The 288,358-nt window shown below is 45.7% G+C and overlaps 3 protein-coding genes across 7 annotated transcripts; 1 reads left to right on the top strand and 2 right to left on the bottom strand.

Annotated features, from left to right (window-relative positions):
• Positions 1-50,174: 50,174 nt before the first annotated feature.
• ube3d (ubiquitin protein ligase E3D) lies at positions 50,175-169,119 on the bottom strand. Its single transcript, XM_078399821.1, has 10 exons — positions 169,100-169,119; positions 161,982-162,178; positions 157,522-157,612; positions 152,500-152,737; positions 149,822-149,891; positions 148,345-148,423; positions 147,545-147,653; positions 134,904-135,076; positions 96,835-96,973; positions 50,175-54,150 (listed from the first exon to the last, which is right to left on the bottom strand). Coding segments are annotated over exons 1-10 (1,122 nt in total). The 5' UTR covers positions 169,102-169,119; the 3' UTR covers positions 50,175-54,126.
• A 12,015-nt stretch (positions 169,120-181,134) lies between these two features.
• LOC144594055 (gap junction beta-7 protein-like) lies at positions 181,135-181,893 on the bottom strand. Its single transcript, XM_078400232.1, has one exon. The coding sequence runs from the start codon at positions 181,891-181,893 to the stop codon at positions 181,135-181,137; it is 759 nt and encodes a 252-aa protein (XP_078256358.1).
• Positions 181,894-201,610: 19,717 nt separating this feature from the next.
• On the top strand, positions 201,611-243,976 carry smim8 (small integral membrane protein 8). Of its 5 annotated transcripts, XM_078399816.1 has the most exons (5): positions 207,913-208,041; positions 232,575-232,669; positions 234,928-235,035; positions 238,676-238,878; positions 243,156-243,962. In XM_078399816.1, the coding sequence occupies exons 2-5, from the start codon at positions 232,604-232,606 to the stop codon at positions 243,601-243,603; spliced, it is 825 nt and encodes a 274-aa protein (XP_078255942.1). In that variant the 5' UTR covers positions 207,913-208,041; positions 232,575-232,603; the 3' UTR covers positions 243,604-243,962. The 5 variants fall into 5 exon arrangements, with proteins under 5 accessions (XP_078255944.1, XP_078255946.1, XP_078255945.1 ...); XM_078399818.1 differs by lacking the exons at positions 232,575-232,669; positions 234,928-235,035; positions 238,676-238,878; positions 243,156-243,962 and adding exons at positions 201,611-201,730; positions 211,503-216,709 and having other exon boundaries at positions 207,883-208,041; XM_078399820.1 differs by lacking the exons at positions 232,575-232,669; positions 234,928-235,035; positions 238,676-238,878; positions 243,156-243,962 and adding exons at positions 204,035-204,054; positions 211,503-216,709 and having other exon boundaries at positions 207,883-208,041.
• Positions 243,977-288,358: the final 44,382 nt, after the last annotated feature.

Here is a 288,358-nt window from a genome sequence, read left to right as displayed (position 1 = left end):
GGCAGAGAATTCCACAGATTCCACAGTAATGTTACACACTTCGATCAGGTCACCCCTCAATCTCCAACGCGTCAGCGAAAACAGTCCAAGTTAATCCAACCTCTCCTTCCAGCTAATACCATCTAATCCAGGCAGCCTCCTGGTGGATCTCCCTGGCACCATCTCCAAAGCCTCCAGTTCCTTCCTCTGGTGCTTACAGTACTCTCACACAGTGTCAAGGTCACTGATTCTTTGGTGCACGTTCTACATGCTGACATTTACTGCAGTTCTACCAGGTTTTTGAAACACATTTTGACAGGAATGCTGAAGTCATTGATCTCTCTGCCAACTGCCCTGTCAGTGGATGCACTGTCAGTGTGGCACTGCTGAAGCACATTGAAGCACAATAGCATCTACTGACGACACCACGACGGAGTGGTGCGATGGTATCAACGAAAGAGCTGTCTCCAACCAAGGATAAAGCATTTTGAAGGTAGTGGAGTGACTGCTTGGGATAAACTAGAAAATAATCTCTTTTTTCGTTTTGTAAATTCATAAGTTCTAGGAGCAGAATTAGTCCATTCCTCCCATCAGGTCTACTCCGGCATTCAATCATGGCTGAGCTGTCTTTCCCTTTCAACCCCATTCTCCTGCTTTTGCCCCGTAACCCCTGACAACCAACCTTACCAAATTGTTTTACCAGAATGCTGCCTGGATTGAAAGGGATTGGCTATGAATGAATAAGTTTTATTGGCCAAGTATGTGCATATACAAGGAATGTGCCTTGGTGCTCCGCTCACAAATGACATCACAAACATACAGTTAGTTAACAATTAAGAATAAAGCGTAACCACATCAAAACAATAAGGATGCAACATTACGGTCTAAACATGTGGGTGAAAATAAACCAGAGCATAAAAGGGACCGCAGACTTTGGTTGTTGAGTAGAACTATCACTCATGGAAAAAAGCTGTTTTTATGTCTGGCTGTGGCTGCTTTGACAGTCCGGAGTCGCCTTCCTATAAGGAGAGGTTGGGCCGAAGGGCCTGTTTCCACGCTGTATGTTTTTTCTGGAGCACCACAGAGTTTCATCTACTATTCTTACATTCTTGTATGATTGTGCTCATGTATAGATTTTTTTTAAGATTTAGATTTAGAGATACAGCGCGGAAACAGGCCCTTCGGCCCACTGAGTCCGTGCCGCCCAGCGATCCCCGCACATTAACACTATCCTACACACACTAGGGACAATTTTTACATTTACCCAGTCAATTAACCTACATACCTGTACGTCTTTGGAGTGTGGGAGGAAACCGAAGATCTCGGAGAAAACCCACGCAGGTCACGGGGAGAACGTACAAACTCCATACAGACGGCGCCCGTACTCAGGATCGAACCTGAGTCTCCGGCGCTGCATTCGCTGTAAGGCAGCAACTCTACCGCTGCGCCACCGTGCCGCCCGTATACAACTCAAGATTGTGCTGAATTGTATGCAAAAAAAACACATTTTACTGTACGATACGATACATACGACAGAACTTTATTTATCCCAGGAGGGAAATTGGTCTGCCAACATTCATAAAACACAAGATACATGAAACATGGAATTAAAGAGACGAGTGGAAAGTCCAAGATTGGGGATGTGCAAAGATTTGGGGGGTGGGGAGGAGGGGGGAGGGGAGGGGGAAGGGGAGTCAGTATACCCCACGACAGAAGGGAGAGGAGTTGTACAGTTTGATAGCCACAGGGGAAGAAGGATCTCCTGTGGCGTTCTGTACTGCATCTTGGTGGAACCAGTCTGTTGCTGAAGGTACTCCTCAAGTTGACCAGTGTGTCATGGAGGGGGTGAGCTGTATTGTCCAAGATACTCCATAGTTTGAGGAGCATCCTCCACCTCCAAGACCAACTCCAGTGGATCCAACACCACCCCCAGGACAGAGCCAGCCTTCCTGATGACCTAGGTATATGCGGCAATAAAGTACCGTTGAACCATTGATTGAGGTCCTCTTGAATTTCCGGCATGTTTCTGGTGTCTTCCACTGTGAAGTCTGATGCAAAAAACATATTCAATCCCTCTGCCATTTCTTTATTCCCCATTATCATTTCTCCAGCATCATTCTCCAGCGGTCCAACGTCCACCCTTGCCTCTTTCTTACTCTCTATATACCTGGAAAAACCTTTGTTGGTCACTTTCATATTATTGGTGAGCTTACTTTTGTATTTCCCAAAAAGTTAATTTGCAAGTTGAATCGGTAGTAAGGAAGGCGAATTCAATGCTAGCATTGATATCAAGAGGACTGGAATAGAAAAACAGAGATGTAATGCTGAGGCTCTTTAAGGCACTGGTCAGGACACATTTGCAGTATTGTGAGCAAATTTGGTCCCCACATCTGCGGAAGGATGTGCTGGCTCTGGAGAGGGTCCAGAGGAGGTTTACGAGAATGATTCCAGGAATGAGTGGGTTAACAGATGATGAGTGCTTGACAGCACTGGGCCTGTACTCACTGGAGTTTAGAATTAATTAGTCATAGAGTCAATGAGTGATACAGTGTGGAAACAGGCCCTTCGGCTCAACTTGCCCACACCAGCCAACATGTCCCAGCTACACTAGTCCCACCTGCCTGCGCTTGGCCCATATCCCTCTGGACGTGTCCTTTCCATGTAATTCTGTTAAAATGACAAAGGTGCATTGAAAGACAGAATATTGGCAAAAATGAACAAATACAATTGGATTTAAGGCACAGCAATCTGTTGTCAATAGACAATAGTCAGGATAGCTTTTAAACCACAGAGAGCATGCCCACACCTGTCATCTTGGGCTCGGCATCTGTTCCACATAAAATCATAAGATCATAAGTTCTAGGAGCAGAATTAGGCCATTCGGCCCATCTAGTCTACTCCGCCATTCAATCATGGCTGATCTATCTCTCCCACCAGCGGTATTGTCTTTCTGCTGGGTGGTTAGCACGCAATGAAAGCTTTTCACTGTACCTCGGTGCACATGACAAAAAACTAAACTGGGGTGAAGGTCAGTGCTAGCTATCTCAGCAAGTATTTCCTATTCCCAATTGCCTTTGAGAAGGCAGTGGCAAGCCACGTTTGGTGTTTCTCGGGTAGTTCTGGTCGCCCTCATTATAGAAAGGATGTGGAGGCTTTGGAGAGGATGTGGAGGCTTTGGAGAGGATGTGGAGGCTTTGGAGAGGATGTGGAGGCTTTGGAGAGGATGTGGAGGCTTTGGAGAGGATGTGGAGGCTTTGGAGAGGATGTGGAGGCTTTGGAGAGGATGTGGAGGCTTTGGAGAGGATGTGGAGGCTTTGGAGAGGCTGCAGAGGAGATTTACCAGAACGCTGAAAAAAAGACACAAAGTGCTGGAGCAACTCAGCGGGTCAGGCAGCAAGTCTGGAGAGCATTGAAAGGTGATGATTCCGGTCGGGACCCCTATCCATGTTCTCCAGAGATGCTGCCTGACCCACACCGATGGACAATCTTTATAAATCTCCTGTCAAAACACTAGGAAAATTTGTGACCACTCTCACTCAGCCTTAGTCCTTCCCAGCGTCCTAGTTTCCCAACCTTGCCATTGTAAGCTACAACAGTTAAAATATAGTCAGAGGATAGCACAGTAAAGCACAAGAACAGGAGCTTCAGCCCACGATGTCTTTGCCAAACATGATGCCAAGACCATCACATGACCCATATCCCTACATTCCCAGCAAAACCAGATGCCTATCCAAAAGCCTTTTAAATGCCATGAATGTACCTGCTTCAACAACCACCCCCGGCAGTATGTTCCAGGCACTCACCACCCTCTGTGTAAAGCTTGCCCCACACATCTCCTTTAAACATTGTCCCTCTCACCTTAAAGCTGTGCCCTCTAGTATTTGATTTTTCAATCCTGGGAAAAAGATTCTGACTGTCTACCCTATCTATGCCTCTCAAAATTGTATATACTTCTATCAGGTTTCCCCTCAACCTCGGGCGTTTCAGAGAAAACAACCCAATGTCAAACCTATCCCTGTAGCTAATACCCCCTAATCCAGGCATCGTTCTCGTAAAACTCTTGTGCATCTGTTCCAAAACCTACACATCCCTCCTGTAATGGGGTGACTGGAACTGCACACAATACTCCAAATGCTGCCTAACCAAACTCCATTAAAACTGCATCATGACTTTAGTTTGGTTTAGAGATACAGTGCAGAAACAGGCCCTTCGGCCCACCGAGTCCGTGTCGACCAGCGATCCCCACACATTAACACTATCCTACATACTTAGGAACAATTTACAATTATACCAACATACCTGTACATCTTTGGAGTGTGGGAGGAAACCAGAGAACATAGAGAAAACCCAGGCGGTCTCGGAGAGTACGTACAAACTCCGTACAGACAGCACCCGTAGTCAGGATGGAACCCGGGTCTCTGGCGCTGCAAGGCAGCAACTCTACCACTGTGCCTCTGTGCCGCCCAAACTTCTCTATGAAATTAAACTAAAACACTGACAATTAAGGATGCTTGAAAATTTCCCAATCTGTAACGTTGAACTGCAATTATAAAGATTGTTAACGTTTAGCTTTCGTGTTAATGTGATCGCTGTAAAACATGCATAAGCATTAGGCAATGTGATCACTTGTATATTCAGCTGGTGCACTCAGGCATTGATTTGTTGTAAACCAGATATGTCAACACATGATCACGTTCGTTTGTGTGTACTAAGAGAGCTGCTTACTTAACAATGATCTCAGACACCCTGTTGTTGACGTGTGACAAGTTGATGAGTTTCCAGATTAACTTCAGATCTGTTTGCTTGTCTGACTTGTACTTTAATACTGCGTGTGAATTTGCGCAACCACTTTGTTTAGTTTAGTTTAGTTTAGTTTGGAGATACAGCGCAGAAACAGGCCCTTCGGCCCACCGAGTCCACGCCAATCAGCGATCCCCGCACACTAACGCTATCTTACACACCTAGGGACAATTTACAATTATACCCAGCCAATTAACCTACAAATCTGCACATCTTTGGAGGAAACAGGAGCACCCGGAGAAAACCCACGCAGGTCATGGTGAGAACGTACGGGAGAACGTACAAACTCCGTACAGACAGCACCCGTAGCCAGTATTGAACCGGGTCTCTGGCGCTGTAAGGCAGCAACTATACCGCTGCGCCACTGGGTGGCGTGAGGGAGGAAGAGAGCATTTTAAGCAAACTTAAAATTTGCTTAATTTAAAGAGTTTACACTGCTTGGTGAATTGAATAATTTGGTATGTTTTTTTAGGGAGAGGTTTGTAGTTCAACCCCACTAAGGGATGCTATCAACTAAGACATTTTGTTGATGTTATTTTACTGTATAGAATTTTGGTCTTCACATTTAAGGAATGATATCCTTATACCTTGGTGACAGCGTAAAGAACACTTATTCCTTAGAAGGAGGGATTGAAATTATTGACATATATTTTGTATGAAATCGTGCGAGGAATAGACAGGGTAGACAGACAGGGTTTCTTGCCCAGAGTAGAGGAATCGAGAATCAGAAAACACAGGTTTAAGGTGAGGGGGAAAGATTTTATAGGAATCTGAGGGGTAACTTTTTCACACAAAGGGTGGTGAGTGTATGGAACGGGCTGCCGGAGGAGGTAGTTGAGGATGGGACTATCCCAACGCTTAAGAAGCAATTAGACGGGTACATGGATAGAACAGGTTGAGAGGGATATGGGCCAAATCCAGGCAGATGGGACTAGTGTAGATGGGACATGATGGCCGCTGTGGGACAATTGGGCCGAAGGGCCTGTTTCCATACTGTATCGCTCTATGACATGTGCAGAAAAGTTAAGCAGGTTAGGCCTGTGCTAATTCTATAATGGAATGAGAGGATTTTATTGAAACATAAGATTCTGTGGATCATCAGGTTGAATGCTGAGGATGCATCCCCTCATGGGGCTGTCTGGATTTGGGGGCCAGGCCTCAGAAAAAGGGGTCGCACGTTTAAGATGGAGAATAGGAGGGATTTCTTCTCAGGGAGGGGGGTGAATTTTTGGAATCCCGTGGAGTACTGTGGAAGCAAATTCCTTGAATATATTCAAGGTAGGGACTGGATGACTAAAGAGAAAAGGGCTTGGGAACAGTGTAAAGAAAGTAGCGTTGAGGCCTAGATTGGTCAGTCATTGACCTTATTGATTGCAAATCAGACTCATGGGTTGGTTCACCCAATTCTCCTGTGTCTTATGGTCTTACCTTCTTGAAAAAAACCACACACGTATATATGCAGGCCCTCTGAATATCTTTAATCAGACTTACTAGACTTTATCTTGTATTAAACATTCTTCCCTTTATCCTGTATCTGTACATTGTGGACGGCTCAGTTGTAATCATGAATAGCCTTTCCGCTGACTGGATAGAATGCAACAAAAAGCTTTTCACTGCACAATGGTAAAAGTGACAATAAACTAGCTAAACTAAACTAAATTGGTTTTTAAAGTAATTTTGTATTTTGATTGATTATTTTTACATTTTACAAATTTTTTATTTGTTCCACTAATTCTACAAAGCTTGCATGTTTCTGAGTGTTGGAAGCATTAGTGTTGTTGCACACTTGTTGCACTCTCTAAATTTATAAGATTGTGCTTTAGGACAATAGACAATAGACAATAGGTGCAGGAGGAGGCCATTCGGTCCTTCGAGCCAGCACCGCCATTCAATGTGATCATGGCTGATCATTCACAATCGGTACCCCGTTCCTGCCCTCTCCCCACACCCCCTGACTCCGCTATCATTAAGATGTGTATAGTATGATTGCATTGGATTGCATGAGAAGGGCAACCTTTGTCCCCAAGGCTGTTCAGCTCCTCAACTCCCAACCACCCCTGTCCCACTGCTCACCCTGCTGACCCCCCCCCCCCCCCCACCAATAGTTTTTGTACTACTCTACGTGCCTTTGTAAATTGTCCCACGGGGACAAATAAAGTGTTTTTGAACTTGAACTTGGAACTTGAACTTGAAATGCAAAGCATAGAAAAGACTGATTGAGTACTGATTGAGAATGATCAGCCATGATCACATTGAATGGTGGTGCTGGCTCGAGGGGCCTAATGGCCTCCTCCTGCACCTATTGTCTATTGTCTATTGACTGTCACAGTATCTAGATATGCATGAGAATGAGTTACCATTGAACTGTTGGACCATTCAGAAACATTAATGTTCCTTAACAATTTCGACAGCCAGCTGTGCCAGGTTGTCTCCCTAACCACATGTTGAGGTTTGTTCAACCTTTACAGATATGGGGCTCGTTTTGACCTGACCATGTGGCGGATTGCTCTCCAAGGCCCTGTTCTACACAGGGCCTAACCAACAGAATTGGTACAACATTGAACATGTTGCCTTAAGAAGATCTATTAAAGTGCAGACAATGGAGAGGTGAACAGTGAGCGTGGGTAGATCACAGTTGTCGGGAAATTCTGGAGCCATTATTTATCAGGCAAGGTTTTGTCTTGGAAGCACTTTCACTTGTTTTCACATTTGGCTTCCTGCTGCCTCGTCTAACATTACCAAATTAATGCCTGTGAAGAGAAAATAGGAGTTCAGTTCAGCGCTAACTGTTTGCACTTAGCTGGTTTATTTTTGGCACATTTTCCAATGGCTGTGGAAACTATTCAACATTCAGAACAAAAGAGATAGATGCAGAAATAGACCAAATGGAACTCGTGTCTCTTCTGACAATCAGGGCGATCCTGTGGTCCAAGGCCACTTTCGTCTTTGATGCTCAAATAGAGTTAGAGTCATACAGTGTGGAAACAGGCAGATATCAAGGGTCCCATCATCCAGGCCATGCCGCTTCTCACTGCTATTGTCAGGCAGGAGGTACAGAAGCATGAAATCGCACACCATCAGGTTAAGGAACAGCTACTTTCCTGCAGCTATCAGATTCTTGAACTGACCTGCAAAACCCTAATCCTATCTTGGCCATGGAACACAATGGATCACCTCTTAGAGTCAAAGAGTCATACAGCGTGGAAACAGGCCACTCGGCCCAACTTGCCACGCCGACCAACATGCCCCATCTACACTCGTCCCACCTGCCTGCATTTGGCCCATATCCCTCCAAACCTATCCTATCCATGTACCTGTCTAAATGTTTCTCATTACCTGCCTCAACCATCTCTTCCGGCAGCTCGTTCCATACACCCACCATACTATGGGTATAAATAAGTTACACCTCAGATTCCTATTTAACCTTTCACCCCTCACCTATGAGTCCTGGTTCTCAATTCCCCTACTCTGGGCAAAAGACTGTACATTTACCCAATCTATTCATCTCGTGATTTTGTACACCTGTATAAGATCACCCCTCATCCTCCTACACTCCAAGGAATAAAGTCCCAGCCTGCTCAACCTCTCCCTATAGCTTAGGCTCTCGGGTTCAGACAACATCCTCGTAAATCTTCTTTGTACCGTTTCCAGCTTGACAACGTCTTTCCTATATCATGGTGACCGAGACCGAACATAATTCTCTAAATGTGGCCTCACAAACGTTTTATATAACTGCAACATGACCACAGTGTAGTTTAGTTTATTGTCATGTGTACCGAGGTACAGTGCAAAACTTTTGTCGTGTTCTAACAATCCATTTACTGTGTATAGATACATGATAAGGGAATGACGTTTAGGGAATGACGAACAACAACCTCCAAACAATATCCCTGTATTCCTTTGGGAAAATGAACGTAGATCCATAAACCTATTGATCTCAGTCCTGAATGTACTTAGTGGGCACTGAGAATCACTAAAATGACTACACATCATGTATTTATACAGAATACAGAATACAGAATACCTTTATTGTCATTCGATACCGAACAAAATTCATTTGCCAGCAGTCACAGAGCAAAAAAAAAGAACACAAGACACACAACCCCAACACAAACATCCATCACAGTGACTCCAAACAACCCCTCACTGTGATGGAAGGCAAAAAAACTTCCTCTCTCTTCCCCCATGCCCCTCCCACGGACAGTCAAACACTTTTGAATGTTGGGGGAGTCCAGAACCAGGGGCCACAGTTTAAGAATAAGGGGTAGGCCATTTAGAACAGAGATGAGGAAAAACTTTTTCAGTCAGAGAGTTGTAAATCTGTGGAATTCTCTGCCTCAGAAGGCAGTGGAGGCCAAGTCTCTGAATGCATTCAAGAGAGAGCTAGATAGAGCTCTTAAGGATAGCGGAGTCAGGGGGTATGGGGAGAAGGCAGGAACGGGGTACTGATTGAGAATGATCAGCCATGATCACATTGAATGGCGGTGCTGGCTCGAGGGGCCGAATGGCCTCCTCCTGCACCTATTGTCTATTGTCCTGATGTGGTAAAAAGTGCAAAGGAAAAGGCAATTCCTGCCTTTTTATTTTTTGTTCATGAATGGGTAAATAAATCCAAAAAAGCAATTAATAACATCACTCAAACCCAGCTTAATCGACTGCAGAGGATACTCAAGGAACTGCAGATGTTGGAATCTGGAGCAAAATACAAAGTGCTGGAGTAATTCAGCGGGTCAGGCAGCATCTGTGGAGAGAACAGTCAGGTGAGGTTTCGTGTTTGGTTCCTTCTTCGGGCTGTTTTGGTTAATATGGGCAGCATTTAGAGGCGTCACGGTGGTTCGGCGGTAGAGTTGCTGCCTTACAGCGCCAGACACGGGTGTTATCAATATGGAGTTTGTACCTTCTCCCTGTGAGAGCATAAGTTTTCTCCGGGTGCTCCGGACTCCTCCCACACTCCAAAGACGTACAGGTTTGTATGTTAATTGGCTTATCTAAATCGCTCCTAGTGTGTGGGATGAGTAACTGGATAACATAGAACGAGGGCAGGGGCGATTGTTGGTCGGCGTGGACTCGATGGGCCGAAGGGCCTGTTTCCACGCTGTATCTCTAAACTGGAAACGATGAGGAATTAATCTAGAATCCTACATCTAGAATAGTAAGATTTCAAGAAAGGAGGGAGGGAGAGAGAAAACGGGAAATTATAGACCAGTTAGTCTGACATCAGTGGTGGGGAATATGCTGGAGTCAATTATAAAAGACGAAATTGCGGAGCATTTGGATAGCAGTAACAGGATCGTTCCGAGTCAGCATGGATTTACGAAGGGGAAATCGTGCTTGACTAATCTACTGGAATTTTTTGAGGATGTAACTAGGAAAATTGACAGGGGAGAGTCAGTGGATGTGGTGTACCTCGACTTTCAGAAAGCCTTCGACAAGGTCCCACATAGGAGATTGGTGGGCAAAATTAGAGCACGGTATTGGAGGTAGGGTACTGACATGGATAGAAAGTTGGTTGACAGACAGAAAGCAAAGAGTGGGGATAAATGGGTCCCTTTCAGAATGGCAGGCAGTGACTAGTGGGGTACCGCAAGGCTTGGTGTTGGGACCGCAGCTATTTACAATATACATCAATGACTTGGATGAAGGGATTAAAAGTACCATTAGCAAATTTGCCGATGATACAAAGCTAGGTGGCAGTGTGAACTGTGAGGAAGATGCTATGAGGTTGCAGGGTGACTTGGACAAGTTGTGTGAGTGGGCGGATGCATGGCAGATGCAGTTTAATGTGGATAAGTGTGAGGTTATCCACTTTGGTGGGAAGAATAGGAAGGCAGATTATTATTTGAATGGTGTCAAGTTAGGAAAAGGGGACGTACAATGTGACCTGGGTGTCTTAGTGCATCAGTCACTGAAAGGAAGCATGCAGGTACAGCAGGCAGTGAAGAAAGCGAATGGAATGTTGGCCTTCATAACAAGAGGAGTTGAGTATAGGAGCAAAGAGGTCCTTCTGCAGTTGTACAGGGCCCTAGTGAGGCCGCACCTGGAGTACTGTGTGCAGTTTTGGTCTCCAAATTTGAGGAAGGATATTCTTGCTATTGAGGGCGTGCAGCGTAGGTTTACTAGGTTAATTCCCGGAATGGCGGGACTGTCATATGTTGAAAGACTGGAGCGACTAGGTTTGTATACACTGGAATTTAGAAGGATGAGAGGGGATCTTATCGAAACGTATAAGATTATTAAGGGGTTGGACATGTTAGAGGCAGGAAACATGTTCCCAATGTTGGGGGAGTCCAGAACCAGGGGCCACAGTTTAAGAACAAGGGGTAGGCCATTTAGAACAGAGATGAGGAAAAACTTTTTTAGTCAGAGAGTTGTGAATCTGTGGAATTCTCTGCCTCAGAGGGCAGTGGAGGCCAATTCTCTGAATACATTCAAGAGAGAGCTAGATAGAGCTCTTAAGGATAGCGGAGTCAGGGGGTATGGGGAGAAAGCAGGAACGGGGTACTGATTGAGAATGATCAGCCATGATCACATTGAATGGCGGTGCTGGCTCGAAGGGCCGAATGGCCTACTCCTGCGCCTATTGTCTATTGTCTATTGTTGTCTGTACGGAGTGTGTTCCCCGTGACCTGCGTGGGTTTTCTCCGGGTGCTCTGGTTTCCATCCACACTCCAAAGACATACAGGTTTGTAGTCTACTTGACTTGGTAACATTGTAACTTGTCCCGAGTGTGCAGGACAGTGCTAGTGTGTGGGGATCGCTGGTCAGCGCGGACCTGGTGGGCCAAAGAACCTGTTTCGGCGCTGTATCTCTAAACAAAACTAAACGAAAACCTGCTGGTCTATTGTCTATTGTCTATTTCCAGCAACCAAAGATATACGTTTCTGTTTGTGCCCCGGGGCAAATCTGTGTCCATTGTCGGTCCTTTCCACTGATCTTGGCACACACTTTGTTTGACAACATTTTAAATGCCACTTCAAGCCCAAAGATGGAATAAAACTCTTTATGTTGACTTAAGTTTTGGGCTCATTTTGCTTTTGTTTTTTGACCACTGCAGCTCTTCCTGCAGCAACCTCTCGGCTACTGTTTGCAGTGTTAACTCTTTCCTTACACCAGCTATCTCAGGTCAGTTTGGGTTAGAGACACAGCGTGGAAACAGGCCCTTCAGCACATTGAGTGCACGCTGATCATCGATCACCCGCTCACGCTAGTTCCAAGTTATCCCAATTTCCCATCCACTCCCTACACACTCGGGGCAACTTATTGACCTCCGATTAACCTACAAATCTGCACGTTTTTGGGATGTGGGGGGGAAACCGGAGCACCCGGAGGAAACCCACATGTTTACAGGGTGAACGTGCAAACTCCGCACAGACATCTCCCAAGGTCAGGATTGAACCCGGCGCTGTGAGGCAGCAGCTCTACCAGCTGCGCTACGGTGCCGCCCAAATAAATAAATACCATTGATATTTGTGTGCGAAGAAAAGATGGGGCAGGAGAAAAATCCAAGCCTGGTGAGATAGCAATCTCCCCACACATCCCCTCCGATAATCCCTCAACAACTCTTCAGACCTGAAGAAGGGTCTTCGACCCGAACCGTTAACCTATTCCTTTTCCCCAGAGATGCTGCCTGACCCGCTGAGTTACTCCATATTTTGCGTCCATCTTCAGTATAAACCAGCATCTGCAGTTCCTTCCTAAGCCTCCCTCAACAATTACTCTATCAATAGATTCAGCACCGTTGTCTGTGACATCTATTCTGAAATAATGGAGCTACCATGGACTCATGCAATTTGCCTCAAATCTCAATCTGCAGAGAGATCTTTCAGCACGTTTCCTATCTCCATCCCTACCTCAGTTCATTCCTTGCTGAAACCTTCATAAAATGCGGTCACTACCCCTCTCCCTACAGAGGCAACGTTTGCTGCTGCAATGTAATCCTCAACACCTTCTGATCATCCAAACTCTGCGGTCTTCAACCCCTCCACATCCCCATTGCTCTCATCCTAACTTACACATGGAGCGGCAGGCATCTCTTATGGTGGATAGCAGTGATCAAGGCTGTTTGACTCCCTGGTGGCATGGGAGACATACAGTGTGGAACCAGGCCCAACCTGCCCACACCGGCCCAACATGTCCCATCTACACAAGTCCCACTTGCCCACGTTTGGCCCATATCCCCCCCCCCAAACCTGTCGTATCCCTGTGCCTCTGTCTAACTGTTTCTTATAAACGTTGGGATGGTCCCTGGTTCAACTACCTCCTCTGGCAGCTTGCCCCACATGCTGGTGGAAGTTAAGGGGTGACTTAGTTGAGGTCCCCGGTTATGATGGAGAGGGTGTTGGGGTACGATGATCACAGCATACGGCTCCTGCAGTGCAGCCTGAATGTCTGCCTGGGATGGGACCTAGACTGTGGACACGATGGTGGTGGTGAATTCCCGAGGGAGGCAGTAGGGTCGAAGCTTCACTGCTCGATATTCCGGGTGGGGAAGCAGGAGTTGGACCTGGACCCCCTCCTCCGAGCATCCACTCCCTTCTCCCAATGATTCCGTCTGGTCCGTGTGATTTAGTGCGGGGCTCAGGGGTTATGGGAAGAAGGCAGGAGAATGGGGTTGAGGGAGAGAGTTAGATCAGCCACGATTGAATGGCGGAGTAGACGATGGGCCGAATAGCCTAATTCTGCTCCTAGCACTTATGAACTCACTCATGTGACGGATCAGTGGATCAGGAAAGCTTCGGGCTGGAGGTGTGAGTCTGGAGAGATGGTGGAGCCGTCTCTGTGAAACAGAATGCACAGCATTCCCTCGTGTCTCTTTGGTCTTGGTCATAGAGACATACAGCGTGGAAACGGGCCCTTCGGCCCAACATGCCCACGACGACCAACACGATCTAAAGTAGTCCCAACAGCTTGCATTTTTTCCCATATCCCTCTAAACCCGTCCTATGCATGTACCTGTCCAAACCCACCTGTCACCTGTCCTTTTTTTCTCTCCAGAGATGTCTGCCTGACCCGCTGAATTACTCCTGCACTTTGTCTATCTAAATGACTAGATAGAATTTGGTCCCAGATCAAATCAGCTGCTGACCGTGTCACATCACCGCTGGGAAAACATAGAATCATAGAAACATACAAAATAGGTGCAGGAGTAGGCCATTCGGCCCTTCGAGCCTGTACGCACCGCCATTCAATATGATCATCCAACTCAGTATCCCGTACCTGCCTTCTCTCCATACCCCCTGATCCCTTTAGCCGCAAGGGCCACATCTAACTCCCTCTTAAATATAGCCAATGAACTGGCCTCAACTACCTTCTGTGGCAGAGAATTCCACAGACTCACCACTCTCTGTGTGAAGAAATGTTTTCTCATCTCGGTCCTAAAAGACTTCCCCCTTATCCTTAAGCTGTGACCCCTGGTTCTGGACTTCCCCAACATCGGGAACAATCTTCCCGCATCTAGCCTCTCCAACCCCTTAAGAATTTTATATGTTTCTATAAGATCCCCCCTCAGTCTTCTAAATTCCAGCGAGTATAAGCCTAGTCTATCCAGTCTTTCTACATGCGAAAGTCCTGCCATCCCAGGGATCAATCTGGTGAACCTTCTCTGTACTCCCTCTAAGGCTAGAATGTCTTTCCTCAGATTAGGAGATTTCCTCAGTTTAGAGATACAGCACAAAAACAGACCCTTCAGGCCACTGAGTCCGCGCCAACAAGCGATCGCCCCGTACACCAGCACTATCCTACACACAAGGGACAATTGACAATTTTTTTTAACCAAAGCTAATTAACCTACAAACTTGCATGTCTTCCGTGGGAGGAAACCGGAGCACCCGGTCACAAGGAGAATGTACAATCTCTGCAGACAGCACCCACAGTCAGGATCGAACACAAATCTCTGGCGCTGTAAGGCAGCAACTCTGCCGCTGCGCCACCATATTGCCATTTACAACACGTTCCAGCCACTCAACACCCTCTGTGTACAAAAATAATGCCCCGCACAATAATGCCCCACTTACTTTAAAGCCATGCCCTCTAATCTTTGATCATGGTCCTCACCATGTGAAAATGTTTCTGACTATTTACCTTAACTATGTCTCCCATAATATTATATATCTCTATCAGCATCTGATGTTCCAGATAAATCAATCCAAATTTGTGCCTCTTCTCTTTATAACTAATACCCTCTAGATTTTTAGACTTTAGAGATACTGCGTGGAAACAGGCCCTTTGACCCATGAGCCTGCACTGACCAGCAATCCCCATACACTAACACTGTCCGACACACACTTGGGACAATTTACTATTTTACCGAAGCTAATTAACCTCCAAACCTGTACGTCTTTGGAGTGTGGGATGAAACCGGAGTACCCGGAGAAAACCCACGTGGTCACGGGGAGAACGTGCAAACCGCGTGCAGACAGCACCCGTAGTCGGGATCGAACCCGGGTCTCTGGCGCTGTAAGGCTGCAACTCTACCGCTGTGGCACTGTGACATCCCAATTACGCAGCCTTCTGGTAAACTTCTGAGCCCTCTCCAATCAGGTCCATTTATTGCATTTAAGAGACACTTAGGCAAGCATTTAAATAGGCAAGTCTCTCATAAGTTGTATGTGACCCTAACGAAGACAAATGATATTAGTGTGCAGAAACTCTTATGTCTCTCGGTGATGAAGTCACCTCAGTATTTAAATACACTGCCATCTGCACACTTCAAACTTAGCAGGCAATTTTATTTTGATGGTGCTGATAAAAATAAATCTTAGAATAGAAATACCTTGTAGAAATGCCAAGGAACAGATCTGCTTATTCAATTGATGACGAATCTATTTGGCCAATGCTGTTTGCTTCCCCTTGTCGGTGATAAAAGACGCAAAGTATGGCCAACAAATGTAAATAACTAACAATTGTTTGTCAACAATTAACAAACAGCAGCAGTGTGCTTTAAATGAGACTTCACAAAACCAATTTTCTTTTAAAAGAGGCAAAGAACTAATACTGAAAACAGGCCGTTCTTTTCTCTTCAAACTACTGACTGGCATGGTGGGTATTTTAAGCATTTTCCTTCTCTCACAGCCCAACATTGCTTCAGCCTGAGATTGACACAAAATGCTGGAGTAACTCAGCGGGTCAGGCAGCATCTCTGGAGAAAAAGGATGGGTGATGTTTCGGTTCGGGACTCTTCTTCAGAATGATAGTAGCGGGGAGGGAACTGGTGGTAAGAAAAGGCTAGAACAGAGCGGGGCCGGCAACAGGTGACCAAGCAAGGGTGGAGCCCACAATGGACCATTGTTGGCTGGGGAAGAGGTGATAACCAAGGGATACAAGGATGCGAACAGTGGAAATGGTTGGAGGATTAGGGTGGGGGCGAGGAGGGGGAGGGAATGCAGGGGGTTACTTGAAATGAGAGAAATCAACTAGATTCAACCGAGTTGGTGTCACTCAGATTGCAGCAGCCTGGCGCCAGAAATGTGGCCACTCTTTTGTGTACTTTGTGTACTGTATGCAAAAGCGAAGAGTTTCACTGTAACTAGATACATGTGGCAATGAGGTATAATTGAATCATTGGATTGCTTTTGAAGGAGGGGAGAGCTGGGCCCTTGATGGACTGGACTGGGTCCACCACTCTCTGCAGCCTATAGCAATCCTGTGGGCGGGATTTGCCATACCAGCCCATGATACAAGTCAGGACACTTTCTACTATGCATTGTAAGCCAATGAACAAATGCCTCATGGAAACTTGTGTCAAAGAGAGAGTATGCAGTGGAAAACAGCGGAAACAGGGCCATTGATCAGCGATGCCCGTACACTAACACTATCCTGCACACACTAGGGACAATTTACAATTTTTACCAAAGCCAATTAAGCTACAAACCTGTCCGTCTTTGGAGTGTGGGAGGAAACCGGAGCTCCCGAAGAAAACCCACGCAGTCACGGGGAGAACATACAAACTCCGTACTGACAGTGCCGTACTCCGTACGGTCAGGATCGAACCCGGGTTTCTGGTGCTGTAACTCTACCGCTGCGCCACCGTGCCACCAAGTGTTAGATCCCAGTGTGCCCAAAAAAGCTGCCATGTGTGTCGTTGCAACAACTACCCTGGAATAGTTCACCGGAGAAGCTTCTGGGAGAGCAGTCAAGTGCGTCATTCAAATTCTACGCGGCATTATCAAAAAATAAGTCACACATTTTACAGGCCGTGAAATATTGCGCTACAGCTTCTAGATAAGGACAGTAAATGTGGCCACCTGGGTCAGGGATCCTGGATACCTTTGTGAAAGTGGAATATTGGGCTAGCTTTGTGCTTTTTGTTCCTTCATGAAAGGTGCCAGGCATGCCAGTTATCTGCACAGTGCATCCTCTCTGAGCGAAAGAAAACAGAGGCTGGGATTAGACAAATGTTTCCCCATGTCCTACTTCTCCGTTTTCACTATAAAGCACTCCAGTCATTACAAATCATTTTATTTCAGCCTGCGTTTCCTTTGATTAAATATTTACATGCACTGTGCACCCAGTGACAGCTATTTTCTCAACATAAAACACAGCCTGTAAATCAGTCTTGGTGCTCCTTTCTTTTAAAGTTCCCTCACAAAGGCTCTCTGCTTGCTCTGCCCCTATTGTTCGGTTCCTTTCCAACGCAAATCAGAACAAAGAGCTGCTCTGGGAATCGTCCTGACCACCTTTCATTAGACTCGCAGTAAAAGGAAAGACTTGGTGTTTTATGCCTTGCACTGCTCCGTTGTAAACAATGATAAAGTGAGGCTTGTCACCACCTCCTGTGCCGGCCAAGCCATGGTTCTGATAAAGCTGAGTTATGGGTGTTTACAAAATGGTCGGGTGCATTCGAATCAATTCCATGCAGATGGACCTTTTACTTTAGTTTAGACATACAGCGGGAAAACAGGCCCTTCGAGCTCATCGAGTCCGCACCGACCAGCGATCCCCGCACATTAACACTATCCTACACGCACCAGGGACATTTTACGTTTATACATAGACATAGAAAATAGGTGCAGGAGTAGGCCATTCGGCCCTTCGAGCCTGCACCGTCATTCAATATGATCATGGCTGATCATCCAGCTCAGTAACCTGTACCTGCCTTCTCTCCATACCCCCTGATCCCTTTAGCCACAAGGGCCACATCTAACTCCCTCTTAAATATAGCCAATGAACTGGCCTCAACTACCTTCTGTGGCAGAGAATTCCACAGACTCACCACTCTCTGTGGGAAGAAATGTTTTCTCATCTCGGTCCTAAAAGACTTCCCCCTTATCCTTAAGCTGTGACCCCTGGTTCTGGACTTCCCCAACATCGGGAACAATCTTCCCGCATCTAGCCTCTCCAACCCCTTAAGAATTTTATATGTTATACTAACTAAGCCAATTAATAGACAATAGACAATAGGTGCAGGAGGAGGCCATTCGGCCCTTCGAGCCTGCACCGCCATTCAATGTGATCATGGCTGATCATTCTCAATCAGTACCCCGTTCCTGCCTTCTCCCCATACCCCCTGACTCCGCTATCCTTAAGAGCTCTATCTAGCTCTCTCTTGAATGCATTCAGAGAATTGGCCTCCACTGCCTTCTGAGGCAGAGAATTCCACAGATTCACAACTCTCTGACTGAAAATTAACCTAGGAACCTGAGCGTCTTTGAAGTGTGAAAGAAAACTGAAGATCTGGGAGAAAACCCACGCGGGCACGGGGTGAACGTACAAACTCCGTACAAACAGCACCCACGGTCAGGATCAAACCCGGGACTTTGGCGCTGCACGTGCCGTAAGGCAGTAACTCCACCGCTGTCACCCCTAAAGTGCACAAACAAGAACAACAAAATTCGGCCATCTTCAACAGGATGCCATGGAAGGATTTACGATAAATATGAATTCCCTGTAGAATATCCCAAAACCTGGATGCTGAAGTTAAATATCAGCAGACACAAGGAATTGCAGATACTAGTTTACAAAACAATGACATGAGATGCTGGGGGTTAACTCAGCAGGTTTTCGTTTAGTTTTGTTTAGAGATACAGCGCCGAAACAGGTTCTTTGGCCCACCAGGTCCGCGCTGACCAGCGATCCCCACACACTAGCACTGTCCTGCACACTCGGGACAAGTTACAATGTTACCAAGTCAAGTAGACTACAAACCTGTATGTCTTTGGAGTGTGGATGGAAACCAGAGCACCCGGAGAAAACCCACGCAGGTCACGGGGAACACACTCCGTACAGACAACAATAGACAATAGACAATAGGCGCAGGAGTAGGCCATTCGGCCCTTCGAGCCAGCACCGCCATTCAATGTGATCATGGCTGATCATTCTCAATCAGTACCCCGTTCCTGCTTTCTCCCCATACCCCCTGACTCCGCTATCCTTAAGAGCTCTATCTAGCTCTCTCTTGAATGTATTCAGAGAATTGGCCTCCACTGCCCTCTGAGGCAGAGAATTCCACAGATTCACAACTCTCTGACTGAAAAAGTTTTTCCTCATCTCTGTTCTAAATGGCCTACCCCTTATTCTTAAACTGTGGCCCCTTGTTCTGGACTCCCCCAACATTGGGAACATGTTTCCTGCCTCTAATGTGTCCAACCCCTTAATAATCTTATACGTTTCGATAAGATCCCCTCTCATCCTTCTAACACCCGCAATCAGGATCGCATCCCGGGTCTCTGGCGCTGTAAGGCAGCAACTCTACCGCTGCGCCACTCTGCCTCCCAGTACAGCAAAGCTGGAGAACACGGATAGGCGAGTAAATATTAGTATTTAATTTTCTGATCAAATATCATATTTAATTGGATAGCTGCTTCATGTGAAAGCTTCAACTGTACATGGTAGCTTTATTGTATTCATGTAAAGTCTTTTCTTTTACTGGATAGCACGCAAACAAAAGCTGTTCACTGCACCTCAGCGCACGTGACAATAATAAACCTGAACCTGTCCCCGGGGTACAGTGGTGTCCAGTCCATGAGTGCACAGCCTTGGGACAATGGCCACTCTAATCCAGCTATACTTGCCACCACTCTGACACTGACCTCTCACGTCTTACGCTTTAAGTGGTCACAGATGTTTCTTTATTTTTACTACATTTATGGAATAACGGGATTTTTGTTCCAATGAATGCCCAATCACTGGCCTGGATATAAATCAGATTTCCCAGGTCCATATTCATAAGTTCATTTGCCACATTGGCAGAATTAGGCCATTCGGCCCATCGAGTCTACTCCGACTGATCTACTTTTCCCTCTCAACCCCCTCCTCCTGCCTTCTACCCATAACCTTTGACACCTTTACGAATCAAGAACATGCCAATTGACAGGAAAAGCTGGAGTAACTCAGTGGGACAGGTAGCATCTCTGGAGAGAAGGATTGGGCGACTTTTCGGGTCGAGACCCTTCTTCTGAGGTACTCCAGGTTTTTGTGTCGTCTTTCCTACACAAGAACCCGTCAATCTCCGCTTTAATAATACCCAAAGACCTGTGCTTCACAGCCGTCTGTGGCAATGAATTCCACAGATTCACCACCCTCTGACTAAAGAAATTCCTCCTCATCTCCTTTCTAAAGGTGCGTCCTTTTATTCTGAGGCTGTGCCCTCTGGTCCTAGACTCCCCCACTAGTGGAAACATCCTCTCCACATCCACTCCATCCAGGTTATTCATTATACCGTAAGTTTCAATGTGGTCCCCCGTCATCCTTCTAAACTGCAGCTAGAAGAGGCACAGTGTCATCAAATGTTCATCACATTTTAACCCACTCATTCCTGGGATCATCCTCATAAACCTCCTCTTGGGCCCTCTCCAGAGCCAGCACATCCTTCCTCAGATATGGGGCTCAAATCTGATCACAATACTCCAAATGCAGTCTGACCAGTGCCTTATAAAACCTCAGCATTACATCCCTGCTTTTGTATTGTTGCCCTCTCAAAATAAATCCTAGCATTGCATTCGCCTTCCTTACTACTGATTCGACTTTAGATTTATTTATTTTTAGATTTAGAGATACAGCGCGGAAACAGGCCCTTTGGCCCACCGGGTCCGCGCCGCCCAGCGATCCCCGCACATTAACACTATCCTACACACACTAGGGACAAGTTTTTTTACATTTGCCCAGCCAATTAACCTACATACCTGTACGTCTTTGGAGTGTGGGAGGAAACCGAAGATCTCGGAGAAAACCCACGCAGGTCACGGGGAGAACGTACAAACTCCGTACAGACAGCACCCGTAGTCAGGATCGAACCTGAATCTCCGGCGCTGCATTCGCTGTAAGGCAGCAACTCTACTGCCGCGCCACCGTGCCACCTTACAAATTAACTTCTTGGGAATCGTGCACCAAGTTCCTTTGCCCCTCCGACATCCTTCACAAAACTGCTCGCAATACTCCAAATGCAGCCTCACCATCCATCGCCTCAGCATTCCAGCCCCGATTTTATATTCACTACAGAGTTCCAGAGCATTAACGTAAATAGAAGTTAACCTTCAGGACTAATGCAGGACCTGAAGCATTGGGAACGAGGATGGCACGAAGAGAAACATGAAGAACTGGGGTTTAATTTCCACAGATGAGATCATCAGCTCAGAGTGATCATGAAGGTTAGATAGGGTCGAGAGTCAGAACTTATTTTCCCCCTGCATAGAAATATCAAATACTAGAGGGGCAGAGCTTTAAGGTGCAAGGAGAAAAGCTTAAACGAAATGTGCGGGATAAGTATTTTTTACAGAAAGAGTGTTGAGTGTCTGGAATGTGCTGCTGGATATGGTGGTGAAGGCAGATACAATAGTGGCATTTAAGAGAATTTTGTATAGGCACATGGATATGCAGGGAACGGAGGGATATGGATCATATGCAAGCAGGTAAGATTTGGTCTTGGCATCATTTGTGGCACATAGTGGGCCGAAGGGCCTGTTCTTGTGCTGTACTGTCCTATGTTCTATTACACAGGATTATATCACCAACAAATTTCTTGATTAGTATGGGTGTCAGAGGTTATGGAGAGAAGGCGGGAGAATGGGATTAGGTGGGAGCAATAGATCGGCCATGATTGAATGGTGGGGTAGACTTGATGGGCCAAAAGGCCTGATTCTACTCCTATTCCCTTTCACCTTATAACAAATGGATAGGATGAAAGGAGGGCACAAATTTAAAATGATCGCAAGGAATAAAGGGGAGACCAGAAATATTTCTTCATACACAAAGGTGGTTACCATTTTAGACCCTTGTTAGATAGACTTGGTGAACCAAATGGCCTCCTCTTATATTGTATGTGTTCCATGATTCTGTGTTATTATGACTTTGAATGAATTTACAGCACAAAGATAATAATAATAATAATAATAATAATAATAATAATAATAATAATAATAATAATAATAATAATAATAATAATAATAATAATAATAATAATAATAATAATAATAATAATAATAATAATAATAATAATAATAATAATAATAATAATAATAATAATTATTATTATTATTATTATTATTATTATAATTATAATAATAATAATAATAATAAAAATAAATTTGATTTGTCATATGTAGGTTGGCACAGGGTGAACGGTACAATGAAATGTATTTGACAAGACAACGGGGCACCTCAGCAGTAATATTCCAAGGATAAATAAGATAAAAAATGACATTAGTAAGGTAAAAAGGCAATATTAAAAATAGTTAAAAAGACAATATTAAAAATAATCAACATATATGATGTGAAATGTGTTTATGGGTTCAGAAGCCTGATGGCCTGATGGTAGAAACTGTTCTTAAGTCTGGTGGTATGCGCAGCCATACTCCTGTATCGTCTGCCTGACGGTAACAAGGAGAACAGCCTGCGTGCTGGGTGGCTGTGGTCCTTGATGATGCTGCTTGCCTTCCGCAGGCACCGCCGGTAGAAAATGTCCTGAATGGCCGGGAGACAGTTGCCAGTGATGTGCTGTGCCGTCTTCACCACTAACTCTCTGTAGTGATTTGTGGCTGTGGGCAGAACAGTCCCCGTACCAGACTGTAATGCAGCCCGTCAGCAGGCTCTCGATGGTGCATCTGTAGAAGTTTGTGAGGATGCTGGCGTTCATGCCAAACTTCCTCAGTCTTCTCAGGAAAAAGAGCGGCTGGTGGGCCTTCTTTGTTATTGTGTCCGTGTGCAGTGTCCAGGAAAGGTCCTCAGTGATGTGCACACCGAGGAACTTAAAGCTGCTGACCCTTTCAACCTCAGCATCACCGATGTGGATGGGGAGGTGTCCACTCCCCCATTGTCTCCTGTAGTCCACGATCATCTCTTTAGTTTTGCTGACATTGAGAGAGAGGTTATTTTCCTGGCACCAGCAGTTTAGTGCCTTTACCTCCTCTCTGTAGGCCGTCTCATTGTTGTCTGTGATGAGGCCCAAGATGGTCGTGTCGTCAGCAAACTTTAGGATGCTGTTTGAGCTGTGCTTAGCAGTACAGTCGTGCGTGAACAGGGAGTACAGGAGAGCACTGAGCACACAGCCCTGTGTTGAGGATCAGTGAGGAAGAGGTGTGGCTGCCAATTCTCACCACCTGGGGCCTGCCCGTCAGGAAATCGAATATCCATCCTCAGATGGAGGTCTCCAGTCCAAGATCAAGGAGTTTGTAAAGATACAGTAAAGTCCATTACCATTTTTAAATTCTAATATAAAAACTGAAAACATTCTTCAGTTAAGCTTTAGCTGACCCCATGAGCTTTAAAATTTTGGCACGGAGAGGTAAATGTCATTTGTAATGTTTTATAATAAGGTCTGTGACATTCAGTTGGCTGCGAAATGTCAGTTTCGAAACACAGAGTTTACTCAATACCTGTGGTGGCCGACCTAGCTTTGAAGAGACCACTTCAGTGGGAAATAAAAACCATTGTTCTAATAGGCAGCCAGTTGGATCCCCAGCTGCATTGTTGGAGAGAAACAGATGTGCCAGTTTACTGAAAGGAAAAGGAACAAAATGGACACAAAAACTCTAACACAACGCACATGTGTGGAACAACTATTGTTTGCAATGGACAAAAGATGGTGCTTATATATCAGGGAAGGCGGTGCCTGGTTTATTGGTATACCAGGTCCCCGGAAAACAGATTGTTCCTTAAACACCGTAACTTAAAGGATGGTTTAATAGAGGTTGTTCGGCGCGGTGGCACAGCGGTAGAGTTGCTGCCTCACAGCGCCAGAGACCCGGGTTCCATCTTGATTGCGTCTGTACGGAGTTTGTACGTTCTCCCCACGATCGCATGGGTTTTCTCTGGGTGCTCCGGTTTCCACCCACACTCCAATCGCGTACAGGTTTGGAGGTTAATTGGCTTGGCAAAATGGTAAACAAATTGTCCCTATTGTGCAGGATAGTGTTCGTGTACAGGGATCGCTGGTTGGCACAGACTCGTTGGGTCAAAGGGCCTGTTTCCGTGCTGTATCTCTAAACTAAACTAAAAGAAGAAAAATAGCCACAAAATCTCTAACACAATGTACATGTGTGGAAGAGCTATTATTTGCAATGGACAAAAGATGGTGGTTATATATCACGGAAGGCGGTGCCCGATTTGTTGGTCACCTCCCAGCCCCGTGAACACTGTGATTGTTCCTTAAACAAGGTAACTTAAAGGATGATTTAATAGAAGTTGTTTAAAACATTGAAAGACACAAAGTGCTGGAGTAACTCAGCGGGTCAGGCAGCATCTCTGCAGAACATAGAAAGCTGACACTTCTGGTCAGGACCTGAAACATCACCTATACATGTTCTCCAACATCTGCGTTTCCTTGCACCTTCCTTGTAGCGAATTGCGGATGCAGCCCAGACCATCACACAAACCAACTTCCCTTCCATTGACTCCATTTACACTTTGTGCTGCCTCGGCAAGGCCAGCAGCATAATCAAGTCGCACCCCGACTATTCCCTCCTCTCCCCTCTCCCAGTGGACAAAAGGTATACAAGTGTTCAGGGACAGTTTCTTCCCCGCTGTTATCAGGCAACTGAACCATCCTACAACAACCAGAGAGCAGTGTTGAACTACTATCTACCTGTGAAAGTCGACTCGACTTATCTCTGAAATAAGTACGCAAAACACAAGACTCAGTTAAATCTTTTTACTGAAACACCAAGGTGGGAGAAGACACAGAGACCTGAGTATACTGTTGTTCATTCAAGCACCTGCTTCTCTCCTCTCAAAGAATACCCCGAATACAGGCAATATTTATACAGCTCAAAGCAGCACAAAAAGCACATCCAGTAATTTTCCACAGTTCAGTAATTTTCCAGTGTTGCATGACAGGTACCGTTAGGCGATAAGGAGGTGCCATAACATCTAGTTCAGAACATTGGAATGTCCAGAACTCAACAACAAACCCAGAAAAACGATTTCTAAACCTTGGGAAGCAACTTCTTATCTGCAGGTGTCCAAGACTGTGAAGGACTACCTTGCAAAAGCCTGTTTTCATTACAATAACCAAAACAAGCTTTTGTTCAGAACTTTCTCACAGGCTGCTAAGGTTTCGAACTTGCCAGCACAAAATGTCCTCCAAAGTGGCCACAAAATGGTTTCCCCAAAGTTAGCTTCCACATTGGTGACCCTCAGACTATCTTTGATTGAGCTTTCCTGCCTTAACTTTACATTAAATGTTATTCCGTTATCATGTATCTGTACACTGTAAATGGATCGATTGTAACCATGTATTGTCTTTCCGCTGACTGGCTAGTACGCAACAAAAGCTTTTCACTGTACCTCGGTACACGTGACAATATACTAAACTAAACTAAACCTATATTCCTTCCCCCGGCATCACATTTTACACCTCTTCTCCCCTCACCTTATCTCTCTATCTTTTGTCTTTTCATCTCTGGCCTTTGTCCAACCATCTGCCTATCAACAAATGCCCTCGCCTGTATCCACCTATCACTTGCCAAATGTTGTCCTGCCCCCACCTCTCCTCCAGCCACCCCATCCCCCATAATCAGTCTGATGCAAGGTCCCGACCCGAAACTTCACCTATCCATGTTCTCCATAAGATGCTGCCTGACCTGCTGAGTTACTTTCTTTGTAAACCATTACCTGCAGTTATTTGATTCGATAAGGGTGTCAGGGGTTATGGGGAGAAGGCAGGAGAATGGGGTTGAGAGGGAAAGATGGATCACCCATGATTGAATGGCAGAGTAGACTTGATGGACTGAATGGCCTAATTGCGCTCCGAGAACTGATGAACAATGTTCAAAACAATGAAATGCCTTTTTTTTTTAAGAGATGCAGCGCGGAAACTGGCCCTTCAATCCCCGTGTATTAACACCATCCTACACACACGTGGGACAATTTTTACATTTGCCAAGCCAATTTACTTACATACTTGTACGTATTCGTAGTGTGGGAGGAAACCGAAGATCTCGGAGAAAACCCCCTCGCAGGTCACGGGGAGAATGTACAACCTCTGTGCAGACAGCACCTGTAGTCGGGATGGAACCCGGGTCTCCGGCGCTGTAAGGCAGCAACGCTACCGCTGCACCACTGTGCCGCCACCACTGCCTTGTGGAGTAAATTGGGAGAAAAACAAGTTTCAATTGGCAGGAGAAACAATAATCACACAAAATGGATTAAGGTAATTGACCAAAGGCCAAGACGGGGGGGGGGGGGGGAACAAGAACAGTCTTTATACTTTAGTTTAGTTTAGAGATACAGCGCGGAAACAGGCCCTTCGGCCCACCGAGTCCACGCCGCCCAGCGATCCACGCACATTAACACTATCCTACACACACTAGGGACAATTTTTACATTTACCCAGTCAATTAACCTACATACCTGTACGTCTTTGGAGTGTGGGAGGAACCGAAGATCTCGGAGAAAACCCACGCAGAACGGACAAACTCCATACAGACGGGATCGAACCTGAGTCTCCGGCGCTGCATTCGCTGTAAGGCAGCAACTCTACCGCTGCGCCACCGTGCCGCCAGACATGTACATCTTTGGAGTGTGGGAGGAAACTGAAGGTCACGAAGAGAACGTACAAACTCCGTACAGACAGCACCCGCAGTCAGGATCGAACCTGGGTCTCCGGCGCTGCATTCGCTGTAAGGCAGCAACACTACCGCTGCGCCACTGTGACCGCCCAAGCAGTCTGGAATGCAATGTCTAAAGGAGTGAAAGGGGCATAGTCAATTATAACTGGGTGCGTGCTGGAAGGGCAGTGGCCAGAAGCAGTGGACCGGGAACTCATTTAAAAAGGACAGCACGGGAACGATAGCCCGAATGGCCTTCTCCCGTTGCTGTGGAAAGAAACGCGGCCACTGGAGCTGTTAAGGTTTGGTCGCCATTAATCTCCCCTTAGTTAACAGACAGCGGGATCGAATGGCTCAAGGCACTCCTTAACAGAATGTTAAAATTTGATCTCCATCAATTGTGGGCACTGAGCTAAATTGGTTAAAAAGTAATGTTTCAGTTTGGCTGGAGGTAAAATTGCACTTTAAAACATATCATTTTTTTATTTGAAACTTGCTTTAATCTCACCGCAAATTTTTTCTGATGGTTTTAATGATTTTTTTAAAGTGTAAGATTGGTATTGTACTCCAGAGTGACACTGTAATTACCCAGTATGCTTCTACACTCTGGCATAAATGGTCCATAACTAGTAGATACATTCACCCCAGGGGCCATGGATACAGAACCAGCTTCATCCCAAACAACCAGCAGTTTAAAAAAAAGGTTATCTCAAGGCTTTCATAATAAGTCCTGGCAGCCGAACAATTTTTTTAACTTTCGTTTAGTTTAGAGATATAGCGCAGAAACAGGCCCTTCGGCCCACGGTGCTACAGATGGAGTTTGTACGTTCTCCCCGTGACCTGCGTGGGGGTTTCTCCGGGTTCTCCGGTTTCCTCCCACACTCCAAAGACGTACAGGTTTGTAGGTTAATTGGATTGGCATAATTGTAAATTATCTCTAGTGCGTAGGATAGTGTTAGTGTGCGGAGATTGCAGGTCGGTGGGCCGAAGGGCCTGTGTCCGCACTGTATCACTGAACTAAACTAAACTAAACAACCCTGAATGAGGATATCTGGAAAGAGTGCAGAGAAGATTTACGAGGATCTTGCCAGGACATGAAGGCCTGAGCTACAGGGGATAGGTTGGGCAGGCTAGGACAATATTCCTTGGAGCGCAGTTAATGAGGGGTGATCTTATCGAGGTGTATAGGATCATGAGGGGAATGGATAGGGTAAGTGCAAAGTCTTTTATACAGGGAAGGGGCATCAAGAAAAAGAAGACGTAGACTTAGTGTGAGAGTGGCGAGATTTAATAGGAATCTGAGAGGCAAACTTATCAAAGAGAAAGTAGTGGGTATATAGAACGAACTGCCACAGGAGGTAGTTGAGACAGGAACTATATACAAACTTTATTGTCATTGTGCAGTGTACAAGTACAGAGACAATGAAATGCAGTTAGCATCTTAACCAGAGTGCATGCGATGGAATAGTAAAACATATAATATATACAGTAATTCAGTAGCGGTAGTGGAAATTCCGGTGAGCGAGATCAGTCACTGATGGGAGGAGTGCCCGATGGGGGGGGGGGGGGGGCATGGCAGCAATCACCGAAGCGCAGAGTTAAAAACAACATTTAAAAGACATTTGGACAGGTTCATGGATAGGAAAAGATTAGAGGGATATGGGCCAAAAGCAGGCCGGTGGACTAGTGTAGATGGGACAGATTGGTCGTCCGTTGGCCAATTTCCCTCCTGGGATAGATAAAGTTCTATCGTTTCGTATCGTGTGGGCGTTGGGCTGAAGTGCCTGTTTCCACACTGGCTCTATCTCACTGCTGTCAGCATAACACAAGCATAAAATCTCACAGCACAGTCATTCAGCCTTCAATACCCTTGTCAGTTCTTTCATCAATTATAACATAATATTATGCAGAAGGCGATTCTATATCGCCTTATTGTGAGATTGTCAGCAAGAATCCAGCTACAAACTGTTACCAGACTCATCCACGTGTGTACGCAACATATGTCCAATTAACTATTTTTTACAAGCGGCTTCCAAAGCTCCACCGAATGTCTGTAATAAGTCCCTGGTAATGTAAAAGCAATGCTGGTCAACAAACGAACATAGGAAATATTGCAAAGATACCCTAAAATACTGACTTCGAAGAACCTAAGGCGATCAGTATACTAAAACTCTCGTTTGTTTGTTTGTTTGTTTGTTCCTGAACTAGAGCCAAAACGGTACACGATAACACAACAATTTTAGGCCCACCTTACACACTCACTCACTTTGATGCTAATGGAAGAAGTTTCATTGAAATCGGTGTTATATTTTTAAAGTTATTCACATTTTAACGTTTAAATCTATCTCCTAGGGAGGGAGGGGGGGGGGGTTGAGGGCGGTGGAGTGGGGAGAGGGGAAATGGGGAGGGGGGGAGGGAGGGAGGGGGAGGGGGGTGGAGGGAGGGGGAGGGGGAGGGGAGGGAGGGAGGGGGAGGGGGGAGAGGGGAGGGGGAGGGGAGGCGGAGAGAGGGGAGGGGGAAGGGGGAGAGGGGAGGAGGTGAGGGGGGAGGAGAGGGTGGTGCACCAATGCAGGAGAGGTATGGGCCCAACGGGTCCACTTGGTTTTGTTTTTAAATAAATAGCTTTGCCAGAGTGATGGCTTACGTTTTGGTTTATTATTGTCACATGTAGCAAGGTACAGTGAAGCTTTGTTTTGCATGCTATCCAAACAGTCGATAAATTGGAGTCTAACTTGGGAGTCCTTGCTGTCTAGGTGTTCCAGAGGTGAGCTTAGTACCAGGTAGAAGGTGTCTGCTGTGGAGCTGTTGTGACAGTAAGCACACTGCAATTGGAAGTAACCCTTCCTTTCCCTCTCTCTCTCTGTCCCTCCCCCACCCTAGTCGTCCTGCTAGTTTCACTGTTCCTATCCTCTCATTTTCACCTACTCCACAGCCAACAATGGGCCAATGTGGGCTCTTCGGCCGTCGGTGCCGGCTCTGATTTGCTCTGAACCTTTTCATGCCTCTAGTTTCCCTCTCCCCCCGACTCTCAGTCTGAAGAAGGGGTCTCGACCCGAAACGTCACCCACTCCATTTTCTCCAGAGACGCTGCCTGTCCCGCTGAGTTACTCCAGCATTTTGTGTCTATGTGCATTGGATCAAGGCTGATCTAGGTTTTCCTCGGATCACTGTACTTCCATAATTCTGAAAGGGTTCTTTTTACCGGCAAAAGAGTGAATGCTGGAATGATATTACAGCTCAGACAGCATCGTAGAACATAGGAAGGTACAGCGGAAGAAATGGCCGTCCAGCAGTGCCCACAATGTCTGTGCTGAACATGATGCCGAGACCATCATCTACCTACCGACACAAAACCCATATCCATCCACTGCCTGCCCGTCCAAAAGTGGGGAGAGAAACATGGCTGACATTTCAGGTCCGTGACTGCCCGTTGCACAAGTCACCCCTCGTACCCCTGGAGTGTGGGCAGTGGAAGAGCCGCCAGGATTTCTCAATGTATTCAACAGTGCTTCGTTTTTCACATATGCAGCTGCACAGTGAAATACCCTTTGCATTTCTTACATAGGAGAGCGCCGCCGTTTTTGGCGCCATCGTTCAGTTTCAGTTTAGTCTATTGTCACGTGTTCCGAGGTAGAGTGAAAAGCTTTTTGTTTACGTGCTAACCAGTCGGCAGAAAGTCAGTTATTTACAGTGTATATTAATGATTTGGACGAGGGAATTGAATGCAACATCTCTAAGTTTGCGGATGACACGAAGCTGGGTGGCAGTGTTAGCTGCGAGGAGGATGCTAGGAGGCTGCAGAGTGACTTGGATAGATTAGGCGAGTGGGCAAATGCATGGCAGATGCAATATAATGTGGATAAATGTGAGGTTATCCACTTTGGCGGCAAGAACAGGAAAGCAGAGTATTACCTGAATGGTGACCGATTGGGAGAAGGGGAGATGCAACGTGAGCTGGGTGTCATGGTGCACCAGTCATTGAAAGCAAGCTTGCAGGTGCAGCAGGCAGTGAAGAAAGCGAATGGTATGCTGGCATTCATAGCAAGAGGATTTGAGTTTAGGAGCAGGGAGGTTCTGCTGCAGTTGTACAGGGCCTTGGTGAGACCGCACCTGGAGTATTGTGTGCAGTTTTGGTCTCCTAACCTGAGGAAAGATGTTCTTGCCTTGGAGGGAGTACAGAGAAGGTTCACCAGATTGATCCCTGGGATGGCGGGACTTACATATGAGGAAAGACTGGATAGACTAGGCTTGTACTCGCTGGAATTTAGAAGACTGAGGGGGGATCTTATAGAAACATATAAAATTCTTAAGGGGTTGGAGAGGCTAGATGCGGGAAGATTGTTCCCGATGTTGGGGAAGTCCAGAACCAGGGGTCACAGCTTAAGGATAAGGGGGAAGTCTTTTAGGACCGAGATGAGAAAACATTTCTTCCCACAGAGAGTGGTGAGTCTGTGGAATTCTCTGCCACAGAAGGTAGTTGAGGCCAGTTCATTGGCTATATTTAAGAGGGAGTTAGATGTGGCCCTTGTGGCTAAAGGGATCAGGGGGTATGGAGAGAAGGCAGGTACAGGTTACTGAGCTGGATGATCAGCCATGATCATATTGAATGGCGGTGCAGGCTCGAAGGGCCGAATGGCCTACTCCTGCACCTATTTTCTATGTTTCTATGTTTCTATGTTTCTATGTTTCTAATACACGATTACACAATGCACGATTACGGCCAATCCATTTACAATGCACAGACACATGAGTAAGGGACTAATGATTAGTGCAAAGTCCGGTCAAGGACAGTCCGAGGGACATCAAAGAGGTAGATATTAGTTCAGCATTGCTCTCTGGTTGTGGTAAGTCCAAATTCAAAGTGCAAAGTCCGGGTGTCGGCTCCCCGTCGGTTTACCGCAGCCGTTCCAGCAAAGATAAGTCCCTCTCCTCTCCTCTCCTCTCCTCTCCTCTCCTCTCCTCTCCTCTCCTCTCTCCTCTCCTCTCCTCTCCTCTCCTCGCGCAGCCATCTTTGAGTCCCTGGGGCACCTCCTGTAGCCGACCTTGAAGGCACTGGAGGCGATACCTCCTGCGGTCAGACTTGGCAGCAGGCAAGGTCCTCACTGTAAGACTGCAACGCAGCACTATCTCACCCACTGCTGGCAACGTGAGAGACTTTCTATCTCACCTCACATCAGAACGAACTAAAAATTAGAAGTGGCTTGTGAAGTTCGATATAATTTTTTGTTTAGTAAAACCGAAATTCATATTCTTGTGTAAAATTTTACAATTGGATTACACTTGTAGATCCCTGGTGTTGAGTTTAGTTTATTGTCGCGTGTTCCGAGGTACAGTAGAAAGCTTATGTTGCATGCCAACCAGTCAGCGGAAAGACAATACATGATTGCAATTGAGCCATCCACAGTGAACATGATAAAAGGAATAATGTGAATAACGTTTAGTGCAAGTCCAGTAAAGACCAAAGATAGTCCCAGGGTCTCCAACGTGGTAGGACTGCTCTCTAGTTGCGGTAAGATGATTCAGTTGCCTGATAACAGCTGAGAAGAAACTGTTCCTGAATCTGGAGGTTTAGAGATTCGGCGCAGAAACAGGCCCTTCGGCCCACCGAGTTCGCACCGGCCAGCGATCCCTGCGCATTAACACTATCCTACACACACTAGTGAAAATTTACACATACACCAAGCCAATTAACCTACATACCTGTACGTCTTTGGAATGTGGGAGGAAACCGAAGATCGCGGAGAAAACCCACGCGGTCACGGGGAGAACGTACAAACTCAGTACAGACAGCACCCATAGTCGGGAACGAACCCGGGTCTTTGGCGCTGCAAGCGCTGTAAGGCAGCAACTCTACCGCTGGGCCACCGTGGCCGCCCATGGCGGTGTGCGTTTTCACACTTCTATACCTTTTGCCCGATGGGAGAGGGGAGATGGGGGAGTGGCCGGGGTGCGACTCGACCTTGATTATGCTGCTGGCCTTGCCGAGGCAGCGTGAGGTGTAAATGGTGTCAAAGGAGGGGAGGTTGGCTTGTGTGATGGTCAAAGGTTTCCTGAGTGTCACATTTCAGGTTGTTTTTACAAAACAACCAGCAATTTTGAGAAAGGGTTTTGCTATGTTTGATTCAAGGCATTTTCTTCAGTGTTTTATTTCTGTGTATCAGAAACTCGTGGCAGGTCCTACTGCGAAGCTTGGAAAAGGCTGCACAATTCCCGAAGGAATGCAGGAAACCAGTGGATAATTATGTTGTTTAAACAGAGAAGCGTGCATCCCCTCAACACACAGTACATGGCGATTGCTGCAAGCCTTCATTCCACAGTTCCTGACAGTGATTTTAAAAAAACGAATAAACCAGTGACGAAGAAGGAAAATTAGCAAGTCTGTCAATGTTGACTATTGTAGAAACAAAGAACTGAACATGCTGGTTTATACCAAAGATAGACACAAAGTGCTGGAGTAACTCAGCAAGTCAGGCAGCCTCTGGAGAAAAAGGACGAGTGACGTTTCGGGTCGGGACCCTTCTTCTTACTCCACCCATCTGCCAATTAAAACTTGCCTCACCTGTATCCACCTATCACTTGCCAGGCTTTGTCCCATCTACACCCTTCTTTTCCAACGTTCCCCTCCCTACTTCAGTCAGTCTGAAGATGGGTCCCGACCCGAAACGCCACTTGTCGCCACTAGATAGAGGTCTTAAGGGTAGCGGAGTCAGGGGGTACGGGGAGAAAACAGGAATGGGGTACTGATTGAGAATGATCAGCCATGATCACATTGAATGGTGGTGCTGGCTCGAAGGGCCGAATGGCCTCCTCCTGCACCTATTGCCTATTGTCTATTGTCTATTGTCCTCTCGCACGTAACAAAGGCTTTCACTGTGACCTTGGTGCACGTGGCAATAAGCTAAACTGAACTTGACCATTCCCTCCCTTAATGTTGGGGTCCATCTTCAGATTCTGTAGCCGATGTTTCAGGTCGGGGCCCTTCAGCACCCGTAGTCACGATCGAACCCAGGTCTCTGGCCCTGAAAGGCAGCCAACTCTACTGCTGCACCACCGTACCGCCCTAAAACCTATAGGCAACGTTTTGGGTCAGTCCCTTCTTCAGACGGAGTCATGACCTTATTGATTTGTAGAACAAGGTGTCACTAGCCTAGTCCTTTGCCAAGCCCACCTGCAATAAAGCCTGGGGGTCCAATCCATCACGCATTAATATGTGCTTCACCAACGTGAACTCCTCTGAGCAATTCCTCAAGGCTTCATGGTAGTGCCTCTTAAACCCAAGAACTGCAGCAACTGGAAGGATAGAGATAACAGGGGCGAGGGAGCATTTACAAGTTCACCCGTTCACCCATTATCCTGACTTGAACGTATATTGCCCTCCCTCATTGTTACTTGGTTCACATATCAAAAAAATCATTATCTAAAAGCTCAACTTAAATCCTTCTCTAAAATATCTCCATGCAAGATCTCCACTCAGTGACAAACCAGGGGTGTAGTGATAGAGTTGCTGCCTTACAGCGCCAGAGACCCAGCTTGGATCCAGGCTCTGTACGGAGTCTGTACGTTCTCCCCGTGACCGCTCGTGTTTTCCCCGGAATCTCCGGTTCCCTCCCACACTCCAAAGACGTACGGGTTTCTAGGTTAATTGGCTTTGGTAAAATTGTAAATTGTCCCTGGTGTGTGGGATAGTGCTAGTGTACTGGGCGATCGCTGGTCAGCATGGACTCGGTGGGCCGAAGGACTGGCCTGTTTACGTACTGTATCTCTAAAGTCTAAAGTAAACGTGTAAAGATATGCAGTGCTTGTAGACGGTTGCTCACCACATGATTTTCAAGGGCAATAATGGCAGTCTTTTAAAATCTGATGTGGTCTGTAACATCCACATCGCAGAACAACCAAACATAAACAGCAATGCACAATATTTCTCCAAAGGTTTCTGTGGAGAATTCAACAATATCACAATGGGATGAAGAACACAAGCCAGAAAGCCCAAGCAATGAAACACAAATACATAAATGGACACCAAGTGCTGGAGTAACTCAACAGGTCAGGCAGCATCTCTGGAGGAGATGGATAGGTGACATTTTGGGTGGAGACCCTTCTTCAGACATTCAACTTCCTTTCTAGTACATTCTCTCAAAAAGATTCATATTTCCTTTCATTGTACATGAATTATCTAATTTTGCACCTCTTGAGATGACGCCTGATTTTACTCTGTGTAGGAAAATAACTGCAGATGCTGGTACAAATCGAAAGTATCACAAAATGCTGGAGTAACTCAGGGGGTCAGGCAGCATCTCAGGAGAGAAGGAATGGGTGACATTTCGGGTCGAGACCCTTCTTCAGAGTGATGAAGGGTCTCGACCTGATTTTACTCTAGTCTCATCAACCCACAGGCTAAACGGTTATTTATGTCTTCAACAAAATATTCCATTGAATATTTTCTAGTTAAACTGACCAATTTGGAAGCATGGACACTGATGTAAAAGGAGAATTAAAGAATTTAATACAATACCTATTAGAAAAAAATCCATCTTCTCATATCATTAAGCAGAAGTTCTAATTGCAGTGTAATTCTCCAGCAGTGCTCCTAATTGAAAATGGATAGAATTTCAAAATCCTACCTCTCCAAAAGGCTGATTAAAAACTCAATTCATTCTCTTTAATAAAAAGAGTTTGATTCATTTAGTCAGTATTAATCAGCAGCCCTGAACTTTACACAAAGTACAACTTTATAACTTCATCTTCTCTACGCTCTACATGGGTTTAAGGTAAGGAGGGGAAAGATTTAATAGGAGACTGAGTGGTAACCTTTTTTACACAAAGGGTTAGGTTAGGTAAGGGGGAGGTGCAGTGAGACCTGGGTGTCCTTGTACACCAGTCACTGAAAGTTTGCGTGCAGGTACAGCAGGCAGTGAGGAAAGCTAATGGAATGTTGGCCTTCTTAACAAGAGGATTTCAGTATAGGAGTAAAGAGGTTCTTCTGCAGTTGTGTAGGGCCACATCGGGAGTATTGTGTACAGTTTTGGTCTCCTAATTTGAGGAAGGACATCCTTGTAATTGAGGCAGTGCAGCGTAGGTTCACGAGATTGATCCCTGGGATGGCGGGACTGTCATGTGAGGAAAGATTGAAAAGACTAGGCTTGTATTCACTGGAGTTTAGAAGGATGAGAGGGGATCTTATAGAAACATATAAAATTATAAAAGGACTGGACAAGTTAGATGCAGGAAAAATGTTCCCAATGTTGGGTGAGTCCAGAACCATGGGCTACAGTCTTAGAATAAAGGTGAGGCCATTTAAAACTGAGGTGAGAAAAACCTTTTTCACCCAGAGAGTTGTGAATTTGTGGAATTCTTTGCCACAGAGGGTCAGTGGAAGCCAAATCACTGCATGGATTTAAGAGAGAGTTAGATAGAGCTCTAGGGGCTAGTGGAATCAAGGGATATGGGGAGAAGGCAGGCATGGGTTATTGATTGGGGACGATCAGCCATGATCACAATGAATGGCGGTGCTGGCTCAAAGGGCCGAATGGCCTCCTCCTGCACCTATTTTCTATGTTTCTATGTTTCTATGTTTCTATGTGATGGATGTATGGAACGAGCTGTTGAGGTAGTTGAGGCAGGTACTATCGCAATGTTTAAGAAGCATTTAGACAGGTACATGCATAGGACAGGTTTGCAGAGAACACAGGCAGGTGGCAGGTGGATGTGAAGAGGATGTTTCCACTAGTGGGAGAGTCTAGGACTACAGCCTCAGAATTAAAGGATGGTCTTTTAGGAAGGAGATGTGGAGAAATTTCTTTAGTCAGAGGGCGGTGAATCTGTGGAATCCATTGCCACAGAAGGCTGTGGAGGCCAAGTCAGTGGATATTTTTAAGGCAGAGATAGTTAGATTCTTGATTAGTTCAGGTGTCAGAAGTTATGGGGAGAGGGCAGGAGAATGGGGTTAGGAGGGAGAGATGGATCAGCCATGATTGAATGGCAGAAAAGACTTGATGGGCCAAATAGCCTAATTCTACTCCTATCACTTATGACCTTATGATCTTATGAAAGGGTGATGGGTGTATGGAACGAGCTGTTGAGGAGGTAGTTGATGCAGGTACTATCACTTTTCAGAAGCATTTAAATAGGTACTTAGTGTGTGTAGGATAGTGTTGATGTGCGGGGATCGCTGGGCGGCGCGGACTCGGTGGGCTGAAAGGGCGTTTCCGCGCTGTATCTCTAAAAAAAAATCTTTAAAAATATCTACTTGGATAGGACAGGTTTGGAGAGATAAGGGATGAACGTGGGCAGGTGGGACTAGTGTGGATGGGACATGTTGACCGGTGTGGGCAAGGGCCTGTTTCCACGCTGTATGACTCTATTGTTCCAGAAATGTCAAGGAACTGAAACTAATAAAAGCAACTGAACTACAGAAGCAATGGCTTGATGGCAGGGCGTTGGTCTGACAAACCATCTGGTATCACAGTGCTCCATGAGAGAGTGGACGCGGGCGGCACAGATGTGCTTTGTGCAAACGGCAGCATAAAACGACCACCGCTGCAGCTAACTTCCATCAGGAGCAGAAACGGGCCGACACTGGGTTTTAGCGAGGATGATTACCTTGCTCAGTGTGCAGTGGCATCATTAAAACGAAAAGTCGAGGAAGGCACCTGCTGTTCAGTATTACTACTCGGATTGTAAATACTTCCATTTGCGGTGGAGAAATAATAAACAAATTGAAAATTGATTCACAATATAGCATGAACAAATAACGATCTCGAAATGAAAGTTTAATTAGCCACATTACCAATTAAAAGTGATCGATTGTTCTATTATAAAATACAATGAGAAATTACATCACCGACAAATGTGAAAGTGAGTGAATTTTCTTAATTGCCACGGCGTCACTGAGCTGTTCTGCCTCTGTCAAGATAAACATGTTTTCAGCCTGATATTGTTCTAACCTTCCCAACCGCAAAGCTGCATCTTGTTATTTTGCTGCCTGATTGTTGGTTCTTATTCATTTCTGCACTGGATAATGCGGTGGCTGGACACACGGTGGCGCAGCGGTAGAGTTGCCGCCTTTCAGCACCAGAGACCCGGGTTCAATCGGGTGCTTGCCTGTATGGAGTTTGTACGTTCTCCCCGTGACCGCGTGGGTTTTCTCCGGGTGCTCTGATTTCCTCCGACACTCCAAAGACGTACAGGTTTGCAGGTTAATTGGCTTCAGTAAAATTTGTAAATTGTCCCTAGTGTGTAGGATAGTGTTAGTGTACGGGGTTTACTGGTTGGCGCGGACTCGGTGGGCCGAAGGGCCTGTTTCCGCGCTGTATCTCAAAACTAAAAGTAGACACAAAATGTCTTTGAACCATCTCTTCCATTATGTTGGGCTGTTAAGTGTAGTGGCGAGACAATGGGCTCGACTGGTCCTGACTTCAGTCCGTTTGATCGAGGTCATGTTGTTGAAAAGATATTCTGGTTACTGAAGGTATTTATTCACAAAATGCTGGAGTAACTCAGCAGGTCAGGCAGCATCTCAGGAGAGAAGGAATGGGTGACGTTTCGGGTCGAGACCCTTCTTCAGACTGATGTCAGGGGTTACTGAAGGTGAGAACTGATGACGGGGCCGAGAGAGTATCTGGGATCTGAATGAATTGGATACGTTTGTCCTCCCCACCGTCAGAGTGGACTGGGCAGTCAAACAGCACATTTACTGTGGGAGACAAATATAATTTCAACCGGGTGAACTCCATGTAAAGAAAGGGAAACAGAGGGAGGGAACAACTAGAGAACAAATAAAAATACTTCTTGGAGAAAGGGAATAGGTGAGATTTCGATTTGAGATGAAGGGTCTCGATCCGAAACGTCACCTATTCCTTTTCTCTGAGGATGCTGCCTGACCCGCTGAATTACTCCAGTATTTTGTGTCTATCTTCAGTGTAAACCAGCATCTGCAGTTTAGTTTAGACAATAGACAATAGGTGCAGGAGGAGGCCATTCGGCCCTTCGAGCCAGCACCGCCATTCAATGTGATCATGGCTGATCATTCTCAATCAGTACCCCGTTCCTGCCTTCTCCCCATACCCCCTGACTCCGCTATCCTTAAGAGCTCTACCTAGCTCTCTCTTGAATGCATTCAGAGAATTGGCCTCCACTGCCTTCTGAGGCAGAGAATTCCACAGATTCACAACTCTCTGACTGAAAAAGTTTTTCCTCATCTCAGTTCTAAATGGCCTACCCCTTATTCTTAAACTGTGGCCCCTGGTTCTGGACTCCCCCAACATTGGGAACATGTTTCCTGCCTCTAACGTGTCCAACCCCTTAATAATCTTATATGTTTCGATAAGATCACCTCTCATCCTTCTAAATTCCAGTGTATACAAGCCTAGTCGCTCCAGTCTTTCAACATATGACAGTCCCGCCATTCCTGGAATTAACCTAGTAAACCTACGTTGCACGCCCTCAGTTTAATTTAGTTTAGTTTGGTTTAGAGGTACAGCGTGGAAACAGGCCCGTCGGCCCACTGTGTCTGCACCGACCAGTGATCCCTGCACATTAACACTATCCTACACAAGGGACAATTTTTTTCACATATATATCAAGCCAATTAACCTACAAACCTGTACGTCTTTGGAGTGTGGGAGAAAACTGACGCAGTCATGGGGAGAACGTACAAACTCTGTACAGACAGCACCAGTGGGCAGGATGAAGCGCTGTAAGGCACCATTGTGTTGGCCTGGAAAGGAGAACAAAAAATGATTCCTTCCTACAAATAAAAATACTTGTTAATTGAATATATTTAAATCTCCAACAATTATAGCCAACAGGATTGAGATTCCATTTTAATACCAGTTAACCTCGTTAGTATAGTGGTTGCTTCATCATAGTACTTAGAATGAAAGGACAAAAACCTGCTGGTAACTTTACTTTGCCTCTACTGCACAGAACCATAACTTTAAGGCATTGCGATGGTAATTTAATGGCAGAGCAACCACTGGTCGGCAAGGTGGCTCAGCGGTAGCGTTGCTGCCTTACAGCACCAGGGACCTGGGTTTGATCCTGACTACGGGTGCTGTCTGTACGGAGTCTGTACATTCTCCCCGTGACCTGCGTAGGTTTTTTTCCGGGAGCTCTGGTTTCCTCCCACACTCCAAAGACGTACGAGTTTGTAGGGTAATTGGCTTGATAAAATTGTCCCTAATGTGTGTAGGATAGTGTTGATGTGCGGGGATCGCTGGTCGGCGTGGACTCAGTGGGCCGAAGGGCCTGTTTCAACACTGTAACTCCAAACTGAACTGAACCACTCTGGATATCTGAGCTGAACATTGCATCCTTCCTTTGTTTAATGTTGATGTACCAACTGTGAAATCCATTTGTCCCATTATTAATTTGACAAGTTATGTCCATTTACCTACTCTATTGAATGGAACAGCGACCTATGATATCATCCAATGGAATTTCCCATTTATCTTTACTCTGCATAGTGCAGCCATTATTTAGAGGACTCTTTTAACACCATCACAAGTTTGTATAAAATCATAAAGATTTTCTGTAGCATGAAATCATCCAGTGAATGCCTACACTGTTACATAACTGTGTTAACTACAGTGTACAGATATTTAAATGTAACTGTTAGAAATCTTAGATAAGTTAAGGATGGCAGTGGTGCAGTGGTAGAGTTGCTGCCTCACAGTGCCAGAGACCCAGGTCCGTTCCTGACTGTACGGAGTGCTGTCTGTATGGAGTTTGTACGTTCTCCCTGTTGACTGCGTGGGTTTTCTCCGGATGCTCCGGTTTCCACTCACACTCCAAAAACGTACAGATTTGTAGGTTAATTGGCTTCAGTAAAATTGTAAATTTATCAATGAACATTTTATTAAAATGTACCTGAAGCATCGCTATCAGGATGATAATAATCACTGGCATAAGTGAATATGATGGTGATTTTACAAATAAATGTTATATTGAAGAGTTTAGTTTAGTTTAGAGATACAGCGCGGAAACAGGCCCTTCGGCCCACTGAGTCCGCGCCGACCAGCAATCCCCGCACACTAACACCATCCTACACACACCAGGGACTATTTTACATATATACGAAGCCAATCAACCTATAAACCTGTGCATCTTTGGAGTGTGGGAGGAAACCGGAGCTTTCCAGAGAAAATCCACGCAGGTCACGGGGAGAACGTACAAACTCCGTACAGACAGCACCCGCAGAGACCAGGATCGAACCCGGGTCTCTGGTGCTATAAGGCAGCAACTCTACCACTGCACCAAGAGAGTGAATACATTTCAGGCCATGCAATGAAATATGTTGATGTAAGATTTTAAATTAGTTTATCATCAACACTCAAGCAAGATATTTATCATTCTTTAAAAAATGACTCCATCACATTATTAAAAAACAGTTTTGCAATTCTCAGTGTTTCTCATTAAGTCTTTTCCTAGCAGGTCAGCTATATTTAAAACGTGTCTTGACAATGCGAGAGCTTTGAAGCATGCAAGAAGATGAATGTGTTAAAAATGTAGATGGCATGTTTTGCCATTAATCCTGTTTTCCACATCGTACTGCCCTTACACCTTCTTCAGTGAAGGCAGGTTTCTGAAGGAGCTGTGGTACAAATGTCAAATCCAACTCCTCTGGAAGGGTGTAAGAAGGAACTGCAGATGCTGGTTTACACCGAAGATAGACACAAAATTGCTATTGAGGGCGTGCAGCGTAGGTTCACTAGGTTAATTCCCGGAATGGCGGGACTGTCGTATGTTGAAAGGCTGGAGCAATCAGGCTTGTATACACTGGAATTTAGAAGGATGAGGGGGGGATCTTATTGAAACATATAAGATAATTAGGGGATTGGACACATTAGAGGCAGGAAACATGTTCCCAATGTTGGGGGAGTCCAGAACAAGGGGCCACTGTTTAAGAATAAGGGGTAGGCCATTTAGAACGGAGATGAGGAAGAACTTTTTCAGTCAGAGAGTGGTGAAGGTGTGGAATTCTCTGCCTCGGAAGGCAGTGGAGGCCAGTTCATTGGATGCTTTCAAGAGAGAGCTGGATAGAGCTCTTAAGGATAGCAGAGTGAGGGGGTATGGGGAGAAGGCAGGAACGGGGTACTGATTGAGAATGATCAGCCATGATCGCATTGAATGGCGGTGCTGGCTCGAAGGGCTGAATGGCCTACTCCTGCACCTATTGTCTATTGTCTATAAAATGCTGGTGTAACTCAGCGGGACAGGCAGCATCACTGGAGAGGGAGGAATGGGGAACATTTGGGGTTTAGACCCTTCTAAAGGCTGAGTCTTACGTGAAACTTACCGGTTAATGAAAGGCCTGGATAGAGTAGATGTGCACAGGATGTTTCCACTTGTGGGAGATTCTAGAACCAGGGGGCACAGATTCAGAATAAAAGGACGCACCTTTAGTATGGAGAAGACGAGGAATTTCTTTAGCCAGACGGTGGTGAATCTGCGGAATTCATTGCAAGAGGCAGCTGTGGAGGCCAAGTCATTGGGTATTTTTAAAGCGGAGATTGATAGGCTCTTGATTAAGTGGGTCAAAGGTAACGGGGAGAAGGCAGAAGGATGGGGTTGAGAGGAAAAATAGATCAGCCATGATTGAATGGCGGAGTAGACTTGATGGGTTGAATGGTGTAATTTTGCTCCTATGTATTATATAGGGGCAAGATCGTGGCGGATTTCTATCACTGTATTATTTTTCCGTAGTTTATCCATATCCCCTGATCCCACCTATCCAGAAAGCTCCCAATCTTTGTTTTAAATAAGCTCAATTACCGAATTTCCACAGCCCTCTGGGCTAGAGGATTCAAAATAACTAAATCTCAGTCCGCATCACTACATTACCCGTTCACCACAGGTGATCCTTCTTCCCTGTGGCTATCAAACTGTACTTCTCCTCCCCCCCTCCCTTCTGTCGTGGGGTAGACTGACCCCCCCCCCCCCCCCCCCCCATTGTCACTTTAATTTCATGTTTCATGTATTTTGTGTTTTTATGGCTGTTGGCAGATCAATTTCCCTCCTGGGATAAATAAAGTTCGATCGTGTCGTATCGTATCAATCGGGTCTTTGGACTTTACCACCTTTCAGGCTAACCTTCTTCCTGATACTATTTGTTCATTCTCACTGGGCCTATGATTCTCTGGTATTTCTAGCAGTTTTTATTTGTCTTAGACAATAGACAATAGGTGCAGGAGGAGGCCATTCGGCCCTTCGAGCCAGCACCGCCATTCAATGTGATCATGGCTGATCATTCTCAATCAGTACCCCGTTCCTGCCTTCTCCACATACCCCCTGACTCCGCTATCCTTAAGAGCTCTATCCAGCTCTCTCTTGAATGCATTCAGAGAATTGGCCTCCACTGCCTTCTGAGGCAGAGAATTCCACACATTCACAACTCTCTGACTGAAAAAGTTTTTCCTCATCTCAGTTCTAAATGGCCTACCCCTTATTCTTAAACTGTGGCCCCTTGTTCTGGACTTCCCCCAACATTGGGAACATGTTTCCTGCCTCTAACGTGTCCTACCCCTTAATAATCTTATACGTTTCGATAAGATCTCCTCTCATCCTTCTAAATTCCAGTGTATACAAGCCTAGTCTTCTTCCATGAAGACAGATGCAAAGTAGTCGATTAATTCCTTTGCCATTTCCCTATGCATTATAAATTCTCCCACGTTGGTGAAGGACCCATGTTTGCCCTTGCTAGTTTTTTTTGGGGGGAGAATGACAATCTCTCAAGATAAAGTACTACCTGAAATAGTCACAGGATAGTTATTAATCTAAACAGAACTAGATTCTGAAGAGAGGACCACGAGGGTCTTCCTGCTTTGAAGCTACTTGTTTCCCGTCGTTTGATCCCTATTAAGGAATAGATCGGGTGGATACACAGAGTCTCTTGCCCAGAGTTGGGGAAATCGAGGACCAGAGGAAATAGGTTTAAGGTGAAGGGGAAACGATTTAATAGGAATCCGAGGGGGTAACTTTTTCACACAAAGGGTGGTGGGTGTATGGAACAAGCTGCCAGAGGAGGTAGTTGAGGCAGGGACTATTGCAACTTTAAGAAACATTTGGACAGGTACATGGATAGGACAAGTTTGGAGGGACATGGACAAAAGGCAGGCAGGTGCGACTAGTGTAGCTGGGACGTGTTGGCCAGTATGGGCAAGTTGGGCTGAAGGGCCTGTTTCCACACTGTATCACACTCTATGACTCTCTCTTCCAAAGCTTTGGGCATTGATTCACTTAGTCTTGTTTTAGCTGATGGTGGGCAGGAGGCAGTTTTGACAACATTTTGATAATGCTGTCATTAACGCTGGCAGTTAGATAGAGCTTTAGGGCCTCATTGTCCTCATTCATTGTGTGTCTATCTCATCGTCTAACTTGATAAGCAGAGTCCACAATCCCGCCTTGCTGTTTTCGAGGGGGAAGATTTAATAGGAACCTGAGGGGCAACCTTTCCACGCAGAAGATGTTTACGAGGACGTTGCCAGGATTTTACTAGGATGTTGCCAGAACTCGCGGGTCCGAGCTATAGGGAGAGGTTGAGCAGGCTGAGACTCTACTCCTTGGAGCGCAGGAAAACAAGTGATGATCTTATAGAAGTGTACAAAATAGTGAGAGAAATAGATCGGGTGTCTCTTGGCCTGCGTAGGGGAATCGAGAACCAGAGGACATAGCTTTAAGGTGTGGCGAGGGGGGGGGGGGGGGGCAGGATTTAATAGGAACCTGAGGGTCAACTTTTTCACACAGAAGGTTATGGGTATATGGAACAAGCTGTCAGAGTGGGTAATTGTGGCGCAATGACAGCCTTTCAAATACATTTGGACAGGTAAGATTAGGATAGGTTCAGAGGAATGTGGGCCAAACACATGGGGCATCTTGTCGGCATGAGCAAGTTGGGCAAAAGGGCCTGTTTCCGTGCTCTATGACTCTAGGATCTTATAAGGCTCGGATATGAAAATCATTCATACTTGCAAATTGATTTTTTTTTTCTTATTGATCCATCAATTTGGAAAATATCTGTTAATCTGTTAGAAAGACCATCTTAAAAGATCTCTACTGATTGGGCAATGCAATTACTATTGATTTACCGTAAGTTTTAGCTAGATAGCGGAGCGGCATTAACAATACCAGGCCCGGCTGACCCCTACAACTCCAACCCAGTGCCACTGCCAAGACAATAGTCTTTAATCGGACTTTATCTTCAGCAATGGCTGCCTCGCCAACATTCTGTCTCGTCCATTCCTTCTTTGTTGCTTTTTAGTATCTGTTAAATGTATGTTTTAATGTTCTTTAGCTTATTTTATGTGGGGGCTGGGGGGGAGGCTTTTTTTAATCTCTTACCTCGACGGAGAATTTTTTTTTTCCCGTATCGTATCTCCGTCCACACTGCAGCCTAACATCGTGGAGCTGGCGGCCTCTGCTGGAGACCGACTTCGGGAGCTCCAACCGCGGGAGCCTGCAGACTTTAACATCGTGGAGCTTGTGGTCCCTGGTTAGAGACCGACTTCGGGAGCTCCAACCGCGGGAGCCTGCCGACTTTAACATTGTGGAGCTCGTGGTTCCTGGAAAGAGACCGACTTCGGGAGCTCCAACCACGGGAGCCTGCAGACTTTAACATTGTGGAGCTCGCGGTTCCTGGAAAGAGATCGACTTCGGGAGGTCCAAGCTGCAGGAGCTTCGACTGCCCCGACACGAGGGGCTTCGATCGCCCCGACGCGGGGGCTTCGATCGCCCCGACGCGGGGGCTTCAACCGCCGGCTGCGGGAACTTCGATCGCCCCGACTGCGGATGGTTCGACTGCCCCGACCGCGGGAGAATAAAGAGGAAGATGCTTAGACTTTCTTGCCTTCCATCACAGTGAGTAATGTGGGGAATCCGCTGTGGTGGATGTTTATGTTAACTTTTATGTAGTTGTGTGCTTTGTTGCTTTTTTTAAGTCTGCCTGTATGGTAAATCGAATATCACTGTACCTTAATTGGTACGTGTGACAATAAAAGACCTTTGAAACCTTGAACCTTGAACATAACATTATTCCCTTTATCATGTATCTGTGGATGGCTCGATTGTAATCATGCAGTTTTTCCGCTGACTGGTTAGCACGCAACAAAAGCTTTTTGATGTACCTCAGTACTGGTGACGATAAACTAAACTAAACTTAAGACTCTACATTTTTTAACAACTTTGAACATTAAGATGGTGCCAGAAACGTGGTAACTTTTGTCTACTGCCTCAGTGTAATCTTCCATTCTTAAACTCTTTGTATTTATGTAGGAAAGAACTGCAGATGACCGAAGGTAGAAACAAATGCTGGAGTAACTCAGCGGGACAGGCAGCATCTCTGGAGAGGATTGGTTGACGATTCGGGTCGAGACCCTTGTTCAGACTCTTTATGGGGTTTTTTTGTGCTTATGTATAGTAAGATTTTTATAGAACTGCATGCAAGAAAGTCATTTCACTGTACCTAGTAGGTACATGTGATGATAGAATATCATTAAGGTATGCTGGTTTGCCCGAAAGCTGTGAGTTTTGTGTTTAGTTTATTGTCATGTGTACCAAAGTACAGTGAAAAGCTTTTGTTGCATGCTAACCAGTCAGCGGAAAGACAATACATGATTACAAGCTAACCATCCAGTGTACAGATGCACGATAAAGGGAATGACGTGAATAACGTTTAGTGCGAGATAAAGTAAAGTAAAGTCCAATCAAAGATAGTCCGATGATCTCCAATGAGGTAAATGGTAGTTCAGGACTGCTCTCTGGTTGTGGTAGGATGGTTCAGTTGCCTGATCTGTACCTGAAACTGTACCTGAATGTGGAGGTGTGTGTTTTCACACTTCTATACCTTTTGCCCGGTGGGTGAGGTGAGAAGAGGGAGTGGCCAGGATGCGACCTGCCCTTGATTATGCTGCTGGCCTTGCCGAGGCAGCGTGAGGAATAAATGGGAGTCAATGGAAGGGAGGTTGCAATAACTGTGCAATGAACTGCTGACTGTAACTTGAAGTACACGAGGAATGTGTCGCAACAGCACCATTTTCACGATGATAATGAATAAGCCGCTTCATCTCACAATAGCACACTGCTGTGAGCCATCTCTTTGATTCATCTTCTCTAGAGCTGACAGTTCAGTTTGGAAATGATCAGTGATCACAGTGAAGATCACAATCTAGTCACTTACTCTGCATTTATTTTGCATAAATCCATGAAGACATCACTGTCCATGAAAGATAGCAACTCATTTCTATTTTTCACTTGCAGTGTTTAGTTTAGAGATACAGCGTGGAAACAGGCCCTTTCGGCCCCACCAACCAACAAACACCGGTGCACTAATTCTATCCTACACACTCGGGATAAATTACAGAAGCTAATTAACCTACAAACCTGCCCGTCTTTGAAATGTGGGAGGAAATCGGAGCATCCTGGGGAAAACCCACACAGTCACGGGGAGAACGTACAAACTCCTTACAGACAGCAGCCGTAGTCAGGATCGAATCCAGGTCTCTGGCGCTGTAAGGCAGCAACTCTACTGCCGCGCCACCGTGCCACCCTAACCGCGTGATCACAATAGACAATAGGTGCAGGAGTAGGCCATTCAGCCCTTCGAGCCAGCACCGCCATTCAATGCAACCATGGCTGATCACTCTCAATCAGTACCCCGTTCCTGCCTTCTCCCCATACCCCCTCACTCCGCTATCCTTAAGAGCTCTATCCAGCTCTCTCTTGAAAGCATCCAACGAACTGGCCTCCACTGCCTTCTGAGGCAGAGAATTCCACACCTTCACCACTCTCTGAAAAAGTTCTTCCTCATCTCCGTTCTAAATGGCCTACCCCTTATTCTTAAACTGTGGCCTCTTGTTCTGGACTCCCCCAACATTGGGAACATGTTTCCTGCTGATCACATTGAGAGATTTTGCTATAGTAATCCAAACATAAGGTGCCTCTGATCTGGAAGAAATCATTGCTGAGGAGCTGGAGTGCAGAGTGCTTTTGAGACGCCACAATTTGATTCAAAATTGGTAACGTGCATTACCAATCATTTTAGGGTCAAATTGCACCAATCGTACTTCCGGTTAAAATCCACGCTACCCCTTCTGATATTAACAGTGGTCACAGTGAGAACGTGCAAACTCCACACAGACCGTAGGACCTCTGATGCTATGAGACTGCAGCTCTACCGGCTATGTCACTGTGAATTGGAAATGCTGAGAATTTGTTTATTTTTACATCGGAGTCTTAAAAATCGCAATGTTACATGATTTATAATGACTATTTCACAGTTTAATACAGGGTCACAGTTTAAGAATAAGGGGTCGGCCATTTAGAACTGAGACGAGGAAAATCTTTTTCACCCAGAGTTGTGAATCTGTGGAATTCTCCGTCCCAGAAGGCAGTGGAGGCCGATTCACTAGATGTATTCAAGAGAGAGTTAGATACAGCTCTTAGGGCTAACGGAATCAAGGGATATGGGGAGAAAGCAGGAACTGGGTACTAATTTTAGATGATCAGCCATGATCATATTGAATGGTGGTGCTGGCTCGAAGGGCCGAATGGCCTACTCCTGCACCTTGTTTCTGTTTTTATGCTTCTTTTTCTTAAACCAGAAGCTAGAAGCAATTGATCAATATTCTGGATAGGTCATGGCTAACTTACGTGACTGAGAAGGTTTGTGAAGGGAAGAATTTGGTACTGACTCCATATTCAATAGCTCTTAATAAAGGGTCATGCAGTAGATTATCTGAATGAGTGATCACACATTTTTTTGTGAGGATGTTGCCAGGACACAAGGGCATGAGCTATAGGGAGTGGTTGAGCAGGTTCGGACTCTATTCTTTGGAGCGCAGGAGGATGAGGGGTGATCTTATAGAAGTGTACAAAATCATGAGAGGAATAGATTGGGTAAGAGTAGGGGAATCGAGAAACAGAGGACATAGGTTTAAGGTGAGAGGGGGAAAGATTTAATAGAAACCTGAGGAAATAACGTTTTTACACAAATGATGGTAGGTGTATGGAACGAGCTGCCGGAGGAGGTAGTTGAGTCAGGTACCAATGCAACTTTTAAGAAACATTTAGACAGGTAGATGGATAGGACAGGTTTAAAGGGATATGGGCCAAACGCAGGCAGGTGGGACTAGTGTAGATGGGACATAGAAACATAGAAAATAGGTGCAGGAGGAGGCCATTCGGCCCTTCGAGCCAGCACCGCCATTCATTGTGATCATGGCTGATCGTCCCCAATCAATACCCCGTGCCTGCCTTCTCCCCATATCCCTTGATTCCACTAGCCCCTAGAGCTCTATCTAGCTCTCTAGTGACATGTTGGTCGCCGTGGGCAAGTTGGACCTGTTTCCACGCTGTATGACATTGTTTTGAAAAGGTAACTGGTTGCAGAAGGGTTATTTTCAAACAGTGTAGATCTGTCACAAATAGAGTTCTAAGTATTATTTCCAATGTCTGCTACAAAGTATTTGGATGTAACTTTAATGCAACCATTCACAGTCCTGCAGTTGATTTAAAAAATGCATTGGGAATTCAGACCAAATATAAATTGGGCAGAAGCCAATTTTGAGAAGTCAGTGATTTAGGCTCAGTACTTGGTGTGTAATGTGAATAAACCCAATTAATTTGGATCAGGAGGGTTTACTGAACACAACAGTGGCCATTAAAGATCAGAGAAACGTAGCGGACCACGGTGGATAAATCACTGAAGGCTCGCATGGGGTGTGAGAAGCCAAACCAGGCTTTTCAATTGTACTGCTGGGACAATATGACACAAATCAAGCAGAATGCTTGGCCTTGATAAGCCTTTGCACTTGGGAGCACCATCACATTCTAATCTCCAAGCAGGGATAGCGAAAGCCCTGTTGATAAAAAAAACGGAATAATGTCTGATTTTAGAGCAACTAGTTAGCAGTTCACAGGGGCGGCAGTGTCAAAGCAGTAAGAGCTGCTGCTCCACAGAACCAGAGGCCCGGGTTTGATCCTGATGAGTGCCGTATGTGCGGAGATCGTACGCTCTCCCCGTGACCTGCGTGGGTTTTCTCCGGGTGCTCCGGTTTCCTCCCACACTCCAAAGACGTGCAGGTTTGTTGGTTCATTGGGTTCCGTAAAATTGCTCCTCGCGTGTAGGATGGGATAGCGTAGAAGCAGTGTACGAGTGCAGGCCTAGCGTACGAATGATCGATGGTCGGCATGAACGTGTTGGGTTGAAGGGCTTGTTTCCACGCTGTATCTCCAAACTTTAACCTCAGTGAACGCAAAGCCGCTGAAACCGTTTTCCTTCAAGGAACACCAGATTAGTCACGTGTACATTCTGTTCAGCTGAATCAGATAGAGTGAAATTGGAGTCTGAGAAGGTGAAGCATCTAACAGACAAAGTCAAAGAGCCCATTAGTAAAATGTTTATTTTCAGTTAGCCATCGACCAGCAGGGAGATTGTCAAGAGTATGCTGTCACCAGTTACCAAGAGTGATAAAGTCGCACAGCACGGAAACAGGTCCTTTGGCCCAACTCATGCCTGCCATCCCAAGATGATAAAGGAAGTACCTTTGCAAAGGAGATGAGGAGGAATTTTTATATTCAGAGGGTAATGAATCTGTGGAATACATCGCCACAGAAGGCTGTGGAGGCCAAGGGGCCTCAATGGATATTTTTAAGTTGGAGATCGATAGATTTTTCATTAGTACGGGTGAAAGGGATTATGTGGAGAATGCAGGAGAATGGGGTTGAGAGGGAAATCTATCAGCTATGATTGAATTGCGGAGTAGACCTGATGGGCTGAATGGCCTAATTCTACTCCTATAACTTATGAACTTAAGTCCCAAATTAAGCTACCCCCATTTGCCCGCGTTTGGCCCATGTCCCTCCAAACCTTTCCTATCCATGTACCCGTACAAGTGTCCCTTAAGAGCTATTATACTACCTGCCTCAACTACTCCCTCTGGCAGATCATTCCATGTACCCACCGCCCCTCTGAGTGAAGATGATGACAGTTTAAGTAATAAGAGGTTAACAGGATGGTATCTGGAAAAGGGAGTTGCTGTATCTTCGTGTAGTGAGTTTGATGGTGACAGGGAGTTGGCAAGCAACCTCACCAGTGTCTTCCTAAATTGGACAGAGATTTGCCTCTGCTCTATGTAGCTGCATTGTGTGAAGATAGGCAAGCTCAATACATCAGATGGACTGTCCCCATACGAAACATCGTATTAGTTATCATTTGATTTATTATAAACGGAAGAATTAAGCTATTCTGCGCTAAACATTTTTTGTTTTCTTTTTCTTGTGGATTGACGTAGAATGTTTACTTACATGCCTCCAGCTCTGGCAAAGTGATGAGTTTAGTGAAACACACAGAACCTTAGTTGCTTGCTGTGCCCATACATGTCCTTAATAAAATCTCCAAGACCATGGAGACCAAGCAATAGATCACAATTGATTATTAAATAAATTTACTGATGTAAGTTCACAAACCCCTCTCTCCAGCCACACTGAAGTCACTAGCACGTTGCATAAACTGAAATATTCATGTAAACTAACGCGAGAGAGAAACGCACTCCTCAAAAAACAGCAAATCTTAGGTTTTTTCACAACAGCTCACGTATGAATTGGTAGGAAGAGCTTTTAACTCTTTCTCACGCCGGGACATAGAGTCATAGAGTGGAAACAGGCCCTTCGGCCCAATTTGCCCACACCGGCCACCATGTCACAGCTACATTAGTCCAACCTGTCTGCGTTTGGTCCATATCCCTCCAAACTTGTCCTATCCATGTACCTGTCGAACTGTTTCTTAAATGTTGGGATAGTCCCAGCCTCAACTACCTCCTCTGGCAGCTTGTTCCATACGCCCACCAACGTTTGTGTGAAAAAGATATCCCTCAGATTCCTATTAAATCTTTTCCCCTTCATCTTGAACCTATGTCCTCTGGTCCTCGATTCCCCTACTCTGGGCAAGAGATTATGTGCATCTACCCAATCTATTCCTCTCATGATTTTATACACCTCTATAAGGTCACCCCTCATCCTCCTGCGCTCCAAGGAATAGTAACCCAGCCTTCTCAACCTCTCTCAAAAACTCAGACCCTCTAGTCCTGGCAACATCCTCGTAAATCTTCTCTGAACCGTTTCAAGCTTGACAATATCTTTCCTATAACATGGTGCCCAGAACTGAACACAATACTCTAAATGCAGTTTCTCACCAACGTTTTATACAACTGCAACATGACCACCCAATTTCTATACTCTTTTCTCTGACTGATGAAGGTCAATGTGCCAAATGCCTTTTTGACCACCTTGAAAGACTGGAGCGCCTAGGCTTGTATACACTGGAATTTAGAAGGATGAGAGGGGATCTTATCAAAACATATAAGATTATTAAGGGGTTGGATACGTTAGAGGCAGGAAACATGTTCCCAATGTTGGGGGAGTCCAGAACTAGGGGCCACAGTTTAAGAATAAGGGGTAGGCCATTTAGAACGGAGATGAGGAAAAACCTTTTCAGTCACAGAGAGTTGTAAATCTGTGGAATTCACTGCCTCAGAAGGCAGTGGAGGCCAATTCTCTGAATGCATTCAAGAGAGAGCTAGATAGCGCTCTTAAGGATAGTGGAGTCAGGGGGTATGGGGAGAAGGCAGGAACGGGGTACTGATTGAGTGATCAGCCATGATCACGTTGAATGGTGGTGCTGGCTCGAAGGTCCGAATGGCCTCCTCCTGCACTTATTGTCTATTGTCTTATCTACCTGCGACTCGAGCTTCAAGGAACCATGCACCTGCATATTCAGGGACTCACCTTAAAGCAGATCGGAGAAGTGCCCCCACAAAGAGGACAGTCGAAGGTTTAGAGTTTTGTCTTAACTCAATTCTGCCACACTTACACTCAACAGCACAGACTGACTCCCTTCAGCCTGGGTCACTGATAATCCTTGGTGTAATGTCCCTGAAGTTAAAACGACCTTCTTGTGTTATTGTCTTTCATTCTTCAAAATGCCTGCTCGGATTGCAAGGTCACTCTTGTGCAGCTAGAGTGGCACGGTGGCGCAGCGATAGAGTTGCTGCCTTACAGCACCAGAGACCAGGGTTCGATCCCGACTACGGGTGCTGTCTGTACGGAGTTTGTACGTTCTCCCCGTGACCTGCATGGGCTTTTCCGGTCTCCTCCCACACTCCAAGGACTTACAGGTTTGTAGGTTAATTGGCTTGGTATAAGTGTAAATTGTCCTTAGTGTGTGTAGGATAGTGTTAATGTGCGGGGACCGCTGGGCCGAAGGGCATGTTTCCGTGCTGTATCTCTAAACTAAACTAAACTTAAAAGAAACATAACGTCTACAAACTGGACATTATATGAATATGACACAAAGTGCTGCAGCAACTCACCGGGTGAGACAGCATCCTTGGAGAACATGGATAGGCGACCTTTCTGGTCAAGACTCTTCTTTAGCCACTCCAGAGCCACAACATCACCATTGAGTTACTCTAGCACTTTTCTTTTGGTAAATCAGCATCTGCAGTTCCTTGTTTCTACATTATATGAATTTGGAAGATTTCTAGATTTGTTAATTGAAACATTCACATCCAAGCATTCAGCTAACTTTGAGTCAAAGAGTCGTACAGTATGGAAGCAGGCCCTTCGGCCCAACTTGTCCAAGCCCCATCTACACTATTCCCACCTGCTTGCATTTGGCCCATATCTCTCTAAACCTATCCTATCCATGCACCTGTCTAAACGCTGTAAAAGATACATTAAATTCTTAACCGCTGCGATAATACCTACCTCAACTACTTCCTCTGGCAGCTCGTTCCATAAACCAACCACACTTTGTGTAAAAAATGTACCCCTCAGGTTCCTATTAAATCTCTCCCCCCTCACCTTAAACCTATGCCCTCTGATTCCCGATTCCTCTACTCTGGGCAAAAGCATTTACCCGATCTATTCCCCTCATGATTTTGCACACCTCTATAATCACCCCTCATCATTGTGTGATTGCAAATGCAAAAGGGTGTTGACCCGAAACGTCACCCATTCCTTCTCTCCAGAGATGCTGCCTGTCCCACTGAGTTACTCCAGCATTTTGTGTCTATCTTCAGTAAACTCTGGAACATTGGTTTCCCACTTTTCATGCCTGCAAATCATGGGGTTAGGACTGATTGGTGGAATAACTTCAAAATGCCAAATGGCAAACTTATTATTTATTTTCTTTCAACTGCTGAGGTCGCAGTTCTATCAATAAGTTGGTCCATTGGCTTATTATATCAGGTTCCACTTCTTTTTTTTAACAGTTCCTTTCGGAGCCACTTTTCGTTGATATCCTGTAAATTGATTCACAGAGGAAGAGTCTGAGGTATTTTCCAATCCCAGCACTTTTCTGATCCAGTAATGACTACCATCAATCCAGCTTCAAAAACGCTACCTATGAGAAAATAGAGAGAAAATATAATTAGGCTCCTGAGGCATTTTAAGATCAACTGACCTTAGCAGCATCAGGTAGATACATTGTGACAGATGAGACAACCATATAATGCAAGGTCCTCTTCAAACCCACACATAACTGCAACTTCAGCTATTTCCCCCAGCTTTCTGAAGCAATCATAGTCATAAAGTCAAACACTGTGAAAACAGGTGCTTCAGCCCAACTTGCCCACGCCGACCAACATGTCCCATCCGCCTGCGTTTGGCCCATATCCCTCTAAACCTGTCCTATCCATGTGTACGAAGAAGGGTCTCGACCCGAAAGGTCACCCGTTCCTTCTCTCCAGAGATGCTGCCTGTCCCTCTGAATTACTCCAGCATTTTGTGTCTATCTACCCGTCCAAATGTTTCTTAAACGTTGCGATAGTACCCGTAAATCATCAGAACTCCCTGGTTTCTATGACAAAAGAGGGCAGAAGCCCAGGTAGGTGGTGGGGTGGGGTTTGGGGAGGATGGGGGGGGGGGGTGATGGAGACTGTAGGAACGACACATCTGGGAGGCTGGCAAATAAGCGGGAGATAGAAAGAATGCAGGGTTGTACTGGAAGGCCTTCAAAGAAGAATGAGCAGATGAAACAGCAGAATCAGGCAGAGTGGCCAAGAGAAGGGTCGGTAACTCTCTGCAGTGGTCAGTGGGGAGAGTAAGTCCGTGAGGGGCAGATTGGTGAATAATGGAATGGAGACCAAAAGACGAGAGCGCTTAGAACTAAAACAATGTTTAAGAAACATTTGCATAGGTAGATGGATATGACAGGGTTTAGAGGGATATGGGCCAAACACAGGCAGGTGGGACTAGTGTAGATGGGACACGTTGGATAGGAGTAGGCAGGTTGGGCAATGGGCCTGTTTCCACATTGTACGACTCTATAACTCACAGTCAGCAGCTCAAAACAATGTACGTCCAGAGCACGGGAGTCCATGAGCAAATCAGACAGAAAGCACAGATCATTCACATTAACCCAGTGTCGTGAACAGGAAGGAAAGGCACTGCCCTGAGCAGAACTGGCAACAAAGGACAGAAATGGACACTGCAGGAAGTAGACCCTATTTTTATATAGAGGCAATTTTCGGAAAGATGCCCAAGTGAATGTTGACAAAAACTTTCTTGAACTGCTACAAATGTAGAGGGCATACTGGCAGGTTGCATTATGACCTGCTTTGGCAACTCGAACGCCCAAGAACGAAGGAGATTACAGAGTGGTAGACACCACCCAGTCCATCGCAGGTACTGACCTCCCCACCATCGAAGGGACCACTCAAAAAGGCAGCCAATATCAAAGACCCACATGACAATACCAAAGACCCAGCCATGCTCTCAGTCACCCGACTGCCTTTGATCAGACTTTACTGCCTTTACCCTGCACTAAACATTATTCCCTTATCATGCATCCGTACACTGTAAATGGCTCGATTGCTGACTGGATAGCATGCAGCAAAAGGTTTACACTGCACCTCGGTGACCACCAAATTCAAGCATTGCTTCTTCCCAAAAGCCATGGTGCTTTTGAACACTACACAACCTCAACACTGCATCTTTTCCGATGCTCCACCAATTGTACTTGAGTTTGACCTGACTGTATTTATGTATAGTGTTATTTGATCTGTTTGGCTAGCATGCAAACCAAAGCTTTCACTGTACCTGTACACGTAGCAACAATATACAAACTATTATAGACTGTCCTTGGTTGCAGTAAGGACCACTGATTTTTTTACACTCGGATAGTGGTTATCAATTTATTGAATTATGTTGTTTATTATATATAGTATCTGCTTGTATTGTATTTCATGGGCCTATTATGCTGCTTCAAGTAAGAATTTTGTTATTCCGTAGTTGAATCATATGTCGGTTAAAGATCCTTGACTTGATAAGGGAGATGAGTGAATGGATGAGAAAGAAGAGTTAGGTATGTTTTGACAACTCGAAACAGCATCTTTTGCACAGAATCATACAGCATGGAAACAGTCCGAGCCATCGAATTAAGTGCCCACTTGCACTCACCCTGTTTTGTTCTTCCCACATTACAATCCCCCCGGATTCTAATACTCATTAACACACTAGAGATAATTTACAGTGGTCAGTTAACCTACTGCGTGACCTGCGTGTGTCTGGGATATTGGGGTTGGAGGGAAGGGGGGGGCAGAGAGACAACTGGAGAGCTGACGGACACCCATGTGGCCACAGGGAGAACATGCAAACATCACACATACAGCAATGGACTTTAAGCTGTTTTCTCACTAATATTGGGGCTTTTTAACCTATTTAACCTTTTCTTTGTTATGTATTGAACTTTTTCTTTGTTATGTGTGCTATCTATGAGCACTGTATTTACAAATATGTTGCGTGCTGCGAGTCAGAATTCCATTTGTTCTGCTTTCAGTACATATGATAATTAAACACTCTTGACTCTAACAAGACTCTAACTCTAAGAAACAAAGAACTGCAGATGCACGTTTACAAAAAAAGGTACAAAGTGCTGGAGTAACTCAGCGGGTCAAGCAGCATCTTTGGAGAACACGGATGGGTGTTGTGACCCTTCTTCAGACTCCTGATTGAACCTGGGTGGTTAGAGCTCTAAGTTAGCAAATTTACTAACTTTAATTAAATATTCATAAGTTCATGAGTTATAGGACCAGAATTAGGCCATTTGGCCCATTGCCTACTCCACCGTTCAATCATGGCTGATCTGTCTTTATCTCTCAACCCCATTCACCTGCCTTCTCTCCACAACCTCTGACACCCATACTAATCAAGAATCCTACAATCTCCGCCGTACAAAATACTAAATGACTTGGCCCCCACAGCCGTCTGTGGGTAATGAATTCCACGGCCTTCTGTGGCAATAAATTCCATATTTCCAGTGGCAAGGCATTCATCTACAATAAATTCGCCAACCTATTTCCAAACTATCTCTCCCGCTTCCATCCCATAACTTTAAAGAAAGAAAATGCCTGCCACAAACTTTCATGCAGATCAGCCAGTCCACATAAAATGTCCGAAGATAGACACAAAATGCTGGAGTAACTCAGCAGGACAGGCAGCATCTCTGGAGAGAAGGAAATGGGTGACATTTCGGGTCGAGACCCTTCTTCAGACATAAAATGGCAGTGGAGCAAGAATATGACAATTTCACCGCACAGCACCACCTAGCAGTTAGACCATGCAACTGCAGCCAGACTTTAATCAGACTTTAAAAATCTCACTGCAAAGTAGCAGCCATCTCATGATAAAAATATCATGACAGAGAAAACGTGAAACTTTTGAGAATTCAGATTTGTTGTTTTCAAAGCACCCCTACTGGCATCTCACCAAGTGAATTGAATCTCCTAGAGTCATAGAGTGATACAGCGCGGAAACAGGCCCTTCGACCCTACTTGCCCATGCCGACCAACATGTCCCATCTACACTAGTCCCACCTGCCTGCATTTGGCCCATATCCCTCTAAAACTGTCCTATCCATGTACCTGTCCAAATGTTTCCTTAAATGTTGTGATAGTCCCTGCGGTATCTAAGGACTGCCTCAAAGTGTCCCTCAAAGACTTGGACATCAACCTCAGCACTTGGGAGTCTCTTGCTCTGGACCATCCAACCTGGCGTAGCAAGCTCACCACAGGAGCCCGTGCAGCAGAGAACAGATGCACTGCAGAGGCCCAGAGGAAACGCACCGCGTGCAAGGCCCAGGCTACCTTCACTTCAACTGCAGCACCCATCCACTTGTGTCCTACGTGTGGGCGTGCCTTCCGGGCCCGGATTGGCCTCCCCAGTCACTTCCGGACCCACAGTCACCAATCCTCCAACTGAAAAGTGAAGTCACGGTCATCTTCGAACCCGAAGGACGAACAACACCAACAATCTGTTGGAAAAGCTTTCTTTAAATCATAGCAGAGGCCAAACTGAGAGGATCCATATGTAGGGAAAAAAACTGCAGAGGCTGGTTTAAATCGAAGGTGGACACAAAACGCTGGAGTAACTCAGCGGGTCAGGCAGCATCTCGGGAGAGAAGGAATGGATAACCTTTCGGGTCGAGACCCTTCTTCAGACTGAGAGGATCCATATGATGTATTGCATTTTGCTGCATGAACACATGAAGGATAAGTGCAAAAACCATCAAAACAAAATTGGGGCAGCACAATGGTGCAGCTGGTAGAGCTGCTGCCTCAAAGCACCATAGACCCTTGTGTTAGAGTTAGAGTCATGCAGCACAGAAACAAGCCTTCAGCCAAACGTGCCCATAACGAGGTGGAAGGGCGGAGGTGGCGAAGGCCTGACCAAGGCTAGACCTATCTCAACCCACCAAAACGTCACCCATTCCTTCTCTCCAGTGATGCTGCCTGTCCCGCTGAGTTACTCCAGCATTTTGTGTCTATCTTTGCCCATGCCGACCAAGATGTCCCATCTACTCTAGTCCCATCTGCCCATGTTTGGCCCATTTCCCTCTAAATCTTTCCTATCCATGTATCTGTCCCAATAGCATCTCGGGAGAGAAGGAATGGGTGACGTTTCGGGTCGAGACCCTTCTTCAGACTGACATCAGTCTGAAGAAGGGTCTCGACCCGAAACGTCACCCATTCCTTCTCTCCCGAGATACTGCTGACCTGCTGAGTTACTCCAGCATTTTGTGAATAAATACCTTCGATTTGTACCAGCATCTGCAGTTATCTTCTTATACTATCTGTCCAAATATCTTTTAAATGTTGTTATAGTACCAGCCTCAACTACCTCCTCCGACAGCTTGTTCCATACACCCACCACCATCTATGTGAGAAGGATTCCTTTTAAATCTTTCCCCTCTCACCTATAAACCAGCATGTGCAGTTCCTCACTTCTATGTGTAGTTGTAGCGACCATAGAGAATGGTCCAGGTCGTCGAACCCTCGGATTGGCCAGCGAGGTCACGTGTGAACGCGACCATGGGGATTGGTCCAGGGAGCGACATCGCTGATTGGCCAGCGATGTCATGTGCGCTTTTGGCGCCCGAAATAGACAGTTCGGCGAAGTCTTCGAAGAAGACAGTAAGTTTTTGATGGTTGTCCTTTACCTTGTTGTTTAACTCTGTATTCGAATATTGCGGCTGCAATAAACTTCTTCTACAACCAACAAATTTTCGGACTCGCCATATAGTAGTATTAAAATTGATTTGATTCGATTTGATTTGGTGCAAAACAAGGCTTTTCCCTGTTCCTCGGTACATGTGACAAAAATAAACTAAAACCTAAAAAGCAAAAAAATAAATAAATTCCAGGGAGATGATATTTGGAAGGCATGTCAAACTTTGCAAAAGAGCCAGCAACCACTGCAAAGAGACTGCCTGCAAAACAGTTTCAAATGAATGCCGTTTCTCATTTACAAATCTGTTTTGCTGCTGCTGCTGCAAGTAAGAATTTCATTGTTCCGTTTCGGTGCATGTGACAATTAAACACCCTTGACTTCGGGATGACATGAAAAATCTCCACAAACACCCATGAGGGCAAATTGAGCTGCGCCAGAGACACACAACATTGACTGACTATCATTGTGGAGCAGCGACTGGCAAAGAAATCGAAACGTCCGACTGGTCAGTTGTAACAACAGGCATGTGAGTGAGGTTAAAAAAAAAAGAGGAAAAGAGCTGAGCACTTGCGTGAGGGGTACAGCAGGGGTAAAAAAATTGGGAAATTTCTGAAAATTTACACACAAAATTACTAGTTTCAAGCCTCTTTTAGTGCATTTCAAAGTAAAAACGGACATTACAAAATATCGTGAATATGTCACTGTATACTAATAACATTTTTATTATTTTAATTAATTTAGTCATATAATCTTGCACTTAAATTTAATATTTACTCATTACAGTTCCACCGCTGATTTTCTGGCACTCTTGGTTCCAGAGCTTTGCTGGTTTATCCAGCCGGCCAAGGAAGTCGGCTATGGGGATAGATGTGCTGGCTCCAGCTGGGCTGGAGTTCCAGAGCCCCGGCCGCAGGTTGCAAATTCAACCCAAAGATCGGCCGTGGAGGTCCCGATGAGGTCGAGATTGGCTGCCTTGCCCGGCCTAGGTGCCACATTTTCGGGGAGACTTCCAGGGCGGGGGCATTTCAAGTGGGCTCTCGTAATTTTGTCTGGATTTCAATGATTAGCGGCTACTTCTCGCCGAACCCCTAGTGACCTCTAGCGGAACCCTATTGTGCGTTTATTTTTTATTTTATTTTTTTTTATTCGATCCGATTTCTCCGTTGGTAAACGCGATTTTGGCAAAGTGGAAAACGCGGAAATCGTGCAAAAAGGATTTTAAAAACTCGGAAATCGTTTTTCACATGTAACAAGAGACTGAAGGCTGTGAAGCAGCCGGGTGCACCTCACAAAGAGCGTTAACTAATGTTGGCCCTCTTATGGTTACAGCTAATGAATGCTGAAAATGTACAAGCATGCTGCAGGTGTGATACACAAATTCCACTCAGAGGACCATTGTGCACCACAAGTTTCTGGGGAATAGACAATAGACAATAGGTGCAGGAGGAGGCCATTCGGCGCTTCGAGCCAGCACCGCCATTGAATGTGATCATGGCTGATCATTCTCAATCAGTATCCCGTTCCTACCTTCTCTCCATACACCCCTGACTCCGCTATCCTTAAGAGCTCTATCTAGCTCTCTCTTGAATGCATTCAGAGAATTGGCCTCCACTGCCTTCTGAGGCAGAGAACTCCACAGATTTACAACTCTCTGACTGAAAACGTTTTTCCTCATCTCCGTTCTAAATGGCCTACCCCTTATTCTTAAACTGTGGTCCCTTGTTCTGGACTCCCCCAACATTGGGAACATGTTTCCTGCCTCTAACATGTCCAACCCCTTAATAATCTTATACGGGAATGCTGAATGTAACCCTGTGAGCTGTACCAGCCTGGTAACAGTAACTGGGGAGAATGGAGGTATAAAGTTCTAAATTAGTGTAATGGTGTCACTCATGTTACGTGTTGTGCTTTTGTAGTTACGCCCCTTTAGCTTTTGAGTGACCACTGCTTGCGAGATTCGGGTTAGTGTAAGTGGAACGTGCAGACGTGAGGTCGTGCTTGCTATGTAGTTAATAAAGTCTTTGGATCGTTATCCAGGTGTAAGGCTTCTGTTATTATAGGGTCAGCACAACATACGCGGTAATGACATGCGCCTGGCCGATACTCTTTCGCGTACACCCCGGAAGACCTGCGAGGGTCCACCCTCGCCGGATGACGACTTTGTTGTGATGTGTGTGTCTTTTATCCCTTCGTCCTGCATGGAGGACCTGGTTGCCCACACTGCTGTTGACAGTACCCTACAGTCGCTAACCTCCGCCATTAAGCACGGCTGGCCAGACAAGCACGACCTCATGCCTGCACGTTCCACTTACAAAAGTAAAGAATGCAGCGCAGACAAGAAGGCATAGACCATAAGTTCATAAGTTCGTAAATGATATGACTTCAATTATAAGAAAATAACTGCAGATGCTGGTACAAATCGAAGGTATTTATTCACAAAATGCTGGAGTAACTCAGCAGGTCAGGCAGCATCTCAGGAGAGAAGGAAATGGGTGACGTTTCGGGTCGAGACCCTTCTTCAGACTGAAGGGTCTTCAGAAGGGTCTCGACCCGAAACTTCACCCATTGCTTCTCTCCTGAGATGCTGCCTGACTGGAATTAGGCCGTTCGGCCCATCAAGTCTACTCCGCCATTCAATCAACCCCATTCTCCTGCCTTCTCCCCAGAACCCCTGACACCTGTACTAATCAAGTACCTCAAACAGAAATGGGATTAAGTACAGTCATTTGGGTTAATGGCAGGATATTCCTTAACGGTGCAGGGCCATGATCATCTTTGGCTATACTAAGGACTTTTTGCACTGGTATTACGGTTATCAGACCAGAAGACGTAGGAACAGAATTAGGCCATTTGGCCCATCGAGTCTACTCTGCCATTCATTCATGGCTGATCTATTTTTTTCCCTCTCAACCCCATTCTTCTACCTTCTCCCTGTGACCTTTGACACCCATACTATTCCATCGTGTGTCCATCCTACTATCAATGGACTGTCGGGGTCACCAATGTGGCGCGTCGGAAGAGGCCCGAAATAAAGGCGAGAAGCCTGGTATTTCGGGATGTTCGGTTTTATTTTTACTCAGTTATCAGACCGGTCAGGTCTGCTGGAATGACCGCGCCCAAAACCTCGTCCTTATATACGTAGCAAAAGACCGTCCCCCTGGACTGGTCCATTCCCGTGCCGAGGGGTCGGTCGGTAGTGGTTTGGCCCGACCCTTGGGAGCCGCCACAAGCCTATCAATCTTCTCTTTAAAAATACCCAGTATCTTGGCCTCCACTGTCGTCTGTGGCAATGAATTCCACAGATTCACCACCCTCTGGCAAAATAAATTCCTCCTCATCTTTGAGACATAAAAACATAGAAAATAGGTGCAGGAGGAAGCCATTTGGCCCTTTGAGCCAGCACCGCCATTCATTACGATAATGGCTAATCATCTACAATCAGTAACCCGTGCCTGCCTTATCATATCATATCATATCATATATATACAGCCGGAAACAGGCCTTTTCGGCCCACCAAGTCCGTGCCGCCCAGCGATCCCCGTACATTAACACTATCCTACACCCACTAGGGACAATTTTTACATTTACCCAGCCAATTAACCTACATACCTGTACGTCTTTGGAGTGTGGGAGGAAACCGAAGATCTCGGAGAAAACCCACGCAGGTCACGGGGAGAACGTACAAACTCCTTACAGTGCAGCACCCGTAGTCAGGATCGAACCTGAGTCTCCGGCGCTGCATTCGCTGTAAAGCAGCAACTCTACCGCTGCGCTACCGTGCCGCCCTAACCTTCGAAGGTATTTATTCACAAAATGCTGGAGTAACTCAGCAGGTCAGGCAGCATCTCAGGAGAGAAGGAATGGGTGACGTTTTGGGTCGAGACCCTTCTGAAGACCCTTCAGTCTGAAGAAGGGTCTCGACCCGAAACTTCACCCATTGCTTCTCTCCTGAGATGCTGCCTGACTGGAATTAGGCCTTCTCCCCATATCCCTTGATTCTACTAGCCCCTAGTATCTATCTTCATTCTAAAGGTACGCCATTATTTTCTGAGGCTGTGCCCTTGTTTCTAGACTTTCTCATTACGGCAAACATTCTTTCCACATCCAATTATTAATTTACTGGATTTTTCTTGCTTATTATATATTATCTACCTGTATTGCATTTACAGGTCTGTCATGTTGCAGCAATTAAGAATTTAATTGTTCTGTTATGGGTACGTATGATAATCAAACATTCGACTTTCCTGTAGATTCGTGAAGCAAAGATGTATGTGTGTGTGTGTTTGTCTGTATATCTGTGTGTGTGTGTATATATACGTATATTTATGTGTGTATGTGTATATCTAGATAAATTCTAAATACTTTTCGCTTATTATATTTTTTACATGTACTATTGTGCTGCTGCAAGCAAGAATTTCATTGTTCCATTTCGGGACATATGACAATAAAACACACTTGACTTGACTCTTAACAAATGGTGGCAAAGCTTCGAGGGGTGTCTTCTGATGGAGCACCTAGTCTCGGTTCTGAAGTGGGTGTGTTGACATTTGAAAAGCCAAAAGGCGCAAAATAACTATTGAAAGCACCGAATAACCTATGGAATATGTCCGCATGTTAACTAGCCAAAACTGCCTTTCTTTATTGTCAGCAACTCTGTTTCAATTTTAGTTTAGTTTATCGTCAGGTGTACCGAGGTACAGCGAAAAGCCTTTGTTGCGTGCTAACCAGTCAGCAGAAAGAGAATACATGATTACAATCGAGCCATCCACGGTGTACAGATACATGAGAAGGGAATCATGTTTAGTGCAAGGTTATGCCAGTAAAAGTCAAGAATTGTCCGAGGGTCATCAAAGAGGTAGATAGAAGTTCAGGACTGTTCTTTAGTTGTCGTAGGATGGTTCAGTTGCCTGATCACAAGATCATAAGTGATAGGAGCAGAATTAGGCCATTTGGCCCATCAAGTCCACTCCGCCATTCAATCATGGCTGATCTATCTCTCCCTCCTAACCCCATTCGCCTGCCTTCTCCCCATAACCTCTGACACCCGTACCTGATAACAGCTGGGAAGAAACTGTCCCTGAATCTGACGGTGAGCGTTTTCGCGTTTTCACACTTCCATACCTTCTAACCTTCTGTACCTTCACACATCAAACTTGGGCATTGGATAGTGATCCATTTAAAGGTAACCGAGAGAAAGGAACTTATTAACTTTGCTCGACAGTTTTGTTGGATTCGATGGAGATTTAGGGTTTGATTAAGCTGTGATCAGATGAGTCTGATTACAAAGTTATTAACTCGTAACTCAAAGCGACGAGTTATGTACTCATGATTAGATGAGAGTTCAAATTCCTCCTTGGCAACTGGCGATTTTAAATTCAGTTTAATCAAATAAATCTGAATCAAAAATAGGCTTTAGCTTTTTGTTATGACAAAAAATCTCCGATGCTACTTAGGAAGAGAACGGTCATCCTTCAGTTAGAGGTGGGTTAGAGGTGGCCTACATGTTGACGTTAAAATGCATTCAGTAATAGCCCCAGCAATCCATTCCGTTGTATCAGATGCTATCAGAAACAATAATAGGAATAAAACTGAATAGACTATGAAGGGTTATGATGTATGCCCTGACAATGACAGAAACCTGGCGTTCAATATTCCCGAATGCAAGGTGTTCGGGGAAGATAGAGAAGAGAAGAACAGAGGGGAATAGCACTACTGGTTAAAGAGGCCATTGTAGTGTTGCAGTGGGAGCATGTGATAGAAGGTAGAACAGTAAGTAAGTGCAACACAGCTAGCTACAGGCTCTTCAGCCCACAGTGCATGCGCCCAACATGATGCCAAGACCAATTCTTATCTAGAAACAGAGAACAGCAGGTGCTGGTTAATGCACAAAAGGACACAAAGTGCAGGAGCAACTCAGCAGATTAGGCAGCATTACTGGAGAATGTGGATAGGTGGACATGCTGGCTTGTTGGTTAATTGGCATTTGTAAATTGCTCTTCGTGTCTAGGATCGAACTAGTGTGCACAGGTAATCATTGTTCAGCACGGATTTGGATGGCTGAAGGTCCTGTTTCCACGCTGTGTCTCTGAACTAGGCTAGGAGTATATAAAATTATGAGAGGCATAGATTGAATAGACAGTCGGAACCTTTCTCCCAGGATGGAAAAATCAAACACTCGAGGGCACAGCTAAGAGTGAGAGGAGAAAAGTTTAAAGGAGATGTATGGGGCAACTTTTTTTAATTAAACAGAGTGCCTGGAACACACTGCCAAGGGACGCAGTTGACGCTGATACGATAGTGGCATTTAAGAGGCTTTTGGATAAACATATGGATCTGCAGGGAATGGTGGGATATGGATTATGCATGGGTAGATGAGAAGGTCTTGGCATCAATGTTCGGCAGACATTGTGGGCCAAAGGCCCTGTTCTTGTGATGCACTGTTCCATGTGTAGGAAGGAACTACAGACGCTGGTTTACACCAAAGATAGACACAAAACGCTGGAGTAACTCAGCAGGTCAGGCAGCATCTCTGGAGAAGCTGTGTAGGGTCGAGAAGGGCTGTACAAACATCACCTATTCCTTTTACCAGATGCTGCCTGACCCGCTCATGTATTTTTTGATTTAGAGATTCAGCGCGGAAACAGGCTCTTCGGCCAACCGAGTCCGCGCCGCCCAGCGATCCCCGCACATTAACACTATCCTACACACACTAGGGACAATTTTTACATTTTACCCAGTCAATTAACCTACATACCTGTACGTCTTTGGAGTGTGGGAGGCAACCGAAGATCTCGGAGAAAACCCATGCAGGTCACGGGGAGAACGTACAAACTCCGTACAGATGGCGCCCGTAGTCAGGATCGAACCTGAGTCTCCAGCGCTGCATTCGCTGTAAGGCAGCAACACTACCGCTGCGCCATCGTGCCTGTCTGGTCTATGTTGAAATGGATCGGCTCTGTTGCTCTCACTCCCACTGTAGTCATTGCCAGGCCTGCTGCATTGTCAGCAGTCCAGTATACAACTGGCAATTTCTGTTTTTGTTTCTTCCCAAGACCATCCCTGGACATGCTCTGTCCCAACAGGGATGTGGGGATGACAGTGTGTAGTGTGTACAGGGTATGGCCCTGGGAGTCTTCAACGCTGATCCCAAATGCCACAAGGTCTCCAATGTAGGAAAATAAATCGAGGGAATTCAACACTGGAATTTCTCTGTATTGAATAGCACTTCGAAGCACACACAGTGTAGCAAGAATAGATCACCAAGAGTAGATACATCCCCTCTTTACCCCCCCCCCCCCCCCCCCCGACCCCCCCCACCGACCGAGTCCTGAAGAACAGACACCATATGGTGAGAAAATCAGAGTAAGATAAAACCCCACCTGTGACTCACAAGGAACTGCAGATGCTGTAGTCCTGCGTAGAATCACAGCGCTGGAATAACTCAATGGGTCAGGCAGCTTGGCTGGAGGACATGGATAGACGATGTTTCAAGTCGGGACCTTTCTTCAGACCTATTTCTTTGGAATCAAGGGATTTCTTTGGAATCAAGGGATATGGGGAGAAGGCAGGCACAGGTTACTGATTGTGGACGATCAGCCATGATCACAATGAATGGAGGTGCTGGCTCGAAGGGCCAAATGGCCTCCTCCTGCACCTATTTTCTATGTTTCTATCTGATCTCATTCTCCCCAATCTAGCTTTTCCACAGTCCCTTTAATATAATATATTGCCACCACCACTGTATCAAAAAAGGGGTAAATTCAGAAATGATCTGGCAGCTGCAAACTGGGCATCCATGATGGATTTGGCTCATTAAAAAACACAGTAGAATATATTCAGGCACAATCTCCAAATCACGTGTTGTTCTATAATTAAGCCAAGCCAGGGACTAATCTTGACTCGGGGGGGGGGGGGGGTGGGTTCTTTGGGGTCAGGGGTTATGGGGAGAAGGCAGGAGAATGGGGTTAGGAGGGAGAGATAGATCAGCCATGGTGACCTATCTCGCCGTGGCAGAGCAGAGTTGATGGGCCGAATGGCCTAATTCTGCTCAATTCTAATTCTGCTCTTATCACTAATGAACTTATAAAATGAGAAACATCGAAGGAAGCGTTGAAGCTAGCTGGCTGACCTACACACGTAATGTATATCGTATACATAATATATCCTGTAATATATCAGAAGCTGCATTCTACAGGCAAGAGCTGGGAGCTCCCACAACCAATGGACCAAATTAAAATGGTCAGTCCTGCCTTATCCATTCATGCTAGGCGGTGAGCAAACCAACAGTAACAGAAGGACAATAACAGTTCAAGAAGGCGGCCCACTGCCATAATTTCAAGGACCATTAGTAGAGGGCAAAAAAAAACTGGCCTTGTCACTAAAGTCCTTGTGAGTTAAAACAAAAAGAAAATGCAAATACTGTGCATACAAGTGTGGATCGGAGGCTGGATATTCTTCAGCAAAAGACTCACCCACTGACTCCTCAAAGTTTTGTCTGAAGAAGGGTCCCTACCCGAAACGTCACCTAACCATGTTCCCCAGAGATGCTGCCTGACCTGCCGAGTTACTTCAGTGCTGTGTGTCCTTTTTTTTCTAAACGAGCATCTGCAGTTCCTTATTTCTACTCCTCAGAGCCATTCTCCCATGTGTAAGACACAGGTCAGGAGCATAATGAAACACTCTGCACTTACCTGTATGACTCCAGTCCTAACAACAGTCAAGAAGCTTGACTGGTAGCCCAGCCACTGCAATAGATATATTCACTCCCACTGCCGTGTGGCGGCAGGCTTTGGACTTTGGGAATGGCGCCTGCATGCGTAAATATGCAAAAAGAATTTCACTGTGCAGATGCACAGGTGACAAATAACGCACCATTGAACCTGCACTATTCAAAAGAGCTCAACACCAACTCGCTAAGGCTTCTTTGACACAACCTCTCTCTACCACCTAGAAGGACAAGGGCAGCACAGGAGATTGGGACTCCACTAGTTACATGTTAATCTCCAAGTCACAGAACAACCTAACTTGGAAACATATTGCCATTTTTTAATCTATCTTGCAATTATGCCTATCTGGGTCAAAATCCAGAAACTCCTCCCACTTTCCATTATTGTGGAACTCCAACAACTTCAGGAAGGTGGGTCACTGCTTCTTGGAAGTAATTAAGGACGAGCAATAAATATTGATCTTCACCCACGAATGACGGCAATAAAAACTGTCCCATAATTTTTGTTGGCACTTAATTATAATATGAATCTAAAATAAATATCAACAGTTGACTTAGTAATATTATTTGCTCATGTCATCATAACTTGGCCTCAGATAGTTCAAATAATCAGGCTCTGCTAGTCAATAGACAATAGACAATAGGTGCAGGAGGAGGCCCTTCGGCCCTTCGATCCAGCACCGCCATTCAATGTGATCATGGCTGATCATTCTCAATCAGTACCCCGTTCCTGCCTTCTCCCCATACCCCCTAACTCCGCTATCCTTAAGAGCTCTATCTAGCTCTCTCTTGAATGCATTCAGAGAATTGGCCTCCACTGCCTTCTGAGGCAGAGAATTCCACAGATTCACAACTCTCTGACTGAAAAAGTTTTTCCTCATCTCAGTTCTAAATGGCATACCCATTATTCTTAAGAGTCAGAGTCATCCAGCATGGAAACAAGCCCTTCTGCCCATCTTGCCCACACCGACCAACATGTCCCATCTACACTAGTCCCACTTGCCTGAAATTTGGCCTATCTCCCTCTAAAACCTGGCCTATCCATGTACTTGCCTAATTGTTTCTTAAACGCCGCGATAGTCCCTGCCTCAACTACCTCCTCCGGCAGCTCGTTCCATACACCCACCACCCTTTGTGTCAAAAAGTTACCCCTCGGATTCCTATAAAATCTTTCCCCCTTCACCTGAAACCTATGCCCTCTGGTTCTCGATTCTCCAACTCTGGGCAAGAGACTCTGTGCGTCTACCCGATCTGTTCCTCCCATGAGATGTAGATGTAGTATAGGATTCTAGATGGTCACTAGAAGTGTGAGCCCTGACTAACTAACTCTTCCTCTTTTTTCACTTGTTACACAGCGTGTAGCAGCTTTGTCAAACAAGACATTAGACAGTGATTGTTACTCTAATAATCTTCACAGAACCATTATTTATAACCTTCGCTCTGAGATTACATTAGAATCTATGTATTTTCTAAACCCTTTACTGGCAAAGCGATTTATTTAAACATGAACAGTGGTTTTGCAGTGTGCGTAGAGCAGAGCAAGGCAACTAATTAAACAAGATTATTAACCTGATTACAGTGATGAATCCAACATATTTTTATTCGCTGTGACCTATTAAAAAATACAAAAGTAAAGGGAAAGGGTTGCATTTTCCCTCATCTGCAAGTAAATCAGTTAATACCCAAAGGAAATAAAGAATGGAATGCGACTTAGCAACAACTCTTCTTCATCTGATTAGTAATTTAAATGCCAATGCACATAATAATGTTATTTGGCTCTGCTGCTGGCACGGAATCCAGCAGTGATTATGTTGTTATTGACTTCCAGAGTTTGACCCCAACGTCCTCCAGTAAGACACAATCTACATTTTTGTTCAACAGGATGAAGACAACTTGCCACAGGTCGCCAGGACATTTCTCACTGCCACTCGCTGCCTTAGGTTATTTGTAAGCTGCTTGAAAACGAAGGGCAGATTCCGCACTGACTTTTCTTGATTTATGACAAAGCCCGACATCCTTGGGAAACGAGACGCTTTAATAAATTGTCGAGGCAGCAGCGGAGCTGAGTGAGAGACACTGACGTGGGCTGTCATTGTTTAGTTTAGCTTACAGATACAGCGCGGAAACAGGCCCTTCGGCCCATCGAGTCCGCCCCGACCAGCGATCACCCCTAACCTGACCTATCCTGCACACACTGGGGCAGAGGGAACCTGCACTGACCCAAGAGACCAATGACTGTTCTGCATTGTAGTCTGTATGTATGTAAAAGCATAGCTTGATACCAATGATATGAACCTCTGCAGTGGTGTTATTGTTGTATGGACAATCTGCATTAATGGCACTGGATCAAACATCTGTGTTTCCCCCACAGTAGAAATCTTAAATTCGCGATCCTTAATCTTAAATACTATCGCAACATTTAAGAAGAAATAAGGCTGGTACATGGATAGGACAGGTTTAGAGTGATATGGGCCAAATGCAGGCAAGTGGGTATAGTGTAGGTGGGATATGTTGGTCGATGTGGGCAAGTTGGACCGAAGGTCCTATTCAACACCATTTGACTCTATGACTCTTGGTGCTGGAAAGATTGAAGACTTTATGATTAAAATTAGATCTAATTTGGTTTGGTAAGGACATTAAGGAAGAATTGATGGAGCAAAGAAGGAATGGAGAAATAGATGAGCCATAATTTAAATAAATGACAAAACGGGCTTACGAATTAAATGGTGCTCTCAGCTCGCAATGTTTCTATTTTAAGTCGTACAAGTGTTAGGCTCTTATTCCCTTAAATACTTTGCATATTTAGAATATTAATAAAATCCAACCATAATTCATCTTTTAATTCCGATGATCAGTGGATGTATGTAGAAAATTAAATGTGCTATTTCTCCCTCATTAGTTCATTTTTAGTTTAGAGATACAGCGCGGAAACAGGCCCTTCAGCCCACCGAGTCTTCGCCGACCAGCGATCCCCGCACACCAGCACTGTCCTACACATACTGGAGACAATTTACACTTATATCACGCCAATTAACCTACAAACCTGTACATCTTTGGAGCGTGAGAGGAAACCGAAGATCTCGGAGAAAACCCACGCGGTCACGAGGAGAACGTACAAACTCCGTACAGACAAGCAACCATAGTCAGAATGGAACCCGAGTCTCCGGCGCTGCAAGCACTGTAAGGCAACAACTCTACCGCTGTGTCACCGTGCCGCCCCTCATGATTAAATAAACCATGGAGGATCTTTGCAAAGAGAAATTATGCACAGCCCATTCGGCTCAGTGAACCTGGTGGCCTCATCATATTCCTTTATTATGATAAGGTCTTGAAGTGAATGAGGCAAAAACTCTTTCCTTAACCACATCAAAACACAATGGATACAATGAAATAACTCCAGTTAAAAGTGTCGAGAAGTGTTTGAAGAAGGGTCTCGACCCGAAACGTCACCCATTCCTTCTCTCCCGAGATGCTGCCTGACCTGCTGAGTTACTCCAGCATTTTGTGAATAAATACCTTCGATTTGTACCAGCATCTGCAGTTATACTGCCAGTTAAAAGTGTACTTTTTTTTAAAGCAAATTGATAACGTCAATCTCTAGGTTTAATATGTTACTTAATTTCTTCACTTAATGGGCCGAAGAATGTCAATTAAGTTGCTGTTTTATTAATGATTCATAATGTTTGGGTTAATGTGCGTTGAATTAAAATCTGAAGCTTCGGCTTCACTAATGAGAAGACAAACAGATCTAATAAATTGCCCTTCAAATCCAAGAAGTTTCGCTCAAATCTTAATAGAAAGTTCTTTGGTCGCTGTTGACTTCAGCAGATCCCAAAGAGGTTCCACACATCTGTTTGCAAAGATCCAAATTCCATGACTTCCCTCTGCGATGTGCACCAGATCCCATCCCCTTCCAAGTGTGAAATCGGTGAGTTGGAAATAAAGAATAATGAATGAAAGATACACCCAATTCGCACTAGCTTCCCATTTTCACCCTACAAACAGCTTACAATGGCCTGTTTCCTTTATCGTCGTTACATTTTTTCACATCTTTCATTCATTGTTATTTATCTCTCCACATCACCGTCTATATCTCTCGTTTCCCTTATCCCTAACCAGTCTGCAGAAGGGTCTCAACCCGAAACATCACCCATTCCTTCTCTCCAGAGGTGCTGCCTGTCCCGCTGAGTTACTCCAGCTTTTTGTGTCTATCTTCGATTTAAACCAGCATCTGCAGTTCCTTCTTACGCTAATCTCTTGTTGTTGGAGCACATATCTAGTCTGTATTGTCATCGAGTCTTCAATAGTTTGTACATTTAAGAGTAGGGACCCAGTTCCCTTCTGCAACAAATACCAATGCGCGATTTCCCCAGGGTCAACTGAGCAAAGTTATGTGCATTATGGACACTTAACAATAAACAGATCCTACAAAACTATGGCACAATGTAGTGCACTCCAGTCCAGTCACTAATGCAGTGTTTGTTTGCTATTACCTGGGGTAATGGGGTCAAGGAAAGAGCATTCACGTCGCGGCCCTGTTTCCACCAATCTTTCCACCACCACGCACGAGAAGCACGTGACGCCATTGTGTGCAGATGCCGAGAAGTGTGTTCAGCTCTGGCTGAACAATTTCTAATCTTGTGATGTGGACTCGATAAGAAGACCTGGGGCGATGGGTACCGAGCAACCTTTGTACCGAGCAAAGATGTAGTCTCATATTACCCAGCTTCAGTCTCACTGAGGGTTTCTCTGGAGGAGAAACCGCACAGAAAGTAACTGAAGAGTGAGGCCGCATTTAAATGGAATTATTTTGACTCTATAATCCCCCATTCTATACACAGCTGCATAGTCTGCAGAGAATTTTCAGGTTTTGTTTTTATTTCACAGTTCTGGGATTTCTGGTATTCTACTGGGTTTAGGTTTAGGTTTATTATTGTCACGGGTACCAAAGAACAGTGAAATAAATTGTTTTGCATGCTATCTATTTAAAATTAGATGATACTCAAAATGGTCCCTCCAGGTCATGACCTGAAACGTCATCTGTCTCAACCTTCTCAACCAGAAGAAGAGGCCCTTCTTCAACCAAGGCCCTTCTCAACCAGAAGGAGAGGCCCTTCTTCAACCAAGGCCCTTCTCAACCAGAAGAGGGCCTTCTTCAACCAAGGCCCTTCTCAACCAGAAGAAGAGGGCCTCCAGTAGTGGTGACAGGGAGGAGGTGATACTGGACTTTCCACTTTAATTTCATGTTTCATGTATCTTGAGCAATTTCCCTCCTGGGGTAAATAAAGTTCTATCGTATCATATCACAGCTGAAAATTCTCCAACAAGAATGTAGATCCTCCATTTCCACCCTGTCAATGGTGACATATCCCATTACCATCACCGTAGGAAACCTCATACAGAATTACATGTATTAAAAGGCAGAGTAGGGGCATTTAGATATTCCAGCCTATTCCATCAACCCTGGCTGGAGAAAGATGTCTTACCTAATTGTCTAGGGCAGACTCATCATTAGTTACTGACTTACAGCGCCAGAGAACCAGGTTCAATCCTGCTGTCAGTACAGAGTTTGAACGCTCTCCCTGTGACTAAGTGGGTTTTCACCAGGAGCTCCGGTTTTATCCCGCACTCCAAAGATTAAACAGGTTTGTAGGTTAATTGGCTTCGGTAAAATTGTAAATGATCCCTAGTGTGCATAGAATAGTGTTAGTGTGCGGGGATCGCTGGTCCCCACGCACTCAGTGGGCCGAAGGGCCCGTTTCCACGCTGTATGTCTAAACTAAACTAAAGTCTACACTGCTATGAATTTGGGTGCACGTGCTAATGTGCAAGAATCACCTTCAGGAAAGGATACAAGACAAGATGAGAAAATTATGGAGAACTTTGCTTTGAAATTGAGTTATGGCAAAATCAATTATCTTGCAAACGAGGCACATTATTACTGAGCCTGCCTTAGACAATTAGGTAAGACACCCTTCTCCAGCCAGGGTTGATGGAATGGGCTGGAATATCTAAATGCAGTGTCACACGATGCATAATTGTAATTAATATTCACACTTTAGCTCGTCTATTAAAAGAACAATGTTTTGCAGTGATAACCAATTGTTCATGAAATGTTGCATTGGTAAATATATTAATAACGTTGCAAGTTATTAGCATTACCAGTTTTCAGAATCTATCATCAGTCCTGAATAATCATTGATGGGTGTAGCCTCAATGTCCAAGATGGAAATGTCGTCTAGTAGGCGACACTGTTTCAGGGTGAGTGGGCAACGTTTAAAGGAAGGTAGACACAAAATGCTGGAGTAACTCAGCGGGTCAGGCAGCATCTCTAGAGAAAAGGAATAGGTGACATTTCAGGTCGAGACCCTTCTTCAGAAGCTGCCTGACCCGCTGAGTTACTCCAGCATTTTGTGTCCGCTTTCGATTTAAACCAGCATCTGCAGTTCTTTCCTAAATATTTTCCATGATACATTTTTCAACTCCACTCTGGGCAGGATTGTTACCAACAAAGCCAGCAGATGAGCAAGATTTAAGTTATTATTTGTTTGGATCATTTCATCTCAATTCACCTATTTTTACACACGGAATAATTTCAAAAGTTCACTTTTATTAAGGCAATCTTTGCTGCGTGAGGAAAAAAACTATTTAGATGTTACAATATTTCTACTGCATGCTCAGAGCAAAAAGTGATAAAACAATAACTTCTTGCTTTGACTGCAATAAATCTCCACTAAAGCATTTAAAATCCCTTGGACTACCAACTCTTCTTTATTATATACTCCCAGCAACTTTGGAAAGAGTGGTTGGAGTAAGGAGGATTGAGAATACGAACTTCAGAGATTATCACTTTCGTATTTGAAAACATGATGGGAATTTTACTTAACATGCAAACTTATGCACTATTTCAAATCGGGTTTGCAAAAAGAATAAAATTTGTGTCAATTAAGCTGTGAAGTACTGCATTACCCAAGCGTAATTATATCACCATTAAAAATGACACTCTTTATCTGAATCAAATCAACCAAATTGTAAGAAAATAACTGCAGATGCTGGTACAAGTCGAAGGTATTTATTCACAAAATGCTGGAGTAACTCAGCAGGTCAGGCAGCATCTCAGGAGAGAAGGAATGGGTGATGTTTCGGGTCGAGACCCTTCTGAAGACCCTTCAGTCTGAAGAAGGGTCTCGACCCGAAACTTCACCCATTGCTTCTCTCCCGAGATGCTGCCTGACTGGAATTAGGCCGTTCGGCCCATCAAGTCTACTCCGCCATTCAATCAACCTCATTCTCCTGCCTTCTCCCCAGAACCCCTGACACCTGTACTAATCAAGTACCTCAAACAGAAATGGGATTAAGTACAGTCATTTGGGTTAATGGCAGGATATTCCTTAACGGTGCAGGGCCATGATCATCTTTGGCTATACTAAGGACTTTTTGCACTGGTATTACGGTTATCAGACCAGAAGACGTAGGAACAGAATTAGGCCATTTGGCCCATCGAGTCTACTCTGCCATTCATTCATGGCTGATCTATTTTTTTCCCTCTCAACCCCATTCTTCTACCTTCTCCCTTCTCCCTGTGACCTTTGACACCCATACTATTCCATCGTGTGTTCATCCTACTATCAATGGACTGTCGGGGTCACCAATGTGGCGCGTCGGAAGAGGCCCGAAATAAAGGCGAGAAGCCGGGTATTTCGGGACGTTCGGTTTTATTTTTACTCAGTTATCAGACCGGTCAAGTCTGCTGGAATGACCGCGCCCAAAACCTCGTCCTTATATACGTAGCAAAGGACCGCCCCCCTGGACTGGTCCATTCCCGTGCCGAGGGGTCGGTAGTGGTTTGGCCCGACCCTTGGGAGCCGCCACAAGCCTATCAATCTTCTCTTTAAAAATACCCAGTATCTTGGCCTCCACTGTCGTCTGTGGCAATGAATTCCACAGATTCACCACCCTCTGGCAAAATAAATTCCTCCTCATCTTTGAGACATAAAAACATAGAAAATAGGTGCAGGAGGAGGCCAAGTGATCACTGGCGCAGATTCAGTGGGCTGAAGGGCCTGTTTTCACACTGTATCTCTAAAGTGATCTAAACTAAACTCAGTAGGTCAAGCAGCGTCTATGGATGCAAAGGAATAAACTACATTTCAGGTGGAGATTTCAGGATACCACAGTATGTGAGGACAAAGGACCTGGTCTCGGACAGGGTGGTCTGAAGCACTGGGGTCCCGCAGGGAACAGTGCTAGCTCCATTCTTGTTCACCCTGTACACTGTGACTTCAGGCACAGCTCTGCAGACTCCTATCTACAGAAGTTCTCTGACGACTCTGCCATTGGCCGGCGGTTCATTCTACAGCAAGACAATGATCCCAAACATACTGCTAAAGCAACAAAAGGAGTTTTTCAAAGCTAAAAAATGGTAAATTCTCGAGTGGCCAAGTCAATCACCCGATCTGAACCCAATTGAGCATGCCTTTTATATGCTGAAGAGAAAACTGAAGGGGACTAGCCCCCAAAACAAACATAAGCTAAAGATGGCTGCAATACAGGCCTGGCAGAGCAACACCAGAGAAGACACCCAGCAACTGGTGATGTCCGTGAATCGCAGACTTCAAGCAGTCATTGCGTGCAAAGGATATGCAACAAAATACTAAACATGACTACTTTCATTTACATGACATTGCTGTGTCCCAAACATTATGGTGCCCTGAAATGGGGGGACTATGTATAAACACTGCTGTAATTTCTACATGGTGAAACCAAACTGTATAAAAATGGCCTTTATTAAAATCTGACAATGTGCACTTTAACCACATGTGATTTTGTTTCTATTACAAATCTCAAATTGTGGAGTACGGAGGCGAATAAATAAATGACGGGTCTTTGTCCCAAACATTATGGAGGGCACTGTACATGTGACAATAAACTAAAGTAACTAAACTGCTACATTTGACACCTATTAAAGTGAATGTAAATTACAATACCATATTATGGCTCAGTTGAAAAGCAGTTTAAAATACAGCATGGAAATTACTGTTAAGAACTGTTCGTCTACCGCGTGTGGCTTTTCTTTACAACAAGAAACACAAAAACGTTGAAGGACTAAAATAAATATTTGTCTGAAGATGGGTCTCGACCCGAGACATCACCCATTCCTTATCTCCAGAGATGCTGTCTGTCCCGCTGAGTTACCCCAGCATTTTGTATCTATCTACGGTATAAACCAGCATCTGCAGTTCCTTCACAAAAGAAATATTAAGTTGAGCCTCGGGAGCCATAAAATTCTGAAGTAATAATAGATGGAGAATAAAAGTGTTGCATAGTGAAGTTGGATTAGCAATGCTTTTCCCCCGTACAGGTAATTGCCATTAATCCATTCTTAAAACAATTAAGAAAGATTACACCACAGCAAATCCTCAGTTTCTTCTATAATCTACCTGATACATTTATTTAAATTCCCACCACTGAGAACACAGATTTTTTTTAATTAGAAGAAAGAACAAAGAAAGCAAACAAAAAATTAAAAGCAAAGGAAAGATATCCAGAACAAAACCTAAACAATAGACAATAGACAATAGGTGCAGGAGGAGGCCATTCGGCCCTTCGAGCCAGCACCGCCATTCAATGTGATCATGGCTGATCATTCTCAATCAGTACCCCGCTCCTGCCTTCTCCCCATACCCCCTGACTCCGCTATCCTTAAGAGCTCTATCCAGCTCTCTCTTGAATGCATTCAGAGAATTGGCCTCCACTGCCTTCTGAGGCAGAGAATTCCACAGATTCACAACTCTCTGACTGAAAAAGTTTTTCCTCATCTCAGTTCTAAACGTTGGATTTATGTCCATTGAAATCATGTGTTGGTGCATGAAAGCGAGAAAACAATTACCATGGTTTTAAAACAAGTGCAATCTCAAATGAAAATGACTTTCAAAGCTTTTGCAACAAAGCCCAGCAAAAACTGTGCAGAACAAGGACAAATATTCAATTTTTGATCTGAGGTCCTGCATTGATCTTCAAATTTGCTGCAAGTCATCAATTGATGGAGAGCCTCATGAGTTCTGCTGCTCTAACTGAACTGGAGAGCAAACTATTTATTATAGAAGGCAGGTCACAGCAATCACTTTCTTGACTGGAGAGGCACACCATGTTAACTGGAAAACAAGACCTTTTCTTTCAATACTGATTTTAAGTGCGTGAGGGCAATATCAGCCACATCCTTTTATCTCTCCGTGCACTTTTTCAACTGATACCTCCAAGAATTATAGCAATATTCAAAAATGGAAGGTTATTACAAATATCACATTAATTCATATGTAGGAAGGAACTGCAGATGCTGGTTTAAACCGAAGACAGACACACACAAGCTGGAGTAACTCAGCGGGACAGGCAGCGTCTCCGGAGAGAAGGAATGAGTGACGTTTGGGTCGAGACCCTTAGAGTCATAAGGTCATAGTCATAGAGCGATGCAGTGTGGAAACAGGCCCTTCGGCCCAACTTGCCCACACCGGCCAACATGTCCCAGCTACACTCGTCCCAACTACCTGCGTTTGGTCCATATCCCTCCCAACTTGTCCTATCCATGTACCTTCTTCTTCTTCAGATAAGTGGATTAAACTGAATTAAATCAGTTTAGTAAGAGCTTATTAAAATTCCAAGTTATCATCACATAATATGGTACCACACACTATGTGCATTGATAAAAGTATGCCTGGAAGAAATGAATTATAAAAGGGTTTTTTTCCCCATCATTAGAGCTGCATATAATAGGTTTAAATGCACCTACCACTTCATGCATATGTTATTAATTCTTGAATCAGTATTTGCCTTAATATTTAAATGTACTGGGTAATGTGCGCAATTCAAAATCCTTTTCCAGGACAACTAATAATAAAATCCGAAGATAGACACAAAAAGCTGGAGTAACTCTGCGGGACAGGCAGCATCTCTGGAGAGAAGGAATGGGTTGTAGGGGCATACGGATTGGCCAGGTAGTCTAGAATCCTCGGATTGGTTTACGGGTCACGTGGTGCGGGAGCGCGAGGTATTTAAGTGTCTGGCGCCAAACTCAGGTTAGAGATTAGATTAGCGAGCGAAGTTAGTGTTAGTCCAAGAGTAAGTAAGTTGCGTTTGTCACGGGTTTTATCGACAATAAAGTCTTTGGATAATATCGCTCGTTTGGACTCACTACATTGGTGACCTCGAACGTTAGAATCGAAGCAGCAGCATGTCGCAGGCGGGAGCGAGCGCGGGCGAAATTCATCTACCGCCGTTCTGGGCCCATCAGCCGCACCTGTGGTTTGTGCAGGCGGAATCGCAGTTCCATCTTAAAAGGTGGAGGAAGACCAGAAGAAGTACCACCACCTGGTGAGCTGTCTGCAGGCGGAGGTGGCCGCGCGGGTCAGTCAATACCTGACCAGTCCACCCCAAACGTCGACTCAACGCGGCAACGCGGCCGGACCACTACCCGATTCCGCACATTCAGGATTTCTCAGCTAGCCTGGAGGGGGCTACAATTTTTTCAAAAATTGATTTAGTGCGGGGATATCATCAGATCCCGGTCCATCCGCCGGACATTCCAAAAACGGCTACCATTACTCCGTTCGGGTTGTTTGAGTGGTTGCGTATGCCTTTCGGCCTTAAAAATGCAGCTCAGGCATTCCAGCGTCTGATGGACCGGGTGGGTCGAGGGTTTCCGTTTGTGTTTATTTACCTTGATGATATTTTGATTGCCAGCCGTTCGGTCCAGGAGCACTTGGTCCACCTCCGCACGGTGTTCCAGAGGCTGCAAGATCACGGCCTGATTCTCCATCCGGACAAATGCCAATTCGGCCTGTCAGCTGTGGATTTTTTGGGTCACCGGGTTACTCCGGCCGGTCCCACTCCTTTGCCAGCTAAGGTGGACGCGGTCCGCTCTTTACCTCGCCCTACTACCATCAAGGGCTTGCAGGAAATCGTGGGCATGGTGAACTTTTATCATCGGTTCCTGCCTGCAGCAGCTCGGGTCATGCGTCCCCTTTTTCAATGTCTCGCGGGTAACCCCGCTGAGTTGGTATGGTCCGCAGCTGCAGAGACGGCTTTTGTTGCGGTCAAACAGGCCCTCGCCAATGCCACCATGCTCGTACACCCGCGCTCCTCCGCCCCCACGGCTCTGATGGTGGACGCCTCAGACGTGGCGGTGGGTGGGGTTTTGGAGCAGCAGGTCGACGGTTACTGGCAGCCCCTGGCGTTTTTCAGCAGGCAGCTCTCTCGAGCGGAGCTCAAGTACAGTGCGTTTGATAGGGAGCTCCTGGCCCTTTATTTAGCAGTCCGCCACTTCCGTTATTTTTTGGAAGGCCGTTCTTTTGTGGCCTACACGGATCACAAACCTCTACCATTCGCTTTTGCTAAGTTTCTGATCAGTGGTCGGCTCGCCAGCAGCGGCACCTCACCCTGATTTCGGAGTTTACCACCGATGTCCGTCATATTGCGGGTAGGCTTAATGCCGTTGCTGATGCACTGTCCTGGCCGGCCATTCCCTCCGTAGCCGTGGTGGGTAAACAGGTGGATTTCCAGGAGCTAGCGGAGGCTCAGCGCCTGGAAGGGACTGCCGCGGTGTACGCCTCCAAGGCCTCGGGACTGCGTTTGGAGCAGGTGGCGTGTGGCCCCACAGGTACCAAGTTGTGGTGTGATGTTTCCCTTACACGCCCTCGCCCGGTGGTGCCGGCCGCCCTGCGGCGTAAGGTTTTTGAGGCCATTCATGGCTTGGCACACCCGTCCATCAGGGCGACTTCAGCCATGGTGGCTGCCCGGTTTGTCTGGCACCGCCTGCGGAAGCAGGTGGCAGCCTGGGCACGCGCCTGCATTCCGTGCCAGACCTCCAAAGTTCATCGCCACGTCCAGCCCCCATACCAGAGATTCGAGGTTCCCCCCGACCGTTTTTTCCACATCCATGTGGATTTGGTGGGTCCATTGCCCTATTCTGGGGGTTATACGCATCTGCTGACGGTGGTTGATCGGTTCACGCGTTGGCCGGAGGCGCTCCCGTTGTCGGACACCTCGGCGGCCTCCTGTGCACGGGCCCTGGCGTTGCACTGGGTGGCCCGTTTCGGCGTCCCGGCTATCATCACCACGGATCGGGGGGCCCAGTTCACCTCGTCCCTCTGGGCAGCGCTGGCACAGCTGTATGGGTCTCGCCTACAGCAGACCACCGCCTATCATCCCCAAGCCAACGGGATGGTTGAGCGCTTCCATCGGCAGCTGAAGGCGTCCCTCTGTGCTCGCCTGACCGGCCACGATTGGGCTGACCAGCTGCCTTGGGTCCTCCTCGGCATTCGTACGGCCCCGAAGGCTGAGCTGGGCACATCCTCGGCCGAGCTCGTCTACGGTTCGCCCCTGCGGGTGCCGGGTGACATTCTCCCTTCCACTCCCGCCTTGCCACCGCCCATCACGTCAGTTTTGGGTTCCCTCCGGGCACGGGTGGGTTCTCTGGCTCCAGTCCCGACCGCCAGTCACGGAAGCACAGCAGTTCACGTTCCGTCTGCCTTGCGGGGCTATGATTTCTTGTTCCTTCGGAAGGATTCCCACCGCCCCCCTCTTCGGCCGGTTTACCAGGGCCCGTTCCAGGTGCTGAAAAGAGGGACTGTCACCTTCACCTTGCAGGTGGGAAATCGCCAGGAGCTCGTTTCGGTATCCCGGCTCAAGCCGGCCCACTTGGACCAGGACCTCCCCGTGTCGGTGGCTCAGCCTCCACGCCGGGGCCGGCCGGTGGCCGCTCCACTGGTCCAACCAGCGGCGCCCTGTTTGCCACCTCTCGGGCCCCCGCAGCCTATGGTTGGGCCCGGGCCGCCGTTGCCGATCAAGTGCCCCCTGTCACCTGCACCCTCCGCGCCAGGTGACCCCTCATTGCCTCCAGGGGCGTGGCTGTGTTCTGCAGCTGCGGCTCACCGGCAGTCTCTCTGTCTTTTTTTTGTTTTTTTGTCTATTGTCATCATTTAATGTACGTTTTGTTCTATTTTTAACTCTGTGTATGTGGGGGGGTGGTGGGGGGGGGGGGGGTGGGGGAAACCTTCTTTCAAATCTCCTCCTCAACGGAGATGCGACCTTTACCGTGTCGTATCTCCATTCGCGCTACGGCCTAACATCGTGGAGTCGGCGGCCTCCAGCTGGGATCGACCTTGAAGACTCCGGTCGCAGGGCCTGGACTTACCATCTCGGAGGCTTCGGCCGTGGGCCCTGCAGACCGCAACATCGGGAGCTCGCTGGTCCCTGGCTGGCGACCGGTTTTTGGGAGCTCCAGCCGTAGCAGCTTCGACCGCCCCGAAGCGCAAGGTACGATCGACCCGCTCGCAGGCCCTTCATCGCCCTGCGTGGCTCGGCCGCAGCACTTTCCATCACCCGGTGGGGGCTCAGGACCTTCATCGGCCTGCTCGGCTCGGCCTGGGACTTTCCATCGCCCGGTGGGGGCTCAGGACCTTCATCGGCCTGCTCGGCTCGGCCCTGGGACTTTCCATCACCCGTTGGGGGCTCAGGACCTTCATCGGCCTGCTCGGCTCGGCCCTGGGACTTTCCATCGCCCGGTGGGGGCTCAGGACCTTCATCGGCCTGCTTGGCTCGGCCCTGGGACTTACCATTGCCCGGTGGGGGCTTCAAAAAGTTGGGAGCCTCGATCACCTCGTGGCACCACGGGAGAAGAAATGAGGAGGAGATAAGACTTTGCCTTCCATCACAGTGAGGGTGTGCCTAGAGCAATCACTGTGATGGCTGTTTGTGTAAAAATTGTATCTGTGTGTCCTGTGCTTTTTGTTGTCTACTGCCGGACCCTGACGTGAGAGGACGCTGGCGTTGTTTATTCGCCGCTTCTCCGTTAGGATAGTTTGTCTGTTTGTTTTTATGTTATGATTGTTTATGTAAAGCGCTTTGAGCTTCTGGAAAGGCGCTATATAAAATAAATGCTTATTATTATTATTATTATTATTATCCTCCCCGCCTCCTGTCACGCTGGCGGTATCGGTTTCCCCCCTCCGTACACGTTCCGGGCGGGAGGTTCGGGCCCCCGTGAGGTATGGTTTCGAGGGTTCTGGGGGGGGGGTCATGTAGGGGCATACGGATTGGCCAGGTAGTCTAGAACCCTCGGATTGGTTTACGGGTCACGTGGTGCGGGAGCGCGAGGTATTTAAGTGTCTGGCGCCAAACTCAGGTTAGAGATTAGATTAGCGAGCGAAGTTAGTGTTAGTCCAAGAGTAAGTACGTTGCGTTTGTCACGGGTTTTATCGACAATAAAGTCTTTGGATAATATCGCTCGTTTGGACTCGCTACAGGGTTTCCTTTATCATCGTTACTTTTTTGCGTATCTTTCATTCATTGTTCTTTATCTCTCCACATCACCGTCTATATCTCTCGTTTCCCTTATCCCTAACCAGTCTGCAGGAGGGTCTCGACCTGAAACGTCACCCATTCCTTCTCTCCAGAGATGCTGCCTGACCCGCTGAGTTACTCCAGCTTTTTGTGTGTATCTTCAGTTTAAACCAGCATCTGCAGTTCCTTCTTACACTTAATAATAAAATCCGTCTGAAATAGAAAGCGTCATTTCGTGGGCTGCTGATGAATGGAGTTCAACGTTCAAGGAGCTGAAACAAGTCATGTCCAGGGTATAATTTCTATCCCTATCCCTCACTGGAGTGTAATGGTCAGTCAGATTCAGACAAATAAGTGCACTTGAGCGGCAGCAAAAGGCCCCGCTAATGAGCACAAAAAACAGTAGAAGATATCCAGTGAATAATTTAAAGAATACCGGCTAAGGAATGAAATGATTTAATAACAAGGTGCTGTAAGAAAATAACTGCAGATGCTGGTACAAATCGAAGGTATTTATTCACAAAATGCTGGAGTAACTCAGCAGGTCAGGCAGCAACTCAGGAGAGAAGGAATGGGTGACGTTTCGGGTCGAGACCCTTCTTCAGACTGATGTCAGGTGGGCGGGACAAAGGAAAGATATAGGTGGAGACAGGAAGATAGGGGGGGAACTGGGAAGGGGGAGGAGAGGAGAGGGACAGAGGAACTATCTAAAGTTGGAGAAGTCAATGTTCAAAGTAACAAGGTGCAGTTAGTTATGTGTATTGACAGATATGGCTTCAATGCAGAAGGAAGAATATAAGAAGTTTACTGCACATTCTGGGCGTGCCAACCTCATTATAAGGCTACGTCTCAGCACTCAAAAGTGCAAATCTTCCCGTCACTTAACTTTCAGCCCAAGTGAGACAAACATCAGACTGAAGATCGACTGTGATTCGAAGTCTCACTGATTTGAAAGAAAAAATGTCCATTGAATTTGTCAAGTCAAGTTGGGTCAGGTTTACCATCATATGCACAAGTACAGTGAAGTACTGGTACAGGTTTGGGCGGCACAATGGTGCAGCGGTAGAGTTGCTGCCTTACAGCGCCAGAGACCCAGGTTCGATCCCGACTGCGGGTGCTGCCTGTACGGAGTTTGTACATTCTACCCGTGACCTGCGTGGGTTTCCTCCAGGTGCTCCGATTTCCTCCCACACTCCGAAGACGTGCAGGTTTGTAAGTTAATTGGCATCGGTAAAATTGAAAAATTGTCCCTACTGAATATAATAGTGTTAGTGCAAGGCGTGATGCTGGTCGACACGGACTCAGTGGGCGAAAAGGCCTGTTTCCGCATTGTATCTCTAAAGTCTAAAGTTTAATTTAAAATCTTGCTTGCAGCAGTACAAACACACATTAATTATACACAGATTATACATAAATTAACACATGCAATCCTGCAAGACAGGAAGAAACTAAAAGACTGCAGAAATAAAGACAGTGCCCTCCATAATGTTTGGGACAAAGACCCAGCATTTATTAATTTGCTTCTGTACTGCACAATTTGAGATTTGTAATAGAAAAAATCACATGTGGTTAAAGTGCACATCGTCAGATTTTATTAAAGGGTATTTTTATACATTTTGCTTTCACCGTGTACAAATTACAGCTGTGTTTATACATAGTCCCCCCAATTCAGGGCACCATAATGTTTGGGACACATGGCTTCACAGGCGTTTGTAATTGCTAAGGTGTGTTTAAATGCCTCTTTAATGCAGGTATAAGAGAGCTCTCAGCACCTAGTCTTTCCTCCAGTCTTTCCATCACCTTTGGAAACTTTTATTGTGGCTTGAACCCAAATGAGCATGCCTTTTATATGCTGAAGAGAAAACTGAAGGGGACTAGCCCCCAAAACAAGCATAAGCTAAAGATGGCTGCAATACAGGTCTGGCAGAGCATCACCAGAGAAGACACCCAGCAACTGGTGATGTCCATGAATCGCAGACTTCAAACAGTCATTGCATGCAAAGGATATGCAACAAAATACTAAACATGACTACTTTCATTTACATGACATTGCTGTGTCCCAAACATTATGGTGCCCTGAAATGGGGAGGACTATGTATAAACACAGCTGTAATTTCTACATGGTGAAACCAAAATGTATAAAAATGGCCTTTATTAAAATCTGACAATGTGCACTTTAACCACATGTGACTTTTTCTATTACAAATTATGGAGTACAGAGGCAAATAAATAAATGATGGGTCTTTGTCCCAAACATTATGGAGGGCACTGTATACAGACTGGTTCCTGTGTTCAATAATGGATCTACAGTCATCTGATTACCCTGAGCACAGGCATCAGTGGATGTGTTTGATTTAATCTCAGTGTCTTTACTTTAGATTTTAGACTTTAGAGATACAGTGCAGATACAGGCCCTTCGGCCCACTGAGTCCGTGCCGACCAGTGATCCAGCACTATCGTACACGCGAGGGACAATTTATATATTTTTTACCGAAGCCAATCAACCTACAAACCTGGTAGACACAAAATGCTGGAGTAACTTAGCGGGACAGGCAGCATTTCTGGAGAGAAGGAATGGGTGACGTTTCAGGTCGAGACGTCGAGATGAAGGGTCTCAACCCGAAACGTCATCCATTCCTTCTCTCCAGAGATGCTGTCTATCCCGCTGAATTACTCCAGCATTTTGTGACTACCTTCGATTTAAGCCAGCATCTGCAGTTCTTTCCTACAACTTACAAACCTGTGCGTCTTTGGAGTATGGGGGGAAACCTGAGCACCCGGTGAAAACCCACGTGGTCATGGGGAGAATGTACAAGCCCTTACAGACAGCACCCGCAGTCAGGATCGAACCCGAGTCTCATGCGCTGTAAGGCAGCAACTCTACCGCTGCGCCACCGTACCACCCTTTGTGTCGATGGAAGGACCTAAAGAGTTCATAGGGGATGTGAGATGGTTGCCCACCTCTTCGCAGAGTGTGGATTTGCGAAGAGGGTCTAAAGTATGATGCGAGGATTCTTGTCGTGGTTCATCCCGAACTGCTCCGTGAGAGACTTTCTGATTGACGGGGCTGTTCCCAGAGACACACTCGCAGACGGACATCAAGTGCTGCTGGAAGGTCATTCATCAACTCGGTGGAAGACGCTCTTTGGACTTGGTTGGCCTCCCAACGCAAGATGTCCATCAGAGAATGTTGTCGACTGGCCCACTCCAGACTGCAGGAGTACGTGCTGAGGGACTCGCTGAAGCTCGGTGCAGCCAACACCAAGGCACTCTAGGGGAGGACCACAGTCTAGGTACATGGAGGGGTAGAGTCCGGTGGGGTGACCCTTCAAATCCCTTCAAAGGAATATCACCCTAGAGGGCCATAAAAGTGGCAAGGGTGCTTGGTTTAAGGATAATTGCAAAGACTACTGAATATGACATTAATGAATGTACAGGCGGTGAAAATGTTCCAAGAGATTTTGCACTGCTCTTGTTTTGTATATATTTTAAAATCTGAATACAATTTATTTTCGGAAATAACAAAATCGGGGTGTGAGGAAATCAGAGTTCAGCGCGGAAACAGGCCCTTCAACCCACCGTGCCCGCGACGACCAGTGAACCCCGAATACGAACACTATTCTAAATAAACTAGGGACAATTTACAATTTTACCAAGCCAATTAACCAACGAACCTGTACGTCTTTGGAGTGTGGGAGGAAACCAGAGCTCCCGGAGAAAACCCCACGCTGGTCACGGTGAGAACGTACAAACTCCGTACAGGCAGCACCCATGGTCAGGATCAAACCCGGGTCTCTGATGCTGTAAGGCAGCAACTCTACCGCTGCGTCATTTGGCTCGCCCAAATGTTGAGCAAGAACATGACTGGTTCAGTGACAATGCTCTTGCAGCTAATATTACTTAAAACTAATGACTGGAGGCACCTCACTATCAGGTTCATTGTGTAGTGAACATCTAGAAATATCCATGCAAAGAGACTGACTGAGGCAATTTCAATTAAAGGTTGACAAAAGTTTTTTTTTCATGTTCATAGTCATAGGAGAAGTAGGCTACTCAGCCCCACGAGTCTACTCCGCCATTCAACCATGGCTGATCCATCTCTCCCTCTCAACCCCCATTCTCCTACCTTCATCCCATAACCCTTGACACCCGTACTAATCAAGTATTTGCCAATCGCCACCTTAAAAATACCAATGACCTCGTCTGCACAGCCGCCTGTAGCAATGAATTCCACAGATTCACAATCTTCTGACTAAAGAAATTCCTCCTCATCTCCTTTCTAAAGGTACGTCCTTTTATTCTGAGGCTGTGCCCTCTGGTTCTAGACTCTCCCATTAGTGGAAACATCCTCTCCACATCCACTCTATCCAGGCCTTTCACTGTTCGGTAAGTTTCAATAAGGTCCCCCCTAACCCTTCTAAACTCAACTTTTTGCCATCAGGATACTGAATAAAATTCAAAATTATAAATAACTTTCAAAGTGCGGCAGGAGAATGGGGTTGTGAGGGAAAGATAGATCATCCATGATGAATGACGGAGTAGACATGATGGGCCAAATAACCTAATTCTACTCCTATGACTAATGAACTTACTTCTTAACCCTAAAAAATTTACAAACAATAGACAATAGGTGCAGGAGTAGGCCATTCGGCCCTTCTAGCCAGCACCGCCATTCACCGTGATCATGGCTGATCATCCACAATCAGTACCCCGTTCCTGCCTTCTCCCCATATCCCTTGACTCCACTATCATTAAGAGCTCTATCTAACTCTCTTTTGAAAGCATCCTGGGAATTGGCCTCCACTGCCTTCTGAGGTAGAGAGTTCCACAGCTTCACAACTCTGACTGAAAAAGTTTTTCTTCATCTCCGTTCTAAATGCCCTACCCCTTATTCTTAAACTGTGGCCCCTGGTTCGGGACTCCCCCAACATTGGGAACATGTTTCCTGCCGCTAGCGTGTCCAATCCCTTAATAATCTTATATGTTTCAATACGATCCCCTCTCATCCTTCTAAATTCCAGAGTATACAAGCCCAGTCGCTCCAGTCTTTCAACATACGACAGCCCCGCCATTCCGGGAATTAACCTTGTGAACCTACGCTGCACTCCCTCAATAGCAAGAATGTCCTTCCTCAAATTTGGACACCAAAACTGCACTCAGTACTCCAGGTGCGGTCTCAGTAGGGCCCTGTACAACTGCAGAAGGACCTCTTTGCTCCTATACTCAACTCCTCTTGTTATGAAGGCCAATATTCCATTAGCTTTCTTCACTGCCTGCTGTACCTGCATGCTTACTTTCAGTGACTGATGAACTAGGACATCCAGATCTCGTTGTAGTTCCCCTTTTCCTAACTTGACACCATTCAGATAATAATCTGCCTTTCTGTTCTTACCACCAAACTGGATAACCTCACATTTATCCACATTAAACTGCATCTGCCATGCATCTGCCTGTCTCACACAACCTGTCTGAGTCACCCTGCAACCTCATAGCATCCTCCTCACACTTCACACTGCCACCCAGCTTTGTGTCATCTGCAAATTTGCTAATGTTACTTTTAATCCCTTCATCTAAGTCATTAATGTATATTGTAAACCGATGAACTCCACACAGATAATCACTCAAGGTAAGAAATTGAGCCTGGCTTTCTGGCAGCGTGAGGTAGCAGCCCAACCCATTGTGCCACTGTGCAGCTATTTTGAAGGTAGGGTTGGGAAAGGAACATTTGCCAATGAGCTTTTCGTGCACAAGTTGCATCAGGATAAATTTTTAAAGTTTTAATAATTGGAGGAATTTAATAATAATCCACAGGTTTCCAGGTAAGAACTCACACTGTTACGTCCCGCACTGTTTAGTCTATTTTCTTCCGTTTAGAAAACAGTCCCTTCAGCCCACCGAGTCCGCACCGACCAGCGATCCCTGCACACCAGCAATCTGCCGACCCTCACTTGAGGAACTCCGTCTGTGCAGAGGTTTACCAAAATGATGCCCAGATTAGGGAGTATTGGCTACAGGGAGAGGTTGGACAGACTTGGATTGTTTTCTCTGGAACGCTGGAGTTTGCAGGGAGACTTTAGACTTTTTTAGACTTTAGCCTTTAGAGATGCAGCACAGAAACAGGCCCTTCGGCCCACCGAGTCCGCGCTGACTAGCGATCACCGCACACACCAGCACTATCCTACACACTAGGTACAATTTACAATCTTTACCGATGCCAATTAACCTACAAACCTGTACGTCTTCGGAGTGTGGGAGGAAACCGGAGCACCCGGAGAAAACCCACGCAGGTCACAGGGAGAACCTACAGACAGCACCCGTAGTCAGGATGGAACCCGGGTCTCTGGAGCTGTGAGGCAGCAACTCTACCACTGCGCCACCCTGCTGCCCTGTAGGTGACTCAAATTGAATCAGTGTGAAGGCAACAGCAATAGTTGACGCGGGCAGGGAATGCAGTTAAAAATCCAGTCCTTGCAATCCGAGGAGCCAGCAAGCTCTGGATTTACTAACGAGCAGACATGAGGTGTGAATAGGATTGACACGAGGAATAATGGAATAGATAGGTGGCCACAACTGAATGTGAGATAACGGATCATTAACATGCGTCAACAGGGAGAAAGATAGAAACCAGAAAAAAAGAATTTTGCAAAAGTATCCTTATTCTACATTAGTGGCTTAAACTTTGAATTGATTTTTCTTACAACATTTCTCAATGTAAGTCAAATTTAAAGGGAGAAGGTATAGAGTCCAAGAATGCTAACTACGACAGATATTTGAGAGAGTTGAAGAAACTTTAACGATGTCCTAAATCTATTAAAAGGCAATTCTGGCATGAGGTGCATAAAACCATGAGGGGAGTTGAAAGGGTAAAAGAATAGTCTTTTACTCAGCGTAGGGGAATCAAGAATCAGACAACATAGGTTTAAGGTGAGAAAGGAAAGTTTTAATAGGAACCTAAGAGGGATCTATTTCACTCAGAGTATGATGGGTATATGGAACGAGCTGCCAGAGAAGGTAGTTGAGGCAGATACTATAAAACATTTAAAAGACTCATGGACAGGTACATGGAAAGGAAAGGTTTAGAGGGGTTTGGGCCAAATGCAGGCAGATGGCACTAGTGTAGATGAGGCATCTTGGTTGGCATGGACAAGTTGGGCTGTTCCCGTGCTGTATGACTACGACTTAGTGCATCAGTCCTAGTGCATCAGGCACTGAAAGGAAGCATGCAGGTAAGCAGGCAGTGAAGAAAGCCAATGGAATGTTGGCATTCATAACAAGAGGAGTTGAGTATAGGAGCAAAGAGGTCCTTCAGCGGGACTGTCATATGTTGAAAGACTGGAGCGACAAAGCTTGTATACACTGGAATTTAGAAGGGTGAGAGGGGATCTTATCGAAACATATAAGATTATTAAGGGGTTGGACACGTTAGAGGCAGGAAACATGTTCCCAATGTTGGGGGAGTCCAGAACCAGGGGCCACAGTTTAAGAATAAGGGGTAGGCCATTTAGAACGGAGATGAGGAAAAACCTTTTCAGTCAGAGTTGTAAATCTGTGGAATTCTCTGCCTCAGAAGGCAGTGGAGGCCAATTCTCTGAATGCATTCACGAGAGAGCTAGATAGAGCTCTTAAGGATAGCGGAGTCAGGGGGTATGGGGAGAAGGCAGGAACGGGGTATTGATTGAGAATGATCAGCCATGATCACATTGAATGGTGGTGCTGGCTCGAAGGGCCGAATGGCCTACTCCTGCACCTATTGTCTATTGTCTATTACCTACAACTTCCCAATACTATTGCTAAGCAAATTATCTCTTCATTTATACAATGTGGAAATTGTTCGCACATCAGATAATTGCACATCTTTAATTGCCCTAGAGATCCCCATCACGAACAGACTTTGACGTAATCCTTTAATGAAGATACTTTCATACTGCTATAAGAGCAGAAAATGCTGGAAATACTCAACAAGCAGGGTGTGTGGAAAAAGATACAATTAATGCTTCAGGTTAATGCATTCGTATTTTAAATGTTAACTGCATGCATAGAAACATAGAAAATAGGTGCAGGAGTTGGCCATTCGGCCCTTTCAGCCAGCACCGCCATTCAATATGATCATCCAGAATCAGTACCCCGTTCCTGCTTTCTCCCCATATCCTTTGATTCCGCGGGTTCTAAACAGGTAATCTAAACAGGTACTAAATGTTGAAGGTAGACACAAAATGCCGGAGTAACTCAGCAGGTACTGAATGTTTCCTGTGTTTTCACATACCAGGACAAAGGGTCTTCAGCCTGAAACATTAATTCCACAGATTATGTCTGGCTTGCTGAGTGTTTGCAGCATTTTCCTGTTTTTGTTTCAGGGTACCAGCATTTGGTCGTGACCCAAAACGTCGCAAATCCATGTTCGCCAGGGATGCTCAGCTGGCCCGCTGAGTTACTCCAGCACTTTATGTCCATTTTTTTATAAACCCGCATCTGCAGAAAACTGGATGAACAGCACCTCATATATCACTTGGGCAGCTTACAACCCAGCGGTATGAACGTTGATTCCTCTAATTTTAAGTCACCTGTGCATTCGCTCCCTCCCCCACCCCACACCCGAGTCATCCTACCAGTTCCACTGTTCGCATCCTTGTATCCCTTCGTTATCACCTCTTCCCCAGCCAACAATGGGCCATTGTGGGCTCCACCCTTCCTTGGTCACCTGTTGCCGGCCCTGCTTTGTTCCGGCCTTTCCATACCTCCAGTTCCCTCCCCTCTACTTTCAGTCTGAAGAAGGGTCCCGACCCGAAAACGTCACCCATCCTTTTTCTCCAGAGATGGTGCCTGTCCCGCTGAGTTACTCCAGCATTTTGTGTCTATCTACAGTTCCTTATTTCTAATGTATTACATTTATTGGCTCAGAAACAGGCTTGTTGATAGGCAACAAGTTTTAAATTGTCTGTAATATTGCAAGACATTTCAGGCTACCTCATAATAGGAGTTCACATTGACCTGCCTTTCCCTCTCAAGGCCGGCACGGTGGCGCAGCGGTAGAGTTGCTGCCTTACAGCGCCAGAGACCCGGGTTCCATCCTGACTACGGGTGCAGTCTGTACGGAGTTTGTACACAGACAATAGGTGCAGCAGTAGGCGATTCGGCCCTTCGAGCCAGCACCGCCATTCAATGTGATCATGGCTGATCATCCACAATCAGTACCCCGTTCCTGCCTTCACCCCATATCCCTTGATTCCGCTAGCCCTCAGAGCTCTATCTAAGTTAGGAAGAGGGGATGTTCAACGAGATCTGGGTGTCCTAGTGCATCAGTCAATGAAAGGAAGCATGCAGGTACAGCAGGCAGTGAAGAAAGCCAATGGAATGTTGGCCTTCGTAACAAGAGGAGTTGAGTATAGGAGCAAAGAGGTCCTTCTACAGTTGTACCGGGCCCTGGTGAGACCGCACCTGGAGTACTGTGTGCAGTTTTGGTCTCCAAATTTGAGGACGGATATTCTTGCTATTGAGGGCGTGCAGCGTAGGTTCACTAGGTTGATTCCCGGAATGGCGGGACTGTCGTATGTTGAAAGGCTGGAGCAATTAGGCTTGTATACACTGGAATTTAGAAGGATGAGGGGGGATCTTATTGAAACATATAAGATAATTAGGGGATTGGACACATTAGAGGCAGGAAACATGTTCCCAATGTTGGGGGGGTCCAGAACAAGGGGCCACAGTTTAAGAATAAGGGGTAGGCCATTTAGAACGGAGATGAGGAAGAACTTTTTCAGTCAGAGAGTGGTGAAGGTGTGGAATTCTCTGCCTCAGAAGGCAGTGGAGGCCAGTTCGTTGGATGCTTTCAAGAGAGAGCTGGATAGAGCTCTTAAGGATAGCGGAGTGAGGGGGTATGGGGAGAAGGCAGGAACGGGGTACTGATTGAGAGTGATCAGCCATGATCGCATTGAATGGCGGTGCTGGCTCGAAGGGCTGAATGGCATACTCCTGCACCTATTGTCTATTGTCTATTGTCTAACTCCAGCGAATTGGCCTCCACTGCCTTCTGAGGCAGAGAATTCCACAAATTCACAACCATGTACATCCACCCACGTACGTTCTCCCCGTGACCTGCATGGGATTTCTCCGAGATCCTCGGTTTCCTCCCACATTCCAAAGACGTACGGGCTAAATGGCTTGGTATAAATGTTAAATTGTCCGTAGTGTGTGTAGGATGGTGTTAAAGTGCTGGTCAGTTGGTCGAAGGGCCTGTTTCTGTGCTGTATCTCAAACTAAACTAAACAAAACTCTGTGGCACTGAGTCCAATCCGCTCACCAGCCCAACCAGCACAGAACATGGGATGTAAATCCATCCAACCCACACATCAATTACAAACCATCATTAGGTATTACTATCCTCAAAGACCCAAAGTCCCGAATCATAAAATCATCTGTCCATTTCCATCCAATTTTTTTTAGTTTAGTTTAGTTTATTGTCATGCAGTTTAGTTTAGTTTATTTATTGTCACGTGTACCGAGGTACAATGAAAAGCTTTTGTTGCTTGCTAACCAGTCAGCGGAAAGACAATACATGATTACAATCGAGCCATTCACAGTGAACAGATACTATGGGAATAACGTTTTGAGCAAGGTAAAGTCCAATCAAAGATAGTCTGAGGGTCTCCAATGAGGTAGATAGTAGTTCAGGACTGCTCTCTAGTTGTGGTAGGATGGTTCAGTTGCCAAGGTACAGTGAAAGGTTTTTGTTGCGTGCTAACCAGTCAGTAGAAAGACAATACATGATTACAATTGAGCCGTCCACAGTGTTACAGATTACAATTACATGGCAATGTGTAGGAAGGAACCACAGATGCTGGTTTACACCGAAGATAAGACAGAAAATGCTGGAGTAACTCAGCGGGACAGAGAGCATCTCTGGAGAGAAGGAATGGGTGACGAAGGTCTCGACGCGAAACGTCACCCATTCCTTCTCTCCCGAGATGCTCCTGACCTGCTGAGTTACTCCAGCATTTTGTGAATAAATCGATTTGTACCAGCATCTGCAGTTATTTTCTTATAGGAATGGGTGACGTTTGGGCTCGAAACCCTTCTTCAGACATGACAACGCTCCCTGACCCAACCTGCTGAGTTTCTCCGGCACTTTGTGTTTTTGCTCAGTTCTCCTAATTGTTATTTACCCAGTCAAATTACTGCGAAGGAGTTAAACTGGGTTTCAGCGGCCCCAGTCACTGTAGCACCAACGCTGATTTATGTGCCTCCTACTGCCGTGAGGTAAAAAGTAAGGTCGTTATTCATACATGGGCAATTAAGTCAAATTATAGATTTGCAAAACAAAAATTACTGCCACTGAAGTAAGTGCCACAATATTTTACTCTCCATTACATTGGTGGGGAAGATGGCAGCTTTGCCCTTTATGGTGCTTTGATTATCTTTCGACTGGCTCAATGACAGGGTTTGGGGTAAACAAATGTTTTGGTTATAACAGCAGAGGAATGGAGAAAAACAATACTTTGCTTTAAGTAATGCTCTAAGTTTTTTTTTGTAGCTTGTTATTTAAGAACATGAGACGGGCAGTGTACAATCACACCTGCATTGAGAAACACAGTAGATGGCAGAAGATGATTCATGCCATCTTCGGTTGCACAATAAACTAATTTAAAGTTGTAATATTAAGTTTTGATGATCGCAGGGGAAACATAATTTATAACAATTTTGATGTAAAATGTTATGATACTCAGGGAGGCATGTGGATTACAGCTATTAAATCCTGGTTTAATGAACGCACTGCCCACATAATGCAGGGAAATTGATTTTACTTTTGAAGGATTAATATGTCAAACTTTAATTTTTAAACAAAGCGTGGGAGTGAAATATCAGCTAAATTAACACGCGCCTTATCAGCTCGGGTCATCGATGTTGTAAGACAGTTCACTTCGCTGGTTTCATAAGTTCATAGGTTCTCGGAGCAGAATTAGGCCATTCGGCCTATCAACTCAACTCTGCCATTCAATCATGGCTGATCTACCTTTCCCTCTCAACCCCATTCTCCTGCCTTCGTCCCATAACCCCTGACACCCGTACTAATCAAGAATCTATCAATCTCCACCTTAAAAATACCCAATGACTTGACCTCCACAGCCTTCTGTGGCAATGAATTCCAGATTCACCATCTCCTGACTAAAGAAATTCCTATGCATCTCCTTTCTGAATGTATGTTCTTTTATTCTGAGGCTATGGCCTCCACTAGCCACCAGACCTCTATCTATCTCTTAAATTCATCCAGTGATTTGGCCCCCACTGCCCTCTGTGGCAGAGAATTCCACAAATTCACAACTCTCTGGGTGAAAAAGTTCCATGCTCACCTCAGTTTTAAATTGCCTTCCTTTTATTCTAAGACTGTGACCCCTGGTTCTGGACTCCCCTAACATTGGGAACATTTTTCCTGCATCTAGCTTGTCCAGTCCTTTTATAATGTTATATGTCTCTATAAGATCCTCTCTCATCCTTCTAAACTCCAGTGAATACAAGCCTAGTCTTTTCAATCTTTCCTATAGCAGGGTGGCCAAAGCTGAACGCAATACTACAAGTGCAGCATCTGCAGTTATTTTCCTACACAATACTATAAGTGCAGCCTCACCAACGTCTTGTGCAATTGTAACATAATGTCCCAGATAGACACAAAATGCTGGATTAAATCAGCTGGTCAGGCAGCATCTTTGGGGCAAAAAAATAGGTGATGTTTCGAGTCAGAATCTTTCTTCGGACTCGTCGGATACAGACTCGATACAAGCTCGAGTCTGAAGAGGGGTCCGACACGAAACGTCACCCATTCCTTCCCTCCAGAGATGTTGCCTGGCCCACTGAGTTACTCCAGCATTTTGTGTCTACCTTCTAGCATCTGCAGTTTCTCAGACAAAGTGTGTAAGAAAGTTCAAGAGAGAGCTAGATAGAGCTCTTAAGGATAGCGGAGTCAGGGGGTATGGGGAGAAAGCAGGAACGGTGTACTGATTGAGAATGATCAGCCGTGATCACATTGAATGGCGGTGCTGGCTCGAAGGGCCGAATGGCCTACTCCTGCACCTATTGTCTATTGTCTATTGTCTATTGAACTGCAAAAGCTGGTTTACACCGAAGATAGATATGAAATGCTGGAGTGACTCAGGGGGTCAGGCAGCATCTCTGGAGAAAAGGAATAGGAATAGTTACAGTGGCATTTTGTGTCTATCTGCTGTTCCTCCCTACACATATTGTCCCGGCCTCTCTACCCTGACTGATGGGGGCCAACGTGTCAGAAGCCTTCTTCACCGCCCCATGTACCTGTGACATTGTTTTTTACTACTAACGTAAATGCAAGAGATAGTTTAATTAGCAACTCCTGGCTCTGTTAAATTTAACACAGAACTGAGACTAAGCCTGGAGATACTCTATGACAGCTCAGCTAGCAATGCACCCAACCACTGAACTATTCGGACAGGCCACCTCTGTTAGCTTTATTAAAAACAACGTGAATTACTTGCCACAGACAGTAAGCAGTACCTTGAATGTATTCATGCTCTGTAATGACGGAGGGAGAGAGGCAGTGGAGGAAGCCAGTATGAGTAACAGCTCCAGGCAGGTAGTTGCTGGAAAGGTCATTTGGTGCACACCAATATTCTTCTCCCACTTCTCCTGCGCTCTAGAGGGGGGGGGAGAAAAGAAGGCGTAATTTAGAAACTTTTCAAAGGAATATTTCAAAAGACTGAACTTCCAATAAAAACTATAATAAAGGACTGGGCAACTGCCAGTCTTCAACAACTTTCCCCTTCATAGAGGAACGATGAGTGTGTGTCCAGGTGCATCTCTATCATTGGAAGGACAGTGAGAACAAAACCTTCCCATTTGAAGACACCACGTTAACTTGTAGTTGCCTGCTGAAAACATGAAGTTTTCCAGCCCGGCCCACACCGAACGTCGATCGCCATTGACTCTAGTTCTATGTTATCCCACTTTCTCATCCACGCCCTACAGACTAAAGCGCCATTTTGCAGAGGCCAATCAACCTATAAACCCGCATATCTTTGGGGTGTGGGAGGAAACCGGAGCATGCAGTGGAAACCCAAGCTGTCGTAGAGAAAACGTGCAGACGGCAGCATTCCAAGGACAAGATTGAACCTGGATCTCTGGCGCTGTGAGGCAGCAGCTTTAGACTTTAGAGTTTAGCGATACAGTTGACCACCGAACACCCCGTACAATCAATGGACAATCAATACGGACAATCAACAATTTTACCGAAAGCCAATTAACCTACAAACCAATATGTCTTTTGGAGGAAACCTGAGCACCCAGAGAAAACCCACGCGGTCACAGGGAGAATGTGCAAACTCCATACAGACAGCACCCGTAGTCAGGATCGAACCCGGGTCTCTGGGGTTGTAAGGCAGTGACGCTACCGCTGCGCCACCATGCCATCCAATTATTTCCCCTTCTCTACAACTTAAGGCCTTTGATTTCCAACTCTTCCTAGTTCTGAAGAAAAGTCACCAACCTACGGCATTAACTCCATTTCATTCAATGGCAGTTGGTTGAGCTTCCAGAATTTTCCTTACGCAATAGGGGATATTTACCAAGAAGCCAATTAGCCGACAAACCCACACGTCATCGCGATATGGGAGGAAACCGGAACACCCGGAGGAAACCGAGATGCAGAGGAAGGAAGGGGGAACCGGCATGAGGGGGGAGGCCTGCTCCCGAGTGGACGGGACTTGTCGGTGAACTTTTGTAACTTTGTTGGCGCCAAAACATGGCAACACCAAAGACATTAGGTTTAATTGGCTTGGTATAAATGTAAATTGCCCCTAGTGTGTGTAGGATAGTGTTAACATGCGGAGGAGCCAGCGCTGCCGTCGCAGCTGCGGCTTGCCTGCAGTCCGTCTGTCTTTTGTGTTTTTTGTTGTTTTTGTATGAGTTGTAGTTTTAATATGGTGTAGTGTTTGCATGTTATGTTTGGGGGAGGGGGGGGTGGTGGGAGGGAACGGGAACTGTAAAAAATTCTCTCTCCCGAACGGAGACACGAACTTGTTTCTGTGTCGTGTCTCCGTTCCCGTTGCGGCCTACCAGCGGCCATGCACCTGGGACCACCTGGGGCTCTGGTTCGCAGAGCCCGCGGCCCGGACTCACCACCTGCGGCGCTGGTCGCCTTCGGATGCTGCGGGAGCGGCTGCGACTCGTCTCCGGAGGTTCCGGCGCGGGCCGCGTGGACGTCGGAAGCCCGCAGGCCCCTGGGTGGGGGCCGACATCGGGAGCTCCGGCAGAGGCAGCGTGTTCGCCCGCCCCGAATCGCGGGGCTTGGGTCGGCCCGCCGCGGACCTTTCACTGTCCGGCGCGGCCTGGAATAGGCCGTGGACCTTTCACCGTCCGGTGCGGCGCTCCAATGTCGGGAGCCCCGACCGCCCCGACGTGGCAACTACAACAGCCTGACCTCGGGAGAAGACGGCAGGGAAGAGAAAAGACATTCTGGCCTTCCATCACAGTGAGAAGGGACTGGAGGAGACTCACTGTGATGGATGTTTCTTTTGTTTGGTGTTAGTGTATGATTGTATGTGTTATTGCATTTTTATTGATTATTCTTATTGGTCTTAATGTTTCAACTGCGGGTAATGTTTCATTTCACTACACATTTATGTGTATGTGACAAATAAACGACTATTGACTATTGACTATTGAGATCGCTGGTCGGCACATGCTCGGTGGGCCGAAGAGCCTGTTTCCGCACTGTATCTCTAAACTAAACGAAAACTAAACTTGTGTACTGCCTAGGTTGTATGCAAAACAAAACATTTCACTGTACCTCGGTACAAGTGACAAAAAGTATCATTCATTCATTCATTCATGCATAGTTTCTAGAAAGTAGTTCACTAATACTTAACCAGCATGTCTTACCTTTCCTAAGAGGACTAAAAAAGGGATCATTAAACAACTTAATTTACATTAATGTTCGGCAGAACCAAGTCGATTAAATTCCATCTTTTATGAGAACTTATGATAAACACATCATGAATGGGTGTTAGAAATTTATGGGACTCTAGATAAAACCCAATGATTCCTTGGATTAATATAACTCCCTATACATTTTGAGCGGAGACTTTTTAAATTATTTTCCAATTAACATCTTTTGACATTATTTGAAGCTGCAATGCCCAAGGAATTGGTTGGCTTTTAAGGCAGGTCTGCCTCAAGTCTGATAGAAAGGAAATGTCATCCTACTGCAAAAGATTAAATAGGTTATTAATTCCTGGAGTTTCTAATTAACTTTTTAAACAATTCTGGAATCTAATAGAATCTAATAGAGGGCATTAGCTTATGTAATTTAGTGTAAATTGTCATTTGCATTCTAAATGAGTGGAATGCAATATCAATCAGAAAGGATAAGGAAATATAAGCAAGTATTTTTTGAATATTTGCTGCATTTAACAGTTCACATCTTGATTAACAGATAGAAATGTTTAACTCCACAAAGGTTTAGGCACTTCCGGCTCATTCATAACATTTTAAACAGAAACAAAACGTAATAAGTATGGGGAGAGGGCAGGAACGGGGTACTGATTGAGAATGATCAGCCATGATCACATTGAATGGTGGTGCTGGCTCGAAGGGCCGAATGGCCTACTCCTGCACCTATTGTCTATTGACAAAGAAATTGCAGATGCTGAAGTCTGCAAAATTCATTGCCAGGTCAATGGATTTTTTTAAGGCGGAGATTGGCGGATTCTTGATTAGGACGGGTGTCAGGGGTTGTGGAGAGAAGGCAGGCGAATAGAGTTGAGAGGGAAAGATAGATCAGCCATGATTGTATGGCGGAGTGGATTTGATGGCCCGGCTCCTAGAACTTATAAACTATCTTGAGCGAGAACCAAAGCCTGAAGGGACTCAGCATGTCACATAGCAACTGTGGAGGGAACGGACAGATGATGTTTCAGGTCAGGATGCTACCTGACTGCTGGACTCCTCCAGAACATAGAAACGTAGAAAATAGATGCAGGAGTAGGCCATTCGGCCCTTCGAGCCAGCACCGCCATTCAATATGATCATGACTGATCATCCAAAATCAGTACACCGTTCCGGTTTTTTCCCCATATCCCTTGATTCCCTTTTAATGTTGTGTTCAAATGAATACCTCAATGTTTTTTTATTTATGAGAGGAGATTCACTGGCAAGACACATCTCCACTTGTCCTTGAGAGACCAATGGAGATGATATGATCCTTGATCCATTACTGTCTTCTGGGGAAGATATTACCTCATCGTCGGGAAGCTTCTTCACCACAACCATCAGGCTATTAAATACTACATAGAAACATAGACATAGAAACATAGAAAATAGGTGCAGGAGGAGGCCAATCTGCCCTTCGAGCCAGCATCCCCATTCATTGTGATCATGGCTGATCATCCACAATCAATAACCCGTGCCTGCCTTCTCCCCATGTCCCTTGGTTCCACTAGCCCCTGGAGCTCTATCCAACTCTCTCTTAAATCCATCCAGTGATTTGGCCTCCACTGCCCTCTGACCCCCTCCACTCTAAAGAAGTCTACCACCTTACATTCCTGCTGCATTTATTTTTCAACGTGTTGGGCCAACCATGGATTTATGCAAAAGAGCAGAACATCAAGAGTCAAGGGTGTTTTATTGTCATATGTTCCAGATAGAACAATGAAATTCTTACTTGTGGCAGCACACCAGAATATGTAAACATCATAGTGTTCTCGAAACAATATCATAAATGAGAGAAAAATAGTTCAGTGTGTGTATACATACACATACGCACACTCTGTGAACTTCTGAAAGCATGAAAATATGATTACAAGCCAGCTACAATGCTGTAATGTAGAAGAGCACTTGTTCAGTTCATTTGTTTCCCATTGCCCGTAATTGTTGAGATGACTTCAAAAGAGAAGGGCATTACACATAATGAAAGGTCCATGAAATTTGGGATGGTATTAGCATTTAATCCGGATCTATCTATCTATTATCTATATATTATTGAAACACTCTGTTTGTTTGTGCGTTTTATTAATTGTATAAGGCTTGGGGCTTGACACAGCCAAAATGGTACACGATAGCGCGACAATTTTAGACCCACCTTACTCACCATTGTCCTGGGCTTTCAATAAATGTTATATTAAAAAAAAAAAAAAAAAATTCAAAATCTCTTTTTAAAGTTTAAAAGACCACTTTTTTCTCCCTTTAGCCGCCACCCGCGTATGACATCACAATGGGAAGTCTGAGTCTGCGCCTGCACAGTTGGGACCCGTTGATATGATCAAGGCGGGGGGGAGGGGGAGGGGAGGGGCGTGGGGGAGGGGCGTGGGGGAGGGGCGTGGGGGAGGGGAGGGTGCCATACCGATGCAGGAGAGGCATTGGGTCCACGGCTCACTCTGGCGGCACGGGGCCGAGGTGAGTGGCACCCTCTCCCCTTCTCTGTCCTCCCTCGCCCGCCTACGGCCTCGGGACACACTCCCTGCCCGGGAGGGGAGTGGGATGAGGGTGGGGGGGAGAGGGAGGGGGGTAGTAAGGGTGGGGGGAGGGGAGTGGGGTGGGAAGGGAGAGGGGATGGAGTGGGTGAGTGGGGGAAGGAGGGGGATGGAGTGAGGGGGGATGGATGGGGGGGTGGGCAGTGGAAGTGGGGGAGGGGTGGGTGCTACACCAATGCAGGAGAGCTTTGGGCCCAACGGATGGCTGTCGCATCCGCGCGTGCGCGGTTAGGGGAGGGTTGCCATTTTGTGTTCAGCTCCGACGCGTACGCAGTTGGGGGTGGGTTGCCATGTTGTTTTCAGCTCCGACGCGTACGCAGTTGGGGGAGGGTTGCCATTTTGTGTTCAGCTCCGACCTCACGCTCGACGCCCGATTGGCCCGGGTCCCCACGTCGGGTCGAATGATTGGCTCTGACCTCCCGCTCGACGCCCGATTGGTCCGGGTCTCACAGGGGGGCGAGCGATTTCTTCCCGCTCAAAGCAACTGCCGTCGCAGTCAAGCTGACGATGCTGCTGAATGAGGGCACAGTCTCGAGGATCTCCAAGAGAGGATTTTAACCATAAAAAGCAAAAACATTCTAGATAAGATTTATTTTATTTTTAAGAAAAAAAGCCATTTAATTTAAAGAACAAACGCGATTTTCCCGTCACGATGGGAACCCAACGAGGAATGGGCCCAACTTGGTCTAGTGTACACTAAATCTTTCCTGTTGCCAACAATAATTTAGCGTTCTTTTTCAATGCATCCTTGCATCTTTTTTTCCTCGTGTTTTATTTAGGCGTTAATCACACGTACAGCTGCGATGTTATTGCAGTTCTGGGAAGATATTTATTATTCCCCATATTTATTATTGCCTGAATATATCAAGCATGCTTAATGAGATGGTATCGCTATAATATTTCACTCATAAATAATTAGGTGTAGTCTGGTGTGGTGAACAACACTGGTCATTAAACAAAACCTGAAACTGTGCAGGCAGTGGTCATCCTAATATCTAACCAAGAAATACTGGGGTTTGTTCTTTAAGCCACGACGAAAGTCTGAAGGTAAAGAACCCACCCTTCTTCAGACTGAGAGTCAGGGGAGAGGGAAACAAGAGATACGGAAGGGCAAGGTGTGAAAACGACAGATCGAAGCCGACGATGATCAAGGAAATGTAGAATGGTTCATTGTTAGAGGGGAAGATTACGAGGCATGCAAACAGTAAATTTCCCCCGAAACGTCTAATTTTACTGTTTGTCTGCCTCGTTGTCACCTTCCCCTCAGCCAACAATTTTATCATTCTACATTTCCTTGATCAGCGTCTGCTTTGATCTGTCATTTTCACACCTTTCCCTTCCATATCTCTCGTCTCCCTCTCCCCTAACCCTGTCTGAAGAAGGGCCTCGAGCCGAAAAGTCACCCGTTCCTTCTCCCCAGAGATGCTGCCTGACCCGCTGAGTTACTCCAGCATTTTGTGTCTGTCCGGTAGAAACAGGCATCTGCAGTTCCTTCCTGCACAGACGACGAAGGTAATCATTAGTCGAACGTTATTTACCAAGATTATCTGACTATATCATATTAGTAGTCACAGAGTCCCTGGACTCTGTAGCTATTACTGAAGCAAGCTGTTTAGCTAAATGAAGAGCTGTAACTTCATTGAATATTCAGCTGGCGCACTGCAGAGTGGCTGCTGCACGCCTGAGATAATAATTAATTACTCACATCTCTGATTAGAATAGTGCTGTCGATAGGGTTGAGTCACTGTTGGGGCATTGAAATGCTTTTCAGGCATTGAACTATTTAAAAAACCTCAATGAATACTTCTGATCCATTAGTAAAACAAGACTCTGGGACACGAAACACTCTGGCTCTTGTCGACTGTGGCGAAAGTTACCCAGAGTTACAGTGGGGAAATATCCTTCTGCTTTAAAAACAGAGGTTAATTGGTTGTGACCTAAATATTTGTTCTTCACAAAATTGTGATGTATTAATCATAATTGATTTTCCTCAGCCTCTGATTTTACGTTATTTCCATTTCAATTGTTTTCCTCTCTCTATTTTACCTGGATTCTTTGGCCCACAGTGTGGAAACAGACCCTTTGGCCCAACTTGCCCACGCCGACCATATTGGTCCATGTACACTAGTCCCACCTGCCCGCATTTGGCCAATATCCATCCCTGTTCCACCAGGTGGCGCTTCGATGGCAGCCTCGCCTACAGTCTGTCTGTCCCTTTCATCTTTTTTGGGGTATTATTAGTGAGTGTAAAAGTATGTGTTAATGTTCATTGGTTTGTTTTATGTGGGGGCAGGCGGGGGGGGGGGGGTCCAGGGAAACTTTTTTTCAATCTCTTACCGGAGTTGCGATTGTTTTCCGGATCGTATCTCCGGTCTCTCTGCGGCCTAACATCATGAAGCTGGAGGCCTTGCCCAGGACTGACTTTGAGCCCCACCGCGGGGCCATGGAATTACCATCAGAGCATACGATGCCTTGCCTGGATCGACGACGCTCCAGCTGCGGCATGCGGACTTTAACATCAAGGTGCTCGCAGTCTCGGGTTGAGACCGAGATCGGGAAGCTCCAAAAGCCGCACGACGTTCGACAAGCCCCTACCCGGGGTCAGATCGCCCGGTGTGGGGGAGCTGAGATTTCCCCCTTGATCGCCCCGAAGAGGAAGGCCCGCTGACGGCTACGGGAGTAAGACTGTCCCGTCAATGGAAGGTTAGAGGCCCCGACCGCTGGAGGACAAAGAAGGGAGATTGAACTTTTTGTTTTGCCTTCCATCACAGTGAGGAATGTGGAGGAGTCACTGTGGTGGACGTTCATGTTAAAATATATTTTGTGTGTTCTGTTGCTTTTTATTGGTATGACTGTATGGTAAATGAAATTCCTCGTATGTTGCAAAACATACTTGGCTCATAAAGTATGATTATGATTATAATAAAGTATGATTATGAAACCTATCCTATCCATAGTTGCCTGATAACAGCTGGGAAGAAACTGTCCCTGAATCTGGAGGTGTGTGTTTTCAAACTTCTTGTCTGTACCTCTTGTCTGATGTGAGAGGGGAATCGAGGGAGTGAGAGTCGTCCTTGATTATGCTGGTGGCCATGTCGAGGCAGCGTGATGTGTAAATGAAGGCTAAACGCAGGCAGGTGGGACTAATGTACATGGGCATGTTGGATGGCATGGGCTAGTTGGGCCAAATGGCCTGTTTCCACCCTATATTGCTCTATGACTCTATGAAGAAGCCTGGCTATGGAATAAACTGAGTTTAATTGCTGGAACTTCTGTGGCGTAAATTTGAAAGACCAAAGGGAAGTGGAACTAAATGACATTTGGTTATCGTTCATCCCAGGATGAAATAAAGGATAATTAACCACTGAAAATAAATTCCAATATACTCTAATATTTATTAAATATAGTGCTCTGAGTCAAATATTATGAATTACAAGATTTTTTCCACTCATATATGAATGAATTATTAAGCAGTGCATGTTTGAAATACCTTCTGCGGCTGTGCCTGAAGTGACTTTTAATTAAACTCAGTATAATTGACACAGAGTTACAAAAGAGCTTGCTTTTTTAGAAAGAATATTATCATATCATATCTTATCATATATATACAGCCGGAAACAGGCCTTTTCGGCCCACCAAGTCCGTGCCGCCCAGCGATCCCCGTACATTAACACTATCCTACACCCACTAGGGACAATTTTTACATTTACCCAGCCAATTAACCTACATACCTGTACGTCTTTGGAGTGTGGGAGGAAACCGAAGATCTCGGAGAAAACCCACGCAGGTCACGGGGAGAACGTACAAACTCCTTACAGTGCAGCACCCGTAGTCAGGATCGAACCTGAGTCTCCGGCGCTGCATTCGCTGTAAAGCAGCAACTCTACCGTTGCGCTACCGTGCTGAATATTCTTTCACTGATTCTGCCAGAAATTATACGAGCAGATTTGCACCAAATTACCAGTTATTATTTAGAAGATCTGGCAAACAACCAGCTTGCGAAAAAAATGTAGTAGCTTATAAAAACAATTTCACAATATTATGGGAGCCTTATGGTAGATTTTATAACTGCGTTAGTTCTATTTTAATTTCAGGAAAAATGTAATCTTTGGTTAACCCCAGTGTAAATTTCAAGGGAGCTGATGTCTCATTTGCTTCCAGCTCTCATGCCTGTTAAATTAGAGCCATGGAGTGATACAGTGTGGAAACAGGCCCTTCGGCCCAATTTGCCCGCACCACCCCCAACATGTCCCAGTTACACGAGTACCACCAGCCCCACACTTGGTCCACATCCCTCCAAACCAGTCCTATCCATGTACCTGTCTAACTGTTTCTTAAATGTTGGGCTAGTCCCTGCCTCATCTACCTCCTCTGGCAGCTTGTTCCATACACCCACCACCCTTTGTGTGGAAAAGGTTACCCCTCAGATTCCTTATTAAATCTTTTTCCCCTTCACCTTAAACCTATGTCCTCCGGTCCTCGTTTCACCTACTCAGGGCAAGAGACTGTGCATCTACCCAATCTATTCCTCTCATGATTTTATACAAATTATTGAACCAGTGTCTGACGGGCTCACAAATTCAGGTTGTAAGTCAAGCTTCCCATGCTGACAACTTAAGAAGAACATGCACCACTTCTAATTACCGATGCTGCAAGCAAAGATTAATCCTCGGGATTAAAGGAATTGACAGAACTGGCCTGGAAGTTGCAAATGACTGAGCGACTCTGCAGGGCACAGGGTTTGAAAAAACCTGGTTAAAAGTCCCGTTGTGCCTCCGACGCACTGATTGGAATAATAAAATGGTAATTGGTTTGAACAAATGCATTCAAGATATGCCTTGTGGGCAAATGTAACTTCTGCAGCAAATGTTCATGATCCTTCAACTTGTAGGGGGAAAAGGCAAATTGGAGAGACTTTAAAGAAAAAATGTTCAGTCAAACACTTAATGTTCCTGGAATTTGATTGCTCAAAAGTGTAAATGGGTTATCAATGACAAAGTACGTACTAACAGGACTGCTGATTTTACTCCAAATCTACTACATTAAGAGGGTAGGTATATTTGGATAACCCAATTCAAAGGACGTTTTCATTGCATTCTAGGTTAATTCATCCCAGGCGGCACGGTGGCGCAGCGGTGGAGTTGCTGCCATACAGCGAATGCAGCGCCGGAGACTCAGGTTCAATCCTGACTACGGGCGCCGTCTGTACGGAGTTTGTACGTTCTCCCCGTGACCTGCGTGGGTTTTCTCCGAGATCTTCGGTTTCCTCCCACACTCCAAAGACGTACAGGTATGTAGGTTAATTGACTGGGTAAAATGTAAAAATTGTCCCTAGTGTGTGTAGGATAGTGTTAATGTGCGGGGGATCGCTGGGCGGCGTGGACTCGGTGGGCCGAAGGGCCTGTTTCCGCGTTGTATCTCTAAAAACAGTTATTTTTTAATCCCAACAAGGCTCCATCAGTAAAAGTGGGCAACAAAGATGTGCACAGTACAATTTTTATTTCATACATTACCACTGGGGTAGGGACAGAGAGAGAGAGGGGATGAAAGAGTTACTTGAACTTAGAGAAATCAATATTCATACAACTGGGCTGTAAGCACAAGCACCAAGCGAAATCTGAGATGCTGTTCCTCCAATTTACGTTTGGCCTCACTCTGACAATGGTGGAGGCCCAGGACAGAGAGGTCAGTGCGGGAATGGCTACATTGAATTATCAGTTAAATTTTACACTCAAGGTTCTGGACTGGGACTTCAGGCAAGAATCACAAGTGACCACTTTTTGACGTCTTATTTTTAGAAAAAAATAAACAGCTATAAATAAGCAGGTCAAAGTCACATCTCAGATTTGAACGACTTTGCACTTCACCTGACTGCATATCATAATCATCATCATCATATATATACAGCCGGAAACAGGCCTTTTCGGCCCAACAAGTCCGTGCCGCCCAGTGATCCCCGCACACTAACACTATCCTACACCCAGTAGGGACAATTTTTTTTTAACATTTACCCAGCCAATTAACCTACATACCTGTACGTCTTTGGAGTGTGGGAGGAAACCGAAGATCTCGGAGAAAACCCACGCAGGTCACGGGGAGAACGGACAAACTCCTTACAGTGCAGCACCCGTAGTCAGGATCGAACCTGAGTCTCCGGCGCTGCATTCGCTGTAAAGCAGCAACTCTACCGCTGCGCTACCGTGCCGCCCAACGGTCTCAACAGAGCTTTAAAATGGCGGCACGGTGGCGCAGCGGTAGAGTTGTTGCCTTACAGCGAATGCAGCGCCTGAGAGTCAGGTTCGATCCTGGCTACGGGGGCCGTCTGTACGGAGTTTGTACGTTCTCCCCGTGACCTGCGTGGGTTTTCTCCGAGATCTTCGGTTTCCTCCCACACTCCAAAGACGTACAGGTATGTAGGTTAATTGACTGGGTAAAATGTAAAAATTGTCCCTAGTGTGTGTAGGATTGTGTTAATGTGCGGGGATCGCTGGGCGGCGTGGACCCGGTGGGCCGAAGGCCCTGTTTCCGCGCTGTATCTCTAAATCTAAAAGACATTCTCTGTGTCCTAGTAGGAGAGAATGCACTGAGGGACACACAATGATTTCCAATTATCAACTTCTCACATAGGAGAAGTAATGACACTGTGTAACAATACGATGTGAAAAGACATTCCCCTTTAGATATCTGTACGAACCCATTAAGTGGTTCGTAAAACCCCAAAAGTTATTAAATCCTGTAGAAAACAGCAGAAGAGGTGGAATAAGTTACAATGATTAATGTGCTGACAATAACTAATGTGCTAAAAAAATGTGCTAACAGAGGAATGAATGAGGCAGAGGTTTGGATAGCATGCAACAAAAGATTGTCACTACATCTTGGTATACACGTGACAATAAACTAAACTGGACTGGGCGGCACAGTGGTGCAGCGGTAGAGTTGCTGCCTTACAGCGCCAGAGACCTGGATTCGATCCTGACTACGGACGTTGTCTGTATGGAGTTTGTACGTTCTCCCTGTGACCGTGTGGGTTTTCTCCGGGTGCTCCGGTTTCCTCCCGCACTAAAAAGACGTACAGATTTGTAGGCTTAGCAAAAATTGTAAATTGCTCCTAGTGTGTGTAGGATAGTGTTAGTATGCAGGGATCGCTGGTCGGCACGGACTCGGTGGGCTGAAGGGTCTGTTTCCGCACTGTATCTCTAAACTAAACTAAACTAAACGGTTGGAGGAAAATCTAGTTAATGCTTCTTAAACCCCAAAGACCGGTAGGCTCTTCAAATTCTGGGTCCTAAAGAGGTAGAAATCATTGCTGCATTTAAAAATACTTGAATGACCACCAAATTAACCATAATTTACAAATCAGCCCTTCCTTCAACCATATCTTGCTGAGAGCAACAAAGTCAGGTATCCTTGCACCATCCATGGTCTCAGCTCATCAGATTTACCAGTCAAACTCAGTCAAAGTATGTTCTGCCCGTTGGACAGGCTTAGATTTGTTTATTTATAGAGTGATACAGGGTGGAAACAGGCACTTTGGCCCAGCTTGCCCACAACGACCAACATGTCCCATCAACACTAGCTCCACTCGTCTTTTAAGAGGCTTTTTCAAAGGCACATCTGGCCAACAGGAGAAACCTCCCACAGTTGAAGCAGGTATCTCAACCTTTAAGAAACATTTAGACTGGTACATGGATAGGACAGGTTTAAAGGGATATGGGCCAAACACCAGGCAAGTGGGACTAGTGTAGATGGGACACGTTGGCCAGTGTGGGCAAGTTGGGCTTTAGGGCCTGATTCCATGGTGTATGTCTCTATAACTCTATGTGGTCACCCAGACTGCAAGAAGCGCTTCGGAGTTTTCACATTGCAAATCGAACAGCACAGGCACTCTCCCCTGGATACCTATAATTTAAAAAGACCCCCTGAGGATATAATCCAATCTCTGCCCCCCTCCCCCCACACGTAGTGAAAGTACTTACAACCCATCTGATTGGCACCAATGTCACAAAGGCCAGTGTTGAGAACCACACTTATTGACCATCCTCTCCTAAGCCCACACTGAGGCACTTTGTGATTTACCTGAACTGTTACATTTTTTGTTTCTAAAACTACAGAAAAAAGACAAGATAAATTGAAGAAACAAAGATCTGCAGAGAAGGGTCTCGACCCGAAACGTCACCCATTCCTTCTCTCCTGAGATGCTGCCTGACCTGCTGAGTTACTCCAGCATTTTGTGAATAAAGATCTGCAGATGCTGGTTTATACCTACTGGCAGCTCCTCTGCAGAAAAAGGATGGGTGATGTTTCGGGTCGGAACCCTTCTTCAGTCTGAAGGAGGGTCCTGACCCAAAACGTCACCCACCCATTTTCTGCAGGTATGGTATGCTGCCAGTAGGTATAAACCAGCATCTGCAGATCTTTCTTTCTTCAATTTATCTCGTCTTTTTTCTGTAATCCGCTGAGTTACTCCAGCACTTTGCATCTATCTTTAAGATAATTGATGGTTGTTTTCTTCTAAAAAAAATAAGAGGAGGCTGAATTAAAGAATTAAAAATTGGGAGATTCCGAGATAAATAGGGAGGACAAACTTCACTACCCAGAGCAGTCACTAACCGGTGAATGTTGATTTTAAGTAATTACTAAAGGAATGAGACTGGAGTCATTGTCATAATCATACAGCGTGGAAATAGGTTCTTGGGCCCAACTTGCCAATGCCAACCAACATGTCCCATCTACACTTGTCCCGCCTGCCTGCATTTGGGAGGTGAGGAAATGTTTCTTCACTCAGAGAGTTTACTGTCTTCAAGATAGTAGAGAAGATACTTTGATATGTACTTGAGGAGTTGTGACCTTCACGTGGAAAAAAAACTGGCTGTAGTAGGTCCACTCTTGCTTGACACAGAAAAAAACGTATATTTTTAACAGCATTTAAACAACATTTGGACAGGTATATGGATAGGAAAGGTTTAGAGGGATATGGGCAAACGTGGCAGGTGGGACGAGAGTCGATGGGGTATCTTGGTTGGTATGGGCAAGGTGGGCCAAAGGGCCTGTCTCCATGCTGTACGACTCAGTGACAAAATTGCCAATACAGCCTCCCACTGTGCCCTGAGTTTTCTAAGATTTCTATAAAGCTGATGCACAAATGTAACATTCCAAATATAGCTTTGAAGAAAGGACAAATTAATTATCAGGCAAAACACTATCTCTAGCTTTACAAATCTTTAAAAGAATTAAGAACAAATTATCTAACAGTAACTTTCCTGATCCTATTGAGCGTATTCATTATTTAATGTAGTCAGGATTCTTAATCTTCTTATACAAACAAAGCCCAAGGGGACCTAGTAGAAATAAATTACTTCAACTCTTCTCAGAGTCAAATCTAGGACATTTCCCAGTTTAAGCACAGCTTTGTAACTAAACCTAAAAGCACCCACACATGTTCTTTAAGGTGCTGCATTCGGTAGATGACACAGTGACTCAGCTATAGAGTTGCTGCCTTACAGATCTGTGTTCGATCCTGCCCTCGGGTGCTGTCTGTATGGAGTTTGTACGTTCTCCCTGTGTTTCTCCAGAACCTCGTTTCCTCCCAGATTCCAAAGACATGCAGGTTGCAGATTAATTGGCTTCTGTAAATTTGCTCCTGGAATACAGGATGCGAAACTGGGATAACATAGAATTAGTGTACAGATGATCACTTGTTGGTGCGGACTTGGTGGGCCAAAGGGCCTGCTTCCATGCTGTATCTCTAAACCCAATAGACGTACAAGGGAGAGATAAGGAATTGCAGATGCTGAAATCTAGCGTGAAGCACAAAGTGCTTAACTAACTCACGTGGCACATAATACTTGCCTGGTAGGGGGGGAATCGGTGGTCACGATGGCCAATCTCCCAGGACAAGACTATCCCATTGCACTTCGGCTGTGCTGATGCCTGCAATGGCCCCAAATGACTCAACTGCAACATTTGTGGCAAAGGGGGACTGCGTTGGGGCTAATAGATGAACTAGAGGACATATGGTTTAAGGCGAAGGGGAAAAGATTTCATAGGAATCTGAGGGGTTTCAAGAGAGAGTTAGAGAGAGTTTGATTTAGCTCTTCATGCTAACGGAATCAAGGGATATGGGGAGAAAGTAGGAACGGGGTACTGATTTTCGATGATCAGCCGTGATCATATTGAATGGCGGTGCTGGCTCGAAGGGCCAAGTGGCCTACTCCTGCACCTATTTTCTATGTTTCTATGAGGGGTAACTTTTTCACACAAAGGGTGGTTGGTGTAGGGAACAAGCTGCCAGAGGCGGTAGTTGAGGCAGGGACTATCCCAATGTTTAAGAAGCAGTTAGACAGGCACATGGATAAGACAGGTTTGGAGGGATAAGGACCAAATGCGGGCAGGTGGGACCAGTGCAGCTGGGTTGACATGTTGGCCGGTGTTGGCGAGTTGGGCCGATGAGCCTGTTTCCATACTGTATCACTCTATGACTCTCTATGACTCAGCAGGTCAGGCAATGTCTGGAAAAGGAATGGATTGGCGACATTATGGGTCAAGTTACGACTTATCTATTTCTTCCACAGGTGTTGCTTGACCCACCACGTTTCCCCAGAAACTTGGGGTTTACCAAGTACCTATCCTATCATCATTCAATGCATGAAAACTCTACTAATAAATAGCAAAAATTATCACATTAAAATTCACCAAGTGCAAAGCAAACACGTAGCAACTTTATAACTCGTCCCAAGGTCTTCATTAGAATGTGATTTTCCTGGAGAACAGGGTAAGCATCCAACCAAGCCACGTTTAAAAATAATGTACAAAATTGCCCAGGTATGTGTGTTCTCATGAGGTAGGACTAATTCAAACCACTCCCTCTGCTCTCAATCATCAGTAAAATGATGGAAAGTGTTGTTGAACGTGCCACTTCCTCAATAACAGCTGGAACACCGAGACCCAGGTTGGATTTTGCCAGCACCACTTGGCTCTAGACCTGGGTTTGATCCTGACCTCGAGTGCTGCCTGTGCGGAGTTTGCACGTTCTCCCTGTGACCGCATGGGTTTCCTCCGTGTACTCCGGTTTCCTCCCACACTCCAAAGTCGTGCAGGTTTCTAGGTAAATTTGTCTTCTGTTAATTGCCCCCAGTGTGTAAAGAGTGGATGAGAAAGTGGGATAACAAGAACTAGTGTGAACGGGTGATTGATGATCGGTATTGACTCGGTGGGCCAAACGGCCTGTTTAAAATGCTGTATCTTTCAATCAAAACAGAGTCAGAGTCACACAGCGCGGAAACAGGCCTTTTGGCTCCACTCATCCATGCCGACCAAGATGTCCCATCTGAGCTAGCCTCATTTGCCTGCATTTGCCCCGTATCCCTGTAACCATTTCCTATCTCTGTACCTGTCCGAGTGTCTTAAATTAGATTTATTCACAAAATGCTGGAGTAACTCAGCAGGTCAGGCAGCATCTCGGGAGAGAAGGAATGGGTGACGTTTCGGGTCGAGACCCTTCTTCAGACTGATGTCAGGGGGGCGGGACAAAGGAAGGATATAGGTGGAGACAGGAAGATAGCGGGAGATCTGGGAAGGAGGAGGGGAAGGGAGGGACAGAGGAACTATCTTAAATTGGATTGTTTTTGTACCTTCCTCAACTACTTACTCTGGGAGCTCAAACCATATACCCATCACCTCATGTGTGAAAAAGTTGCTCCTCACGTTTCTATTAAAATCTTTCTCCTCTCACCTTAAACCTATGTCCTCTGGTTCCTGTGTTGGAAGGTACTGCAGGTACTGGTTTACTCCGAAGATAGAAGATAGATAAAAGCTGGAGAACTCAGCGGGTCAGGCTGTATCCCTGGAGAAAGGGAATAGGTGAGGTTTCGGGTCGAGGCCCTTCTTCAGACGCATTTGCCTGCATTTGCCCCATATCCCTCTAGTTCTTGGTTCCCCTATCCTGGGAAAAAGACTATTCACCCTGTCAATTCCCCTCCTGATTTTGTACACTCCTTAGCCTCCTGTGTTCCAAGGATTGAAGTTCTAGCCTGCCCAATCTCACCCTCTGCATTGACCAGCAAGAGTGCTGCTACAGCAGCTGATCACCGTGCCAAACCTGCAGGACAGGTCCTTCTTTCTCTAGCTGAGTCAAAGCAATTTTGTTCCTTCGGCAGTTAGAAACATAGAAAATAGGTGCAGGAGGAGGCCAGTTGGCCATTCGAGCCAGCACCACCATTCATTGTGATCATGGCTGATCATCGGCAATCAGTAACCCGTACCTGCCTTCTCCCCATATCCCTTGATTCCGCTAGCCTTTAAAGCTCTATCTAACTCTCTTTTAAATTCATCCAGTGAATTGGCCTCTACTGCCTTCTGTGGCAGAGAATTCCACAAATTCCAAAGACGTACAGGTATGTCAAATTCCAAAGACTCCAAAGACGTACAGGTATGTAGGTTAAATTGGCTGGGTAAATGTAAAAATTGTCCCTAGTGGGTGTAGGATAGTGTTAATGTACAGGGATCGCTGGGCGGCACGGACTTGGAGGGCCTAAAAGGCCTGTTTCCGGCTGTATATATATGATATGATATGATAAATTCACAACTCTGGGTGAAAAGGTTTTTTCTCACCTCAGTTTGAAATGGCCTCCCCTTTATTCTTAGACTGTGTCCCCTGGTTCTGGACTTCCCCCAACATTGGAAACATTTTCCCTGCATCTAGCTTGTCCAGTCCTTTTATAATTTTATACGTTTCTATAAGATCCCCTCTCATCCTTCTAACTTCCAGTGAATACAAGCCTAGTCTTTCCAATCTTTCCTCATATGGCTGTCTCACTCAACCTGCACGCAGTGCGATCAATTCAGGAAACAAGCCATATAGACAATAGACAATAGGTGCAGGAGGAGGCCATTCGGCCCTTCGTGCCAGCACCACCATTCAATGTGATCATGGCTGATCATTCACAATCAATACCCCGTTCCTGCCTTCTCCCCATACCCCCAGACTCTGCTATCATTAAGAGCTCTATCTAGCTCTCTCTTGAATGCATTCAGAGAATTGGCCTCCACTGCCTTCTGAGGCACCATGCACTAACTGCAATGATTAAATGAGGATGGACAAACTGTAAGATCACCACTTAGCCTCCTGATTTTGTAGCAGACCTCACCCAGGAAGCACACAAGAGTCGCCACGTTCAAAGTCACACAAAAGTTCACCAAACCTTCCTAGCTACTACCTGCCGCTGCACTTGACAACAGCACCCCCCCCCCCCCCCCCCCTTGTCGGGTCCCCCCTTCATTGTCCGCAGCCCCATGCTGGGTCTATCGTTCACAGCCCCCCCCCCCCCCCCACCTGGTCTCGCTTCATTCTTGGTGCCCTCCCCCTGCCGGGCCCCCCCTTCGATCTTTGTCCCCGTTCCCCCCGCCCACCGAGTCCCCATCGCTCACAGTAAACCAAGACCAAGTACCAGTTAACAATGGTAACATTCATGAGGTCATGTCAAAAGGAATAAGAGTAGAATTAGGCCATTCGGCCCATCCAGTCTACTCCGCCATTCAATCATGGCTGATCTATCTCTCCCTCCTGACCCCATTCTCCTGCCTTCTCCCCATAAACTCTAACTCCAGTACTAATCAAGAATCTATCTATTTCTGCCTTAAAAATATCCACTGGGCCTCCACAGCCTTCTGTGGCAAAGAATTCCACCGATTCACCACCCGCTGACTAAAGGCTAACATTCCTTGACGGGCATTGTTTTTGCAGAAGTCATTTCCGTCCGATGCCAAATCCAGATTCCTCCAAACAATGCTGATATTTGGAAATGTAATTAAATCTCCTGTCACAGTTGAAACACATAGACTTCAGCCAACACTTTCTTTTCTCCCTTCAGCTTCAATGTTCTACAAATACACATCATGCCTGCAAGCCAAACATAAACACGCTCCTTTTCACACAACTCACTCATCAGCGTGTTGCCAGGGATCAACTTTCTCTCGTGGCAGTCGTTCCCGTAATAAGACAATATCTTCCACCACTTCACTAAAACGAATGCTGCACAATATTGCAACTTCTTCCTCCCCCCCCACCTCCCAAGAGATCACAGAACAAGAGATAAACTGCAGTACTTAATGAAATAAAGGATTTTCAGCACAAGTATTGAAGATTTCAAGTGTCAAGCAGTAGATGCAAAATGCTGGAGTAACTCAGGCAGCATCTCTGGAGAGAAGGAATGGGTGGAGACCCTTCTTCAGTCAAGCAGTGTTCACTTTCAGAAACAGAGAAAGGAACACACGCACATGCACACACATACGTGCACGCTATAAATTGATGATCTGGTAGTTAAGGGGCCTTGGTGAAACAGTATAGTTAAGGGGAAATAATTATCACAATACGGTAACATTTTGCAATAAGGTTTTTAAAGTGATTTAATTCATTACAGGTCCTAAATCTGACTTAAAGTAGCCTAAATACCAAGGCCTAGTCATGAGTTAACAATGATAAATTGGGAAATATGATAAAGATAGGACAAGAAACGAGCGATGGATAACATTTAAATGGATGGTTTACAATAATATGTTTTCCTTTATGGTTTGAGTTTAGTTTATTGTCACCTGTACCGAGGTACAGCGAAAAGCTTTTGTTGCGTGCTAACCAGTCAGCAGAAAGACAATACCGTGGGCGGCACGGTAGCGCAGCGGTAGAGTTGCTGCTTTACAGCGGATGCAGCGCCGGAGACACAGGTTCGATCCTGACTACGGGTGCTGCACTGTAAGGAGTTTGTACGTTCTCCCCGTGTCCTGCGTGGGTTTTCTCCGAGATCTTCGGTTTCCTCCCACACTCCAAAGACGTACAGGTATGTAGGTTAATTGGCTGGGTAAATGTAAAAATTGTCCCTAGTGGGTGTAGGATAGTGTTAATGTACGGGGATCACTGGGCGGCACGGACTTGGAGGGCCGAAAAGGCCTGTTTCCGGCTGTAGATATATGATATGATATGATATGATATGAATACACGGTTACAATCGAGCCGTTTACAGTGTACAGATAGCATAGTTGAAGTAAGGAATGTTGCTGTTGGGAGTAGTGATTTAAAAGAATGGAGTGATTGCAATGCATGATTGCAGATTCACTTCTGTGGCCAGCGCGCAGAGTCGCCAGGGTTGGGAGCCATCTTGGATGCTTTTTGGCAAAAGAATAAATCAAGTGGGGAAGCAGTCCAACCACTGCTATCCCAGAGAAGGTTAAAGAGGTAGAAGGTCAAAGAAAAGATATGTAATGATACCAAAAACAAAGTAGAAAGCCTGAAAAGACACACAGTGCTGAAGTAACTCAGCGGGTCTGGCAGCATCTCTGGAGAACATCGATAGGTGATGTTTCGGGCTGAGACCCACCTTCAGAACGATGTGGAGGGGGAAGAAAGCAGGAAAAGGCCTGAAGATTAGAAATATTTTAGAATTCAACAAAGAGGGATTAAGTAATTGGTAGCAAAAGAGAGAGTAAGATGTGAGAGTGGGCTGACGAGACACAAACACAAAAGCAGATACCAAGAGCTACCAGAGATATGTAGAAAACGACAAGCTAAAGTTAATGGTAGCACAGCGGTAGAGTTGCTGCTTTACAGCGAATGCAGCGCCGGAGACTCAGGTTCGATCCTGACTACGGGTGCTGCACTGTAAGGAGTTTGTACGTTCTCCCCGTGACCTGCGTGGGTTTACTCCGAGATCTTCGGTTTCCTCCCACACTCCAAAGACGTACAGGTATGTAGGTTAATTGGCTGGGTAAATGTAAAAATTGTCCCTAGTGGGTGTAGGATAATGTTAATGTACGGGGATCACTGGGCGGCACGGACTTGGAGGGCCGAAAAGGCCTGTTTCCGGCTGTATGTATATGATATGATATGATATGATATGAATGCTGGTCCTGTAAGACTGAAGGAAGTATATTGGGGGATATACAAATGGTAGAGGAATTAAACAAATATTTTCTCTGTTTTCACGGAAGACTAAAAACTTCCAAGGAGCGGCACAATAGCACAGCTGGTAGTTCCATTGCCTCACAGCGCCAGAGGCCCAGAGTTTGATCCTGACCTGGCTTGCTGACATCGTGGAGTTTGCACGTTCTCCCTGCGACCTTGAGGTTTTCCTCTGGGTGCCCCGGTCTCCTCCCATAAACTGAACAAACTGACCTGTGCAAGGAACTAGGGCAAAAATGAGCCATACAGAGGCAAACAGCAGCGTGTGATCCATGTTTTCACGGTGGACGGATCATCCGTAGGGAATCCGTGGGGAATCAAACAAAGGTTAGGCAATCCTTCCAAGAATGTTAAGGGGAAAAAATTATTCCGGCTTGTCCGGATTTAATAGGAACCCGAGGAGTAACATTTTTACACCAAGGATGGTGGGTGCATGGAACAAGCTGCCAGAGGAAGTAGTTGAGGCAGGTACCAGCGCCACGTTTAAGAAACATTTAGACAGGTACATGGATCGGATAGGGTTAGAGGGATATGGGCCAATAGACAATAGGTGCAGGAGTAGGCCATTCAGCCCTTCGAGCCAGCACCGCCATTCAATGTGATCATGGCTGATCATTCTCAATCGGTACCCCGTTCCTGCCTTCTCCCCATACCCCCTGACTCCGCTATCCTTAAGAACTCTATCTAGCTCTCTCTTGAATGCATTCAGAGAATTGGCCTCCACTGCCTTTTGAGGCAGAGAATTGCAGGCAGGTGGGATTAGTGTAGATGGGACATGTTGGTAGGCGCAGGCAAGTTGGACTGAAGGGACTGTTTCCATGCTCTATGACTGAGATGCGCTGCAAATTAGATTTCCCTCTGAAGAATGGACAGATAAAATGGTTGATTCAAAGGAACTTGCCACATTGAATGCAATGATCGGCTACTGAACGTGTGCAGCAAGACAAAGCTTGAGCCAAAGTTATGAAGTCAAGAAGTCAAGTCCAGATCATGGAAAGAAGGGGAAAAAAGGGGGAGTGCACATGTTTCAGTATCAAAACTTGATCACACACCGTAGGGCCACAGTCACAGGTGAATAGAGGTGAGAAGCCTCTGAATTTGTGGAATTCTCTGCCACAGAGGGCAGTGGAGGCCAAATCACTGGATGGATTTAAGAGAGAGTTAGATAGAGCTCCAGGGGCTAGTGGAATCAAGGGATATGGGGAGAAGGCAGGCACGGGTTATTGATTGTGTACGATCAGCCATGATCACAATGAATGGCGGTGCTGGCTCGAAAGGCCAAATGGCCTCCTCCTGCACCTATTTTCTATGTTTCTAAGCCATGTTCCAATTAATGAGATTAGTGATAATCCGGCAACTTTTAAGTTTGTTTTTCTTCTGTGAGAATATTCAAATATCTTGGGCATCCAAGCCACTGTTTTTTGTTTTAATGAACCGAATGGCTCTATTTCACTTCAAAACACAAGGCTATAAAAGAAACCATTACATCCGACTAGAATAAGTGAATAATTGGAATGATCCTGGCATTTGTATCATTTCTTGTAGCTAACTAGTCTCCGGAGACATTGTCGAATAAGATCATATGGTGCCATTATCTATGAGTCATAATTTTTCTGCTGATGCAAGTAAAAGAAAGTGCCACCATCAGCTGCCATTACCAGCAACTTGAGGCACTAAGAGATTCCCATGATTTGTAAATAAATCTATATCTTTATTTCCTCCTTTCCTGACCCAGAATTACACCAGGACCACAGGTGGATTCATAGCAAAATTGATTGGGTAGAAATTCAATTGTAGAGCCATGCATTGAACTGAATTGAAAGATGCAGCATGATTTATTTTTTTAGATTTAGAGATACAGTGCGGAAACAGGCCCTTCGGCCCACCGAGTCCGCGCCGCCCAGCGATCCCCGCACATTAACACTGTCCTACACACACTAGGGACAATTTTTACATATTACCCAGTCAATTAACCTACAAACCTGTACGTCTTTGGAGTGTGGGAGGAAACCGAAGATCTCGGAGAAAACCCACGCAGGTCACGGGGAGAACGTACAAACTCCGTACAGGCGGCGCCCGTAGTCAGAATCGAACCCGAGTCTCCGGCGCTGCATTCGCTGTAAGGCCGCTGTGCCACCGTGCCGCCCTGGAAACGCCTTTCGGCCCATCCCAAGTTCACACTAGTTCTGTGTCATCCCACTTTCGCATTCACTCCCTACAATTGGCAGAAGCCAAGTAACCTACAAACCCACTCGTCTTTGGGATGTGGGAGAAAACCGGAGCACCTGGAGGAAACCCACGTGGTCACAGGGAAAACGTACAAACTCCACACAGACAGTATCCGTGGTCAGGATCAAACCCACTCTCTGACGCAGTGCGGCAGCAGCTCAGCAGGTAAGGCAGCATCGTCCTGACAGTGAAACTCAACAGGACGGCAGTGAAAGAAAGTAGTACATCGACTAGGGTGGGGGAGGGACGGGGACACAAGGGTTACTTGAAGTTAGAGAAATCAATATTCATACTGCTTGGTTAAAGGAGGTCTGCTCCAATGTCACTTTGGAAGATCCACACTCAATAATCCCTAATATGATCTTCGTGTGAGGGACAAGTCATTCTCTTGGTACCATTCATTTCTGAGGGGGACATGTTTTCGCTGGTGTAACCACTGTTAGGTGGACCGAGGATGACCTGGTCTCCCCAGCACTGGGCCAGACTGGGACTCCTCTGACGCAAGTCAATGAGTTCCTGTTACTTATTTAGTTTAGAGATACAGCCCTTCGGCCCACCGAGTCCACGCCAACCAGCGATCCCCGCACATTAACACTATCCTGCACACACTAGGGACAATGTACAACATACGCCAAGCCAATTAACCTAAAGATTACTTACTCCAAAGGGTATTTATCATCACCCTCACTGCAGGGATCCCGTCTTAATCCACCGTCCGTCGACCCTGGAAGCCCCGACGTTATTCGCCCTGAACCCCAAACCTGCCCCCTCCGACCCCATGATCTCCCGTGGCCCAGTCCCCAATTTCTTGCACCCTCCCAACAGCCCATTTGCATCACCATCCATCCATCAGTTCTGAGCACCCTCTCACTTCCCCCAACCTCCATCAATCAGTCAACAGCCTATACCCGGTGCCGCCCTTTCGGTTCCAACCATCCGTGTGGCGCAGCGGTAGAGTTGCTGCCTTACAGCGCTTACAGCACCAGAGACACGGGTTCGATCTTTGGAGTGTGGGAGGAAACCGGAGCACCCAGAGAAAACCCACGCGGGCACTGGGAGAACGCACAAACTCCGTACAGACAGCACCCGTAGTCAGGGTCGAACCCGTTTCTCGGGTGCCATAAGCCAGCAACTCTACCGCTGAGCCACCTTGCCACCCTGAGTGGCTTAAATTGAGTGTCAGCTCAAAAGGAGAGGTAAATTCCAACCATCCTGCTGTGAGTGTAGTCACTACAGATCAAGTTAGAAAAACAGAACAAAACAGCGCAGTAACACCCCTTCGGCCCACAATGTCCATACCGAACATGATGCCAGGTTAAACTCATCTACTCTGCCTGCACGAGATCCATATCCCTCTATATCCATGAACCCATCCAAAACCCTCTTACATGCCACTATCGTACCTGCCTCCACCACCACCTCAGTCAGTGAATTAGTGGCATTAGTGAATGCTAAAGGATATTTGTGAATTTATTTTCTGCAATTATTTGTTAGCTTCACTGTAACAATTGTTGCTAGCTATTTTTTAATTCCAGAATTTACTTAATGAACTGAATTTAAATATCCCAGCTCCCATGGTAGAATCTGAAGTGACGATAGTGAATTATCAGTCCAGACGTTAACTGAACTACAATGTCGCCTTACAAATGAAATGGAATGTGATGAAAATTATCATTCTTAAATAATGAGTGCATTTAAACTATTATTAGTTTAATTTAGTTCAGTGATACAGTGTGAAAGAAGGCCCTTCGGCCCACCGAGTCCATGTCGATCAGCGATTCCCGCACACTAACACTATCCTACACATTAGAGACAGTTTATAATTTTTACCAAAGCCAAATAACCTACAAACCGGTACATCTTTGGAGTGTGGGAACAAACCGCAGCACCCAGAGAAATTCCACGCAGTCATGGGGAGAACGTACAAACTCCGTATGGATAGTACCGTAGTCAGGGTCGAATCCGGGTCTCTGGCGCCGTAAGGCAGCAACTCTACCGCTGCACCACCCTGCCCCATAAACATGACAATAACACAAAAACTCAAAGTACAAGCACACTGCGCCAAGGAAAGTACACAAAGATTCTCAAATTGCCATTTTCTGTGTTGAAGTATCAGGATAGTTTTTAAACTTGCACATCGTATAGGTCTGATTTTTGATTCATATCATGCATGTGATGACGAAAGACATTTCATCAACTCCCCATTACTGCACAGAACCCAAAGAAAAATATATTTGATCAAGATATAGATTATGACAATTTAAATGTTCTAAAATAGGTTGGAAAGAAGCTGGAGTTGCAAGGAACTGGGATGTGCTGGTTTACAAAAGAAAAAAAACACAAAGTGCTGGAGTAACGCAGCATGTCAGGCAGTATCTCTGGAGAACATGGATCAATGACGTTTCAAGTCTGGACCTTTCCACTGAAACGTCACTTATCTGTGTTCTCCAGAGATGCCGCCTGACCTACAGAGTTACTCCAACACTTTGTGTGTTCTTTCCTAAAAGAAACTACTTTGAAGGGCTGAGAATAGAACTTGGGAAGATAAAATGGGCAAGAAACACAGCAATGTAGAAGAGAAACATTTGAACATTGGTGGTCAGAGTGTCAGAAAATACATTCAACTAAAAAGGAAAAACAAAACAAAATGAACGCTTGGATGAAATATGAGCAGGAGAGGGCTATTTGACTCATCATACCTGCTTGCCATTCAATGCTATTTTCCTGCACTATTCCATGCGATTATATAAATGACTTAAGATTAGTTTAGAGCTACAGCGTGGAATCATGCCCTTCCGCCCACACCGACCAACGATCACACGTAAACTAGTTCTATCCTACACCCTAGGAACAATTTCCAGAAGGCAATTAACGTACAAACTTGGACGTCTTTGGAATGTGGGAGTACTCTGGAGCGAACCACGTGGTCACAGGGAGAACGTACAAACTGCAGACAGACAGCATCTATGGTCAGGATCATATCATCATCATATATATACAGCCGGAAACAGGTCTTTTCGGCCCTCCAAGTCCGTGCCGCCCAGCGATCCCCGTACATTAACACTATCCTACACCCACTAGGGACAATTTTTACATTTACCCAGCCAATTAACCTACATACCTGTACGTCTTTGGAGTGTGGGAGGAAACCGAAGATCTCGGAGAAAACCCACGCAGGTCACGGGGAGAACGTACAAACTCCTTACAGTGCAGCACCCGTAGTCAGGATCGAACCTGAGTCTCCGGCGCTGCATTCGCTGTAAAGCAGCAACTCTACCGCTGCGCTACCCGGGTCTCTTGCGCTGCAAGGCAGCAGTTGTACCACTGCGCCATTGTGTCGACCATATGAAAGTTTTGTTATAAAATGTTATCAACCTCTAAACGGGTCATCCTTCAGCCACTTTTGTTCCAAGGAAAACAGTCCTAGCCACCCAGTCTCTCATATACAAGACCTCCAGTCTTGGCAATGTCCATGTTAGTCTTTTTAGTCTCTCGTTTAGTGATATCCTTCCGGTGATATGGAGACCAGAACTGCACACAGTACTCTAAGTACGGTTTTTCTCCTTTCCCATTTGTTTCCCACAATAGTTTAAAGGTGAGAAGGGAAAGATTTGAAGAGGAACTGAGGGACAACTTTTAGCCCCAGAGAGGATGATTCATATATGGAACGAACTGCCGGGGGAAGTGGTAGAGGCGTGTACAAAATACAACATTTAAAAGTCACTTGGATAGGTGCATGGATAGGAAAGGTTTTGATGGCTACGGGGCAGGTGCAGGCTCATTGGACTGGCGCATTTAGGCAACTTGGTTGCCATGGACAAGTTAGGCTGAGGGCCCAACCACAGACGGTTATCCATGCCATAAATTTAATTCCCGAGCAATTGACACTGCTTTGGTGACTGATAAAGAATCAAACGCATGTAGCATAACCATGGGATGAGCCGTGGACCATTCACTCCTGCCAACACTAATACCCATCTCTGGGAGACTGTGCAACACTATCAGAGCATTCAATGCCAAAACACTCAACTCCTCTGTTTCCCAACACACTCCTGGCTGAATGCCTTTTGTTCTATCTTCCACTTTACTTGATGATATTTCAAATGCAAAAGCAATTTGTCCCATCTTTAGATTTTTCCATCGTTGCTTTCAGCTGGAAAATAATGTTTCGGAGAGGTGGACGGGGAGTCAGATCCAGCTACACGGGACCAAAATTAATCTACATGTTCTAATTAATATTTTTCTCGCCCTCTTCCTAAATGTGAAGAAATGGCTCATCTCTTCCCTGCACTTTGCACATCAAAACTCTGCACCACTACAATGAATGAGCCAGTCAGTAAGAAACTGGTTCATCTCAAACAGACATTATCCTCCAAGAGTATAAGAAAATAACTGCAGATGCTGGTACAAATCGATTTATTCACAAAATGCTGGAGTAACTCAGCAGGTCAGGCAGCATCTCGGGAGAGAAGGAATGGGACTTCTCCTTATCACTTTGAACATTGCAGCATTCAAGATCTATTGTTAGAGAGATGAAAGTCTGTGTATAGAAATCCCGCAACTGGCTCATTACATTTCTCAGGGTAATGTCCTCACGGGGCAGTAATTAGCCTAAAGGCAATCGGAACTTGTCTTAAATTCTGCTACATTATCAACATGCTGATTTAAGACAGACCATAAGACATAGGAGCAGAATTATGCCATTCGGCCCATCGAGTCTTCTCCGCCATTCGATCATGGCTGATCTATTCTCCTGCCTTCTCCCTGTAATTATTGACGCCCTTACTAATCAAGAACCTATCAATCTCTGCCTTAAAAATACCCAATGACTTGGCGATGACAATGGCAATGCCATTCAGTAGCAATTAATTCCACAGATTTACCACCCTCTAGTTAAAGAAATTCTCCATTCTCATGTTCATAAGTGATAGGAGCAGAATCAGGCTATTCGGCCCATCAAGTCTATTCTGACATTCAATCATGGCTGCTCTATCTCTCCCTTCTAACCCCATTCTCCTGCCTTCTCCCCATAACCCCTGACACCCCGTACTAATCAAGAATCTATCTATGTGTAAGAAGGCTGCTTTAAACCGAAGCTAGACACAAAAAGCTGGAGTAACTCAGCGGGACAGGCAGCATCTCCGGAGAGAAGGAATTTTGGGTCGAGACCCTTCTCAAAAATCTATCTATCTCTGCCGTATAAATATCCATAGACTTGGCCTCCACAGCCTTCTGTGGCATTCTAAAGATACGTCCTATTATTCTAAAGAGATCTGGTTATTATTATGTTGCTGTGATTTCCTACAGTGTTATCTTTCATATAACAGGATTTAAAAAGGCATACAGCTCAATATTTTGTGACTTATCAGCAGCTGTTATAAAAATAAGTCAACTACAAAGAGCTGATACCACCACGTGGCACCTAGGTAGGTTATTTTTTAACACTTGCTTAGCAAACAAGTGCTGAAAACATCACCTAGGATGCAAGTTTGTAGTAAACACCTCATCCAAAAGACAAACTGATGCGTAGGAAGGAACTGCAGATGCTGGTTTACACCGAAGAAAGACACAAAATGGTGGAGTAACTCAGCGGGACAGGCATCGTCTCTGGAGAGAAGGAATGGGTGACGCTTCAGTTCGAGACCCTCCTTCAGAGAACATAGAACAGTGCAGCACAGGAACAGGCACTTCAGCCCACAATGTCTGTGCTGAACATGATGCCAAGATAAACTAATCTTATCTGCCGGCACATTACCCATGGAGGAAGTAGATCGAACTTTATTGCTTTCCATCACAGTGAGGAATGTGGAATCCACTGTGGTGGATGTTTATGTTAACTATTATGTGGTTGTGTGTCTTATTCTTTTTCACTTAGTATGGCTGTGTGGTAACTCAAATTTCACTGTACCTTAACTGGTACATGTGACAATAAACTGACCCTTGAAACCTTGAGATAAAATCAGTCCCTTTACACCAAAGCATTGTCAACATCTCAAATACAAAACGTTATCATCGGATTATCAACAATCACTTTAAACTACAAATAGTTCAACCAAATAGTTCACCAGGACTATAGGAATTGTCTGTAGCACAAAACTACTAAAGGTGGAAGTCTGAAATAACAGGAAATATGCAAAATGCACTCTCTGGATAGAAGGTATGCGTGATGTTTCGGGTTGAGACCCTTCCGAAACATCACCCATTTCTTTTCTCCAGAGATGTTGCCTGTCCCGCTGAGTTACTCCAGCATTTTGTGTCTAGCGTCGGTGTAAACCAGCATCTGTAGTTCTTTTCTAGGAATTCCTTTAGTCACAGGGTGATGAATCTGTGCAATTTGCTGCCACAGAAGGCTGTGGAGGCCGTCAGTAGGTATTTTTAAGGCAGGCATAGATAGATTCTTGATTAGTAAGGGTGTCAGGGGTTACGGGGAGAAGGCAGGAGAATGGGGTTAGGAGGGAGAGATAGATCAGCCATGACTGAATGGCGGAGTAGACTTGATGGGCCGAATGGCCTAATTCTGTTCCTATCACTTATGACCTCAATCACAAAATCACTACATCAAATCATTCCGTTCAATAGCAACGAGATTATTTTTTTACCAAGTTCACTGGGTCTTTGCTATGTTGATGCTTTTCTAATCTTCTAGCACAAAGGAACCCATTCCAACCAGAGGGGTTTGGTCAGTTCAGTTTGAAAGCACTACAAACAGAAAAGCCAGAAACTCTCAGCAAGCAACTGCAGAGAAAGAAACTGTTAATATTACGGGTCAAAAAAACATTTTTTGGAACATGCTGCTTGATCTGACGCGTGTTTACAGCATTTTTGGATTCTCTTTTATTTCTAGCATTTGCAATTTATTTTGTTTTTCCTTTACTTTGATGGTTTCCTTTACATCAATCCATCAGCACTCCCAGATTGTATTGCCATAGCATGCATATTTTTTTCCCCCTTTTTAAGTAGAGAGCCAATTCTCCTTCGAAAGTTATTAATGAATCTGCTACTACCTCTCTTCCACGCTGCGAACAACTCGCTGTTTTTAAACAAATCTGCACGTCTCCCCTCTGGTTCTCTTGCCAATTATTTTATATGATGTTTCTGGTTATCATTCCCTCGTCAGTGCAATAGTTGTATTTTCCTTTATTGCATGACCGGCGTGGAATTCTCTGCCTCAGAAGGCGGGGGAGGCCAATTCTCTGAATGCATTCAAGAGAGAGCTAGATAGAGCTCTTAAGGATAGCGGAGTCAGGGGGTATGGGGAGAAGGCAGGAACGGGGTACTGATTGAGAATGATCAGCCATGATCACATTGAATGGCGGTGCTGGCTCAAAGGGCCGAATGGCCTACTCCTGCACCTATTGTCTAACGGGAACATTTTAAAGTGCCTGCAACTAACTGAGTCATCACAGCAGCAGGCTTCGTGTGACAAGGTAACTCGGTAACCTGATTGCTCCTGTGCTTTTCAACAAGAAATCCCACAAAATGCAATCTTGTCCATGTCGCACGGTCACATGTGATAGGAGCAGAATTAGGCCATTCGGCCAATCAAGTCTACTCCGCTATTCAATCATGGTTGATCTATCTCACTCTCCTAACCCCATTCTCCTGCCTTCCCCCGTAACCCCTGACACCTGTACTAATCAAGAATCTATCTATCTCTGCCTCACAAATATCCACTGACTTGGCCTCCACAGCCCTTGTGGCAAAGAAATCCAAAGATTCACCACCCTCTGACTAAACAAATTTCTCATCTCTTTCCTAAAAGAACGTCCTTTAATTCTGAGGCTGTGACCTCTAGCCCTAGACTCTCCCACTAGTGGAAACATTCTCTTCACATCCCCTCTATCCAAGCCTTTCATTATTCTGTACGTTTCAATGAGGTCCCCCCCCACTCTCATTCTTCTAAATTCCAGCGAGTACAGGCCCAGTGCCGACAAACGCTCATCATAGGTGAACCTACTCATTCCTGGGATCATGTATCAACTTACAATTACATTTTAATGTAAAAGATACGAACAAGGTTCTATTCTATCAGGAGCGATCTAAGGAAATCCTACCCATAACTACATACTCAAGGCACGAAAATGACCGTATCAGTGTGTGACTGAATTCTATCTGATAAATTAAAGACTGCTGCTGGATCCAGTAATTCCTGCCTTCCTTCAGCAACCTGGTTTCTTTGAGGCCAGGAGGATTAGGCATTAAATAGGTGAAGCAAGTGGTTTGCTTGTTTGCCTCCATTAAACGATGCTGGTTAATGGACACGAAAGGACACAAAGTGTTGGAGTAACTCAGCGGGTCAGGCAGCATCTCTGAAGAACATGGGTAGGTGACGTTTCGGGTCAAAGGGTCTCATTTATTAGTCCTGTATGAACATGATGAGCCGAGCTTTTTGCCGTACCTCTACACGTGACAGTAAACTAAACTACAAGTGGAGAATAGAAATCCGACAGAGAATAACAGCATCAGGAAGAGGCCATTCAGTCCTTCGATCGTACTAAATACAGTAATAACTAAATACTGCAATAACAAAGCGTTATTCACGTGATTCCCCTTAATCATGTATCTATACACTGTGGATGGCTCGATCGTAATCATGTATTGTATTTCCACTGACTGGTTAACATGCAGCAAAAGCTTTTCACTGTACCTCAGTACACGTGACAATAAACTAAACTCAACCACCCTGCTGTTCATCATGGCCAATCCTTTATTTCGTACCTTAATCCTGCATTCACCCACAACCCTCGATGACAGATGTGTCTCGAAATCTATCCATCTCCATTGAATATATCAATAGACAATAGACAATAGGTGCAGGAGTAGGCCATTCAGCCCTTCGAGCCAGCACCGCCATTCAATGCGATCATGGCTGATCACTCTCAATCAGTACCCCGTTCCTGCCTTCTACCCATACCCCCTCACTCCACTATCCTTAAGAGCTCTATCCAGCTCTCTCTTGAAAGCATCCAACGAACTGGCCTCCACTGCCTTCTGAGGCAGAGAATTCCACACCTTCACCACTCTCTGACTGAAAAAGTTCTTCCTCATCTCCGTTCTAAATGGCCTACCCCTTATTCTTAAACTGTGGCCCCTTGTTCTGGACTCCCCCAACATTGGGAACATGTTTCCTGCCTCTAATGTGTCCAATCCCCTAATTATCTTATATGTTTCAATAAGATCCCCCCTCATCCTTCTAAATTCCAGTGTATACAAGCCTAATTGCTCCAGCCTTTCAACATACGACAGTCCCGCCATTCCAGGAATTAACCTAGTGAACCTACGCTGCACGCCCTCAATAGCAAGAATATCCTTCCTCAAATTTGGAGACCAAAACTGCACACAGTACTCCAGGTGCGGTCTCACCAGGGCCCGGTACAACTGTAGAAGGACCTCTTTGCTCCTATACTCAACTCCTCTTGTTATGAAGGCCAACATTCCATTGGCTTTCTTCACTGCCTGCTGTACCTGCATGCTTCCTTTCAGTGACTGATGCACTAGGACACCCAGATCTCGTTGAATATCCAGCATCTTGCTTCCATAGCTTCCTTTGGTAGAGCATTCCGCAGGTTCACCACACACTGGGGGAAGAAATCTCCTCTCATCTAGGTCTTAAGTGTCATGCCAGTATCATGAGATTGTTTCCCTCTTGCGAGCAACCCCAGCCAAGAGAAAACGTGTTGCCTACTGAAGCAAAAGCTAAAGAGTGAGGAGGACAAATCAGTACTATTCCATGCCGCTCTGAATTGTAAAATGTAATCGGGGTTTAAAAAAAATCTATGGTTCCATTTTTTAAAAAAGTGGATTGGTACATGGATAAGACAGGCTGGAGGGATATGGCCCAAGCGCAGGCAGGTGGTACTAGTGCAGCTGGGACATGTTGGCCGGTGTGGGCAAGTTGGGCCGAAGGGCCTGTTTCCACCCTGTCTGACTCTATGACCCTATGACTGTAATGATAAATATCCAAAAAATGAAAATTATCCTGGATTATATTGAATCTCTGAGAACATTTTGTTGCAAATACATGACAACTAAGCACTCTTGAGATTTTCATTGTACCTGTACCAAACTGTACTTGTACCAAACTGTACTTGTACATATGACAATGAACTTGACTTGATTTGATTAATAGATGGACACAAAGTGCTGGAGTAACTCAGCGGGTCAGGCTGCATTTCTGAGAAAAAAGATGGGTGACGTTTTGGGTCGTGACCCTTCTTCAGTCTGAAACGCCACCCGTACTTTTTCTCCAGAGATGCAGCCTGACCCGCTGAGTTACTCCAGCACTTTGTGCCTATCTTCGGTATATACCAGCATCTGCAGTTCCTTTCTGCACGTTGATTTGACTAATGCTCTATAGCTGTCAATGATACTCAAAAGTCAGTTAATTGCTTAATAGCTTAAAATACATAAAGTTCCACATAGTAAAAGGTAAATTAGAGCAGGGGGATTAACAAGTACTTTATGACCATATTGCGAAAACTGTTGAAGAAAACAGTACTCAAACTGCAAATCACTCTCTTCAGACCACGGTTGAATTGTAGTTTCCAAAAGTGTTTTCAATATAATGAAGACACTGGAGAATCCTCAGTCTTTCTGCCTGGAATGATGGCATCATTGGTATGCAGGGGTACCATGGTATACAGGGTCTGTATAATGTATAGTTTAGTGTCTGAGGAAAAGCCGCTCACCTGTAACACAAACTCGCAAACCTGCCCCACCCTGTTAAATGTTTCCACTTATTTCCTGATTCAAAATTAACAAGAAATTTAAATCTAAACAAAAATCTTGAATTATAAGAAGCATGTAAAAGTGGCATTGGTCCAAATTAGTTGAAAGCATCCGGAATTTCCTCACCCAAACAATAATCAATTCGCAGGAATCAACAGCTACCAGATGGTGGAGGGAACAAAAAAATGACAATGTCTTTTGACTTTTATCTGATAATAACTTACATCAATGCGTGTAATCTGGTTCCCATTCAAAAATCCACACCCCATAAAACATTGCCAAGACACAGCACCCAAGATTTTGCCCGAGCAAGCCTTTGTGTGCTGGTCACAGAAGTGGATCTGCAATGCTGGGGGAGTCCAGAACCAGGGGCCACAGTCTAAGAAAAAAGGGGAGGCCATTTGAAACTGAGGTGAGAAGTAACTTTTTCATCCAGATAGTTGCAAATTTGTGGAATTCTCTGCCACAGAAGGTCGTGAAGGCGAATTTACTGGATGAATTTAAAAGAGAGTTAGATAGTGCTCGAGGGGCGAGTGGAATCAAAGGATATGGGGAGAAGACAGGCACAGGTTACTGATTGTGGAGGATCAGCCATGATCCAAATGAATGGCGGTGCTGGCTCGAAGGACCAAATGGCCTCCTCCTGCACCTATTTTCTATGTTTCTATCACGCATTACAATCGCTCTGCTCTTTTAAACCTCTAATCCAACAGCAGCATTTCATACTTTTGGAGTTGACTGGACTTTATCTTGCACTACACGTTATTCACTTTATCATGTATTTGTACAATGTGGGTGGCTCGATTGCAATCACGTATTGTCTTTCCACTGACTGGTTAGCACGCAACAAAAGGTTTTCACTATACCTCAGCACACGTGGCAATAAACTAAACTCAACTCAACGTTTGCAATGGAAACTGTTGTAAACATTCCATCATGATAAAATGGATGAACATGCTTCGCTATTATTTTTGATAAGCAGTTAGATTGCACAGTGAGGTAATTAATTCAGAACGAGAGCATCAAAAGGACAATATTGATGCAAGCTCATACTCTGGTTTCCACAGAGAAATTTAGTTTAATTTAGTTTAAAGATACAGCGCGGAAACAGGCCCTTCAACCCACCGAATCGGCCCAGCCAGCGATCCCCGCACACCAGCACGATCCTACACACTAGGAGCAATACACAATTATACCAAGCCAATTAGCCGACAACCCTGTACGGATTTGTAGTGTGGGAGGAAACCGTAGACTCTAGAGAAAACCCACGCAGGTCATGGAGAGAACGTACAAACTCCATACAGACAGCCCCCGTAGTTAGGATCGAACACGGGTCTCTGGAGCTATGAGCAGCAACTCTACCGCCGCGCAAACTGTGCCGCCCTAAACTGTACCTTATTAAAGGAAATTCTGATAAATTTAATCCATAAGTAGTTCAGATTGTTACTTTAGCTGCATTTACTGAAACTTTTTCCTTTAAGAGGAAAAAAGGAAAAACATGACCTACGACTGGGAGATCCAAGTTGTCAATGACATTCTTGTGCATTTTTTGCAGAGGTTGCATAAATTGAATTTTATTCCACAAATGATATTTGACAGTTTCACAATACAGCTCTGGTTCAACAGATCACCACAGAAGGGGAACAAAGTCCCATCCGTTGTCTTATGCATGGATCTCGGCTCTCTGTAATTCAGGCACGTTGCACCAGGTCAAGTACCAAGTTATATAAACGTCCATTGGGGAAAATAGGAATCAAATTTAAGTTTCATGACCCTAGGACCAACATCAATATTTCTGTGCTGAGATGAAAGCAAAGTGAAATTCCCTAAAGTTAAATAAAAAGGTTAAAGACTTTGGGTTTTTGTTTTAAAGTGATCGCTGCTTGAAGTAACAATTTAGTTTTAAAGATTAACGTGGACCTCGTCTAAACTAAGTTGGTGGTATTGCAATTGTGCGAGTTTCTAATGATCAGTGAGGCTTAAATGTATTTATCACCTGGTCTTACAGCGAGCTGCGAATTTACAGTATTTATTTCTGAGTTTCAATACAATTAACGTTTGCTGCTGGAGGAAAGCTCAGTAAATTGGTTGAAAAGAAAAATGATGTCAAAGAAAATGGCTGAAAAGCCATTATCACCGACCAGTGGTAAAGCACAAATAAGTGGAATGCAATGAGCAACATCAGGCAGGGACATGGCATGCCTGATTTTTGGTTGGAGTTATAGGGTTATACAGTACAGAAACCGGCCCTTTGGCCTAACTTGTCCATTGTAGGTTAGTCCTACCTGCACGCATATGGCCCATATCCCTCCAAATTTTTCCCAAGAAGGGTTTCACCCCAAAACGTCATCTATTCCTTTTCTCCAGAGATGCTGTCTGACCCGCTGAGATTACTCCAGCTTTTTGTGCCTATCTTCAAGTATGTATCCAGATGTCTTTTAAATGTTGTGATAGTACCTGCCTCAACTACCTCCTCTGACAGCTGCTCATTCCAGACCCTCTATGTGGGAAAAAGTTGCCCCTCAAGTTCCAACTAAATCTTTCCCCTCTCACCATAAACCTACGTCCTCTGTTTCTCGATTCCCCTGCTCTGGGTAAAAGACGCTGTGCATTCACCCTGTCCTTCCCCCTCGTAATTTTATACACCTGGTTATCACTCAGTTTTCCTTTGGGAAGAAAAAACTAAGATGTTCAGCAGCCTAACCGAGAAATGTTATGTAACAACTATAGAAGCAGCAGTGCAAATTTACCAATATTTACACTCGATCTGCCCCCTCTAGTTAGAAATAAAAATGAGTGGCAGAGGTGATGCATGCTGCATTCATAGAAACATAGAGAATAGGTGCAGGAGTAGGCCATTCAGCCCTCCAATCATTCAATATGATCATGGCTGATCATCCAAAATCAGTACCCTGTTCCTGCTTTTTTCCCATATCCCATGATTCCGTTAGCCCTAAGAGCTATATCTAACTCTCTCTCGAATACATCCCATGAATTGGCCTCCACTGCCTTCTGTGGCAGAGAATTCCACAGATTCACAACTCTCTGGGTGAAAAGGTTTATCCTCATCTCAGTCCTAAACGGCCAACCCTTTATTCTGCAACTGTGACCCCTGGTTCTGGACTCCCCCAACATCGGGAACATTTTTCCTGTCCAATCCCTCAAGAATTTTTGATATGTTTCTATGATTCCTTTTATTTATATTTTCAATGACAAAGTGCTTTCACTTAAATAAAAATGTCAGTCACAGAAGAGCCCAAGGGAGCCCAAGTGAAGGACAACAATAGAGGAATGGAAATCCCATGCTTGGCCACAAAGTCTAGGCGACCCCCATGTCAAGGACATTTGAGTAACGGAAATCAGCCCTTACACAGAGTTTTCGATGATCAGGTATACGATAAAGAGGCAGTTCTTTTTGGCGATCTCGTGTATAAATAAATGGTCAGAAACCTATCCAGAAGTCCATGGTTATTCTCTCCAAATCACGGTTATTCTCTCAAATCCAACAGCAGATTGTAACTGTAATTCTTTTTTCTTTTTGTGCACGACCCGCAGGCATTGCCACTTTCATTTCACTGCACATCGTGTATGTGTATGTGACAAATAAATTTGACTTGACTTGACTTGAGATTGAACTCATAGTGATACAGCGCGAAAACAGGCCCTTCGGCCCAACGCCCATACTGACCAACATGTCCCATCTACACGAGTCCCGCTTGCCGATGTTTGGCCCAGATCCCTCTAAACCTGTCCTATCCATGTACCTGTCTAATTGCTTCTTAAACGTTGCGATAGTACCTAACTCAACTACTTCCTCCGGTAGCTCGTTCCATAAACCCACCAGCCTTTGTGTGAAAAAGTTACCACTCAGATTCCTATTTATTCTTTCCCTCTTCACCTTAAACCTATGTTGTCTGGTCCTCGATACTCCTACGCTGGGAAAGAGACTCCGTGCATCGACTCCTCTCAGCCTGTTCAACCTTTCCCTACAGCTCACTCCAAAGTGGACAAGTCTAGCTAGCCTAGTACTAAGCAACACTGCACCCAAAAAATCTGTGCTGTGGATTTTACATAACAGACTTGACTACACTAACATCACACTTCACAAGAGTCACAAACCATTCGCAACATTCCTTTGTCCACATGCTCTGTAAAACCCCGTAGAGATACTGAAAGCCGAGGCATCCACTTACATTTTGTTTCTTCCTTTTAAGCAGGGATGATACAGGACTTTGACAGCATTGAGGGCCTCGCAGTGCTGGATTGAAGACTCGTTCTTCACAGTGTCATTGACGGCTGCAGTAAAATCACTATAGGGATTGTTGTGAGATCTCACCAACAGGGTGTCCGAATTCAAAAGCCAGAGCTGCAAACAAGGAAGAAAAACACATCTATAACATGTGAATATGGAGTACACTTGAAAGTAAATAAAAGCCAAAGGCTCGAGATTCCTACAACTTTGGCAGCAATTTAGATTTTTTTTTTAGATTTAGAGATACAGCGCGGAAACAGGCCCTTTGGCCCACCGGGTCCGCGCCGCCCAGCGATCCCCGCATATTAACACTATCCTACACACACTAGGGACAATTTTTACATTTGCCCAGCCAATTAACCTACATACCTGTACGTCTTTGGAGTGTGGGAGGAAACCAAGATCTCGGAGAAAACCCACGCAGGTCACGGGGAGAAAGTACAAACTCCGTACAGACGGCGCCCGTAGTCAGGATCGAACCTGAGTCTCCGGCACTACATTCGCTGTAAGGCAGCAACTGTACCGCTGCGCCACCTTGCATTGGTTGACTGAACTATTAAAACCCACTTGGCAAATGCCATGGTGGTGCAGTGGTAGAGTTGCTGCCTTACAGCGCCAGAGACCCGGGTTCAATCCTGACTAGGGGTGCTGTCTGTATGGAGTTTGTACGTTCATCCTGTGACCGCATGAGTTTTCTCTGGTGCTCCGGTTTCCTTCCACATTCCAAAGACGTGCAGGTTTGTAGGTTAATTGGTTTCTGTATTTTGTCCCTAGTATGTAGGATAGAAGTAGTGTTCGTGTGATTGCTAATCAGCAGGGACGCGGTGGGCCAAAGGGCCTGTTTCCATGCTCTATCTCTAAACTAAACGCCACCTGTGGAAATCCAGAAATTTATTCCAGGTCTTCCCAATGTATGATTCATGGAGTCTATTGGCCCTGAAAATGGGCATAACTTGTGGAAAATTATACTAGGGCGGCACGGTGGTGCAGCGGTAGAGTTGCTGCCTTACAGCGAATGCAGCGCCGGAGACTCAGGTTCGATCTTGAATACGGGCGCCGTCTGTACGGAGTTTGTACGTTCTCCCCGTGACCTGCGTGGGTTTTCTCCGAGATCTTCGGTTTCCTCCCACACTCCAAAGACGTACAGGTATGTAGGTTAATTGGCTGGGCAAATGTTTTTTTTAAATTGTCCCTAGTGTGTGTAGGATAGTGTTAATGTGCGGGGATCGCTGGGCGGTGCGGACCCAGTGGGCCGAAGGGCCTGTTTCCGCGCAGTATCTCTAAATCTAAATCTAAAAATACTGCGCTACTGAGGTGCAATCTCACTCAGTGAATCAGACCTTGGAGGTTTGAGTTTGCCAGGGTGGTACGGCTCCTAAGCCAGGCGACTCTTTGTGTGCTGGTCATAGAAATGGATGACAATCACTCCACTCTTTTAAATCTCCACTCCACAAGCAGTATTTCTTACTTTAACTATGCTACTGCACTTCCCAGCTGTTATCAGGCAACCGAGCCATCCCACCAACAACTAGAGAGCAGTCCTGAGCTACAATCTACCTCATTGGAGATAGCTCGGACTATCTTTGATCGGACGTTACTATACTTTATCATGCACTGAACGTTATTCACGTAATTCCCTTTATCGTATCTATCTGTACACTGTGGATGGCTCGATTGTAGTCATGTATTGTCTTTTCGCTGACTGGTTAGCACGTAACAAAAGCTTTTCACTGAGCTAGGTACATGTGACAATAAAGTAAACTTAACTAAACTATATAGGGCCAGGACTTGCTGGGTTGCTGCCAATGAGCCAATTGTCTTCACAATGGATCTTCTTTTAAAGTTTTGTCTGTTGCAACCACCTGTCAAGTCTGAAAAGCATTTGATCCTCTGCCTAACCAACTGTTTTTCCCATTAACCCAGCTCTCCAGCAGAACCTCAGCTCAATCTGATCCTCTCATCCCCAAGAACATAACTGACCAATGACCAAGAACATCACTTGCCCAATGAACCACACACAGGATATCATGCCTCTGACCAGTCAGACAGCATCTGACGAGGGATAGATTGCGTTTCAGGTAGGGACCCTCTTCAGATTGATTGCAATACACTTCACATTGATGGAACAACGCGCCCAATTCCAAAAGGTAATAGTCCTTGATAAGGTCATAAAGGATAGGAGCAGAATTAGACCATTCGACCCATCAAGTCTACTCCACCATTCAATCATGATTGATCTATCTCTCCCTCCGGACCTCATTCTCCTGCCTTTTCTCCACAACCCCTGACACCCTGATATCAAGGTAGCGTTGATTGCTACGATGCCCATTTGCATAGACAAAAGATGACAGTGGTTATTGGAGGTCAATCAGAACGTCACTGCAGGAGTTCCTCAAGGCAAGCCCATGCGCATCTACCTTCAGAAGCTTAATTACTGACCCTCCCTCCACCACAGTGGGAATGTTTATTGATGCTTGCACAACATTTAATTCCATTCACAATTCCTCGGCAAATGAGGCAGTACATATCTTCACGCAACAAGACCCATAACACATTCTGATCGCAACTGGTTAATGACATGTAGCGTTCATGTCACAAAGGTGGCAGGCTAAGATCATCTCCAACATTAGAAAGCCTAAGCATCTTCCCATGGCGTTGCTTGTGATAATAGACATTAGACAATAGGTGAAGGAGGAGGTCATTCGGCCCTTCGAGCCAGCACTGCCATTCAATGTGATCATGGCTGATGGAACGTGTCAGTTATTATGAGAACATGGAGAAGCTGTAGGAAGGATCTGCAGATGCTGGTTTACACTGAAGATAGACACAAAATGCTGGGGTAACTCAGCGGGACAGGCGGCATCTCTGGAATAGAAGGAATGGGTGACATTTCGGTTCGAGACCCTTCTTCAGACTGAAGTCAGGAGCGAGGGAGATACATAGATAAGGAAGTGTACGGTGTGAAAACGGGACAAAGAGGATGGAGATCAAGGAACATGTAGAATAGACCATTGTTAGCTGGGAGAAGATAACAACAAAGCAAACAGAGATAAAATGTAGTCGGAGAACTGGGAAGGGGAGGGATGGAGAGAGAGGGAAAGTAAGGGTTACTTGAAGTTAGAGAAGTCAATATTCATCCCGCTGGGGTGTACGCTGCCCAAGTGAAATATGAGGTGCTGTTCCTCCAATTTAAACTGGGCCTCAGTCTGACAATGGAGGAGACCCAGGACAGAAAGGTCGGTGTGGGAATAGGAGGGGGAATTAAAGCATTTAGCAACCCAGAGATCAGGTAGGTTCAGACGGACTGGGTGGAGGTGTTCAACGAAATGATCGCCGAGCCTGCATTTGGTTCTTTTCTCCCTGGAGAAGAGGAGGTTGAGAGAGGACATGAATACTCTCCAACCATCTGGATGAGTGCACGCCATAACAAAGTAAGCCTATGGATTCACATTTCATCCACACCTAACATTCACACCCTCCCCCACTGCAGGTGCACTATGTACTATTTACAAAATTCACCACAGTTACTCAACTAGGCTAATCTGACAGCGACCCACTAGCTCTCTCTATCACGATAGAAAAATAAGATGCAATTGTACGGGAGAATAAATCAAAGATCCTAAGTTCAGGATTGATTGGCTTTCAAACCAAACAGTGATCTAAGACTGAAGTGCTCTTGAGAAGATTTGCAAACATTCATGCCTATTGGCAGCTTTTATAGACCAACAACTTAGTTACACTCCATAAATGTTATGACTCACATCGCGCTTAATTGGCAATGTTCCCTTAATGATTGTTTGATTTTTAAATGTCAGGATTTTAAACAAAGGATTTTTCATTAATAAGGGCAAATAAAATGCTATCCAAAGAAATTTCAATCACAGATTTTTTTAACAGCCGAGTCTTCAAACACACACCATTAGCTGGTTCTGAACGGTGATTTCTTTTGGACTTCATCGCTCACACTGGCACGACAAGCACAACCCTTCAGCAAAAAGCAAAGTGCTGGAGGAATTTAGAGGGTCAGGCAGAATCCGCAGAGGGAAATAGCCCGACAGCGTTTCGGGTCGGGACCCTTCTTCAGACTGATTCCAGCATCTGCGGTCTCTCGGGTCTCCACAACACTGCAGGATCCCAAAAGAATGAATTTCCATCAAGCTTTTACAATATGCTGGAGAGCCCAAGATATAGCAGAAGAAAAAAAAAGACAGAGTGCTGGAGTAACTCAGCAAAGCAGGCAGCATCCTAGGCGGCACAGTGGCATAGTGGTAGAGTTAATGCCCTACAGCGCCAGAGACCCAGGTTAGATCCTGACTGCGGGTGCTATCTGTATGGAGTTTGTACGTTCTTCCTGTGACTGCGTGGGTTTCCTCGGGATGATCCGGTTTCCTCCCACATTCCAAAGACGTGCAAATCTGCACCTAAATTGGCTTCTGGGGTAAATTGTCCCTAGTGTGAAGGACAGTACTAGTCGGCATGGACTAGGTGGGCCAAAGGGCCTGTTTCCGCATTGTATCTCTAAACTACACTAAACTAAGAGGTCAAGTAGGCAATTATCGTATTCCCAGTGCATCCTATTAAAAAGAAACAAACTTGGGTACAAGAAAGGTGCTTGAAGAGAGAATTCATTCCTGTTGCAGAAGCCTTCAATAATTAGTCCATTGACTGAGAGACTGTAAATAATTTGTCCATGAAAATATCAGACATGTTAATGTCAATTCACTTCATGTGTCACCCAGGAAGCAATGGCCAAGAAAGAACTTGATTAACTGATGTAACTGGTTCTCAAATCAGTTGTGACTGAAATACAATAAAGAGCTGCAAACATAACCAATGACTTACTAAGCAGGAAAATAAATGCACACATTGCTAAGCTGCAATTTAAAAAGTGCTAAGACAAGCAGTTCGTACAAAAGAGTGATCGGAATAAAAATAATTCAACACATTCTGCCAGAATTCTTTTCAGCGGTCTGCTTGATTGGTCAATGAGGCAAATAAAAGTTATGAGAGTGCGTATGTGCCTGTGTATGTGTGTGTGCCTGTGTGTGTGTGTGTGTGTGTGTGTGTGTGTGTGTGTGTGTGTGTGTGTGCCTGTCTGTGTGTATCTGTGTGTGTGTGTGTGTGTCTCTGTGTGTCTGTCTATGTGTGTCTGTCTGTGTGTGTCTGTCTGTCCGTGTGTATCCATCTGTGTGTCCGTCTGAATGTGTCTGCCTGTGTGTGTGTCTGTGTGTGTCTGCCTGTGTGTGTGTCTGCCTGTGTGTGTGTGTGTCTGTCTGTGTCTGTGTGCCTGTGTGTCTCTATACACACACACATATATATATATTCACACACTATATATATATATAATATATGTACACACACACACACACACACACACAGAGGAAAAAATGCTAACAAAGGATTATATTGACATTATTTACCTGCATAATTCATGATACTTTAACAAGTTATGTCAGAGACCTAACATTAACTCACATGGCTGTTTTGCATTTTACAATCTCCAAGAATCTGTCATTCTATTAAATAAAAAATTAGCACTAATTGCACGATTAGCATTTCACCAGCAAGTAGCCGAGCACCTCCAGCTCACCGCCAATAACCCCCAAACCGGTCAGTGAACTTTGCCGAGCTTAAACTGGACTTGATTGTGCAACCCACTTTCCACTCCAAGTACAATAGGGTGCCACCTCAACCCAACAACCTGTGCTCAATTTTGCAAATTATCCACTTGTTTATTTTATCTCCACTGTACTCTCTATACGGCCTGCAATTCCAAAATAAAAATAACTCGCCCCCAACCCCCCGGGTTCCACTCCCTCTCGTAACAAAGTGCCTCCACATGTTAGAGTCAATAGTGATGCAGTGTGGAAACAGGCCCTTCGGCCCAACTTGCCAAGGCTGGCCAACATGTCCCATCTACACTAGTCCCACCTGCCTGCATTTGGTCCCTATCCCTCCAAACTTGTCCCATCCATGTACCTGATTAACTGTTTCTTAAACATTGGGATAGTCCCAGCCTCAACTACCTCCTCCGGCAGCTTGGTCCGTACATCCACCATCCTTTGTATGAAAAAGCTACCCCTCCGATTCCTATTAAATCCCCTTTTCCCCTTCACCTTGAACCTAAGTCCTCTGGTCCTCGATTCCCCTACTCTGGGCAAGAGATTCTGTGCATCCACCCGATTTATTCCTCTCCAACCCCCTGGAATGAACGACAGCTCGACTCCAGAGCGATTCAGGAGCAGATCCCCAACTGTAGGCCACAAGTTTGTTTTACAGCATTACTTACACTGTTGAATTTAATTCTTAATTCCCAATTCAATACTTCAATTAGATGGCCAGCGCTGAGAAGATTTTTTTTTTTAATTTAAAAAGCTAATCTTGTTTAAAATTCTTTTCGGCAGTGTCATTTATCGCGGGCTGCTGGTTTTACAGAAACCAGGGACAATTAAATAAGCACCAGGGCAGCATGGAAGACTGGCCATCTTAAATCACATCCCTGGATTGGCAGGCAAGTTGCTCAGCTCCACTGTCTGTGTGGGTGTCTGAACTGACAGATGGTCCAGCATTGCATGTGGAAGCTGAATTCACTGCTTGAAATTCCTCAACGTGACAAGTTTGACCTTGTGTGTATTGACGCTGTCACTGATTTATCTAACCCAGCGGCGCACGACTCCTTCACCTCTGAGGCTGGAGTTTTTTTCGGATCAATATAATGGAGGGCTGAACATGCAGCGCAATCTATTCACCAGGGGTCTGAGAGACAGAGAGATTTTGCCAATGACGCCTCCTCGTTCTTTCAGGTGCCACTGCCTAAGCTTCCAGTTGACATTTACCCTGACAGCACAGTCACCATGAAGAATGTAATAAGGGTGGCTCTGTTCCACACTTAACACTCACCGTTTAATCTCCACCACACCCGACTGGGCTGGCTGGTGAAGATTCACATACAGATCAAGTCCTATTAGTTTGCATCACTTTGCTCAGCCTTTTCTCAGTGTTCAAAATAATAAGAGTCATAGAGCGATACAGTGTGGAAACAGGCCCTTCGACCCAATTTGCCCACACCGGCCAACATGCCCAGCTACATTAACAATTACAGCACGGAAACAGGCCCGTTCGGCCCCACCAGTCCATGCCGACCACTTTCTCTGACCTAGTCTCATCTACCTGCTCTCAGACCATAACCCTCCAATCCCCTCCCATCCATATACACATTAGTCCCACCTGCCCGCGTTTGGTCCATATCCCTCCAAACTTCTCCTATCCATGTACCTGTCTAACTGTTTCTTAAACATTGTGATACTCCCAGCCTCAACTACCTCCTCTGGCAGCTTGTTCCATACACCCACCACTCTTTGTGTGAAAAAGTTACCCCTCAAATTTCTATTAAATCTTTTCCCCTTCACCTTGAAACTATGTCCTCTGGTCCTCGAATCCCCTATTCTGGGCAAGAGACTCTGTGCATCTACCCGATCTATTCCTTTCAGGATATGACATACCTAGCCTAAAACACTTCATCAAATAGGTAACACCATAGTTTTAAAAAAGCCTAATCAAGAGTTCAAGAAATGTTTTGGGAGGAACTGTGGATGCTGGTTTAAGCCGTAGACAGACACAAAATGCTGGAATGACTCAGCAGGACAGGCAGCATCTTGGAGTAAAGGAATAGGTGACGTTTCAGGTCGAGAGTCTGAAGGAGAGTCTCGACCCGAAACGTCACCTATTCCTTTTTCTCCAGAGATGTTGAAGAAATGTTGCTGTGATTCAACTGTATTTATCATTTTTGTGCAACACCAGATAAAAATTACTTTATTGCTAAACCAAATCTGAACATTAGAAACTCAGGGGGATGGAGTGGGGGGACGGGAAGGGGGAGGAGGGGAGGGGGATGGGGTGGAGGGGGGAGAGGGGGAGGGGTGGAGGAGAGGGTGCTGCACCAATGCAAGACAGGTTTGGGCCCATTTGGTCTAGTCATTAACTTATTTTTGTCAGTGTCATTTTCCTTTCCAGTCCTGCAACTCAATATCTGACAAAAAATAATTGTCTCAGCACATAATCTATTTCAGGGGCCAATGCAATGTACATTAGGAAATGCTTGGGTGGAATGAATCAATAGTCTCGGATTTGCCAGTGTATATAGATTGCGGAGTTTGAAGAAGAGTCCAGACCCAAACGTCGCCTATCCATTCTCTCCATAGATGCTATCTGACAGCCTTTCATTATACCTGACCAGCTGAATTTAGTTTAGTTTCGAGATACAGCGTGGAAGCAGGCTCGTAAACCCACCGAGTCCGTGCCGACCAACAATCACTCGTACACTAGTTATCCCAGTTGCACATCCTGTTCACTAGGGGCAATTTAAAGAAGCCAAATGACCTACAAACCTGCACGACTTTGGAATGTGGGAGGGAACCGGAACAAAAACCATGTGGTCACATAGAGGACAGACAAACTCCGGACAGACAGCACCCGTAGTCAGGATCGAACCCTGGTCTCTGGAGCTAATCAGCAATCACCCTCTTGAGCCTACCTCATAGAGTCATACAGCGTGGAAACAGGCCCATCAGCCAAACTTGCCCACACGGACCAACATGTCCCATCCACACTCGTCCCACCTGCCTGCGTTCGGTCCATATCCCTCTAAACCTATCCTATCCATGTACCTGTCTAAATGTTCCTTAAATGGTGCGATAGTCCCTGCACCTTTGCTAATTCCGTGCTTGCATTGTGTGGATGTCTCACCAGGAACACCCTCAACATTTAGCTCCAAACTCAGCAGCAGAGCCCTACGCACATGTAAAACAAAAATACCGCACGCTGGAACAATTCAGTGTCTCACTGGGCCACCCCAAACTTCAGCAAGGGAGAGGGTAGAGCTGAAGATGTCCTAGGTGGGTTGCTCCTAGGCCTGGCCAAGCTGGCCATCCACTTGTCGCAGCGCCAGGGGAAAGAGGGCTCTGCCCGAGCCCGGTTCCCTGCCCCTTTTACGGGGTTACGTCCGAGCCCAGGTGGTGTTAGAGAGGGACCCTGTGGGACTTTTAGATATATTTTACACGCTGTCCACGGGCTCTCCGGGAATCCCGGGGGGGATGGAATGTATCCTTGACAAGGATTGTGAAATAGTTATTTAAGAATATTTGTATTATGGTCTTGGGTTTGTTTGTATCGTTTAGTACTGTAAATAGTAATAATGGAATAAATCTATTTTTGGTTTAAAAAATAAACTACAGCAGTCACTCCAGCATTTTGTTTTACTCAAGTTTCCATCGTCAGCAGTTTTGTGTGTCTCCGTTTACCGGGTCTGATACAAAAGTGTTTACAACAAGAATTCAGCTGTGCACAGAGGGCAATGTAGAAAGCCCAAGGTTAGCTGCAGGTTTGCATAAGGTGGGAGACAACGGTGGCACGGCGGTAGAGTTGCTGCCATACAGCGCCTGCACTGCCAGACACCCGGGGTCAATCCCGACTACGGGTGCTGTCAGTACGGAGTTTGTACGTTCTCCCCTTGACCGCGTGGGTTTTCTCCAAGATCTTCAGTTCCCACCCACACTCCAAAGATGTTCAGGTCTGTAGGTTAGTTGGCTTGGGTTTGTATACTTGGTATACGTGTAAATTGTCCCTCGTGTGTGTAGGCTTGTGTTGATGTGCGGGATCATTGATCAGTGTGGACTCGGTGGGCCGAAGGGCCTGTTTCTGCCCTGTATCTCTAAACTAAACTCAACAAAATCAACAATGGCAAAACATGAACCCAATTCAATATTAAAATGCCCTTAGTGAAGACAAACGTGAAGGGTTCACAAAGTCAATCAAGGCAAATTGTTTATTCATGCAAAATAAAGAGGTTACCAATCAAAATTTAAAAAAAATTAAATGTGGAAGAGAGGAAGTCAGGTGGAAATTTTCCAGCAGACAGTCTGGGATGTTAAATAATTTACCAAGACTAGTCGCCGAGGTGACTCATGCTAATGGTTTGACGAGCAATTAGTGGGTTTACAAGGCAAAGGGATTGAGGCTATGGCGAGGAGCCAATGCGTTCAATCCATCAGCAGGCTTGATGTAAATTCTTCCTCTTTCTCCCACATACCGCAACATTCTCACCGAGCCTTGCCCTGGAAGTGGGTTGATCAACACGCGTACAATGAAGAGTGTACACAGTGAACAGCTCCATCCAAGACCACAGGAAATTGCAGAGAATTGTGGAGGCGGCCCAGACCACCACACAAACCAACCTCCCTTCCATTGACTCCATTTATACCTCACGCTGCCTCGGCAAGGCCAGCAGCATAATCACGGACAAGTCACACCTCGGCCACTCCCTCTTCTCCCCTCTCCCATCAGGGTGGAAATATCAAACAGTAGAGGGCATAGCTTTCAGGTGAGAGGGGGAAAATTAAAGGAGATGTGTGGAGCTGGGGGGTTTTTTTCTGCCTGCACCAGCACTTCGTGTCCAACTTAGACAATAGACAATAGGTGCAGGAGGAGGCCATTCGGCCCTTCGAGCCAGCACCGCCATTCAATGTGATCATGGTTGATCATTCTCAATCAGTACCGCGTTCCTGCCTTCTCCCCATACCCCCTGACTCTGCTATCCTTAAGAGCTCTATCTAGCTCTAGTTTACTTAATATCATTTTTGTGAGAATAGCAATACTATTTCAGCGACAAATACATTCAGTGCGTCTGATCCTTGATGGTAGACACAAAATGCTGGAGTAACTCAGCGGGAGAGGCGGCATGGAAAGAAGGAATGGGTGACGTTTTAGGTCGAGACCCCTCTTCAGGCCTATATGATCCTTGATTTCATTATTAGGCACTAAGAACTCAAAATGCACTGAATAACAAACCATTGCCCTTTCAATTTTTTTTCAACCAGCATTCCTGTGCACAAATTGCTTCCAAAAATGCACCACCATAAACTCACAAATTCCAATTCAGCAAAAATTTAAAACGAGAAAGGCTTCATTAAAAAATAATTCTTGTTTACAAAATAATTGCTGTATCATCATAGCATATCATATATATACAGCCGGAAACAGGCCTTTTCGGCCCACCAAGTCCGTGCCGCCCAGCGATCCCCGCACATTAACACTATCCTACACCCACTAGGGACAATTTTTTTTTTTTTTTAAATTCTTTTTTTTACAACATTTACCCAGCCAATTAACCTACATACCTGTACGTCTTTGGAGTGTGGGAGGAAACCGAAGATCTCGGAGAAAACCCACGCAGGTCACGGGGAGAACGTACAAACTCCTTACAGTACAGCACCCGTAGTCAGGATCGAACCTGTAAGGGATACTGATATAGAGCCTACAGTATGCCTTTCATTTAAATCCAATGGTAAATTAGATGGTGCAGCGGTAGAGCTACTACCTTGCAGCGCCAGAGACCCGGGTTCGATCCTGACTACAGGTGCTTGTCTGTAAAGAGTTTGTACGTCCCCCCCCCCCCGTGATCTGCATGGGTTTTCTCAGAGGTCTTCAGTTTTCTCCCACCCTCCAAAGACCTACAGGTTTGTAGGTTAATTGGCTTTGTATAAATGTAAAATTGTTCCAGACCCGTGTAGGGTAACGTCAATGCGCGGGGATCGTTGGTCAGTGGGAACTCGGTGGGCTGAAGGACCAGCTTCCCTGCTGCATCTCTAAACTAAGCTACACATCATATGAAGGTTTTGCTGTATTAATGTTGATCAATTTCAACCCAACTTCAATCTTACCTTCTCATGTTGAAAGTCTAGTTTGAAAAAAAAAGGCGAAAAAAACGGATATTAAAAGCTTACATTATTATTTTAGAGGTAACCTCCTTCCTGGATTAAGAAAAGTTGTGAACAATTACGAATACGTTTAAATACCCATTCAGCGTCTGCCACCCAGTGGTGAGATAAATCTATTGTGTAGGAAGGAACTGCAGGTGCGGGTTTACACCAAAGATAGACACAAAATGTTGGAGTAACTCAGCGGGTCATGCAGCATCTCTGGAGAGAAGGAATAGGTGACGTTACGGGTCGAGACCCTTCTTCAGACTGAGAGTCAAGGGGGAGGGAAACTAGATATATGAAAAGATACAAAGAACAAATGAAAGGTATGCAAAAGGACAAATCCAAGCCAGCCAGTTGATCAAGGAAAGGTGGAGCCCACAATGGTCCATTGTTGGCTGTGGAGGTGAGAACGAGTGGATAAAATCAATGAAACTAAGCAGGACGACAGTGAAACTAGCAGTGCAAGGAGGAACTGCAGATGCTGATTTAAACCAAAGATAGACACAAAACGCTGGAGTAACTCAGTCAGGGTCAGGCAGCATCTCTGGAGAAAAGGAATAGGTGATGTTTCTTCAGTCTAGTGAAACTAATAGGCCGACTAGGGTCGGGGAGGGGCAGAGAGAGAGGGAATGCAAGAGTTACTCAAAGTTAGAGAAATCAATATTCATTCTGCTGGGTTTTAAATCTATTGCCTATCTTCAGGAAGAAATTCCAAGATTGTACCTTATTATTATTATTAGATTCATTCGCGCCCTAGCATCTCACAAGCATTTCCTAACTGATTTGCAACCAGCCCACCAAGATGGTACAGAAAAGGATTTACCAAGGCGTACGTGTCTCCATCGTGCCCCTGAATGCAGAATCTAAAGGTACTTTGAGTGGCGGATAACTCCATCAGCCGGCCAGCAAACACCTTCTCCACGAAGAAATATCTATCAAATCAAAAAGACAAATCTTAGTGCTTTCCTTTATCCTCCTCTCCTGAATTCGTGCAAGGATATCGTCCTACAAATGCAAGCATGTTTAGTTCAGTTAATGGATACAGCCCCTTCGGCCCACCGAATTCACGCCGACTTTGTATTATTCCACTTTCTCATCAACTCCCTACACACCAGTTTACTTTATTTTTAGTTTAGTTTAGAAACACAGTGTGGAAACGGACCCTTCTGCCCACCCGAGACCACGCCGACCAACAATCCCCGTATACCGACACTATTCTACACACACTAGGGACAATTTACAATTAGATCGAGCCAATTAACCTACAAACCTGCCCCTCTTTGGAGTGTAGGAAGAAAGCGGAGCACCCAGAGAAAACTCACGCGGTCACGGGGAGAACGTACAAACTCCATACGGAAAGCACCCGTGGTCAGGATCGAATCCGGGACTCTGCCGCCGCTGTAAGGCAACAAAGCTACCGCTGCGCCACCATGCCACCCACCCGTAGTAACTACATTACTGTATGCACTGCATGTTGGAAGCACTTTCTGTATGGAGTTTGTACATTCTCCCCGTGACCGTGTGAGTTTTCTCTGGGTGCTCCGCTTTCTTCCCACACTCCAAAGAGGGGCAGGTTTGTAGGTTAATTGGCTAATTAATAAGCACTTAATAAAGAAACATTACCTTTTATTTATTTGCCTTTCCAAAGCCTTATTCGTCAGAGGCTGCACCACCAACTCGGTGATATAAAGTTTAATTGTGTCTGTGAGAAAATAAAGCACAAGCATTTGCCAGATATTAGAAGCTACTGCTGTACGCAACAAAGAAAAAGACGATTAAACCATCACGTACTCACTTTGTGTTTGCATTTATGCACACTTTTCAGTGGCCATTATTCTAAACCCACAAGGAAAAAATGAATCAGCAACCAGAACATCTGACAATAGACAATAGGTCTATGACACATCACCTGGGCATCACGGTGGTGCAGCGGTAGAGCTACTACCTTGCAGCGCCAGAGACCCGGGTTCAATCCTGACTACGGGTGCTTGTCTGTACGGAATTTGTGCTTATCTTTAGCAGGAGGAGGCCATTCGGCCCTTCGAACCAGCACCGCCATTCAATGTGATCATGGCTGATCATTCTCAAACAGTACCCCGTTCCTGCCTTCTCCCCATACCCCCTGACTCCGCTATCCTTAAGAGCTCTATCCAGCTCTCTCTTGAATGCATTCAGAGAATTGGCCTCCACTGCCTTCTGAGGCAGAGAATTCCACAGATTCACAACTCTCTGACTGAAAAAGTTTTTCCTCGTCTCAGTTCTAAATGGCCTACCCCTTATTCTTAAACTGTGGCCCCTTGTTCTGGACTCCCCCAACATTGGGAACATGTTTCCTGCCTCTAATGTGTCCAATCTGCAATTAAAATGTGACGAAGCACAGTAACTGCAAGAGGGTGAACTACAAGATTGATCGATTAATACTTTATCATCACACGTGACACTTCACAGCGAAATTCTTTGCTTTGAATACCATGCACAAAGTATGCAAAGTTTCACCACGCATCAACTAAGTTGCAGGGAATGGAGGGATATATATTAGGCGCAGGTAGATAAGAGATGGTCTTGGCATCGTTTTCAGCGCCTGAAGAAGGGTCTCGACCCGAAACGTCACCCATTCCTTCCCTCCAGAGATGCTGCCTGTCCCACTGAGTTACCCCATCTTTTTTTGTCTATCTTCAGCGTTAACAAAGTTACAAAGTGAATACCCCCCTCAATCTATCAAAATTCTATACGATTCCCTTTCATTGGTGTGGTATCATACCATCATAACAAGAAGACGAGGCAGAAGGAAAAATATAGCTCAGACCCTCGAGCCCAGGCAACTTCTCTGTACCCTTTCCAGCTTGAAAGACAACATCTTTCCTATAACATGATGCCCACAACTGAACATAGTCAAGTGTTTAATTTTCATATGTACCAAAACGGAATAATTAAATTCTTCCTTGCAGCAACACAACAGGTTTGTAAACACAGTATAAACACAATAAAACAAGCAAAAAAAGTTCAATACATTAAAAGAAAACAGTGTAGTGCAATACATACAAACTAGCAACGACACCAAGTTACAAAGACACAGTGAAGGAACTGGTACACATTGTACCTGCGGATGTCTTATCTCCCAGCATCTTCCTACAACGTGCGCAAACCACCGTTTTCTTTTCTTTTGGCATCTGCAAGAACACAAGTGAACAAAGTGAGCCCCTGGAATGTGGCGCGCACTCTGCAGCAAAGATACTAGAGGAGCAAGATGAAACACTCCGTCAAAATCGCCTATACTGAAGTATAGGAGCGTAACGTCTGCCATTTTGGTAGGCAAAACCCACAGTTCGCTATGCCTCTCGCAGTGTAATCAGTGTTTTGGGGGAACAGTATGTGTGATGATACCATAAAAATGCAGAATATATCTCATCCATCAATTCTCATAGTTTTGTTATTTTTCTTTTTAAATGTTTCTGCAAGTTTCTGCCTACTAAAATGGCGCCGTGACATACTACAGTTTTTAGGGCCGTTTGGTCTATTATCTTTGGTCTCCAGCCCGTATGGAAGGGGGTTGTGTGCCTGTCAGCTCTGTTTGAATCCCACGACCCACTGCCTCAGCAGGGCAGCTGCTCGGCTGCCAAGTCTGAGATGAGGAAAAACATTTTCACCCAGAGTTGTGAATCTGTGGAATTCTCTGCCACAGAAGGCAGTGGAGGCCAATTCACTGGATGATTTCAAGTTGGATATAGCTCTTGAGGGCTAACGAAATCAAGGGAGAAAGCAGGAACAGGGTACTGACTTTGGAAGGTCAGTCATGACCATATTAAATGGCCTACTCCTGCATCTATTTTCTATGTTTCTAAGTGGGCCACTAAAGATGGAAAATTATACAAAGCTGACGTCTTTCTCCCTTAGGGAAGGAAGGGATAAACATCAGCAGCCTTGGCCCATTCTTTCAAACGTCCTACCAACCAAAACAGTTCACCAATTCTAAGCAGAAGCTAGACAGCCAAGGCCAGTAGGAACCATTGAGATGCCTCCAAGTGGAAAGGAGATAAGCAGTACTCATATTAATTGGTTATCTTAATAGGTTTCAGAATAATTCTCTGACACGTTATTAGGATAATTACTACAACCCAAAATATATTATTAACAATCGTGTTAAATATAAAATATTTAATATAGACTGGAAAGATAAAATGCTAGAGAACATGGATAGGTGACGTTTTGGGTCGGGACCCTTCTGCAGACTGATTAGTTTTTAAATTAATTTTATTTCCTTTGGAATAGACAGGGTGAATGCACAGAGTCTTTTACCAAGAGTAACGGAAAGGGGGGGTTTGGGCCCAACGAGTCCACTTGGTCCAGTAACACACTAGAGGCAATTCAGAGGTCAATCAACCTACAAACCCACATATCGCTGGGATGAGGGACAAAACCAAACCAGAGCACCCTCAGGAAACCCAGGGGTTTGCAGGAAGAAGGTGTAGACTCCACACAGGAAGCACCCAAGGTCAGGGCCAAACACTTGTCTGAGGCGCTGTGGGGCAGAGATCGACCAACTGCACCACTGTGCTGCCCAAAGAGAAGAACATTACAAAAAATATATATAAATAAATTGAAAAATGAATATAAAAAATAATTTTCTTTATTCTATAATAGTAAAGAAAATAGAAAAAAGAAAGAGTACATGGATAGTATTTATTCACAAAATGCTGGAGTAACTCAGCAGGTCAGGCAGCATCTCAGGAGAGAAGGAATGGGTGACGTTTCGGGTCGAGACCCTTCTTCAGACTGATGTCAGGGGGGCGGGACAAAGGAAGGATATGGGTGGAGACAGGAAGACAGTGGGAGAACTGGGAAGGAGGAGGAGAAGGGAGGGACAGAGGAACTATCTAAAGTTGGAGAAGTCGATGTTCATATCACTGGGCTGCAAGCTGCCCAGGCGAAATATGAGGTGCTGTTCCTCCAATTTCCGGTGGGCCTCACTATGGCACTGGAGGAGGCCCATGACAGAAAGGTCAGACTGGGAGCGGGAGGGGGAGTTGAAGTGCTCGGCCACCGGGAGAACAGTTTGGTTAATGCGGACCGAGCGCAGGTGTTCAGCGAAGCGATCGCCGAGCCTGCGCTTGGTTTCGCCGATGTAAATGAGTTGACATCTAGAGCAGCGGATGCAATAGATGAGGTTGGAGGAGGTGCAGGTGAACCTTTGTCTCACCTGGAAAGACTGTTTGGGTCCTTGGATGGAGTTGAGGGGGGAGGTAAAGGGACAGGTGTTGCATCTCATGCGGTTGCAGGGGAAAGTGCCCAGGGTTGGGGTGGTTTGGGTAGGAAGGGACGAGTGGACCAGGGAGTTACGGAGGGAACGGTCTCTGCGGAACACAGAGAGGGGAGGGGATGGAAAATATGGCCAGTGGTGGGGTCCCGTTGTAGGTGACGGAAATGTTGGTGGATGATATGTTGGATCCGCTGGCTGGTGGGGTGGAAGGTGAGAACGAGGGGGATTCTGTCCATATTGCGAGTGGGGGAGAGGGAGCAAGAGCGGAGCTGCGGGATGTAGAAGAGACCCTAGTGAGAGCCTCATCTATAATGGAGGAGGGGAGTACATGGATAGGATAGGTTGAGGGATATGGGCTAAATGCAGGCAGGTGGGACTAGTGTAGATGGGACATGTAGGCCGGTGTCGACAAGTTGGGCCAAAGGGCCTGTTTCCACACTAGAGTCTATGACTCTAAATGTCCTCCAGTTTCACAGGGATCAGACTAGGAAGTCTTGCCCTAATGCCTAAAACATTCCTACCTTCGCCTGGGCTCCAGTGTCGCCAGCACTCTGCTTGATCTCCGATCCGCTTTCCCTCTCTTCACACACAGCTGCCCTATCCACACTTGCCGCGTTCACCAACAGGAAAGTATCCCCCAAGTAGCATTCGTCCAACTTCGGCTGAAACTGCCGGACAAACGGGTTGGGATGGCAGCACCAGTGATCCACCACGTCATTCCAATCTCCATTAGGCAAAGGTAGAACTCTCCGGAACATCCTGCGCACAAAGCATCGCATTGTATTAATACTCATGCTCAACCTATGAGTAAGAAAGAGCACGACAATTTATTTAGTTTAGTTTCGTTTAGTTTAGAGATACCGTGCGGAAACAGGCCCTTCAGCCCACCATGTCCTCGCCGACCAGCGATCCCCTCACACTAACTTTGTCCTGAGCTCCAGGGACAATTTACATTTATACCAAGCCAATTAAACTAGAAACCTGTACGTCTTTGGAGTGTGGGAGCAACCCGGAGATCCTGGAGAAAACCCACACAGGTCACGGGAAGAACTTGCGCGCAGCACCCGTAGTCAGGATCTGACCCGGGTCTCTGGCGCTGTAAGGCAGCAACTCTACCACTGCGCCACCGTGCCACACTCAGTTCTCAATTAAAATGGGCTTGCAGCAAGGCTCACCACGTGAGAAGCTTATTTCCATAGAGGGTGAAAACTATATTTCACAGCAACTCTGTGATGACTATTCCAACAGTTATAAAAAGGGAGAATAATAAATTATGTAAAAAGTTATGGGACAGAGGTAGTAAAGTCATTGATTTCAGTTAATATATACACACACTCTTGCCTCAAAAGGTTATTTAGAAGAAGCAATGAGATTTTTGCTTCCCTCTATAGACAATAGACAATAGGTGCAGGAGTAGGCCATTCAGCCCTTCGAGCCAGCACCGCCATTCAATGCGATCATGGCTGATCACTCTCAATCAGTACCCCGTTCCTGCCTTCTCCCCATACCCCCTCACTCCGCTATCCTTAAGAGCTCTATCCAGCTCTCTCTTGAAAGCATCCAACGAACTGGCCTCCACTGCCTTCTGAGGCAGAGAATTCCACACCTTCACCACTCTCTGACTGAAAAAGTTCTTCCTCATCTCCGCTCTAAATGGCCTACCCCTTATTCTTAAACTGTGGCCCCTTGTTCTGGACTCCCCCAACATTGGGAACATGTTTCCTGCCTCTAATGTGTCCAATCCCCTAATTATCTTATATGTTTCAATAAGATCCCCCCTCATCCTTCTAAATTCCAGTGTATACAAGCCTAATTGCTCCAGCCTTTCAACATACGACAGTCCCGCCATTCCGGGAATTAACCTAGTGAACCTACGCTGCACTAGGGTTCTGACCCGAAACATCACCCATCCTTCCTCTCCAGAGATGCTGCCTGTCCCACTGAGTTACTCCAGCACTCTGTGTCTCTCTTCGGTGTAAACCAGCATCTGCAGTTCCTTCCTACACATTGAGATCTTCCTGATGTGAGCAGGGAAATAAGGGCGGCCCAGTAGCACAACTGGTAAAGCTGCTGCCTCGCAGCACCAGAGACCCAGGTTCGATCCTGAGCTCGGGTATTGTCTGTGCGGAGTTGGCACATTCTCCCTGTGACCGCGCGGGCTTCCTCCGGTCACAGGCGGAGGTTAAGACTTTAAGGTTTTAAGAACTTTGAAACTGGAAGGATACAAGTTTGGCGCCTGAAACGTTATGTAACTCTTGCGTACTTCCTCAGTTTAATCTACTATTCTTACACTCTTCTACTTGGAAATTAATGAATGAAGATATCTTATTGTCATATGGGACATGTCACAGTGAGATTCTTTGCCCTGAATATCCCCAAGGTATGCAAAGAGTTGCCACATAAAGGACGCCGACAAAGTTGCAAAGTATTCCATTGTAACCCAAAGTATTCCATTTGTAGTCCCCCTCTTTGTTCTCGGCACCGCTCCCCCGCCCCGCCCCCCCCCCCCCCCCCCCCCCCCAGCCGGGACCCTCTTTGATATGCTCACATATAGTAACATTTTACTGAATTGTAATCAAAAAATGAATTTCAATGTACCTAGGTACATGTAACCGTAAAGTACCACTGAACCACTGAATGCGCAAACTCCACATTTAGATTTTGAAGTTAGGAAAGAAACTATCAAAAACCTTTGACTGATTTGACACAAGGCAAAGTTCCATTGAGAGTTTTCAGAAGTTCAAGGAGCAGAATTCGGCCATTTGACCCATGAAGTCCACTCTATCCATTGACTTGGCCGCCACAGTCGTCTGTGGTAACGAATTCCACAGATTCACTACCCTCTGACTAAAGAAATTCCCTCTCATCTCCTTACTGAAGGTACGTCCTTTTATTCTGAGGCTGTGGCCTCTGGTCCGAGACATTCCCACTCGTGGAAACATCCTCTCCACATCCACTCTATCCAGGCCTGTCTAAGCCTGCCAAGAGAAGGAGCCTTGGGATTATGTCACCTTGAGGCTGGCCAAAGGTCCACTGAGCTTCCACCATGCCTCGTCGGCAGGGGCACAGAGAGATAGTGAGTGCTGATCCAGCACAACTTCGTGTGTAGGAAGGAACTGCAGATGCTGGTATATATCGGAGATAAACACAAAATTCTGGAGTAACTCAGCAGGTCAGGCAGCATCTCTGGAGAAGGTAGACACAAAATCCTGGAGTAACTCAGCGGGACGGGCAGCATCTCTGGAGAACATGGATAGGTGACGTTTCAGCTTCAGCAGTCTGAAGAAGGGTTGAAACGTCACCTGTTCTTTTTCTCTGGAGATGCTGCTTGACCCGGTGAGTTTATTCCAGCACTTTGTGTCGACCTTCAGCACGAGCCCATGTTGTTCAAAGCACCTCAATTGCTAGGCTGTCTCTCATCTTAACTGTGTCACAAATGACACGTGTTGAACAAACGTTGCCATAGAGAGATGGTTCTCTCCAACTTAACCACAATGTGTCACTCAAACAGGAAACATCAAGGAAAAGAACAAAATCAGGACTTAAAGAATCAGCAAAAATTAAACGTTGGTTCTATTGAAAGAATTGTGGTGCTGCCTCAAGTCCCACACCGACCGCCATGTTCAGAAAGAGCTACTTTCCAACAACTTATCAGGTTCCTGAACAAAACTGAACAAGCCTATCCCACCTTGACAACAGAACACTATGGTTTTTAGAAGGATGAGAGGAGATCTTATCGAAACGTATAAGATTATTAAGGGGTTGGACACGTTAGAGGCAGGAAACATGTTCCCAATGTTGGGGGAGTCCAGAACAAGGGGCCACAGTTTAAGAATAAGGGATAGGCCATTTAGAACTGAGATGAGGAAAACCTTTTTCAGTCAGAGAGTTGTGAATCTGTGGAATTCACTGCCTCAGAAGGCAGTGGAGGCCAATTCTCTGAATGCATTCAAGAGAGAGCTAGATAGAGCTCTTAAGGATAGCGGAGTCAGGGGGTATGGGGAGAAGGCAGGAACGGGGTACTGATTGAGAATGATCAACCATGATCATATTGAATGGCGGTGCTGGCTCGAAGGGCCGAATGGCCTCCTCCTGCACCTATTGTCTATTGTCTATCTCTTGCACTGCAGTGGACTTGTTCCTTAGCTAATTTTGCACATATGCTTTTTTTTGTGAACAATCTTTATACTTCGAGAAATGTTCTGTAAATTATGTGTCATTTATATATAATTTGATGCAGTGTGTTTGTCTGAGTCTATGTGCCTGTGTTGCTGCTGCGAGCAAACTTTTCCATTGTTCTTGTACTTCACCGTTCTTGTGCAGATGGCAATAAATTCAACTTGACTTGAGCAAAACACAAAAGTGCTGAAGGAACTCAGCGGGTCAGGCAGCATCTGTGTAGAGAAGGGACAGGCAACGTTTCAGGTCGGTGTGGACTCGGTGGGCCGAAGGGCCTGTTTCCGCCATTCTTCGGTCGTAACTCTTATCCAGCTTTTCCCCACCCACCCAAACCAGTCTGAAGAAGGGTCCCGACTCAAAACGTCGTCTGTCCATCTCTTCCACAGATGATGCCTTCATGTGCTGAGTTCCTCCAGCAATTTGTGTTTTGCCTAAGATTCCAGCCTCTGCAGTTCCTTGTGTCTTGACTTGACTTGAGAAGGAGTACATTAATTTACAACATCGCGTGCATATCTTATCTACAATGTTCTGCTGCTTTACAAGGTCTCCGAGCCACAAACAAAAGAGCACCAGCATTTATATAGCTTTCACTATTTTGAGATGGTATAATCACTGCTGTATTGTAAGAAATAAGGGGCGGCTGTGTGACGCAGAGCTAGAATTGCTGCCTTACAGCGTCAGAGACCCGGGTTTGATCCTGACTACGGGTACTGTCTGTGTGGAGTTTGTATGTACTCCCTGTGACCATTTTCTCTGGGTGCTCCGGTTTCCACCCACACTCCACATGTAGGTTTGTGGGTTAATTGGCTTCGGTAAAATTGTAAATTGTCCCTAACATGTAGTATAGTATGAGGGTGTACGGGGTGACCACTGGTCGGTGCGGACTCGATGGGCTGAAGGGCCTGTTTCCGCGCTGTTTCTCTAAAGTCTAAAACTAATGAAACGTAGCAGCTAATTTGCGTATTGAAAGATCCCACAAACAGCATTGCCATGAATGTCCAAGTAGCATACTCGATTTGGAAATAAATATCGGCCAGGGCAGCTACAGAATTCGCCTGCCCGACTGAGAAAAGAGGCTTGCAATATATCGGTTACGTCTGCTTCAGATGGAAGGCAGGGGCTCAGTTTAATGTACCTTCCAACCAACAGACACGGTCTCCCTCAGTACTAAACGTGAGCGACAGCCCAGATTTCTCCGCTCAGTGAAACACATGAACTTATGACCTCGTGAGTTCAAGGTGAGGCTCAATGCCAAATGTGACTTACAATACTGAATTCAGTATCTGACTTATACAAACGCTATTTCTATCGCAGGCGTTTCTAAATTGCCACTCACGGAAAGAAAAATCAATAGTTTGCCTTACTGCGTCTCGAGCAGAGATTTCCCACAGCTCTGGCACTGAAAGACATAGCAGGCTTGGGCTTCCAGTGTCCGTACCACAGTTGGGGCCAGCTCTAAAGAAACAGGAAATGTTATTACTATTGATAAATAATTAAAATTCAATTCTTCACACTTATATTTTATAATGAAATATAATATATATATTACTGGGTTTTTGATGCATCACAAAATCTACAGTTCAAATTATATATAATTTATAATTTGAACTGTAAATTTTGTGAGATGCATCAAAAACCCGGTTACATTTTACAATGTCTTATGTTTCAGATTTTCTCCCCAATACTTATTTCCCCATTCCAGAGAGAAAGCAGACTATTATATATATATATAAATTGGAATCAGAATCAATTTATAATATCAAATGTAAATATAAATATAGATATATATAAATGAAATAATAGTACATAGGAGAAATTAATGTGCAAATTTGACGTTTTCAACAATTTCAATGTTCTCAGAGATTCAATATAATCCGGGGTCATTTTCATTTTTGGATATTTATTATTACAGTCCACTGAAAAATAATTTGAACTATAGATTTTGTGAGATGCATCAAAAGCCCGGTTACATTTTACAATGTCCAATGGTCTGCAGATTTTCTCCCTAATTTCCCCATGCCAGAGAAAAAAACCCACATTTTTCATGCTTTTTTTAAAAGAATCTCCACCGTGAATCAGTGGTGATTTGGTGACATTTACTATTAACGTTAAGGTGCCCTTCAATCACTGTAACATCACAACAGCAAGGTGTGACCTCGAGCTCCCCCCCTCATTACTGTCCAGGCATGGTTCCTTACTGAAGATGGACACAAAATGCTGGAGTAACTCAGCGGCTCAGGCAGCATCTCTAGAGAGAAGAAATAGGTGACGTTTTGGGTCAGGACCCTCAGGGGAGAGGGGAACTAGAGATATGAAACGGTACAAAGAACAAACGAATGAAAGGTATGCAAAGAACAGATCAAAGACAGCCAGATGATCAAGGAAAGCTGGAGCCCACAATGGTCCGTTGTTGGTTTAGTTTCGTTTTTAGTTTAGAGATACAGCGCAGAAACAGGTGCTTCTGCCCACCGGGTCCGCGCCGACCAGCGATCCCCGCACATTAACATTATCCTACACTCACAAGGGGAAGTTTTTACATTTACCAAGCCAATTAACCTACAAACCTGTACGTCTTTGGAAGGTGGGAGGAAACTGAAGATCTCAGAGAAAACCCACGCAGATCACGGGGAGAACGTACAAACTCCGTACAGACAGCACCCGTAGTCAGGATCGAACCCTGGTTGTGATGATAAAATGATAAAAACAATGAAACTAGTCGGAGAACTTGGATGGGGGAGGGCAGAGAGGGAATGCAAGGGTTACCTGAAGTTAGAGTTACCAGTTGGCATGGTGGCGCAGTGGTAGAGTTGCTGCATTGCAGCGCCAGAGGCCCAGGTTCGATCCTGACTACGGGTGCTGTCTGTACGGAGTTTGTACGTTCTCCCCGTGAGCTGCATAGGATTTCACCGGAATCTCTGGTTTTATCCCACACTCCAAAGACGTACAGGTTTCTAGGTTCATTGGATTAGTATAATTGCAAATTGTCCAAAATGTGTGTAGGATAGCATTAGTGTGCAGGGATCGCTGGTCGGCGCAGACTCAGTGGGCTGAAGGGCCTGCTTCCGCGCTGTATCTCTAAACTACACTAAAATATTCATACCGTTGGGTTGTAAGCTGCCCAAGCGAAATATGAGGTGCTGTTCCTACTATTTGTGTTTGGCCTCACTCTGACAGTGTAGGAGGCCCAGTATAGAAAAGTCAGTATGGTAATTGGAAGGGGAGTTAAAGTATTACAAGTCCTTACTGAACTGGCTAATTTCAACCACTGTGACTGACGTTTGCTTCAAGAATAGCATCTGTAAAGTACTATATACATTCTGGTGGCTGACAAACCAAGTTAAAAACATTTGTCACCCCTAAACAAACCCACTGCATAGTTCACAATTGCCATAAGCATGAATTATGCTCAAATTAGAAGCAGGCAGAAAAATTATAGGACAAGATCCCTAATCAACTATTATAAGCATCTGGGAAGAAAAGTGAAAAGGAAACCACGAACACACAACTGGCACAAAAGACCTGCTCTCACGCTGTGTCTAACCACTCTGATGGCAACCAAGCATCTTGTTCCAATTTTACAGTCAGCTTACAGACTGATCCAAACTCTCTCATCCCCAACCTGCCTGTCAGTCGGGAGGGGGGGGGGGGGGGGGGTTGTGCAGCTTGTATTTCAGCCACTAACGAGCAGAGACAAGGGTTGGCACCATTCAGCTGGTGAATTGCTTCATGCTGACAGGCTGAAAGTCTCTTCGACGTGCTGCGTCTCTCCCTCAACGCAAGCCTGCGGCCAGAACCCTGTCTTACAAAAATGAAGCAATTTGAAAGATACGAACTCTGAGCAATCGAGCAGCAATCAACAGGCACCACGTTAGGATGGTGGCACGAGGAACAGCAGGCGCTGAAATCTTGAGCAAAATGAGTGGGTTAACATATACGATGACCGTTTGACAGCACTGGGCCTCTACTCGCTGGAGTTCAAGATGAGGGGGGACTTCATTGAAGCTTACCGAATAGTGAAAGGCCTGGATAGAGTGGATACGGAGAGGATGTTTCCACTGGTGGGAGAGTCCAGGACCAGAGGTCATAGCCTCAGAATAAAAGGACGTGCCTTTTGGAAGGAGATGAGGAGGAATTTCTTTAGTCAGAGGAATTAATTGCCACAGAAGGCTGTGGAGGCCGTCAATTAATATTTAAAAAACATAGATAAATAGATTCTTGATTAGTACGGGGTGTCAGGGGTTATGGGGAGGAGGTTGGGGTTGAGAGGGAGAGATAGATCAGCCATGATTGAATGGTGGAGTAGACTTGATGGGCCAAATGGCCTTATTCTGCTCCTATCACTTATGAACTTATGAAAATACAAACCCAGCAGGTCAGGCAGCATCTGTGGAGGAAATGGACAGGCGACGTTTTAGTCAAATCTTTTGTCAGACTGATGGGAGGGGGGGGGGGGGGAGAGTGGGGGGGGGGGAAAGAAAGCTGGAAAAGAGGTGGGGGTGGGGCAAAGCCTGACGAGTGATAGGTGGATACAGGGGAGGGAAAGGGTGCGATTGACAGATGGGTGGAGTAAGTGACAAAGGTTCAAGGTGGAAAGGAGACGAAAGGGTGTCAGATAAGGCAAGAAGACGAGGAGTGAGGTGTAAAGCTGGAAGGTGCGATGTTGGTCGAAGTGGAGGAGGGGGAAGGCAGGGGAAAGAGGGGCATATAAGGGAAATATGGGACAGTGACTGGTGCATGGAGGAAGAGAGAGCCCAACTATCACCTATTCCTTTTCTCCAGAGATGTTGCCTGACCCGCTGAGTTATTCCAGCATTTTGTGTCCATCAAAAGCCTGGGCATAAATGAAATGGGTTGAATCAAGCTTGCTGTGGTTGACATTTTCCGACTTTCCACTCTGCTCCACCATGCTATGGAAGAGGTGTGACAAAACGGGAGAGGGTGCAGAGGAGATTCACCAGGGTCCCGTTCCCCAAAGCATCACCTATCCATGTTCTCCATAGATGCTGCCTGACCCACAGAGTTACAAAAGCACTGTGTGTCTTTTTATGTGTAAACCAGCATCTGCAGCTTCTTGTTTCGACAACGGATTAGTTCGGGTGTCAGAGGTTATGGGGAGAAGGCAGGAGAATGGGGTTAGGAGGGAGAGATAGATCAGCCATGATGGAATGGTGGAGTAGACTGGATGGGCCGAAGGGCCGAATGGCCGATTTCTGTTCACATCGTGCAGCGTAGGTTTACTAGGTTAATTCCCGGAATGGCGGGACTGTCATATGTTGAAAGACTGGAGCGACTAGGCATGTATACACTGGAATTTAGAAGGATGAGAGGGGATCTTATCGAAACGTATAAGATTATTAAGGGGTTGGACACGTTAGAGGCAGGAAACATGTTCCCAATGTTGGGGGAGTCCAGAACAAGGGGCCACAGTTTAAGAATAAGGGATAGGCCATTTAGAACTGAGATGAGGAAAAACCTTTTCAGTCAGAGAGTTGTGAATCTGTGGAATTCTCTGCCTCAGAAGGCAGTGGAGGCCAATTCTCTGAATGCATTCAAGAGAGAGCTAGATAGAGCTCTTAAGGATAGCGGAGTCAGGGGGTATGGGGAGAAGGCAGGAACGGGGTACTGATTGAGAATGATCAGCCATGATCACATTGAATGGCGGTGCTGGCTCGAAGGGCCGAATGGCCTCCTCCTGCACCTATTGTCTATCACTTATGACCTTGTGGATAAACAATCTTCTGCAAAATGGACAATTTGTGAAATACAAACCACATGATGATTTTTTTACTTAATTCAGTTAGCCAAAATACAAGACCATAGTCACCTTTCGGGCGACCAGTGACAACTTGTAGCCTCATGTGCAACCCATCTCCTGCAATGTACTGGAGGTTGCGGCAGGAAGAAGGAGCAATGCTGACCCCTGCTGGCAAATCAATAGTCAAACGCTTCGCAGGACTCTGCAGACACATGGACGACAAGCCGAGAGTAATTTGCAATTCGGACTGATCCTCGGTGAAGTTCCTGCACAGAATTAAATACAAAGTGTTAGTTGTTCACCCATTTGCAGGACACCAAAGTGCAACTCCTTGTTGCAACCTGGAGAAATAACACACACCATCAAAATTCACCTGCATTTTTTAAAATATGCAAGAAGGAACTGCAGATGCTGGTTTAAACCGAAGATAGACACAAAATGCTGGAGTAACTCAGCGGGACAGACAGCATCTCTGGAGAGAAGGAATGGGTGACATTCTGAAGAAGGGTCTCGACCCGAAACGTCACCCCTTCCTTCTCTTCAGTGATACTGCCTGTTCCGCTGAGTTAATCAACCATTTTGGGTCTATGCATTTTTTAATACATTAGTTGAGATAGTCTTTGAATGATACAGTGTGGAAACAGGCCCTTCTGCCCAACATGTCCCACCTACACTAGTCCCACCTGCCTGCATTTGGCCGATATCCCTCTAAAACTGCCCTATGTACCTGTCTAAATGTTTCATAAACGTCATGATAGTATTTGCCTCAACTACATTCTCTGGCAGCTAATTCCATTTACCTACCACCCTTTGTGTGAAAAAGTAACCCCTCAGGTTCCTCTTAAATCTTTCCCCCCCCCTCACCTCAAATTATGTGACATAAGGAATCAACTTGTGAACATAATTTATTGTTAAAGAGATCATAGTTTGGTTTATTGTTGTCATTTGTACTATCATATCATATCATATCATATATATACAGCCGGAAACAGGCCTTTTCGGCCCACCAAGTCCGTGCCGCCCAGTGATCCCCGCACATTAACACTATCCTACACCCACTAGGGACAATTTTTACATTTACCCAGCCAATTAACCTACATACCTGAGATAGTGAAATATAGGGCGGCACGGTAGCGCAGCGGTAGAGTTGCTGCTTTACAGCTAATGCAGCGCCGGAGACTCAGGTTCGATCCTGACTACGGGTGCTGCACTGTAAGGAGTTTGTACGTTCTCCCCGTGACCTGCGTGGGTTTTCTCCGAGATCTTCGGTTTCCTCCCACACTCCAAAGACGTACAGGTATGTAGGTTAATTGGTTGGGTAAATGTAAAAAATTGTCCCTAGTGGGTGTAGGATAGTGTTAATGTACGGGGATCGCTGGGCGGCACGGACTTGGAGGGCCGAAAAGGCCTGTTTCCGGCTGTATATATATGATATGATATGATTGCAGGCGATACTCACGAACAGCAAGTCATACCACACACGAGTAGATCAGGGAGAGGCAAGAGAGAAAATGAACAGAGTGCGGAATATAGTGTTACAGCTACAGAGTGCAGATGTAAAAGTGTAAGGGCCACACACAAGGTAGATAGGGAGATTGAGAATTCATTTTTATCATATGAGAGTTCCGTTCAAGAGTCCGATAACAGGAGAGGATGAAGCTGTTCCTGAGTCTGGTGGTACATAGAAACATAGAAAATAGGTGCAGGAGTAGGCCATTCGGCCCTTCGAGCCTGCACCGCCATTCAATATGATCATGGCTGATCATCCAGCTCAGTAACCTGTACCTGCCTTCTCTCCATACCCCCTGATCCCTTTAGCCACAAGGGCCACATCTAACTCCCTCTTAAATATAGCTAATGAACTGGCCTCAACTACCTTCTGTGGCAGAGAATTCCACAGACTCACCACTCTCTGTGTGAAGAAATGTTTTCTCATCTCGGTCCTAAAAGACTTCCCCCTTATCCTTAAGCTGTGACCCCTGGTTCTCGACTTCCCCAATATCGGGAACAATCTTCCTGCATCTAGCCTCTCCAACCCCTTAAGAATTTTATATGTTTCAATAAGATCCCCCCTCAGTCTTCTAAATTCCAGCGAGTATAAGCCTAGTCTATCCAGTCTTTCTTCATATGAAAGTCCTGCCATCCCAGGGATCAATCTGGTGAACCTTCTCTGTACTCCCTCTAAGGCTAGAATGTCTTTCCTCAGATTAGGAGACCAAAACTGTACACAATACTCCAGGTGCGGTCTCACAACTGCAGCAGAACCTCCCTGCTCCTATACTCAAATCCTCTTGCTATGAATGCTAACATACCATTCGCTTTCTTCACTGCCTGCATTCAAGCTTCTGTATCTGCTCGACGAGAGAGGAGGAGGAGAGCGAATGACTGGGGTGTCCTTGATTATGTGTGGGAATGAACTGCAGATGCTGGTTTAAACCGAAGATAGACACAAAATGCTGGAGTACCTCAGCGGGACAGGCAGCATCTCTGGAGAGAAGGAATGAGTGACGTTTTAGTTAGAGACCCATCTTCAGACTGAACTGAAGGGTCTCGACCCGAAACGTCAGCCATTCCTTCTCTCCAGAGATGCTGCCTGTCCTGCTGAGTTACTCCAGCATTTTGTATCTTCGTGTCCTTGATTAAGTTGGCTGATGATGGAAACATAGAAACATAGAAAATAGGTGCAGGAGTCCACTTGGCCCTTCGAGCCACAATCAATAACCCGTGCCTGCCTTCTCCCCATATCCCTTGATTCTGCTAGCCCCTAGAGCTCTATCTAACTCTCTTTTATGTTCATCCAGTGAATTGGCCTCCACTGCCTTCTGTGGCAGAGAATTCCACAAATTCACAACTCTCTGGGTGAAAATGTTTTTTTCCTCATCTCAGTTTTAAATGACCTCCCCTTTATTCTTAGACTGTGGCCCCTGGTTCTGGACTCCCCCAACATTGGGAACATTTTTCCTGCATCTAGCTTGTCCAGTCCTTTTATAATTTTATACATTTCTATAAGATCCCCTCTCATCCTTCTAAATTCCAGTCAATACAACCCCAGTCTTTCCAATCTTTCCTCATATGACAGTCCCGCCATCCCGGGGATTAAACTCGTGAACCTACGCTGCACTGCCTCAATAGCAAGGATGTCCTTCCTCAAAATGGGAGTCCAAAACTGCACACAATACTCCAGATGTGATCCCATCAGGGCCCTGTACAACTGCAGAAGGACCTCTTTACTCCTATACTCAAATCCTCTTGCAATGAAGGCCAACATGCCATTAGCTTGCTTCACTGCCTGCTGTACCTGCGTGTTTACTTTCAGTGACTGGTGTACTTCCCTTTTTCCTATTCTGACACCATTGAGATAATAATCTGCCTCCTTGTTCTTATCGCCCAGCAGACGAGTCATGGGGTGGAAGTCATTGTCCAGCAGCGATGTTAACTTTGCCATCATCCTCCTCTCTCCCACCGCCTGCACTGCGTCGAGGGGGCAACCCAGGACAGAGCTGGCCTTCATGACCAGCTTGTCGAGTCTCTTCCCTTCCACCGCTGAGATGCTGCTGCTCCAGTAGACCACTCCTTAGAAAATGGCTGATGCAACCACCGTCTTGTAGAAGGTCCTTAGGAGTGCCCCCTGCACTCCAAAGGACCTGAGTCTCCTCAGCAGATAAAGTCTGCTCTGGCACTTTTTGTATAGCGCATCGGTGTTTTCAGTCCAGTCCAGTTTATTGTTGAGGTAGACACCCAGGTAGTTATAAGAGAAAACAAGCATAAGCTAAAGATGGCTGTAATACAGGCCTGGCAGAGCATCACCAGAGAAGGCACCCAGCAACTGGTGATGTCCATGAATCGCAGACTTCAAGCTGTCATTGCATGCAAAGGACGATAAGGGAATGGAATACTTTCCCAACCAACACACATGCTGCTCCCGATGTTCAGTTATTTAAAAAGGGGATTTAGCAACTAGATTGCCTCAACTTGTTCAAAAAGGCCCACTTCAAAATTTAATCACTGCCCTGCTCATTCCGACCTGCGCGAGATAACCACATAAGAGGTGTTCGCGCAGTAATCAACCGCAACCAGAACCACAATGGATATGCAACAAAATACTAAACATGACTACTTTCATTTACATGGCATTGCTGTGTCCCAAACATTATGGGGGGGGGGGGGGGGGACTAGGTATAAACACTGCTGTAATTTCTACATGGTGAAACCAAAATGTATAAAAATGGCCTTTATTAAAATCTGACAATGTGCACTTTAACCACATGTGATTTTTTTTCTATATCAAATCTCAAATTGTGGAGTACGGAGGCAAATAAATAAATTATGGGTCTTTGTCCCAAACATTATGGAGGGCACTGTAGGTATACAACATCCATTGACTCTCCTTTGTCTGTCCTGCTATTTACTTCTTAAAAAAATTCCAGCAAATTTGTCAAGCAAGACCTGCCCCTCACAAAGTCATGCTGACTTTTGCCCACTTTATCGTGAACTTCTAAGTACTCCGTAACCTCATCCTTTATAATAATGGACTCTAAAATCTTACGATGAGGTTTTTGGTAAGGGTTAAAAATGTTTGTTTTAAATCGTAAATACATCGTATTTTATCAATCATAAATCAGCTATTAAACACTACAATCTCCAATAAACTCTGAATTACATAGACTTTTTGTCTTTGGTTTTGTCTTTTTCCATTATTATTGTTTGTTTTTGTGTACAGATGTGTGTGTGTGTGTGTGTGTGTGTGTGTGTGTGTGTGTGTGTGTGTGTGTGTGTGTGTGTGTATGCATAGATACACACACTGAACTTTTTTTCCTTGTTTATTATATTGTATACAGTGCACTATGTTTACACATTCTGTTGTGCTGCTGCAAGTAAGAATGTCATTATTCCATCTAGAACATACAACAATAAAACAATTAAGTGGGACTAAGGTGGCTGGGACATTGTTGGCCGGTGTGGGCGAGTTGGGCCGAAGGGACTGTTTCCACACTGTATCACTCTATGACTCTAAAACACTTTTGACTGCTGGAAAATGAAGTCAAAATACAGTGGAGAACTGGCAAAGGATTACAGAGGCTAAAGAAGAACAAGTTATTGCACATCAACAATACGTTTTCACACACTACCAGCTCCTTTTCAGCTGCAACATGAATTAATTCATCACCATTTTCCTCAAAATCTATTGCTAATTTAAGGCACCATTTTTTCCCTGCTGGCTGTAGTTAATCTATTAAAATTAAATAGTCATCATGACAGGTAAATCACACTCAAACCTTCATTGTTTTGTAGATCTGATGAGCATTTTCAACATGATATATTTTAAATTAAATTTCTCTGTTGAAAAGAGTTTAAATTACTCAGACCTTTAAGATCAATAAGACAATAAGAACCCTCGCAAACCTGTTTCATAAATGGTGTTCCACTTTGTTTTGCCATAACTACCCCCCTCCTTCACCCCCACAAACACTCCCCCCCCACCCCCACCCCACCCCACAAACACCCCCACTGCCCCCACCTGGAGTTGTTCCCATTTCTCCCCTCCATTCCTTGCTGTGCCTTCACAAATTGCAACTCATTTATCCTTTTCTCACATCTTTAGTCTTTTCATCTCTGGCCCAACCATCTGTCCATCCAAACCCTCCCCTCCTTCACCTCTAATCCACTTATCACATGTAAAAAAGAACTCCAAATGCGGGTTTATACCGAAGATAGGCACAAAGTGCTGGCATAACTCAGCGGGTCAGGCAGTATCTCTGGAGAAAATGGACGGGTGACCTTTCGGGTCAGGACCCTTCCTCAGACTGTCCGAAGAAGGGTCCTGAGCCAAAACATCACCCATCCTATTTCACTAGAGATGCTGCCTGGCCCGCTGTGTTACACCGGCACTTTGTGTCCACCTATCACTTGCACAGCTCTGCCAGCCCCCACCTTTTTCACCTTTCTCTCCTCCCCCCCACCCCCAGCAGATTTGCAGATTATACAAAGCTGGGTGGCAGTGTGAACTGTGAGGAAGGTGCTATGAGGTTGCAGGGTGACTGGGACAGGTTGTGTGAGTGGGCGGATGCATAGCAGATGCAGTTTAATGTGGATAAGTGTGAGGTTTTCCACTTTGGTGGTAAGAATAGGAAGGCATATTATTATCTGAATGGTGTCAAGTTAGGAAAAGGGGACGTACAACGAGATCTGGGTGTCCTAGTGCATCAGTCACTGAAAGGAAGCATGCAGGTACAGCAGGCAGTGAAGAAAGCCAATGGAATGTTGGCCTTCATAACGAGAGGAGTTGAGTATTGGAGCAAAGAGGTCCTTCTGCAGTTATACAGGGCCCTAGTGAGACCGCACCTGGAGTACTATGTGCAGTTTTGGTCTCCAAATTTGAGGAAGGATATTCTTGCTATTGAGGGTGTGCAGCGTAGGTTTACTAGGTTAATTCCCAGAATGGCGGGACTGTCATATGTTGAAAGACTGGAGCGACTAGGCTTGTATAAACTGGAATTTAGAAGGATGAGAGGGGATCTTATCGAAACGTATAAGATTATTAAGGGGTTGGACACGTTAGAGGCAGGAAACATGTTCCCAATGTTGGGGGAGTCCAGAACAAGGGGCCACAGTTTAAGAATAAGGGGTAGGCCATTTAGAACTGAGATGACGAAAAACTTTATCAGTCAAGAGAGTTGTGAATCTGTGGAATTCTCTGCCTCAGAAGGCAGTGGAGGCCAATTCTCTGAATGCTTTCAAGAGAGAGCTAGATAGAGCTCTTAAGGATAGCAGAGTCAGGGGGTATGGGGAGAAGGCAGGAACGGGGTACTGATTGAGAATGATTAGCCATGACTACATTGAATGGCGGTGCTGGCTCGAATGGCCTCCTCCTGCACCTATTGTCTAATCAGTCTTAAGAGCTTCAACCCGACAGCTGAATTACTCCAGCACTTTGTGTCCTTTCTAAAAATCAGCATCTGCAGTTCCTTGTCAGTAAAGATAAGACACAAAATGCTGGAGCAACTCAGAGAAGGAATGGGTGACTCTTGTATGTAAAACTCATTTCCCAAAATGTGTTCCACTTTGTTTCACTATAACTGCAACGTATCTAATGCAGCTTTAGATGACAAAAACATTGCACCGATGCATTTATTTAATGTGCACCCAGAAACAGAACAATGAATATAGCCCAGTCTTTGGCAGCTTACATATTAAAGAAAGTGAGTTACCCCAATACTAAGTGCCCGTTTTGCGTGCTGTTTCTGATCTCTAAGTGAACCCTCGGCTGGGGTCTCTTTGCCTCCATTTCCCTCCCGAGTGCAGGCCCCCGCTGTGCAAATGCTGAACGAGATGCGGCCAAGCAGCAGGTAACCCAGCGATCCTCCTCCCAACGCGACCCGGGGACCAGGCGCGTGCACGGTGCTGCTCCACCAACCAGGGGGCCAGGCGCGTGCACGGTGCTGCTCCACCAACCCTGGGGCCAGGCGCGTGCACGGTGCTGCTCCTCTCCCAACGCGGTCCGTGGACCAGGCGCGTGCACGGTGCCGCTCCACCAACCAGGGGGCCAGGCGCGTGCACGGTGCTGCTCCTCTCCCAACGCGGCCCGTGGACCAGGCGCGTGCACGGTGCCGCTCCACCAACCAGGGGGCCAGGCGCGTGCACGGTGCTGCTCCTCTCCCAACGCAGTCCGTGGACCAGGCGCGTGCACGGTGCTGCTCCACCAACCAGGGGGCCAGGCGCGTGCACGGTGCTGCTCCTCTCCCAACGCGGCCCGGGGACCAGGCGCGTGCACGGTGCTGCTCCACCAACCCTGGGACCAGGCGCGTGCACGGTGCTGCTCCTCTCCCAACGCGGTCCGGGGACCAGGCGCGTGCACGATGCCGCTCCACCAACCAGGGGGCCAGGCGCGTGCACGGTGCTGCTCCTCTCCCAACGCGGCCCGGGGAACCAGGCGCGTGCACGATGCCGCTCCACCAACCCTGGGACCAGGCGCGTGCACGGTGCTGCTCCTCTCCCAACGCGGCCCGGGAACCAGGCGCGTGCACGGTGCTGCTCCTCTCCCAACGCGGCCCGGGAACCAGGCGCGTACACGATGCCGCTCCACCAACCAGGGGACCTAGGCGCGTGCGCGATACTGCTCCACCAACCAAGGGACCTAGGCGCGTGCACGGTGCAGCTCGTGCACGCCTCCCGTTCCACCAACCCTGGGACCAGGCGCACGCGTGCACGCGCGGCTCCGGGCCGGCTCTGCTCTGCACAGGCAGGGTTAGTGCACGCGCGCCACTCCGCGTGCACGCTTCCCGTCCTGCACCCGGAAGTTCGGAGCTGCACTTCAAGCGCCCACGTGCACGGCCGTTGTCAGCAAAGATACTAGAGGAGCAAGATGGACCACTCCGTCGACATCGCCTTAAGATACTAGAGGAACAAGATGGACCACTCCGCCGACATCGCCTGTACTGAAGTGCGGTACGCAAAGGAGCCATTTTAGTAAGCAAAACCTGCCTCTCATTATGGCCTATGCCTCTCGCAGTGTCATCAGTGTTTTGGGGGAACATGTGTATGTGATATTTGGTATATATGTGATACATATATAACAGTATGTGATAAATGGTATATTTAATGTATACCATTAAAATGCAGAATATATCTCATCTGTCAATTCACAGATTTTTTTATTTTTTTTTAATGTTTCTGCAAGTTTCTGCCCACTAAAATGGCGCCATGACGTACAACGGTTTTTAGGGGCGAGTGGCATATCTTGTTCCTCTGCCTGGTGTCTTTGGTCGTCAGTGACTGGAGGGGCAGCCAGGGCTGGAATGTGTAGGAAGGAACTGCAGATGCTGGTTTAAACCGAAGGCAGACACAAAATGCTGGAGTGACTTGAGCTGGACAGGCAGAGTAACATAGAAACATAGAAAATAGGTGCAGGAGTAGGCCATTCGGCCCTTCGAGCCTGCACCGCCATTCAATATGATCATGGCTGATCATCCAGCTCAGTAGCCTGTACCTGCCTTCTCTCCATACCCCCTGATCCCTTTAGCAAAAAGGGCCACATCTAACTCTCTCTTAAATATAGCCAATGAACTGGCCTCAACTACCTTCTGTGGCAGAGAATTCCACAGACTCATCACTCTCTGTGTGAAGAAATGTTTTCTCATCTCGGTCCTAAAAGACCTTATCCTTAAGCTGTGACCCCAGTAAGAATTGGTCTGGTGTTTGTCGGTGGGGTCATAGTCCAAGGATAAGTAGGAAGGGGTGTCTGAGAGTTGTCGTCTGGCCTCGATCTGGTAGAGGTCAGCCCGCCAGACTACCACAGACTACTGGACTGGACAGGCAGCATCTCTGGAGAGAAGGAATGGGTGAAGTTGCGGGTCGAGACATTGTCATACAATGACCAAAATGACAAACATAAGGGAAAGTGATAGAGTAGAGATAGGTGGGAGTGAGATATGGGAAGAGAAACTAGTCCTTTGGCAAAACACGTCCAACAGTATCTTATGCCTAAGAAAGACACAAAAAAAGCTGGAGTAACTCAGTGGGACAGGCAGCATCTTTGAAGAGAAGGAATGGGTGAACCTTTCGGGTCGAGCCCCTTCTTGACTGGAAGCTGTACCCTGGAGGGGCAACCATTTACGGAGAAGTGCGTGGTAGGGTTTTTTTTGTACAGAGTGTGGTAGGTGCTTGAGACTGCCAGGGATGGAGGTGGCAGATGCAATAGTGGTATTTAAGAGGCTTTTGGATAAGCACATGAATATGTAGGGAATGGAGTGATATGGATAATGTGCAGGTAGAGAAGATTAGTATAACTTGGCATCCTGTTCGGCACAGACAGCTGTGGGCCGAAGGGCCTATTCTTGTGCTGTATTTTTCTATGTTCTATGAAATGGCTCAGAATGAGGGCATTCAGTCCTCGCTTTTGCAGGGGAGGTGCAGGAGTTACCTCTGCTGCCTCAGACACTCGTGTTTTGATCCTCGGCTGCAATCAGTGTGGAGTTCACATATTGTACCCTTGGGTTTCACAAAAACACTGCAGTGGAGACATGAGAAACTGCAGATGCTAGGATCTCAAGCAAAACACAAAATGCTGGAGGAACTCAGTGGGTCAGGCAACATCTGTGGAGGGAATGGGCAGATGGCATTTAAAGTATGGACCCTTCTTCATCCTTCCTTCATAGAAGGATCCTGCCTTCAAAAAGGATCCTGTCCTGAAACATTGCCTGCCAATACCATCCTGATTGTATGCTTCGCTGTCACCTTCCCCTCAGCTAACAATGATATTTCCATGATAATCGTCTGCTTTGATCTGTCATTTTCACATCTTGCCCTTCCATATCTCTAGTTTCCCTCTCCCCTGACTCTCAATCTGAGGAAGGGTTTCGACCCGAAACATCACCCATTCCTTCTCCCCAGAGATGCTGCTTGTCCCGCTGAGTTACTCCAGCATTTTGTGACTTATCTTTGGTATAAACCAGCATCTGCAGTTCCTTCCTACACATACTCTGAGTTCCTCCAGCCCTTTATGTTTTGTTCTTGGATTAGTACAGCACTGGAACAGGCCCTTCAGCTTACTAAATGCCACTGTCATATATGCCTCCACTGTCATTTAATAGAAGTATACCTGGAAGCGCAATACTCCAGGTGACTTATCCACCTTCAGCCCTTTCAGCTTCCCAAACGCCTCCTCCTGAGTAATAGCTTCCACCCCCTGACTCTCTTGAATTTCAGGCACGTTGCTGGTGTCTTCCACTGTGAAGACTGATGCAAAAAAGTTATTCAACTCCTCTGCCATTTCTTTATTCCCCATTATCACTTCTCCTGCATCATTTTACAACGATTCAACGTCCAATCTTGCCTCTTTCTTACTCTACAGAACTGAAGAAACCCTTGCTATCCTCTTTTATATTATTAGCTAGCTTATTCGGAAGCCTTATTGCCGTATTGCCTTTTTAATTACTTCTGTTGTTCTTTAAAAGCTTCCTAATCCTCTGGCTTCCCACTAATCTTTGCAATGTTATATGCCTTCTCTTTTAGTTTTCTACTGCCCCGGACTTTTCTTGTCAGCCACGGTTGCCTCATTCTCCCCCTCAAATCTTTCTTCATCTTTGGAATGTAAAGATCGTGCATCTTCCGAATTATTCCCAGAAATTCTTGCCATTGCTGTTCCACTGTCATTCCTGCTAGGGTCGTTTTCCAGTCAACTTTGGCCAGCTCCTCCCTCATGCCTCTGTAGTCCCCATTTGCTCAGCTGGAACACCAACACATCCAATTTCACCTTCTCCCTCTCAAATTTCAGGTTACATTTTATATAGTGGTCGCTACCTCCTAGTGGTTCCTGTACCTTGGGTTCCCTTATTACACAATACTAAATCTAGAATTGCCTTTTCCCTGGTGGGCTCCACTACAAGCTGCTCTAAGAATCCATCTCGGAGACACTCTACAAATTCCCTTTCTTGGGGCCCAGTGCCAGCCTGATTCTCCCAGTCTACCTGCATATTGCAATCTCCCATGCCCACTGTAACATTACCTTTCTTACATGCCGATTGTATCTCCTGATGTAACTTGTATCCCATATCCTGGCTGCTGTTTGGGGGCCTGTAAATAGCTCCCATTAGGGTCTTTTTACCCTTATAATTTCTCAGCTCTACCCACAATGACTCTACAACTTCTGATCCTATGTCACCTCTCGCTAAGGACCAAATTTCATTCCTCACCAACAGAGCCACCCCACCCCCTCTGCCCACCTGTCTGTTTTTCCGATAGGACGTATAACCCTGAATATTCAGTTCCCAGCACCGCTTCTTATACCACGTGCATTCAAATACAACACCTTTAATTAGGTATTCACCTCCCCTCCTCTCACACCGGTCCCAATTTTACCCGAGCCTATTTTTTTATTCCTTCTTACATGTTCTGTCCTATTACTTCCAGAGTCACTATTTGTTTATCATTCATTCCTATCTGCATTCAAAAGAATTGAGCTGAACCACAATCCTATAAGCTATAGAGTACCCTGACTGGATCTGCAAGTGAATGTGAAGTTGGACCATTCAGGAGGCAAGTAACAAACATGTTTGATAAATGCATTTTTGCTTTAAGAGTGATCAGCTCCATCAGATCATCCTTTAAAAACAATGAAATAGCACGTTAGGATTTTATTTTAAACATAGTGTGAATTTTATGAGACGTTTGTGTGAAACATTTTACAGAAGATAAATAAGCAGAGTGGAGTTGTTGGTAGAGCTGCTGCCTCACATTGCCAGAGACGCAGGTTTGATCTTGACCTTGGGTGTTGTCTGTGTGGAGTTGGCATGTTCTCCCTGTGACTGCGTCAGTTTTCTCCGGTCACAGGCAGGGGTTAAGCCCAAATTGGGCAGCACGGTGGAGCAGCGGTCGAGTTGCTGCCTTACAGCGCTTGCAGCGCCAGAGACCCGGGTTCAATCCTGGCTACAGGTGCTGTCTGTACAGAGTTTGTACGTTCTCCCCGTGACTTGCGTGGGTTTTCTCCGAGATCTTCGGTTTCCTCCCACACTCCAAAGACCTACAGGTTTTGCATATCTTTCATTCATTGTTCTTTATCTCTCTTTATCTCTCGTTTCCCTTTCTCGTGACTTTCAGTCTGAAGAAAGGTCTCGTTCCAAAGCGTCACCCATTTCTTCTCTCCAGAGATGCTGCCTGTCCCGCTGAGTTACTCCAGCTTTGTGTGTCTATCTTTGGTTTGCCGGTTAATTGGCTTGGTAGAAGTGTAAATTATCCCTAGTGTGAGACGGATAGTGTTAATGTGCAGGGATCGCTCGACGGTGCGGACTCGGGTGGGCCTGTTTCCGCTCTGTATCTCTAAACTAAACTATTTTTAAGAACTTTGTGGATGTGGAGAGGATGTGACCTCAGATGCTGTCTGTGTGGAGCTTGCAAGTTCTCCATGTGGATGCATGGGTTCTCCCTGAATGCTTCGCTTTCATCCCACATCCCAAAGCCGTGTGGGTTGTTTGTAGGTTAATTGGCCTCTGTAACTTGCCCTTAATGAATACGGAGTAGGTGAGAAAGCGGGGCAGCTAATGGGAACTGGTAATCGATGGTTGGCATGGACTCAATGGGCCAATTGGCCTGTTTCCATGCTGCATCTCTAAACTTTAAAAAATACAATCAACAATTTTAAATGAGGGTGTCCTCATTGGAACTTACCGAATGGTGAAAGGCCTAGGTAGAGCGGATGTGAAGAGGATGTTGCCACTAGTGGGAGAGTTTAGACTCCGAGGGCATAGCCTTCGAATAAAATAACGTACATTTAGAAAGGAGATGAGGAGGAATTTCTTTAGCCAGAGGGTGGTGAATCTGTGGAATGCATTGCCACAGAGGGCTGTAGAGGCCAAGACATTGGGTATTTTTAAGGCAGAGATTTGATTGGAATGGGTGTCAAGGGTTATGGGGAGAAAGCAGGATAATGAGGTTGAGAGTGAAAGATAGATCAGCCATGATTGGATAGCAGAGTAGACTCAATGGCTCCTATGACTAATGAACTAATGAACTTATAAATTTTATTTTATTGCAGATATTGTTCTTGGTAATTTCATTTGGGCAAATATCACAATTCTGAGAAATATACTTTGCAAATATGTTCTAAGTAACTGAGTTAAACTCATCTAAACATTTCCTTGAAAATAGATTCATACATTTTTTTTCTCATCAGGGTTTTTCAATGCAATTTAGCATAGGAAATAGGTCCAGGGAGGAGGCCATTTGGCCCTTCGAGCCAATTTCTATGATTTCAATCAGATAATTTGCTTCATATTCCAAAATACCTCATTATGCATTTTTACCTCATTATGCAGTTTATCTTAAGACCAAAGTGATCTTGCTGTATTGTTTAAATTTAAATTAGTTTTCCATTCGGATTGTGAGCTTGTAACATATCGGAATAAATTTAGTGCAGACATCTTAAGTGTAAATCTTTTTGTGGACTGCTTGTGTATGGTGACAAAATCGAAACTGGATAAAATACCTTATATTTATCAAAAAATACATTAAACTTTTAATTTTTTTCCAATGCACATTTTGAACTGTATATGCAATTTCACAAATTAGTCCTCGGAAATTATTAAATAAAATTAATTTCCTTCAAACACGAGACACTTTCATTTTTAACTGCAGTTGTGCATGCTCAGAATTTCATGAAATTGTCAATACATCGAGACAATGCAAAATTAGTAAAGTCACACAGTGAAAGATCACGTTTTACATGTGTTTGATGTATGCGTTTTTTAAATAATGCGTTTGGTCCTTTAATACCAAAGCTTGATTTATAACCTCGTATTTTCAGAATAATATGCTCAAATTTATGCTGACAGCATAGTAACGTCTATGTTTAATTTATGTGTTTTTGCATTACACGACATGCTTCAAACATGTGACCCCTGGGTAAGACGCCAAGTGCCTATAGCACAATTATCACAACGCATATACACAATTGGCTAAAATATTAAAAGTATATTTGACATATAGAATCTAAGGAATTGTCATTTTAGATTGAATTGTAAACAATGAATTATTAAAGTGAGTGTCTGTCTACAAAATGGAAAATAATAAGCACTGATAGACCTGTAACAACTAAGTCAGCAATTTTGTTAAAATTCCAACCTGATAGATGATGATTGGTCACAACTCAAGTCTGGTTGTTTGTTTGACCTATACTACAAACCAATGATCAAGAAAGACTGTGTAGCAAAGAACTGCAGATGCTGGTTTACACTAAACATAGACACAAAATGTTAGAGTAACTCAGCGGGACAGGCAGCATCTCTGGAGAGAAGGAGTGGGCGACGTTTTGGGGTCTGATTACCTGGCACTTGACAGCAGGCTCTTTGCCTGCAGGAAGCACCACAGGCAAAACTAGTTCTATCTTCACCCAGCATCTGAGTGCTCAACTTCCAATTAGGAGATTGCACACGAAAGATTAGAATATTGCCTGTAGACGCAAAGAACTGAAGATGCACTAAAAGGACCCAAAGTTCTGGAGTAACACAACGGGTCAGGCAGCATCTCTGGAGAACATGGATAGGTAATGTTTCAGGTCGAGACCCTTCTTCAGAATCCTGTCTAAATACTTTATTGTCACATGTAGCTGGGTACAGTGAAATGCTTTGTTTTGCATACAACCCGGTAAAATCATGTAGCAGACCTCACCGCGGCAGTACACAAGCATCACCATGTTTTGGTGCTGACAAATTTCTAATTTTCATCTTTCTTTTCAATGTTTTTAACTATACTTCGGTCAATACCTGGACGATAAACTAAACTCAAACTCAATGAGTAAAATCAGCATGGGCCAAAGTTCAGAGTCTTCTCTTGCATGAACGAACAACATGCTCAGTAGATAAACACTTTAATTCCCCTCCCATTCCCACACTGACCTTTCTGTCCTGGGCCTCCTCCATTGTCAGAATGAGGCCAAACGCAAATTGGAGGAACAGCACCTCATATTTCGCTTGGGCAGCTTACACCCCAGTGGTATGATTTTGATTTCTCTAACTTCGAGTAACCTCTGCATTCCATCTCTCTGTCCCTCCCCCACCCTAGTCATTGTACTAGTTCCTCATATTTCTCTCCCAGTCTGAAGAAGGGTCTCGACCCGAAACGTCACCCATTCCTTCTCTCCCGAGATGCTGCCTAACCTGCTGAGTTACTCCAGCATTTTGTGAATAAATCGATTTGTACCAGCATCTGCAGTTATTTTCTTATAGTACTAGTTCCACTGTTGTCCTGGTGAGTTTCATTGTCTGTAACTCGTTCTCACCTAGCCCACAGCCAACAATGGCCTGTTCCTTTTATCATCGTTATTCTTTTGCACACCTTCCATTCATTTGTTCTATATATCTCTACATCACCGTCTACGTCTGTCTCTCGTTTCCTTTTCTCCTGAACCTCTCAGTCTGAAGAAGGGTCTCGGCCCGAAACGTCGTCTATTCCTTTGCTCCAGAGATGCTGCCTGGCCCGCTGAGTTACTCCAGCTTTTTTGTGCCTATGCTCAGCAGGCAAGTTGGTTCATCTATCAGTGAGGGATAGACGAAGCGAAGTCATGACAACTGGAAGAGAATTCCGCTTCCCACTTTATCTACTTCACTGACGGTGCAGTCCAATTTGTGGAGAATGTGCTCCGTGCGGTAACTTATACCCACGGGCGTAAATGACGTTGATGCAAATTCTCTGGAGAGGCATATTTGTTATTGTTCACCTGCCTTCCCTGGTTTGCAGCATCACAATGCATGCCTTTGATAGGACTAAACCTGTTCCATATAGGACACCTCCCAGAGTCTCTCATCAAAACAAATACGTGGACCCGAAAATAGCTCTTGGTGTAGCGCAGCATATTTGGTGAGGGACGGGCATGCAAGTTAAGCATTCAAATACAACATTTGTCATTCAGATGGTCAGTCACTGACTTTGCATGTTTTTAATCCCTGTATTTGCCTTTCCCAGCTGTACAATCAATCACCTTTGCGGTTTCTGAAAACACAGGTTTTATTTCAAAACTCAAAGGGAAAGCTAGGAACTGTACATGCTGTTTACCTACATATTTGCCATCTTTATACATGTATATCAAGGAAATAAAAGAGCTTTCATCAGCACCATTAATAATCTATTCATTTAGGTTAAGGTTTATTGTTGCCACGGGTACCAAGGTACAGTGAAAAGCTTTTGTTTGTGTGCTATCCAGACAAATCAGATAATACTCTAGATGAATCCATCAAGCCAAACACAAATACAAAAGGTGGAAGAGAAAGATACTACAGTGCAGAATATAGATCAACATTGTTAGTACATCTTCAGGGAATGCTGCTGACTGATGAAGCTGGAGTAACTCAACATGTCAGACAGCATCTCTGGAGAAATGGAATAGAAGAAGTCTCGACGGAAAAGTCGCCTATTCCTTTTCTCCAGAGATGCTGTCTGACCCGTTGAGTTAAGGGCCTGTCCCACTTAGGCGATCTTTTTGGCGACTGCCGGCCACTGTCAAAGTCGTAGCAGATCGCCGAACTTTTCTTTTACCCAACGACAATGACCACGACAATGCCGAGTCAGGTCGAGATTACAGCGTCTTCTGAAACATCGCGGAAAATTCCCACGGTGTCAATGCTTCTCCGGCGTCCTGGTTTTCACTGAAATCACTGACAAGTCGGTAAGTACTTGAGAGTTTTGAACTATAACACCTTGTATGGGTTACATAAAAACCAAGCTTCACTGTAACAAGGAATAAACCGGATTTACTTCCAGTTTACTAATAGCTGTATTTTTTTTTTTTAATTAAAAAGTGGTTCAGTGAATTTTTGTGAAAAGTGTGTGGGCATTCTTTGAAAATGTAAGGGAGATGCATATCTGTTTTCTGGGTTGCATATCTGGGTTTGGAGCCCACTTTAAATGTGATGGCTGAGGCCAAAAACATCGCGAAAATTCTCACGCTTACCTGACCGTCAAACTGTCGCCTCCAATCTACCTGTCAAATGTCCTGACGGTAAATAAATTGGTTAAACACAAGCATTTTATGGTATTTTGAAATGACTTTACTTATTTTAATATTATGTGCTTCTAAATGTATCTTAAGAGAACCTATCAAACCGGGGGACAGCATGAGACACCGACCGCAATAAGCTATGATGCCTGGCGACAAGCCAGCTGTCGCCGAGAGATTTCAAACCGTTTGATTTCTCAGTGACGCGCCGAGATCCACTACGATCTTTGGAAGACTCCTCACGATCATGCCTGCGACACCCCAGCGAACGTTCGGCGACAACCTAGTCGCCGGCAGTCGCCTTAAAATCGCTTAAGTGGGACAGGCCCTTAAATTACTCCAGCATTTTGTGTCTCTCTTCTTTCTAGCTATCTAGCTTTTTGCGTCTATCTTCAGTTTAAACCAGCATCTGCAGTTCCTTCCTACACGCCGACCAGCCGATTCTGTGGAATTCTCTGCCTCAGAAGGCAGTGGAGGCCAATTCTCTGGATGCTTTCAAGAAAGAGTTGGATAGAGCTCTTAATGATAGCGGAATCAGGGGGTATGGGGAGAGGGCAGGCACGGGGTACTGATAGTGGATGATCAGCCATGATCACATTGAATGGCGGTCCTGGCTCGAAGGGCCGAATGGTCTACTCCTGCACCTATTTTCTATTGCAGGAGTAAGTGCTGAGGGACTCGCTGAAGCTTGGTGCAACCAACGCCAAGGTCTTGTGGGGGAGGACCACAGTCTAGAGACCTTCCGCTGCTGGACATTGAGGGATTGACATTTGACACCCCTCAAATAATGGAAGGGATATCATTCCTGGGAGCCACAAGAGTGGTCAAAGGTTCTTGGTTTAAGGATAGCTGCGAACACTACCAAATATGACACTAATGAATGTACAGACGCTGAGAATGTTGAAAGAGTTTTTGCACTGCTCTTGTTTTGTGTATATTTTTTATTCTGAATAAATTTTATTTTTGGAAGAAAAAACTGGAAATAGCGATAGAGCTACAAGGGGAAATGAGATTTAAAAGAGTGGGCAATTGTATTGCATGATAGTACATCCCTCTCTGGGATGTGTTTAAGGCAGAGATTGACAGATTTTCAATTAGTACGGGTGTGGGGAGAAGGGAGGAGAATGGGTTTAGGAGGGAGAGATTGATCAGCCATGATCGAATGGTGGAGTAGACTTGATGGTCTGACCAGCCTAACTCTGCTCCTAGAAGTTGTGAACTTATACATGCACGCAAAGAGATATCATGCCCCATCGCCATCTTTAGACTTTAGAGATACAGTGTGGAAACAGGTCCTTCGGCCCACCGAGCCCACACCGACCAGCGATCATCCTGTACACTAGCACGATCCTACACGCTGGCAACAATTTACAATTTTACCGAAGCCAATTAATCTACAAACCGGTACATCAATGGAGCATGGGAGGAAACCAGAGCACCCGGAGAAAACCCACGCAATCACAGGGAGAACGTATAAACTCCATACAGATAGTGCCCATAGTCTCAAACCCGGGTCTCTGGCATTGTAAGGCAACAACTCTTCCATTGTGCCACCCAACTTTAGGGGGTGGGAGAGCAATGCATTTAAACAAGGAATATTTCTTCATAGGTTCTGCGATCTAAGTTAGTTTATGTTTGCTCATTTCAGATGAAAGCAGATAGGTGCACATTGATATCCCTCAAAGCGGGTTAGAAACAGGGATTGTCCCAGTGATACCGATATCCCACCCCTCACCGGTTTCACAGTGAGTGAATGCTTGCCACAGATTTTGCGGTGCCATTTTGTAAACGTTTGAGATGGACATGCTTTAACTGGGGCTCCTCACACCCACACTTGAGCCTCTGCCCTTTCTTGCTGGATTTCTTGTCGCAGTATTCCGTGCAGTGCTTGACAATCAAGTAGCTCATCTCACAGATGTTCAGCAGTATGCAGAGCGAGGAGGTGACGGCCATGCAGTAGAGGAAGATGGTCTTCTCCGTCGGCCGTCCGACAAAGCAATCCACTGAGTTGGGGCAGGGCCAGGCGTCGCATTTCAACAGGCGCGGTACGGAGAAACCATGGAACATCCAGTTAAAAACTAACAAGGAGCCGAGTTCAACCGTGGTTTTGAACACCAGGCTGAAGAAGTAGGTCCACCACAGACCCCCGTCGATGTCCCCTTTGTTCTTGTACAGCTTCTTGTGGTGCTTCTTCTCCCTGCGTTCCCGATAGCCCACGTGCATGCCGACCAGAAGTGAAGGGGTGGAGACCATGATAAGTTGCAGGGCCCAGAGCCTTGCTTGCGACACCGGGAAGAAGTTGTCGAAACACACGTTCTCGCAACCGGGTTGCCTTGAGTTGCAGGTGAAGTCCTTCTGCTCATCGCCCCACACCCGTTCTGCTGCCACCACATAGACCAGGACTCGGAATATGAACATAACTGTCAGCCAAATCCTCCCCACGACCGTGGAGTACTGATTCACCCCACTCAAAACATCACTCAGCAAACTCCAACTCATGGCTCCTCAGTTGCTCGTTGAAGGATCTGCAGAACCTAGAAAACCAAGGTAGACGTTATACCTGTACATACAGTTCATTTAAAAAATAGTCCAGAGACTAAAGGGGTTAATCAATAGTATTCATCTTCAGGAGACAGATGAGTGACTACAGTACAGATTTTGACTCAAAATGCTGGAGTAACTCAGTGGGTCAGGCAGTATCTCTGGAGAACATGGATAGACCACATTTTGGGTCAAGACCCTTCTTCAGTGATGGTTGGGGTGGGGGGGAGAGGGAGGAGAAGAAAGCTGGAAAGGAGAGAGGCAGGACAAAGTGTGCCATGCAAAGGGTCGACATAGAGTCATACAGTGTGGAAACAGGCCATTTGGCCCAACTTGCCCGCAACAACCAACATGTCCCATCTACACTAGTCCCACCTGCAAAAACATAGACATGGGTTTTGTTTTGATAAGCAGATGGTTGGAACATTGGCCAGAGATGAGGTTTGTTACAAATTACCTAAAATTGGAGAATTCAATGTTCGTGCCATTGGGTTGTGAACTGCCCAAACGGAATATGAGATGCAGTTCCTCCAGTTTGCGTGTGGCCTCACTCTGGCAATGGAGGAGGGTTCGGACATAATGGTCAGTGTGCGAATGGGATGGGGAGTTTACAAGGTTAAAATGGAGATCTAGTCGGCCTTGGCGGTCCGAGCGCAAGCTTTCATCGAAACAGTCGCCAAGTCTATGCTTGATCTCACCGATATACAGGATGCCATACCGGGAACACCAGATGGAGTAGATGACGTTAGAGGAAGTGCAAGTAAATCTCCTCTGCACGGTGCAAGTAGAGATCTCCATTCTCTCACCAGCCACTTCCCATCAAGTATAATGCATTGTTCAGTTCATGAGATAAGAACATTTCAAACGGCAACAGGAGTCGCCCATGTAATCCCTCTATCCTTCTCCGCCATTCGGAAAAATCATGAATGTTCTGATGACAAAAGGGGCCGCAGATGCCAGAAGGAGCAAATAGAACTCTGGAAGCACTCAGTGTGTCAAGCAACATCTGAAAGGTGTAAGTTGGTGTTTCAGGTTGGGACCCTGCATCAGGACTGGAAGGGTAGAGGAAAGTCAACCAGTAGCAGGCATACAATTGGGGGTGGGACAGAGGCTGATGGGGGATAGGTGGGACCAGAAGGGGTGGAGGTGATGGACAAAGTAGATTCGATGGGCCGAATGGCCTAATTCTGCTCCTGTAAGTTATGAACTTATAATACAATTATACTCACTATCCCAAATTCTTCTCAATGATGCTGTTCTGAATTAGCCCAGGTAAGTGCAGTGTCAACGGGTCTCTACACGTTTAGTTTAGAGATACAGCGCAGAAACAGGCCCTTCGGCCAATGGGTCCGTGCTGACCAGTGATCCCCGCATATTACCACTATCCTACACACACTTGGGACAATTTTTTCCTTTACCAAGCCAATTTACCTACATACCCGTATATCTTTGGAGTGTGGGAGGAAACCAAAGATCTTGGAGAAAACCCACGCGGTCACGGGGAGAATGTACAAACTCCATACAGACAAGCACCCATAGTCAAGATTGAACCCGAATCTCTGGCGCACTAAGCGCTGTAAGGCAGCAACTCTACCGCTGTACCACCATGGCTACTGGTATTAACACTATCCTATTCATACAACCAGCTAACAATGGCCTGTTTCCTTTATCATCGTTACTTTTTTGCATATCTTTCATTCATTGTTCTATATCTCTCGTTTCCCTTATCCTTAACCAGCCTGAAGAAGGTCACGACCCGAAACGTCACCCATTCCTTCTCTCCAGAGATGTTGCCTGTGTTACTCCAGCTTTTTGTGTCTATCTTCGGTTTAAACCAGCATCTGCAGTTCCTTCTTACACATAATATTCAGCTGCCTGGTCCAGTGCTGCCTGATGCTGGCAGATCGCGATCTCCTGGCACTTTGTGAGAGGGTTGGTGGGCCCCACCAGGGACATTACTGGGCACAGTACTCCTCCAGGTGTGCTATTGCATTAAACTCCACCGATAAAGTTCAACCTTCAGTTTTAATATTTCTTCCTCTTTCCTTGGTGCCTCTCCCCAAAGAATTCGTACTGATTGTCATTGTGAAGTGTATTTACTGTAAAGGCGTAGTTTACTTTTGCATCTCTGTTACTGGTATTTGTTCCAGATTGCAATTAACTGGGCTGGAACGTGTACAGTATGTCATAACCCCAAGATAGACACAAAATGCTGGAGTAACTCAGCGGGACGGGCAGCATCTCTGGAGGGAAGGAATGAGTGACGTTTTGGATCGAGACCCTTCTTCAGAGTCGGCTTTCACTTCATTACACGATTACTGTAAATCTCCATCAGGCTAATCACACAGACAGTGTGATTAAGTTTGTTAGTTCAAAGCTTGGTTACAGAATAATTATTTAATTTTCCCTCAGAATTCCCCGAATTACTATGTCTCAGTATTTTTCATACTAGGTTAGTTTAGTTTAGTTGACAGCACGGAAACAGGCCCTTCGGCCCACCGCGTCCGCACCGACCAGCGATCCCCGCTGGTATTAACACTATCCTACACAAAATAGGGACAATTTACATTTATACGAAGCCAATTAACCTACAAAGCTGTACATCTTTGGAAGGTGGGAGGAAACCGAAGATCTTGGAGAAAGCCCACGTGGTCACGGGAAGAACATACGAACTCCGCGCAGTCAGAACCCATAGTCAGGATCAAATCCGGGTCTCTGGCGCTGAAAGCGCTGGAAGGCAGCAACTCTACCGCTGCACTACCATGCCTCCCCCGGAGTTCAATACAATCCACGGCAAAGCAGCTTACTTGGTCACCAGCCTAACAACAACCCTAACTATTTATTCATTCCCTCCACCACTACTTACACTTCAACGGCACTTCTCAAGCCCGCAATCTCCACCATCAAGAGGCACAAGTATGGGAACTCCTTGTCGGCACATTCCCTTCCAAGTCACTTGGATAAGTGACCAGCTAAGTCCAAACTATGAACTGCCTTGGTTGCTGTGGGGACTTTGGGCTTTGTTTTGTTTTTTGCACTACATTGGGTTTAAAAAATTTTTTGGAACTTGTTGTTTTACATTAGTTTCTTAATTATCTGTTGAGAACCGTGTTTACAGCAAGTAACCCCGTGCCTTTAGAAGCTCTGACCTTCCTAGAAACCCTTCTCGTAATGTCCAAGGCACAGCTATAATGTTTTGTGTGTTTCATGTATTTTGTGTTTTAATGACTGTTGGCAGATCAATTTGCCTCCTGGGATAAATAAAGTTCTATCGTATCGTATTTCCTCCTGGGGGACTAAAGGAGGTCACTTACCTACATTAACACATCAGATGCAAGTGATTTCTTGATAAGTATGGGTGTCAGGGGTTATGGGGAGAAGGAAGGAGAGTGTGGTTGAGAGGAAGGGATGGATCGGCCATGATTGAATGGCGGAGTGGACTTGAGGAGCCGAATGTCCTAATTCTGCTCCTACAACTGATGAAAAATTAGGTTGTACCTGCCTCAACAACCTCCTCCAGCAGCTCGTTCCATATACCCACCACCCTTTGTGGAAAAAAAGTTAGTTGATAAAATTCTCTCAGTTGCTTTTACAAATATTGGTACGGTCTTAGATTCTAAAAAATGGAATTTACCATAAATGTTGTTGAAGATTAAATAATTGGATTCTTCTGGTAATTTAATGATGATGGCACACATAGCCTGCACCTACCTGATCTCCCAATTGCTGGACAATTAATTGTCCTTCCTATTCCTACACAGACCTTTCTGTCCTCGGTCTCCTCCATTGTGAGGCTAAATGCAAATTGGAGGAACAGCATCACATATTTCGCTTGGGCAGCTTACAGCCCAGTGGTATGAGTCTTGATTTCTCTCACCTCAGGTAGCCCCGGCATTCCCTCTCTCTCTATCCCTCCCCAACCCAAGTCACACTAGCAGCTCGTTTTCACCCTACAAACAGCTAACAATGGCCTGTTTTCTTTGTTACTTTTTTGCATATCTTTCATCCATTGTTCTTTATCTCTCCACATCTCCGTCTTTATCTCTCATTTCCCTTATCCCTAACCAGTTAGAAGAAGGGTCTCGACCTGAAAAGTCACCCGTTCCTTCTCTCCAAAGATGTTGCCTGTCTCGCTGAGTTACTCCAGCTTTTTGTGTCTATCCAGTTTAAACCAGCATCTCCAGTTTCTTCTTGCACATTAACGTTGTCTGTTGTCTGTCTCAACTTCCTTCATCGTGACACACTCTATTGCCCTGAGGTTGCTGCACAGAATAAACCTCATGCTTTTGTTCTGAGTATTTAGTAATTTTAAGCACTCAACAATGCCATAAAAAGGAACAAATAGATGCAATTCATGATTCTCGTTAAGGTGTGTGCAGTTTTGGGCAAGCAGTGTAATCCATTCACAGGCTTGCAACTGTATGAGTCATGTGTGATCTGTCATTAAATAATTGCCGTAATGAGGATTAGTGGGCATTGTGGGCATTGGTTTCATATTCATTTACATTCTCGTCATAATTTTAATTCTTTCACACACCCCAGTAGCAAAAATAATTTCCAAACAACAAATGAGGCCAGATTAAATTTGAATTGAGCATGGAGTCATACAACGATGAAACAGGCCCTTCGGTCCAACTTGCCCACACTGGCAACATGCCCCATCCATACTAGTTCATAACAAGAGGAGTTGAGTATAGGAGCAAAGAGGTCCTTCTGTAGTTGTACAGGGCCCTAGTGAGACTGCACCTGGAGTACTGTGTGCAGTTTCGATCTCCAAATTTGAGAAAGGATATTCTTGCTATTGAGGGTGTGCAGCGTAGGTTTACTAGGTTAATTCCCGGAATGGCAGGACTGTCATATGTTGAAAGACTGGAGCGACTAGGCTTGTATACACTGGAATTTAGAAGGATGAGAGGGGATCTTATCGAAACGTATAAGATTATTAAGGGGTTGGACACGTTAGAGGCAGGAAACATGTTCCCAATGTTGGGGGAGTCCAGAACCAGGGGCCACAGTTTAAGAATAAGGGGTAGGCCATTTAGAACGGAGATGAGGAAAAACTTTTTCAGTCAGAGAGTTGTGAATCTGGAATTCTCTGCCTCAGAAGGCAGTGGCCAATTCTCTGAATGCATTCAAGAGAGAGCTAGATAGAGCTCTTAAGGATAGCGGAGTCAGGGGGTATGGGGAGAAGGCAGGAACGGGGTACTGATTGAGAATGATCAGCCATGATCACATTGAATGGTGGTGCTGCCTCGAAGGGCCGAATGGCCTACTCCTGCACCTGTTGTCTATTGTGTATAGTTCTACATGCCCCTGTTTAACCCATAACCTTCTAAGCCTATCCTATCCATGCACCTGTCCAAATATCTCTTGAGCGTTAGGATAGTACCTGAGATAGCTCATTCCATTACACCCACCACCCGTTGTGTAAAAAGGTTACCCCTCAGGTTCCTATTAAATCTTTCCCCCCTCACCTTAAATCCAAGACTATCGCTCCAAGGAATAAAGTCTCAGCCTGCTCAAACTCTCCCTGGAACTCAGGCCCTCAAGCCTGGCAACTCTACTGCTGCACCACTGCTCCACCCATGAGCCATCCTGGAAGCTCCTTTCCCAAGATTAGCAGGTGGTGAATACGAAAATTAGGTTTAGAACACAGAACACTGCAGCACAGGAACAGGCCCTTCGGCCCATAATGTCTGTGCTGAACCTGAAGCCAAGTTAAACTGATCTATATCCCTCTAAACCTCGCACTTCCTTGTGCCTATCTAAAAGCCACCTAAACACCTCTACCATCTCTGCACCCACCACCACCCCCGGAAAGGCATTCCAGGCCCCCACCTCCTTCAGTGTAAAAAACATATCCCGCATATCTCAATCAAACGTTCCCCCTCTCACCTTATAGCTGTGCCCTCTAATGTTGGACATTTCCACCATGGGGAAAAAGGTTCTGACTGTCTGACCTATCTATGCCTGTCATTATTTTGTATACCTCTCTTCAGTCTCCCCTCAAACTGCAACGTTCCAGAGAAAATGAGACCTTACTGGAGATCATTACGATAAAGATTAGTTTCTTTGACACCAGATCACACCTTGGCCCATGTATCGGGCATGAGAGCACAAACATAATTGCAACTTCGGACCTCCATTACAACTACGTTCAAACTGATAGGACAAAATGCATCGCGACTCATGAATAATCCTTGTCAATTGTAAAGGGTGTGCCTCAACCTTCAGCTGACGATATTGCTAACCACAAGATCAGATCATCTCAGCACAGCTGCTCCATGCTTTACCCATGGTTTCATAGCTGTCCTGGGCATTTGCCTCAAAATTCATGGGATACCAACAAGTTATTATAAGGTCATAAGTGATAGGAGTAGAATTAGGCCATTTGGCTCATCAAGTCTACTCCGCCATTCAATCATGGCTGATCTATCTCTCCCTCCTAAGCCTAGTCTCCTGCCTTCATCCCTGACACCCGTACTAATTAAAAATCTATTTATCTCTGCCTTCAAAATATCCACTGACTTGGCCTCCACAGCCTTCTGTGGCAACTAATTCCACAGATTCATCACCCTTGAGAAATTTCTCCTCATCTCCTTCCTAAAAGAACGTCCTTTAATTCTGAGGCTGTGACCTCTAGTCCGAGACTCTCCCACTAGGGGAAACATCCTCTCCACATCCACGCTATCCAAGTTCACTATTCTGTATGTCATTATCATTCCATTGATATTCACTACTTTTGGGTTCCATTGAATTGATGTTAAACATTTATTCCCCCCTAACCCTTCATGCTGATCTTCATATATTGGGAATGTGCACCCGATTTGTAGGATTTATCTTTATGACTCTGAAGGGGGAGAAAGTGAGGAGTAACCTGTCTCGTTATTAAGCACAAGGATAATTCAAAGCATGACACAAAGTGCTGGGGTGACTCAGCGGGTCAGGCAGCATCTCTGGAGAACATGGAGAGGTGACATTTCGGGTCGGGACCCTTCTTCAGACTGAATGCAGGAGGACAGGAAAGAAAGCTGGAAAAGAGGAGGGGCAGGACAGATTTCTTGATTAGTACGGGTGTCAGGGGTCATGGGACGAAGGCAGGAGAATGGGGTTGGGAGGGAAAGATAGATCAGCCATGATTGAATGGTGGAGTAGATTTGATGGGCCGAATGACCCAATCATGCTGCTACAACTTATGAACTTTGCCCAAGTTCCTCATTTTCCTATGATCATCCTGGAATGTAAAGAATATCCTTGGTTTATCCTTTCAATTGGCCCCTCCTTTGCCTCTCTATCATTGCATATGCTCAGTGCCAAAAACAACCTAAAACTCTCCATTGAGCCCTTAACCTAATTCTGCATTAGAACTTATGAACTTAGCACGGACAGTATTAAGTGGATACAGGCAAAAGGGTTTTTCAATAGGCAGCATCAAATTTGTTTAACAATTTATTTAAATTTCAATATTTAACTCAAAACATGTCATCCAAGGCCTTCCCCGCCTCCCCATTTTGTTTTGGTTAAAGATGCTTCAAGGTGTGATAAAGAGTTATAAGATCAACAGTATGAACTCCACTTTATTGGAGTAATATAGCGTGGAACCAAGCCCTTCTGCCCAATTTGCCTACACCAATCAACATGCACCATCAACACTAGTCCCACCTGCCTATCCAAATGTGTTTTAGCGGTTGCGATAGTGCCTGCCTCTACTACCTCCTCCGGCAGCTCGATCTGTACACCCACCACCCGTTGTGTAAAAAAGTTGCCCCTCAGATTCCTATTATATCTTTCCACCACACTTTAATTCCATGTCCTCTATTCTGAGTTAGCGGGATGTAATGCTAAAAGAATAGGACCTCAAATAAAGGGGAACCTGCCAAGGTTCTTGCTCCTGACCTGTCTCTACAAAGAAAAGGATGTATGCATAGACATTGAGAGAGAACAGGATTATGGTGGGAAAATGTGTAGGAAGGAACTGTTGATGCTGGTTTAAAATGAAGATAGACACAAAAAGCTGGAGTAACTCAGCAGGTCAGTCAGACTGGAGAAAAGGAATAGATGACATTTCGGGTAGAGACCACAGTCTGAAGAAGAATCTAGACCCAAAACTTCACCTATTCTTTTTCTCCAGAGATACTGCCTGACCTGCTGAGTTACTTCAGCATTTTGTGTCCATTTATGGTGGAGAACGTTAGCCAACAGATCATTACTGGGCAGGATTAAGATTTTTAAAATGAACACTTGCTGAGGCTTTAGAGCTTACTATATGCAGAACCATGCCCTAGAATCAGGAAACAAGAGAAAAAAATAACAAAGTTTAAAAAAAGTAGGAATTAAATAAATTAAATTGGGAATTTAAAAAAATTAAATGAAGGAGTGAACAAATCCACTGACTTGTACGAATCTGATGGCAGATATTTCTTTCCAAATATCCTCTGGAGCTTCACTAAGATTTGGAGGTACAGATAGTGGAGTGTTAGTGAATGTATCCACTTGCCTCCAATCACCCACTTACAACATCTCTGCAATAGTTTTCTCCTTATGTAATGTAGCTTAAGGTTGGGTTGGGTTTAAGAATTTGAACAATTCTAATCCAGGTATTTTTTCTGCATTCATCAACAATCTGCCAAATGTCGCCAGAGAAAACATTTTAACAAAATTCTCACACGGTGACTCAGCGGTAGAGTTGTTGCCTTACAACGCCAGAGACCCTGGTCCGATCCTGACTACGGGTCCTGTCTGTACGGAGTTTGTACGTTCTCCCCGTGATCTGCGTGGGTTTTCTCCGAGATCTTTGGTTTCCTCCCACACTCCAAAGACGTACAGGTTTCTAGGTTAATTGGCATCGGTATGAATGTAAAATCGTCCCTCGTGTGTGTCGGGTAGTGTTAATGTGCGGGGATCGCTGGACGGTGCGGACTCGGTGGGCCGAAGGGCCTGTTTCCCCACTGTATCTCTAAACTAAAAGTAAACTAAACTAAATAACAATCCTTGTAATATTCTCAAAGATACTGCTGTTTAAAACGAGATGACTGCTTCTATCTTTTTATTAATTTTCATTCTGTTTGCAGTGTGAAATTTGATGTAATTTGTTCCAATTGCTTTTGACGTGTTGAAATCATACAATAATTTAGGAAGAGTAAGTCCATTACACTGCCATATGAACGTTTCAAACCCAATGTAGCACAAGTAATCTGCCGTGTTTCTACTACCAAGCTAACCAGGCTTTTAATTTCAACACAAATTAAATGATAAGAATTACCTTGCAACAGTTGATAGTTCAGCCTTCTCCAGATTCCCTCTGCGGGAAATTCACATCCAGCAACCTAAACTGTAAGTTATTTTCTCCATGTAAAACAGAAACTGGGATTATTCGCAAAACCATCCGTTTCGATACCACTTGAAGTGTAAAGTGATCTATGTTAGTCCTTCCTCATTATGATCTAAGCAAATGTAACCTGAGCTTTGGCTCTGCTTGGTAACCACCAGGAATTATTCAAATGGGAACCACCTACATCTGTCATAGTTTCAGATCTGTGGCTGCTTAAACAATGGTCACATATTCTTAGTTTAGTTTAGTCTAGAGATACAGCACGGAATAGTTATAGTTAGTGGTAATAGTTACTAGTACAGTAATAGTTAAATGAATGGACACATAGTTTAGTTTAGGGATGCAGAGTGGAAACAGGCCCTTCGGCCCATTGGGTCTGTGCCAACCAACGATCATCGTACACTAGTTCTGTCCTACAAACTAGGGACAATTTACGGAAGCCAATTAACCTACCAACCGGCACGCCTTTGGAATGTGGGAGGAAATCAGAGCACCCGGAGAAAACCCACGCAAGTCAAAGGGGGAATGTACAAGCTCCATACGAACAGAACCCATAGTCAGGATCGAACCCGGATTTCCGGCACTGTAAGGCAGCAACTCAACCACTGCACCACCCATATATTTTTTCCTCTCACAAACAAACTAATAAAATTGAAGTTTAAAAAAACCCCTTTTGAACAGGAATGGCTGAGATCTTGTATTAATGGACCACTCTGCCTCAAGTGAAAGCTTCAATTATACATGTTAGCTTGATTGTATTCATGTATAGTCTTTTCTTTGACTGGATAGCATGCAAACAAAAGCTTTTCACTGCACCTCGACGCGTGTGACAATAATAAACTAAACTAAACCAAACAATATGGTAAGAAGAGATTCTACGTTCTTAATTGATGGATACATATAAAAATTCAACAATAGTCGTGCCCTTCCCAATGGCTTTAAACTCCTTCATCCCTACAACACTCTGAGATATTTGGACCCCAATTATGGCCATTTCATTTCAAGAGCTTTTACGGGTCCTAAAAAGAGAGGAGAATAGCAAAAGTAAATACTGGTTATTAGAAAGTCAGCATCGGCATTGTGGACCAATGGGCCTGCTCCTGCATTGTACGGTTCTAATGTTCTCAAAGCTAATGCAGGGAATTGAGGGACTTCAAGCAAAAGTGAGGGACTTCAAGCAAAGAATAAATCGTGCTGGACAAACTAACTGAAATAAAGGCTGTCAAATCCCTTGGAGTTGATGGCCTGCAACAAAGAGATAGTCATTTAAATTTAGACTTAGAGATACAGCGCAGAAACAGGCCCTTCGGCCCACCGGGTCCGCACATTAACACTATCCGACACCCACTAGGGACAATTTTTACATTTGCCCAGCCAATTAACCTACAAACCTGTACGTCTTTGGGGTGTGGGAGGAAACCGAAGATCTCGGAGAAAACCCACGCAGGTCACGGGGGAGAACGTACAAACTCCGTACAGTACAGCACCCGTAGTCAGGATCGAACCTGAGTCTCCGGCGCTGCATTCGCTGTAGGGCAGCAACTCTACCGCTGTGCCACTGTGCCGCATAGAGAGTCATAGAGTCACACAGCGTGGAATCAGGCCCTTTGGCCCAACTTGCCCACACTGACCAACATGTCCCATCTACACTAGTCCCACCTGCCCGCGTTTGGTCCATATCCCTCCAAACCTACCCTTTCCATGGACCTGTCTAAATGTTTCTTAACCGTCGTGATAGTACCTGCCTCAACTACCTCCTCCAGCAGCTGGTTCCATACACCCACCACTCTTAGTAGATATAGAATTTGTACATGCTTGTGAGGAGTGAAGTTTAAAGATCTGTGGAGCAATTCTTTTACAGAGAGTGGTGAGTGCCAGGAATGAACTACCACGGATGATAGTAGAGGCAGGTATGATAGTGGCATTTAAGAGACTTTTGGATGGGCACATAGATATGCAGGGTATGGAGGGATATGGATCATAACCAGACAGATTAGAGTTGGAAGGCAGACACAAAGTGCTGGAGTAACACAGCGTGTCAGGCAGCATCTCTGGAGAAAAAGGATGGGTGACGTTTCGGGTTGGAACCCTTCTTCACCTAATTGTCCTACTAGTTCCACTGTTCGCATCCTTGTATCCCTTCATTATCATCTCTTCCCCAGCCAACAATGGGCCATTGTGGGCTCCACCCTTCCTTGGTCACCTGTTGCCGGCCCTGCTTTGCCTTTTCGTACCTCCAGTTCCATCCCCTCTACTTTCAGTCTGAAGAAGGATCCCGACCTGAAAGTTCGCCCATCCATTTTCTCCAGGGATGCTGCCTGACCCGTTGAGTTACTCCAGTACTTTGCATTTAACTTCAGTATAAACCAGCATCTGCAGTTCCTTTCTACACAGATAAGAGTTGGTCTTGGCATCATGTTTGGCATGGACATTGTGGGCCAAAGGGTCTGTTTCTATGCTGTACTGTTATATAGAGTCATAGTGATACAGTGTGGAAACAGGCCCTTTGGCCCAACTTGCCCACACCAGCCAACAATGTCCCAACTACTCTAGTCCCACTTGCTTGCGCTTGGTCCATATCCCTCCAAACCTATCCTATCCATGTACCTGTCTAACTGTTTCTTAAACGTTGGGATAGTCCCAGCCTCAATTACCTCCTCTGGCAGCTTGTTCCATACATTCACCACCCTTTGTGTGAAAAACTTACCCCTCGGATTCCTATTAAATCTCTTCCCCTTCACCTTGAATGTATGTCCTCTGGTCCTCGATTCCCCTACTCTGGGCATCTACCCGATCTATTCCTCTCATGATTTTGTACACCTCTATAAGATCACCTTTCATCCTCCTGCACTCTATGGAATAGAGATTCAGCCTACTACTCAACCTCTCCCTATAGCTCACACCCTCTAGTCCTGGCAACATCCTCGTAAATCTTTTCTGAACCCTTTCAAGCTTGACAATATCTTTCCTATCACATGCCGCCCAGAACTGAACACAATATTCTAAATGCGGTCTTACCAACGTCTTATACAACTGCAACATGACCTCCCAACTTCTATACTCAATACTCTGACTGATGAAGGCCAAAGTGCCAAAAGCCTTTTTGACCACCTTATCCACCTGCGACTCGACCTTCAAAGAACCATGCACCTGTACTCCTAGATCCCTCTGCTCTACAACACTACCTAGAAACCTACCACTTACTGTGTAGGTCCTGCCCTTGTTCGACGTCCCAAAATGCAACACCTCACACTTCTCTGTATTAAATTCCATCAACCATTCCTCAGCCCACCTGGCCAATCGATCCAGATCCTGCTGCAATCTTTGACAACCATCTGTTCCGTGTTCCATGTACCACTTTCATTCAGTCAACATTTCCAAATTGCCTGTACTTTTAATTCTCCAACTCACTCCCTCTCTGTCTTTGGTTTCCAACAACTTTTGAAAAAGAAAGCAGCAAATGGTCACGCAACAACTTCTCAAATTCCAACTTTGCACTTTGCAGCCCTCCGGACTCAACTTTAAATTAAATAGTTATTGATAACCAGCCATTCCAGTTTGTGACAGAACTAACCAGTTCCAATGAAATGTCACCAACCTGCTTTGATAATTCTGTTTCTCACTTTGTAGGTTGTCCTTGAAGCATTTGAAGCATTTCCTGATGTGTTTTGTATTCCATCATCGCTCAAAATAAATCAAAACAAAATAAAGCAATTGTGTTGTCAAAGGAACCAGTGGAAATCATATCGTGCAGTGTCATTTTGATGATGAACAACAATGGAGCCAGCACCGATCCCTGTGGCACATCACTCTTTTGTAGGTCTCCATCTGAAAACAACCCTATCGTACTCTAACTCCTATCACAAAGCCAATGTCCGTAGTTGAAACAAAGAACTGCAGAGGATGGTTAATGCATGAAAAAGACACAAAGTGCTGGAGTAACTCAGCGGGACAGGCAGCTTCCCTGAAGAACATGGATAGGTAACTTCGGGACCCTTCTTCGAACTGATTTAGTCTGCTGAGTTACTCTCACGTGACTTTGGAGCACTTTGATATTGTTTCACCTTCAATGGCCTGCACTAGCTAGCTCCTCCCCATCATCTACCCTAACATCCAGCCACCACAGGGTCCCCTCCCTCTCACCATCTACCCGATCTATTCCTCTCATGATTTTTTAGTGATTACATTCTTCTTATTTCTGAGTTCTACCCACACAGATACACAAGTGAACATTTTAACAACAGACACAAAGTGCTGGAGTAACTCAGCATCTTTGGAGAACATAGATTGGTGACCTCTTGGGTCGGAACCCTTCTTGGGAGTCCTTTTTTGTAAACCAGCGTCTGCAGTTTCTTGTTTCTACATCTTGACTACTGATATGCTTTGCAAGCGTATTATACAACGCTCATCAACTCAGATGTTATAGATTTAATTTATTGAGTGTCAATCTTTTAATTTCATTTCATGGAGAACAAGAAAGGAGGATGTGCATATATGGAATATTTCAAATCCTTTATAAAACATCCCTCAGGCCCATGGAATACTTTAAACTGTACCCATTGTTCTGCTATAATTTCCAATGCAAAGTTACCAACATACCTACGTTGGTATTTAAACGCCCAATAATAATCTCACCCACCTGGTTTGGATTAGGGAATAGGACAGAGAAAAGCACCGCACTAACAGGCCCTTCAGCCCACATGATCCATACCGATCTTTTCCCTGCATAAATCCATGTGCTTATTGTCTCAGTCAGCTCAGTCCGCCTTGGCTTACCCGATCTCCCAGTTACCAAACACTTTAACTCCCCTTCCCATTCCCACACTGACCATTCCGTCCTGGGCCTCCTTCACTGTCAGAGTGAGGCCACACACAAAATGGACGAACAGCACCTCATGTTTCGCTTGGGCAGCTTACGACCCAGCGGCATGAATATTGATTTTTTCCATCCCCACCCCAACAAAGGACCATTGTGGGCTCCAAGTTTCCAGAGTCATCGAGGCAGGCTCTGTACCTTCTCATACCTTTAGTCTCCCTCTCCCTGACTCTCAGTCTGATGAAGGGTCCCGACCCAAAAGGTCACGTCAGTTGTGGGCGGGCCGGCTGAGGGTGCCAGAAGTCGGACATGCCCTAAGAACAAAGGAGGACCCGGCATGGGGAGGGGGGGGGGGGGCTGCCGAGAACAAAGTGGGACCATTGGGGACTAAATGGAATACTTTTATAACTTTGTTGGCATCCTACATGTGGCGACTCTTTGCATAACTTGGGGATGTAAAGCAAAGAATCTCACTGTGACTGCATGGGCCTGGATCTCACTACTAGCCGCATGTTCCCATCTCCACCTCTTTCCACTTTCCGCAGAAACCATTCCCTCCGCAACTCCCTGGTCGACTCGTCCCTTCCTACCCAAACCACCCCCTCCCCAGGTACTTTCCCTTGCAGCCACAGTATATGCGACATCTGTCCTTAGACCTCCCCCCTCGACTCCGTCCAAGAACCCCGACAATCTTTTCAGGTGAGGCAGAGGTTCACTTGCACCTCCTCCAACCTCATCTACTGTATCTACTATTGCAGGTGTGGACTATATATCGGGGAAACCAAGCGTAGGCTCGGCGATCGTTTTGCTGAACAACCCCGCTCAGTACACCTAAACCTATCTCATCTCCCAGTTACATAGAAACATAGAAAATAGGTGCAGGAGTAGGCCATTCGGCCCTTCGAGCCTGCACCACCATTCAATATGATCATGGCTGATCATCCAGCTCAGTATCCCGTACCTACCTTCCCTCCATACCCCCCGATCCCTTTAGCCACAAGGGCCACATCTAACTCCCTCTTAAATATAGCCAATGAACTGGCCTCGACTACCTTCTGTGGCAGAGAATTCCACAAATTCACCACTCTCTGTGTGAAAAAAAACTTTCTCATCTCGGTCCTAAAAGACTTCCTCCTTATCCTTAAACTGTGACCCCTTGTTCTGGACTTCCCCAACATCGGGAACAATCTTCCCGCATCTAGCCTGTCCAACCCCTTAAGAATTTTGTACGTTTCTATAAGATCCCTCCCTCAATCTTCTAAATTCCAGCGAGTATAAGCCTAGTCTATCCAGTCTTTCTTCATATGAAAGTCCTGGCATCCCAGGAGTTGCTCAGCACTTTAACTCCCCCTCCCATTCCCACTCAGATCTTTCTGTCCTGGGACACTTAGGCAACCGTTTGGGCCGCTTACACCCCAGCGGTATGAATATTGACTTCTCTAACTTCAAGTACCTCTTGCTTTCCCCCTCTCCATCCCGCCCCCTTCCCAGTTCTCCGACCAGTCTGACTGTCTCCAAGTACATTTTATCTCTGTTTGCTTTGTTGTTACCTTCTCTCAGCTAACAATGATCTATTCTACATCTTCCTTGATCTCCATCCCCTTCGTCCTGGTTTCACACCTTACACTTCCTTATCTATGTATCTCCCTCTCCCCTGACATCAGTCTGAAGCAGGGTCTCGACCCGAAATGTCACCTAACTTCTTGCCTTCCTTAAAAAAACACCACTGTTACATCAGCTGCCACCGCCATTATCCCTGACTGGAGTTTTCTGTGACCTGCAATCCAGTAATATCCCCCCCCCTTCAACAGTGATAAAGTGACTGACCCAACAGAAGTCAAATTCTTGAACAGATTCACTGACTCCCAAAACCTAGCAACACACAAACATACACTTCCCTTTTGATCATTCCATTCTCTATACTAGTTCATGCATAACAAATGTAGTTAATGGTTAAATCTAATAGAAGCGTTTGACACGTCACTAAACTTCTGATTTTTGTGGCAATATAGTTTTGGTGTGAAGTTACTATACTTACCAAACTGATACAATATGAATTTAAGAGGGGAAAAGTTGAATATCTTACATGCCATAGGATATTCCGAACATTTCTCACCCAAAACGCCACCTATCCATGTATTCCCGAAATGGTGCCTGACCCACTGAGTTACTCCAGCATTTTGTGTCTTTATTATAAACAGGTATCTGCAGTTCCTTCTGCCTGGATATTCTTTCCTTGTGTCCCTTTAAAATCAATTTTAAAGGTTTCGAGTGATACAGCATGGAAACAGGCTGTTCGGCCCAACTTGCCTCACACCAGCCAACATTTCCCAGCTACACTCGTCCCATCTGCCAGCATTTGGTCCATATCCCTCCAAACCTGTCCTATCCATGGACCTGTCAAGTGGGGCTCATGTTGCCGACCTCCCCGTGGTGAGCCTGTCAACTGGCCTCAGTCAGGCGAACGACAACAGCGACAGCAGAAGCAGTTCATAACTTCTGCTGCCTCCATCACAAGAAGAAGACCTGTCTAAGTGCTTCTTAAATGTTGGGATAGTCCCTGCCTCAACTACCTCCTCAGGCAGCTTGTCCCATACATCCACCACCCTTTGTGTGAAAAAGTTACCCCTCAGATTCCTATTAAATCTTTTTCCCTTCACTTTAAACCTATGTGTTCTGGTCCTCGATTCACCTACTCAGGGCAGGAGACTCTGTGCATCTATCCAATCTATTTCTCTCATTATCTTTTACACCTCTATAAGTTCACCCTTCATCCTCCTGTGCTCCAAGGAATTGTCCCAGCCTACTCAACCTCTGCCTATCGCAACATCCTCGTAGCTCTTCTCTGTACCCTTTCCAGCTTGACAACAGCTTTCCTATAGCAAGGAGGTCCTGCTGCAGTTGTACAGGGCTCTGGTGAGACCACACCTGGAGTATTGTGTCCAGTTTTTGTCTCCTAATTTGAGGAAGGACATTCTTGCTATTGAGGGAGTGCAGCGTAGGTTCACCTGGTTAATTCCCGGGGTGGCAGGACTGAAATATGAATGAATGAATGAATGAATGAATGAATGAATGAATGAATAAGTTTATTGACCAAGTATGTGCATATACAAGGAATGTGCCTTGGGTGCTCCGCTCACAAATGACAACACAAACATTCAGTTAACAATTAAGAATAAAGCATAAACACATCAACAATAAGGATACAACATTACGGTCTAAACATTTGGGTGAAAATAAACCAGAGCAAAAAAGAGACTAAAGACTTTGGTTATTGAGTAGAACTACTACTCGTGGAAAAAAAGCTGTTTTTATGTCTGACTGTGGCTGCTTTGACAGAATATGATGAAAGAATGGGTCGACTAGGCTAATATTCACTGGAATTTAGAAGGATGAGAGGGGATCTTATACTCGCCCACCGAGACCGCGCCGACCAGCGATCCCTGCACACTTACACTATCTTACACACACTAGGGACAATTTACTATTTTTTATCAAGCCAATCAGCCTACAAACCTGTACGTCTTTGGAGTGTGGGAGGAAACCAGAGTTCCCAGAGAAAACCTACGCAGGTCACAGGGAGAACGTACAAACGCCATACAGACAGCACCCGCAGTCAGGATCGAACCCAAGTCTCTGGCGCTGTAAGGCAGCAACTCTACCATAGCACCATGCTTGCGTAATTAGTTAGTTAGTACGTTTAGTTTATTGTCATGTGTACCGAAGTGGATTCTGGAAGAGAAATGGATCAGGTCAAATCCCGTCAAGCGATAGGTGGCTACAGGCCACCCAGGGTGGGGGGAGTGGGGAGCGGGGGGTTGATAGGCAGATGGTCAGATAAAGACCAGGGATGAAAAGAAAAAAGGTGAAAATGAGGATGGAAGAAGTGCAAATTGTGAAGCCAGATGAAGGAATATAGGTAGAAGGGAAGAAATGGGTGTGCCACCAGGTGTGTGTGTGGGGAGGGAGAGGGGTTAGGGGAAAGTGTTTGGCGAAACATTCACCGAGTCTATGCTTGGTCTCACCAAAGGAAATTGGGCCTATTGGGAACATCAGATGCACCTCACCAGGAAGGACTGATATGATGGAGGACATGTTAAATCTCCTGCGCTCCATCTTAAGACTTTGGAGATACAGCGCTAAAACAGGCCCTTCAACGCCGACCAACGATCACCCCGTACACTGGCACTATCTGACACACTGAGTTACTCCGCTGAGTTACTCCAGCATTTTGTGTCTATCTTCAGTTTAAACCAGCATCTACAGCACCTATTGTCTATTGTCTATTAACGGGGTACTGATTGAGAGTGATCAGCCATGATCGCATTGAATGGCGGTGCTGGCTTGAAGGGCTGAATGGCCTACTCCTGCACCTATTGTCTATTTCCTTAGACATGTTGTGTCCTTTTGACTGGGCTTATATTCACCGGAATTTAGAAGGATGAGAGGGGATCTTATACAATCATACAAATTCTTGAGGGATTGGACAGGCCAGATGCGGGAAAAATGTTCCCGATGTTGGAGGAGGCCAGAACCAGGGTTCACAGTTTAAGAATAAGGGGTAGGCCATTTAGGACTGAGATGAGGAAAAACCTTTTCACCCAGAGTTGTGAATCTGTGGAATTCTCTGCCACAGAAGGCAGTGGAGGCCAATTCACTAGATGTTTTCAAGAGAGAGTCAGATGTAGCTCTTAGGGCTAATGGAATCAAGGGATATGGAGAGAAAGCAGGAACAGGATACTGGTTTTGGATGATCAGCAATGATCATATTGAATGGCAGTTTGTGGCGCTGCTGTCTCAAAGAGCCAAATGGCCTACTCCGGCACCTATTTTCTGTTTCTTTTGTAAACTCGCATCTGTAGTTCCTTCCTACACACATTGTTGTGTATCATTTCCTTGTAGACGTTTCAAGTCCTTTTGTACACCAGCATCTGCGGTTCCTCCCTACACACATTGTGTTGTGTATCAGTTCCAGAGAGAAATCATGTCATTTTGTAAATTAGCATCTGCAGTTCCTTCTTACACACATTGTTGTGTGTTCCTTGGGCATGACATGTTCCTTGGACATGACATGACATGTTCCTTGACATGGACATGACATGTTCCTTGGACATGACATGTTGAGTCCTTGAGTAAACTAGCATCTGCAGTTTCTTCTTACACACATTGTTGTGTATCATAACATGTCCTTTTAAAAACCAGCATCTGCAGTTCATTCTTACACACATTGTTGTGTATCATAACATGTCCTTTTAAAAACCAGCATCTGCAGTTCATTCTTACACACATTGTTGTGTATCAGTTCCTTGGACGTGACATGTTGAGTCCTTGAGTAAACCAGCTTATGCAGAAGGGTCTCGACAACCGAAACGTCACCCATTCCTTGTAGATGCTGCCTGACCTGCTGAGTTACTCCAGCATTTTGTGAATAAACCAGCTTATGCAGTTCCTCCCTCCACATTTGCAGTTCCTCCAGGGGGGTTTATTCCTTCCCTCTGCTCTGGCTGGTGAGGGGTTGTCCGCCAGCACACAGGCGGCACTAGTGGCTGGGCTGCTCTTGTCTTGTCTGTCTGCGGCAGCAGCAGCAGCGGCGGCGGCGGCGGGGGGAGGGGAGGGAGGAGGAGGAGGAGGAGAGGCCGCCTGTGAAGGTGAGCGGGGTTAGGCCGTGGGTGTCGTTGGACGGTGCCGGGGGGGGGGGTGGGGGTGTTAACGCGGGGAGGGGATGCACTCGTTGAGCGGCGGCGGCGGCGGCGGACGCGGCCCTGCAGCGGGGCCTGGGCCTCAGGCAGAGCGGGGTCTGGGCCTCAGACAGGGCAGGGGGGGCCTGGGCCTCAGGCAGGGCAGGGGGGGCCTGGGCCTCAGGCAGGGCAGGAGGGGGGGGGGTCTGGGCCTCAGGCAGGGCAGGAAGGGGGGGGGTCTGGGCCTCAGGCAGGGCAGGGGGGGGCTGGGCCTCAGGCAGGGCAGGAGGGGGGGGGGGTCTGGGCCTCAGGCAGGGCAGGGGGGGCCTGGGCCTCAGGCAGGGCGGGGGGGGGCTGGGCCTCAGGCAGGGCAGGAGGGGGGGGGGGTCTGGGCCTCAGGCAGGGCAGGGGGGGGCTGGGCCTCAGGCAGGGCAGGGGGGGCCTGGGCCTCAGGCAGAGCGGGGTCTGGGCCTCAGGCAGGGCAGGGGGGGCCTGGGCCTCAGGCAGAGCGGGGTCTGGGCCTCAGGCAGGGCAGGAGGGGGGGGGGGTCTGGGCCTCAGGCAGGGCAGGGGGGGGCTGGGCCTCAGGCAGGGCAGGGGGGGGCTGGGCCTCAGGCAGGGCAGGGGGGGGCTGGGCCTCAGGCAGGGCAGGGGGGGCCTGGGCCTCAGGCAGGGCAGGAGGGGGGGGGGGTCTGGGCCTCAGGCAGGGCAGGGGGGGCCTGGGCCTCAGGCAGGGCAGGAGGGGGGGGGGGCCTGGGCCTCAGGCAGGGCAGGAGGGGGGGGGGTCTGGGCCTCAGGCAGGGCAGGGGGGGCCTGGGCCTCAGGCAGAGCGGGGTCTGGGCCTCAGGCAGGGCAGGGGGAGCCTGGGCCTCAGGCAGAGCGGGGTCTGGGCCTCAGGCAGGGCAGGGGGGGCCTGGGCCTCAGGCAGGGCAGGAGGGGGGGGGGGTCTGGGCCTCAGGCAGGGCAGGGGGGGGCTGGGCCTCAGGCAGGGCAGGGGGGGCCTGGGCCTCAGGCAGGGCAGGGGGGGTCTGGGCCTCAGGTTGGGCAGGGGGGGCCTGGGCCTCAGGCAGGGCAGGAGGGGGCCTGGGCCTCAGGCAGGGCAGGGGGGGCCTGCGGGCCAAGAACCCCCTCAACCCATCCCCGCGGATCAGCACCGACCCGCCGTGAGAGGAGGGGGGGGGGCTGCAGATGGGCCCCGGGGGGGGCGATGGGAAGGAGGAGGGGGGAGGAGGAGGAGGAGGGAGGAGGAGGAGGGAGGAGGAGGAGGGAGGGGGGTGTGAGGGGGGAGGCTGCAGATGGGCCCCAGGGTGGCAGTGGGGAGAGATGAACTGCGTGGGAGGAGGGTTTTAACCGGGGGGGGGGGGAGGGTGAAGAGGAACGTGGGGAGAGTGAACTACTGGGGAAGAGGCAGTGGGACTGGGGAGAGAGTGAGAGAGAGAACTAGAGAGGGGGGAGAGAAAGAGAGGGTGGGTGATACGGGGGGGGGGGGGGGGAGAAAGAGAGGGTAGGTGATACGGGGGGGAGAGGGAGAAGGTGAAGTGGAGAGAGGGGGTGAACTGGAGAAGGGGAGAGAGGATGAACTGGTGGGGGAAGAGAGAGGGGTGAATTGGGGGGAGAGAGAAGGTGAACTGAGAGAGAGGTTGAACTGGGAGGGGAGGGTGAACTGGAGAAGGAGAGAGAGAGTGAACTGGAGAAGGGGGAGAGAGAGAGAGAGGGTGAACTGAGGGAGAGGGTGAACGGGGGGGGGGGGGCGGGAGAGGGTGAACTGGGGGAGAGGGTGAACAGGGGTGGGGAGGGAGAGAGCATGTACTGGAGGAAGGGCAGAGGAGGAGGGCGGGTGGTGAGTGGGGGTGAACCACGGAGGTGGGAGGGGGATTGGACTGGGGCGGGGAGAAGGGGGGTGGCGGGGTACGAACAGTGGGAGCTGCAGGAGGAGGTGGAGTGACCATGGGGTCATTAACAGTGCAGGGTCCACTGCAAACCATCACCCCTGCCTGCAGTGAAGACTAATGTCAAGGGTGTTTAATTGTCAAAATTGTACCGAAACAACGAAATTCTTCTGCAGCTTAACAGGTCCTGTAACGCAGCATAATAAATACACAAATATTCAATAATACAATGAATTAGTAATCAATAATTAATAAACAAGGAATGCAAGTGTTTTCCCTGAAGTACAGTTGATTGTTTCCGCTCAGAGAAGATTTACGAGGATGTTGCCAGGGCTTGAGTGCCTGTGCTATAGGGAGAGGTTGCGCAGGCTAGGACTTTATTCCTTGGCAAGCAGAAGGATGAGAGGTGATCTTACAGAGGTGTATAAGAGTATGAGGGGGGGAAAATAGGGTGATCGCTGGGCGGCGTGGACTCGGTGGGCCGAAGGGCCTGTTTCCGCGCTGTATCTCTAAATCTAAATCTAAAATCTTTTTTGTGTGTTCTGTAGAAAATATGTCTGCAGAATGGGAGAAGGGTTTAATTTTTAACTTTGGATATAAATTCCTGCACTTGCACACCTTGTTTCCATGAGAGCCTTTCTTTGGGTCATTGAACATGCAAACTCGTGAAAGATACAATACAATACAATACAATATATCTTTATTGTCATTGTACAGGGGTACAATGAGATTGGGATTGCGCCTTCCATACAATGCAATAAATTAATTAGCTAATCAGTATAAATTTAGACAACCCAGTGACACAAAATTAGAAACAGTTTTAAAACAGAATAAAGTTCAAGTTGAAAGACTGGAACGACTAGGCTTGTATACACTGGAATTTAGAAGGATGAGAGGAGATCTTATCGAAATGTATAAGATTATTAAGGGGTTGGACACGTTAGAGGCAGGAAACATGTTCCCAATGTTGGGGGAGTCCAGAACAAGGGGCCACCGTTTAAGAATAAGGGGTAGGCCATTTAGAACTGAGATGAGGAAAAACTTTTTCAGTCAGAGAGTTGTGAATCTGTGGAATTCTCTGCCTCAGAAGGCAGTGGAGGCCAATTCTCTGAATGCATTCAAGAGAGAGCTAGATAGAGCTCTTAAGGATAGCGGAGTCAGGGGGTATGGGGAGAAGGCAGGAACGGGGTACTGATTGAGAATGATCAGCCATGATCCCATTGAATGGTGGTGCTGGCTCGAAGGGCCGAATGGCCTCCTCCTGCACCTATTGTCTATTAAGTAGCCGGTTCGCTGTGCGATGTGACCATCCGGCTGAAGGCTGAGTCTCCAGACCGATTTATGAATGAGTGGTTTGTTGGCAGTAGTCATGGCGACGGTATCTCAAATTTCTTTTTCTCTGAGAATGTGGTTTTGTTTCTGGCGGACAGATTGGAAAGAAAGACTTTACCATAAAGATTTGATGATAAACGAAACTGGACAGTAATGAACTAGATAGAAGAAAACACAGGACTTAATTTAGTTTAATTTACAGATACAGCGAGAAAACAGGCCCTTCCACGTCGACCAGCGATTCCCAAAACTAGCACTATTCTACACACTAGGGACAATTGACAATTTTTATCGAAGCCAATTAACCTACAAACCGGTATGTCTTTGTAGTGTAGGTGGAAATGGTAGCACCCGGGGAATACCGAGGGGGAGAAACTACAAACTCTGCACAGACAGCACAAGTAGTCTGGATTGAACCAGGGTCTTCTGGCGCTGCAAGGGAGCAACTCTACCGCTGTGCCACCATACCGCTGTTGATTGGTGTCAAAATAGAAAATTACCAATTCAATGTAATTTGCAGACTCAACTGTCACTGGATTGATAGCAAATAACATACAAGATAATTTGTTATAAAGACATTTAATAAAGGGCAGCACGGTGGCACAGCGGTAGAGTTGCTGCCTTACAGCGAATGCAGCGCCGGAGACTTAGGTTCGATCCTGACTCCGGGTGCTGTCTGTACGGAGTTTGTACATTCTCCCTGTGACCTGCGTGGGTTTTCTCCGAGATCTTCGGTTTCCTCCCACACTCCAAAGACGTACAGGTATGTAGGTTAATTGGCTGGGCAAATGTAAAAAATTGTCCCTAGTGTGTGTAGGATAGTGTTAAAGTGCGGGGATCGCTGGGCGACGCGGAACAGGTGGGCCGAAGGGCCTGTTTCCGCGCTGTATCTCTAAATCTAAAAAATCTAAAGATGCAGGCCTTTATGAAAATTTATATCCTGCTGTTTTGTCTATTTTTTCCCTCCCAGTTTATTGACCATACACTGCAATGTGGCAAAGTGGGCTAAGGAATTACGATGTACTAAATCCTTTTAATGCTGTGACAATAAAATAAAAAATACTTATTCACAAAATGCTGGAGTAACTCAGCAGGCCAGGCAGCATCTCGGGAGAGAAGGAATGGGTGACGTTTTGGGTCGAGACCCTTCTTCAGACTGAAGGGTCTCGACCCGAAATGTCACCCATTCCTTCTCTCCCGAGATGCTGCCTGACCTGCTGAGTTACTCCAGCATTTTGTGAATAAATACCTTCGATTTGTACCAGCATCTGCAGTTATTTTCTTATAAATAAAAAATACTGAACATTCCTTCCTGCTGAACATTCCTTTCACTCTTAACAGAAAGAAAACACTTTCTGTCAAGAGTTTTTTTAATTGTCATGTGTCCCAGACAGAAAAATAAAATTCTTACTTAGACATAGACATAGAAAATAGGTGCAGGAGGAGACCATTCGGCCCTTCGAGCCAGCACCGCCATTCATGGTGATCATGGTTGATCATTCCCAATCAATAACCCGTTCCTGCCTTCTCCCCATATCCCTTAATCTAGCCCCTAGAGCTCTATCTAACTCTCTCTTAAATCCATCCAGTGATTTGGCTTCCACTGCCCTCTGTGGCAGAGAATTCCATAAATTTACAACTCTGGGTGAAATAATTTTTTCTCACCTCAGAGAATTGGCCTCCACTGCCTTCTGAGGCAGAGAATTCCACAGATATACAACTCTCTGACTGAAAAAGTTTTTCCTCATCTCCGTTCTAAATGGCCTCCGCTTTATTCTAAGACTGTGGCCCCTGGTTCTGGACTTGTCCAACATTGGGAACATTTTTCCTGTATCTTGCTTGTCCAGTCCTTTTATAATTGTATATGTTTCTATAAGATCCCCTCTCATCCTTCTAAACTCCAGTGAATACAAGCCACTATCTTTTCAATCTTTCCTCATATGTCAGTCCCGCCATCCCAGGGATCAATCTCGTGAACCTACGCTGCACTGCCTCAATTACAAGGATGTCCTTCCTCAAATTAGGAGACCAAAACTGTATACAATACTCCAGATGTGGTCTTACCAGGGCCCTATACAACTGCAGAAGAACCTCTTTACTCCTATACCTCACCTGCAGCAGCACAACAGAATATGTAAATATAGTGCACTAAACAATATAATAACCAGAAAAAAAGTTTTGTATATATGTCTATATATATAACCTCTCGTTTATTACATACTAGACCAAGTGGACCCGCTGGGTCCAAACCTCTCCTGCATTGGTGCAGCACCCTGTCCACCCCCCCCCCCCCCTCTCCTCAACTCCTCCCCCCCTCCCCATCCCCTCCTTTTATTCTTAAAAATGTGAATAACTAAAAATATAATACCAATTTCAATAAAACTGCTTGCATTATCACTAAAGTGACAATGGTGAGTAAGGTGGACCTAAAATTGTTGCGCTATCGTGTACCGTTTTGGCTGAATTTCAGTCACAAACAAGATAACAAACGAGAGTTTTAGTATATAGATATATGTATATATATATATATAAAACTTTTTCTCATTTATTATGTTGTTTACAGAGTACTATACATATTCTGTTGTGCTGCTGCAGGTAAGAATATAAACAAAAACAAACAATAATAGTGCAGAAAGCCAATTTTGATGTACTGCAATTAAAACATTTTAATGGATTTTCCCCCATGAAAATCGTAGTACTATTTTACTCCAGGACGTTCTAACCTCCATTTCAAGTTTAAATTTGGGAACTCTTAGTATTAACTGTCTTATATCAGTGGCCACAAAATCTATGCATATTCCCCATTTCCTAAATCTTAAAAATATCCAAAGTGGAGCATAACAGCTGAAATCATTGTGAAGAACAATTTTTCCTTTTAAATGGTGTTTATCTTAATGTCCAGGATCGTAAATTGGGCATTGTCAGCATGGCGTCTTCACCCGATCCCACTGTTTCAAGGACGGAGCCTCCAAAGGATACTGGTTACAAAAGTCCAGGACTGAGGGGAATCCGAACCACCAGCCTTTTCCGAGCTATTAATCCAGAGCTCTTCATTAAACCTGTAAGGGAATTTTCACTTAAACTTGGATGTTATTCTTTTTAAATGTTATGGTGAATGATATGGAAGCCAAGTCACTTTGCAACTTCATAAAACATTGGTTTGGCCGCACTTAAAGTCGCCAGTACAGGAACGATGTGGAGGCTTAGGAAAGGGTAGAGAAGAGGTTTACACAATATGCTGGCATAACACAGCGGGTCAGGCAGCGACTCTGGAGATAAAGGATGGGTGACGTTTCAGATTTCAAGTCTGAACAAGGGTCCCGACCCAAAACGTCTCCAGTGATGCTGCCTGACCTGCTGAATTACTCCAGCACTTTGCATCTATATTTGGTATGAGCTAGCATCTGCAGCTCATTGGTTCTACAGAAGAGGTTTACCTGGATTAGATTATTCAGTTCAGTTTATTGTCACGTCTACCAAGGTACAATGAGAAGCTTTTTGTTGCTTGTTAACCAGTCAGCAGAAAGACAATACATGATTACAATCAATCCATTTACAGTGTATAGATACATTATAAGGGAATAACGTTTAGTGCAAGGCAAAGCCATCAAGGTCCGGTCAAGGACAGTCCGAGGGTCATCAAAGAGGTAGATTGTAGTTCAGCACTGCTCTCTGGTTGTGTTAGGATGATTTAGTTGCCTGACAACAGCTGGGAAGAAACTGTCCCTGAATCTGGTGGTGTGCGTTTTCACATTTCTAAACCTTTGCCTGATGGGCAAATCGTATGGAAGTGTAAAAACGCACACCACCAGATTCAGGGAGAGAGATTAGATAAACTTGGAATATTATCTATGGAGGATCAGAGGCTGAGGGAGACCAGGTAGTTTATAAAATTATGAGAGGCAGAGGTAGGGTGCAGAGAACCTTTGTCCCAAGGTGGAAATATCAAACACGAGAGGGCATAGTTTTAAGATGATGGGGAAAAGTTTAAAGGAAATGTGTGGGGGAAGTTTTTTGCACAGAAAGTGATAGGTGCTTGGACAATGTTGCCAGAGGTGGTGGTGGAAGCAGATACGATGCAGACGTTTAAGAGTCTTTTAGATAGGCACATGAATATGTAGGGTGATAGAGGGAAATGGATCTCGTGAAGGCAGAAGGGATCAATTTAGATTAGTATCACATTCAGCACCGACATTGTAGGCTGAGAGATCGGTTCCTCTGCTGTACCGATCTATGTTCTATGTCAATAGAAGAACAGTCTCCCATTATTGTAAGTTCAAAATTCTGAGATGTTCTTTCCTACTCAGATGCTGAAAACCCAAAATAAAAAGTGCTGGACGTGCCCGACAGAGCAAGCAGTGACTGTAGGGAGCAAAAGGGAGTTCATGTTTCAGCAGAAGTTAGAAAGTTAGAAATGCAACAAGTTTTAAGTTGTGAGGAAAGTGGTAATGGGCAGAGAGAACAAAAGGGAAGGTCTCTGATCAGGTGGCGATCACGAGAGATGGAATGGCATAGGTGGTGGGTGTCGGCTGAGAGAGGGTGGTAAAGGAGTGTCTGAGGGAGGCAAATGAAATCTGAAATACCAAAAAGGAGGAGAGAGAATAAAAACTGGAAAGGCCACAGTACCTGAAAAGGGCGGCACGGCGGCGCAGCGGTAGAATTGCTGCCTTACAGGGCCAGAGACCCGGGTTCGATCCTGACTGCGGGTGCTGTCTGTACGGAGTTTGCACGTTCTCCCCGTGGCCGCGTGGGTTTTCTCGGCGTGTTCCGGTTTCCTACCACGCTCCAAAGATGTACAGGTTTGCAGGTTAATTGGCTTAGGTAAAAATTGTAGATTGTCCCTAGAGCGTGGGATAGTGCTAGCGTGCGGGGATCGTTGGTCGGCGCGGACTCGGTGGGCTGAAGGGCCTGTTTCCGTACTGTATCTCTAAACTAAACTAAACAAACTCAGGACATTCTCTTGTCCTGAGTTTGCAATGTCAGAAGACCGAGTGCTCTTTCTCAAGGTTATGATGGAACCGTGTTGGAAGCCAGTCCCCAGCTTTTCCGGGTTCACATTTCCAGCATTCGTTTCTTTTCACTCATGGTAATTCAGATTTAATTTGTCTCTGATTTACACCTCAAGACAAACCTTTACCTCCCTCTTTGAACCGGCCGACCTACACATGGGTGTTGCAATCTGCCAATCTCCTTTCAACCACATTGCCCAAAACATGTACTGTATATTATTTGTCAGTGTTTAGTATGGAGAATAGAAAAAAATTATCTCTCGTAAGGAAATAAATGTCCTCTGATGGTTGAATCAAAGGGTATCGTAGGCACTGTGCTGTGCTTGCACCCTAACTCATAATTCTTTTAGTGCTGGTTTAGTTTATTGTCATGTGTACCGAGGTACAGTGAAAAGCTTTTTTGTTGCGTGCTTTCCAATTTTAAATCAAACCAGCCACAGTGTACAGATACATGATAAATGGAATAACGTTTAGTGCAAGATAAAGTCCAGTAAAGTCCGATTAAAGATAGTCCGAGGGTCTTTAATGAGCTCTCTAGTTGTTGGTAGGACGATTCAGTTGCCTGATAACAGCTGAGAAGAAAGTGGTCCCTGAATCTGAAGGTGTGCGTTTTCACACTTCTGTACATCCTGCCTGGTGGGAGAAGAGGGAGTGACCGGGATGAGACTCGTCCTTGATTATGCTGGTGGCCTGGTGGCTGGTGGGAGTCAACGGAAGGGAGGTTGGTTTGTGTGATGGTCTGGGCTGCGTCCATAATTCTCTACAATTTCTTGCGGTCTTGGATGGAGCTGTTCCCAAACCATGCTGTGATGCGTCCCAGTGAAATGCTTTCTACGTAGGTGTTATGCTTGCATCCTAACTCATAATTATTTTAATGCTCTGTGCATTCTTAGTGCATTGAACATATAATCCAAGGTATTGGTTTGTACAGAAAGAATTATTTTGATGCCTTCTGGAATCTTACGAAAGGAATTATTAAGTAGTGATAAGGGAATGGTGTAAAACATTGTTTTGTGCATTATAATCAGTAATGTTTTCTAATATAAGAGATTCCAATGAAATTTTTAGAAACTAATTAGACACAAAATGCTGGAGTAACTCAGTGGGACAGACAGCATCTCTGGAGAGAAGGAATGGGTGACGTTTTGGATGGAGACCCTTCTTCAGACTGGTTAGGGGTAAGGGAAACGAGAGATATAGATGATGACGTAGAGAGATAAAGAACAAGGAATGAAAGATATGCAAAAAGTAACGATAATAAAGGAAACAGGCCATTGTTAGCTGTTTGCTGGGTGAAAACGAGAAGCTGGTGTGATTTGGGTGGGGGAGGGATAGAGAGAGAGGGAATGCCGGGGTTACTTGAAGTTAGGGAAATCAATATTCATACCACTGGGCTCTAAGCTGCCCAAGCAGTTAATCCAGCTTTTTGTGTCTATCTTCGGTTTAAACCAGCTTCTGCAGTTCCTTCCTACACATTTAGAAACTAATTTCTGCCTTTGTGTTTATGCAACAGAATAAACCTGTGATGGTTTTCGGACTAGTGACCATCACACTTTGTGTGAGTTACATTGCTTATTTGAATGCCACAACAGAAAACAAAGAATTGTATGAAGCCATTGATAGTGAAGGAAGAAGAAACACAAGGCAAAAGACATCAAAGTGGGAATAAAATATGAGGGAAATCAGCACGTAGAACTGCAGCCAAAGAACTGCTTAAGTATTTATTCCAACTTTTGATAGCGTTGCATCGTTAAGATGACACTGAAAATGTTTGCATCATGGTCAAGACACTTCAATATCATCATCCATATCTCTTGTTTCCCTTTCCCCTGACAAGTCTGAAGGAGGGTCTCGACCCAAAACGTCACCCAGTCCTCTCCAGAGATGCTGCCTGTCCTGCTGAGTTGCTCCAGCTTTTTGTGTCTTATCTTCAATATCATGACTTGCTTTCATAGTTACCACTTGGGTGCTTGGATAATTTTTTTTATCGGCATCCCATTTTCCATCTATTTTCAGTTATAATAGCTTGTTTAACTTATGCAACATCATCTCGGAGACGGAGTGCAGCTGCAACATGCTGCCTATAATTTAACTAAACATTGGGCTGAGGAAGGGTCCCAACCCGTAACGTCACCTATCCATGTTCAACAGAGGATGTTCAACATGTCTGAAGAGTCTCTTGATAAAGTCTCGACCCGAAGCATCACCCATTCCTTCTCTCCAGAGATGCTGCATGCCCCGCAATGTTACAACATTTTGTGCCGATCAGCAGACGCTGCCTGACCCGCTGAGTTACCCCAGCACTTTTATGCCATTTTGTATAAACCAGCATCTGTAGTTCCTTGTTTCTAAAATTTTACAAGCTGCTTCCTGCTCCGCGCGTTTGTTGGCGTTTGACCATTGTGTCTCCCACTCAGCATGCCAATCTTTTCTCCCTCAAAGCTCCCGCAACCAGGCTAACACTATGTGTAGGAAAGAACTGCAGATGCTGGTTTAAATCAAAGGTAGACACAAAATGCTGGAGTAACTCAGCGGGACAGGCAGCTTCTCTGGAGAAGGAATGGGTGACTTTTCGGGTCGAGACTTTATCAAGAAGGATCTCGATCCGAAACGTCACCCGTTCCTTCTCTCCAGAGATGCTGCCTGTCCCGCTGAGTTACTCCAGCATTTTGTATCTACCTTCAGGCTAACAGTATTTTGTGAAGACTAGGTGGGACATTGGAACAAGAGTATTGCTCTCTGTGTATTTGCATTTTGCACTTTCCATAGAACCTTTGGTTAATAAAAAATTGTCAATCCAAGGTTGTAAAAGAATATTTAACAGCATCAGTTGCTGATTATGGAGAATTCCATACTTCAGTCATTCTATATTGTGGAAATTTTCTAAGCTTACTCTGACGGGCCTCCTAAAGTACACCTCAAATTCTCAATATTTTCCATTAATCCTATTTATGAAAATTTATGTTAAATTATGTCTGTTCTATAATCAGCATCTCTCTGATCAAACGGGAGTTTAGCTCCCCACATTAACACAGATCATTACACGGCAGCCATTATAAAGAAAATCAGATGCTGGAGGAACTCAGCGGGTCAGGCAGCATCTGTGGAAGAAAATGGAAAGCCACCATTATGAAAAGCTCCAACTAGTGGCTGAGCGAAGTACTGCTAAAACGGACTAAATATTCATGAAATAAAGTTGAAGGGAGGAAGTGCAGATTAAACCGAAGATAGGCACAAAAATCTGGAGTAACTCAGCGGGTCAGTCAGCATCTCAGGAGAAAAGGAATAGGTGACGTTTCGGGTTGAAAGCCTTGTTCTGAAGTTCAAATAATCCAGTTAGAGAAGCAGGACTTTGTTTTAAGTTGCCTTCCAATTTAGTCACTTTTCTGCCACTTTTGCCTTTCATTATGCTTGTGCAATGTATTGATTGCCATATTTGCTATGTTCTTAAATCCTTGTTTCACTATGCCAAATATGGCAAAAGGGCAACGTCAATCAGCTTTAAAAGAAATTAGCTCTTGCTAATAAAATTAAGGAAATTCACAACATCTGAGGTTCATCAACATCTGAGAATACTAGAGTTAGGCTTTTCTGTTAAAGGGATTTTATATTGGAGGTCACCAACCTCACCGAATCTGCCACGTTTGAGGATTGGTATGCCTTATTCAATAAGGTGTGTATATTTTGCTCCAGAGTTCAGGACGGTGGAGTCGATACCCAATACACCCGACTCAGACTCCTTGATTTCTTGTGTATCCAACTCCGACTCAGTTTTAAATGGCCTCCCCTTTATTCTAAGGGCCACAGTCTTAGAATTTGTGGAATTCTCTGCCTCAGAAGGCAGTGGAGGCCAATTCTCTGAATGCATTCAAGAGAGAGCTAGATAGAGCTCTTAAGGATAGCGGAGTCAGGGGGTATGGGGAGAAGGCAGGAACAGAGTACTGATTGAGAATGATCAGCCATGATCACATTGAATGGCGGTGCTGGCTTGAAGGGCCGAATGGCCTCCTCCTGCACCTATTGTCTATTGTCTAATAAAGGGGAGGCCATTTAAAACTGAGGTAAGAAGGAACTTTTTCACCCGGAGGGTTGTGAATTTGTGGAATTCTCTGCCACAGAGGGCAGTGGAGGCCAATTCACTGGATGGATTTAAGAGAGAGTTAGATAGAGCTCTAGGGGCTAGTGGAATCAAGGGATATGGGGAGAAGGCAGGCACGGGTTACTGATGGTGGATGATCAGCCATGATCACATTGAATGGCGGTGCTGGCTTGAAGGGCCGAATGGCCTCCTCCTGCACCTATTGTCTATTGTCTAATAAAGGGGAGGCCATTTAAAACTGAGGTAAGAAGGAACTTTTTCACCCGGAGGGTTGTGAATTTGTGGAATTCTCTGCCACAGAGCGCAGTGGAGGCCAATTCACTGGATGGATTTAAGAGAGAGTTAGATAGAGCTCTAGGGGCTAGTGGAATCAAGGGATATGGGGAGAAGGCAGGCACGGGTTACTGATGGTGGATGATCAGCCATGATCACAATGAATGGCGGTGCTGGCTCGAATGGCCTCCCCCTGCACCTATTTTCTATGTTTCTATGTTTCCAGCAGCACCAAAATTGCTCCGACTCCGACTCCACAGCCCTGCCAGAGTTCTGCCATCTTGCAAGTTCTGGATTTTGCAAAATGCTTCCTTGCTGCTGTAAAGAGTTATGTAAAACCATGAATATGGAATCAAATGCACTGAATATGGTGCAATGGTTCAGTGGTTCTTTATTGTCATGAATGCACCGCACAGTGAAATTATTTTTTTTGCATAGCTCACCAGTGCACAGTCACCATATTTTGGCGCCATGTACAAAAAGGAAAAATCCAAAATCCACAGGGATTAGAATATACAATACCTGAGATTCTGTTTCTGAATAAAATGTCAATGTTTTTTTCCACTTGCATACATTATACAGGTAGTTGAACAAATTATGCTTGTTTTGGACTGTGTCGCGAATGGCCGGTCGTTCCCAACCTTTTCCCTGCAGCCCTTCTTGAATGCAGGCACATTTGCCAAGAATTTAGAATAAAATTGCAGTGGAATTCTTATGTGATGGCAATAAAAGGATTCACAGCTCACCAAGGACATGATTCCAAATTACTCTGGGTGCAAGATTAGGATGGATGACGATTCGTTTGTTAAAATAAATGGGAAATTAAAGACTGAGCTCAAATAATGCTTTATTGTAATTTCAGGGATGAAAACTTGTGATGGCATTTCTAATCTATCTAATAAAGTAGTTTAAATGATGCATCAATGTCCGTCGATGCATGTAATGGCTGTAGTGAACAAAAGTTGAGTCCAAACAACACTCACTTCAGTCCTTCTACGCATGCCTGGCACCCTTCACGCCATCATTTGACTGCGTCAAATAATTGGTAAAATTTCAGTATCGCACCTAACACCTTTTTTTGGTTGGAGTAACTCTGGCCTCTTTATGCTTCTGTGATGTGCAGTGGGATGTTTTTATTCATATTTGAGGATTTGGGCATGTCTAGCAAGGTTCTGGCCTATCCTCACTTGCTCTTGAGAAGGCCATCACGAGCCACTGCAATCCTACTCTAACACAACACTTAAGGGAGGCATCATGGCATAACAGTTAATCCCAGCTGCCTCCAGCTCCAGCGATCACGGCCAGCGATCACGGTCAATCACAGCTCCATGAGGAGTTTGCACATTTTCCCTGGGACTGCGTGGGTTTTTACTCCAGGTGCTCCGGTTTCCAACAATGTCCCAGACAAGTTAATTGGCTACTGTAAGTAGCTCTGAGTGTAGGTGAGCGACTGGGATGGGGAAAGAGGTGGGAGTAATGGGGATGTGAGAGGGAATAAACAGCAGTCGTGTAAATGGGTGATTGCCAGCATGGATAAAGGTCTTTGAGTTTGTATCATGCTGTATGATTCTATGACATCTAAGTGGGTTGGTGGGCTATTTTTAGGAGGTAGTTGAGAACCAGCCAATAGCGTGGGTGAACTCAGGGTCACATTACAGGCCAATCTGGGTAAAAACAGCAGATTACTTCTGAAAGATTGCAGTAGTAAACCAGAAGAATCTTTGTAGCCCGATCACTTACTAATACTAGTCTTTATTATTACTTCATTCAATGTTAACTACATTTTGCAGATGCAATTTGAATGTGCTTTTGCAGGAATGGTCATTGCTTTTTTAATTACTGCCATCCTTTATTTTACTCCATTTAAAAACTAATAAATAGAGGTTATTAAAGGGAAATTGAGTTCCACTTTGGTGGCAAGAACAGGAAAGCAGACTATTACCTGAATGGTGGCCGATTAGGAGAAGGGGTGATGCAACGAGACCTGGATGTCGTGGTACACCAGTCATTGAAAGTAGGCATGCAGGTGCAGCAGGTAGTGAAGAAAGCGAATGGTATGTTGGCATTTGTAGCGAGGGGATTTGAGTATAGGAGCAGGGAGGTTCTGCTGCAGTTGTACAGGGCATTGGTGAGACCACACCTGGAGTAAGAATAGAAAGGCAGATTATTATCTGAATGGTGTCAAGTTAGGAGGAGGGGGAGTTCAACGAGATCTGGGTGTCCTAGTGCATCAGTCAATGAAAGGAAGCATGCAGGTACAGCAGGCAGTGAAGAAAGCCAATGGAATGTTGGCCTTCGTAACAAGAGGAGTTGAGTATAGGAGCAAAGAGGTCCTTCTACAGTTGTACCGGGCCCTGGTGAGACCGCACCTGGAGTACTGTGTGCAGTTTTGGTCTCCAAATTTGAGGAAGGATATTCTTGCTATGGAGGGCGTGCAGCGTAGGTTCACTAGGTTAATTCCCGGAATGGCGGGACTGTCGTATGTTGAAAGGCTGGAGCGATTGGGCTTGTATACACTGGAATTTAGAAGGATGAGGGGGGATCTTATTGAAACATATAAGATAATTAGGGGATTGGACACATTAGAGGCAGATAACATGTTCCCAATGTTAGGGGAGTCCAGAACAAGGGGCCACAGTTTGAGAATAAGGGGTAGGCCATTTAGAACGGAGATGAGGAAGAACTTTTTCAGTCAGAGGGTGGTGAAGGTGTGGAATTCTCTGCCTCAGAAGGCAGTGGAGGCCAGTTCGTTGGATGCTTTCAAGAGAGAGCTGGATAGAGCTCTTGAGGATAGCGGAGTGAGGGGGTATGGGGAGAAGGCAGGAACGGGGTACTGATTGAGTGATCAGCCATGATCGCATTGAATGGCGGTGCTGGCTCGAAGGGCTGAATGGCCTACTCCTGCACCTATTGTCTATTGTCTATTGTCTACAGTTTTGGTCTCCTAATCTGAGGAAAGACATTCTTGCCACAGAGGGAGTACAGAGAAGGTTCACCAGATTGATTCCTGGGATGGCAGGACTTTCATATGAAGAAAGACTGGATAGACTCGGCTTGTACTCGCTGGAATTTAGAAGATTGAGGGGGGATCTTATAGAAACTTACAAAATTCTTAAGGGGTTGGACAGGCTAGATGCAGGAAGATTGTTCCCGATGTTGGGGAAGTCCAGAACAAGGGGTCACAGTTTAAGGATAAGGGGGAAGTCTTTCAGGACCGAGATGAGAAAGTTTTTTTTCACACAGAGAGTGGTGAATCTGTGGAATTCTCTGCCACAGAAGGTAGTTGAGGCCAGTTCATTGGCTATATTTAAGAGGGAGTTAGATGTGGCCCTTGTGGCTAAAGGGATCAGGGGGTATGGAGAGAAGGCAGGTACGGGATACTGAGCTGGATGATCAGACATGATCATATTGAATGGCGGTGCAGGCTCGAAGGGCCGAATGAATGGCCTACTCCTGCACCTATTTTCTATGTTTCTAACATTGGATACTGCCACTTGCTTATAAATGTTAGCATGGTTCTCATATCCCTAGTTAAAGTACACTGTGATCTCTAGTTTATTGGCAAAATTGCTTTTAATCAAGTATCTGCTTAATAACATACCATATCTCTGAAGCAGTATGATGTATATTCAGATGAGAATAAGGAATTTGAGAATAAATTATAGGTTTGTAGATTCATTGGTTATGGTAAAAAAAAATGGTCTCTAGTGTGTCGGATAGTGCTAGTGTACAGGGGGATCGCTAGTCGGCATGGACTGGGTGGGACGAAATACCTGTTTCTGCACTGTGTCTCTAAACTAAACAGGTACAGAGAAGATTTACGAGGATGTTGCCAGGACTAGAGCTCCTGAGCTATAGGGAGAGGTTGAGTAGGCTGGGACTCAATTCCTCAGATGCTACTCTTGCCCAGAGTAGCTGAATCGAGGACCAGAGGATATAGGTTTAAGGTGAAGGGGAAAAGATTTAATAGGAAACTGAGGGGTAACTTTTTCACACAAAGGGTGGAGGGTGTATGGAACAAGCTGCATGGAGGTAGTTGAGGCAGAGACTATCCCAAAGTTTAAGAAACAGTTAGACAGGTACATGGATTGGACAGTTTGGAGGGATATGGGCCAAACGCAGGCAGATGGGACTAGTGTAGCTGGGACATGTTGGCCGCGAGACGTTTCAGCACCCGGTGCGACTCGGCCGCGGGGACTTCCATCCCCTTGCGGGGACTGTGCGGGTCGGTCGGGGTCGAGCTGTCTGTCCGTGGGCGTGGGGAAGAGAGTGGAAGTTTTGTTGCCTCCATCACAGTGAGGGGGTGTTTGGAGTCACTGTGATGGACGTTTGTGTTGGGGTTATGTGTCTTGTGTTCTTTTTTTGTATGACTGCTATGTAGTTTCGTTCGGTACCTCGGTAACGAATGACAAATAAAGCTCTGTTATACTGTTATACTGGTGTGGGCAAGTTTCGCCGAAGAGCCTGTTTCCACGCTGTATCACTCTATGACTAAACTAATCTAAGAAAGGCCTTCCACTGAATGACCAGACCCCCAACAATAAAACATTCCTTCATGAAGTATCAGTCAGCCTATAATCTGAACTCAAATTCCATCTTCAGGACATCCAGCCAGAAACGGTCTGGTTCAGTAGTACAGCTATCTGTGTTCATACTTGCATAACATATTCACATGAATACAAAGCTTCAAACTGAATCCATGGAAAAGAAAAAACATTCATGACCACTAGAGGGAGGAAATGCATCACTGTTTCAAGTTTTAATTCCCACCTGAAGTTTGGAGGGAAAAGATGAGAAACTACTGAACTGAAATAAAACCAAATAATGCACATTCCCACTTCTAGAATAATAATAATAGCAGTATTTTCAGTGTTACTGTAGAGAGAGAGGCAGAGCGTGTAGGAAGGAACTGCAGATGCTGCTTTACACTGATGAATGACACAAAGTGCTGGAGTAACTCAGCGGGACAGGCAGCATCTGGAGAGCAGGAATGGGTGACGTTTCAGGTGAAGACCCTTCAGACTGAGAGTCAGGAGAGATGGAGATATGGAAGGGTAAGGTGTGAAAACGAGAGATCAAAGGGGACGGTGATCAAGGAAAATGTAGAATGGTAACACACGTGGCTGTGGTAGCGAGTTTGGGTTAAAACGTGGTCGTAGAGCTGGAGAACAGGAGGAATCACAGAGGGGGAGCAGCGAGAGAGGGGGCTGTACAACTCCAGTCGAGGCAGAGCTGTTGTTTCAATCTGAAGGTGGGTACTGACACGAAACATCACCTGTCCATGTTCTCCAGAGATACTGCCTGACTCCAGCACTTCGTGTCTCCTCTTGTTTCATTCACCTTGCAAACCTCGAGACTGGCTGAGTGGGAGCCAGCTCCCACCCAACTCACTCTCTCCATCAAGTCAAGTCAGGTCAAATTTATTTGTCACATACACATACACGATGTGCAGTGAAATGAAAGTGGCAATGCCTGCGGGTTGTGCACAAGAAGAATTACAGTTGCAGCATATAAATAAAGTTAATAAGTTACTATTAGTGTCGACAAAAATTTAGTCTGGGGTTATAAAAGTTGACAGTCCTGATGGCCTGTGGGAAGAAGCTCCGTCTCATCCTCTCCGTTTTCACAGCGTGACAGCGGAGGCGTTTGCCTGATCGTAGCATCTGGAACAGTCCGTTACTGGGGTGGCAGGGGTCCCTCATGATCTTACTTGCTCTGGATCTGCACCTCCTGATGTATAGGTCCTGCAGGGGGACGAGTGTAGTTCCCACGGTGCGTTCTGCCGAACGCACTACTCTGCAGGGCCATCCTGTCCTGGGCAGAGTGTTCCCAAACCAGACTGTAATGTTGCCGGACAGGATGCTCTCTACATGTTCTCCCTCCTCCACACTTCTCCCCAACTCAACCGTCCCTCATTCATTTTTCCCTTCCTACTCTCCCCTTTTTCCTCCCTTTCCAATATCCCCCCTCGCTTTTCTCCCTCCCCCCTCAATTTCCCCTCCCTCCCACTCTCCTCTCTCCATTCTCCCTCCCCATCTCATCCCTCATTCCTTTTTTACTCTCACTTCTTCTCACCCTTTTACACTTTCCATTTCATCTTCCAATCACTCTCCCCCCCCCCCAACTCACTCTCAGCACCTCCTCGCTTTCTCCCAACTCCTTTCCCCAACTCACCACTTTCCCCTCCATTCGCTCTCTCCACCCAACCCACTCTCCCCTCCTTCGCCATATTCTCCCTCATCCACACCTTTCCCCATCTCGTTTCTCCCTCATTCCTGATTCTCCCCATTCCCTCCTCCTTTTCCCTTTCTCTGGCTCCCTTCCCCCCCTCCCCCTCCCTATTCTTCCTCCTCCACACCTCCATCTCACCCCCCCCCCCCCACTCCTTCCCCCATCTCCCCCTCTCTCTCCACCTTTCTCTCCCTCCCCTTTCCCTCCCTTTCCAATGCCTCCTCTCCCTCCACCTTACCTCTCCCAGTAAACCACCCCCTCTCCCTCCACCCCTCCCCCTCACTCCACCCCCTCTCCTTCCACCCCTCTCCCTCCACCTCCTCTCTCTCCCCCTCCTCTCTCTCCCCTTCACCTCTCTCTCCCCCACCCACCCCCTCTCTCTCTCCCCCCCCCCCACCCGCGCTCCCTCCAGCCCTCTCTCCCTCCACCCCACACCACCTCTCTCTCTCTCTCTCCACCCCCCCTCTCTCCCACCACCCCCTCTCCCTCCACACTCTCCGTCCATCCCCTCCCTCTCCCTCCACCCCCCTCTGCCTCTTCCCCCTTTCTCCCCCCTGCATCCCCCTCTCTCCTCCACCCCTTCTCTCTCTCTCTCTCGCTCCTCTCCCTCTCCTCTCCCACCCCCTTTCTCCCCCCTGCATCCCCCTCTCTCCTCCACCCCTTCTCTCTCTCTCAACCTCTCCTCTCCCCCTCTCCTCCTCCTCCTCTCCTCTCCCCCTCTCCCCTTCCCCTCTCTCAACCTCCCCTCTCCCCCTCTCCTCTCCCCCCTCTCTCCCTCCCCCCTCCCCGGGTCAGCAGTGATGTGCAGCCCACGGTGCCGGCGGCGTCACTGTAACAAGCGAGGGGTGAGTTTCCCTGGAGACCGGAGCCCCCGGGGGTGAAGGTGTGGACCGTCCGGCGGGCGGGCGGGCAGTGAGCGGCGGCAGCAGCAGCAGCAGCAGCAGCAGCGAGCCCCCCGGACCGGCCCAGCCCTCGCTCGCATGGACACTTGGTGCTTCAATATCAAATCCAGGAGGTCGCTGCTTGTGTCCCCAGACGGTGGGAGACCAGGACTTCCCACCTGGTACAAGGAGCCGACACATGGTCTCATCCAGCAGGACGCTCACAAGTGCATCCTCGGTGAGATGTTACCCCCTCATCCTAACCCCCCAATGCTCTACCGCATGGGCTTGTTGGGTTTATCTCATGCACCGACCTACAGTGAAAAGCTGTCCTTTTGGACATTGAATTCATAAGTTCTAGGAGAAGAATTAGGCCATTCGGCCCATCAAGTGTAGAAGGCAGTGGAGGCCAATTCTATGAGAGCTAAATAGAGCTCTTAAGGCTAGCTCTTAAGTATTCACTGTGGATTAAGTGTCAATGGAGATTTAATCTCCAGGGGGTATGGGGAGAAGGCAGGAACGGGGTAATGATTGAGAATGATCAGCTTTGACAACATTGAATGGTGGTGCTGGCTCGAAGGGCCAAATGGCCTCCTCCTGCACCTATTGTCTAAGTCAGGACAGGTGTGGCCACACCTGGAGTTCTGTTTGGTCGTATGCATCCCAGTCTCGTGCCCAAAGCAGGGGAATCCTGAACCAGAGGACATAGTCAAGTCAAGTCAAGTCAATTTTATTTGTATAGCACATTTAAAAACAACCCACGTTGACCAAAGTGCTGTACATTTGATTAGGTTCCAATAGAAAAAAAAAATGAAAACATACAGTAGCACGCAAACAGTTCACAGCGCCTCCTCAATGAGCCTCAAACGCTAGGGAGTAGAAATATGTTTTGAGCCTGGACTTAAAGGAGTCGATGGAGGGGGCAGTTCTGATCGGGAGAGGGATGCTCCCTCATAGGTTTACGGTGAGGGGAGGGTGGGGGGGGGGGGGGGGGGAGATTTAATAGGAACCTGTGGAGTAACTTTTTCACACATACTGGGGCGGTGGGTGTATGGAAAGAGCTGCCAGAGGAGGTTGTTGGGGAAGGGACTATCCCCATGTTTAATAAATATTTAGACAGGTACATGGATAGGGCAGGTTTGGAAGGATATGGGCCAAATGCAGGCAAGGTGGGACCAGTGTAGATGGGACACGGTGGTCGGTGTGGGCCAGTTGGGCCTGTTTCCACGCTGTATCACTCCATGACTCCTAATAGGGAGGGTGTTGGGAAGGGTCAAGAGTGCAGAATAAAAGATCCCAGTATGTGGGGCTGGGTCTGGCTCCGACCGTTTACAGTGTCCCTAACCCGACTGACCTCGGTCCACCGGGCAGCTTCCCAAGACAGCGGGCACCCTAGTCATCCCTGGGCAAGACCGCAACACGCTGGAATAACTTTTATCTTTTAGGTTTTTTAGTTATAGCTTATTGTCACATCTACCGAGGTACAGTGAACAGCTTTTTTTGGATGTGTGCTATCCAGTCAGCCGAAAGACTATACATGTTTACAATCAACCCATCCTCCAAGTATCGGAAGGGGGGGGGGGGTGGGTTGGAGTGAGTGAGTAGAAATGGAAATGCGAGGAAGTTAATGTCCCCTTCATGCAGTGACTGTAGTAAGAGTGTAGGAAGGAACTGCAGATGCTGGTTTAAACTGAAGATAGACACACAAAGCTGGAGTAACTCAGCGGGACAGGCGGCATCTCTGGAGAGAAGGATTGGGTGACGTTTCGGATCCCGAAGCGTCACCCATTCCTTCTCTCTAGAGATGCCGCCTGTCTCGCTGAGTTACTCCAGCTTTTTGTGTTTACAAGTCAAGTCAAGTCAAGTCAATTTTATTTGTATAGCACATTTAAAAACAACCCACGTTGACCAAAGTGCTGTACATCTGATTAGGTACTAAGGAAAAATACAATAGTAAGAGACCACTTAATGGGGGGGGGGATCCAGGTGGATCATAGATCCTGGATGGAGTTTGGGTTTAATGTTCAGAATGTGTAAGGCGAGTTCACTTATGAAGAGCGCAGAATTCTTTAGGATGGTCATTTCAGGTACGAAGCTGAGGCCCCAGCTAAGAACTGATCATTCGGGATCAATGGGGGAAAGATTGGAATGGATGGTGAAAACATTTGGGGGGAGTGAAATTGTGGGGAGTGTTGTGGAGCAAAGCGATCACGGAGTACAGGTACATACAGGTACATGGATATTCTTGCTATTGAGGGCGTGCAGCGTAGGTTTACTAGGTTAATTCCCGGAATGGCGGGACTATCATATGTTGAAAGACTGGAGCGACTAGGCTTGTATACACTGGAATTTAGAAGGATGAGAGGAGATCTTATCGAAATGTATAAGATTATTAAGGGGTTGGACACGTTAGAGGCAGGAAACATGTTCCCAATGTTGGGGAGTCCAGAACAAGGGGCCACATTTTAAGAATAAGGGGTAGGCCATTTAGAACTGAGATGAGGAAAAAAGATTTCAGTCAGAGAGTTGTGAATCTGGAATTCTCTGCCTCGGAAGGCAGTGGAGGCCAATTCTCTGAATGCATTCAAGAGAGAGATAGATAGAGCTCTTAAGGATAGCGGAGTCAGGGGGTATAGGGAGAAGGCAGGAACGGGGTACTAATTGAGAATGATCAGCCATGATCACATTGAATGGTGGTGCTGGCTCGAAGGGCCGAATGGCCTCCTCTTGCACCTATTTTCTATGTTTACTTCCCTGAAAGTGCCATGGCCAGTAGATAGGGTGATGAAAAAGGCTTGCTGGCCTTCATCACTCAGGGAATTACGTGTAAAAGTCAGGACATTTTATTACAGTCGTACAAGATGTTAGTGAGGCTGCACCTGGAGTATTGTGTTCGGTTTTGATCATCCTGCAACAGGAAATATGCTATTAAGTGGAAAATTGTATGCATCCCAGAAAAAAATGTTTAAAATAATACTTGACATTACTTTAAAAAAAATTATGAAGCACTTATGAGTCATAGAGTCATACAGCGTGGAAACAGTCCCCTCGGCCCAACTTTCCCACACCGACCAACTTGTCCCATCTACTCTAGTCCCACCTGCCTCTAAATCTGTCCTATCCATGTACCTGTCCAAATGTTTCTTAAACATTGCGATGGTCCCTGTCTCAACTACCTCCCTCCATCAGTTCGTCCATACACCCACCACCCTTTGTGTAAAAAAGTTACCGCTCAGGTTCCTATTAAATCTTTTCCCACCTCACCTTAAACCTATGTCCTCTGTTTTCTCGATTCACAAGAGATTCTGTGCGTCCACCCGATCTATTCCTCTCATGATTTTGTACACCTCAATAAAATCACTCCTCATCCTCCTGTGCTCCAAGGAATAAAGTCACAGCCTATTCAAACTCTCCCTATAGCTCAGGCCCTCAGGTCCTGGCAACATCCTCGTAAACCCTCGAGTCCTGGCAACATCCTTGTAACCACACTTCCTCTGTGGTTTGGGTTTGAACATTATTTTTATTTTTGGAAGTGATAATTAATGTATCCTTTTACACTCTGTGACCTGGCCCGCATCTGTGTTCGATCAACTAACTCAAAGTATCTACCACTCACACCTTGTCCACTGACATCGCACATCGTAAACCCACTTGTGCTTCTATCCAATGCGAAATCTGGCCATAACATATTTTTTTTGGCACTGAAGTGTTTCAGTGCTAGCGAGCGGAGAAAGATTATATCAGTCAGCCACTTCATATTTCAGATGAATTTCACACATTAGCAACAGATTGTGACGTGTCATTTTGTCCAGATCCAAGTTTAGTTTAGTCATGGTACATGGGTAGGCCATTTAGAACGGAGATGAGGAAGAACTTTTTCAGTCAGAGAGTGGTGAAGGTGTGGAATTCTCTGCCTCAGAAGGCAGTGGAGGCCAGTTCGTTGGATGCTTTCAAGAGAGAGCTGGATAGAGCTCTTAAGGATAGCGGAGTGAGGGGGTATGGGGAGAAGGCAGGAACGGGGTACTGATTGAGAGTGATCAGCCATGATCGCATTGAATGGCGGTGCTGGCTCGAAGGGCTGAATGGCCTACTCCTGCACCTATTGTCTATTGTCTATTGTCTATTAACCCCTTAAAAATCTTATACATTTCGATAAGATCCCCTCTCATCCTTCTAAATTCCAGTGTACAGTGAAAAGCTTTTTTGTTGCATGCAGTCCAGTCAGCGGAAAGACTATGCATGATTACAATCAAGCCGTCCACAGTGTACAGATACAGGATTAATGGAATAATGTTTAGTGCAAGGTAAATTCCAGTAAAGTCCGTTTAAATATCATCTGAAGGTCAACAATTAGGTATATTGTAGGTCAGGACCGCACTCCAGTAGGCGATAGGATGGTTCAGTTGCCTACAACAGCTGGAAGTGTGCGTTTTCACACTTCTGTTCCTCTTACCTGATGGGAGAGGGGAGAAGAGGGTGACTGGGGAGAGACTCATCCTTGATTATGCTGGTGGCCTTGCCGTGGCAGCGTGAAGTGTAGATGGAGTCACCAGAAGGAAAGTTGGTTTGTGTGATGGTCTGGGTTACATCCACAACTCTGCAATTCCTTGCCGTCTTGAATGGAGCTGTGATGCATCACGATAAAATGCTTTCCACGGCACATCTGTAGAATGTGTTCATGGTGCAGAATGTCAAATCGTTCCTTTATGAAATGAACAGCTTCTAAATACTTATCATCATTGGCTCTCGACCCGAAGAGTCTCCCATTCCTTCTCTCCAGAGATGCTGCCCGACCCGCTGAGTTACTCCAGCATTTTGTGAATAAATATCATCCTTGGGAACATTTGCAGGTACATGGGGAGAAGGCAGGAACGGGGTACTGATTGAGAATGATCAGCAATGATCACATTGAATGGCGGTGCTGGCTCGAAGGGCTGAATGGCCTCCTCCTGCATCTATTGTCTATTGGTCACATGTCGAAAATACTCTATCGCTCTGACATTCTTAACTTCAATGTCTATCCAGCAAGAGGTCTTAAGATCATAAGTGATAGGAGCAGAATTAGGCCATTCAGCCCATCGTCTACTCCGCCATTTAATCATGGCTGATCTATCTTTCCCTCTCAACCTCATTCTCCTGCCTTCTCTTCATAACCTCTGACACCTCTCTAGTCGAGAAACAGCCGCAGTTTCATCCAGATCGATGTTATCTTCTCTTGAGCTTAGTTTATTGTCACGTGTACCGAGGTACCGTGAAAAGCCTTTGTTACGTGCTAACCAGTCAGCGGAAAGACAATACCATGATTACAATCCAGCCATCCACAGTGTATAGATACATGATGTAGGGAATAACATGAATAACGTGCAAGATAAAATTCAGAAAAGACCGATCAAAGGTAGTCCGAGGGGCTTCAAAGAGGTATACAGTAGCTCAGGACTGCTCTCTAGTTGTTGGTACGATAGTTCAGTTGCCTTCCATGCTCCTGCCATTGATTTCATCCGCTTCTTTCACTTTGCACAGATTGAGCTAGTCTCTATCTAGTTTATAAACATGTTTATGTTCCATGTCTGATCCACCTCCAAATCTATTCACATTCAGCTGCACAAAATAATTACTAAATCCCCTACCCAACCACTACTTCATCTGAGTCTGATCCCGACCCTAAGCCATGCTTACCCATGTCCTCCAGAGATTCTGCCCGACCACCGCTGAGTTACTCCAGCACTTTGTGCTCTGTGCAAGATCCCGAGCATCTACTGGTCCTCGTGTCTCGCTGAAATCTTGTTCACGCCTTTGACACTTAAAAAAAAAATCTACTGGTATCATCTTTGGTAGTCTTTGGCCTTCATAAATCGATGCAAATCATCCTGCATTGTTCCTTTGGCTTACCGTTGCAATGCTTGATGCCCTGTGATAGCAGCTATTCCTGTAACATATTGCATTTCAAATCATTGGGCTTTCTATAAATGTATTCACAGCCTTGCTACACCACATCTCCAAGAGCCCTATCTTCTGTTAAGCAGCCTGTTTGCCTTTCCCTGGGTCTCTCTCCCTTTGTTCTGCTCTTTGCAGCAGAGCAAGTCCACCTTGGTAACTCCCAATCTAAATCCACAATAGCACAAAGTAGCTGTCCACTTTCCTCTGCACCCTTAGAGCCCATGTATTTATTTACATCTCCAGCCACATTGTTTAACTTATATCAACCTGTGAAGTGTCTGAATTTATTGTGCTTCTAATATCATTATGTGATTTCAATGAATATACCCCAGCTTCTCTGGATTGCAGCTGCAAATAATGCAAAATTCTTTTCAAGCTATTATTTCTGACCTTGATTATTTTCTTTTCTTTTTCAGCACAGAAACAGGCCCATTGACCCATCTCATTCATTCCCTTTGCCCCGTCCAAGCCTGCTCCATTTGCCCACATTTGGTCCATATCCCTCGAAACCTTTCCATCCATTAACCTGAACAAGTGTCTGAAGAAGGCTTCTGACTCAAAACGTCACCCATCCTTTTTCTACAGAGATGCTGCCTGACCCGCAGAGTTACTCCAGCATTTTGTGTCTACCTTCGGTATAAACCAGCATCTGCAGTTTCTTCCAACACAGGTGTCTTTTAAATATTGTTATTGTACCTGTCTCAGCAACCTCCTCTGGCAGATCGTTCGATATAACCCAACACGCTCTGAGTGAAAAAGTTGCCCCTCAGGTTCCTTTTAAATCTTTGCCCTCTCACCTTAAACCTATGTCCTCTGGTTCTTGATTCTCTTACCCTGGGTAAAATTCTCTGTCCATTCACCCTAACAATTCCCCTCATGATTTTATATTCTTTGAATATTTCTTTGCCAGATTTTCTCCACAACATGGTTTATTATTGCCATGTGCATGTACCAAGATGCAATGAAAAACGTTGTTGCTATCCAGGCAAATAATAACATACATGAGTGCAATCAATCCACATACAATTATACCGTATACAGGTAGTGCAAAAAGAAAAAATACCAGAGTGCAGAAGGGTTGAATCTCAAATTATGTCACTTTGATTAGCGTTGTAGAGTATTCTACATTTATGAAAATTACATAATTTTAATTGTGTGAGTGATTGTCATGCCAGGAAGCAGAAAAATAATACTTTGGAATTATTTAATGGCATTACGTTACATTGTCTAACATTGACATCACTGCAAATGACGCATTGGTGCAAATTGTCAGACATACATTGTGTTCCAAGAGGGGAACAAATACATTATTAGTAACGAAAGGGAACTTGTCCCAACACAAACCATCACTCCTGCATGTTAACTTTCCAAATAAGTGAATATTTTGAATCTTTATTTCCCTTACTATCTTGATTGATTATAGACAATAGACAATAGATGCAGGAGTAGACCATTCGGCCCTTCGAGCCAGCACCACCATTCAATGTGATCATGGCTGATCATTCACAATCAGTACCCCGTTCCTGCCTTCTCCCCATACCCCCTGACTCCGTTATCTTTAAGAGCTCTATCTAGCTCTCTCTTGAAAGCATCCAGAGAATTGGCCTCCACTGCCATCTGAGGCAGCGAATTCCACAGATTTACAACTCTCTGACTGAAAAGGTTTTTCCTCATCTCTGTTCTAAATGGCCTACCCCTTATTCTTAAACTGTGGCCCCTGGTTCTGCCCCCCACCCCCCCCCCCCCCCCCCCCACCCAACATTGGGAACACGTTTCCTGCCTTTAACGTGTCCAATCCCTTAATAATTTTATATGTTTCAATAAGATCCCCTCTCATCCTTCTAAATTCCACTGTATACAAGTCTAGTCGCTTCAGTCTTTCAACATACGACAGTCCTGCCATTCCGGGAATTAATCGCTGCACGCCCTCATTAGCTAGAATATCCTTCCAAATTATTCCAAATATTTATCAACATTTCAACAAGGTTTTCCAGATATATCTTCAATTGTTATAATTTTTCATTGCCATTTTTGACAGACCTTGACTGTATCATTTAATATTTTATGTGGTTTGGCAGTTATCTTTAACTTCTTTATTGCTGCAACGCTGAACGCCTTTGACTTAAGAAACTGTTGGTGCTGTAAACCTGAGTAAAAAAACCAAACTTCTGGAGGAACTCCACGGGTCAGGCAGCTTCAATGGAGGGATGCAGAAACAAAAAATGCAGATGCTATAGGACACAGAGTGCTGGAGTAACTCGAGCAGCATATCTGGAGAACGTGGATAGGTGACATCTCGAGTAGAGACCCTTCTTCAGGCTGATTGTACGGGGAGGGGGGAGGGGGGGGGGGAGAAAAAAGTTGGAAAATGCTTTATGGAGGAAACACAGAAACGTATAAACATAGAAAATAGGTGCAGGAGTAGGCCATTTGGCCATTCGAGCCAGCATGGTCAGGGAAATAAAGATTCAAAATATTCATTTATTTGGAAATAAATGGAGTGTGATGGTTTGTGTTGGGACAAGTTCCCTTTCGCTACTAATAATGTTTTTGTTATGTTCTTGGAACACAATGTATGTCTGACAATTTGCACCAATGCGTCATTTGCAGAGTAAGTCAACATTAGGCATTGAAACGTTCAACGTTTATTATGCAACATGATGCCATTAAATAATTCCTTAGTATTATATTTCTGCTTCCTGGCATGACAATCACTCACACAATTCAATATGATCATGGCTGATCATCCAAAATCAATACCCCGTTCCTGCTTTTCCCCCCCCATATCCCTTGATTCCGTTAGCCCTAAGAGCTAAATCTAACTCTCTCTTGAAAACACCCAGTGAATTGGCCTCCACTGCCTTCTGTGGCACAGAAGTTGTGCACAGATTCACAGGGTGAAAAAGATTCTCCTCGTCTCAGTTCTAAATGGCTTACCCCTTATGAAGATGGACAGGGGACATTTCAGGTTAGGGCCTTTCATCAGTCTGAAGAAGGTCCTGACCCAATTGGTCAACTGTTTCCTTTCTTTCCATAGATGATGCCTGACCCACTGAGTTGCTCCAGTGGTATGTTTTATTATTGCACACCTGCTTACAGCCTTGCCTTTCAACTTTCTGAAGCAATCTTGACGGGCGATTCCCTTCCTTTTTGTCATACGAGTAGCTTTTTCTCATAATGTGGTGATCAAATTACACATTGATAACGTGTACTTGGGCAGTAAATTTTGTGCAATCTTAGAATAACTAGTTTAGTTTAGTTTAAAGATACAGCGCGGAAACAGGCCCTTCGGCCAGCCGAGTCTGCACAGCAGTTTACCAGCCTGTGAAAAAAATCCTCTTTCTTTCAACTTCAAGCACACCATTATTTCAAAACCCCCTCTGATTTCACAGTGTACGGATTATTGCTGGCCAGCACTGTTTCCTGACTGGTTAGCACGTAACAAAAGCTTTTCACTGTACCTCGCTACACATGACAATAAACTAAACTGAACTGAATTGAACTAAAACAAAACATTCACAATCGATAGTTTGGGGCTTTGGATGTCAGCCTAGTAACTTAAACAGGTAGTATAAGAAAATAACTGCAGATGCCGGTACAAATCGAAGGTATTTATTCACAAAATGCTGGAGTATCTCAGCAGGTCAGGCAGCATCTCAGGAGAGAAGGAATGGGCACTTTAGCTCCCCCTCCCATTCCCAGTCTGACCTTTCTGTCATGGGCCTCCTCCAGTGCCATAGTGAGGCCCACTGGAAATTGGAGGAACAGCGCCTCATATTTCGCCTGGGCAGTTTGCAGCCCAGTGGTATGAACATTGACTTCTCCAACTTTAGATAGTTCCTCTGTCACTCTCTTCCCCTCCCCCTTCCCAGATCTCCCTCTATCTTCCTGTCTCCACCTATATCCTTCCTCTGTCCCACCCCCCCCTGACATCAGTCTGAAGAAGGGTCTCGACCCGAAACGTCACCCATTCCTTCTCTCCCGAGATGCTGCCTGACCTGCTGAGTTACTCCAGCATTTTGTGAATTAGTAACTTAAACAGATTGCTGCACCCCATTCTTGAACATTCTTCCACTTCGAGTGTTTCTCCCAATCTACATCAGTATGTGAAACATTACGGGCTACATATTTAACTTGGGTAATTGGACAAAGTGCCTACAAGATGTCTTCAGTCTGAAGACGGGTCTCGACCCAGAACGTCACCCATTCCTTCTCTCCAGAGATGCTGCCTGGCACGCTGAGTTACTCCAGCATTCTGAAAAAAATAACGTTAATCACAAAATGGAACAACGGAATGTGAACATCTAAAATTTAAACAGAAATTAGTGGGAAACTGAGCCAGCATTATTTACGAGGAAGAAACAAAGTTATTGTTTATGCTCAATGATTATTCATCAAGAGATTTGGAAAGTATGAATTCATTTTTCAAACAAGTTGGAAACACCCAAGTCTCGATCACTTTGTGAAATGGACACAAAGCCACAGAAGATGCAAAGTGGCTGCAACTAAACAAAACAGTGTCTTGGCCCGTAACGTTACCCATTCCTTCTCTCAAGAGATGCTGCCTGTTCCACTGAGTTGCTCCAGCATTTTGTGTCTATAGACACAAAATGCTGGAGCAACTCAGTGGAACAGGCAGCATCTCTTGAGAGAAGGAATGGGTAACGTTACGGGCCAAGACCTAGTCTAGTTTGGAGATTCAGCGCGGAAACAGGCCCTTCGGCCCACAGAGTCCACGCCAACGTACGATCTCCGCATACTAGCACTATCCTAGACACACTAGGGACAATTTTACATTCGTACCAAGCCAATTAACCTACAAACTCGTACGTCTTTTGAGTGTGGGAGCAAACCGAAGATCTTGGAGAAAACCCACGCAGGTCACGAGGAGAATGTACAAACTCCGTACAGACAAGCACCCGAGGTCAGAATCGAACCCGGGTCTCTGGCGCTGTAAAGCAGCAAAGCTACCGCTATGCCACTGTGCTGCCCACAATGTGTTAATACTTTTGCTGTATAATCTATTCTGCAGATGCAATTAAGTTCCTTGTTGCCCTTGATTGCTGCTGATTAAACTAAGTTTTGTATCCCTTGTTGGGTGTACACACACTGCATATGTAATCTTAAATTAACATACTGTTTTTCTCTTTCTCTGCAACTCTAGAATTGGGATCAGTGATTCATCAGCAATACATGGAGGCATCTCATAATGAATGGAAACAGTCTGTGGAGGATGCAAAGTCAGCAGTTTTTATTTGGGTACATGAATTTTCTCCCCTTCTCTCCTTTGTTGAAAGTATTTGCATTGGTCACTCTCTGATACTGTCTATTTATTCATGTGTAAACCTGAAAACTTAGCTTAAGGGCTCAAGGGAGTGTTTTTAGTTTTTGGCACTGAACAAATGCAATGACAGAAAGGCAAAGGTGGGGCCAATTGAAAGGACGGACTAAGGATTTTCTTTACATTCCAGGATGACCGTAGGAAAATGTGGATTTGGGCAAAGGAGTTCATAAGTTGTAGGAGCAGAATTAGGCCACTCAGCCTATCAAGTTCAGTTTAGTTTAGAGATACAGCGTGGAAACAGGCCCTTTCGGCCCACCGGGTCCGCGCCGACCAGCGATTTCTGCACATTAACACTATCCTATACCCACTAGGGACAATTTTTACATTTACTAAGCCAATTAACCTACATATCTGTACGTCTTTGGAGAGTGGGAGGAAACCGAAGATCTCGGAGAAAACCCACGCAGGTCACAGGGAGAACGTACAAACTCTGTACAGACAGCACCTGTTGTCGGCATCGAACCCGGGTCTCCGGCGCTGCATTCGCTGTAAGGCAGCAACTTTACCGCTGCGCCACCGTGACCGCCCAAGTCTACTCCACCATTCAATCATGGCTGATCTATCTCAACCCCATTCTCCTGCCTTCTGTCCATAACCTCTGACACCCATACTAATCATGTTGTAAGAGCAGAATTAGGCCATTCGGCCCATCAAGTCTACTCCACTATTCTATCATGACTGATCTATCTTTCCCCCTCAACCCCAATCTCCTGCCTTCTCCACATAACCTTTGACACCCTTACTGATCACGAACCTATCAATATCCACCTTAAAAATGTCCATTGACGTGGCCTCCGTAGCCTTCTGGCGGGCAGGACCCGACAGAGTTCTGCAATCACATTAAATGGGTGTCTTCAATAAGTTGATCATGAGAGACTAGAAATGAATAGCCTCCTTGTCTTTTACTGTTTTCCCTTTGGGATGGTGGTGAAATTCTTTGTCACAACTCATCAGGGCGGCACAGCTGGTGGAGCTGCTGCCTCGTAGCACCGGAGACCCGACCCGGTTTCGTCCTAACCTCGGCTGCTGTCTGTGTGGAGTTTGCATGTTCACCCTGTGACTGTGTGGATTTCCTCTGGATGCTCCGGTGTCTTCCCTCATCCATGTAAATCGTCTCTGTACCTTTTCCAACTTAACATCTTTTCTATAACATGGTGCCCGGAACTGAATACAATACTCTATATGCGGACTCACCAATGCCATTACATAACTGCAACATGACCTCCCAATATCTAGTTATAGACAATAGACAATAGGTGCAGGAGTAGGCCATTCAGCCCTTCGAGCCAGCACCGCCATTCAATGTGATCATGGCTGATCATTCTCAATCAGTACCCCGTTCCTGCCTTCTCCCCATACCCCCAGACTCCGCTATCATTAAGAGCTCTATCCAACTCTCTCTTAAAAGCATCCAGAGAATTGGCCTCCACTGCCGTCTGAGGCAGAGAATTCCACAGATTTACAACTCTCTGAGTGAAAAGGATTTTCCTCATCTCCGTTCTAAATGGCCTACCCCTTATTCTTAAACTGTGGCCCCTGGTTCTGGACTCTCCCAACATTGGGAACATGTTTCCTGCCTCTGGCGTGTCCAATCCCTTAATAATCTTATATGTTTCGATAAGATCCCCTCTCATCCTTCTAAATTCCAGTGTATGCAAGCCCAGTCGCTCCCGCCTTTCAACATACGACAGTCCCGCCATTCCGGGAATTAACCTAGTGAACCTATGGTGCACTCCCTCAATAGCAAGAATGTCCTTCCTCAAATTTGGAGACCAAAACTGCACACAGTACTCCAGGTGCGGTCTCACTGGGGCCCTGTACAACTGCAGAAGGACCTCTTTTATGTAAGATGGCTGCAGTTATATGCAGATATATATCAACAATACTCTGACTGATGAAGGCCAATGTGCTCAAAGCCTTTTTGACCACCCTATCTACCTGCGACTCCGCCTTCAAGGAACCATGCACCTGCACTCTTAGATTCCTCTGCTCTACAACAATTCCAAGAGCCCTACCATTCACTGTGCAGTTCTTGCCCATGTTAAACTTTCCAAAATGCAACACCTCACATTTCTCTTTATGTTTAATGCTTGAAGGCAAATTAAAATGATGTTAGTAAGAAACAATCAGAGTAAATAACCCTGTTATTTTCCCATTTGTAATACTTGCCCAGGCCTTGAAAGAGAAAACAGAGGCAGTGAAGAATGCACTTCTTGTGGCTGAGCAGCAAAAGAATAAAGAGTTGGAGATACTAAGGAATAAACACGTCAATGTGCTCAAGGTAGGTAGGTTCATAGTTTTACTTTAGTTTATTGTCATGTGTACCAAGTTAGAGTGAAAAGCTTTTGTTGCGTGCCAACCAGTCAACCACATCTCAGGGACATCTGCATTGGAAGCTTAGTTGCCCACTATAAATTGCCCTTGGCTTGTAGGAGGAGTGGTAGAATCTAAAGGGAGTCGATGTGGGGAGAATAAAATGGGATTTGTGCAGGGTTTGTGTGAATTGTGCTTGATGGTTGGTGGAGACACAGTAGGCAGTGTGCTAGTTTCCCTGCTGGATATTTCTATGACTATCTATAAAACAGGCCTTTTGCCCAATTGGTCCATGCAACCCAGATGCCCATCTAAACTAGTACCATTTACCCATGTCTGACCATATTTCCTGAAACATTTCCTCTGCATATTTTTGTCCAAATGTCTTTTAAATGTTGTTATTGTACTTTCCTCAACCATTTTGTCTGACAGCTTATTTCACATACGTACTACCCTCTGTGCGAAAAATTTGCCCCTCATCTTCCCATTAAATCTTTCCCCTCTCACCTTAAATCTATGCCCTTACTTCTTGATTCCCAAACTCTGGGGAAAAGACCACGTGCATTCACCCTATCTATGCCCCACCAATATTGTACACCTCTGTAGGATCATTAAGTCGTCTACCCACCAAGGCATAAAGTCAGAGGCTGCCAACCTTTTCCCTCATAACTCAGTCCCTTAAATTCTAAATCCTCATAAATTCTTTCCAGCAGAAATATAGCATGGTGACCAGAATTAAACACAATACTGCAAGTGCAGCCTCACCAACGTCTTGCGGCATAGCAGCCAAACCTCTATATTCAATCCCCAGGCTAATGAAGGCCAGCGCTCCTGGGTTCCTCTGTTCTATAACTCTCTCCGAGGCCCTGTTGTACACTGTGGAAGTCTTACCCTGGTCTGACTTCCCTTAACTTGTACATATCTGAATTAAACTCCAATGTGCAACTCCAATGTTAAACTCATATGTCAAAACATAGATGATTATCATCTTGCGTTGCCTGGAAAAGAAATGCATTTCTCGTGCGAAAGAGAAAAATCATTTGATGCTCTGAGTCTTGTTACAATTCATTCCATTGCTGGATCATGTTTTTTATTCAGTTTAGCATTTGACTTCCCAGCTTTGCCTCTCTCTCTATTTCAAAGTCGTAGTCATAGAATTGGCCCTTCGGCTCACCACAAACATGCTAACCATATTATCCATTTACACTAATCCCATTTAACTGAACTAGGTTCATATTTTTCCAATGCGTTGTTTATTTGTGCCTGCCTAATTGTCTATTAAACATAGTTATTATATTTCATTCCACCAGCCCCTCTGATAGTGAGTTCCAGATTATCAAGTACACTGTGCAATTTTTTTCCTCAAGTCTCTTTCTCACCATAAGTCAATGCCCCCTTGTTTTTGATACTTCTTTCACGGGGGAAAAATTCCATCTACCTACCTATGCTATACCTATGCTTTCTATAATGTTATATATCTTTTATCAGGCCACCCCTTGGCCACCTCCGCTCCATGCAAACAAGCCCACCATTTCCAATCTCTTCCCATTATTAAAGTCCACCAATCATGTTCATAAGTTGTAGGAGCACAATTAGGCCATTCTTCCCATCAAGTCTACTCCACCATTCAATCATGGCTGATCTAACTCTCCCCCCTAACCCCATTATCATATCATATCATATCTATACAGCCGGAAACAGGCCTTTTCGGCCCTCCAAGTCCGTGCCGCCCAGTGATCCCCGTACATTAACACTATCCTACACCCACTAGGGACAATTTTTACATTTACCCAGCCAATTAACCTACATACCTGTACGTCTTTGGAGTGTGGGAGGAAACCGAAGATCTCGGAGAAAACCCACGCAGGTCACGGGGAGAACGTACAAACTCCTTACAGTACAGCACCCGTAGTCAGGATCGAACCTGAGTCTCCGGCGCTGCATTCGCTGTAAAGCAGCAACTCTACCGCTGCGCTACCGTGCCGCCCATTCTCCTGCCATTCTCCTGCCTTCTTCCCATAACCCTTGACACCCGTACCAATCAAGAATCTATCAATCTCCACCTTAAAAATATCCATTGACTTGGCCTCCACAGCCTTCTGTGGCAAACTAATGCAATATCCTGATGAATCTCCCATGTACTCTCTCTAGCTCAACCTTCCAATAAAAACTACATATAATACTCCCTCCAAGTGTAATTTAAATAGTTTTGTCAAGTTGCAATATAATTTCCCAACTTTATATTCTGTGCTCCCACCAATGAAGGCGAGCGTGTCACATGCCTTCTTTGCACCCCTATGATAACTTTTTTGGAAGAACTGTTGACTTGAACGGCAAGGTTCATTACCTTTAACATTTACTGCATATATCTGACCTCCATTTGACCTCTCAGAATGCATCATCTTGCACTTTTTGGGATTAAATTCCATCTGCCAACACTTCGTCTAACTTGCCATGTGATCAATATCTTGTTGTGGCCTTAAATAACCTTCCTTTCTACCCACAACATGTGACAAGTCGCAGTGAAATTCTTTGCTTGCATACCCAAGGTATGCAAATACCTGGTATATATCACAAACAGCAAGGGTCCCAGCACCAACCACTGTTCACAGACTTCCAATCAGAAAAGCATCCTTCCACCATTATTCTTGATTAGTACAGGTATCAGAGGTTATGGGGAGAAGGCAGGAGAATGGGATTAAGAGGGAGAGATAGATCAGCCATGGCGGAGTAGACTTGATGGGCCGAATGGCCTAATTCTGCTCCTATTCCTTATGATTATCCTCCTATCTCCAAGCCAATTATGGGTCCAATTAGCTGGCTCACCCCGGATCCCATGTACCTGAACTTTCGTGTGAGTCCTTGTTAAACGGCATTCTAAAGTCCATGTAGATAATATTTACCATTTTGCCATCATCAATCTTCATAGTTGACATAGGCAGAATCCCCAAAACAACTCAGTCAAATTAGTTTAGTTTAGTTTAGTTTAGAGATACAACACGGAAACAGGGCCTTCGGCCCACCAAGTCCGAGCCAACCAGCGATCCCCACACACTAACGCTATCCTAAGCACAGTAGGGACAATTTACAATTTTACTGAAGCCAATTAACCTACAAACCTGCACCTGTTTGTACTGTGGGAGGAAACTGGAGATCTCGGAGAAAACCCACGCAGGTCACGAGGAGAACGTTCAAACTCCGTATAGTCAATGCCCGTAGTCAGGATTGAACCCGAGTCTTTGGCGCTGTAAGGCAGCAACTCTACCACTGAACCACCGTGCCGGTCCTTAGTGAGACAGGATTCACCCCCACACAAGGCCAAGCTAACTGCCCCCCATATCAGGTAGACACAAAATGCTGGAGTAACTCAGCGGGTCAGGCAGCATCTCGGCAGTGAAGGAATGGGTGACGTTTCGGGTCTCGCCCATTCCATTCACCCATTCCTTCTCTCCCGAGATGCTGCCTGACCCGCTGAGTTACTCCAGCATTTTGTGACTGCCTTCGATTTTAACCAGCACCTGCAGATTTTTCCTACGCATTTTGCCCCTCTATTTTTCCAAACCGACATAAATCAATCACACTTGGATTTTCTCCAACAATTTTCTTAGGAAGAAATAAGAAAAAGTGAGACAAGGTTGCAGTGGGAATTTCAGCAGCAAGGAAAAAAGCACCGAGACGCCACAGAGCTACGTCTGGCTCACGAAATCCAGCAGACGCTTGAGAAATGTGCAGCCGAAAAGGAAAAGGCTATATTGAAAACGATAGAGAAACAAACTAACATTGCATCGGAGAACCTTGAGAAAGTAGTATCGTAAGTTCTCACCGGCACTGAGCGCGTCATGTTTATTCAGGTGCTATCGGAGCAAGTGGTGTCATAGAAACATAGACAATAATAATAATAATAATAATAATACATTACATTTATATCGCGCTTTTCATATACTCAAAGATGCTTTACAGGGATTTAGAGAACATAGGGAAGTGAATAAATAGATAAATAAGTAAACGAACAGAGAAAGGAGACAGAGGGTGGGGTGACCTTCAGTGGTTGAAGGCAGTACTGAATAGGTGAGACTTCAGTGATGTTTTGAATGTGGTGAGTGTGGAGGAAATAGGCCATTCGGCCCTTCGAGCCAGCACCACCATTCAATATGATCATGGCTGATCATCCAAAATCAGTACCTCGTTCCAGCTTTCTCCCCATATCCCTTGATTCTGTTAACCCTAAGAGCTATATCTAACTCTCTCTTGAATATATCCAGTGAATTGGCCTCCACTGGAGGCCTCTGGCCTTCTGTGGCAGAGAATTGCACATCATTCTACATCGGGCTGTCCTATGACCAGGGTCTATGTGTCCCCAGCTTGTGTCCAGGTAGATGTATCCTATCCCTTCAGATATTGTCACCTTCTTGGGTGTGGTTTGAAAAGCTGTGTTCATGCAAGACCCCAAAGATAGACCCAAAATGCTGGAGTAACTCAGCGGGACAGGCAGCATCTCTGGAGAGAAGGAATGGGTAACGTTTCGGGTTGAGACCCTTCTTCAGACTGAGCGTCAAGGGAGAGGGACAATAGACAATAGGTGCAGGAGTAGGCCATTCAGCCCTTCAAGCCAGCACCGCCATTCAATGTGATCATGGCTGATCATTCTCAATCAGTACCCCGTTCCTGCTTTCTCCCCATACCCCCTGACTCCGCTATCCTTAAGAGCTCTATCTAGCTCTCTCTTGAATGTATTCAGAGAATTGGCCTCCACTGCCCTCTGATCATTCTCAATCAGAGATAAGGAAGTGTAAGAGATCAAAAGAGCTGAAGGTCAAGGGAAATGTAGAATAGATCATTGTTAGTTAGGGGAAGGTGACAACAACACAGGCCCAAGAAACCAGCATGGAAAACACTGATGATCCTCATGAGCCTGTCACTGATTTTTGGCCTCCCCTACACTGCAGTACACTCCTCACCACTCAGTGATCGTCATGGTGTTACATGACTAGTTCTTGCAAGTTGGGCCGAAGGGCCTGTTTCCACTCTGTATTCCTCTTTGACTTTATGATTAGGTCTTACATGCACTGATAAAGTCCCTTCCTTGAGTTCACAGGTGATTGACTTGCAAATATTAATGATAGCGGAGTCAAGGGATATGGGGAGAAGGCAGGAACGGGGTACTGATTGTGGATGATCAGCCATGATCACGGTGAATGGCGGTGCTGGCTCGAAGGGCCGAATGGCCTACTCCTGCACCTATTGTCTATAAACCTCGTCAAGCACTGCTGCAATTTTTAGCAATAGTATTGGGGTTATTAATTTATTGATTTTTTTAATTACACGTTATCTCTGTGTTCTGTTTTGTAGGCCTGTTATGCTACTGCAATTAAGAATCTCATCGTTCCATTGTCGGTACCTATGGCAATTAAACTCTCTTGGTTCGTGTACCATTGTGGCTCTGAAAAAGTATTAACTTTGTTTCTGCCCTCAGAAGCTGCCTGACCCGTGGAAAATTTCCAGCATTTTCTGCTTTTATTTCAGATTTCCAGCATGTGGAATGCTTGCAGCAAAACGTTAGAGGTGGGATGGTTGGAGGGAAGGGGAATTTCCATGAAGAACCTAAATGATTGGATTGTAAATTGTAGATGTTTCTGCTAAGAGTGATAATGGATACATTTTTAAGGGCTGGGTTTTTAAGGGATTTTACGAGGATATTGCCAGGGCTCGAGTCCCTGGACTATAGAGGGAGGTTGAGCAGGATTGGACTTTATTCCTTGGAGCGCAGGAGTATGAGGGGTGATCCTATGGAGGTGTATAAAATCATGAGAGAAATAGATCGGGTAGACGTATAGTAAGAAAATAACTACAGATGCTGGTACAAATCGAAGGTATTTATTCACAAAATGCTGGAGTAACTCAGCAGGTCAGGCAGCATCTCAGGAGAGAAGGAATGGGCGATGTTTCGGGTCGAAACCCTTCTTCAGTCTGAAACGTCGCCCATTCCTTCTCTCCTGAGATGCTGCCTGACCTGCTGAGTTACTCCAGCATTTTGTGAACAAATACCTTCGGGTAGACGTATAGAGTCTCTTGCCCAGAGTAGGTAAGTAGGTTTACCTGTGCTCCACTGTTCTATATTCTAAGTTCAGAAATAATAATGTGAAAATAATAGTATGAAAATTAACTGCATTATTTGCTAGTTGGCCTTGGAGCTGCAACCCAAAATACCAGCATGTAACATTACTAAAAATAAATTAAAATCACATAATGACTTTAAAGGAACAAAAGCTGCAGAAACTTCACGGATTGATGCAAGTTAAACAGTGTGGCTGGAGATGTAAATAAGGAAAGGGGTTTCAAGGGTGGAGAGGAAGGTGGTTTCATGTTTGGCACAAACCTGTGCTGTACTTTTCATAGGTTCTATGTTCTGTCCTCTAGGTGGCAACAAGGCCTAAGCTCACAACAGCAAGGCCATTTTGTTTTCAGCTTTGAAAACATTTCTTTACCAGAAGTTCGGCACGGTGGCGCAGCGGTAGAGCCACTGCTTTACAGCGCCAGAGACCCGGGTTTGATCCTGATTATGGATGTTTGCCTGTACGGAGTTTGTACTTTCTCCCTGCGTGGGTTTTCTCCGAGATCTTTGGTTTCCTCCCACACTCCAAAGACGTACAGGTTCATAGGTTAATTGGCTTGGTATAAATGTAAATTGTCCCTAGTGTGTGTAGGGCAGTGTTAGTGTACAGGAATCGTTGGTCGAATGGCCTATTTCTGTGCTATATCTCTAAACTAAAGGGCTGTGGTTAAGGCTTCCACTGAATTATGTCTGTGCGGATTCCTGGCCCCTCACATGATAAGGTCACAGTAGATCTCCCAAAGGTGTTTGACATGGGGCCTTATTGCAGAGTGAGGATACTTCAAATCCCACTGGGCTGGGAACTACTCAGGACTCAGAACTGGAATCATTTAGGCTAATAATACATGGATAGAGTCACTGCATCGTAGAGTGTGGAAACAGGCCTTTCAGCCCAACTTGCCCCACACCGACCAACTTGCCCACACCGACCAACTAGTTCCACCTGCCTGCGTTTGACCCATATCCCTCTAAACCTGTCCTGTCCACGCACCTGTCCAAATGTTTCTTTAACGTTGCAATTGTCCCTGCCTCAACTCCCTCCTCCGGCAGCTCCTTCCATCCACCCACCACCTTTTGGGTGAAAAAGGGTATCCCTCAGGTTCCTATTAAATCTTTCCCCCCCACCCGCATTTTAAAACTTTGTCCTCTGGTTCTTGAATCCCCTACTCTGGGCAAGAGATACTGTGCGTCTACCCGATCTCCGGTTCTTCATTCGCCGACTCTGGGCAAGAGACTCTGTGCATCTACTCAATCTATTCCTCTCTTAGAAACATAGAAAATAGGTGCAGGAGTAGGCCATTCGGCCCTTCGAGCTTGCACCGCCATTCAATATGATCATGGCTGATCATCCAGCTCAGTAACCTGTACCTGCCTTCTCTCCACACCCCCTGATCCCTTTAGCCACAAGGGCCACATCTAACTCCCTCTTAAATATAGCCAATGAACTGGCCTCAACTACCTTCTGTGGCAGAGAATTCCACAGACTCACCACTCTCTGTGTGAAGAAATGTTTTCTCATCTCGGTCCTAAAAGACTTCCCCCTTATCCTTAAGCTGTGACCCCTGGTTCTGGACTCCCCCAACATCGGGAACAATCTTCCCGCATCTAGCCTCTCCAACCCCTTAAGAATTTTATGTTTCTATAAGATCCCCCCTCAGTCTTCTAAATTCCAGCGAGTACAAGCCTAGTCTATCCAGTCTTTCTTCATATGAAAGTCCCGCCATCCCAGGGATCAATCTGGTGAACCTTCTCTGTACTCCCTCTATGGCAAGAATGTCTTTCCTCAGATTAGGAGACCAAAACTGCACACAATACTCCAGGTGCGGTCTCACCAATGCCCTGTACAACTGCAGTAGAACCTCCCTGCTCCTAAACTCAAATCCTTGATTTTTGTACAGCCACATATTGATCAACTCTGTTCCTATGTTCTTAATCAGGGCATGGCACTGATGCTACTTGTGTTTGTTTTTGTCCAGCGAGTTAAAGATAAACGCAGCGATTCAGCAGGAATCTGTGCTGAAACTGTCTCTGATGAACCTGAGGGAGGAGTACGAAAAGAAGATCACAGAGGAAATCGAGAAAGTCCGCGAAGAAGAGAAGGTGGAGGCTGAGGCTCCCATCATCTTGCTACAAAGCAGGCACCAGTCTGAAATAGACTATCTGAAAGATTTGCTGTGCGATAAAGAGGAGAGCCTCAAAGAGATTTTTGAGCGTGTGGAAACAATGACCATCTTGGAAATGGAGCTGGAGAACGAGCTGCGGGAGACACGAAGTGCTTTCCAGGACTATATTAACCTCACTTATCCAAAACTACCTCCGGAACAAGTAGAGTTTATCCTTCCACCTCGGCAGATGTGCCTACACTCCCACAACCCTCTGTGCAGTGTCAAACCCCACAAAGCTCAAAAGCGTCCGCAAAAATAGTATGAATACTTGAGAATGATTTCAACGTGATTAACTCTGAAGTGTTGCAATAATTACATCTCGGACAAGATGGACTGAGAAATAAATCATTCCTCTCACAGTTTCTTATTTTCAAAGCCCTGGTCCAAGTGGATTAATAAAAGCGTTTTTTAATGAAAGATTGGGAACTTTGGACTTAGGGTGAATGAAGTTTAACAATAGTACAAGAGTGAGAGGAGACCTAAAGAAAGCACCAGTGTCATGGTTGGAATCAAAAGCATAAATGTAATGGGTCAGAATTATGGAAATAACAGCAACAGAACTTTGGGCGGCCTGGTGGCTCAGCGGTAGTATTGCTGCTTTACAGCGCCAAACACCCTGGTTCAATCCTGACTACCGGTGCTGTCTGTACGGAGTTTGTAAGTTCTATCCATGACTGCGTGGGTTTTCCCCCAGGTTCTCCAGTTTCCTCCCACACTCCAAAGACGTGCAGGTCTGCAGGTTATTTGGCTTCGGTAAAAATTGTAAATTGGCCCCAGTAGGACAGTGCGGGGATAGCTGGTCGGCATGGACTCGGAGGGCCGAAGGGCCAGCTTCCACGCTGTATCTCTAAACTAAACTAAACTGAGCAAACGAAACCAAATTAAACGAAACTGCGAAAAACAAATAAAAGGAGCAAGTTTTAAAGCAAATTCTCAGGAGCCAGGTTCCAACATTCTTTAAGAGGTATAAGAAAATAACTGCAGATGCTGGTACAAATCGATTTATTCACAAAATGCTGGAGTAACTCAGCAGGTCGGGCAGCATCTCGGGAGAGAAGGAATGGGTGACGTTTCGGGTCGAGACCCTTCTTCAGACTGATGTCAGGGGGGTGGGACAAAGGAAGGTTATAGGTGGAGACAGGAAGATAGAGGGCGATCTGAGATCTCCAACATTCTTTCATGGCTGAGCTGAGCAATAGACTCATGTTTGAAGGACTTCATAAACAGCATTATGACATACCTATTAGAAGCCGCAGGGCACTAGCTCCCCCGTTCAATGAGAAATTAAAGTTTCCCGGCACAGCGGTAGAGTTGCTGCCTTACAGCGCCAGAGACCCGGGTTCAATCCCGGCTACAGGTGCTGTCTGTACTGAGTTTGTACGTTCCGCGTGGGTTTCCTCCAGGTGCTCCAGTTTTCTCGCACACGCCAAAGACGTGCAGGTTTGTAGGACATTTGGCTTCTGTAAAATGTTCTTCGTGTGTAGGATAGAACTAGCGTATGGGTGATCGTTGGTCGGCACGGTCTCGGTGGGCCGAGGGGCCTGTGTCCCGCTGTTTCTATAAACTAAGCCAAACTTCACTTGTTGGTCCAAAGTGCCTTTGCCTTGCTGGCTAGTATTTGAAGCTGGTCTTTTACCTCAGCTCCACGACGTAATAGTCCACACTGCATTCAGCATTTCTGTACCTATCATTGGCTTCTGTATTAAATAAAACGTTCTAAATATACGTGTAACCCAATCAGTCAGTGTTGAGATATAGTTGCCCTGAGAACCCAGCGCACCTTTTAGAGCATTTGAGATGAGTGCAGCGGTCAGACACCAGGGACATCAGCTAGGCCACTCGTAGACTCGGTGACCACTTGCGCTCGGTCAGCCAAGGCCTACTGAATCTTCCGGTTGCTAACTGTTTTAACTCCCCTTCTCACTCCCCTACTGACCTTCCTATCCTGGGCCTCCTCCACTGCCAGAGTGAGACCATGCGCAAACTAGATGAGTAGTGCCTCGTATTCCACTGGGACAGCTTACAACCAACAGAGCGTGGACACAGGCCCATTGGCCCAACTTGCCCACACCCATCAACATGTCTCATCTACACTAGTCCCACCTACCTGCTTTTGGCCCATATCCCTCTAAAGCTGTCCTATCCATGTACCTGTCTAATTACCTCGTCCGACAGCTTGTTCCATTTACCCACCACCCTTTGAGTGAAAATGTTAGCCCTCAGATTCCAAAATCTTTTCCCCATCGCCTTAAATCTATTTCCTCTGGTTCTCGATTCCCCTGCTCTGGGCAAGAGACTCTGTGCATCTACCCGATCTATTGATCTCATGATCTTATACACCTCTATAAGATCAACCCTCGCCCTCCTGCGCTCCAATGAAGAGAGAGAAATAGAGAACAAAGCACCCTTGCCATTCCTGTGGCCTTTTGGGGTGGAATCCCGTCCCTTGTTTGAGGGATGTCCCCATTGGACTCAGACCCACAATGTCCCACAGCAGAAGGACCAGGGTGCTGTGGTCATCCTCCACTGATGTGCTAGATGCAGGAAACATGTTCCCGATGTTGGGGGAGTCCAGGACCAGGGGCCACAGTTTAAGAATAAGGAGTAGGCCATTTAGAACTGAGATGAGGAAAAACGTTTTCACCCAGAGAGTTGTGAATCTGTGGAATTCTCTGCCTCAGAAGGCAGTGGAGGCCGATTCACTGGATGCATTCAAAAGAGAGTTAGATAGAACTCTTGGGGCTAGCGGAATCAAGAGATTTGGGGAGAAAGCAGGAATGGGGTACTGATTGTGGATGATCAGCTACGATCACATTGAATGGCGGTGCTGGCTCGAAGGGCCGAATGGCCTATTCCTGCACCTATTTCCTAAGTATCTATGTATCTATGAAATGTACAAAGTACACAATCACACAAAGCACCCTTGCTGCTTATATGGTCTCCTGGGGCTAGGGTTGCCAACTTCCTCACTCCCAAATAAGGGACAAAGGGTGACGTCACCGCTCCGCGCCACACGTGACCCCACCCAGCCAGCGGCCACGTGCTCCCTCTTCACCAATTGTGGCCACCTGGGCTGGGAGGTGGCTTGCTACGCAACCTCCATTCGGTGGTGCTCGGGCCTACACCATAGGGCTGCCAACTTCCTCACTCCCCGGGGCTACAGTGTCCAGGCATACAGTGTCCGGGCCCTAACACGGGACAAGGGCGGTCCCTTATGGGACAAACCAATTTAGTCCAAAATACGGGATGTCCCGGTTAATATGGGGCAGTTGGCAACCCTACCTAGGGCTTTCCCTTGTTTGAGGGGTGTTCCTCAACAGACTCAGTCGCTCAATGTCCAGCCACAGAAGGACCCTGGATTACAGTCCCCCCCCCCCCCCCCCCCCCCCCCCCCACCCTCCCAATGAGCCTTCGCTGCACCAAGCTACATACTTTGAAGAAGGTTTAACCAAACACTCTTGCCACTCTTGTGGCCATTTGCATTGTTTCTGTGGCTGTAATCAATATCACCCTGTGTAGGAAGGAACTGCAGATGCTGGTATAAACCGACGCTGGACACAAAAAGCTGGAGTAACTCAGCGGGGCAGACAGCATCTATGGAGGAAAGGAATAGGTGAAGTTTTGGTTCGAGACCCTTCGTTAGGGGAGTCAGGGGAAAGGGGAACGAGAGATGGAGACGGTACTTAGGAATAAAGAATGGAGAAAATGCAAAAAGCACCGATCGGAAACGTGGAGCGCACAATGGACAGCACAGTGGCAGAGGCCCGGGTTTGATCCTGACTACGGGTGCTGTCTGTGTGGAGTTTGTACGTTTCCCTGTGACCTGAGTGGGTTTTCTCCGGGCGCGTAGGTTTCCTCCCTCACTCCAGACGTACAGGTGTGTAGGTTAATTGACTTGGTATAATTGTAAATTGTCCCTGGTGAGCGTGGGATAGTGTTAGTGCGTGGGGGACCGTTGGTCGGCGCGGGTTAGGTGGGCCGAAGGGCCTGTTTCCGCGCTGTATCTCTAAACGGTCCATTGTTGGCTGCGTGATGGATGATAACAAGTTACACAAACAGTTGAACTCAACAGGACGACAGAGAAACTAGTGCACTGACTAGGGTGGGGGAGGACGGAGAGAGAGAGAGAGGGGGGATGCAAGAGTTACTTGAATTTGGAGAAATCAATATTAATACCGCTGGTTTGTTGGCTGCCCAAGCGAAATATGAGGTGCTGTTCCTCCAATTCTCTCGCCACTCTGGTGTCTATTTCCCTTGTCTCGGCGGCTGTGATCAACATCAGGCCAGACACCAAAATGCTGGAATAACTCAGCGGGACAGGCAGCATCTCTGGGGCGCGTCTTCAGTCTGAAGAAGGGTCTCGACCCGAAAGGTCACCCATTCTTTCTCACAATAGACACTAGACAATAGGTGCAGGAGGAGGCCATTCGGCCCTTCGAGCCAGCACCGCCATTCAATGTGATCATGGCTGATCATTCTCAATCAGTATCCCGTTCCTGCCTTCTCCCCATACCCCCTGACTCTGCTATCCTTAAGAGCTCTATCTAGCTCTCTCTTGAATGCATTCAGAGAATTGGCCTCCACTGCCTTCTGAGGCAGAGAATTACACAGATTCACAACTCTCTGACTGAAAACGTTTTTCCTCATCTCTGTTCTAAATGGCCTACCCCTTTTCTTAAACTGTGGCCCCTGGTTCTGGACTCCCCCAACATTGGGAACATGTTTCCTGCCTCTAACGTGTCCAACCCCTTAATAATCTTATACATTTCAATAAGATCTCCTCTCATCCTTCTAAATTCCAGTGTATACAAGCCTAGTCGCTCCAGTCTTTCAACATATGACAGTCCCGCCATTCCGGGAATTAACCTAGTAAACCTACGCTGCACGCCCTCAATAGCAAGAATATCCTTCCTCAAATTTGGAGACCAAAACTGCACACAGTAAGTACTCCAGGTGCGGTCAAATTCTCTCCAGAGTTGCTTTTTAAAATATATATATATATATATATCAAAAAATACTTTATTCAAGTAATAAATATTTACAAAACATCTTCTTTTCAACAACCCCATCCGACATTTCCGGAGGTTACACGTTCAATACAGGTATTCATTTCCAAATTTACATTGTACTTTACACAGTATCCATTATTTGGAGGGGCGCCTCCACCAGACCCTGACCCTGTCCCTGCCCCCCATGTCCAGCAGCAGAAGGATGCTGCCTGACCCACTGAGTTACTCCAGCATCTTGTGTGTGTCTACCTTCCATTGAAACCAGCACCTGCTGGTTCTTTTTCCCTGCACGTCGATGTTTGGACAAGGCAAAGAAACCAAAGCAGTGGATTGAGTGGCTGGACGTGAATGATTGTCCTGGACCCAATAGCAGTGAGCGCCGGGCTGTGGTGTGTGGTTTGAATGAATGAATGAGAGAGACACACGAGAGAATGATTTCACCAGAGGAGGAGGAGGAGGAGGAGGAGGAGGAGGAGGAGGAGGGGGAGGCTATGGAGGAGGAGGGGGAGGGGGGGGGCTATGGTGGAGGAGGAGGAGGAGGGGGGGGGGGACTATGGAGGAGGAGGAGGAGGAGGAGGAGGGGGGGGGACTATGGAGGAGGAGGAGGAGGGGGGGACTATGGAGGAGGAGGAGGAGGGGGGGGGACTATGGAGGAGGAGGAGGAGGGGGGGGGACTATGGAGGAGGAGGAGGAGGAGGGGGGGGGGGGACTATGGAGGAGGGGGGGGGGGACTATGGAGGAGGAGGAGGAGGAGGGGGGGACTATGGAGGAGGAGGAGGAGGGGGGGGGGACTATGGAGGAGGAGGAGGAGGGGGGGGGGGACTATGGAGGAGGAGGAGGAGGAGGAGGAGGGGGGGGGGGACTATGGAGGAGGAGGAGGAGGAGGAGGAGGAGGAGTGGGGGGGACTATGGTGGAGGAGGAGGAGAGCGCTCTGCCTCTCTGGGATCAGTGTGCGATGAATTATTTCACTGCCAGTTTCGCCCGGGACTCCGCGGGATGAATGCGGCGCCTGGGGGTTGTCCCGTCTTCCCACCCTCCTGGGAAACTTCTGCTGGTGTGTGTCTGTGCGTTGGAGTAAAAGTCCAACAGACTTTTGGGAACAGTCAGAACAAAACAATGAACTGGAGCCGTGCAACAGGTAGCGTCCGACCCCCGGCGTCTCCTTCACTGGTGGCAGGAGGAGGGCGAGGTGAGTTGTGAATTGTAGCAAGTTACTGGGACGGTGGCAATGGCTTGGCTCTCACTTGGTGGGTAGCGGAGTCCCCGGGGGCATCAGCCTCAGCTCAGTCTAGTCCAGGGGGGGTCCATAGATACATACACACCTCTTGTGCTTCCCTTTACATCTGTAAAACACTGGGGGGTTTGCCTCTGAGAAGTCAACAATGACTTGTGGAAGAGAAAAGCCATCAGACAAGGGTGCTTTTCTTGGAAAGTTTCCCCCCAGTAATTGGTGGGGGAATGTGTGGGAGAAGGCAGGAGAGGGAGGGAAAGATAGAGCAGCCACGATTGAATGGGGGGGGGGGGGGGGGTAGACTCGACGGGCCGAACGGCCTAATTCTGCTCCTCTCGTCAATGTTTGAATAATAATAATGCCGGGGAGATTTTAATTGATGAATTTTCATTTCACGAGCGGCTGAAAGAATGGTGATTTGCATCTCTGCTTGTTGTGTTTGCAACACGAATGAAGGTTTGCCGGCTGTGGTTTTTGTCTTTTAAAGTTCGCATTTTTGCTGAGGGCGTGAGTTTTTAGTTTGGAGCTAATTGGGAGAACTAGTCCACATGCTCTTTCTTGCATGCTCCTGAGCCGAGTATGATCGGTGCAATAAGCTTTTATTCTGTTGCATGCCACTAACTGCACTCTTTTTAAGGTTAACAACAAATGTTTCAACTTTGAAAGTTGCAATACTGGTTTTACGAGCATGCATGCTGGTGCAGGCTCATGTGTTTTAGGATCCAGGCTTTGGGTCCAGGCCTTTCAATGGGAATTCAAGATTCAAGATTCAAGATAGCTTTATTTGTCATCCAATATTGGACGAAATTCAGTCACCCACAGTCTAACAATAAAAACATTAAATAGGCATTAAAATTACACAACCCCAAAAACACACAAAAAAAAGAAACATCCATCAAGAAAACATCCATCACAGTGAGTCTCCTCCAGTCCTCTCCTCACTGTGATGGAAGGCCACAATGTCTTTCCCTTCTCCTGCCGTCTTCTCTTGCAGTCAGGCTGTTGTGGTTGCTCCATAATTCCATCCAATTTTATGTTGGAAATCAGATTACCAACCCATGCTGTTTTTTAAAAATCTATTATTTTTACACTGAGACAGTTTTAACCAAATTGAAGTATCGGCCTGATATTTCTGTAATTAAAAACAAAAGGAGATTTATGGGGAGGGGGAAAGAGATTTGCACTTTATGGGTTACTCAAGGTCACTTAAATCGAGATGAAGGGCTGTGATCCAAAACATCAATTATCCATTTCCCTACACAGATTGTCCGTAGTGAGTAAGATGGTTCTAGTGTACAGGATGATCACTGGTCGTGTGGACTTGGTGGGCTGAAGTGCCTGTCTCAGCACTGTATTTCTAAAGTAAAGATGCTGCTGAACCTGCTGAGTTCCATCATCAGATTGTTGCTCCAGATTCCAGCGTTTGCAGTCTTGTGTGTCTAACATATATGGTCCAGACTTGGATAAATGGGAGGTGACCTGGTGCCCAATTCTGTGCTAACAACGTTCTTGGTTTAGTTTATTATTGTCATGTGTACCAAGGGACAGTGAAAAGCTTTTATTTGCTATCCAGTCAAGAAAAAACTATGGGTGCGTACAATCGAGCCGTCCATAGCGCACAGATAAAGTTTAAAACATTTGTTGTTCGTCCTTCGGGTTCGAAGATGACCACGACTTCACTTTGAATCTTATTATTTCGACCGCTGATTGGGACCCCCGCCAGCCGCGTGCGGTATGCTGGCCGAGGTTGAAGTCATGACTTGCGCTTGACTTGGATTTAAGTGAGGGGGAGTTGCACAGATCGTCGGCCTCACTCTCCCGTCCCGGCCTATCGGGTTCCAGCAGCAAGACATAGTCGGGACGGCTGGGGACAGGTCAGGATGCAGTGGATGGTCAGAAGTGTCCTACGTGTCTCACTCTGCCCTGTTTGCGCTCCACGGCGCTTTGCTGGGATCGTCTTTCTGCCCGTTGAACCTTCTGGTGGTTTCCTCCGCGCGATCTGCTGAACCCGGGCTTCACATGCTAGTGCAAGATAAAGTCCAGTAGTTCACAGTGGCGCAGCAGTAGAGCTGCTGACTTACAATGCCAGAGACCTGGGTTTGATCCTGACTACGGGATGCAGTCTGTATGGATTTTTTATGTTCTCCCTGTGTCAGTGTGGGTTTTCTCTGGGTGCACTGGTTTCCTCCCATGCTCCAAAGATGTATAGGATTATAGGTTTATTGGCTTCGGTAAAAAAAATTGTAAATTGTCCCTCGTGTGTCGGATAGTTGTAATGTACACTGGTCGGTGTGTACACGGTGGGCAGAAATGCCTGTTTATACGCTATAACTCCAAAGTCGGCAATGAGGTAGATGGGAGGTCAGAACTGCACTCCAGCTGATGGGAGGGCTGTTCAGTTGCCTAATAACAGCTGGGGGAAAAACTGTCCCTGAATCTGGAGGTGTGCGTTCTCGCACTTCTGTACCTCATGCCTGATGGGAGAGGAGTGAAGGTGGAATGACCGGGGGTGAGGAGACTGATCCTTGATTATACCAGCAACCTTGTTGAGGCAGCGCCCATTAGTCAAGTCAGGTCAAGTTTATTTGTCACACACACATACAAGATGTGCAATGAAATGAAAGGTCACCCACAGTCCAGCAGTAGAGCAATAAAAATAAACAACTTCACACACAATCACAACCAACACAAAAAAAAACAAAAAAACATCCATCACAGTGAATCTCCTCCAGTCACCTCCTCACTGTGATGGAAGGCCAGAATGCCTCCTTAATTTAATACCAGCAGTTTGCCTAGTCTTCCTTGTGTCTTTACAGGAATATTCCTTTGTATTATTTGTAATTACTGCAACTGACCAGTGAAACACCATTGCCTAATGAGAGGTGTTCTGCAGTCCAATTACATGTTGCATTTCGCATTCAACCGAATGGGTGACATTTCGGGCCGAGATCTTTCTTCAGACTAAACTAAACTGGTAGCTGCACCACTGTGTCACATTACTATCAGATATACGTGGAGCCAACAAATATTTGCGATTTGCAGAATTTATCGTACTTTATGTAATAGTACTTTTGCGATGTGTGCTGTCCAAAACATATTTTAAATGTGTTTAAATCGTTGCGAGATACAGTTCGGAGACGGGCCATTTCGTGTCCATCATCCACGGTTTCAAATGTTACATCGCTGTCATCGTCCGTCCTGAAAGGGACGAAAGCTTCCGGCGACAATCAGTGGGAGCCATCACTTGTACAATAGACAATAGGTGCAGGAAAAGGCCATTCGGCCCTTCGAGCCAGCACCGCCATTCAATGTGATCATGGCTGATCATTCTCAGTCAGTACCCCGTTCCTGCCTTCTCCCCATACCCCCTGACTCCGCTATCCTTAAGAGCTCTATCTAGCTCTCTCTTGAATGCATTCAGAGAATTGGCCTCCACTGCCTTCTGAGGCAGAGAATTCCACAGATTCACAACTCTCTGACTGAAAATGTTATTCCTCATCTCAGTTCTAAATGGCCTACCCCTTATTCTTAAACTGTGGCCCCTTGTTCTGGACTCCCCCAACATTGGGAACATGTTTCCTGCCTCTAACGTGTCCAACCCCTTAATAATCTTATACGTTTCGATAAGATCTCCTCTCATCCTTCTAAATTCCAGTGTATACAAGCCTAGTCGCTCCAGTCTTTCAACATATGATAGTCCCGCCATTCCGGGAATTGACCTAGTAAACCTACGCTGCACGCCCTCAATAGCAAGAATAGATGATGGTGGTAGCAGAATTAGCTCAGGACACTTCCGGTTTCCAGCCCCGTGATGTGGACGCTTCTGCTATGGGGCCTTTGACCCACTGAGACCATGCTGATTGTCGATCGCCTGTTTATGCGGCTCAAATTAATTCAATTTTCATTCAATCCATATTCTCATCCACTCCCTCCTGACTCTATTACTCGCCTACACACTAAGAACTGTGGGCACATTAAGCTACCAACATTTTACTGTGGTCAATCAAGCTACCAACTCGCATGTCCTTTGGCATGTGGGAAGAAACTCGCGGTCTTTGGGAGAACCTGCAAACTGCAACCGGATGGTAGCTGAAGTCATGATTTAGCTGTGGTCTCTGGCATTGTGAGGCAGTGGGTCTATTCCCTTTATCCTTTACCTGTACACTGTGGATGGCTCGATTGTAATCGTGTGTAGACTTTCCACTGACTGGGTGAGCACACAACAGAACACCCCCCGGTACACGTGACAATAAACTAAACTGTGCGGTAGGAAGGAACTGCAGATGCTGGTTTACATCAGAGATAGACACGAAATGCTGGAGTAAATCAGCGGGTCAGGCAGCATCTCTGGAGAAAAGGAATGGGTGACGTTTCGGGTCGAGATCCTTCTTCAGACTAAACCGAGCTGGTAACTGCACCACTGTGTCACATTACTATCAAATAAATATGGAGCCAACAAATATTTGCGATTTGCAGAATTCTTCGTACTTTATGTAATAGTACTTTTGCGATGGGAGGTGCTTTGTAATGAAGCACTCGTCAAAAGCATGACCTCTTGCCACTCAGAAGCAAGCAGGTTGGAACACAACCCAAGTCGCACATTTTCAGGCCTGGAAACGTGCCATTGTTCCAATGTCTTTGGCCGTGAAGATTGTACTCTTGTATCCTACGAAACCAAGGGGTGTCTTCACCAGGAGGAACACGGTGGCCTAACATGAGTCCACGAGCACTTCTGTCATTGAGCATGCTCAGTAAAAGTACATCCCATGAGTGAATATCATTTTATTTTTAAGCATTTGTTTATGGGATGTGAATGTTGTTGGCATTTATCTTCCTCTCCTTGTGTGCCTGAATTGAGGAATCGACTACAAGCCAATTACAATTGGTAGACCTGTAGTCACATAATAAGCATGCTGTTGAACAACAGCAGAATCCGTTCCCTGAGTGACATTAGTGAACCAAAGGGGATTAAAATATCCATTTTGATCATTAAAGAGTTGGGGTTTTTTTTTAGAATTCACACTGCTGAAGCAGTTTTCCCACATCTTTGCGATAGCAGATGGTAAAAGTAAACAAAGCATTTAGTTTAACCTTTATCAATGTCTATTCAGTGCATATGCCCAATTTCCCTGTTCCTCTATCTACCTATTCCTTCCACATATTCCATGTCTATTTTTAATGAGCTTGTTCATTTGCTAATTCTAGTCAAGGTAGACACAAAATGATTTAAACTGCCTGACCCGCTGAGTTACTCCAGCATTTTGTGTCCACTTTCGATTTAAACCAGCAACTGCAGGTTTTTTTTCCCTACACATCTTACCGCTCTACTGCGAATTCTCCTCAAGGTATGTCTACTTTGAAGAAGTTCTCCTCCTCTCTTCGAGAGTTTAACAACATGCTTTCTCACTGCTCCCCCCTCTGTGATTCTTCCTGCCCTCCTACTCTAGTCCCTGCTTTCCCTCTCTATCCCCTCCCCTTCCCAGTTCTCCCACCATTCTTCCTGTCTCCGACTACATCCTATCTTTGTCCCGCCCCCTCCCCTGACATCAGTCTGAAGAAGGGTCTCGACCCGAAACATCACCCATTCCTTCTCTCCTGAGATGCTGCCTGACCCGCTGAGTTACTCCAGCATTTTGTGTCTACCTTCGATTTAAACCAGAGTCTGGAGTTTCTTTGCCTCTACCCCATTATGGATATTGGACTTTGTCTATGGAATTGATGCGCTACAATGCTGAGAACTATATTCTGCATCCTGTATCTTCCACTTTGCTCTTTGTATTTGATTTGGATACCATGCAAAACAAAACTTTCACTGTACCTCCACATATTGGCAATAAAACACCTAAACCTAAATTAGGGCAAGGTCTTTAAATTCCATCTATTCTTTTGATGATTCCTTCTGCATTGTGACCATTGTTTGATTGACCTTTAAAGTAGAGAGTTGGCCAAGTTAGTAATTAATGTCAGTGGTGAGGCATTATTAGATTCACTAAACATCAGCCAAAATTAAAGTGTCATGCTCATACTTTTTATTGACCTAAATGATTGGATTGTAAATTGTAGATGTTTCTGCTAAGAGTGATAATGGATACATTTTTTGAGGGCTGGGTTTTTAAGGGATTTACGAGGATGTTGCCAGGACTCGAGGACCTGGGCTGCAGAGGGAGGTTGAGCAGGATTGGACTTTATTCCTTGGAGCGCTGGAGGATGAGGGGTGATCCTAAAGAGGTGTATAAAGCCATATGAGGAATAGATCGGGTAGACGTATGGAGTGTCTTGCCCAGAGAAGGGCGCATCGAGAGCCAGAGGACATAGGTTTAGGGTGAGGGAGGGAAGGATTTAATAGGAACTTGAGGGGTAACTTTTTCTCACAAAGGGTGATGGGTGTATGTAACAAGCTGCCGGAGGAGGTAGTTGAGGCAGGGACTATTGTAACATTTAATTATAAGAAAATAACTGCAGATGCTGGTACAAATCGAAGGTATTTATTCACAAAACGCTGGAGTAACTCAGCAGGTCAGGCAGCATCCCGGGAGAGAAGGAATGGGCGACGTTTCGGGTCGAGACCCTTCTTCAGACTGATGTCAGGGGGGCGGGACAAAGGAAGGATATAGGTGGAGACAGGAAGATAGAGGGAGATCTGGGAAGGGGGAGGGGAAGAGAGGGACAGAGGAACTATCTTGGTCGTAGAGTTGGAGGGCAAATTGTAACATTTAAGATGCAATTTGACAGGTACATGGATAGGACAGGTTTAAAGGAATATGGGCCAAACGCGGGCAGGTGGGACTAGTGTAGATGGGATATGTTGGGCTGAAGGGATTGTGTCCACGCTGTATTACTCTGTGGTGTTGAAGTTAGATGGTTATAACTTCAGCAGATTCAACACTTGCATTTTTTAGGTTTTCAGGATCACCGAGTCTCTCCTCCAGCCTTGCCTGAAGATCGGGTGCTGTATTCAGGAGTTGCTGTTGTCCCAGGTACCTCGTATATCCTCCATTTCTGTTGCTTCTCGTTAAAGAATATAATGACACTGGTCAGTCAAACATTTGAGAAAGTTGATCTTTTACAATTGTTTCACAAAATGCTGGAGTAACTCAGCAGGTCAGGCAACGTCTCAGGAGAGAAGGAATGGGTGACGTTTCGGGTCGAGACCCTTCTTCAGACAATTTTAAATGGTTTTGTATTTAGTTGTAGCTTAATGCTGGGTATGGGGGCGGCACAGTGGAGAAGCTGGTGGAGCTGCTCCCATGTGGCGCCAGAGACCCGGGCGCTGCCTGTCTGGAGTATGCACGTTCTCCCTGTAACCGCTTGGGTTTTCTCATGTTTCCCCCCCACATCCCAAAGACGTGCAGGTTTGTAGGTTAATTGGCTTCTGTACATTGCCGATAGTGTGTCAGAAGTGAATGCAAAAGTGGGATAAATAGAACCAGTGTGAATGGATGATCGATACTTGCTGTGGACTTGATGGGCTAAAGGGTCTGTTCCCGTGCTATGCTACCTTCTAATCAATATAGAAATTTGTGAATGACTGCGCACTGAGGCTCACATGGTGAATGACTGCTCACTGAGGCTTTTCCCTAGTGGCATCAAGGCCATCCATCCAGCAACTGCTGCTGCCCTGCCCTGGATGTCTACCCTTGACCTACAACTTTAGGCTGTGCGCGCCGCACGCAAGAAAAATATAGAAATGTTAATTTTAGGAGAAATATTGGTCATGTAGCCGTGTTTAACTTTTCGCTACCGGCAGTGGGTTTGAACAGTAGCCAGTAGAGCAAAACTCTCAGGAGAATATAACGTAGGCACATTGAGAGGCTATGGGTGCCTCTGGAACTGTCCACTGAGGCAAGATCAAATCCCCAAATATTTGCTATTGCAGGTGTGCAATATTAAACTTGCAGCTTTTGCCCTAGTCTAGCTTTGTTAAGAGATACAGAACAGAACAGGCCATTTGGCCCACCAGGTCCGCACCGACCAGCGATCCCCGCACACTAACACTATCCTACACTCACTAGGGACAATTTACAATTTTACCGAAGCCAATTAGCCGACAAACCTGTACGTCTTTGGAGTGTAGGAGGAAACCAGAGCACCCGGAGAAAACCCACACACAGGTCACGGGGAGAACGTACAGACAGCACCCACTGTCAGGGTTGAATCCGAGTCTCTGGCGCTGTAAGGCAGAAACTCTGCCACTGCACCACCATGTTCCTGTTTTTTATATTGTTCACTTTAGCTTATGTTGCTTTTATTTAAATTAAATAACAATTTTCAACTTGCTGCCTCGGGTTGATGCAAGCTACTAAATGAATAAATGTTACTTTATGAGTATCTTTATGATACTTTACAAGTCCCCCCCCCTCCCCTGACATCAGTCTGAAGAAGGGTCTCGACCCGAAACGTCACCCATTCCTTCTCTCCTGAGATGCTGCCTGACCCGCTGAGTTACTCCAGCATTTTGTGATACCTTCTTCATGAGTATTGGATACTTTAAAGTATTGGAATTGATATAACATCTCTCCCTGGATTTCCCCATCCCCTAACCATTGTCAATTCTCATCTTTGGCGGCACGGTGGCGCAGCGGTAGAGTTGCTACCTTACAGCGAATGCAGCGCCGGAGACTCAGGTTCGATCCTGACTACGGACGCCGTCTGTACGGAGTTTGCACGTTCTCCCCGTGACCTGCGTGGATTTTCTCCGAGATCTTCGGTTTCCTCCCAGACTCCAAAGACGTGCAGGTTTGTAGGTTAATTGGCTGGGCAAATGTAAAAATTATCCCTAGTGGGTGTAGGATAGTGTTAGTGTGCGGGGATCGCTGGGCGGCGCGGACCCGGTGGGCCGAAGGGCCTGTTTCTGCGCTGTATCTCTAAATCTGAATCTTTGCATTCTCTGTTCGAAATACTCTGTGCAACTACTCTTAAACAATCACACCTTAAGGTTAGTGAGCGTCGAGTCTATCTTGAAAAATGTAACCTTTTCATCGCTGTGCTTGTTCACTCAACTTTTTCTATTTGTCTCCTTGTTCAGGCAGTTTTGATCATTGGGGATCTCCACTTGTGCTATTCCCCAGAGCCCAGCACAGCTTGCTGACTTCTGATCTAAAGCAGGATGACGTTGTCGAACTTCTCAAGTATTTTCGGTATTGGTTTTGGTTTATTATTGTCACGTCTACTACCCGGGATGCGGTGAAAAGCTTCTACATGCTACATGCTATCCAGGCAAATTGTAGCATGCATAGGTGCCCCGGGATAGTCCAAGAAAGAAAAAAGAAACAGAATGCAGGATATATAGTGTTACAGCTACAGAGAAAGTGCAGATTAAAATTAAAATTAAAAGTGCAAGGGCCACTGTGGGGTAGATTGGAACGTCAGAAATGTGTCCTTGGGTGAAAAAGAGCTCCTTTCAAGAATTTGGCAAAACGGTGGGAAAGAAGCTGTTCTTGAATCTCGTGGCGTGTGGCTTTTAAAATATTTTAATCTTTGTCTTGGGTTGGTTCACATTGAATGATTTATCTTAGTACCGAGTTTTATTGTAACTTTATAACTTTACTGATGTTCTGGGATCTGGCAAAGTGCCAGAAGCAAACTGGAGTAGGTGCGGTTACAGAAATGCTCTCTTGATTGGGCAAAGGGGAATTTTCACTGTTGGATTTTAAAATATCGCCCAAAAATATCGGTCACCCAAGTGTCTAAGGTAATTGGTAAAATGGGGAAACAGCAAGAGTTGAAATAAGAGGTGATTATTATTTTCTTTGTTGAACAGTGCATCACAAACCAGAATTGGTATGGTATCCATTGTAACCGATCTAAGATCTGCCTCATTAGATGTGGTCTCCATCATTATAAACAGTTTGCTGCAAATTCAGGTATATATTCTTGTGCTTTTATATCTGGCCTTATCTTCTGTCTTTTATTAGTGATCGGCTGAATCCCAGTTAAGCTTAAAATTTGCTTATTGATTCGTTCTAAAACATTTGCACTCTGTTATAGCCATGTTTGCACCATGTTGTTGTCAAGCTAAGGAGAGGGTGCAGAGAAGATTTATGAGGATGTTTCCAGGACATGAGGGCCTGAGGTATAGGGAGAGGTTGAGTAGGCTGGCACTTATTCCTGGAGCGCAGGAGGATGAGTGGTGATTTTATAAAGGTGTACAAAATCATGAGAGGAACAGATCGGATAAACACAGAGTCTTCTCCCAGATAGGCAAATTGAGAACCAGAGGACATGTGTTTAAGGTGGGGGGGGGGGGGGGGGGGGAGATTTATTAGGATCCTGAGGGGAAACTTTTTTTACACAAAGTGTGGAGGGTGTATGGAACAGGCTGCTGGAGAAGGTAGTTGAGGCAGGTCCTATCGCAATGTTTAAGGAGCATTTAGACAGGTACATGGCTAGGATAGGTTTAGAGGGATATGGGCCAAAGCAGACATGTGGGACTAGTGCAGATGGGACATGTCGGCAGGTTTGGGCAAGTTAGGCTGATGTTCTGTGCTATATAACCCCATGACTCTTATGGTCTTTCAGCTGGGTTTATTCACCAACAAAAGACACAAAATACTGGAGTAACTCAGCAGGTCAGGCAGCATCTCTGGAGAACATGGATTTAAGTACCTGACCTGAAAGGTCACCTATCCATGCTCTTCAGAGAGGCTGCCTGACACGCTGAATTAGTCCAGCATTTTGTGTCTTTCCTTGGTAAATACCAGCATCTGCAGTTCCGTGTTACTATTGACATTGATTCGGCAGGGGGTGGGTGTATTATTAAGGGTGATGTAGCAAGGTTTGAATACTGTGTTAACACCAGGCTTTGTGACTACCTGCCTTTGCTCAGCACCAGTTTGGAAGGGCTGTGGACACATTCTACGCTGTGCAGCCTCAGGCGAAAGGCATCAGGAAACACATTCTGAAGGCCCTCGGACTGGTCCACAGCAAACTCTCGGAGCCACCGTTTAAGGTATGGAAGTGGACCTTTGTTTCATGTGTGCGCCCTGATGTTTTTGAACAAGTGCTTTTGTGGTGGAATCAAATTTTAATATATCTTTAAATGTTACCTGGAGAATAAATTTTTCAATTATGTTCATAAAACAGATGCTGAGGTGTTTAATCTTCCAGCTGACTTTAATATTGTGGGCGCCTTGATTGTTCTGCTGATTCCCTGTACTGTAGGTCCCAGTCTGCAAGGAAACATAGGGTCTTGGTTATTCATGCTTCCAGTCGGCAGGTGAGACAGCCAAAGCGACAGGAGATGAGAAATCGGAGAACATAGAACAGTTCAGTGCATAGAAAGGTAGAAAGGAAGGTCTGAAGAAGGGTCCTGACCCAAAACATCACCCATCCTCTTTCTCCAGAGATGCTGCCTGACCCGCTGAGTTACTCCAGCACTTTGTGTCTATCTTTGGTACAGAACAGTAGAGCGCAGGAATGGGCAGTTTGGTCCACAATGTTTGTGCTGAACATAATGCCTCGTTAAACTGATCTCATCTGCCTGTGCATGATCCATATCCCTCTATTTCGTGCACTTTAAAGTCAATTTTTTTTTTAATTCCTTAATTTAGACTATAGGGATTCAGCACGAAAACAGGCCAACAACAGAGCTTTATTTGTCATTCGGTACCAAGGTACCGAACGAAACTACATAGCAGTCACACAAAAAAAAAAGAACACAAGACACATGACCCCAACACAAACGTCCATCACAGTGACTCCAAACACCCCCTCACTGTGATGGAGGCAACAAAACTTCCACTCTCTTCCCCACGCCCACGGACAGACAGCTCGTCCCCGACCGACCCGCACAGTCCCCGCAAGGGGATGGAAGTCCCCGCGGCCGAGTCGCACCGGGCGCTGAAACGTCTCGCGGGCGAGCCGGGCGATGGAAGGCCCCGCGGCCGAGCCGTGCGCAGCTAAGTCCCGCGGCCGCGCCGGGCGATGTTAGGTCCCGCGGCCGAGCCGCACCGGGCGATGGAAGGCCCCGCGGCCAAGCCACACCGGGCACTGTTAAGTCCAGCGGCCGAGCCGCACCAGCGATGAAAAGTCCCGCGGCCGAGCCGCGCCGGGCGATGTTAGGCCCCGCGGCCGAGCCGCACCGGGCACTGTTAAGTCCAGCGGCCGAGCCGCACCGGGCGATGTTAGGTCCCGCGGCCGAGCCGCACCGGGCGATGTTAGGTCCCGCGGCCGCGCCGGGCGATGGAAGGCCCCGCGGCCGAACCGCACCCCACGCCGTGAGGAAGAGACCTAAAAGAGAAAGGTTTCCCCCACCCCCCCACCCACACCACCACCCCACCCACACCACCATCCCCCACACATACACAACCAAAAAAAAAACAGAAACCATCCCAACACCGACACACAACAAAAAAAAAGGAAAAAAGACGAACAGACTGCTAGCGAGCCGCAGCCGTTAGGCGCCGCCACTTCCGCAACTCTACCGCTGCACCACAGCGCCACCCATTCGTTTGGTCAACACACCAACGTTCTTTCTGCATTAAAATGCAAATAAATCAGTAATGGCGCTCACATCACCCATACAGCCGAAGTCATCCACTCCTGCTCTTGGTATTTCTGTTTCATTTTCCATGCTTATTCTGGCCACGTAATAATTAGCAAATTGCATTACATATCCACAGAGAAATGTAATTGGTCAATAGGCTAGATGCAAACTCTGAATGCTTAAAAAAAAAAAAAATATATATATATAGGTTTGGCATTTTAAAATATATTGCCAGTTCAAAGTTTCACCAGTGCTTTTAGAAAATAAAATTTAGTTTCCTAAGTAAATTTTGACAGTCTTTCACCATTTGTGGCCTCTTTGGTGTTGAATTCCCCAAACTACTATATATTTTTGTTTCCCCTCAGTTTTAATTGGCTGTGCTGTGATTCGTAAACAACACCCCTCGTTTTTAAAACAATCCCAAAGTGCTGGAACAACTTAGTGGGTCGGGCAGCATCTGTGGGGAGAATGGAAAATTACATCATCTTCAGACAGCATTTCTTGCAGTTCAACTCCCTTGTTATCAGGCAACTGAATCATCCCACCACAACCAGAGAGCAGTGCTGAACTACTATCTGCCTCATGGGTGACCCTCTGACTATCCTTGACTTTGCAGGCTTTACCTCACACTAAATGTTATTCCCTTACCATGTATCTGTACACCATAAATGGCTCGATTATGATCATGTTTTGTCTTTTTGCTGACTGATTAGCACGCAACAAAAGCTTTTTACTGTACCTCGGTACACGTGACAATAAACTAAACTGAACTCTCTGAGCCCGAAAAAATGGCACCTCTCCATCTATGCTGCCACTTGCTCACAGAGGGTTTAAATTTAGGTTTAGGGTTGTTATTTAGTTTAGTTTAGTTTAGAGATATAGCGCGGAAACAGGCCCTTCGGCCCACCGAGTCCGCATCGACCAGCGGTCCCCGCACATTATCACCATCCTACACACACTAGGGACATTTTACACATACACCAAGCCAATTGACCTACAAACCTGTATGTCTTTGGAGTGTGGGAGGAAACCGAAGATCTCGGAGAAAACCCACGTGGTCATGGGGAGAACGTACAAACTCCGTACAGACAGCACCCGTAGTTGGGATCGAACCCGGGTCTCCGGTGCTGCAAGGCAGCAACTCTACCGCTGTGCCATCGTGCCGCCCTCTCATGTGTACTCAAGTACAGTGAAAAGCTTTTGATTTGCTTGCTATCGTATCAGATCAAATTATATTATACTCTGGAATTCAGATCAAATTACACCATTCACTGGAATTTAGAAGGATGAGAGGGGATCTTATAGAAACATATAAAATGGACAAGCTAGATGCAGGAAAAATGTTCCCAATGTTGGGGGAGTCCAGAACCAGGGGCCACAGTCTAAGAATAAAGGGGAGGCCATTTAAAACTGAGGTGAGAAAAAAACATTTCACCCAGAGTTGTGAATTTATGGTATTCTCTGCTGCGGAAGGCAGTGGAGGCCATTTCTCTGGATGAATTTAAAAGAGAATTTGATAGAGCTCTGGGGGCTAGTGGAATCAAGGGATATGGGGAGAAGGCAGGCACGGGCTACTGATTGTGGATGATCAGCTATGATCACAATGAATGGCGGTGCTGGCTCGACGGGCCAAATGGCCTCCTCCTCCACTTATTTTCTATGTTTCTATGAATACAATCAAGTCAAACTCGAGTACAATAGGTAGAGCAAAAGGGAAGACACAGAGTGTAAAATATAGTTCTCAGCATTGAACGCATCAGTTCCGTAGACAAAGTCCAATGTCCGCAATGGGGTAGAGAGGATAATTGGACAGTAGCCTAGCTTGTGGAAGGACTGTTCAGAAGCCTGATAATAGAGGGGGGAAAAGCTGTTCTTGAGTCTGATGGTACACACTTTCAAGCTTTTGTACCTTCAGCCTGACAGGAGCTGGGAGAAGAAAGAATGACCGGGGGATGGGACATGTCTTCGATTATGCTGGCAGCTTTTCCGAGGCAGCGTGAAGTGCAGGTGGAATCCTCTACAGCTCTTTCGGCAATGTTTTTTCAAACTTTTCTTATTTCTCCCCTCCACTTTACATGAGGTTGAAGCCTTGTTGCTGCAGTTTTGTGCCATTAATGACCACCTGAAATCTTATGTCCCAATCTATATAAATTATTTTTTTCATCCCCATTTTCCATTGGCAGATCTACGCTCTGACGAGGCTGAAATTGGGGCTGTTACACTTGCGGGTTTGAGGGAAGGTTTTCGTGCAATAGATTCCATTCTGTCACGCGTTAAAACTTTGCTGCACTTTGTTCCCACTGCACAAATAAGAACAACAGACGTGCTCATTCTAAAAGCCACAAAGGGCACTTTTGATTTTGAAGATTTTTGACGATTGTAAACCTCAGCTATTTAGCTTTGCAACTGCAGTTCATTGTGTGTCTACAATCTGTGGAACCATTAACCGTTTCTGTTTCCTCTCTTTTAAGTGCGTGCTGCTTAATGAAATATTTGAGCTGTTCAACTATATTGACAGGAGTCAGTTGACCTCTGACCTTGGTGGATACTTGATTTACCAACACAAAGCCTGGGTGCACTTCAGGAAGGTATGATTTCAACACTGCAGCCTGCTTGATAGTTTTGTGTAGTTTAGTTTAGAGATACAGCACGGAAACAGGCCCACCGAGTCCGGACCGACCAGCGATCTCCACACACCAACACTATCCTATACACTAGGGACAATTTAAGAGAGAGTTAGATACTCCAGGGGCTAGTGGAATCAAGGGATATGGGGAGAAGGCAGGCACGGGTTATTGATTGTGGATGATCAGCCATGATCACAATGAATGGCGGTGCTGGCTCGAAGGGCCGAATGGCCTCCTCCTGCACCTATTTTCTATGTTTCTATGTAATTTATACATACACCAGGCCAATTAACCTACATACCTGTATGTCTTTGGAGTGTGGGAGGAAACCAAAGATCTCGGAGAAAATCCACGCAGGTCACGGGAAGAACGTACAAACTCCGTACAGACAGCACCCATAGTCAGGATCGAACCCGGGTCCCTGGCACTGCAAGCGCTTTAAGGCAGCAACTCTACCGCTGTACCACCGTGGCCACCATGCTAGCTTTTACCACAACTACCTATTTTCTATGTCACCTGCTTTGGACCTTGGTTTTGTGATCTATGGGGAATTTTGTTCTTGAGATGGACACAAAGTGCTGGAGTAACTCAGCGGGTCAGGCAGCATCTCTGGAGAGAAGGGATGGGTGACATTTCGGGTTGGACCACTTCAGGGATATTCATTCGTGAAATATTCTTGAGGAAGCTATGTTAGTTTTTTGGTGGATGCAAGTACATTTGTTCGTACGTCACAGGGGCAGAATTAGGCCTTTCGGCCCATCGGGTCTACTCTGCCATTCAATCATGGCTGATCTATTTTGTCCCCTCAACGCCATTCTCCTGCCTTCTCCCCATAACCCCTGACACCCTTGCTAATCAAAACGTTATCAATCTCTGCTTGAAAACGTATCTACTGATTTGGCCTCCACAGCCATCAGTGGCAATGAATTTCATGGATTCACCGCACTCTGACTGAAGAAATTCCTCCCCATCTCTTTTCTGAAGGTACGTCCTTTTATTCTGAGACTGTGCTCTTTGGTCCGAGACAATCCCACTAATGGCAACATTCGCTCCACATCCACTCTATCCACGCCTTTACTTTGGAACCTTTGGATAGAATGGCTTGCCTTTGGCTGAAAATGCAATGAAACTCTAACCCAACATGTTTAGGATTTGTTACTGGACTGGCAAATTTTCTAGGCTGGCGGATGTCATAATCCTAGTTGTACAGCATTGAAACAGGCCCTTCAGCCCAACCTGTCTATGCTGGGCAGGAGGACATGCAAGTCTATTAGCTTTGTTTTCCCTGGACATGTGAAGATTTTGGATTCTTCATTCTCAAGTCTAGCCCTATTGACTAGAATGTGGAGGAATGTTCCCAGTCAAGTGAAAGACTATCCTTTTATAAAATTCATCAACAACGGCGTCAAGTAATTTTGGTTTCAATTTTGACAGCAACTTAAATGGAGTGAAACGTTGCAGTGTAGAGTTTAGTCTAGATCTGCCGTGCGGAAACAGGCCCTTGGAGTCCAGCCATCCCCGTACGGAAGGTATCTCAACATGTTTTGTGGTGTGCTCGCTGAGGACAGAACAGCCAGTGGGGGGGGGGAGGGGATTACATTTTGGACTTGGTCTGGAGGCCAGGAATGAAGGAGCATGTGTCTCAGAAAAATGGGGAAGCAATGGAGGAGGAAGTAAATGGATGCGAGAATGTTTAAAATCGAGGCATCGCTTAATGAAAAGCCTAGTACAGAATTAAAAACGTGGTTTGTTGTGGAAAAAGTGTAATACGAGATATGTCGAACATGTTAAATAATGCATGTGATTATTCAGATCAGTTGACTAAGTGTGGCATGGTAGAAACACAAGGTAATGACACACACGGGGGGGGGGGGGAATGATATTGATGCAGTTAAATACAACTGTGATTAGCTGTGGCAGCCTCTCCACTTTTCTTCTTTGCATGGCATGTACCTGCTTTGATATCGAGAGCTGCTACTTGTGTTGCCTAGGAGAAGCTTGAGGAAGCATGACCTAATTAACAGTTAGAAATAAACGCCATTCATTAGAGGGGATTGTCTTGTTATGATGGAACCAGATATATTCGGCACTTTATCTCATTCTTTAATTAAAATATTTACAAATATAACAAAATGGAGGAACCGTTTACAAAATGCTTCCACTCTCTCTTTTTTATTAATTATTCCCGTTTCAACAGCGCTAGGACCACATTCAATGAAGAGCACAGGTGGACTAATGGCACTTGCGTTTCTTCTGGTTCCTGTATTTTGTCATCGGGGTGGTTAACTATCAGTTTATAGAGATTAAAAAAACGAGTGGAAATGTTTAGACAAGCAGGTGAACACTTTAGACACACAAAGCTGAAGTAACGCAGCAGGTCAGGCAGCTTCCTTGGAGACCTGCTGGGTTACTCCAGCACGTTGTGTCGATCTTCAGTTTAAACCAGCATATGCAGTTCTTTACTACACAGTAGAGGGAATTTGTAGGTTCGATATGAATGCAGTGTTCTTGTATTAAAACTGGGCACTAGCAAGATCCTCTAGAAAGTGTAGAGATTCAATTTAGCAATTACATTAAAGCAAAGATTGTAATAAATGAAGAGTGTAAAGAAAACCACATTCTCTTTTAAAATTTTACTATTTTGTTCCATCGTTGTTCACCCACTCCCTTCTCTAATCTCTCTCTTCAACACACACGATTGCTATTCTGTGGTCACCATGAATTGTAAGAGCAGTTTGTTATATTGTTTGTGACTGAACTTCAGCCAAAACAGTACACAATAGTGCGACAATTTTAGGCCCACCTTACTCACCATTGTCACTTTAGTGATAATGCAAGTAGTTTTATTGAAATCGGTGTTATATTTTTTAAGTTATTCACTTTTTAAAGTTTAAAAGAGGGGGAGGGAAGGGGGAATGGAGGGGGGGAGGACAGGGTGCTGCACCAATGCAGGAGAGGTTTGGGCCCAATGGGTCCACTTGGTCTAGTAACTCTATAAAACAAAGTGGAGACACGAGAGACTGCAGACGCTGGAATCTTGAGCAATAAACAAATTGTTGGAAGAACTCAGTGGATCAGGCTGCATCTGTAAAGGGAAATGGACAGACGACATTTTGGGTCCTGACCCTTCTTCAGTGATGAAGTAGTTTTAGCTTTAGAGATACAGCGTGGAAACAGGCCCTTCGACCCACCGAGTCCGTACCAACCAGCGATTCCCGCACATTAACACTACCCTGCATACACTAGGAACAATTTACACATACACCATGCCAATTAACCTACAAACCTGTACATCTTTGGAGCGTGGGAGGAAACCAAAGATCTCCGAGAAAGCCCATGCTGTCACGGGGAGAACGTACAAACTCCGTACAGACTTGCACCCGTAGTCGGGATTGAACCCGGGTCTCTGACGCTGTAAGCACTGTATGGCAGCAACTCTACCACTGGACCCCCGTGCCGACCTTCTTGCCAGGGACTGAAGGGGACTGTCCCGGCAACCTCTTGCAAGGTTCAGATTTTCACCTCTGATCTAGCAGGAGGACTGCTGAACTTTTATTTTCAGTTATGGCTGCAAGCCCATATTTCTCTGACACTTAAGCATAATCTGTACATGACTATCATTACAGTTGCTAATATAATTATAAGCATCATGACTTCAGAAACCCACGTTACTCCATTTGGCACTCATTAACAACATCCGAATGGAAAAGTGCCCACCAGATTCGTGTCCGTCAAAGCCATTGCTGTGTCAATGATTCCACGATACTTTATTGCCACATAAGCTATTGGAGCAGAATTAGGCCATTCGGCCCATCAAGTCGACTCCGCCATTCAATGATGGCTGATCGACCTCCCCCTCCTAACCCCATTCATTTGCACACCTTACACGAGTACTTTTGGATTGGTTTAGTTTATTATTGTCACGAGTACAGAGGTACGGTGAAAAGCTTTTTTTGCGTGCTATCTAGTTAACGAAAAGACTCCCATGAATACAATCGAGATATCCACAGTGTTTGACTTTCTTTCCCTTTCCAAGCTTCAGCAAACTCCAAACTTACTGGAGTTTTTCTTTCTTGCTGAAAAGAGTTTTATTTTCTTGCTAAAAAGCTTCGAGGCTTTTCTCTGGTGAAAACCCTTTCCCTTTCTGCAGAGGTTGACAGGTGTCAGAGGTTATGGGGAGAAGGCAGGAGTATGGGGTTAGGACGGAGAGCTAGATCAGCTGTGGCGGAGTTGACTTGATGGGTCGAATGGCCTAATTCTACTCCCATCACAAGTTATGACCTTATGAGGTGTCTTGAAAGAGGAAGCTGAGACGCCTCCTTCGTGTTGCCATGAAGATCGCCGATCGACACTGCTGGAAATTTCTCCAGCCCACCGAGTCCGCACCGACCAGCGATCCTTGCACATTAACACTACCCCACACCCACTACGGACAATTTGACATTCATACCAAGCCAACTAACCTACAAACCTGTACTTCTTTGGAGCGTGGAGGGAAACTGAAGTTCTCGGAGAAAACCCATGCAGAAAACCCGTAGTCAGGATCGAACCCGGGTCCCTGGTGCTGTAAGGCAGCAACTCTACCGCTGAGCCACCATGATTGTAATCATGTATTGTCTTCCACTAACTGGTCAGCATGCAACAAAAGTATTTCACTGTACCTCTGTCCGAGTGACAAGAAACTAAACTCAAATACATTGGAATTCCAGCTTGCTGACTAACTAACCATTGCATTTTTTTTTTAAATGTAGGATGGGAATTCTCAAGAGTTTTGAGATTCTGCTGACTGGTGAGGTCAGGGGTGGGTGGTGGTGGTGGTGGAGAGAGAAAGCCTACAGAGAGAACACGTCACCTATCCATGTTCTCCAGAGATGCTGCATGACCTGCTGAGCTCCTCCAGCACTTTGTCTTTTGTTGTGAACCAGCATCTGCAGTTCCGCGCGTCTCGTAATTTGAATTGGATAAGCTGGTGGCTTTTTGATGATAAATAAGTACAACAATCGACAATAGGTGCAGGAGTAGGCCATTCGGCCCTTCGAGCCAGCACTGCCATTCAATGTGATCATGGCTGATCATTCTCAATCAGTACCCCGTTCCTGCCTTCTCCCCATACCCCCTGACTCCACTATCCTTAAGAGCTCTATCCAGCTCTCTCTTAAATGCATTCAGAGAATTGGCCTCCACTGACTTCTGAGGCAGAGAATTCCATAGATTCACGACTCTGACTGAAAAAGTATTTCCTCGTCTCAGTTCTAACTATTGGGTTATCTCTCACAGGAGATAGACGGTTTTGCCCATGGATATCTTGCCTTGGCCCAGAGATTTCCCGGCTGTTTAGCGGGCCTCCAGCAGTGGATCCTTCAGTCATTGCCTGCAGACGCTGAGGATTTGGAGCAGTTCTCCCAGAGCATCAACAAACTTCACGCAGAATGGAGGAGGTGAGCACTGTGCACAAATTCGCTAATGCTGGTGGGAGAGTCTAGCACCAGAGGCCATAGCCTCAGAATAAAAATACCTTTTAGAAGGAGATGAGGCAGAATTTCTTCATTCAGAGGGCGGTGAATCTGGAATTCATTGCCATGGAAGGCTGTGAAGGCCGTCAACGGATATTTTTAAGGCAGGGATTGATAGATTCTTGATTAGTACGGATATCGGGGGCTATGGGATGAAAGGCAGGAGAATTGGATTGAGAGGGAAAGATAGATGAGCCATGATTTGAATGGTGGAGTAGACTTGATGGGACGAATGGCCTAATTCTACTCCTCTAACTTCTGGACTTGTGCTACACTCCATTCACCAGAACTTAGAAAGGAATAACTCTTTATTTTAAATTTTAGCTTTTAATTAAAATGTCTCAACGCCTCGATTGTAATCGTGTCTTGTCTTTCCGCTGACTGGTTAGCACGCAACAAGAGCTCTTCACTGTACCTCGGCACACGTGACAATAAACTAAACTAACGTGGAATTGGTGCTTTAAAACAAAAACCTCCAAGGTTTATGGTGTTGCTGAGCACAGTGTAACAAGTATAAAAGCACAGAAGCCGGAGTCTTTATGTGGACAATGTGTATGAGACATCAGAACATATCACTGTGTCCTTAGAGGGAAAAAGCCACTGGTAACAGATCACTAGCAAATGATTAAATCCTGCTGCAACACGAAAAACGCTGCCTTGCCCCTCATTCTTTTCAATGTAAATAAGTCCGAGTGCCCTCAGCACAGCAGGCAACGCAATGCCCTTGTTAATTTTTAAAGATTAATGTATCTAGTGTATCAGCAAAGAACAATGGCATTTTTGAGTGAAGCATGGCTGCATCATCTGTCACCCCGGGCTACTTCTATACAAAGTAATCAGTGGTGGAGAAAAAATGTAGCTTTGCGGAGGGAATAGTTGATGCCGTTTCACTTCCCTCCCCCGGCATTCCTCGTGTGAATGGACGTGTCTGAACGCTGGGTCCGCAGTGCGTTAGTAATCCTTCCCAGTATGTCGAGTATTTCGCTCCTGAGACGTACATATTCCTATTGAATGTTTTCTGTTGCAATGGGCGCTGCTCTCTTGTTGCCGATGGGCGTCTGCGTTTGTTTAGTTTAGCGGTACAGCGCGGAAACAGGCCCTTTGGCCCACTGGGTCCGCACCGACCGGCCATCCCCGCACACTAACACTATCCTGCACACACTGGGGACAATTTTTACATTTACCAAGCCAATTAACCTACAAAACCAGCACGTCTTTGGAGCGTGGGGGGAAGCCGAAGATCTCTGAGAAAACCCACGGGGAGAACGTACAAACTCCGTACAGACAGCAGCCCTAGTCTGGATCGAACACGGGTGTCTGGCGCTGCATTCACTGTAAGGCAGCAACTCTACCGCTGGCGAGGACATGGCGAGTAGTGGAACATAGAATATGGATCAGGATAGGGCCCATCATGGTCATGCAGCGTGGAAGCAGGCTTTCAAGAGAGAGCTAGATAGAGCTCTTAAAGGGCGTTTGGGGAGAAGGCAGGAACGGGGTACTGATTGAGAATGATCAGCCATGATCACATTGAATGGCGGTGCTGGCTCGAAGGGCTGAATGGCCTCCTCCTGCACCTATTGTCTGTAGTCTATTCTGCCCAATTTGCCCGTATGGGTACATTTGACCCGCTGAGTTGCTTCAGCTTTTTGTGTCTATGTACATTTGAACGTGTACCTGTCCAAATGGATCCCATTTGAGCACAAACCATTTTTAACATTTGTGGTCTCCCTTGGTTGTCGGCGGTCCCGCCACGCCAGGTCCTCCTTTGTTCTTGGTTGCGCGTCGTAATCCCTGTTGAAGATTCACAGTGTTGCTTACCGAGCTAACTGTGGAAGCCCGGCGGACCCGTCAGCCCCAGGTTATCGTGACCTTTCACCTCCCCACCCCCCCCTCCCCTGATTTATTATATTTTTTGTGCGTGAAGATTGACTTGTGGCTATAATGACGACATCAAGCTACAGCTTCTCCATTTAACTCTGCCCCTTCTTGCAGCAGCACCCTCAGTGATCCTGAATGGTGGCCGATTTGGAGAAGGGGAGATGCAACGAGACCTGGGTGTCGTGGTACACCAGTCATTGAAAGTAGGCATGCAGGTGCAGCAGGCAGTGAAGAAAGCGAACGGTATGTTGGCATTCATAGCGAGGGGATTTGAGTATAGGAGCAGGGAGGTTCTGCTGCAGTTGTACAGGGCATTGGTGAGACCCCACCTGGAGTATTGCGTACAGTTTTGGTCTCCTAATCTGAGGAAAGACATTCTTGCCATAGAGGGAGTACAGAGAAGGTTCACCAGATTGATTCCTGGGATGGCAGGACTTTCATATGAAGAAAGACTGGATAGACTCGGCTTGTACTCGCTGGAATTTAGAAGATTGAGGGGGGATCTTATAGAAACTTACAAAATTCTTAAGGGGTTGGACAGGCTAGATGCAGGAAGATTGTTCCCGATGTTGGGGAAGTCCAGAACAAGGGGTCACAGTTTAAGGATAAGGGGGAAGTCTTTTAGGACCGAGATGAGAAAGTTTTTTTTCACACAGAGAGTGGTGAGTCTGTGGAATTCTCTGCCACAGAAGGTAGTTGAGGCCAGTTCATTGGCTATATTTAAGAGGGAGTTAGATGTGGCCCTTGTGGCTAAAGGGATCAGGGGGTATGGAGAGAAGGCAGGTACGGGATACAGAGTTGGATGATCAGCCATGATCATATAGAATGGCGGTGCAGGCTCAAAGGGCCGAATGGCCTACTCCTGCACCTATTTTCTATGTTTCTATGAAGAGAGGGTGGAGATTTGACACTGGGCCCCAGAAAGGGGTTAGCGTGTTGCAAGTGGATGAACCTCTGAGCCTGAAATTCCATTTCACTGAGGGGCGGCACGGTGACGCAGCAGTAGAGTTGCTGCCTTACAGCGCTTACAGCGCCGGAGACTCGGGTTCAATCCCGACTACGGGTGCTGTCTAGGATTTTACACGTTCTCCCCGTGACCGCGTGGGTTTTCTCCGAGATCTTCGGTTTCCTCCCACACTCCAAAGACGTACAAGTTTGTAGGTTAATTGGATTGGTATAATTGTAAATTGTCCCTAGTGTGTGTAGGATAGTGTTAATGTGCGGGTATCGCTGGTCGGTACGGACTCGGTGGGCCGAAGGGCCTGTTTCCGTGCTGTATCTCTAAACTAAACTAAGTAGCCGGGTTTGTATGGAACATAGAAATGTACAGCACAGGAACAGGGCCTGTCCACCTACAATGTCTGTGCTGAACATGATGCCAAGCTAAACTAATCTCATCTTCCTGTACATGATCCATACCACTCCTTTCCATGCATGTCCATGTGCCAGGGTAAAAGCCCCATGAATGCCACTATCATATTTGCCTTAACCACTACCATATCTACCTCCACCACCACCCCTGGCAGCGTGTTCCACGCACTCACCTCCCACTGATTAGAACGCAACAAAACTTCAGTACACGTGACAGCAAACTAAACTAAACCTTGTATGTAAGCCAAACTCTGTATGTGGAAACAAAAAACTTGCCCCACACAACTCCTTCGCCTTAAAGCTATGTCTTCTAATCCTTGACGTTTTCACCTAGGAGAAAGTTTCTGACTACAATGTAACATCATGAGGAAATACTTTTTCACCCAGAGAGTTGTGAATCTGTGGAATTCTCTGCCACAGAAGGCAGTGGAGGCCAATTCACTGGATGTTTTCAAGAGCGAGTTAGGTGCAGCTCTTAGGGCTAACGGAATCAAGGGATATGGGGAGAAAGCAGGAACGGGGTACTGATTCTGTATGATCAGCCATGATCATATTGAATGGTGGTGCTGGCTCGAAGGGCCGAATGGCCTACTCCTGCACCTATTTTCTAAGTTTTTATCAGATGGGAGGCAGAACATGTGACCAGGGACAGGTTTTTACCCTGAGGTGCCACTAAGGTGCAGCCTTGGGCCGGTAATTAGGGTAGACCTGATCTTCTCCTCACCGGACAACATGGGTTTCTTGGAAAAAGGTCATGAGTCATGGAAACAGACCCTTTGGCCCATTTCGTCCATGCTGACCAAGGTGCCCCGTCTAGGTTAGTCCCATTTGCCTGCATTTCGGCCTCTAAATGTTTCCTATCCATGTACCTGTCCAAATGACTTTTAAGTGCTGTTGTAGTGTCTGCCTCAACTACCTCCTCTGGCAGCTTGTTCCATACACCCACCACCCTCTGCATGGAAAAAGTCGCCCCTCGGGTTCCTATTAAATCTTGGCTCTCTCACCTTAAACCTATGTCACCTGGTTTTTGATTCCCCTGCCATGGGTAAAACATTGTGCATTCACCATATCTATTCCACTCATGATTTTATACACTTCTGCAAGATTGCCCCTCATCCTCCTGTGCTCCAAGGAATAAAGTCCTAACCTACCCAACCTCTCCCGATAGTTCAGGCCCTCGAGTCTACCTTTTGAAGCCCGGGGAAGTTGTACTTTCCTCCCTGACAGCTCACGAAACAGCGGTATTCAGTGAATTAAATTAAAATGCCTCGTGCAGCACTGTTTTATCCAGATATGCACATAATTCTGGCACCATTGCATTTATTAAGGACCATAGGGCACCCAATATTTCTAGTCCTGAGAAGCAACTTTCCAGCAGTTTAGTTTAGAGATACAGTGTCCTTTTGGCCCACTGCGTTCGCGCCGACCAGCGATCCCCGCACACTGACTCTACTAGAGGTAATTTTTTACATTTACCAAGCCAAATAACCTACATACCTGTATGTCTTTGGAGTGTGGGAGGAAACCGAAGATCTCGGAGAAAACCCACGCAGGTCACGGGGAGAACGTACAAACATCGTACAGACAGCACCCGTAGTCGGGGTCGAACCCGGGTCTCTGGCACTGCATTCGCTGTAAGGCAGCAATTCTACCGCTACGCCACAGTGTTCTATATATTTCAGCTTCTGTGCCCCATGGCTTTGGCTGTCTGTGCTGTGCAATTAGACCAAAGGTGAATGGACAAAGCTGTCAAACAGAGCACCTAATCAAGTTTATAATGTAAATCCCACAGCCGGCAGTGATCTTGTGATCGTCTAATTAAGCCATCGTGAGTTTAGCAGAGTACACAGTTTATCTACATTTGGCTTTCTTATTTTTAAAGTTTGTTGCAAGATTTATTTTATCTTGTGTTCTCGCATAGAATTGGAAGGGAGGGCTCCATGACTATGGATTGCAACTGTTGAGGTCTGGAATCATAAGACGTATAGGAGCAAATTTAGGCCATTCGGCCCATCAGGTTCGCTCTGCCATTCCATCGTGGCTAGACACAAAATGCTAGAGTAACTCAGTGGGTCAGACAGCATCTCTGGAGAAAAGGAATAGGTGATGTTTCGGGTCGAGACCCTTCTTCAGACTCTGAACTCTATTCCTTCTCTCCAGAGATGCTGCCGGACCCGTTGAGTTACTCCTGCACTTTGTGTCTCTCTTCAGTGGTAACCAGCATCTGCAGTTCCTTCTACACATTCCATCGTGGCAGATCTATTTGGAAGAGGCATTGAACTGGAATAATTTAACAATTTTCACTAAATCTTAATTTATTTGGTTTGATTTAAAAAAATTGTGTTTATCTAAGTTTTCCAACGCAACATTTTTGGTAATCAAAATGTTGTTTGGGCAAGTTTAACCCTTTCTTACCTGGTTGCGGGTTTATAGTTGGCTGTGAAATCTCTGCTTGTCTCTGCTTCAGGGATCTGGGAATCGATGATCTACTGAGAAGGTGTGAGGAGATCATAGAGAAGTTCAGGGATCCAAGATCTCATCCCTGCTTTAATGCCATGGCTGGGACCGCACAGTTTCAGCAGGAGGCTGATGACCTGCTAAAGAAAGATGAAAGGTATGTGTTCAGCTTATGCAATGCTTATTGTACCCTGAGATAAGCACAAAGTGCTGGAGTGTGCGGGGGAGGTACAGGAGCCTGAAAACTGTAACACCCAGGTTCACGAACAGCTTCTTCCGTACAGCCATCAGGCTATTAAACGCTACAACCTCAAATAAGCTCTGAACTACATAGACTATTATTGTTATTTAGCCACTATTATTGTTTGTTTTGTATGTGTGTGTGTATGTGTGAAAATATATATATGATCTATATATATGTGTGTATTTGTGAGTATGTGTATATATACACGCACTGCACTTTTTTTTTTCTTGCATTTATTATATTGTTTACAGTGTGCTATGTTTATACATTCTGTTGTGCTGCTGCAGGTAAGAATTTCATTGTTCTATCTGGGACATGTATGACAATAAAACACTCGACTTGACTCTAACTCGGCGGGTCAGGCAGCATCTCTGGAGAACATGGATAGGTGAAGTTTTGGGTCAGGAATTTTTGTTGTTCAGAGATACAGCAAAGAAATAGACCCTTCAGCCCACCAAGTCCACACCGAGCAGTGATCACCTGTACACTAGTTCTATCCTACACCCGAGGGACAATTTATAGAAACTGATTAACCTACAAACCTGCACTTCTTTGGAATGTGGGAGGAGACCGGAGCACCCGGAGAAAACCCACATGGTCACAGGATGAACGTACAAACTCTGAAAAGTAATACAATACAAGCTTAATATCAAAACCTTAGTTGAGCTTATAGGACTTGGTATTACAATCCCGACTGTAATCGGCACCTTCTTAATCTCTTGAGTGGGGGTAGGGGTAAAGACTTCATTGGGGTCATCAGGTGGGCACCCTCCTTCCTTGGTGTTTCGTGTTTAAAGTGGAAACAAGAAACAGAGCTCTGGAAACAACAACAGAGATGAGGGTGCATCTCTTAAAATGCAGGTCCTTATTTGTTCTTGCAATAATAGGGTACAGTGAGGCCAGTTATCAATATGACAATATCAGCAATTAATCAGTGATACTTTGAGAAGCTGTAGCGAGAGACGACTTTCTGAAATGTAATTAGCAAGACTATTAAAATGGAGACCCAAAAGACTGGAAAATCTGGTGGAAAGAAACAAAGTGCAAAGAGGACTTGAGCACGCGTGAAAAGTGCAGCGGGTCGGGCAGCTTCTGCGGAGGGAAACGGATAGTCAACGTTTCATGTTGAGACATTCATTAGGACTGAAAGTGTGGAGGAGAGGTGGCCAGTTCGAAGATGTGAGGGAGGTGGCGCAAGACCTAGTGTGCGCTCGTTAGCATTTAGGTCAGACCCCATCCAGGTCAGTGGATGGTTAGATGACCCCCTTCGGGTCAGTGGAAGGGGTGGTGGAGGGAGGAAGAAGATTGGTAGATGGAGTCTACTGGGGGAAGTCTGTAATTGGTTCGTAGAGGTAACCGGGGCAGTAGATGATGGAATCTGATGGGAAAGGCTTGTGGAGTGTGGGCCCAGGGGGGAAGTGTGGGGTAGGGGTGGTGTGTGTAGGTGCAAACAGCAGAGGGAGAGAACCCGATGGGGGGAGTGTGGGGGTGATGGTCAGATGGGGGTGGGGGTGGGGGGTGGGAAGAAGCTGGGCGAGGCTGTCTATTTCCATTGACGGGTTTTGCTTGACCCGCTGTGTTCCCCCAGCAGTCCTGATTTCCGCATTAAAAAAATCTAATGACTGAAATCAAATCATAAGATCATAACTATGTCTATGTTCATAACATAATCTATGTTCTAGAAATCCCTGTAAAGCGTCTTTGAGTGTTTGAAAAGCGCTATATAAATGTAATGCATTATTATTATTATTATTATTATAACTGATAGGAGTAGAATTAGGCCATTTGGCCCATCAAGTCTATTCCGCCTTTTCGATCATGGCTGATCTATCTCTCCCTCCTAATCCCATTCTCCTGCCTTCTCCCCATAAGGGACATGGGGAGACAAATGAATGAGGTTTGGACATTATGCATTGTCTCAGTCCAGAAGGGGGCTTGTTTGCTCGGTGTTCCCACCCAGCACTCAATGGCTACTGAGCCACGTTATGAAGCCAAGAAGAATCCATTCATCGGAGGTGGATGAATGCAGAATGGGCAGGGCTTGCGTGAGATATAGAGAAGGTTATTGAATTGTAAAGGAGATTGAGTGGGAGATGGAAATTCCTGACTTAATGAACGGCAAATCTGAGGATGAGCCAACAAATTTAACCCAGATGGAGCAATTTGAAGAGAGTTGAACCGCGTTGACCATGATGTTGGTGGGAGGCTACACAATAATCATCTGTTTAGAAATATGGCATTTATTTCCAGAAAAATTTGACTTTTTGCACCATTGTTTTTGTGTGTATGTGTGTGTATGTATATGTGTGTGTGTATATGCATATGTATGTGTATATGTATTTGTGTGTGTAAATGTATATATTTGCGTATATCTAAGTGTGTGTGTGTATATGTAAATGTGTGTGTGTATATGTAAGTGTGTGTGTGTATATGTAAGTGTGTATATGTATGTGTGTGTGTGTAAGTGTGTGTGTATATGTAAGTGTGTATGTGTGTATATGTAAGTGTGTATGTGTGTATATGTAAGTGTGTATATGTAAGTGTATGTGTGTGTGTGTATGTATGTAAGTGTGCGTGTGTGTATGTAAATGTAAATGCGTGTGTGTATGTAAGTGCGTGTGTATATATAAGTCTGTGTATATGCAAGTGTGCGTGTGTGTATATGCAAGTGTGTGTGTGTGTTTGTATATGCAAGTATGTGTGTGTGTGTGTGTGGCAATAGACAATGGTGAAGGAGTAGGCCATTCGGCCCTTCGAGCCAGCACTGCCATTCACTGTGATCATGGCTGATCATACACATCCCGTACCTGCCTTCTCCCCATATCCCTTGACTCCGCTATCTTTAAGAGCTCTATCGAACTCTCTCTCTAAAGCATCCAGAGAATCGGCCTCCACTGCCTTATGAGGCAGAGAATTCCACAGATTCACAACTCTCTGTGAGAAAAAGTTTCTCCTCATCTCCATTCTAAATGGCCTACCTCTTATTATTAAACTGTGGCCCCTGGTTCTGCACTCCCCCAACATCGGGAACATGTTTCTTGTCTCAAACGTGTCCAACCCCTTAATAATCTTATATGCTTCAATAAGATTCCCTCTCATCCTTCTAAATTCCAGTGTATACAGGTGTCAGAGGTTATGGGGAGAAGGGAGGAGAATGGGGTTAGGAGGGAGAGATAGATCAGAGATGATTGAATGGCGGAATAGACTTGATGGGCTGAATGGCCTAATTCTACTCCTATTCCTTATGGCTTTATGATATCGAGCTCATTATTACAAATGAAATGCATGAATAGCTTTTCCGATGAGATCACAGGTACTATTGCTCCTCCAGTCATGGAAAGTATATTAAGGAGTCGTATACTAAGAACAGATAGACACAAAAAGCTGGAGTAACTCAGCGGGTCAGGCAGCATCTCTGGAGAAAAGGAATAGGTGGCGTTTCGTGTCGAGACCCTTCAGCGAGTAGAGGCCCAGTGCCATCAAAAGCTCATCATTTGCTCTGCTCCTAGAGCTTATGAATGGACTGTGCTCTTGAGCTGCTTCACAGCTGAGGTCAATGCCAAGTCGTTATCAACACCCTGGAAACTTCTTGACCAATTCCATGTTGGCAACATTGATGCTGACTGGGGTGAGCGCACCACCATGTTTCCTGAAGATCGACAAAATGCTGGAGGAAGCTGCTATGAGGTTGCAGGGTGACTTGGACAGGTTGTGTGAGTGGGCGGATGCATGGCAGATGCAGTTTAATGTGGATAAGTGTGAGGTTATCCACTTTGGTGGTAAGAATAGGAAGGCAGAGTATTATCTGAATGGTGTCAAGTTAGGAACAGGGGACGTACAACGAGATCTGGGTGTCATATCATCATATATATACAGCCGGAAACAGGCCTTTTCGGACCTCCAAGTCCGTGCCGCCCAGCGATCCCCGTACATTAACACTATCCTACACCCACTAGGGACAATTTTTTTTTTTTTACATTTACCCAGCCAATTAACCTACATACCTGTACGTCTTTGGAGTGTGGGAGGAAACCGAAGATCTCGGAGAAAACCCACGCAGGTCACGGGGAGAACGTACAAACTCCTAACAGTGCAGCACCCGTAGTCAGGATCGAACCTGAGTCTCCGGCGCTGCATTTCGCTGTAAAGCAGCAACTCTACCGCTGCGCTACCGTGCCGTCCTAGTGCATCAGTCACTGAAAGGAAGCATGCAGGTACAGCAGGCAGTGAAGAAAGCCAATGGAATGTTGGCCTTCATAACAAGCGGAGTTGAATATAGGAGCAAAGAGGTCCTTCTGCAGTTGTACAGGGCCCTAGTGAGACCGCACCTGGAGTACTGTGTGCAGTTTTGGTCTCCAAATTTGAGGAAAGATATTCTTGCTATTGAGGGCGTGCAGCGTAGGTTTACTAGGTTAATTCCCGGAATGGCGGGACTATCATATGTTGAAAGACTGGAGCGACTAGGCTTGTAAACACTGGAATTTAGAAGGATGAGAGGAGATCTTATCGAAACGTATAAGATTATTAAGGGGTTGGACACGTTAGAGGCAGGAACCATGTTCCCAATGTTGGGGGAGTCCAGAACAAGGGCCACAGTTTAAGAATAAGGGGTAGGCCATTTAGAACTGAGATGAGGAAAAACTTTTTCAGTCAGAGAGTTGTGAATCTATGGAATTCTCTGCCTCAGAGGGCAGTGGAGCCCAGTTCTCTGAATGCATTCAAGAGAGAGCTAGATAGAGCTCTTAAGGATAGCGGAGTCAGGGGGTATGGGGAGAAGGCAGGAACGGAGTACTGATTGAGAATGATCAGCCATGATCACATTGAATGGCGGTGCTAGCTCGAAGGGCCGAATGGCCTCCTTTTGCACCTATTGTCTATTGTATCTCAGCGGGTCAGGCAGCATCTCTGGAGAGAAGGAATAGGTGACACTTCAGGTCGAGACTTTTCTTCAGACTGAGAGTCGGGAGACAGGAAAACTGGAGGTGTGAGAAGGTATGAAAAACAAATGAATGTAAGGTATAAAAAGAACAAATCAAAGCCAGCACCGATGATCAAGGCAAGGTGGAGCCCACAATGGTCCATTGTTGGCTGTGGAGAAGGTGGTAACGAAGGGTATGGACAGTGAAACTAGTAGGACACTCGGCTGGGGGAGGGACGGAGAGAGAGAGAGAATGCAAGGGTTACTTGAAATTAGAGAAATCAAAATTCATGCCACTAGGTAGACACAAAATGCTGGAGTATCTCAGCGGGACAGGCAGCATCTGGAGAGAAGGAATGGGTGACTTTTTCGGTCAAGACCCTTCTTCAGACTTATTCGGTCTGAAGAAGGGTCTTGACCTGAAACGTCACCCATTCCTTCTCTCCAGAGATGTTGCCTGTCCGGCTGAGTTACTCCAGCATTTTGTGTCTACCTTTGATTTAAACCAGTATCTGCAGTTTTTTTCCTGCTTCATACCGCTGGATATGTTCCCTGAAGTTGAAGACTAGCTCCTTCATCTTGCTATATTGAAGGAGAGGTTGTTGTCTTGACACCATGTTACTAAGCCCTTTCTCCCTGTACTCCGTCGTATCATTGTTTGAGGCCCGGTGCTTTAAGGTGGTGTCATCTGCAGCTTGTAACTGGAGTTGGAGCATCATTTGGCTGCACAGGCACGAGTGTGTGGAGAGTACAGCAAGAGGCTGAGAATGTATCCTTGCTGGTGTTGAGATTTACGGTGGAGGATATTTTATTGTCTATCCTCGCCGATTATGGTCTATGGGTCAGGATGTCGAGGATCCAGTTACAGAGGGGCCTACTGATTCTTAGGACCAGGAGTTTGAAGATCAGTTTGGTTTGGAGTAACTCAGCAGGTCAGGCAGCATCTCTGGAGAAAGGAATGGGTGACGTTTCAGGTTGAACCCTATCAGTCCATCATTTTGTGTCTATATTTGTTGTAAACCTGCATTTGCAGTTCCTTTCTACAGTTTGTTTAGGAGTATGCCTAGGAAGCAGAGCTACAGTAAATATATAGGAGTCTAATGGCCTCCTACTGTAAGAGAGTATTCTTTGTTCATGGAAACCATCTTCAGTTTAATTTAGAAATACGGCGTGGAAACGGGCCCTTCAGTTCATGGTGACCAATAATCAGCCGTTCGCACTAGTTCCATCCTAGACACTCGGGATAATTAACCTGCAAACCTGTACGTCTTTGGAATGTGGGAGGAAACCGGAGCACCCGGAGGAAACCCACGCAGGTCACGGGGTGAACGTACAAACTCCGTACAGACAGCGCCCTTAGCTGGGGTCCAGCCCGGGTCTCTGGCGCTGTAAGGCAGCAGTTCTACCGCTGCACCACCGTGCCGTAATCATTGTCCACGGGTGCCATCTGTTCAATCATTGTGATAAATTGGTTGAAGAACCTCATCTTGCATTGTGTACGTTTGACGTTTATTCCGGAACGTCGGTAACATCCTTTAAAACTTTTCCCCGGACAGGTTAAGGGCAGCTGTGGACGAGGTAGAATTACTATGGCAACAGGCTCTTGCCAGGGCTCGGCTTTTGCTGAAGGGGCTTTGGTGCAGGGAAAGTGCCCAGCAGGTAAGGAAGGATAAACGTGCTCTCATTGAACAATGTGAAAGCAAAACATGCCAGAGGTTGAGAATATGAAACTGAAGCAAGATGCTGGAAAGGCTCAGCAAGTTGAGCACATCTGAGGAGGAAGAAAGTGTTGTTTCAGGTCAGTAACCAGTACTGCTGAAGTGATGCTGTGGATCAAGGACAATAGACAATAGGTGCAGGAGGAGGCCATTCGGCCCTTCAAGCCAGCACCGCCATTCAATGTGATCATGGCTGATCATTCTCAATCAGTACCCCGTTACTGCCTTCTCCCCATACCCCGTGACTCCGCTATCCTTAAGAGGGTCTCGACCCGAAGCATCACCCATTCCTTCTCTCCTGAGATGCTGCCTGACCTGCTGAGTTACTCCAGCACTTTGTGAATAAATACCTTTGATTTGTACCAGCATCTGCAGTTATTTTCTTACACTACACATGGCTAAGTAAGTGCAAGTGTTAAGTCATTAACAGTGATTTTTTTGTTGTTGTTAACTTCAGATTAGTGATTTGATTATCTCTGAAGGAATGGGGAAGATTCATACGTACAAATTAGAAATTGCAAATAATTTGAGCCAAGCCGAGATTCTAAAATTGGATTATGATGCTGCCATTTATGACCCTGCAATGGTGAGTTTTAAAAAGTTTTTTTTTTTGCCCTGAATATTTAGCGTCAATAATGTATCATAATCACAATTCAACTGTGTTCTGAAAATTCAGGTTTAAATGTAGTGGGAGCTACTCCTACCTCTAGATGCTTGATTGGTACGGGTGTCAGAGGATAAGGGGAGAAGGCAGAAGAATGGGGTTGAGAGGGAGAGATAGATCAGCCATGATTGAATGGAGGAGTAGACTTGATGGGCCGAATGGCCTAATTCTACTCCGATCACTTATGACCTCTATTTTCAGCTTCAAATTGGTGTGTGGGCTGTGTAAAGTCAGGCAATAGACAGTAGACAATAGGTGCAGGAGCAGGCCATTCGGCCCTTCGAGCCAGCACCATCATTCAATATGATCATGGCTGATCATTCTCAATCAGTACCCTGTTCCTGCCCTCTCCCCATACCCCCTGACTCCGCTATCATTAAGACCTCTATCTAGCTCCCTCTTGAATGCATTCAGAGAATTGACCTCCACTGCCTTCTGAGGCAGAGAGTTCCACAGGCAACTGAACCATCGGTCCTGACCTCCCATCTACCTCATTGGAGACCTTCGAACTGTCTTTATTTGGACTTTACTGGACTTTATCTTGCACTAAACATTACACCCATTAGATAGACAAAAAGTGCTGGAGTAACTCAGTGGGTCAGGCAGCTTCTCTGGAGAAAAAGGATGGGTGATTATTTGCTCTGAATTTCATTCATGAATTTGCTAACGTCCAGCACAATTTGTACTGTTTCGCATATTGAATTGCCTGACAGGACTAGCACTATGACCCCCTCAGGGCATCTGTAAAAATGTTAGCATTAGCTCTATGATTCAATTATATTTTATTGTCACATTTACCTAGGTACAGTGAAATGCTTTGGTTTTCATACAACCTGGTAAAATCGTACAGTAGACCACACCAAGGTAGTGCACAAGAGTCGGCAGATTTTGGTGCGACAAAGTTACAAAAGTTCACCAAACATTCCTATCCACTGCTGCATGTGGCAGCAGGCTCCTGCTGGGTCACCCATTTGCCCTCCCCCCTCCCCCCCAGGTTGCCCATTGTTCTCTCTAAATTGTCCTTGGCGCGTAGGATAGAACTATACGGGTGATCATTGGTCGGCCGATTGGCTTGCTTCCATGCTGTATCTCGAAACTACTATCTCAGCACGGTGGAGCAGCGGTAGAGTTGCTGCTTTACAGCGCCAGAGACCCGAGTTCGATCCCGACTATGGGTGCTGTCTGTGCGGAGTTTGTACGTTCTCCCCGTGACCACGTGGGTTTTCTCAGAGATCTTCGGTTTCCTCCCACACTCCAAAGACGTGCAGGTTTGTAGGTTAATTGGCCTGGTGTAAATGTAAAATTGTCCCTAGTGTGTGTAGGATAGTGTTAATGTGCAGGGATCGCTGGTCGGTGCGGACTCTAAACTAAACTAAACACACAAAGCTAACAGCCACTGAGTCATTTGCCTCCCTCATTGCTTGCTACCGCTGTTTATTGATCTTCAATGATTTGTGTAGAAAGACCTCCACAGTGTCTCTGAGCACCAGCCTTGAAGAAGTGAATCTCTCATCGTTTAATTGCACAACGCAAATCCAGTAGCATTCAATTTCTCTTTTGTTGTTTTCCCAATGCACTCAAACTTTTGTATTGTTGTATGTGGTGTAACAGTGAGATTCAGCCAGTGAGAAACACTTTACAGGCCGAATACACAACTATTTATCGTGGACATGTGGTTGAATATATCTCAACTTCTGCATAGAATTGGTGGTAAGTTCTGTGCCCTTTGTGTTTTGCAGAGGTTGATCACCGAGTCTGAGAAACTGTTGCAGGAGCTTGATGAAGTAACTGAATGTGGAGGAAGAACAGGCGATTGCAGAGAGAAACTCAGCAGATTAAGAGACATGTTCCACATAGCTGTAGAACTGCCGCGGCAAACTTTAAAAGCAGTGTATGATTTCTACGACATATTTGAAAATGTAAGTAGCTCTGTAAACCAGCCAGCCATTGGCGAGGACTTGGCCAGTTGGAAATTAATGTGCTGAATGCTATTTCTTTTTGCAGATGTTAATCCCTTTTGTGATTTATTGAGGGAGTAATTTATTTATTCGGTTCCATTTTGAGTATTCGCTGCGGACTTAAGTTACTGGGCATTTGCAATGCTTTCTATTTCAGATTGTATTTTATAGAACATCAAACAGTACAGTTATCTCTCTATCTATAATCCTTTAACTCTCTTCATCATTGTCTATTTCTCTCATTTCCCTTTCCCATGACTTTCAGTCTGAAGAAGTGGTCTCGACCCGAAACGTCACCCTATCCTTTTCTCCAGAGATGCTGCCTGTCCCGCTGAGTTACTCCAGCTTTTTGTGTCTTATCTTTAGTTTAAACCAACATCTGCAGTTCCTTCCTGCATAAAACAGTACGGCACAGGTACAGGCCCTTCGGCCCACAGTGTCTCTGCTGGACATGATGCAAAGACCAGCTCCCATGTACCTGCACGTAAGCCATATCGCTCCATTACGTGCATATCCATGTGCCTTTCCAAAAGCCTCTTGTATTGTCACTATCGTATCTGCCCCAACCACCAAGCCTAGCAGCGTGTTCCAGGCACTTGCACCCTCTGAGTAAATAAATAAATAAGTTCAGAAGTTTCCAGGAGCAGAATTCGGCCATTCAACCCATCAAGTCTACTCCGCTGTTCAATCATGGCTGATCTATCTCTCCCTCCCAACCCCATTCTCCTGCCTTCTTCATATGACCCATGACACCCTTACAAATCAAGAATCTATCTATCTCCACTTTAAAAATATCCATTGACTCCACAGCCGGCTGTGGGCAATGAATTCCACAGATTCACCGCCACCATAAGTAAATTAATAGATAAATAAACTTGCCCTGTACATCTCCCTTAAACTTTGCCCCCCCTTATCTTAAAGCTATGCCATCTAGTATTTGATATTTTCAAATATCCTGGGGAAAAAGGTTCTGACTGTCCAATGTTGTTTGTATGTATAGTATTGAGTCTATTATAGACAATAGACAATAGGTGCAGGAGGAGGCCATTCGGCCCTTCGAGCCAGCACCGCCATTCAATGTGATCATGGCTGATCATTCTCAATCAGTACCCCGTTCCTGCCTTCTCCCCATACCCCCTGATTCCGCTATCCTTAAGAGCTCTATCTAGCTCTCTTTTGAATGCATTCAGAGAATTGGCCTCCACTGCCTTCTGAGGCAGAGAATTCCACAGATTCACAACTCTCTGACTGAAAAAGTTTTTCCTCATCTCAGTTCTAAATGGCCTACCCCTTATTCTTAAACTGTGGCCCCTGGTCCTGGACTCCCCCAACATGGGGAACATATTATCTCTGTGATTTTTATTTTAATATGTGCCGGCCTTTTGGGTTTAAATTCATTCAGCAACACTGAAGAACCAAATTGTAAAACTCTCTTCCTTTCAGGTTGCTGGCTGGTATCATTTACTGTTGCAAGAAATATCTTTCAAGGAGGCAGTTTGTGAGCACCCGGTGAACAGCTGGGGTTTTCAGCACGAGGCAGTCTATTACCTGAATCCAAGCTGGAAGGAGCACGTCAGTCTCCTCTTGCATAAGGCTCCTCTTCCAGCGGCTGAGGACTTGGAGAGGCTTGGACATCTGGCTGACTGCATTCCAGACTCGCTTCACCGGAGGAGGGGAAAGATGCTGTCCCATCAGTAAGTCTTGCCCCATTTGCATGTTGATCATAAGTTATCGGAGCAGAATTAGGCCATTCGGCCCATCAAGTCTACTCCGCCATTCAATCACGGCTGATCTATCTCTCCCTCCTAAACCCATTCTCCTGCCTTCTCCCGAGAACCCCTGACACCCGTTAATAACTCCGAACTTGCTATGTGTCCTATCCATGTGCCAACAATGCAAATATGGGAGTGAGGGTGGGGAGGGGGAACTGTTTTTCAGGCAGTTGTTGAACAGTAAAATTTCATTCTCTTCTTTGCCTTATTGTCTGTTTTTGATTAATTGCCACATGCACTTTGACAGTTTTGAGGGTTTGAGGGTTTTAGCCTCGTCAGCCGGGATTAGCATTTACATGGCATTTATAAGGAGCTTCCATTTTTTTTTAAAAAGCGGACAAACCCTCAAGATTTTAATAAAAGGATTATGTGCTTAGAAGAGAGTTAAAAGATCATCAAAAGCTAGTTCGAAGAAGGGTCCCGATCCGAAACCTCACCATCCATGTTCTCCAGCGATGCTGAATTACTCCAGCACTTTGTGCCTTTTTTTGCCAACCAGTATCTGCAGTTCCTTGTTTCTTCTTTAAAAGCTTTGTTCGAACGAGGTCCTTTTATTTTGGAAATATATTATTGGTGCGACTAATGAGATGTGGCTTTTTACCTCTTTTTGCTACGTTCTTCCATCTGTGCAGGTGCTTCATTGTAAGAAGGCTGCTGACCTCTTCAGGGCAGGTGTGTCCGATTGACTTGGAGCAAGCGGTTCAGTGGCAAGAATCGTACTTGAAGGCGCTACAGAAGGTTCTGGTTCCTCGTGCCGTCTCGTCCGTTGACACTGGCGTTACCAGAGGTGTTGCAGAGGCTCCAAATACAGCCGCCGCCGAACATGCGATGCCAGGGACGTTTGTGAACCACGATTTGGATGTGTCCTCGGCACAAGAACATTTTGATGAAGCTGATGCAATCCGCCACAGCGGGGCCTGTTTCACCAGTGGCCACGTTGGCCAGAACCTGCAGTTGGCCGTTCCGACAGCTTATGAAGCGGCTGGTGAGTGTGGTAACCAGGAAAACAGAGCACTAAGCACGAGGCCAACTTCTTTAAGCTCTTTTGACTCTGGAATTGATGGGATTGGTAACTGCAACTTCGAAGCTGCAAGATCTAATCACGAAAAAAACAAGAGGGAACAGGAGGTGAAAAGAGCCTCAAACTCATTACTAATAACAGAGCCTCC

The sequence above is a fragment of the Rhinoraja longicauda genome, chromosome 5 (assembly GCF_053455715.1).
Source record: "Rhinoraja longicauda isolate Sanriku21f chromosome 5, sRhiLon1.1, whole genome shotgun sequence".
Lineage (NCBI taxonomy): Eukaryota > Metazoa > Chordata > Chondrichthyes > Rajiformes > Arhynchobatidae > Rhinoraja > Rhinoraja longicauda.
The sequence above is the reverse complement of the archived record's forward strand: the minus strand, read 5'-3'. Positions and strand labels throughout refer to the sequence as shown.

Excerpts from the sequence above, each read along its gene's own strand:
- ube3d (XM_078399821.1), bottom strand. Across the intron at positions 149,892-152,499 it reads ACACTGGAGCCCAGGCGAAG|ATGCCAAAAGAAAAGAAAAC; the intron begins GTAGGAATGTTT and ends GTGTTCTTGCAG. Across the intron at positions 135,077-147,544 it reads ATGGAGACACGTACGCCTTG|CTCTGGCTTTTGAATTCGGA; the intron begins GTAAATCCTTTT and ends CCTTGTTTGCAG.
- LOC144594055 (XM_078400232.1), bottom strand. The coding sequence starts at position 181,893 with ATGAGTTGGAGTTTGCTGAGTGATGTTTTGAGTGGGGTGAATCAGTAC.
- smim8 (XM_078399816.1), top strand. The coding sequence starts at position 232,604 with ATGGAGGCATCTCATAATGAATGGAAACAGTCTGTGGAGGATGCAAAG. Across the intron at positions 232,670-234,927 it reads AGTCAGCAGTTTTTATTTGG|GCCTTGAAAGAGAAAACAGA; the intron begins GTACATGAATTT and ends ATACTTGCCCAG. Across the intron at positions 238,879-243,155 it reads AACCTTGAGAAAGTAGTATC|CGAGTTAAAGATAAACGCAG; the intron begins GTAAGTTCTCAC and ends GTTTTTGTCCAG.